This window comes from Podarcis liolepis (assembly GCF_965112155.1).
Source record: "Podarcis liolepis genome assembly, chromosome: 5".
Classification (NCBI taxonomy): Eukaryota; Metazoa; Chordata; class Lepidosauria; order Squamata; family Lacertidae; genus Podarcis; species Podarcis liolepis.
This window is the reverse complement of record NC_139556.1, coordinates 45,553,358-45,832,784: the sequence shown is the minus strand read 5'-3', so window position 1 is coordinate 45,832,784 and position 279,427 is coordinate 45,553,358. Positions and strand designations below refer to the sequence as shown.

At 41.2% G+C, this 279,427-nt stretch overlaps 4 protein-coding genes and 3 long non-coding RNA genes across 28 annotated transcripts in view; 3 read left to right on the top strand and 4 right to left on the bottom strand.

Annotated features, from left to right (window-relative positions):
• Positions 1–898, top strand: part of FOXI2 (forkhead box I2) — a gene marked incomplete at its 3' end in the record, with an annotated part of 5,764 nt that extends 4,866 nt beyond the window's left edge. The window contains exon 3 of the mRNA XM_083505334.1: positions 825–898. Within this exon, the coding sequence (XP_083361460.1) occupies positions 825–898 (74 nt within the window). The remainder of the gene's footprint in view (positions 1–824) is intronic.
• A 618-nt stretch (positions 899–1,516) lies between these two features.
• On the bottom strand, positions 1,517–4,372 carry LOC310708213. The gene is made up of 2 exons (XR_014526915.1): positions 4,263–4,372; positions 1,517–3,177 (listed from the first exon to the last, which is right to left on the bottom strand). It is a non-coding gene; the product is annotated as an uncharacterized lncRNA (long non-coding RNA).
• Positions 4,373–38,731: 34,359 nt separating this feature from the next.
• On the top strand, positions 38,732–198,664 carry PTPRE (protein tyrosine phosphatase receptor type E). 13 transcript variants are annotated; one of them, XM_083506159.1, is made up of 21 exons: positions 38,732–38,787; positions 110,767–110,789; positions 155,403–155,509; positions 166,338–166,440; positions 166,756–166,829; positions 170,915–171,045; positions 174,140–174,230; positions 175,976–176,052; positions 176,182–176,218; positions 177,421–177,518; positions 179,249–179,368; positions 180,067–180,227; positions 182,574–182,709; positions 185,121–185,270; positions 186,745–186,838; positions 187,072–187,148; positions 188,488–188,622; positions 189,717–189,842; positions 190,110–190,261; positions 191,356–191,491; positions 192,314–198,664. In XM_083506159.1, the coding sequence occupies exons 1-21, from the start codon at positions 38,743–38,745 to the stop codon at positions 192,386–192,388; spliced, it is 2,148 nt and encodes a 715-aa protein (XP_083362285.1). In that variant the 5' UTR covers positions 38,732–38,742; the 3' UTR covers positions 192,389–198,664. The 13 variants fall into 13 exon arrangements, with proteins under 13 accessions (XP_083362285.1, XP_083362283.1, XP_083362278.1 ...); XM_083506157.1 differs by having other exon boundaries at positions 180,064–180,227; XM_083506152.1 differs by having other exon boundaries at positions 170,912–171,045; positions 180,064–180,227.
• CLRN3 (clarin 3) lies at positions 52,153–69,150 on the bottom strand. The gene is made up of 3 exons (XM_083506242.1): positions 68,786–69,150; positions 63,866–64,045; positions 52,153–57,634 (listed from the first exon to the last, which is right to left on the bottom strand). Exons 1-3 carry the CDS (start codon positions 69,012–69,014, stop codon positions 57,366–57,368), a joined length of 678 nt encoding a protein of 225 aa, XP_083362368.1. The 5' UTR covers positions 69,015–69,150; the 3' UTR covers positions 52,153–57,365.
• LOC310708222 lies at positions 171,113–175,043 on the bottom strand. The gene is made up of 2 exons (XR_014526925.1): positions 174,871–175,043; positions 171,113–171,930 (listed from the first exon to the last, which is right to left on the bottom strand). It is a non-coding gene; the product is annotated as an uncharacterized lncRNA (long non-coding RNA).
• LOC310708208 lies at positions 185,834–207,644 on the bottom strand. 5 transcript variants are annotated; one of them, XR_014526905.1, is made up of 5 exons: positions 207,566–207,644; positions 202,662–202,722; positions 189,868–189,915; positions 188,601–188,727; positions 185,834–186,628 (listed from the first exon to the last, which is right to left on the bottom strand). It is a non-coding gene; the product is annotated as an uncharacterized lncRNA (long non-coding RNA). The 5 variants fall into 5 exon arrangements; XR_014526906.1 differs by lacking the exon at positions 207,566–207,644 and adding an exon at positions 207,056–207,290; XR_014526907.1 differs by lacking the exon at positions 207,566–207,644 and adding an exon at positions 207,127–207,290.
• MKI67 (marker of proliferation Ki-67) lies at positions 207,610–244,065 on the top strand. Of its 6 annotated transcripts, none has more exons than XM_083506099.1 (17): positions 207,633–207,751; positions 211,546–211,658; positions 213,298–213,379; positions 213,476–213,591; positions 215,560–215,629; positions 216,199–216,277; positions 217,130–218,575; positions 220,676–220,905; positions 223,377–223,444; positions 223,505–224,025; positions 224,775–224,905; positions 226,711–226,903; positions 230,131–230,241; positions 231,269–232,140; positions 233,047–233,110; positions 234,743–238,213; positions 240,660–244,065. In XM_083506099.1, the coding sequence occupies exons 2-17, from the start codon at positions 211,567–211,569 to the stop codon at positions 240,794–240,796; spliced, it is 7,683 nt and encodes a 2,560-aa protein (XP_083362225.1). In that variant the 5' UTR covers positions 207,633–207,751; positions 211,546–211,566; the 3' UTR covers positions 240,797–244,065. The 6 variants fall into 6 exon arrangements, with proteins under 6 accessions (XP_083362226.1, XP_083362221.1, XP_083362225.1 ...); XM_083506098.1 differs by having other exon boundaries at positions 223,377–223,474; XM_083506097.1 differs by having other exon boundaries at positions 223,377–223,684; positions 223,715–224,025; positions 240,660–240,863.
• The last annotated feature ends 35,362 nt before the right edge of the window (positions 244,066–279,427 follow it).

The following is a 279,427-nucleotide window of genomic DNA, read 5'->3' as shown; positions in this document are numbered from 1 at the left end:
AAGAAATGTGGGTGGTACTGCTTCTACAGCTCAATTTAGACCAGAGATCAACAACTCAGTTGTGCATTGTGATGCAACCAAGTGGCACTAGTAAGAGTGACTCTTTAGTTGAGGCTAAATGGGGTGCAAGAAGATCGACCCACAAGATACAATTCACTGTACTTTGCACATGCCACATTGGCTTCAATCAGCTTACACAGGAAAACTTCCTAGTGGATTGATTCTGCCACCTGTCAGTTAGAAGCAGGAGTTGCCATTTGTTTGTGGGTTTTCCCACCTCCTGTACCAAATTGGGACAGTGTGTTTCTGTGCAGCTTTACAAATTAAACAACCAAATGCTGATAAAATCTACTTCTAACCAGGTGGTACAAACCAGAATACACCCTCAACCCCACTTTTTAACAATGTAATCCTTAGCATGCTTGCTTGAAAGCAAGTCCCATTGGCTTCGCTTGTTTTCAAGGAACTGTGCTAAGATCCATGGTTTTCAGTTAAGGATCCTTCTCTACCCTCGTGTAGTAGCTTTGTTTACAATCTTGATACTATGCATCGTGGCCTTAGATCCTTGATTCTAACAAATGCACTAATCCACAGCATAGGGCTATTTTGGAATGTGTATATAATAGCTGTGTTTGGTAGAATTAAATCAGTTTTAACTGTATTTTGAAAAACAACAGATTTCCTTTAGAGTTTTCTAATTAAGTGTACACTGCTGCCATGTTACTGATCTATGCAATGAACAAAATAAAATGCTGCCTCTTAAATTGCCTCACATCCTAACTCAGCACACAAGTGTTGTTGTTTATGTTTTATTTAAATTTCAGGGATTAAGTTGAAGCTGGGCTCCTCACTGGAGCCGCAGCAGTATCAGGGTTCTGTCTTGGAATCTGCCAAGTAACAACAAAAGGGCTGTCACATAGATGATTGAGCAAACTTGTCTTTTGCTGCTGCAGAGGGGTAGGATTGAAAGAAGTACCGGTAGGTTCAAGTTACAAGTAAAAAGGAGGATGAGACTCTGAAAGTGTTGGATTCTCCTTCATTAGAGGTTTTTTCAGCAAAAGGCTGTATAGCTACTTATCAAGGATTCCGTAGCAGTGATTTTCCAGTAGGTTTTACTTCCAAGTAAATATGTATCAGTTCTGGCAATTGCATTACCACTGAATAGCCACATGCAATTATTGTATGTCTAGGATTAGAGATAAAGATGACCAGTTCAAAAGGTGTGATTTCAAGTAAGCTTTAAGCCTAAAACCTCTTGACTGAGAAATAAGCCCTAAGTGGGGATGAGCAGAGAATTTTTGGAGGGAAGGGGGTGTCAAATAATTGACAAACTATCTTGGATTTCACAAGCACCAGTTTCTGTAAAACACACACACAATAACCCAATCTTCTTACCCTGCTCATAAGCAAATTCTGTTGAAATCTGTGGAACTTGCTGTAGATGAAATGCTAGGCATGAAATAAGTATACATATATAACAAATGTTTGATGGCTTTTACCCATTTGCAAGCTGCAGTTTTTGGCATTTGTCAGAAGAGTTTTATTTGTGATTTTAAAAATAACCAGAAATGAAGTAAAGACTTCTAAAGTAGGTTTAAGCAAACTTTGGCCTTCAAGGAAGTTAGAATAATCTGCATAAATGGATGTGCTTCTTTGCAGGACAGAGGGGTAAATAAATACAATATGGAGATTAATAAAAAGGCGACAATCTTCTACAGGGATTTGGCTTGAGCAAATCAATGAAATGATATTGCTACAAAAACAACTGATAGTGCACATGTCTACCCAAAAGTAAATCCCACTCAGTTAAATGGGTCTTATTCCCAGGAGTGTAAAAGGTTGTAGTCAAACAGCCTCACAGCACCTTAAAGATAAACAAATATATTAAAGCTTTTGTGGTCTTGGGTGCAGTGGAATATAATCCCTTTACAACTGAAAACTTTTTCCAAGTCCTTCAAGGCAGCCCCACTGAAGTACACAGTGCACCTAATGTGCATCTCAGAAGCTTTTGCTTTGTAGGTATTTTAATAGGCTAACCTGTGCTACAGTGACAGCGATCAACATCATCATTGCTCAATGCGTACAGCAGTTTAATAATATCTTCAGAAACTGACTGAAAGTAGAAGTCCCTGAAAAGATATGATCTTGCAGCGAGAGCCCATGCATGTTACGTAGACGTAAACCCCATTAAGTTAAATGATGTTTCCTTCCAAACAAGTGTCAAGGATGACAGCCAAGTAAATGTGCAAGTGTAAGCGAACTTACTCAGAAGTAAATCCTAGTAGTCTCAATGAGACTTACTAGCAATAGTGCCTACAACTGCAGTTTTACAGGCTTCCTAGATGTGTTTCCTCAGGTACAGTATTGAATTCCACTTCAATAAGATTTTACTTCCCGATTAGCATATAGGAGATTTACGCCTTAATTTGTTGCCCACACACTTGAAATTTGTTATCAGATCCACTGATACAGTACATTATTGCTATTATTAAACATCCTCATTCTTTAGAAAGCGCAAAGACTATTCCATTCATTTAAAGGGAATTTCGGTTCACTTTCAACTCTCAGTTGGTGAAGCCCCTGATTTTTCACTGCGCTTTCCTTTGGGTAACGCAAAGCCCCTGAAGTAGCGAGATTACTTCGGAGAAAGTGAACAAATCTCGCCAATCCCACTGGGCTCCACTGCCCAAAACAAGTGCTAAAGATCCCTTTCATCCGTTCGAGAGAGTTACAAGCGTCTCCCGGGCGTCGCAATTCACGGCCATCGGCACAGCAAAGAGGAGACGAGCCCGCTTGTTTACGCGCCGGCAGCTCTCCGGCTCCTGTTTTTTCACACTATGCGACCAGGGGGCAGGTTCGCGTGTCGAGCACCCAAATAAATCCCCGCCGGTCGGCAAGTTTGTAAATAAAAACTCTTTTCTTTGGACAAACACAAAAGATCATCTTTGTGTCCGCCCAGGGAGCTGGGACAATAATTTATAGGAAGAATTTTGGGGATTTAATCGAGCGTCCAAAATTAATCCGCATCCCCGCTGAGGAGCCCTTTAATTGCTCGCTTCCTGAATGCTAACCTCTTTTGTGGGAGAGAAATGTAGAGAACAAGCCCTTGGCCGTCCAAGTGGCGAAACCGCATCGGAGGTGGGGCCCTTCAAAGTCGGTCTCACGCAAAGGAGGGCTCTGTCGCAAAAGGAGGACGAGGAGAATTAGCAGCGAGGGGGCAGGGAGGTGGCCCCTGCCTGCCTTGTGCCCCCTTCCTTGGGCGATCCACGGAAAGCCAATGTTTCCAAGTAAATGGATGTGCTGATCCTAAGCACGGCGCGATCCTGACCCTGTCCGCTCAGAAGTACACCCCGAGGAGGTCCATGGGACGTAATTCACCGTGTAGAATAAGACTGCAGCGTGGCTATTTAGCTACAACCCTTACAAGCCAACAAGAGCAGCCATGGCTTCTTTGTCCCAGAATCCTCAGAATCCTTTGTGGCATTTTGGTTGGCTGTAATAAAGTTATTGCTCAACTGGGTTGTTGCCATTTTTCCCCGTATAGGCCAACATGGTTGCCTTTGCGCCTTAGTCAGTGAGCATCGTAGGAAAGAAGGCTGCCTTTCTTTCACTGAGTACTTACGCCCCGCATTTATTCCTGTGGCATTTCTACCGGGTAAAGCGGACCGAGCATTGGAGCAACACCGGCCTATTGAATCAAAAGTAAATTCAGGCTTTTAAAATGGGACTTGCTGCGTCCCGTTGGTTTGAAGCGGACTTTTGGAAATGCGCTCACTTCAGGTCTGGAGCGAAGCAAGGAGTTAAGGCGCGTTCAGCCGGCACCGAGGTGATTCTAGATTCTTTGTTGATAACTTACAGAGAGGTTCCTAAGCTTCCTTGTTTACTCGGAACCAACTTCTGCCGAGTTCAAATCCAATCCTAAATCATGTCTACTCAAGTCAGAAGTACGTTCTACTGAGTTGAAAGGGACTTATTCCCTCCGTAGAGTCTGAATTAGATACAGTACTTAGCTTTATAATTGCAAGTCACCCTGATAATGAGATAGAAAAATACTATTAATGTGTCTGAGATGGAAAAATATAAATAAATGAAATTCTGTTTTGTTTGTGGTGTGTTAGCAATTGGGCGGTTTAGGTTCTGGAATTTAGACTGCAATGCTACCGCACTTTCCGCAAAAAGCAGCCCCGTTGATCTCGATTATATTTGCGACCAGACTTTTATACGACTGCACTGCCTACCATGGTCTCTGTTTCCAAACTTACATGTTCGAATGCAAAGAAATCCGCCTACCCTCCTATTTTCCGCTTTCAAGACTGGGCCTTCTCGCTCCCTCGGTCGCCTGTCACTTCCATAACCGTGGCTCGCAACAATGGCCCTAATTAAGGCAGGGCTGGGGAGAGAGAGAAAAGGGGGGGGACCAAGAGTTCAGGTTAAGGCTGTTCTTTTGATGATGGCGCCTGGCTGGGAAGGCGGCTGACTTGGCGAGCGAAGGAGCCGGGCGCTCTCTTGACACCGCGCAATGCTAAACCCGTTTACTCGGAAGTAAGGCCCGCGGATGTCTGTGCGACCGACTTCCCTGACAGCGTAAAGATAGAACTGCAGTCTAGGTAGTTGTGCCACATGTTGGCGCGTCGCTTGAAGTGGAATTTTTAAAGGGCGGGTTTGTTTGCTTTTTTAAAAAAAGATTTCTTGCATAATCTGTTCAAGTGACCTGGACGCGTCGAGTTTCTAAAAATATCTTCTGTTTTGTAACACCTTCGTTGAAGGGGGGGGGGCTTCAATACACAATCCTTTTCTGTGCCACTGAATTCCACCTGGGATGTTATGCGTTAGGATGCCAAGAGGAAAATGCCTGAACTCCAGTTTTTCACATTGCTGGAGTACATCAAGCTCTAGCAATATAAAGGCCGGACACCAGTATAGCAGTAGTAGTAAACAAGCCTCATTTAATTCAGCGGTGCTTACTTCTGAGTAGACACCTGCAGTACACTGCAATGTACATTTACCTAGACTCCCATTTAAATATATGGGATATATACAGCAATTTCCTGGATGCCTATTCATGGAAGCAAGTTCCATTGGGGCTCTCAGGATTTAGGATTACAGCTTTCTTTTGGAGTAGACGTGTATACATTTGGAGTGTGCCGAAGTTGTGCACGTTTGTTGCCTTGGGCTCGCTGTTTGCATTCTTTAATGTTCTAAGTGTGTAATGTATATAGGAGGCTTTTTGGTTACCGTGTGTGTTGCTCTTGTTACGATGGTACATGGGGAGAAAGGCTTTGCAATAAAACTCAGGACCTGCTTTTGCAAAAGCTTCTATGAACACAGGCTTGGCGGGCCGCGCCGTGCGGCAGCCGGGCTATAGGCACGATTTCTTCCTTTCCTTTTGTTTTAGAAGAGGGAGACAAAACATTTATCCTGAAATCAAAGGAAGTCAATAAAGCGAAACACCTCCTAATTGATTCCCACTGGCCCGCGTTGTCCTCGTCAGCAGGCCGGGGGAAAGCGAAATGGACAAGGAGGCCGCAAACAAGTCCGCCGCTGCCTTCGCAGAGACAATGGGCCATGCCAGATAGAGAGGACTCCTCCTGTGACAGGAGCGGGACCCGCTGACCCCGGACCGGGAGCCGCATTCTCGCCCTCACGGAGGTGCCTCGGAGCCAAAGGCAAGCTCGAAGGTGGGGGCGGGAAGTCCCGAGGGACAGACAAGGACAGTGAGAGGGATTATTTCCTGACCAAGGCATGATTGAAACGACACACATGCATCCCTTGAGTTGTAGGGGCTGGCATTATTATTATTATTATTATTATTATTATTATTATTATTATTATGCCACCCTATACCCGGTTCACAGCATAAAATCAAGATATAAAAAACACAAAATACATAATAAAAATAAAAACAACAATTCAATAGTTCCCCATCACATTTTGAAAGGGCGCATAGGGTGCTTCCACATAGCTGTTCATTTGGGGGGGGGGGGAATCACGGATCCTTATGCATGATGATTTTTCACAGCATCGCCATGACGTTTCTGGAGGCCATGCACCCCCATTTTAATCTGGATTCACCATCTCTGGAAAAAGTCGGTTACCTTTTGTTGCACCGACCCATTTGTGATATCTGAATTTCCTGCATGCAGCATTAAGCCGCTTGCCCTCCCCCATAACTTTTAAAACACCGTCCTTTGCCGCCCCACAAGAACTATAAAGTTAACCCCTCACAGAGTTACAGTTCCCTGCAAACTTGGCAAACCACAGCTCCCTGGAAATGTGGTGTGTGTGCTTGAAATATGCTTTAACTTGATGGTGGGTAAAGTTAAAGGGACCCCGTACACAACCTTAAAATACAAAAGATGGCAGGTGTGGCTTAGTGGCTAATGTGGGAGAGGCCTGACCTCAGTTCTTCAGTCTGCCATGAAGCTTGCTGAGGAACCCCAAGAGGCTCACACGTATTATCAGCCTAACCTACCTCACAGGGTTGTTGTGAAAACAACAGGGGGAGGGGAGATGTACGCTGCCTTTCAGCTCCTTGGAGAAAAGGTGAAATAGAAATGTGATAAAGAATAATGAAATCAAACACTGTGAAGCCTTTCATAAATTAATAGTAGTTCTCTGGACTCGTTCACTAAGTGGATCTCCTCTCTGCCTGTCATATTCAGCTGAAGTTCCTTCTGTGTCTCTTATGGGGTGGTGGCAAGAAAAAATGTTGAGTGTAGCAGTCCTCCAGGAAATACATTGTGTGTGTGTGTTATATAATTTTCATTGATGAACTATTGGGCATGGAGTGTGTTGAGAGAGTGTGCTCCATTGCTTTGAGGGACAAGGTCAAATTCTTTGCAGGGTTGCCAAATTACAAGAACACTGCTATGAATCTTGCCGGCGTGCTTGCTGCCAAACCCCATAGTGCTGACGTCAAGAGGCTCGTAAGTGCCAATGTTGTGCTCAGAAGTAAAAGCTGGGCCCAACTATCTGTGAAACAGAATACTCCTGTCATTACAGCCATTAAAAATTTGCCACCATTCATTGAGTGGGACCCAGAAGAAGAAAACGATGACGACGCATAGGGTGGAGCTTGGACCTGAGGCACAAAAGCAGAAGTACTTTAAGGGTATTTACAAGGATGTGACAAAGCATTACCTGCCCAAAGACGAAGGAGAAGAAGAGGAAGTTCTGGACATAAAGAGCAAGGTGTTTTAGTATAGTTTGGGCAATTTAAGTATAGAAACTGAGTGCATTCTACCCATATATATAATTTGTGTTCCTGACATTACCTTTTAAGTGCTTTTTAAAAACACATGTTTTTAATGTGTGTAGTTTTCCATCTATTTTTCCAAGTGTACATTATCAACTTTTCATATGCACAGTTGGCTGCCTGCCCGCACCTGCACACTAAAAAGAAGACTGAATTCAATTCTGGTATTGAAAACCAGACCCCTTAGGGATGATCACTGATTGCTTTTATCTGGCTTTTAATATGTTGCTGCCTCTCTTAATTCTTGTGTTTATTTTATTTTATTTTATTTATTTGCATTTTTATTTTTATTTAAATTGTCTTTTAAGTAAAACCCAGACATGTTGGTTTTTTAAAAATGGCATTTTAAGAATAAGTTTGTGTGATATGTAGCTTGGTCCTCATTCCTATCAATTTCAGTAGGTGAGAGATGCAGCCTGACCTGCCAGTGCTGTTGTGTACCAGTGATGGCGTTGGGTCACAGTGCTATAACCTTTTGCCAAAGACACCATGCCACAGTCTGCCTGCAGTGGATCATAGGACTTGATTACAAATCAAATCGACACACTAGTCCTATGCAGGCATTACAATTGGTGGTGGGGAGTAGGAATGTGCATGCTGGTTCTGCTCCATGCTGCAGTAGTTTCATTCATTTTCCAGGGTTCTGAAATGTTCAGAGAGTCTCTATATAGACAAAAGTCTCCCCACTTGGGACGAGTCACCTTCCATTCAAAGTGCATCCACACCACAGTTTGCACATTATATTTGAGATTTATCTTGACATAAAAAGCCACTCCTGGAAAATTAATGGAATGCAATGGAATATAGCTCAGGTTTAGCACTCATTTCCATGTTATTTGATTACAGGGGGGGGGGGAATCTGTTTGTTAACCTGGAAAATTATGGGGTTTTTGCATGGCACTTTCCCTGCCCTTTTCAAAAGTTCACATCACAGCTGCTCACATGATGAACCACAAGGCAGTGTACCAGGATGCACTGCTCTCCCTCGCCCATTTCAAGGCTCCCACTAGACAGTCTGCTGTTATTTCATTTTTTTAAAAAAGTAATATTTATTAAGAGTTTAAAAATTACAAAAAGAAAAAAAGAGTTAAACAAAGCAAAACAATACAATACAATACAATACAATACAATACATAAAAAACAAAAAACACTGCTTATCTTAACAAAACAAAAACAAAAACAGAAACAATTAAAAACACATCCAATATTTCCATATCTTGTCTTTCATTTACTTGTTTCGACGACCTCCTCACACCTCCCTTTTTTGTATTCTAGTTCAGTTAGCTATTTCAGCAAATCCTTTCCATCTTTCTCAATTTTTGTCCTATAATTTATCTTATCACAATCTAACCTTATTTTCCCCCCCTTTGGCCCATTAACAGTCTATTTTTACTTAATTCTTTATAACATTTCTGCTAAAGCCATATAACTTCATTCCAGCATCCTTCTAACATTCATTAATTTTACAGTGTTTCTGTAAATAATCTTTAATTTTTTTCCAATCTTCTTCCACCAACTCTTCTCCCTGGTCTCGGATTCTGCCAGTCATTTCCGCCAGTTCCATGTAGTCCATCAACTTCATCTGCCATTCTTCCCGGGTGGGTAAATCGTGTGTCTTCCAGTACTTTGCGATAAGTATTCTTGCTGCTGTTGTAGCATACATAAATAAAGTTCTATCCTTCTTTGTCATCAATTGGCCGACCATGCCCAGGAGAAAGGCCTCTGGTTTCTTCAGGAAGGTATATTTAAATACCTTTTTCATTTCATTATAGATCATCTCCCAGAATGTCTTAATCCTTGGGCACGTCCACCAAAGGTGAAAGAATGTACCTTCAGTCTCTTTACATTTCCAACATTTATTATCGGGCAGATGGTAAATTTTTGCAAGCTTGACTGGAAAGTCTGCTGTTATTTTGGCATAGAAAGCTATGGCAAAAGGTAAAGTCCAGAAAATTGGCTGAATGTAGAGGCTAAGCATGGAGGAGAGATGAATCATGTGGGGACAACAGTGCTCTTGTGCAGACAGGGTGTGCAGAACCAACATCTCTGTTGGCATCTGTTCACATTCATGGATAGTTGTTGTTTGAATGACATTTACTGCAACATGGCACTATAGCGGTTGAGATGTGACGGGGCAGGAGCTAAACTAACACATAAAATCCCAAAGTTAAAGCTACGGCAGCCATGGGAGAAAGGGCTAAGCAGTGCATCACCACTGCCTCCTATGTGTTTAAACTGCCTTAATTGTCACATCTGCATAAGGCTATTTGGGCAATAAATCCAAGGATGTTCAATTAACTTAGGTAGCAAATCAGTTTGCACTAATGTAGAATAGCAGTTAGGAATTCTGGAGAAGAAAATGGGTTGCTTATTGTGGATGAGAAAACTGAGATAAGACATGTTTGCAAAGAATGATTCTGGGCCGCCTCATGTAATTAAATAAATGTTCCCTAAACTAAATCTGGGAAGGAGATGTTCTTCTGTGGAGCTGGTGGTGACACACAATCACAGTTGTTGTTCTTGTGGTAAGCTTTGCCTTGCATTAGGTTTCACTTATGGTAATTTATCACCTTTACTCTGACTTTTCACTCTTGAATGCTCCAGTGCTCTTCACCTGCCTAAGGCGTGCATTAACGCCAGCATCTGAGCCGAAGTATCTCTGGCTGTTTGACTGACTTAACCTTGGGGTGTTGGTGGGAAATGTCTTTGCTGTGATAAGCCTTGGGGCAGATTTGTTTGGATTGCAGTGAAGACAGAAACAACCCTAAGAGGGAGTATATTTAATACTTTAATTGAAGGTTTCAGATTCACAGCAGCAATTTGAAATTAAATTACATAGGCTGGAAGTGTTTCCTTTGCAATCTGCACCTGCTGGAACCAAATCAATATAAGATTGTCTTAATAACAGCAGGTAGGTTAGTTAAAGCAGTTTCTGGAATTCCTGGGTCGTAGCACCAACCGGGAAGGAGAAGCATCGCAGAGATATTATGGCAATAGTCCCTCCTTGTAAATATTTGTGGAGGGGATTTCGTCTTTGGGAAGCAAACTTGTAGAGAGTGGTTGGCAGATGGATCACTTCAGAGGCTCCTTGAAACCAAACGCTTACTTGGAGAAACTGACTGACGGACTAATCCTAAATGAATACAAAGAGTACGAACATAAGAACCCGGCAGGGTGGGAAGAAAGATCCATGTAGTCCTACCTTTCCTAGTCCAGCCTTTCCCAGCCTTGGGCCCACCAGATGTTGGGGACTACAACACACTGCAGCCCCAGCCAGCACAACTGTTTCTAAACATGGCCATACGGATGCTTCTGGGGAGCTTACAAGAAGGGCATAAAGTCCCTTGTTATTTCTCTTAGCTTCTGCTACTTGCAGATATTTTGGCTCAGACTTCATTTATTTATTTTATTTTATTGTTACATTTATATCCCGCCTTTCCTCCAAAGGGCTCTGGGTGGCCTACTCTCCTCCCCATTTAATCCTCATCGCAACCCTGCAAAGTAAATTAGGCTTGACAGATTGTGATTAACCCAAGGTTGCCCAGCGAGCTTCACGGTTGATCTGGGATTTGTTTATTTCATAAAATTTATACACCGCTTGATGTTTTAAAACACCCAACCCTCAAAGTGGCTTACAAAAAGACCAAGAAGAAAAAAAACTACAACCCTACCTTAAAACATACAAAAGTTAAAATGTGATTACCCTAAGGGTCATTGATGGGGTTTGGCTTCAAATTACAATGGCCGAAGTGCCCTGAGAAAACAATTTACTGTGATTAAAACCCAGATCTCTTGGTTAAAACATGTCTGCTCCTGTCCCTTGCCGCCCACAGTTGAGCTCATAGTGCTTCCTTAGCTTGGTGTTGCATTTTTTAAAATGCATTGGTTGCTTTAAAAATGAAGCATTTGGGGGATTAAAAAAAATAATGCAAGGGTTGTTTTAGCTGCAGCATTTTAGGATGTGCATCTCTGTTGACATGAGATCCTGGCAGCATGCTGAAGGTGTGAGCTTCTAGCTGGCTGGTGCTGGGAATTTGATAGGCTGCTTTTCTTCCTGTCAACCATGAAGGGAAGGGAGGAGAGTTGAGCTGAGTAGATGTGCATACTCAGACATGAATCTTCCTAGCCACTTCACTCCTGCGAGGCCATTTAAAATGCCCAGGGGATTCGCTGTGGAACCCGGCCACCTGCGTGGAGGTGCCTGGTTGCGCCCCTCCTCAGAATTTTGCACCCACCTCCCCCCCCCCCACAGTCCACCGCTGCGTGATGCATCTAAGATGTGTTGTTTAGAAGCTGAAAGAGGCTTTCTCAATAAATAGCTGGCAACTGTGCAGGCCTGGTACGAACTGTCAGGCACTGGCAATGGGTCTCAGTGGCTTGAAAGGGCCACAGCCCCATTCATCTCCATCCCCGCCTGGACGCTTTTCAGCAGTGGGTAGTCTTGCTGCTTTTCAATGGGGGCTAAGCTCAGGTCCCACCTCTGGTGACAGCCGGTCTTTTTAAGCTATGCAAAATGTTCTGTAGGTGTATGAAATTTATTGGTGTAGTCCAGGGAGAACTACATGATGAGGGTAACTTAGATGAGGAACAGCTTGGCTTCCATTCAAAAGTTCTGTTGTCTGTTCACCGCAGAAGCATCTTTGCATACACCACAAGTGTCCTGGGCATTCAATTTTTTATTGCTAAAGAACAGCGGCCATTTTGGTTGGCATGATCTCACATGATTCCCACCCTCCAGGCACTTTTTTGGGGATGCCATGCTACAGCACAAAATTGTGTGAGATCATGGGAACCAAAATGGCCACCGTGCTCTCACGTTAAAAATGCAGGAAGATGGCATCTGGGAAAATTGCATCCTTGATTTTGGCTTCAAAGTGTTGGAGGGTTTGTGTTTGTGAAATAACGCATGTGGCAGGGGTTGTTGGGAGCTGGGGAGCCATCAGCTCCATGGCAACCCCCCCCCAAAAAAAAGTCTGGCCCTGCAACTATTGCCACTATTTCCCTCAAAGACAAGGTGGGATTTGGAAAGCTAGGTTTTAACTGCTTAACAGCTGCTTAAGCAAAGATGAATCATCAAGCCTGTGCTGCTTTCAGGCCTTTTCTGTCATTTCAAAAGTTTGTGTTGATGTGTGCAGTTCAAAATAGGCCTTTTGGTTTTTGCGCTGGATTCAGCTGCAGTAGCCATCGATTGAACAAAGCTCGTCAAATGCTTGTGTTCTTTCAGGGAGAGAAATTCTACCTGTTGCATCGGCTCGCTCTCATCCTTGCCAGCACGCATCATTCTCAGCCCTGCTGTGACATGAAGAAACAGCTGCTATAAGCAGAACTTCCATATTTAGCGTTAAATGGGCCATATCCAGCAGACATACTCACATTGCCTTAATGTTACACTCTCGTCTAGCTTTGTAATCCAAGAGTGCTGCAATGTTTTGACAGCTTGCTCTGAGATTAACACTTACTTTTGGAGTTCCTATGCAGGCATAACATTATAGCTACTGTACTTGGATGCAGGAAGAATGTCTACACTTAGCCCTATTGTGAAAGGAAGAGTTATGACTATTATATGAGACATTTAATGGTCAAAATGGCATTTCCGCTGCCCTTTATGAGTTCTATTTAAGTGGGTGCATGTGTCTTGCATCCTGTAAATTAGGTATGCTGAAGTGGTCTGCTACAGATAGGGACTATGGCTATAATTTGTATATTGTATTTGTGCAATCTTAAGAAGAAACAAATCTGCTTCAATTTTCCCTGATGGTGATTTTCAGCTGAGAGAGACAATTGTGCTGCTTAGACCAGGGCCAGGTTTTTTGAGGTTGTGGGTATCCATCAGAAATAGAGGGAATGATTGTTAGGAGGATATGAAGTGAATGGGAAGCAGGGTTCCCTCCACCCTTTCGGCTTTCCCTTTATCCATAGGAACATCAGCTTCAACAAATCAGTGCTCTTGACTATAGTTGTTCAGGCAGCTTAAGTACCGGGTAGTTACATTAGGAGCACACATACTTCCCCATTGGTGAGATGCACGAGGCTTGCTTCAGACATTTTGAACATGTGCAAATATAAAAAGCCCACACATCCGGTTTTCACGCACCCCACTATTGTCTAGGGCCATTAACTACATAATCCTTGAGTCACTGTCCCAAATAACTGCAGCTGGCAATGTGGCAAAGTCCCTTGCAATGCTCTTATGACCCACATTTGTTCTCAGTGACTACTTAAAGAAGTGCAAAAACATCAAACAGATTAGATGGCTTTCTCTGCAATGGAAAAATTCAGGAATATATATATATATATATATATGCTTTCGTAGATTTTCACGGGTACAGGAATGCAGGTTTTGGTGTCTTCGGGTGTCTTCCCGTGTAAGAGTTGGGGTGTCTAGGCGACGTTTCGACGAGGTCTCACTCGTCATCTTCAGGCTGGTGCTTTCGGCTTCTTGTTACTGGAACAGAGCAGGATCTCAGTGTTTGAGTTCCTATAAATACTGTTGAGGGGGTGTGGTGTGTGGCCTCCAACGTTATGGGCAGAGGGGAAGTTCCCAGGGTGTGTCTTTTCTTCTTTTGTTCCTTAATTACTTGAGGGATATCTTGAGTGATTTCTTGAGTGATATTCTGAGTACCACTTAGGAGGGTGATTAGGTGTGGATTAGTTGCTAAAGCTTTCGTGTCTTGACCTCTTGAGCTTGTGAAGAGTTTTTCTGAGAAGCTGGTTGTACTGCACATAGTTGTGCTCTGGCTTGGCTTCGGGTATAGGGGCGAGCTGTGGTTTTGTGCCCTGTGTCAGCCAGATCTGTGTAGGGATTGCAGGGGGGTGCAGCATCCGGAGGTGCCACTATGGTTTGGCTACTGGATGGTGTCTGTAATTTATCTGTGGAGAGGGTCTGGGTTTGGGTCTGGTGTGGTTGATTGGAGATGGCGTTCTGTGTGCCTCTGGTTCTGGTGTCGGTTTTTGTGGGGAGGGCTAATTTCCAGATGTCTGGCAGGCGGGACGTGTCGTCACGCTTGTTCATGTTGTGAGGGTGTTTCTCTATCTCGATGGCTTCCATGATTATTCTCTTGTGGTGATGTTCCATGTTAAAGAGCAATTTGGAATCTGCAAAATTAATTTCGTGTCCTGTTTCTTTCATGTGTTGGAAAAGCGAGGAAGTTTTTTCTTCTTTTTTGACGGCATTCTTGTGTTCTGCGATACGTGCATTTATTCGTCTGTTTGTTTGTCCAATGTACGTGGCTGGGCAGACTTTGCAGGGTATTTCATAGACCCCTTGGTTTTCCAACTGGATTTTATCTTTGGGGTTTCTGAGGATATTGGCTATTTTTTGGTTGGTGCAAAAGGCTGTTTTGATATTGTGTTTATGGAGGATTTTGCTAATTTTATCTGTAGTGCCCTTGATATATATATATATATATATATATATATATATATATATATATATATATATATATGCTTTCGTAGATTTTCACGGGTACAGGAATGCAGGTTTTGGTGTCTTCGGGTGTCTTCCCGTGTAAGAGTTGGGGTGTCTAGGCGACGTTTCGACGAGGTCTCACTCGTCATCTTCAGGCTGGTGCTTTCGGCTTCTTGTTACTGGAACAGAGCAGGATCTCAGTGTTTGAGTTCCTATAAATACTGTTGAGGGGGTGTGGTGTATAGCCTCCAAAGTTCTGGGCAGAGAGGAAGTTCCCAGGTTAGTGTGCCTTTTCTTCTTTTGTTCATTAATTACTTGAGGGATATCTTGAGTGATTTCTTGAGTGATATTCTGAGTACCACTTAGGAGGGTCATTAGGTGTGGATTAGTTGCTAAAGCTTTCATGTCTTGACCTCTTGAGCTTGTGAAGAGTTTTTCTGAGAAGATGGCTGTACTGCACTTAGTTGTGCTCTGGCTTGGCTTCGTGTATAGGGGCGAGCTGTGGTTTTGTGCCCTGTGCCAGCCAGATCTGTGTAGGGATTGCAGGGGGGTGCAGCATCCGGAGGTGCCACTATGGTTTGGCTACTGGATGGTGTCTGTAATTTATCTGTGGAGAGGGTCTGGGTTTGGGTCTGGTGTGGTTGATTGGAGATGGCGTTCTGTGTGCCTCTGGTTCTGGTGTCGGTTTTTGTGGGGAGGGCTAATTTCCAGATGTCTGGCAGGCGGGACGTGTCGTCACGCTTGTTCATGTTGTGAGGGTGTTTCTCTATCTCGATGGCTTCCATGATTATTCTCTTGTGGTGATGTTCCATGTTAAAGAGCAATTTGGAATCTGCAAAATTAATTTCGTGTCCTGTTTCTTTCATGTGTTGGTAAAGAGAGGAGGTTTTTTCTTCTTTTTTGACGGCATTCTTGTGTTCTGCGATACGTGCATTTATTCGTCTGTTTGTTTGTCCAATGTACGTGGCTGGGCAGATTTTGCAGGGTATTTCATAGACCCCTTGGTTTTCTAACTGGATTTTATCTTTGGGGTTTCTGAGGATATTGGCTATTTTTTGGTTGGTGCAAAAGGCTGTTTTGATATTGTGTTTATGGAGGATTTTGCTAATTTTATCTGTAGTGCCCTTGATATAAGGAAGGAGGGCCATGCCATTGTTTTCTTCTGTGTCTTGGTTTTTGGGGGGTGTTTCTTTTTGGATTAGCTTCGTAACCCTGTTTTGCTGGTATCCGTTGGCGATTAACACATTTGAGAGATTCTGTAACTCAGTTGTCAAGTGGTCTTTGTCAGCCAGGCGTTTGGTTCTGGAGATGAGAGTCTTGGCTACGGAGTTTATTTGTGCAGGGTGGTGGTGTGATTGTGCATGTAAGTAGCGGTTGGTGTGTGTTTTTTTCCGGTAGATAGTGTGTCCTAGGGAGCCATCAGGTTTTTTGTAGATTAGGACGTCAAGGAAGGGAAGTTGGTTGTTGGCTTCTATTTCCATAGTGAATTGTATTTTGGGGTGTAGGCTGTTGAGATGTGTGAGGAAGTTATCTAGTTTTTCCTTCCCGTGTGGCCAAATTACAAAGGTGTCGTCAACATATCTGAGCCAAAGTTTGGGTTTGTGTTCTGACTTGTCTAAAGCATTGGTTTCAAAGTGTTCCATGTACAGATTTGCGATGACCGGTGAGAGGGGTGATCCCATAGGTGCTCCTTCTATCTGTTTGTATCTTTGTCCATTGTGGATGAAGTACGTGTTGGTTAGGCAGTGGTTGGTCAGGTCCAGGATGTATTCGGGGGGATTGTGTTTGTTTTGAATGTCTGTCAAGGCTTCATTAATGGGCACTTGTGTGAAGAGAGATACAACATCGAAGCTAACAAGTAGGTCATCGGGATGTAGGTTTTGCTTCTTTATTGTTTCTATGAACTGGAAGGAGTTTGTAACGTGTGAAGCGATAGATTCTGCATAGGGCTGAAGTTGCTTAGCGAGAAATTTAGCGAGATTTTGTAGAGGTGAGCCTATGGAGCTGACTATTGGTCTGAGTGGTGTTCCTTCTTTGTGTATCTTGGGGAGACCGTAGAGTTTGGGGCATCTGGATGATTTTTTCTCTGGGGATGATTCTTAGCTGGATTTCTTCACTGATAGGAGAGGCTTTTATTTTGGATTTGGTGGTTTTTTTCCAGATAGGTGGTGGGATCTGTTTTTATAGGTTGGTAGGTAGGGTCTTGGAGTAGATTTGATAGTTTTGCTTGGTAGTCCGATGTGTTCATCACAACAGTGGCATTACCTTTGTCTGCTGGGAGGATGATTATGTTGTTGTCTTTCCTCAGGTTGGTGAGTGCTTTCTGTTCTTCTTTGTGTAAATTGCTTCTGGGTGGTTTGCTGGAGCAGAGGATGTTGGTGACTTCAAGTCTGATTTTATTGGCTTCATCTGGGTTGATTTTGGTTAGGCTAGCTTCGACTCCGCATATGATGTTTTCCGTGGGGATGCGTCTCGGGGCGACTGCAAAGTTGAAACCTTTGGAGAGTACTTTGGTTTCAGTTGAGGTGAGGATCCTGTCTGATATGTTATGTACTGTTTGTTTCATGGGTTGTTGTGGAGGGTGGCTGGGCTTCTGGCGTTTCTCTAGTTTGTGGAGTTTGTTGGTGTGTGTGTCTGTCTTATGTGAGGACTCAGTTTCAGCTCTCCAAACGGCTAGTTGTTTGCATTTGTCCCAGAGTACAGGGTGGATTTTGTTACAGAGTTTGAGGTGAAGAGTGAGCAGATCTTTGTTGGTTTGGTTTAGTAGGTATCTTTTCTTATGTAGTTCGTTTCTGATTAGGGATAGTTCAGTTCGTTTCAGGATCCTTTCGGTAGCTGGGGTTTTAGAGTGGAATTTAAGTTGGAAGCATGTGGGAATTAAGTTGTTGTCTCGGCAGTTGCGTAGGAACAAGAGATCACATAAGATGGTGGCTCTTCGGATTTCTAGTTTCTCGTAGGTTCTTGTCAGCTGGAAGGTTTCCTCCCCGTAGAGGTGAGATATTTGCTTTCGTAGATTTTCACGGGTACAGGAATGCAGGTTTTGGTGTCTTCGGGTGTCTTCCCGTGTAAGAGTTGGGGTGTCTAGGCGACGTTTCGACGAGGTCTCACTCGTCATCTTCAGGCTGGTGCTTTCGGCTTCTTGTTACTGGAACAGAGCAGGATCTCAGTGTTTGAGTTCCTATAAATACTGTTGAGGGGGTGTGGTGTATAGCCTCCAAAGTTCTGGGCAGAGAGGAAGTTCCCAGGTTAGTGTGCCTTTTCTTCTTTTGTTCATTAATTACTTGAGGGATATCTTGAGTATATATATATATATATATATGATGTGAATGAAATGTGATTTATCACAATAAGGGAGCCAATTTAATGTCTTTTTAAAAAATATAGCAAAAAAAATAATACTATAGTACAAACAGAACTTGGGTCATTTTGCAATTGTGTGAACTTCTGCTTGGTTTTGCAGTCCTGGTGAATGTGGGACTGTTTCTAATCTCTACGGGCAGTTAATTATTGGATTTTCTTGAATGATGACAGGTAGGGCAAAGCCTTGCTGTTCTATGAAGAATGGGGACTTCATTTCACACCAGTAGTAAAAGAGGTGATATGTACATTTGATAGCTGAGCCTAATGCAGCTCAACAACCGTAAATTGTATCAGTTACATAATTTTGCAAACTGTACCCATAAAAAGCTACTATCTCTGAGAATGTCTGTTTGATGAGAGAATCCTGCTGCCACCCTCTGGGAAATGGTTGATAGTGAATCATCACATATTTCAGGTTGAAAAAAGGGGGGCGGGTAATGTCTACTGTGAACGTAAACTCAATTTTCCTCTGTCTCATTCATCACCACTGTTTATAACAGTAGGGCATTGTCTTTCAACTTGATTTTCATTGTCTTGAATATTTTTATTTTAAAAAAATGCAATTTAATATGTTAATCAGAGCTAGTAACTCACCTAGCTATTACACATAGTACAACTTATATAAAATGTAAGTATCTTACATTTCTGGTTGGTTGTGCAGAAATAACTCTTTCCAAAGGGCTGGCTTGACCATTAGGCAACATGAGGCGACTACCTCAGGCGGTAGATTTTATAGGGGCTTGGCAGCATTGATAGCCCTCTGGCTATTCCTTCTAAGACCTCTGGCCATTCCCATCTGCAAAGCCTGCTCCGGCCACTCTGTGCTGCTGTCTTAGGAGTGGTGGTAGGAATAAGATTCAACTGCCATTCTAGCTGACTTCTTTGCCTGGAATGGGGAAGGGCATCATTTTGTCCATCACCTCAGAGTATCTTGGGCCAGCCTTGTTGAAATACAACTTTGGTTTGGATCCTTAGGTACTCACTTTTTAATTCAAGGGAGATTTCCCAATGAGCCCCCATCTCCCAGGAGTAGATTTTCTGTGAGGAATGCAGAGGTAAGGGAGACAGAAGCAAAACTTCATTCAGTGAACACCAACTCTGTTCCTTCACAGACAGAAAGTTAAGGTTCAAGCCTTTGTTTCAGACAAGAGTTTTCCCCAGCCCCACCTGGAGACACCAGGGATCAAACCTGGGAGAGGGACCTTCTACCACAGATCTAACAGATCTATCTATGATAAAAAACATTCCTTCCAGTAGCACCTTAGAGACAAACTAAGTTTGTTATTGGTATGAGCTTACAGGTTTGTGCTGAGTAGCACTTTCCCCTTAGTGCCAGAATTTGAAATGCAAATGTCTGAAGTGAGCCTTCGTTGTACAAGCTTCCGCACAATATGGAACCCTGCATAATCTTGTATTCTGATTGCATGGAAGCCTCTATGCAAAAGGACTCCTCTTCCTTCAAGACTCATTGCAATCACCGGTGCCAGGGGGTTGAAACTACTTGCAACTGGTTCACTCCTCTCATGGGTGTACAGTTAAACCATGAGTAGAACCTCCACTATTGGAGGCAGTGTGCTTACGAATACAGTTGCTAGAAACTGCAGGAGGGAGCTGTTTAGCTCTGGTCCTGCTTGTGTGCTTCCCATAGGCATCTGGTTGACTGCTGTGAGATCTGAATGCTGGACTAGATATATCACAGACCTGATCCAGCAGCGCTGTGCTGATATTATTCTTTTAGAACACCTGAATGATGTTATTCTTTTAGAACACCTGATTAAGGCTATTCTTTGCATGCAAAGTATTATTTCCATCACTGGGCCATGACCTTTTACTTCAGTGCTAGCCATATTGTTCAAGCTGCAACAGAAAAGCAACAATAAATTACAGTACAGTACCTAAGGATTTTCACATGTGTTTTTCCACCAGATGTTTCTAGAATTCCTCTGTCACCATCCTAGCATCTGTTGTGTGATTGTTAAAGTATCCTGGTCAGAGTCTCTTCATCCTCCTTACACTGTGTAGAAATATAAATGCTAAACTAGAGGCTGGATCAGCTGTGTTAGGTCCTTCCTTTCCAATATTTACAGTTGAAAACAGGTAGCAGAAGTGATGAGAACGGCAAGTATAAACCATATAATGCAAAGGGACCCAGTCGATCCTTTTACCGGGACTCATCAATTTTCAGGATACGTTCTGACAGCTTTTCCTCCTGCTGGCTGTAAAATAGCCGAGCAAAAGAGTTTGCTAAGGGGTGATATTTCATGCCTCTAAAATTTTCTCACAGTCGAGAAATTCTGAAAGAGCATGTGTTCTGTATTTCTCCTTAAAAGGGGACAGTGGGTTAATTTGTCTCACTGTTATTTATTGGTTTACTTATTCGACTAACAGCTTTGCTGCTTTTGATTGGGAACATTATTATTTTTTGGTAAAAAAAGAAAGGGGGGGGGACGAATTTCTGAATTGCAAAAGTTCATAGCCAAAGGAGGATTTGAACCCTGGCCCCACTATAGCACACATGGTGCACAGTTCATCCATTCCCATTGGTGGAGAAAGGTATGGTAATTTTTTACGCCTGACTTAAAGTAATCATTTAGATTTTGAATTTGCTACAAAATATAGGAAGCCCTGCTTTTACCCAAACATCTGATACAGCAAGAAAGTGTGTATGTAAATGCACATACACAAACATGTTTCTATTATTTTGCTTATATAGCATGCTCTTTTGATGATATCACAAGCTTATACTTGCCTTCTTAGATGTAAAAACACCCTGAGTTCAAGGGGACTTGCTCTCAGGTGAATGGGTAGAGGGTTGCCATCTTAAGTGCTTATTTCATTGGTCAGAACACACAAATACAGTAAACTCAAAGAAAATCCCCTCTTGTCAATGTAAAGGTCCCTGTGAATCTGGAGAGGAAGAATCAAAAAATCATGTTCTTATGCATTGCTCTTTTCATTGCGATGTACATAAGATTTAAAAAAACCCTTTTTGCAGAAATTCCCGGGACAATCAGATGGATTGGCTGTTGCATGTAAAACTTGCCAGGGACTTTTGTAAATTTATAATTTCATTGTTTTATGTCAGAGTGGCTGGGGCAACCCAGTTTGATGGACTGGGTACAAGTAGTAGTAGTAATATGGTACAGTTATTAGTAATTTTATTGCCGTGGTTTCCTATTTTGTTTTGTTTGGTACTATTTTATATATTTGAATGGACTTTCTTTTTGAACACTGACCATTGACCATGATAAAGAGATGGATTGATGTAAGGAGTAGGCTCCTTGCATTAATATATACCTTTATTGTTAAATTGTTTTTAAAATACGTGGTAGGTACCTGTCCCTGATTAATAGACAGAAGGCAAATGCTAGCTTAGATATATGCATGTATATTATTCAGTTTTGTGTTAGCCCCAAGCCATGTTTTGATGGATAGCAGGGTGATTATTTCGACATACAGAGCAGGGCTAGACTCCTGGCTGGCCTTTGTTTTAACTTTCTGTTGTCAATTTATTTCTGCCCTTCCCAAACCTAATGTTATCTCATCATAAAGAGCTGGCAGCAGAATGGCTGGAAGCCTGAACTTTAAGCATAGCACTTGTGATGTATTGAGCACTAATTGCTTAATGTGATCGGGTCTGTTGATCATGGTCTTTGCTACAAAAACTAGATGGATAACAGTTTAATGTAATATGCCTTCACAGGTATTGTTCTAGAGTATTCTTCCATGCAGGGGGGGAAATGTCCTGGAATTGGCTAGTGCACTTAGTTTGGCTGCAGTCGTCAATGTGCTTATGTAGAATAAATACCATATCTAGCTGCAATTAATGGGGCTTCTAAGTGAGCATGCTAACAAACTTCTGCACTTCAATTAATTACTCAGAATCTTATCACGCCCACAACATATGAAAACCTCTTAAGGTCTTGAAGTTCAGCAAGCAGAAGTTTAATCAAAATTATTTCTCATATTCTCTTAGGTTATTTGTTTAAAGCAGAGATGAGGAACCTGTGGCTATCCAGATGTTGGTCATGCTGGCTGGAGCTGCTGGGAGCTGGAGTCCAGCAACATCTGGAGGGTTGCAGGTTTCCCATCCCTGATTTAAGACTCCAAAACTATACTCTCCTATTCAAGAGTAAGCCCAAGTGACCTGGAGAGCTGGTATGGTGTAGTGGTTAGAGTGTCAGACTGAGCTACCAGGGTTCAAATCCCCACTTAGCCATGAAGCTGACTGGGTGACCTTAGGCCAGTCATAGCCTCTCTGCCTAACCTCCTTCACAGGGTTGTTGTGAGGATGAAATGGGGAGAGAGATAACCATGTACACAACCTTGAGTTCCTTGGAGAAAGGGTGGGATATTACTGTAAATAAGTGGAACTTAATTCTATGTGGGCCTGATTCCCATATTTTCTCCACTTCTTTTTCAAGGTACCGTAACCATGGAAATTGGGCCTACAGACCTGTGTGCACATATAGGCCTGATATAAAAGGCATGAGTAGATAATAATCTTAAGCAATAATAACTGAATCAGAACAATGATACTGCTATATAAGGTTTGGACAATATAAATCATTGCTATATTATTTTATCAGGTAGTTCAGAAGTGGTGAGAAGTAGCGTTTTGTCAAAAAAAATTCCTTCAACCATTCTCAATCAATTCATGAGAAAAGAAATTGCATTCAAGAATTATCAAAAGGAATAGAAAACCTCTGTGAAATTCTTATGGGTGGGTGCAGGGTTTTTGTCACACTCCCCTCACTTTTGAGATGGCCAAAGCGTCTGAGGGTCCCTTCTTTCGTTCTGCAAGGCATCTCAGCTCTCTTCAGCCTCCCCAGTTGTACTGTATATGCTGAGGTAATTCCTCCCATGGGGAATTTTCAGATCAGGAAGTGCAGGCAGCCAGGGAAGCTGCAGTGTGCTGAAGAAATGTTTACAAGAAGAAAAAAAACATCCACACCACTCATGGACAGTGATAAGGTGGACTAAAAAACCCACACCCCATTCTAAATTCAAGGAAATTCTAAAGTGTCCCGAGAATAAAGCAGAAAAAATGGAAACCTCCTTCTCAATATACGGGAATATTTTGAGAAATTTGAAGGACAGATTTTGGCACTAGTAAGAATTGACAAAATCTTGTGATGTGTATTAACATGGGCAGACTTTTATTATTATAATGCCCTAAGGTGAAGCCTAATGACAATCTTGTTTTGTTTTTTGTCTTCGAGAATACTTCAGAAAGTAATTAAAAAATCCATTACAGGAAAGACGGACTGGAAATGTAAACAGGGCTTGTCTTTGCACCGGATGGTGTCATATGTTCTGGTCTGTGGCACAAACAATATCTTCGAAATAATTGTACCAGTATTTCCTAAGGTACCTTTTAACCAACCAGAAACTTTTATTAGGCTCTTCGTTTTATCCTTAGAGCCACAATTTCTCAGATTGTTCCCTGTTTCACTGGTGCCCTCAATCCTTTGACACCTGTAAATAAATATGTTGCCAGTGCCATTGGGCCAATGCTAGAGTGCAGCTTCCCCTTACACAGATTTGAATGGGTCTTGAGCACTGAAGCACATCCTGCCTCCCACCACTGTTGCATAGCCCAGAGGCTGCAAACAACTGAAGAAAAAGGCAATTAAACGTATCACTTCAGAAAAGCCCGAACAACTTCACCATATTAAAAATAATTACAGAAGGAAAACAAGTGGAGTTTTGACAAGAGTAAGCAACAACCTGAACAAATTAAAGGAGATTTGTAGGAATTATTTATAGCAACAAAAGTTGGTGGTTTTTTTTTAATTCTTCAGGAGTGGGGTGATCTGCCAAATTGTTATGCAACAATCACCAAGACCGATGAATGAATCTCAGCTCTGCAGAAGAGTATATTTAATTACTTTAACTTTAGCCCATTTCTACTTACTAGACAAATGAGACAGAGACACCACCCACAAAGTCTGGTAAAATGTCACTGCATCAAGCGGAAGGCAGTTGCAAGAATATTGCTGAAATGAATCTGAGGCTTCTCCATAAAGATAATATCCATTGAATAAAGGGGATGTGAACATAGCCAAAGCTGTACCTACAAAGCCTCTTGGATTTTGTCAGAGATACTTAGCAGCATACATTTGTTGCAGCTTTCAGGCTGCCAAATTACATTTTAAAGTTTCCATGGAGGAGATGCCAGAACTGATGTCTAGTGCTGGGAAGAAAGTGCCAGGGAGCTAAAACCTAGGACTCTAGCAAAGGGACCAAACGGCTTTATTCTCTGTGACAGAGAATTCTCATAGTTTCCCAGAAAAGGAAAGTCCTTGCCTGTGTTCTCTACTGTGCACCAGGGCCACTTCTACAGATAGCCAAAAAGTATTTTGTAGCTCCTAGTCCTCAGGGGACATTTGTTGATATTAAAGGCCAATTGGGTCCTTTGGGGTCCATTTAAAAAAAAATACAATTGCCGTTATGAATGAAGTAAGCTGTCTTACTATTTATTTAGCATTTCTTGCCAAAACAGACTTCTAACTAACCAGTTTCCAAAATAAAAAAGCAATCACATCATTAATAAAACAACAACAGCAACACAGAAATTTAAAATGCAGAATAATTAAAATTCACAAGAAAGCAATCATATTGAAACAAAAATGTAAACATCTAGAATTAAGAAATCAAACGGTTCCATTAAAGCAACACAGCCACTCAAACAAGCAACTCAAGTCAAGAGAGCAAAAGGAATGTCTGTGCAAACAGGTGCATCTTCAAAATATGGTGGAATGGCAATACTGATAGCATCTCTCATATTTCAGGGGGGAGTGCATTCCACAACATTAGTGCCACCAGTCAAGAAACCACAAGCTCCATGTCACCACAAGCACTTACCGGTATGTGGTGGTTTTCACCAGAAGGGTAGGAGATCAACATTTTAATAAAATTAATATAAGGATGTTCACTTTGGCCAGGCCCTTTGGTTTGCAAAAACTGAGCTGTCTGCATGCTGGCTCCATTGTCCATTTTATTTATTTCTAGGCTGCTTTTCCAGGCAGTGCCCACCCATCTCACCACACAAAAAAGGCTACCAAATAGCAACAGTGCAAAACCTAAAACCTCCCGGCACATATAAAAGCCAATTAAAAACATACCCAGCCAACCACTTAAGAATGTTTTCCACAGCAACATCAAGCCACAGCTCAAACAGTACAGCTAATCTCAAAGCAAAATCAGCACCCCTGAATCTCTTTGTCTTAAAAAAAAATATTGTTGTCTTTAATGCAACCCTAAACATTGTTACCTGGGAGTGAGACCCATTGAACTCAATCAGACTTGTGTCTGAGCAGACATGGATTACACTGTTTGTCTGCCATGTCAATGTAACATTTACATTAGCAAGATAATGAATTTTCTGCTTTATTCTATCCTACCTTTCACAACATTCTCCCCACCAGAGGGGAGAGCACTGGGCCTGGACCCTTCCCTCATACGCGGGTGGGTGTCGCCTTTGACACTGCGCCCAGTCTCCTGGCCCACAGGATGCTTCTAGTGACATCTCAGAGCAAGAAGCCAAACAGAAGGAATCAGAATAATGGGGAATAACATTCTGGCTCAACTTTTGGATCAGGCAGCTCATGCCAGATTAAGTACCGTATTTTTCGCTCTATAACACGCACCCGACCATAACACGCACGTAGTTTTTAGAGGAGGAAAATCCGTAGGCATGCCACCCGTAGGCATTCCCTCCATAACACGCACACACATTTCCCCTTACTTTTTAGGAGGAAAAAAGTGAGTGTTATGGTGCAAAAAATACGGTAATTTAGTGCTTGTGAAACCAGAAAAGGCAAAAGCAGTGGAGAATTACCTTATACAGATGGGCAGTTAGGTGGGAAGGTAACTGAACAAGGGTTGATAGAAATACTTGAAAAAGTGAGTCAGCAAACTGACAAGAAAACAGCTGTAAAGTTCAACAGAAGGAAAGTTTTGGATCCTGATGAGGAAGATCAATTGGTGAAATGCAAATCATCTAGATGAAAAATTTAAAATGATTATATGTATACACACACACACACGAAAATAGCCTTGAATTGCTCATTCATGCCACAGCAGAGTAGAGCATGAGTCACTGTAATACAGTCGGTATTTGTGTCTTCGATAGTTTGCATTTGTTATTATTTGTTTGCACTGCCAACACTATTGGACTGTAGCGTCCCAAACACTTAAGGCAATGTTACATTTCATCACTCGCAAGATGCTGTCAGTATCGCCTAAGAAGGAGTATACATGTATCTATTTCACTACTGAGATATATGTTCAAAACATGCCCCTCCAATCTCCTGCAAATAAAACCCAGGAAGCATTCATTTTTATATTAAAATAGATGCCATATATGCTTTTCTTAAGCAGCATCTTCACGAGCACAACATACTATCGTAAGCAATCCTTAAGGTCAGGCAATAGAAATGTTGTTTTTTTTTTAATTTAATGTGAGAATGTTTTCGGCAAGGCACAGTGACTTGCTTTTGAAATATTGATTTGCCACTAGCTCATAACATTTTATCTGTTTTTGTGTTTTATGATTCTTATGCTTCAGTTAGTCAGGTGCCCAGAATGCTGTGGTTCATGAACATTATAAAAAATTAATGCATTGTGTTTTTGTTATGAAAACTATTTCCAGGCATTCTATAATAGTAGCCAAAAGAGAATAGAATATGTTTGAGCTCATTTGGAGGGGAGACTGCACATGAACATCCATTACCTTGTCATTGCTGAGAGATTGTCTTCAGTATGCATGACTTACCTGTTGTTTTACAATCAAGCAATTCTTTGGCGAGTAATTTCAAAACATCTGTAAATAAGTGGGGCTTCTATTTACCTTAGAGCCAAGCTAGATGAGACACCATGCACAACCTTAGCAATTGTATGAATTTTTTAAAAAGCAAACAGCAGGTGTAGAGGGCCTGAACTGGATTAGCACCCTGGATGGGGATAAAGGGCTTTATTTCATTAGCACCCAATTGGACGGTCCTAAGCCCAATTGGGGGCCCTTCACTTTCACTGAAGAAAAAAAGCTCCCATTTGCACCAATGAAAGTTTTTCTTCCAATGCAAGTAGAAGGCAGAGGGCCCCTGTTCTGGATCAGGACTCCAATCTGGATTGGCCCTTCATATCTGCTGTTTACCTTTTTTTGGAGGCATTCATATGATAGCTCACTGACTGAATGGTATCTCCTCTAGTTCAGCTCTGGGTCTATACATTCAGAGAATTAGACAGCAATGTGTAGAATATTTCCAGATAGGAATTTGTCTAATCCTCTTTTCAAGTTGTCCAACTTGGTGGTCATCACCATTTCTTGGGGGAGAATCTAACAATGTGCTGTGTGAAATACCCCATGAGCATATATGTGAAATTAGTAAATTTTTTGCAACATGTATCACTTGTTTATGTTGAATTGCATTTGCCATCTTACAGCCTATGCTGTCAGTCTGGAAAGGTCCTTTTGGAACTCTATGCAATTCCTTTTTTTGTTTTAACCACCCATGAACAGTTTTGTATGATCAGCAAATTCGGCTACCTCACTTTTCTCCCTTAACTCTACAGTAGTTCATTTATGAATAAGTTAAACAAAAAACCAAATGCTAACATTGTTCCATGGTGGACTCCACTTTCTATGTCCCTCCATTGGGAGAACTGTCCATTTATTCCTACTGTGTACTTCCTGTTGCTTAAGCAGTACTTGATCCACCCAGAGGACCTCTCATCTTGTTCCCGGACTGCTCCAAGATTCAGGACTCTTTGGTGAGGTACTTTGTCGAAAGCTTTTTGAAAATCCAAGAACATTATGTCACTGGGAAAAAGCAGGCACCTGTTTCAAAACTTGTTTGGAAAAACCTACATAGATCTGCCTGCTACCTGCTCAGTATTGCCATAACAAATATATTGAAAAGCCGCTATTGTGTTTGGATCTGGGAGGGTATCCAAGAAAGTCTGGGTAAATAATTGCAGCAACTCTTATATCATGTCTTATACCTTGCCTGAGGTGAGTAGCAATTGTTCCCAGACAGGTTCCAGTCACAGGAAGGGTTCTGCTACCCACTTTCTTTGGGGTTTATGTTCAAATATGATCAGAGAACCATTCCCCTTTCTCTTCTTTTGACATAGTGAGGGCATGTGCAGCAAGGCTTGACCTCTTCTTCAGTAGGCTTTCCTGGGCCCAAGGAAGGGAATTACAGTGACTAATTAAACTTGTATCTATCATCCTGTTGTGATAAGAGGATTGGCAGAGGGATCAACTGCTAAACCCTTGCTTCACCTTCTGGCTTCAAGGGAAGTGCCAGACCAGAGGGGATGTCTGCCAAGAGAGCAGCTGCTTTCGAGCACAATCCCATTCATACCCGAGTCTTGTTGAGTTCAAAGAGTAAGTGTACTTAGGAGTCCTCAAATGCAACGCCCCTCAAATATAGAACAACAACACTTTATTACAGTCATAGACCAGCATAAGGAGGGAAGGATACAATCTTTTAAAATCATTTAAAATATAAAAGCACACACTAAAAGGAGTTAAAACAGAATATCTATCTATCATCTATCTATCTATCTATCTATCATCTATCTATCTAATCTATCTATCTATCTATCTATCTATCTATATCTATCTATCATCTATCTATCTATCTATCTATCTATCATCTATCTATCTATCTATCTATCATCTATCTATCTATCTATCTATCTAAAGAATCCAAAAGAAGCTAAGAAAGTCTAAAAGAAGGGTTAGGAACCTCAGACAAGAGTGAAAGAGCACAAAAGGCTAGTATATATAAGACCACAGATATCCGTCTACAGAGCACTCCAATACGAGTGCCCATTATATCTACTTTGTGGCACAGGTCATCATTATCTGTTGAATCTTGAGCGCTGCTGTGCAGAATCTGGCAACGTCATATGTTATAGCAGGATCGGCATCTGAAAGCAGCAGGGAGGTATAGAATTGTCTTGTGGACCCTGGGTACTTATGCAGTGATGATAAGATGAGACTAGTACGAATGTCTGTATAATAAAGACACTGGAGAAGCTCATGCATTGTTGTTTCTATTTGTACAGAGTCACATTTGTCCACACAGCACTGCCTCTCCAGATAAGCAATCTTCCTGTATCGGCCTTCAAGGACAGCTGAGGGGAGGGCATGACATCAAGCCAAGGTCAAGGCCCTCCAGTGCTTAGGGACTTCTAGTTTAGCTAGATATGCCATAGGGAGCACAGAGTACTGGAGGATTCATTGGCAATAAAAGTTGGGGTCCTGGCTAGATCCAGTTGGCACTCAGTGTCTGCAACATGTTGTTTTATTAGAACTTTGGCCTGATTGTATCTCATGCCGAGTAGAAAACCTGGAGAGAAGCCCAGGGTTGAGATTTTAGTTACTACAGCCTGTTTCCATGTGGATTGAAAATCATCGTTCATAGTTAGTGGGGCAAGGCCAAGGGGAAATAAAGATATTCCGAGCCAGTAGTTGAGTATGGTCACCCACACTCTAGGCTCCACTTTTATGAAACCTGTTTCTAGTCTCAGGGTGGCATTAGAGACACATTTTGGGACTTGAAGGGCTGATCTTAGAAATTTGTACAGCTTCTAGAAGTGCAAAATTAGAGAAGGGGCCCAGCTGGGCACCATAGAGAAGTTGTGCTGTTGGTTTGGCTTCAAATAGTTTGAGTGCTGCAGGTATATAGTGGCCACCTCTTGTTTTAAGAAATTTAAGGATATAGTTCAGTGTCAATGATGGGTGCTTATTCTGGTTCTCCTTGTCTTCTAATAACTACTCAGTTATTTACTTACCCATTAATTGGAGCTAGAACAAGGCCAAGTGAGGACACATCTTCCTAATAAGGGAGGGAAGATAAGTGGGGGGCAAAGGTGACAAAGGGATGCGAGAGCATAGGCTGATCACAGGGAAACGGAGCAGGAAGCATGCAGGACCAGCTCTAACGGTAGGCAGAGTGAGGTGTAAGAACAGGGATGGGGAACTTGTGGCCTTCTGGATGTTGTTGGACTCCTGGGCCCAGCCAGCATGGCCAGTGATCAGGATGAAGGGAGTTGCCATGCAGCAACTTCAGCAGTGGCAGCTGGTGCCCACTGGGACTTGGGGGTTGCCCAACAGTAGGAGGAGCCCCAGTCAATCACAGGCAGAGACAACTAATTCTGGTTTTGTCCCCAGCTTCCTCCTCCTAGCCAGTGTGGTGTAGTGGTTAAAGAGCGGTAGACTCGTAATCTGTGGAACCAGGTTCGCGTCTCCGCTCCTCCACATGCAGCTGCTGGGTGACCTTGGGCTAGTCACACTTCTTTGAAGTCTCTCAGCCCCACTCACCTCACAGAGTGTTTGTTGTGGGGGAGGAAGGGAAAGGAGAATGTTAGCCACTTTGAGACTCCTTCGGGTAGTGATAAAGCGGGATATCAAATCCAAACTCCTCTTCTTCTTCTCCCTGGTGAGTTCTTCAAAGACAACAAGACAGCCAGGTTCTAAGTAAGAAGGCAGGTGGGTGGAGGCTGGCGAAGGGCAGACTGAGGTTGGTGGGGCATCAGCCTCCACTGATGTGGTGGTTCACAGGTTCTCCATTCCCATGTTAGGCTATAGAACTGCCCTTTATCTGCTAAGTGCCAATGTCAATGAAATATTTGGTTGCTAGCCTGGACAGCTTCTGCAAATGGAAGAACTATCTTATCCAGCAGCAAATTGTATTGGGCTAGCTTTGGAACGGGACAGCCTCCTGTCCTACTGGTTTCCATGAAGCAGGTGGGAGGAGAAGAAAAAATGAGTAGCAGTTGAAATCTCAAGGAACACATGAATGCTGAAATTTTCAGGATTCTAGGTAGAACCACAAAACACACACACACAAGTGCTCAGGAACATAGGAAGTTGCCTTACACTGAGGCAGGCTATTGGTCCATCTTCCTCAGTATTGTTTTATACTGTTTGGCAGCAGCTCTCCAGGGTGTCTGATAGAAATATTTCCCAGCCCTATGTAGGGTTAGAACCTTGGGACGTTCTGTATTTAAAGCAGTTTCCCTATCACAGAGTTATGGCTTTCCCCTAGATATTAGGTCTTCATAGATATTCCATAATTTGGTTTCCAACTGCAAGGAGAGGTTATAGCCAGGTGGCAGAAAACCCATATCCCACATGGTTCCAGTGCTCTATGTGAGGACAGCAGGACTGGGACCTCTGCTGGAGACCCTAAGAGGGAAGCAGCCAATAACAGATGACTTTACTGAGCTTGAGATAACATTGGGCTGCGTAAGGATGAGCATATTTCCCCCCCGTGCTCTTAATTCTTAAAAATGTAGAAAGGATCAATTTACTGCTTCATCATCTTAGTGATATAATAGAAACAAGGAATTCTTACACAGTGTCACTCTTCCAGCCACCCTTCCCATGTGTGTTGAGGATATTCTGATTTACAGTAAATAATAAGACACACAAATGAGATCAGTAGGGTTCCCCCCCTTTCTTTCTTTTGTATCACAGCAGTAAGATTCTGGTGGAGACACCTGTCTTCCTTGTCTACTTAGCAGGTGAAACAGCTCTAGAGCGCATTTACTGTCAACAATGTTCAAAGCAAATATAAAATGATGTGAAGCCAAACAAGGTCACCTTTGATGACTTAGAGAACCGTTGTGATTGGAAAGAATGCTGTCACATTGGAAAGAAGCTCATCGGATAGGCCTTGTGTATATATGTATTTTGTCTGTGTTTATAGTTTTATTTGCCCATTCATGCCTTTTAAAGGAGAGATCTTTATATTAGAATGAGGCATTCTAATTCCTCTGTATTTCAGTTGCCTTAGTGCATGCAGCCTCCTTATATTGAATCTGTAATGGAAATTCCTAAAGAGGCAATATTTGGGGAGGGTCAGGAAGCAATGTTCCTCTCCCTGTATCTCAGATCACTTGTGATTATTCCCCTAGGGCAGCTATAGCACTGGTTATGATGAGGTATGAAAAGTAATCACAACAAGCTGAAATGTGCTGTTTGGGAACAATTTGCTCTTGTATATCTAGGCCTTTGAACCTCGCTGCAGATTTTGTCTCTGAAATCTCTCTCCAACCCACAAAATATGAAAGTTGCCCCTGTGCTAAACACTCATTATATTATCTCTTAGTGTCAGTGCTCCCGGCCACAACTTTTCAATTCCTCAATAATGGGCCACATCAGCTCCTCCGGTTTATTTTGTTTCTGTCGCATCTCTTCATAAAATATTAAGGTACCTCTTTACCATTTAGGAAGGGAACTCGTTCCTGAACTGAGCTCAACTTGACCTAAATTGCAGATCAGCCATGCAACATTGTCCTTAAAGGCGGGTGATGATATCATCATGAGGGATGTGCCAGATTTTCTGCCTGTGGAAAAAACTGGGGCAGAAAGGAGGCTTGGGGTGGCGGCAGCACAAAAGACTCCCTGGGGGGAAGGGGGAGGAGATCCAAACATACGTTTTTGAACTTTTTAATGTGTGGCATTCTCCCTCTCCTCTGACCCCCCTGCACAATTTCCTTATCACACACTGCACCCTGTCAGTCAGATGAAACCGTGTGATGTAGCCTGAATTGACTCTTTAATGTCATCATCACTGAAGGCAAATGAAATAGTATTGCTTTTTGTGGTAGGCGCACACTTGCACTATCAAGGTGAGCAGGCAACATTCTGTCTTCCTACACTAGGCAACACAGCCCCCCCCCCTGCAGCATAGGGGGGGAAGACAGTGATGCCAGGTTATCTCAGCACCATGGACACCTTTCCACCCTGCCCTAGCCCCTTGAAATATCGTTCAATGAGGGCGGGGAGGGGGCTTTGTGCAGGTAGGGAAAGATTTTGCCCTAAGGTGTTCTACTGTTCATTGCCACTTATATCAGCTTTAGATATGAACTGTTGGATAAATGAAGCTATATTGTAAAAAAAAAAAAAAAAAGTGGGAGATTATATTGAATCCGTTGTGGTTGATGAGCAGCTTTGAATTATGTATGGATTTGGTATACATGTGTGCCCTGACAATTCAGTCTATTTGTAAGGGGTTGGACTCCCAGGGATTTATGAATGCAATGTGAATATGAGCACAGAAGATTTACGGATACTCCAAGCAATTTTGTAATTTATCTCCAAACTGCTTGTTGGCCGAACCTATCGGATGCTTGAGCGGCCAAGTAGTATTGACATGGTTTTCGTGCCCATGTTAGTTATTGTGTATTCCTTATCTGGGAGAAAGATTGTATTACGCGCTGCTGTGTTTCTTGTGAGGATTTAGTATAACCTTTGGCAGCAACTTCTCTTATGTGTTCCTAGTAGTCTGACAATTCAGAATTTGCTTTTTTGTGTCACACGGTGGGACTATCAGAGTAACAGTGAAGGTCACCTTCCTACATAAGGACCCTCACTGAACAAGAAGGAGCAGCGGAGGCTGGTTCATGAGCCCCACTTACTTCAACCAGCCCCCATCTGCCTGCCTCCTTACCTACAGCCACTCCAGCGGGCAGCACTGCTTGCCAGCTTCCTCTTGCTTAGTCTCAGCGTTGGCCTTGTAGAACTCAGCAGAGAGGAGGATAGGGAGAAAACTAGAATTAGTTGGCTCTGCCTGTGATGGGCTCTGGCGCCACCTACTGATGGCCTCCTCGCCTCCCACCCTGTCAGTCTCTGAGCATCAGCCCCCAAGTGATCAGCAGAGAACATGGGGTTTGTTTATGTAATAGGTTCTGCTGTCCCTACTTTTGCTATTGTCTAGCATGCACATTGCAGAGAATTGTGACAGACTCCTTGCATTTCATGGCTTTTTGGAACCACTGTTCATAAACTTTCTTCGCTTCCTCGGTGCCCCATGGAGTGGGTGTGTGGACGCATGCGTGGATGTATGATGACCAATATGTTTGGCAATGGAAGACATTAACATCACATGTATTGAAGTGACAGGTTAGCGTGCAATTTTGAAGTACAATGTAGGTGTGCAGTGGGAGGTGCTGAGTCAACTTGCTACCTGCCCCTCCAGTTCGTCCTCCAGGAATATTTTCTCCCAGCTGGGCTGCAATATCGAGAAAGCATCCTAGGACGGGCACAGGTGAGCACGATCTGCATCAGGTCACAACGTTGATTCTTGCTCCCCCCCCCCCCAATCCATCATGACATTATTTTGTCAACACAAATGGTAAATAGAAGTGGTGAAAGAGTCACGGAGTGCCCCCCCCCCCCGTGAGCCCAGTGAATGTGTATGTAGCTGCACATGTTTCAAGGATCACCTGCTAAAGCAGGAGCTGGGCTTGCGGGCGAAGTGCCAACCACTTCTCCTTTCTGTGGTTAACAATGTTAATTTGTTGGGGTAGAGTTGTATTATTTATGCTGACAGCAAGCAGGGAAGTGATGTGTGCCTTGGCAAGGGGCACAAAGGGTGGGACTCATAAATAAGGACATTTTAAATCACTTCACAGTTACCCTACCTAGTTACCTCCTAGCCTAGAACATGTCACAAGGGATATTTTTATTTTTAAAGAACCAGTTGATATTCTAAGGAAGCCATGTGCTTCATGAAATGTACATATATATTCACTCGAGGCAGAAACAGTGAGGAGTGCTTGACGTGTTGGCCATCCAACATGTTTTGGCTTACTTTTACCTACTGATTTAGGAGCTGAGCTTCTGTCCTTCTAGAACCCATTCCCTGGGGTCAGCTTTCCTCTTAGCTCAGTGGTTCTCAACCTTGGGTCCCCAGATGTTTTTGGTCTACAACTCCCATGATCCCTAGCTCACAGGACCAGTGGTCACGGATGATGGGAGTTGTAAGCCAAAAACATCTGGGGACCCAAGGTTGAGAAAGGCTGCCTGGAACGGATACTGGAAGGCAGCCTTACCAGAAGATGAGGCAGTAGGGCTGCAAGGGCAAAAGTGGCTCTCCCCACACCCATTCCACTTCATGCATTCATAGATTCATAGCCTTGTAGGGTTGGAAGGGACCACCAAGGGCTATCTAGTCCAACCCCCTGCAATGCATTGATACAGCAGAGTCACATTTCAAGATAGAGACCTACTCCTGTGACATGCAGTTTGGCTGAAAGTATTTCTGTTGCCTGTGGTGCTTGTAGGAAGAGATGGATTTCCATTCTGAAGTCATGAAGTCAATAAATTGTCAGTAGGCACTAAATGCCCTAAGAACGCTGATTTGTTCTTGGTCTTTTGTGGTGTTTAAAGTGCTCCGAAGTGTCTGAAAGAGGTCACCTTGAAGATTAAGGACAAATTTCCTGAGGCAAAACAAATAAGTGTCTTAAAATGTTTTCTCTTTGGGCACTGCTCTTCCTTCTGGACAGCATGGTTTTTGTATCCAAGAGTGAATAAAAAAATATAGCGGATGAACTAGAAAGATTAGCATTATTATTTATTAAATTTATACAGTATTTAATAATAATACTAATACAAAAGAAAAACAAAAGAGAAGTCAAATCGTATTAGTTCTAGAATACTGCAAGAGTTTAAAACTTAGTCTTGTATATTTTTGTTCTGTTTTTTGTAGCAGTTGCATCTTATATCACCTTTCTTCCCTTCCTCCCCCATCTAATTCTTCCTTGATTTTCACTTTCAGTGGGGCTTGCTGTTCATTCAAAACACTTTTAATAACGTAACTATATAATGCAAGCAAAACCAATACCCTTTTGTCAGTCAAGGTTAAAGTGGCTTGATTAGCTCATGTGCGGACACATATGAAAAAGGTAGTCCAGTGTGTTCTTAAAAGCCAGTGTGGTGGTACTTAGAGTGTTGGAGAGGGAGATCAAGGTTTAAATCCATGTAGCTCATTGGGTGATCTTAGGTGAGCTGTTAACTCTCCACCTAACCTGTTTCACTGGGTTATTGCAAGGATATGACCATGGGTAGGCAAACTAAGGCCCAGGGGCCAGATCCGGCCCAATCGCCTTCTCAGTCCGGCCCACGGACGGTCCGGGTATCAGCGTGTTTTTGCATGAGCAGAATGTGTCATTTTATTTAAAATGCATCTCTGGGTTATTTGTGGGGCATAGGAATTTGTTCACCCCCCAAAATATAGTTCAGCCCCCCACAAGGTTTGAGGGACAGTGGACCGGCCCCCTGCTGAAAAAGTTTGCTGACCCCTGGATAATACCATATACACAACCCTTAACTCCTTGGTGGGTGAAATGATAACTAAATCAAATCTAATCCTAGTCCTGCCTAGATCACCATTAAACAATAACCCATGATTCTATGAAATGGCAAATACTGCAGGTCTGAATGCAGGTACTATCACTGAATTCCTTTTGAGTCTCTGCTTCACCATCTTGCTGATTCTCCACTACACCCCAGAGTTCAAACCCGTAATTAACCTACTGAACTCAACAACAAGAAACCAAGGAACAAGAGCAGAGTACATTTCAGAGAAGCAACAGGCATTTGTCCAGATAATGACATTCAGAACACTTCGGTCACCAGGATAAAAGTTAGATATAAACTGAGTCTGAATCAAGACTGAGAGGATGCTTTTGAGAAATGTGGTGTGGGAGAAGTGACATTTAACTTCCACATATTAGACTAAGCTGATCAGTGTGCTTGCTGGTGGCTAACCCAGGCTGCTGCCTCCACCAGCCTGTTCATATAAAGAAGTCTCAGTAGATCCTGTGGTTTCAAAAGAGCCAAGTTAAAACTGGCACAGGATTATGTGTATCATTTGAAGTTGATTCAGTTGGCTTTCAAATCATCTGAATGGAGCTGGTGTGTCAAATAGAGATGCTGTAGCAAAAAGTACACACACACACTTCCAAAAGAAGCCTGCCATCTTTCTGCCCTGGATAACACAAACAAGAAGGACTCCAACTCCCATCAGCCCCAGTGGCCCATGGCCAAGGATAATGGGACTTGTAGTCCAACAATATCTGGTCCAAATCAAATGTATTTCACGATTTACTAGATAATAAGGTTTAATAACTTTATTAATGGATAGGTCAGTTGGTTAGAGCATGGTGCTGATAATGTCAAGGTTGCAGGTTTGATCCCTGTATGGGACAGCTGCATATTTTTGCACTGCAGGGGGTTGGACTAGGTGATCCTCAGGGTCCCTTCCAACTCTACAGTTCTGTCATTCTAATATTAATTGCTCCTGAAATAGCCATAAACACTGAAGCATGTTAGGCACCAGTTTTTGCCCGAAACCCACCTTGGAAACATCCTGGCTTCCAATATTCTTAAAAAAAACAAAACCTGCAAGGGATCTAGAAGGCTTATCATTTGTAGAGAAGAGCATCCTAGTAGTGCCCTGACAATGACAAATTGAGTATTTAGGTGTGCTGGATTTGCAAAGTAAGACATGCCCGCCAGGTCTGCAAAAGAATGTGTGTGAGTTAAAGCTTTCACCAGAAAGAAATTTTGAAGAAAGCAAGGTTGCTTTAGGCAAATTCTCCAGCACTGCTTAGGAGGGAAAAAAATCTGACTATGGGAATCAGGAAAGACAGCCTCAGGGACTGAAAGAAGGCTGTGGTGTCAGGCTAAAATGGATCACTTCACTCAATTAGATACATTTCATGGGATTTTTTTTTAAAAAAATAGATCTTTGCAAGATGGCTGATCTTCTGTGCCACCTAATTTTCTGTATGTCTTCTAATGCTTTCATTTCCATAATTTTGATTGTACTGTAGAATGCTATCTTATCATAAGTTATGTCTGCCACATAGATACAGTTGGGTAGTACAAACTGACAAGAAAACTAATATGATACAGTGGTATGGTGAAAGAAATTACAGTGGTACCTCGGGTTACATACGCTTCAGGTTACAGACTCCGCTAACCCAGAAATAGTACCTCAGGTTAAGAACTTTGCTTCAGGATGAGAACAGACATCGTGCTCTGGTGGCGCGGTGGCAGCAGGAGGCCCCATTAGCTAAAGTGGTGCTTCAGGTTAAGAACAGTTCCAGGTTAAATACGGACCTCCGGAACGAATTAAGTACTTAACCTGAGGTACCACTGTATTTTCCATAGCGAGCAGCTAGGAAATAATCATTTGCCCTGTGAAGCACCTTCACACCATGTGGGCCTTAGAAAAGCTAAAAATGGTCTTGGGATTGTTTCCTTTGAAACAATCCCATGACCGGATACCTGATGAGAATTTCAGCTGTTTGTGGTTTGCATAAACTGCCTTCCTTTTCCTTCCTTCCTTCCTTCCTTCCTTCCTTCCTTCCTTCCTTCCTTCCTTCCGTGTGTTTCATATTCAGATCACAAAAAACCCTTTAAAAACAAACCCCATCTTCTGCAAAACATTTTAGATGGTAGTGCTTTTTTTAAAAAAAAAAACTATCTTATTTTCACGGCATACTCCTGGAGTGATAAAATTGCTAGATGGAGAGCATACATTTTCTTCCCTTAAAGATTGTTTCATAAATAATGAAACATAAATGCCTGAAGTTTCAAGGCTCCAAATTGCCAGGGGAGGAATCAGAATTCAAGGAAATAAGATAAGACCAAAAGATGCTATCACTTATTCATCGTTAGCATGGTGAAAGGGAATCCCCTAATTATTGCTCCCACCCCTTACATTTGTGAAAGACAAATTAAGATGGATAGTGGTGGGTTGTCAAGTTCTTTCAAGTCAAATTGACTTACGGTATGACTACAAGTCTCATAAGTTGCCACCTTGGTTAAACCAGATTTAAAATAAAAATAAAAATAGATCTCTGATCACAGTGTATTTTAAATATTTCCTTGCAGATGATATAAATGAACAGAAAAAAGAGCTGTCCTTACAATCAACTCAATTCAAAGGTGAGCATGTAACAGGTATGTTTGCTTCTCTCCCCTGCCTGTTTCTTTCAGTACCTTTTCAGGTTCCAGCCCTGTACTTTATGCAGCCCTGTCTGTACTTTATGTTAGCAGATTTTTTGTGTGGTTTATTTGGACAGGATTATATTGTTTTATTCTTAAATATTTAATGTGGGTTTTTTGTATGTATTTTTCTGCTCCTATGTGTGGAAAGAGACCGTGAAAGATATGTCAGCTCTAAAAGAAAAAGTGATTCTGAAGCACTCAGAGGCTGCTTGGTTGATTAATCCTCTGCCTTTTAACAAACTAGGCAACAAATTTAACAAAGTTAGTTCATTTGCATGTTACCAGAACTTCAGTACAGATAATTTTTGAGAAACACCTTATAATTCAATATAGGCTGTAGTTGTTAATTACCTGCCCTTCACCACAGGGTCCCGGGACAGGTCACAAAAATGTAAAATGCAACATTAGAAGCATTTAAAAGCAAATTACAATCACAACTGCAGTGGATCCTAAAAATATGTATCTCAAAAGTCAAAGGAAAGAGGCGTGTCTTCAGACGAAAGCTGTAAAATGAAGATGCCAGTTGCACCTCTGTGGAGGGAAATCTACAACTTAGGGCTGCCACAAAGAATGTGCTCTCCTGGGCCACCCACACCCTGAGCTTCTGAGGGTGGTGAAACTATCAAGAGTTTCCCCTCTGCTGAACTTGAGAGGGTCTGCAGGGAAGAAGGCAGTTTTTCAGATATACAGTGGTACCTCGGGTTAAGTACTTAATTTGTCCAAGAGGTCCGTTCTTAACCTGAAACTGTTCTTAACCTGAAGACCACTTTAGCTAATGGGGCCTCCTGCTGCCGCCGCACCACCAGAGCACGATGTCTGTTCTCATCCTGAAGCAAAGTTCTTAACCTGAGGTACTATTTCTGGGTTAGCGGAGTCTGTAACTTGAAGCGTATGTAACCCGAGGTACCACTGTATAGCAATACTGTTTGCATAAGGAAGAGTCATCTTAAATAGTTTCTTTTAAAATTCCCTCTAATTTATTATGCCAAATTAAAAATAGCTTCGCATTTACCCTTAACTGATATGCTATCAATTGTGATTTCCCCTCAATGATTCAAACTGGGCTCCATAGATTAATCAACCAAACGTTAGCTGATTAATCAACTGATTTAATCTTTAAAAAGATCATTTCCCATGATACAAATTCCTCAGCTTGTTAGCCCCAAGTTGAACTGCTTGTTGGGGAGACCATGGCATTTACCAAGCAAGGTGAACATAGGTAGGAAAAGTCCAATAAATACATCACTTGTAATACAGTCATGGGTCATGGCTATTGTGTGTGTTAATGGTGCCGTGACTCCGATGCCCAGTAACGACTCAGCAGAAGAAGGGCCAATGAAATCAGGAGGAGATCCAGTAACATCCCACAGAGGTCTAGAGTCTGCCACCACTGAGCTTGACCCCGCAACCAGGAACCTTGTGAACCTGATGCCATCAAACCAAGATTCCCGGTGACTGCAGCTCCCATGTCAGAGCCCACTAAGGGACTGCATCCTTCCTGCAAAGGGCCTCATGTGCCACTGAGTCAGCAGGTAGCAGGCCCAACAACAACAGAGAAGTGATAGAGTGGCATCTTGATGCCAGGGGCCTGTCCCTTTAAGAATCTCCATTCTCCAGCAAGAGGGTGCATTGCAGCCTGGGAGAGATAGTCAGTCCAGGGGCCAAGTAAGAGCTCAGTCAACCACCAGCTCTAGGCAAGGCAAGTTGCCTCTTCTCTGGGATTTGTCCAGGGTACTGAAAAGCCTTGTTTTCTCAGTCTAGGTTGGGCATAGGCAAACTCCGGCCCTCCAGAAGTTTGGGACTACAATTCCCATCATCCCTGGCCACTGGTCCTGTTAACTAGGGATGATGGGAATTGTAGTCCCAAACATCTGGAGGGCCGGAGTTTGCCTTGCCTGGTCTAGGTCTTGGCCAGCTAATTTGTTACACTTCCTCTACCAGTTAATCCCTTTCACTTGCTACCTGTTAGGGAAACTAAGGGGAAATGTGAGTGCCTGCAGGCCAAGTTGGAAACGAGCCCATTAAGTGAAACAGTAAGATGGGTTTACTCCTCGCATGGCGTGCAAGTTAAGGCCTGGTTCCTTAACATGCAATTTCCAAACCTTTGCGTCCATGTGTAAATCTGTCAATCTTTGTTCTTCACTTAGATCAGGATGGGAATCTTCAGGCTTGGGGTCTGAATGTGGCCCTTCAGGCTGCACTACGTGGCCCTCAGGACATGCCCCAGACATGCCCCCTCTCGCCAGGACGCTTCTCTCACCAGCCCTGCCCTGCACCCTCCTCACGTGCTTTTGCCTGGCTGGAATGTGTCCTGATAAAGGCCTCTTGCTTGTCTGGATGGAGAATGTGTTTGTGGTGTTTTGCAAGCGGAAACCTCCAGCTTTTGTTTGGCTGCAAAAGATACGCCACCTCTGTTGCTCTACTACACTTGACTTTTGGCACAGGCCACCACTAGCATGTGATCCCTGGAAGCTCCCCCACCAAGTAATATGGGTCTTGGGCTGGAAAACATTCCCCACCCCATCTTAAACCAAAGGGTTTTTTTCTTTTTTAAAAAGCAACCTAGAATAGCTGTCATCAGCCGATACATAATTACTATTTGACATGACTGCACACAGTCACTTGACGTGCCATTGCTATTTTGCATGATGATAACGCAGACTTCGATTCCACAAACAGCTCAATCCTTCAAGTAAAAATTGATAGCATGTGTGACAGGGATGTCATCTGAAATATTTATTGAACTCCAAAAGTAAGCAGGTAAAATATGTAAACAAGCAGTGACTAGTTGCTTCACTGGAAATGGTACAAGTTGCCCACGATCACTGATTAATCTGCTGTTCTTTCTGTCACGGTTTGCCTGACATTGTCACAGATAACCAAGGTCACGTATCGTTAGTCTGGAAAGGACCAGCTTTCTGCTCTTCAACATCTCTGTTGGGTTCTTTGCTTGTTTCAAGGGGCTGCCTTTTCCTGTAGTCTAAAGGAGATGTCATAAAATCGTATTAGCATCTTTCCTAGTACAGCTCTTAAGGAAAAGTGATTTGATTGGGTGAAAGGGCATGGGGGGGAAAGAAGGGTTAATTCCCTTCCCCCTACTATGATCCATTGCTTGGAAGTAAAGAAAAAAGCATTGGGAGACCCAGTCAAAGATGTTCTGTGTCACGTAGAGTTTGACTCAAATATTTTTCCTCTTTATTTTTATTTAATTAATATATATATAAACTGCATTCAGAGAATTCCTGAAATTGAATATAAAATATAATATGGTTCATAAAGCTGTGTTGAAACTTTTTTTAAAAAAATGATTGAAAGGGGCACAAACATTGTCATGGAATTTCTAGTATAATGCATTGTGAAGGATTGCAGAGTCAAAGCAGGAACATTTTCTAACTTAGGAAACAAAAAAACCCCCCATAAAGATTTTTTTTAAAAAAATTCATGCTCAGGTTTATTATAGGCCCTTTATGACACTCTTTGACGTCGCTGCAATTAGGGTATCGTGCAATTCAATGAACCTTCTCCAGTGGTTTCTTTAGCACTGGAAATTGCCTTATAGCTAAACACACAGCAGGCATCTGTGCTTTGCTTGAATTTCCATCACAGGCATTGATTGCCTCTTGGTTTCTTTCAAGGAAAATTGGATGGACTGATTTATAAAATTTTGTGGTAGCAGATACCTCACACCTGGCTATGCTCAGCTCAGGTAGGTCTTTGAATGCAGTTGACATTCTGGCAAGATATTTCAGCAGTTTGCAGCTCAGAACTACAGAATATGATCACCGTAATTCAACCACCATGGGAATAAGCCCATTTAATTCAATGAGAGTTATTTCCCAAGTACACATTAATGATTTGGACCACTGGGTGAAGAACTGTAGGACTCATGGGAATCTACCATATATGGAGTCCATTGGTCCATCTTCCTCAGTATTATCGCCAGTGACTGGCAGTGGCCCTCCAAGGTTTCAGATATTGGACATTCCCAGTTCCACCTGGGAATTTCAGAGCCTGAACATGGTACCTTTTCCATGTGCAACAGATGCACTGCCACTGAGCTACGACCTTCAAAACTGCTATATGAGTTCATTCTATGTCCTTAAATTTATGTGTTCAGTTCCTAATCCCTCTGATAACACAATGCTCTCACCATATATTTGGCAGCTGTAGCAGATGACATGGTGGAGCAGGCCTGTCCATCTGACCTAGCTGGCCATGCCGCTGCTGTTTATTACTAAAAGGAGCAAGACAACAATGAGATTGGAATAAGGGGTTGGAAGAGATGATCTCCAAGGTCCCTTCCAACTCAATGATTCTATCAGTTCTGACGGTCAGAACAGAGATAATCGCACTGTAACAAGTGTACCAATTATAATTTTTATTTATTATTATAAAAAATATTTGTTATGAAGCAAACGCATGGGCGTACTGTAAAATCTTTCCTAGGGTAATCTTAGTGAAATACCCATTTTGTGCATAATGCTTATAGAAAAAAATCTTCTGCCCATGCAATCCTATGCATTCTTACTCAGAAATAAGTCCTGTTGAGTTCAGTGGTAAGAAGAAGAAGAAGAGGAAGAAGAGGAGTTTGGATCTGATATCCCGCTTTATCACTACCCTAAGGAGTCTCCAAGCAGCTAACAATCTCCTTTTCCCTTCCTCCCCCACACAAACGCTCCGTGAGGTTTCTCACAGAAACTCCTCAGTAGGTAGGAGTTTTGCAGCGTAGATGGAGACTGAGCAGAAGAACAGGAAGTTTGGTTTTGTTAAGGTTCCTTAAGACAATAATCACTTGAACCAACACAAAGAATGCAACAAATTATAAAGTGCTTCATTCTTTTGCCTAGGATAGTATATTACAGTGTGGCAAGAGTGTGTTGTAAACCAAAAGGATTGTGCTGCCCTCTTGTGTTCCTTTCTTTAAATAGCTTTTTTAAAATGTTGAATATTGCAACCCGGTTTGTATAAAGATGGCAAAACCTAGATCACAGTGCAAAAAAGGAAATAAAGAAGTACAAGTGGTTTTGATTAACCCAGATAAGGTATGTCCCACACTTGAGCCTCTTTCAATGCTATTAAATACAGGCTATGTCACCAGGCATTAAATCCTAATGGTAGAGCTCCTGGCAATAAGCTTGCCAGCTTTATTTCCTTGCACTACTAAACAACAGAGTTCAGCAAGGAAGCTTCCCCCATCATTAATCTTCATATCAGAAAAAGCTTTACCTGCTAATTTTCTCCATGTGAGGAGATCAGACTAGGTGCAAAGTCTTATTTTAGGTTCCGGAAAGTTCTGAAGAGTAGACAAAATTATAGGCTCTGCCCTTCCATTCTGCCCCTGACATTGGCACAGGGTGGCGAGGGGCAAAGGAGAACAGGGTTCCTGCACTTTGAATAGTTGGGGCAGAATTTCAGCAGAACATCAGCATGGATGGCTTTAAAAGAAGATTAGAATAATTCCTATAGAATAAGACTACCAACTGCTACTAGCCACAGTGGCTATGCCTCTGAATGCCAGTTGTTGGGAACCTCAGGCGGGCAGAGTGCACTTATGTCCTGCTTACGGGCATCACACAAGCATCCGGTTGGCCATTTAAGAACAGGATGCTGGATTATATATGTGGTCCTGTTATAATGTGTGGATAATATGCCTGCCAGCAGGACACTTAGAAAGCCAGGCAATAGTTATCTGTCTCAGGTTGATAGTGGCTCACAAGCCAGAGCAGGGTGGGGCAATGATGTCCATCTCGCTTCGCAATGCAGAGGTTGCTGCTGGTAACTGAGAAGGGGAGGTAGCAGGGATGTCCGCGACCGGTGGAGCCAATCTGATGTTCCCAGCACTGCACATGCACCATGCCAGCCTCTCCGCTGTCTCACCCCTCTCCTCCTCAATTTCAGAAGCTAGGTGAACAATGTCACCCTACTCTGCCCTTCCTAGCACAACTGTCTAAGGCATATCAACAACTTTTGCACTTTACTCAGTCCCTACAATCCACCAGAAACTTCTGGGCATGGTTTCTGTTTATTCAGGCGTTCAAGATAATAAGAATCTTTTAGTTAGCATTGGCAGTTCTGTTAACATCTCAACTGTGTTTGAAGCAAACTTGCATCTGTGCTCACATTCTGAATGATAGCTGGATCTAGCTGGCTGGAAATGCCGACCTATGCAGGTGAAAATAATGAACGTGAATGTCAAGGAGGCTGGTTTCTTACCAACTTCCTCAGGTAATACAGATGCGTGTCTCATGCTCAAGTAAGCAGCAACCAATATAAATATCTCTGTGTAAAATTGATCCCATCTTATTTTTTTGTTAAGCACTGTGCTGTAGCATCTTTTGTTGTTTTTTTGTGGGCACCCAGTGAAATAGTTTTACATGCTTCTCTCTTAAGTCGTTTAGATTCCAGTTGGTGATGCAAGATATTATTGTAAGACGAAGGTCACTAGAAAATCTTTAGCTAGGAGTGTTCTTTAGCAAATTCAGAAAGGACACGCAGTGATGCCTGATAAATACAGCCAAATGGTTGCCAAGCAACCACCAGTGTATGCGCTACTCAGAAACAGGATGAAGGGCCTACGTGAGAAGGAACCTCCATTATGATGTCAGACATCAGGCCGAAACCTTGTTGCCTCACCCCTTGTCCCCCAATTTCTGCCAATTTCAGCATCGGTGCTAATGGCTGGGCCTTTTTCAATCCTGGCAAGAGCTTCTGCCCAGATACTAGGGCTGCTAACTATTCAGCTGGACTCTGCAGTTGCAACATGCATCAAGACGGCATTAGCCACTGATAACGTTTGTCTCTCTGCCATGAGGGCCTTCATCTGTAAAGCTGGCAACTTTATGGGAAACCTGGGAATCTAGATAGCAGAAACTGGGGCCCTTGAAAGGATTTTTTCTTTGGAGGAGAAGGGAAGGATTTCTAGTTTGGGGTGGAAGAAAGGAATGTAATCAACATGCTGAGCAAATACCGTGCTTTTGTGCTTGTGATATACACACAATGATTAGGTACATGACAACCAATGAATTGCCAGCACAATGGTGTACACATGGTACAACAGCAACAATCTGCCGCCTGATCTGCCATCAATTCTTGAAGCCCTTATCATTGTTGCCTTGTCTCCTGGTGGAACAAGAAAGAGACCATTTTCGCCTATAGCTCCTAAATTATTTCTCCCCCCCCCCCCAAGGAAGGGCTCACCTGGCTCCTCCCTTGCCTCTTTCAAATAGGCTCTTCAGAACTTTTTTAGATTCATTCTAGGCTGGTCTATTAGGGGAGATGGGGCAGTGCCCCTCCAACCTCGGTCTGCCCTTAGTCAGCTCCTCACATGATTGCCTTCTTCGTTATAAGCAGGCTAGGGGTTGGCACTGCCCTCCAGCTTCCTGCTCCGTAGTCTCACTGTTGGCATTTGCAGAACTCAGCAGTGAGGAGGATTGTGACAAAGCCAGAATGAAGTGATTCTGCCTGTCTGGTTCTGGCACCACTGACCATTGGTCTCCTTGCATTCCACCCTACCACTCCCAATGGGCAGCGGCTACAACATGAGACATTGGTGATAGATGCCTATCCATATAGTTTTTATTACAGAGATGTCACAGTTGAGTGTTATCAGCATAGTTATAGAATACAAACCTTCTTTTTGCATTGTATTTCTTGTGTACCACTTTAAGACTATTGTGGTTAGATAGTATATAAATTGCTTAGATTAAATGCAATGAATGAATGAATGGCAGCATTGCACCCCAAATCCCTGGATGTCAGGACTGGAGTCAGGAATAGGTTAGCAATAAATCACCCGAGGCCAGTGAAGTTAACTATTTCTTTTTGTTTCCTTTATTCAAAGGAAGCAAAGTGACTTCAGCAACTCTTTCTATGAGGTCTTGCCCCAATAAAGCAGTTGCGAAGACTGAAGGTCCCTGACTTCCCGCTAGAACTCCTGCTCTCCAGGGTGTTTCCCACGCATTCTCAGGCTGCGTCTGTGCACAATCAACCTCAGCTCTGCCTATTTCATTTCTCTACATGTTCTAGGATACCGGGGGGAAGGGAGCTGGTCACTGCAGGAGGGGTAGACTCCCTGGATTGTTCAGCAGCTTTCCCCACTCCTCTTCTGACCCCACTCCACTCCAGCCCCTGCTTCTGCTTCTGCCTCAGAGTCTGAACTGTGCTCTGCTGCAGACTCTTCCTGTTCACTAAGCCCTGTTGCCTCTTCTGCTTCTGACACCTCCTCCTCCCAGTCTCCTCCCTCTGACCACGCATCATTGTCCCACCACCAATAGCCTGGCTCTAAGCCTTCTTCCCTGGAGGTTCCCTGGGGGATTTGCTGGCTGGTGCCTCCCACTACTCCTGTGGATCCTCCTACTATCCTGTGGATAGTATCCATGTGCGCACACTGTTGACCCTGGGCCTATGATGCCTTCCACTGTTCATTCCCCCTCATGGGAGATGCATGTGTTTCCCCTTCCTCAAGCATTCCTTCAGAAGTGACTTGCTGTTTTCACTTCCTCCTTGTAATGTGCAAATTGACCTCCTATTATCATATTTGTTAGGTATGATTAATAGTTATTTTGCTTCATTTGGATGCTAAACGCTTTAAGAGAAGTGAGTGCATCACCATCCCTATTTATGTAACACCTACTTCAGTCTTGCCTGGGGCTCTGAGAATCTGTGGCAATAAATAGCTCATCCTATTATTGTCAAGCTTCCTGTCTTGCTAGTACATCTTACATTCCCTTTAACAGAGGCCATGGCTGACTTTCTGAGAAGGCTTTTCTCACTTCACACAGCTATACAGTACCGCACCTACCTGGTGAGGGTCTATAATATACTTCTATTATACAAACATCGCACAATATTATCCGGTAAAATAATGAATCATATTCCTGTATTTTTAAAGTTCTCAGTCTAGTACAAGGTTTCTCAAACTTGGGTTTCCAGCTGTTTTTGGACTACAACTCCCATCATTCCTAGCTAGCAGAACCAGTGGTCGAGGATGATGGGAATTGTAGTCCAACAACAGCTGGAGACCCAAGTTTGGGAAATCCTGGTGCCCTCCAAACGTTTTGGATTAAAACTCTCATCAGCCTCAGTTTTTATTTTGCCCTTGGGCCTTCTAAATTCTGTTTCAGCTTTTAACCCTGCTTTGCTGATTTTTATTCTCTGCTCTCTGTTTCCTTGGTCTGTTCCTCCAGATCTTTCCTGATATTGTTTTAATGCTGCATTTTATCTCATTGTCATGTATTATAGAATTGTTATTCTGTTATGCTGTTAGCCCCACAAAGGACTTTGAATTGTCATGGGGTGGTCTATAAACGTGCCTATCCATTAACCACTATCTTTTTATTTCCTCCAATTCTTTCTGCATCATATTGAAGACCCCTGTCTGACTTAAGCAGCAGATCAGATCAGCTCTGTTCAAAGCATAACCTTTTTTGTGGATGGTAAAAGCAGGCTCCTCCTAATCTATTTCTAGCATGTCATAGATTAGAACCTGATGCAAAAAGCTTCAGAAATAAAATCAGTTCTTATTTCTAGAATGTAGGTCAGCTTACAGCAAGATGCAAATGACCATCTTCAGAGTGCAATGCTGCCTGATCCCTGGTCTGCAAAATCATCTCATTTTGGTCACAGGATGTGGAGCCCAAGAAAACATCTTCATGGGCTTTCCAGACTGGCTCTCATTCCTGACCAGAGCAGACTACTCCTATAATCACGTAGACAGAGCTGTGCTCAAAACTGACAAGCATGCCTCTTCCTTTTACTAAATTACTCCCTCTGCTCTTCAGATAACATAAGCACTTGATTTTATTTCTGCACTGTATCAAGCTGACACTGCAAGCTTTATATATATTTATATATATATATTCTATTTCACCTAAGGGAAAACTGTCAGTGCTCATTTTCACTAAAAGGATGAAACTGCCGTATGCAACTCCATTCATTTTTGGAGCAGGCTGGTTTCCAGGGGCCAGACCAATTTCTTTGTGTGATACCAGGCTTGAAGACATTTGGAGGCTTGTCTTGCTGCTTCCGCTTCTCTGGAAAGAGAATAAGCAAACTTTCTTTGGAACAAGACAGAATGGCGGTATAGAAGTAGCCCACAAAACTCTCCTAGTTCTGGTCTCTGTTTTGCATAACTATCATAGTGAACTCTGAAAGTATACTGAAATGTGTTTTGTAAATGTCAAGGGCACTTCCTGGCCAAAGGAATGCACACGGCAGAGTGTTAACTCTGTATTGTCAAAGAACACAGTCACTTCTTCAGCTCTGGAGACCTACACACACCAATCTAGCATCTAGGCAGCTATTCCCAGGTCTGTGCTCTGTGGAGCAGTCACAGCCACTTGGGACCACTCCACCAGTTTTATGTCCTTGCCCCAAACGGGCAGCGTGCATATAGTTGGAGACTGCACCGACATGGAAGTTGCTTCTACTCCCCGCTTCAGTTCTCGCCTGGTTCTGGGAAACAGTGGAGAAGCACCCGGCCCTTCACTTGCCTGGCCTGCCTCTTCCTCCGGCTCTGAAGCTCCCCCTGCCTCTGATTCTCGCCTCCTGGCTGGTAAAGTAAAGGTAAAGGGACCCCTGACCATTAGGTCCAGTCAAGGCCGACTCTGGGGTTGAGGCGTTCATCTCGCTTTATTGGCCAAGGAGCCGGTGTACAGCTTCAGGGTCATGGGGCCAGCATGACTAAGCCGCTTCTGGCGAACCAGAGCAGTGCACAGAAACACCGTTTACCTTCCTGCCAGAGCGGTACCTATTTATCTACTTGCACTTTGATGTGCTTTTGAACTGCTAGGTTGGCAGGAGCAGGGACCAAGCAATGGGAGCTCATCCCGTCGTGGGGATTCGAACCACTGACCTTTTGATCGGCAAGTCCTAGGCTCTGTGGTTTAACCCACAGCGCCACCCGCGTCTCCTGGCTGGTACAGGTCCCCAAAGACTACTTTTCACCTCTCTGGAGTCAGACTCCAGGCCGGCTTGCCCCAGTGCAGATGAAGCTTTGATAGAGGAGGAAGAAAAACGTTGCCTTGTTCATCTGCTCCTTTCTCCAGCCGTTTCTGAATTGTGAGTCTCTAGACTGAAAGTGTTCTGGAAGCTGAACATAGATCTCCCCACATTTCTGAAAGACAGGTGGTGTTGGCAATTCTAATTGCCAACAATGGTTGCTTTCGAACAAGATAAATTCTTTTGTTTTCAAAATCAGTCTCCTGCTGGATTCTCTCCCACTTACGCACTTCCTCATCATTCTTGCATGTTATTTAAAGTGGTGCAGAAGAAAACAGAAAAGATGTCCTTGACTCACCTGTCTCTCATTTGGAAAGATTTGGAAATGCCTTATTAGGCTTTTGTAGTAAACCCTTTGCCCCCAACTGCCCCTCCCTCACCTGTCTTTGCTCTCTGGCCAGAACAGGTTTCTTGAGCAGGCTGGCTGGCGAAGGTTTACTTTTTTCAGAAACACAGGCCGAAATAACACCGGTAGGGCTGCCACCACTCCCTTTGTTCAGGGGAACCCAGAGCCACAACCCAGGGAGAAGGGCATGTCCTGTTAACCTGGCAATCCCCCCCCCCCTACAAGCTGAATCCACAGACTTGCAGACAGAAATTCTTACGGTAGAGCGTAACTAAGCGGAAGGCTAGGATTTAGCTATTCCCCCGGAAAAGGCACAGATACCAAACCGGTTCTTCTTTAAAAATTTATTTTAAAAGAATAACAGAAAACATGTTGAAACCAACAGGCACTTCTTATGAAACTTACAAGCCAGAAAAATAAAAACATTGCATAGTCTAACTAACTTTACATACTCACAAAGACACACAGTTAGGATAGTCAATAGTCTTTTCAAGCATCTGCGTATTGATGGTGTTTGAAGATTTCCATTTCAAAAGACGAAACGACGGCTATTAGGTGGATGTCACAGCCGGGCATCTTTGCGGATTGCAGAGCAATGGCAGAGAGCAGCAAAGAGCAACTTCTCTAACAATTCCTTGATTTTTTTATTTACAATTCTTACTTGGCGTCGTAACTTTCTAGCCAATCATAAGTCCTAATTAACCAATTTACTCTTTTGCAGCTGGGTCAATTTAAGGTCCGAACCCAAATCAAATAATTTTCCTCCCTTTTGGGGAAATTAACCAGATCCCCATCCCCAAGCACTTTAAGGACAGATAACCTCACTGGGGGGGGGGGGGAGGTTCACTCTCCCAAACCCAGGTGTCAGGCCTCTCATTAAATCAAGGATTCCTTTCTTCCCATAAACCTCTCACGCCAAGGAGCCAGAGTGTCTAGAGTTTAAAGAAACACAACTCCCTTTCCCAGGCTCCTTGCGGCTGATGAAATACCCACAAGGCCACACTCTTTTACTTGACCAAGGAATGAGTTCTAAATATTGTCTACTTTACTACAGCTTTAAACATCTCATGAATAAGTGAGTGGTGGTGGGAATAAGATTTACAGACAATGAGAAAACTTAGATGTACCATAGAGATGTCTATGATGCCCTTTTAGAATGGATGTGAGTTGCAGATAACAGTAGCCCTGCCTAGGAATCTTCTGACCCGGGTTAATGCAAACAGAAACCCTTGCTACTTATGTGACAATGAATGCCAGATGGATAAGAATTCTGAATGTCAAAATCCACAGAAAAATCCTATGACCAAAAGCTTTATTGGGATGTCATTGCTTGAGCAAAAAGCACTTGCCCCTTTAAACAAAATAGTGTTTGGATTTTCCATACAGTGGTGCTGTGACCATTCGCAAAACAACCAGCATCCTCCACTCATCCAAATTCATTGCATCAACTCAGCAGACTCTGATGGATGTATTTTAGGGAGAATGTCCAAAAAGTGAACTGTCCCTAATGGACCGTGAGGTTCCTGGTTTCATTTTTGCAACATCTCAGTCTTTGGTTCCTATTATATCTACAAGCTGGCTTGTGTACTGTTGAAGCCACAGATTGATTTCACCTTTTAAATTAACTTGACCTTTGCCTGTTCACAGAGGCAGAACATATGCCATCCTGTGCGATTATGAGTAATGTCCTGCAGTAGCAAATACATGTTTATAAAGTGCTGTGGTTGGCATTCTCTGATATGTATCTTCTCTTTTCGACCCTTGGGAGGCCTTTTGCAATGCGCTCGCAGCAACGTTTGGCTCTCTTTACCGTACAATTGCTAAGTGCCTGATGTTTCCTGGTCCCATAAGGTGGTACATATATCATGTAATCTCAGAGAGGGTATACTCAATAATATGGGGATGCTTTGACAAGTGCTTGGTCTCCCAGAAGAATTTTTGTGGTAGGGAAGGAAGGAGGAAGATGTACTTGCAGGTTACGTCAACCAACCACTTTAGTGAAAAATATTTACTGTACTTCACAAAATGAAGCTGTAAACATTTGCTATAAACGCTGAATTATGTGTGTGGTGTGTGTGCCTGTACTTATAAGAGAAATTGCTTTTTTAAAAAGTTCACAATTTTTATTTAATTTATAAGTATCATTGGCACATCATAGTTTTATCAAAGATAATAATCAGTTGTAAATATCACAAGCTTAAACATAGCACACCAAACTGATAAATAGAAGGAAAAAGCATTGCTTTGCTGAAGGGAAATAAAAGGGTTGATTTGTAATAGAATCAGAGCTGGTTATATCGATTCTTAATACTGTATAAACTGATGTTATGTTTGGCCACAACCATTATTTTGGGGGCTACTCAATAACGCTATATTATTTTGTCATAAAGCTATTGTACCTTTGTCTTTGTTCTCTGAATCTGACATGGGTGGTGCTGCGGTCTAAACCACTGAGCCTCTTGGGCTTGCTGATCAGAAGGTCAGTGGTTTGAATCCCTGCGACGGGGTGAGCTCCCATTGCTCTGTCCCAGCTTCTGCCCACCTAGCAGTTCGAAAGCACTCCAGTGCAAGTAGATAAAATAGGTGCCACTGTGGCGGAAAGGTAAACAATGTTTCTGTGCACTCTGGCTTCTGTCACAGAGTCCCATTGCGCCAGAAGCGGTTTAGTCATGCAGGCCACATGATCTGGAAAGCTGTCTTTGGACAAACGCCCCTCGGACTGAAAGCGAGATGAGCCCCCTACCCCATAGTCACCTTTGTCTGGACTTAACCATCCAGGGGTTGTTTACTTTACCTTTTTACCTAATGAATCAATTTAGGCATAGCAGTTTCTCCAGCCATTCCTTAAAAGATGGTGTGTTTGCTGATCTCCATGTTCTGGGAAAAAGTAGTACTCTTGCTGTAGCTAAAGTGTAGGAAGCTAATTCTTTATATTAAGACACTGTCAGATTTAATTTAATAGGAAAACTTTCCACATAATTTAATAGGAAAAATTGGAGGGGGATTTCATACCTTAAGATCTTTTTCATTTGGTTTTTATATTTCCTTCTCCTAACTAGTTCCCACCACATATGGGGAAAAGCCCCTCCTCTTTCTTTTTAACACTTCCAAACTGTGGTAATATCTTTTTTATTGATTTCTTTTGTATCTGGTCTGAGTAGATATACCATCTACTCATAATCTAAAAACAGCTTTCCCTTATGCCCATATTTAAGGAGAACGTATGTGACTTTCATCTCCAAGAGAAATTGTAAGTCCCCACTCGTTGCCCTCATTTAAATCTCTCCTTGCTTCCCTACTCAGTGATCTGTGTTGTAATGCAAGCTGCCGCCAGACTCTCGGTTGTATTCATAGTAAAAAAAAAAGGTAAATGAAATATACTTGGAGTCCTGTAGTGATTTCATGCTCTTTATTGCAGCTTGTAAAACAGTGATTTAATTGCCCCCCAAACCTCAGGCTTTTATATACATTTTTGCACAATAAGTCCCGCCTGATTGGCTGATTCTGCTTCCCCCCTGGAGCCTGATTGGTCTTCTCCTGCAAGCCAATCAGTTGTTGCATTCTAGGATCCTACTTGGCTATTGTTCTAGGACCCAAGCTTAGTACATAACAGTAAAGGACCCCTGACTGTTAAGTCTAGTCGTGAACAACTGGGGTTGTGGAGCTCATCTCGCTTTACTGGCCGAGGGAGCCGACGTTTGTCCACAGACAGTTTTTCCGGGTCATGTGGCCAGCATGACTAATCCGCTTCTGGCTAAACGAGAGCAGCGCACAGAAACGCTGTTTACCTTCCTGTCGGAAGGTATTTATCTACTTGCACTTTGACGTGCTTTCGAACTGCTAGGTTGGCAGGAGCAGGAACTGAGTAACAAGAGCTCACCTTGTTGCGGGGATTCGAACTGCTGACCTTCTGATCGGCAAACCCTAGGGTCAATGGTTTAGACCACAATAGCTTTAAGCAAATCATTCTGCCAGTGCAACATAATGATCTCCCCCTTCTCCATGCCCCCTAAATCTATTCTGGTGTTTTCCCCAACCCTCTAGAGCAGATTTGAGGAAGAGTGGGGGGGGAGTGAAAACCTGTGGTTTGCTAGCCCTAATCCTTGCACTAGCACAGCAATTTAGTTGAATACCCCTGTCACTATTTTGCAGGAGGGATTCAGGTGCATACCAGGAAATTTAGGTTTGCACAATTAAAGTGGAATAAAATGTCACCCTAGTGCACCAACCTCCCTTTAAAAAAGAAACAGACTCTTTGTAATTAGAAAAGTGACAGGGAAATGCACAGAAAAATGTGTGGTGAACAAATGTTTAATGGGGAGACATATAAATATCTAGCTGGATGAATGCTCATTGTTGTGTAACATCCCTGCAAACTAATCAGAACAAAGACCAGATAGAATTTAACCTCTGCATAAGCTTTGTGCAAGTAAGTAATGATGGGTGCTCAGTTGGATGTGGTCTGGAGACAGTCTTACCTAGGCTTATTCCAAACAATAAAGCTAGCTTTCTTTTAGCAGTCCTTATAAGCCTTCCTGGTACCTGGCTTTGAGAACTGCCTTCATGGATGCTAGACTGCCTCCTGAACCCACAAGCAAGTGATTAAGCATCCTACAGTAGCAAGCAGCTTGAGAAAACAGCCACAAACTGTTTCCTTTCCTCCATTTTTACCCTAGACAAACAATATGGAAACTGATCTTTTTAAATGTACGATACCCCTCCTAACTGTGCTAATGATTAATAAGCTTTAGTGTAGACTTAGGTCTGCGGGAGCAGAATTAATAGAAAATTGCAAAAGATCAGTTCTGTAGTCTGTACAGCATAGCAATTCTTCTTCAGATCCCTACATGAAAGCATTCAAATATCTACTCCCATGCACATTCAGGATAGGATCAGGGCCTCCCTGTCAAAGAGCAGGCCTATTTGTTTCAAAATGACCATTTGTTTTAAAAATAAAAGCAGTCATGGGTGGAAAATAGGATCTGGGCTGTGATGCTGGTGGAAGGGAGGAAAATTAACCCCCTTTCCCCTTGTGTTATTTCCCTAAAGATTTTCCCAAGCTGTTGTTTCCCCTGGGAGGGGGCACGGCTGAGACAGAAAGGTAACACCTGTATTACTTGCAAATGAGATAAGATTCCAAACAAGAATATCCTAGGGAATTTGGAATCAGTTATGGCTTCTTTTCTGTGGCAGCTATCAAGTGGATGGCACTTCACTCCAACAGCCGACGTCTTCCTAGATCATATGGCTTTTGGCACATATTCACTAATCCAGGCCGACTGAAAACCACGAAGGACAAGAACTGAAGCAGATACGCAAATTGGTTCTTGGTGGAAAATAAAATCATTCTTAGATTAGCGAGCTGGTTGAACTTATCCTAAATGCTCCTTGGAGGTGGTTTCCAAGAATGCAATAAAAATAGGGGAGCAGGATGGAGTGCTAGATATTTGAAGGGGGAGGGGATTTCTACCACATGCTGAAAAGGCAAACCACTTTTAAATTTATATTGCAAGTTCTGAATTGAAAAGTGGCTTGCCACTTCAGCAGCGCGACTAGTTGCTGTGGAAGCATTCAAGAAGCCCTTCTGTGTAGCTAATTCTCCTCCTCCATCATGTATGCATATAGCTTCATTGCAGCAAGGTCACAGAGGTCAAATGCAGCAGCTGAGTTTGCATTCAGAAGCTTTTGAAGCTTTTTTTCCCCTTTGCTGCGGTGACTGTAAAGTAAGAAAATGTGGTGCTTTGTGAAGATCAAGTGAACTGGAACAGTGGTCATCAAACAATGAAGTTTAAGGGCCACAAGACTGGCTTGTACCCAACCAAGGTAAGTTCCACATGTTCATGTTGAATCAATCCTTTGAGAGATAACTAAAGATTTTATACAGCGTAAAAACTACTTTCTGCCGCTGCAGATGTTTAGGCTAAAATAATCAGACATTTGCCCCCACAAGCGAAACTGGCACACAGCCAAGCATTTGCCAGTTCTGCTTGAGCTGCAAAAATTTCACAGTGAGCTTCAGCGAGCAATTGTCACTGTTTTGCTGAGCCAACATCCATCATGCAATGTGATTAAATCTACAATCAGACCTTATGACAGAAGCAGAGCATTTGTATTATCAGAGAATCCATGTCTTGGTTTTTGAAAATAAGTGGCTCAGCATGGCTCCAGCAATTGTACAGCAGCACGAGACTGTTATCAGTGGTGGACAAGCCTCAGGAGATTTCCCAATTTCATATAATAATCACCACCAGCAGGAAATGCAGATCTCAATCTCCTTTCAGAAAATTATCAGCTTGGGGCTCTCAGGCGCACGAATGTGCTTCATGCCATTGATGTAGAACCTTTAATCTAAAGCAGGTATCTTCAACCTTTTCAGATCCAGGACCTAGTTTTAACCCAAACATGCATTTGGGGACCCATTTCTTAAATTTTTACCATACATTTGCCCGGTGCTAGTGCTCCTGTTGTGACCCACCTTGGATCACGACTGGGTCCCAAACCACCTGTTGAAGACCAGTGATCTAAAGGACATACAGGAAAGCCTGAAAATTTTGAAAGATTAGTATTGCCAGGAAAGTTGCTCTGTGGTCTTCAGTCTCTAGCACTCTTTTGAGTAAGCCACAAATTACTAGGTAACTCAATGGAGCCTTGGTCAGCATCCAATTTACATGTAAATGGGACGCTGGGACTGATGGATGTTGTAGTCAAAAATATCTGGGAGTGACCAGGTTGATGAAGGGTAACATACACAAGGTTGGGTTCACAACTATGCCTTTTCATTAAGTAACATCTATTATGTAAAAGGAGCAGGTATACTAGAACAGTAGGTCCAACATAACCTCATAGTAAGTGAAATGTAATTGTAGATTCAATTAGACAGAATCAAATATATAGCAGGTTTGGAGTTACAAGTTGTACAGACCTATAGAAAGACCTTACTTAGTGGACAGAATCTGAAATAAATTATAGTGTAGCAAACAGCTGGAAAACACAGAATATCACTTTTCCATTTATCAACCCCAATCGTCCACATTGTTGTTCTATTTTATTCATATAGGTAGCAACCCTGTGCTGAATTATCCACCCTCCATAAGTCAATGGGCCTGACATACATGTAAATGATGGTGGTTTAGACTGCACACTTGTCCTTGAAATTAAGCAGCAGATTCCATCAAAATAAAATGCCATCTTTGGGTGCAATTTCCATGGGTCTCTCTCGCTCTTTCCTTTTTGAATACCTTGCACGTTGGTAGAAAACAATGATAATGATAGCTGCAGCATTTGAAAGGACTATAAGAAGCACGATCCAGTATGAATATCCATAAGTGTTAGAGAGTGTGGCTTCTTTTGAAGGACCGCAAGGTGCAGCCAGCTCAACGGACAGTTCGTTCACTTCCACATTTGCAGGAAACAGAAACAAGCCCAGGAGGGAGCAGATGCCTTAAAAATAAAAAGGAAAGCAAATATTTCTGATATTAGTTTGGGAAAGTGATAGTAGGCAGATGAATATTTTTTTCAAAGTTCTTTTCTGTTGTCAACAAAATTTGCAGAATAAGGCTGTCAGAGGCTTAGGTGGGGTTGGAAGAAAGGGCAAGGCTGGTGGAGCAGTGCTTGAATTATCGGGAAATTCTCTTTTTACAATTCACAAGTCTTGACCTCTCCCCCCACCCCATTTTATCTAAATCATTGGTAGGGAATGCAATCTAGCCTACCTCACTCTCATTTTTTTTTTTAAATCACTGGACATCAGATTATCACAATTCAAAGGAAAAACATGTCCTTTCCAGTCTGCGCTCCAATGCCTGACACTTAACTTTAGTTTTGGAAAGCAGCAGAAAGTTGTGCTCCCACTGAAGCCTGGCATTTGCAGACTTACCTGTGTAAAAGCCCCACTGAATGCAGTGGGACTTGATGCCAAGTAAATACGCTCAGAATCAGACTGTAATTGGGACTATCCTGAAATACAAGTGATGAATAAACCCTATTTAGGTATTATACAAATCTGGAAATACCACCATTTCCAAGGCTCTAAAGTCTGGAAAAAGCCTTAAATGGCATAAACTCAGTGCAGGGGTGCTAAATTTAGGACTAACTATCCTGATTTTCATCTGACACTGGAACCTGACATTTTTACAGTGCTTCAGAAATCTTCCTCTACTGGTACCAAATCACTTCCAAAAGGAACTATTAAGCTGGAAAGCAGAAAAGTAAAGTACTCTGGTAGTAAGAACCATCTTTCAACAAAAAAGGATATTATATGGGAACGATCTAATGCTGGTATATTTTGTAACAGGCTCCCTCATTCCCTGTGAATAAATTCTTTTAGTCCAAAGCTTGCTGTTAGAAAAAGCAGGAGCCTCTTGAGACATATTTAGTGTAAGAACTGGAGTTATTTCAGTAGCAAGATCACAAGGATAGCAAAGTACATCAAAAGAAACCAGATGTAAGCCAAATAGGGGAATGAAGGGTTATACCCCCAGGGAAATATTTGATGGAGTTCATCTTGCATTCTAACATATCTCAACTTTCTGAAACGTCTAGAAATCTGCTCTCTCTGTCTCTCCCCTCTTCTACAGAACCTGATGTATTGCGGATTTTTCTCTTAGCAAAGTTTTGCCCTATTTTTGCAACTCCAGTTCTCATGCCGCCCTCTTCAAGGCTTTACTAACCTCACAGCTTTTATTAAAATTCAAAATGTAGCAACGGTCTTGTGGTGATATTTCTTTAACAGGTTTGTTATGTTTTGGGTGGAAAATGTCTGGGAGGTTTTATGTAGGAGAGTGGAAACTCAGCCTGAGGCAAAGTGCAGATGGGTTTTGTGTGGGAGACAGCTAGTACAGAATAGGACCATCGTAAAAGTAAATGATAAAACTACCCTCTGATTGTAAAATAAATAACACAACGTTATATTGAAGAAATCTGATATCTGTATTTACTAGAGCAGTGTGGCGCATCAAGTGACAGTTGTGTGTATCATAACTGCCACAGATCAGACACCATAGGTACCTTTGTTGGTCAATTAGGGAAAAGACATGCAGAAGTTACAGCAGCATAACACCTTTATTAGGACCAATATCACAAAGGAGCGATGGCAAATCAGCCATCACAGCAGCGTTGGGCAAGCAATTAAGCTTCTCTGTGCCATTTCCATGCTCTAGATTGCCTCCTGGCGGGACACCTGCTTCATGCCTGCATCTTTCTCAGGGGGCTAATAGCTTTGGGATGTGTGGATGATATAGATTGGGGGAAATTGTGCAGGGGGAAATGACTAATCCCTACTTTTTTTCTCTGCTTTGATCAAAATCAGAGTTCCCAACTGCTGCTTCAAAATCTGAAAACAACGTCAAGAGAGCCACTCACAGATCTTGTGCAGCACTTCAGTTTGGGCCCTTAGATTACCAGATGAGAGCTGCATGAATCATCCGCCAGTGCCAGGGCATCATGTTAGTTGCAGTTCCCATACACTTGTTTGAGGGAGTAACACCCACTGCATCTAGGCAGGAGAAATGCCTTTCCTCCAGAGGGCATCCTGGGATGTCACATTCTCCCAGAGCCATTTTGGACATTGCTATGTAATCATCGAGGCTGGCCCAAGACATTTTGCTGCCTGAGGCAATGGGTAAGATGGTACCATCTCATTTCATCCAGGCTTGTATCCAACAGTGTATGTGGAGAGTTCCAGTCATGCAACAGGCCTTCCACTTCCCTCCCCAAATGCCCTCAAAATATGCTCCAGAAAGTTCTCTGACCCTCTGAACCAGATTTTTGGAGTACATATGAGGCTACAGGGGAGAGGAGAAGAGAGCTCCATTGCACAACTAGAAATCTGTTACTCTAGAACAGCAGCTTTCATAGAATCCAACTGAACTTGTAGTTTATATCTTATTTAACCCTGATTAAATGACAGCTTTCCTTTCTCCATCAAACCTGGAAACAACAGGCTATCTTTGGGGGTGCAGAGCAAGCTGGCTTACAAGACTCTGGATAATGGTGGGGAGAATACAAACTTGACATGAGCCAACAGTGTGACGCGGCAGCTAAAAAAGCCAATGCAATTCTGGGCTGCATCAATAGGAGTATAGCATCTAGATCAAGGGAAGTAATAGTGCCACTGTATTCTGCTCTGGTCAGACCTCACCTGGAGTACTGTGTCCAGTTCTGGGCACCACAGTTCAAGAAGGACACTGACAAACTGGAACGTGTCCAGAGGAGGGCAACCAAAATGGTCAAAAGCCTGGAAACGATGCCTTATGAGGAACGGCTAAGGGAGCTGGGCATGTTTAGCCTGGAGAAGAGGAGGTTAAGGGGTGATATGATAGCCATGTTCAAATATATAAAAGGATGTCATATAGAGGAGGGAGAAAGGTTGTTTTCTGCTGCTCCAGAGAAGCGGACACGGAGCAATGGATCCAAACTACAAGAAAGAAGATTCCACCTAAACATTAGGAAGAACTTCCTGACAGTAAGAGCTGTTCGACAGTGGAATTTGCTGCCAAGGAGTGTGGTGGAGTCTCCTACTTTGGAGGTCTTTAAGCAGAGGCTTGACAACCATATGTCAGGAGTGCTCTGATGGTGTTTCCTGCTTGGCAGGGGGTTGGACTTGATGGCCCTTGTGGTCTATTCCAACTCTATGATTCTATGATTCTATGATATTGCACTGCCATTGAACATCTGCCATGTGAGGCAGCTGCCTCACTCTGCCCAATGGTAGAGCTGGCCCTAATGATCATTTTCTTGTTACGTGTTTATTTGAATAATACCTGCTGACTGCTATTATCATATGGTTAGTTAATTTATATCACATATTCCAATTTTGCTGCCATGTAGTGAAAGCAAATGCTTATGATTAATAGTTTTGTTTCAGAAGCCTAATCAAAGAGACTTCTCATTCAAGTGTTGCTAGTTTATATGCAACCTCCACCGTTCATTAAACCCACAAATAAAATGTATAATATTTAAATTTAAGTAGGGAGATGATAAAGCTGATGTATCTTTGTACAAATGGATTCTGCTTACACTTGTATTATGAGTGGAATACTGAGTTTATTTAAGAAATATTGGCTGCAATCCAAAGGAGCTGTTGAGATTTAAGCACTTCTCGCTTCTGCAGCTGTTGGAGCCGCTATTGTAATTTAAAAACAAACAAAAGAAAAAAACCCTGACTGCATTCAGTTTCCATGTGCCTAGCCATACACAGCTCATTGAGATTGCAGCTATTGACCACAATACTCCAACTATTAGTCTTTCTCTGCAGTAGTCTTACATTTCAAGGAGATCAAATACAGATCAAATAATTAGAAGATAGCAATCTACAGTCACAATTCTGTTCAATTCTGTTCTGTTTCGAATATGAACTCGGGGGCATCTGAAGAAGCTCTACAGGGGTACCTCCATGAAAACTTTGAACAACCTTCCTTGAAAGATGGCTTGTCTGCTATTACTCAGTTTGCTCTGCAGTGCACACCTGCAGAAGAAATAGGTGTTATAGATGAATTTTGGAGGCACTCCCAATTTGCAGTTATTGGTATACTCTGCAGTGCACACACAAAAATGGTCTGCTGTTATAAGCCACCAATTTCTATAGTTTATGAGAATGGGCCCTGTTGATCTGATAACTGGAAATTTGATATACGTGATCTACCTGATGCAGTTAGTGCTGTGCCAAAAATTTTCTCCCAGTTTTTAAACCATTGTGCAATCCCTGGTCCTGTATTTCTGCAGGAAGCATCTGAACCTCACTGTATTGCTAGAATAATCTTCCTGCGACTTAATCCATAGTTGTTTTTGTTTCTTGCAAACAAAAGGAGCATAAGGAGCCTTCTTAAGCTGTCTTTCCATGGAGGAGTGTGGTTGTTTTTTTTAGTGTGTGACACTACAATGAGACTAAGTGACAAGAGAGTTCAGGTGTCTTAGTCTGGATTTGGAACTCCTTTTTCTGCGATGGCTGCCCACTTGTGGACAGGAGGCTCATTTGGTGCCATTATTACATATCTTTAGGCACCAGCCCAAAACTTTATAACCAAGCCTTTGACCTTTAATTATCAGTGGGCTTTTACTATCTGTGCCTTTTAAAAGAGAGTAGGATGTTACTCATGGGTAGGCAAACTAAGGCCCGGGGGCCGGGTGCAGCCCAATCGCTTTCTAAATCCGGCCTGCGGATGGTCCAGGAATCAGCTTGTTTTTACATGAGTAGAATGTGTCCTTTTATTTAAAATGCATCTCTGGGTTATTTGTGGGGCATAAGAATTCATTCATTTCCCCCCCAAAAATATAGTCTGGCCCTCCACAAGGTCTGAGGGACAGTGGACCGACCCCCTGCTGGAAAAGTTTGCTGACCCCTTTGCTTTTAATGCATCTATGGAGGTGTTTGTTTGTTTGTTTGTTTGTTTGTTTGTTTGTTTGTTTGTTTAGTTGGTTGGTTGTAAGCCTCTTTGGGTTGCCCTGGACAAGATAAAACAACCAACAAATTTAGTAAATAATAAAAATAACATGATAAAGAATAGAAAAAATATTTGTCCACTGCTATGTTGAGATTTGCACCACTGCACCACTTTCTTTTTGCTTCAAACTACACTGTCAAAACAGCACTACACAACAGAAAAGATATGTGGGCTAAAGTTTGTGAGCTCCCTTGTTTAACATGATATTCTACGTAAGTCTCTCTGAGTGCCTTTTAGAAAGAAAGAAGCATTGGCCCAGAAATATGCTGATATATAAATAATTAAGCAAGCAGTTTCTTCTCAAAATCAGTTCATTCACTACAGCCACACTGCCAAGGCAAAACACTTCTTGCTACCTTTTAAACATCTACGAAATAGGTGAATTGTTTTCTAAATTTGTGTTGGGAAAAAATTTCATTAATGGCATCATCATCAATCACAGGGATGCTAGCAAATACTGCAAGTCATTAGCAGGAGTACCATTCTGACCCCTACTGCATCAGAGGAAGCCCTCATCTCCCACTGTGTGACTCTTCCTGCCAGCTACAGATGTAAGCAACAAATAAGTAGAGCATCTCAGAGGAGGGTTTCTCGGGCCATACAGCAAAATTGACCAGGACAATGTAAGTCATCTTTCCTGTTCCCAGGTATTTCATTCTCCCTATCTGGATTTTGAACTTGAGACCAATGGAAAGTGGGTGCATGGTCTCACTGGCCTTAAACTGGCAATATCATATTTTTTAAACCGTATGTCCACACTGGCTTGGTCATGTCCACAGAATGGAAGATGGCAAGTTCCCCAGGGACATACTCTGTGGGAAGCTGGTTTAAGGCATCAGGCCCATTGGCAGAGCAAATGTTACAAAGATATCTGCAAATGTAACGTGAAGGTTGCCAACATTGACCCCACCCAGTGGGAATCCATTGCAGACGGCCACAGTGCCTGGAGACAGTCGGGTCACGTATCCACAAGCAGTGACCAGAGGAGAAATGACAGCTGGGAGGAACACAGAGAGAAGAAAAACCCATAGTGTACCCATAGTAACAAAACCAGGCGCCTTTACCTGCCCCACCTACAATAGAACATGTCTCTCCCATATTGGTCTCTACAGCCACAGCAGGTGCTGTAACTCTCCAACGGTTTGACTTCACCCCAAAGGTGCACCCCTTCACTGTCTAATGAGACAGAAGGATGCCAACAACAACAACAACAGTAATGTATATTACTTACCAGATATGGAATTCCAGGTATAGACCCCAATAGGGCCCAAAAAGGTCTGGTAGGGGTTGCTAACGGCATTGTAGCATGTAAATCCAGAACTGAGGAAGGAGCTGATCAAACTAAGAACTAGCAGAATAATAATCACAGTGTTGAAACCCTTCGTTTTAGTATTTTCCAGCAAATCTACAACTGAAAAATAATGCATCATAGTTAATATCAGTAGATACAGTGATTAATACTTCAGATGAAAATCACCTTGTGTTTCTATGGATGGAATTTTTTTAAAGCTAACTATATATTATTGCTAAGAAACGGGGGGGGGGCTATCAAATATGATCAGACATGTCTGATTCTAGAGAAATTGCCCTTCTACATTGGGATTCGGGCAAGTTGACTTATACATATTCTTGGATGTTTAGCTCTTTCAGTTTCTCCTCAGTCTTTCGGTATTTTTTAAAATTACTGTTTTTGTAATTTATCCCTGAAGTTCAAACATTTAGACATGAAGGAATACCCGTTTGAAAAACAGCCTAACTGAGCATGTACCATTGTACCTAGTAGAGTATGACAAGCTTCTAAGTAGATGGGCAGCTGCAAGTTTATAACTCTTGATGTTGCATAGAAAAAGTTTATGGTCATCACAAAACTGTCTAGGAACTAAATTTCATAGTTATATAGAGGATATCAGAAGCAGTGATTCAGTTGATAAATGAGCCTTCCACACACCCCTCTCTCTCTCTCGTGTATGAGTATGTGGGAGAGGAGCTGCGATCATGCTTGCTGCCCCCTTCATGGCATTCATATAATTTTATCTGAAACCATGTACCTATGCACATAGAACTGTGCACATTCCCCTGTTCATGGAAGGATTATGTGCATATACTCCAGGTGGCCTAGTGAATGTGCATAATGACCGGTTATTGCAGATATTAACCACTCAATTTATATTCCCCTTAAGATAAAATATCTCATTTGATAATTCCTTGCCCATCCATTTCCCACATTGTAGGAAGCACTTATTGAGAACTAAGGTACATGTGTGTGTGTCAAAGAGAGATTATAATTTCCTCACAAAAAAAACTTATTCACAAGTATTTATGCAAAAGTAGAAGTGTCCATGTTTCAAGTAGGTATTTCAAATTAAATCTAATCAAGATTGTCTGTGCTGCCTTTTCTGTACCGGCAGAATGAAAACTCAATTCAAAGTATGTCAGATAAATATTTCAGAATAAAACCAGTTCATTCTGCCTATATTTGGAAGAGTCCAAGAAGCCACGTTTGTTTATTGCATCATACAAATCATTAATGGCAGGCTATTAAGAGCCCAGTACTTTGATAGAGCTTTGTATGCCTTGCACTGTTAACTTCCAAGACATAAAAGAGAAGATCAAGTTTACTGTTCAGTGGAGTAGCAGTCACAATAAATTTAGGGGATAATATCAGAGGTCTTTGTTAGTTTGCAGTGAGGCTACTAATTAACTGACCTTATAATATACAAGCAAATTGCTCTTGCCAGCAAATTCCTTGCAGCCCAAGAACTGTGGTATAAAGGCATCGATCTAATTCACGCTACAGAATTTTACAGCGTGTCTTACATTCTGCTCTCAGACACAACCTTCACCATTATCAGCACTGTGCTCTGTATCAACAGAAGTTCTATACAAGAGATCAGTGCCCAATGCAATAGAGAAGTATGTGGCATCAGGGGATGTGGTTTTGCAACTTCCATAGTATGTAAACAAATATATAAATTCATGGGATGTAAGAACTGCCATAGTGGATCAGAACAAGCTCTATCTAGTTTGGTGTATTGTTTCCAACAGTGCCAACCAGATGCTTCTGCACATTCACAAGCAGGAAACAAATAAAAAAAATTCTCCCTGTTGCTTGTATTTAATATCATATAATTAAACATATACTCTTGAGAGTCCCATGGACTGCAAGAAGATCAAATCTCTCCATTCTTAAGGAAATCAGCCCTGAGTGCTCACTGGAAGGACAGATCCTGTCAGGAAAAAGCAGCAATGCGAAAGCCAGCTGCAGGTGTCTGGAATGCAAAACAGGATGTTGATGTCTGGGATTGTACTATTGGAACTATTCAGTGTACTGAGCACCGGATGTTAGCTCAGAGTGTCATGTGACCTGTACTGGAAGTACAGGGGTGGAGCTGAGAGTCTACTGCTGGAGACTGGAGAGTGCAGACACGGTTTCTCTGTACTGCTGGAATGACAGAAATAAAAGACATGTAAATAGGTTTCTGTCTGTCTCTTTCCCCTCCCTGGGGAAGCAGGGAGGAGGGAGGATGGTGTGTTCTTCTCACGTTTGAGGAGGATCGCCGATTTGTGACCTTGCCTGTATCCTGCCGGGAGACGCAGACGGGAAGGTCAACAAGGATCTCAGCCGGATGCCTGGAGTGAGGCCAGTTACCTCTGACTGCGGCCTGAGAATCCTGACAGCTGAGGCTCCAATACTTTGGCCCCCTCATGAGAAGAGAAGACTCCCTGGAAAAGACCCTGATGTTGGGAAAGATGGAGGGCACAAGGAGAAGGGGACGAAAGAGGAAGAGATGGTTGGATAGTGTTCTCGAAGCTACAAACATGAGTCTGACCAAACTGCGGGAGGCAGTGGAAGACAGGAGTGCCTGGCGTGCTCTGGTCCATGGGGTCACGAAGAGTCGGACACGACTAAATGACTAAACAACAACAATTAAAGATATAGTGCCATTGAACTTGGAGGCTTTATTTAGACACCCATTGACAGACCTATGCTATTTTGGCACAGGATTTCTACAATTTCTTAAAGCTGACTAGTTTATTACAGAACAACTATGTTGTTCTAGTCTACCTGACACTATAGTTTCACTTACAAACTCTAAAAGACTTGGTACTTAGAAAATAAATCCTTGAATGAAGGAACTCAAAGTTTAGTAAACCAAATTTCTGTGAAAAGCAAACATTTGCGCTTTAAAATGGACTTTCATGGGAAACTGAAACCTACTGAGTGATTTCAAAGGAAAATAGCAGATCTCCAAAATGTTGTGGTCTTCATTTATACAATGTTCAGTAATTTGATGAAACTCTACATCAGGGGTCAGCAAACCTTTTCAGCAGGGAGCCTGTCCACTGTGCCTTAGACCTTGTGGGGGGGGAAACTATATTTTTGGGGGGGGGAGAATGAATTCCTATGCCCCACAAATAACCCAGAGATGCATTTTAAATAAAAGCACACATTCTACTCATGTAAAAATACACTGATTCCCGGACCGTCCACAGGCCGGATTTAGAAGGTGATTAGGCTGGATCCGGCCCCCAGGCCTTAGTTTGCCTACCCATGCTCTACATGATATAAAAGGGTGCTCACTGAGAAGTACCCATTAAGATCAAGACATCTGTGGAATATATGCTGCAGTCCTTCCATCCACAGGGCTCCATGATGAAGAAAGTGGATAAGGCAGTTTTTGCCAATCTCTCCTTACCCCATTGCATTCCCTAGCCCACCTGCCATGCTTTCCTGGAGGGTCCACCAACTCTCTCTTGAGAAGCATTTCATGGGGCACAGAGGAAATTGACCAAAATCCCCTCTTCCCCCTTTTCAAGTGGGAGTATCCCTTTAGCAGAATTCCGCTCATAGCAGATCTGGATTCATCCCATTATAAATCGTGGCACTACTTGGTGAAAAGCCTAGTGACAAGAGGATGCGAATGGTGGTTTCTCCCAGCCATTTCAGCCTTGGCTTTTCCTTTCTCTCTTTTTATCAATTATTCACTCGGATGCATTTGGTATGCATCCATCTAGCATTTTAGAAACTTTGTCCTTCAGAACTATGAACAATAACTAAATGAACAATTCATAGAATACCAAGGGCACTAGCTAGCATTCAGGAAACAAAGGAGAAACCTTGCTTGGACTTTTCTGTGGTGTATGCAGTCTAAATAGGTAAGGAAGAAGATACAACATTGTTATCAAATGATAACCGTGAACCAGATCTAATTGTATTCCAGTTGGCTCACTTGCGCTTATTACTGATCACACAGGGAAAGAGTAGACATGAAACTTTCTTTCTGTGAACTTCCTTAAATTAAATTAAATTAACTTAGGACCCAAACTAGTGCATATGAGATGTTTGGCCTATTAAAAGAAAGTCATACTAATATTATGTTTCATAATTGTTAGTGAATTATATTTAGCCAATGCTTTATTTTATATACAAAATTCTTTTATGTAGTTCTGCTTCTGTGAGCAAGGTTTACCGTGAAAACTGGCATACAAATAAATTGAAGATGAGAACATGTATTCCAGCAAGACCACTATAGGACCTAATAAAGTTGGCTGACATCAGGCATTTGTTCACCTGCTAATCTTCTGGTGTAATAATTCTATGATATGCTAGCAATGGCCTTCTGCATTCTACACAGGACAAAATGGCCAGTCCTTGTGCAACAGAATAAATGGACACAAAATTTAACATCCAAAATGGTAATATCTAGTAATCACTAGGACATGTCAGCCTCCCAAGACACCCTGCTGCTGGTGTGAAAGTGGCTATTATTAGGAAGGAAAATTGGTGAATTAACACAAGACATGAAATTCTATCACCTATAGCTTGAATTAAGAGAATACAAATACAAACAGAGCTATCTTCCTGGAAACACTTTCTCTGTGACTATCTTTCAGCTTCAGCTAATTCTTATCATTTTCATGCCGTAAGTCATGGACTATTTTGTCAATTTTCTTTTAGAGAGTTTGCTTGTAACAATGTTTGCCATTCTTATTTTACAGCTCTTTGCTTCCTGGTGTTACTCTTCTCTTCCATAAAAGTATCCACATAAAGAAATTAAAGCCATGGTTCACAATACCCAAGTAAACAGACAGCATTAAACCAAACAGCTCCCAACAATAACTCTTTATATTTACTTCAGTAGATGGTTACCTTGGAAAGGGGTATCTTCAACACTAAGTCCATTTTGCACGTTCTTTGAACAAGATCCTTCAAAGAGTCCATACGTAATGAATATTGTCTCAGTGGAATTTATGTCACCGAATTTAATCTCACTTGAAACCCAATTTTTGGTTGCAAGAACAAGGCAAACTATCACCAAGGAGATAACACTGGTGAAAAAAGCAGAAGCAAACATCAGGGATTTTCTCTTGGATGGCATTTTATCAGAAAAGTGTTTTTCTGAGGTGCAGTAAGATTTCCCTCCTCGATTCTTAGTTCTCTAAATGAGAAATCCAGTGAATAGAAGCTTCACTTCTGCTGCTGAATAATGGGGACCCTGTTACTGGTATCTGTGTTGGCAGAAAGTCATGCCCATAAACTTTGAACTAACAGCAGTGGTAATAAAGTTGTAAAATCATTGAACTTTGGTCTGCAGCAAAGTGTTGCCATAGTGACAGGAAAATCACTCCAACCATGAACAGTAAAGATCTGAAAGGGCTGTGGCTCAGGGGGAGAACACCTGCTTTGCATGCCGAAGATCTCAGGTTAAATCACTGGTGTCTCCATGTAGGAAGACAACACTGAGCTAAATGGACCAATGGCCTGACTCAATATAACAATATTCCTGTGTTCCCGTGAAAGCTTTGCATAATCAAAGAATTCATTAGAAAGCTCAAATTTTGTAGACTGAGTGTTGTTTGTTTGTTTGTTTTCATTTTGCCCATATTGAATTTTTTGGCAATGTACATTTGGGGGGTGAAACTCAGCTTCTTGTTTGTGTTTGCTTTCTGAAAACATGAAGAAGGAATAGCAAAGGGTTAGTATATACACACATAGGGCCAATTCATTCTGTTGTTATAAATGTGTAAAAGACACAATGGTGACTTGCCTTTGGTCAGAGCTTTCTTCATTTGCTTCCCAAACGGTGGGGGAGATACCTGGTTTGCTCAGTATGGTAAACTATAGTGCTCGCTTCGGCAGTACATATACTAAAATTGGAATGATACAGAGAAGATTAGCATGGTAAACTATGGCTTAGCCAGGTCATGCTGATATGTGGGCTTCCGGAGAAGACCTTGTAGCGGCTTTGCTCCTTCCTGGTCCTTTTCACTGCCATACGTTACTGAGCTATGCCAAAGTTTGGCTTACTAGTGGGGTAGGAGAGCTGAAAATAATGCCAATATGTTTCACATCTGGCAACCAACACACTCCTCTGGTTTCAGATAGTACATGGGTAGACGAGCCTATAAAGCCCAGGACCACAACTTTCCATGGCTCTCTAGCGACTATGGTGGCTCATTTATCAGAAGTAATGTATTTAGAATTAACTTTGGAAGTGTATACTCGATTCTGACCAAACTAAGCCTTCTTTTGCTCTAGGACAGTGATGGCCAAACTCTGCCTTCCAGCTGTTTTGTGTTTTGGGACATCCCTGACCACTGGCCTATTAGCGAGGGATGATGGGAGTTGTAGTCCAAAAAACAGCTGGAGGGCCAAGTTTGGCCATCACTGCTCTAGGAGGCTTAGTTTGGTTATGGCCCCAGTAAGTCATTCCCATATTCTGAAAGATACAAATACAGTGGTACCTTGGCTTATATACACTTCAGGTTACATACGCTTCAGGTTACAGACTCTGCTAACCCAGAAATATTACCTCAGGTTAAGAACTTTGCTTCAGGATGAGAACAGAAATTGTGCAGCGGCGGCGCAGCAGCAGCAGGAGGCCCCATTAGCTAAAGTGGTGCTTCAGGTTAAGAACAGTTTCAGGTTAAGAACGGACCTCCGAAATGAATTAAGTGCTTAACCCAAGGTACCACTGTAGTATAACACAGTGGCTAAAGGGTGATTGAGACAAATCTCTTCACTTGGCTGCTGTCCATTACGACTTGTAAGGTGACTAACAGGAGGTGGAGCCAATGACAGATGGAGCCACTTTGACTAAAGAAGAGGAAGTCATCAGGCAGCAACACCCCATGGACTGGCTCTAAGTTAGAAAGCAGGCAGGCAGGTGGAGCTCTACTTATGTCCATTGCTATGTCCATTGGGCATTCTCTAGTGGTTACTTGAATGTGGGGCTGAAAGGGTGGAGCATTAAGAAGGAGTGCTTTCATATTGCAAGGAATTGTGGGAGCTATGGGGCGCATGAGTTAATGAGAAAATTAATTTTAAAATAAATGTATTTCTTAGCATATAATAAAATTGTAAGGACATCATCATGCTGCAGTTCACATAATCGTGGGTTGGTGTTTGGAGAGGTGTCAAGGGAGAAGGTTTGGCAGAGGAGTAGGGAGTTTGGCAGGGGGCGGCTAGGTGGAGTTGGCAAGCAATGTGAGCAGCAGCACAACCCCTAGTCTACACATCATGTCAGATAGCCTCATGTAGAGCTCTGCATGCATTTTCACACTCACTTCTTTGTCTAAAGGCTATTTTTCATATTATGTGAAAATGCCAAAGAGAGTTATTTTTCACTCTCTTTTCACCTTACACTTTTCACAAAATTTAACACTTGGAATTATTATGCATGTTTTGAGCCATGCACCTTTCTCTTGTCTGTTCCATTTGCTTCAGGAACTACTCAGAATTAAGCTTTTCTGTGCTTTGTCTTTCCATACTCATCTAAGTTTGCATCCTAGGGCTTGTGCAAACTGCCAGTTTACGTCAAGTCAGTATTGAACTGGAGTTGATTTAGTTTATCGTTTACCTGCTGTCGCTACTCTGAAAGCATCTCAGTGCTGGTGGCTGTGAGGTAGGTTGCATCTCTTGGAAAAGTGAGCCCCCTCTGTGCAAGTATCTGGGTGTACAACTTGGGCTGCAATCCTATACAGAGTTTCCTGGAGGCTAACCCCATTGAACTCAATGGGGCTTACATTTTTTATTAGACATGAATAAGACTGTGCTATCAGTATTCAGAGAGATTCTCTTTTACTTTTTTAAAAATCTAGCTTTTATACCTTTTTTTTTTTTAAGCTAAGCACGGTTCCCAGTGGTAAGAGGATAGTATCATAGCCTATCTCCCTTGAAACCCATTCTGTGTTTCAATATACTTGTCCATCTATTGTGTCCCTCCTAATTTTGGAAATCCAACAAATATTAAAAATAGGGGTACATGAATATTTGTATAACTCCAATTACAAAAAAGAGAAGGTGTTTCAATGGAAAATTTGGATTATATTGATGCAGGTTTTGATGTGTTTGTGTCCAATATTCACATCTGGATCAAGAAATGAAATCTGGTAGATCATAGCATCAAACTATTTCCTTTATATTGTAGCTGTTGTTGTTTTTTGATCTGCTTTTCATGAAGAACAAAATACATGCTTCTTGGAGCAATAGTATTTCATATAGGCTTTGAAAAGTACAGTTGAGTCTCTTTGTTTCATTATTACTTTAGTGGATTTATCCTATTGCCATCCACTATAATTACTTCAAATAACTACTTACAGGTGAAAAGCAGAATAAAGCTGTTGGCATGCCTGCTTTTCTGTTCTGAATTCATTCACAATGTAAGTCAGCTGCAAGTTAGAAATTTTCACACATGGGGGTGGAATTGACCTATCATTTTAATGTCTTGGTTATTCAAAGGAATAAAAGCGAACTGCTATGCCAAATGAGAAAACTGATATATGTTTAGCCCGACCATCAGATGACACAGCAGGAATCAATGAAATTAATGAATTGTTCAAAGAATTTATTAGGATCCTGATGAGAAGAGGGCAGGGGAGAGATTAGCCCCTCAGTTTATATATGAAAATCACCAGAATTGTGCAGCAGGTGAAACTAACTCTCCAGCATGACAATCACAAACCTTTTCTCCTTTGTAAGCATTTTTGTGGTATTTCAAGTTTCAGAACAACAGTAAATAAGTCATGTAATTTCACATGCTGATTCAAACTAATATGTGAATATTTCTTCATACTCTGTAAGTCAAATTGCACAATACTAATAGTTGACCACAGCATTAGACAAGTTTTAAAACCTACTGAAATCAACCATGAAAATTAGGTCAGTTATTAACTAGTTATGATGTCAATTGTGTGATAGCTATTAATATGACTAGTTTTAAAAGTTGAACCAGCATCCATAGGGGAGCCCAGGCAGGACTGGGACTTCAGAGCTGTGACAACTCCTGCCATCCTTTAACTCATTTGCTTACAAAGTAGCATTACTTGTCCTGGGAGAAAAGTATCCATTGGTGAAAATACAGTGGTACCTCGGGTTACATACGCTTCAGGTTACAGACGCCACTAACCCAGAAATAGTACCTCGGGTTAAGAACTTTGCTTCAGGATAAGAACAGAAATTGTGCTCCGGAGGCGCGGTGGCAGTGGGAGGCCCCATTAACTAAAGTTGTGCTTCAGGTTAAGAACAGTTTCAGGTTAAGAACAGACCTCCGGAATGAATTAAGTACTTAACCCGAGGTACCACTGTAGCAGCCTCCTTCCAGCAACAAATAGCTGGCAGTTGATTTTAATTCTGATTACACATACCCCAGAACTACTATTTAAAATGTAAAAACTGTAGGGTAACCAGCTTCATATAACCAACATGCTTTCGGCTAGTTAATATATGAAGGGGTTAAAGCAATAGAGTAAGCTGTCCTGCCAGGCTTAATCTATATCACTTTCCCTCACCTTGGGAGGAAATGGGCAACCAAACCCTTTGCAGTACTCAGTGTACATGTGAATTTGATGCATGAGGAATCCTGAGCTGATCCCTCTAGCCGCTTTTGTTTCAGACAAGAATGGAGTCTGAAGGTTGTGTTTTTCTATACCAATAGTTGAGGATCTTTTATTGTTTTGTTACCAAGCAACTTTTTGCTGTCTGTGCTGTGCAACTTTTTCAGGCTGCTGTATGGAAAATTACATGAATCTGATATAAAGTGAGTTTAATACAGTGGTACCTCGGGTTAAGAACTTAATTTGTTCTGCAGGTCCATTGTTAACCTGAAACTGTTCTTAACCTGAGGTACCATTTTAGCTAATGGGGCCTCCCGCTGCCGCTCACCCTGCTCTCACCCTGAAGCAAAGTTCTTAACCCGAGATACTATTTTTGGGTTAGCGGAGTCTGTAACCTGAAGCATCTGTAACCTGAAGAGTCTGTAACCCGAGGTACCACTGTAGAACAATTATAACTTACTAAAAATGTTGAATGCAAGTAGATTCCTCCCTGGTTAAAAAACCCATTCAGATGTTCCCACTAAACAATTAAAGATCAAGTAATGAGGCAGTGCACATGGCGATACTGGGAACAGGGTTTTTATTAGCTCCGTATTCCAGATAGGGGTGGAGACTGAGATACTGTGGCTTGCCTAAGGCCATCTAGTGACTCCATGGCTAAGGCAAGATTTGAACCACAGACTTACTGGATTGCAGCTCATAGTCTTAGACAGTGCAGAGAACAAACAAACAGCTTATCTGATAGTAACCAAATATTCTGGAATATTTATTGCAAAGTATAATAGTAACTACTATAACACTGCTGCATTTCAATGATGCAGTCAAGAATTTCATACATGCATAATAAATACAGCTACTCACAGGATATGTGTGGGTGTTGATATTATACATATGGATAGGAAGGAATACCTTGCATAGATTTTATTGGCACGGCAAAATTTTACTGGCATGGCAACAAATGGTTTATTCAGTTCCTCCCACAACCATCATAATAAAAAGTCATTAAAGCTCCAACCCATATTCTGTCCATGACTCATTGCACATGAAACACTGTTTTCAGAATGTCTTGAAGAATACTGCTGGTGATGAATTGGACACTTTCCAGTTTGTGTCACAGAAAGATGTAGATCTCGATGTCTGTTGTTGCCAGACATGCTGTCAGGTGTTAACCATAACACACACAGAGGTCCCAAGATTTTCAAGCCTACAGTAGAATTGAGGATTTTGTGGGAGAAGTGTGATAACTCCTTGTTCCTGCTAGTTCTATGGATTGCTGCAAGCTTGCTCAGCTCTAGCATCGGCCCCCACCCTTCACCCCTTTTTTGTTTCTATGCTCCAAATTGTCCATGCACCAGGATCTCAGACTACATTTCAGGATTTGGATGTGTGTATACAGCAAGTTGTAACCCTGACCATTGTAACTGCACCCCATCAGGTATACGATAAGACACCTGTAGTGGTAATGGCATGCATGAGGTCTTCCTCTGGGGCCCACAAAACCTCTGAACACTCCTACCCTATTGGTCATGATGTGGTAAGGCTGTCTACCTTTTTCTTCCCTGAAAAGTAAATAAAGCCAAAGGAGGAAGTTGGAAGAGTGGCGTACTTTCTCACTTCCTGTTTTAGCTCTATCTGCTGTTAAAGGCTCATATTAATTTTACTACCATAATCCACAGATGCCAACAACAGTAATCCTTGGAAAAGTGAAGTGTGTACACACCAGGATTGCCATATTTCAAGAAGTAAAATATGGACACCCCCCCCAAAAAATTGTTGATCTGCAGGGGCAGGGCAGTGATCTATTAAGCCAGGGGTTGGCAAAGTTTTACCTGCCTGGGCTGCTCAAGTCCTGCAGAAATCTCTCTGTGGGCCGGATTGCGTGCGCGATTTCCGGCATCTGGGCATGCGCAGACACGATTTCTGGCACTGCGGAAGCGAGTCCCCACGCTGCACCAGTTTAGCACAGCATGTGGGGATTTGCCAAGGGGGCGGCTCAGTTCGGGGGCAGTTTGTGGGCCAGTTAAACTGCCCCCGTGGGCCGCAGGTTGCTGACCCCTGTATTAAGCTCTATTTATGTTCTTACCATATGCATGGAAGGGGGAAGAATCCAGTGTGCTAAATGCACGTGCAAAGTCTTCCTTGAAGAACAGCAGCATCTTTTAAGTCTGAGGTGAATGCAAGGTTCAGCAATGTTATTCAAATGTTATTCAAACCTAAAGGGGACAAGTCTGTGCATAGAAAAGGCTTGATAAATTGATTGCAGGACAGATGGTACTACGCTGGAGGCTGCACAACTGCAGCATGTAGGTTGGAAAATTGCATCTTTAAATGCCCTCTGCTTCTCCACTTCATAAACTTTAAACATGGAGAACCAGCAAAATAGGACTTAGAAACTTCTGCATCAGGGTATATAGCCTGAGGTCACATGAGGCAACCATGTTGCTGAAGCTAAACAAGTCACGGTCTAGTGCAGAGTTTGGATGAGACGCTGCTTGGGATGAAAAAAACACAGTACATATATATCTGGGTAAGATAAACGAAATAAATTACAACATTTGGGAACCTGCAAACACTATGGGGAAGGCCACTAACTGATGATATGCTAAGAAAGTACAGGAGATGCTTGGTAAGTACTGGGGCTTTACCTGTGGTCAATTTTAATTACAAATTAGGCCTCAGAAGTAGGATATAGCAATCATTCAATATCCTATATCCAAATAGGATAGCCGATCAATTGTTCTCAGTACTTCCCTACCTCTTTAGCAATGTTTGAGCCGGAAAAGAATCTACATTTTGCAGAAGCAACCAGATTCCCAGACACCATTTTCTCGGATGCTATAAATATGATGTTTCTTTTTAAACCAGCGGATAATAGCCTGTACATTTAATACACTAATGGATAAAATGTGCTGATTTTTCTTGAACATATTCAGTGTCATTTTAAAATTGCTTAAATAAGAAAAATGCTTTAAATTAAGTAACAATTATTTGCAAATGATTATACCTGTAAGGAACAGGCAGACTCTTGTGTCTAGTCCACAAATGTATATAATAATAATAATAATAATAATAATAATAATTATTATTATTATTATTATTATTATTATTATTATTATTATTATTATTTATTTATACCCCGCCCATCTGGCTGGGCTTCCCCAGCCACTCTGGGCAGCTTCCAAAAGAATATTAAAATACTATAATACATCAAACATTAAAAGCTTCCCGAAACAGGGCTGCCTTCAGATGTCTTCTAAAAGCCTGGTAGTTGTTGTTCTTTTTGACATCTGGTGGGAGGGTGTTCCACAGGGAAGGCGCCACTACCGAGAAGGCCCTCTGCCTGGTTCCCTGTAACTTGGCTTCTCACAGTGAGGGAACTGCCAGAAGGCCCTCGGTGCTGGACCTCAGTGTCCGGGTAGAATGATGGGGGTGGAGACGCTCCTTCAGATATACTGGACCAAGGCCGTTTAGGGCTTTAAAGGTCAGCACCAACACTTTGAATTGTGCTCGGAAACGTACTGGGAGCCAATGTAGGTCTTTCAAAACCGGTGTTATGTCATCTCTGCGGCCGCTCCCAGTCACCAGTCTAGCTGCCGCATTCTGGATTAGTTGTAGTTTCCGGGTCACCTTCAAAGGTAGCCCCACGTAGAGCGCATTGCAGTAATCCAAGCGGGAGATAACCAGAGCATGCACCACTCTGGCGAGGCAGTCCGCAGGCAGATAGGGTCTCAGCCTGCGTACCAGATGGAGCTGGTAAACAGCTGCCCTGGATACAGATTTGACCTGTGCCTCCATGGACAGCTGTGAGTCCAAAATGACTCCCAGGCTGCGCACCTGGTCCTTCAGGGGCACAGTTACCCCATTCAGGACCAGGGAATCCTCCACACCTGCCCGCCTCCTGTCCCCCAAAAACAGTACTTCTGTCTTGTCTGGATTCAACCTCAATCTGTTAGCCGCCATCCAACCTCCAACCGCCTCCAGGCACTCACACAGGACCTTAACTGCCTTCACTGGTTCTGATTTGAAAGAGAGGTAGAGCTGGGTATCATCCGCATACTGATGAACACCCAGCCCAAATCCCCTGATGATCTCTCCCAGCGGCTTCATGTAGATGTTGAAAAACATGGGGGAGAGGACAGAACCCTGAGGTACCCCACAAGTGAGGGCCCAGGGGTCTGAACACTCATCCCCCACCACCACTTTCTGAACACGGCCCAGGAGGAAGGAGCATTAATTAAAAGCCTTTCCAATACTGTATTCCTTTTACCCACTTGCTGGGGAGTAAATCCTATTGACATCAATGGAACTTGCTTCTGAGTAGACATGTATAGGCTTGCTCTGTTACTGACACACTGTGAATATGGAAGAAAAGTTTTTATTTCATTTTTTATTTGGGTCACAAAGGCAGCTCCTGGTTTCTCAACTATTCCTCTTTGTCCAGTAGTAATTGAAGGGTGGGAGTTTGGTTCATGACATACTGTGGGTTGTATCCAACTAAATTATACCCATTAAAATTAATTAGCCTAAGTTAATCATGTCCATTAATTTCAATGGGTCTACTCTGAGTAGGATTAGCATTGGATACAGCACCAAATGCACTATTTTACTTATACTTCATAGTTCAGATGGAGCTTCCTTTTCCAATATGCCTAAAAAGCACATCCCTTTCCCCCGATATCCTTCACTATGCAAATGCTTCATACATTTAGTAAAGTTCTGCTGAAGTTCGAGGTGGAGATATATGAGGAAGCAGGACTTTACACAGGATTGCTTTAAACCTCATTTATGGGGTGTACTTCAGGACGAGCCAGATTTGAAAGGGATCATAAATGATTATACAGTATTAAGGCACGGACCTAGAATATATTAAAATAGGCTTCTGAAAGGTTGGCTTATACCAAACACTTTTTAAATGGCTGTCAACACACCCATATGAATGATCCCAAAGGTCTGGTGTATCACGAGCACAGGGTTATTAGCATCCTTAAACAATTTGAAATGGTAATAGTTGATACTGCACTGGCAGACTTGAGAGGTGGAGGAGTCAATTCATCTGAACATAAGAGGAATCCTGTTGGATCACGCCAAGGTTCCATCTGGTTCAGCAATCTGTTTCCTCTACTGGCCAACCAGAAGAGTCTGGGAAAGACCACAAGTAGGCCGTCAAGTCAACAGTTCTACCCTATTGCTGTCCTCCAGCATCTATCATTCAGTGGCGTTTAGCCAGCTGCTAAATTCCATACACCATTTTCACTGGTGAAAGACAGTAGGAATAAGTTGGTAAGGTTGGGGAAACCTCGGGGTGGGTGTGTCAATGTGGTCCTCTAGCCCTCCAGAGTGTGTCCTTGAACTATGATAATGCTTCCTGCTTGTCTGAATTAGGCATGTGTGTAGAAACTAGGCTATTGCGCAAAGGCAATTTTTCATTCATTGATCTACCAACTTTTGCCTCTGGCACAGCCCACTACTGGCATGTGGCCCTTCAAAGGTTGCTTGGAAGGGAATGTGGCCCTTGGGCTGAAAAAGTTTCCCCAGCCCTGATATAGAGTATGTACAAAACATGGCAAAATATTTGCCTGCAAAATTTATAAGCTTAAACTGTATTACTAGAAGTAGGGCACTTCTGAGCTGTTTACGATCTAGGGAAAGGTTTTCCCTAATGTGGTGACAACCGAACCCTCACATTTTTTGGTTGATCAGCAGAGTGGGAAATTGAGGCCCCTCACAGCAGAAATTCCACATCTACACTTGTCACATACTATATATTGGTTCCTTATGAATTCCTGCATGGAGAATTTGGAGCTGTGCAAAGCAAAGCAAAGCCCAATGTTACAGGAGATGCAGCAAAACACGTAGTTTTAATTGTGGACCTTTGTCCTTAAGCTCCCCATCTTTCTTTACAGTTTCTGCCCCCCCCCCGTGCTCCTTAGCTAATTCATGCCCTCCATCTTTAGCATGTGGGTTCGCAGCTACAAATGCATCACTTCCTGCTTTAAGGCGAGTCACACACCACCAATCCCATACCATCCCCAACTTTTTAAAGTGAGGACATCACATGTGAACTCGAAGGCTGCGTATAAAGGTAAAGGGACCATTAGGTCCAGTCATGACTGACTCTGGGGTTGCGGCGCTCATCTCGCTTTATTGGCCGAGGGAGCCGGCGTATGGCTTCTGGGTCATGTGGCCAGCATGACAAAGCTGCTTCTGGCGAACCAGAGCAGCACACAGAAACGCCGTTTACCTTCCCACCTGAGTGGTACCTATTTATCTACTTGCACTTTGACATGCTTTTGAACTGCTAGGTTGGCAGGAGCAGGGACCGAACAACGGGAGCTTACCCCGTCGCGGGGATTTGAACCGACCTTCTGATCAGCAAGTCCTAGGCTCTGTGGTTTAACCCACAGCGCCACCCACGTCCCTAGGCTGCATATACTGTACCATGCAGTGAATGCACATGATATCTCCCCAAGAATCCTGGGAAATGCAGTTTGTTAAGCTTGCTGGGAATTGTAGCTCTCTCTGTCTGTGGGGGGGGGGGGGTAAGCGCCAGCTCCCAGAATTCCTGAGAGAAAGTAATGTGCTTTAACTGCCTGTATGGCGGGTTCACGTGAAGTGGTGACCACAAGCGAAGTGGGGCAGAATTCCTTCACTTCATTTCAGCATCTATCCTGCCCAAACTCTTCTTTCCGCGCCACCAGTGAAAGTATAGGGGCCGTGTCCTCTTTTGCGCCGGGTAAACCACAGCAGCCGCCACTACCCCTTGGTTTTTATTCGAGGTGTGTGTTGGGGGGGGGGGATTCCCGCCTCGTGTCTCCAGCGTGACGAAAAGGCCCCCGTTTCCCGCTCCCCTCAGTATCTGCAGCTGCAGTTTTCCTTGTCGGGCAGCAGGCGGCTCCCGCGCTCGGCTGGCGCCGCCTCAGATGCGCGCAGAGCGGCTGGCAGGCAGGCGAGGAGAGGGAACGCAGGAAATTTCCTGCTTGGCCGACAGCAGGGTCCCTCCAGCCGCGGCAGGGCGAATGCCAGGGCGTCCCCCGCTCGCCTCCGCCTCAGTCCGCCAGCGACGCTGCCAGGAGGGCATGAGGAGCCGGCGCGCCTGCAGGAGCCGAGCTGGCCGAGTCCCCCGGAGGTAAGGCAGCAGGGCACGAGGCCAGCGGCCGGCGGAGCTGCCTTGCTGCTGCTGCTGCTGCTGCTCATTCTCCAGGCATGCCAGTCCCGGCGGCGGGTGTGCTTGCTTGCTTGCGTGCGTGCGTGTGGTTTGCCTCTGAACCACCGGGGCTTTGCACGCAGCAGGGCAGGCGGGCTGCTTCCTCAGTTCCTCCACGCCCAGTCCCGAGCTGCGCCAGGGCATGGAGCGGGCGGGAAGACGCCTCCTCTCCGCCGCAGAGGGGCACCGGCTCCCCCCGAGGCTCTCCTGGGCGACAGAGCAGGAGAAGGAGCCGGCTGTGTCCCCCCTCTTCCCTGGTTGCGAGGGGGTGTGAGGAGGGGGGGGGAGAGAAAAGGAGATGTCTCCTGCCCCACAGTCGCTTTGGCTAGCTGCCGCCGGGGGCGGGAGGGGGTGTCAGAAGCGGAAACGGCATTTCCCTTTGCATGGAGAGCGCCATGGAGGAGGAGGAGGGGAGGGAGCCCCAGCCGCTCTCGCGCAGGTGGCGGAAAAGTCGTCAGCTGGGCTTGGAACGAAACGCAGGAGAGCCGGTTTCGCGGTGGGGGGGGGAGGCGAAGAGATTTGGCGAATCAGAACTCCGAGCTCCCCCCCCCCCGTGCGCCAGGTGTGGCGGGTGGCCGGGAAGGTGTTTGTTTGCCTGGTGTGCTCACTGCAGCCTCCCTCCAAACGTTAAGAAATGTCTCTAACACGGTCGCACCACATCGCCACACATCCATCGCTGTTCTTGCCTGTCGCCGCCGCTGTGCTTGTGAAAAGGGAGAGAGCCCAGCAAATCTGTGTTAAATATCCTCTTAAAAGCAGCCCTTGGTGCCAAATGTCGCCCGGACATTGAATAGCACCGAGCATTTTATATAACACCTTGGGGAGTAGTTTTGGGAGAATTTGACATATGTTTAGTAAAGTCAACTGCACCACAGTCCTGCAAGGTAGACCACTGTTGCTGGTTTGGAATGATGCTGATGTTGAAATGGTGACCGGCCTAAAGCCATTTACAGTACAGCCCATGGTAAGCTATACCTGGATGCATGCACCGCTCTGTTCAGTGGTGTGTGCTTGCTAATAAGTACGTTTGGTATTGCAGCCTTGGTAAAATTTGAATTGGGGGCTTCCTGGCTTAGCCACGGCACTACAGCAGGTTCAAGATGTGGAAAATTTGCAATGGATACCGAGTCTCATGCAATATGTTTTTGTGATTCTGCATAATATGTATGTATACATTGCTTTGCTTTCAGGGCTACAAACCTAACCAGGAAAAGGCAATTTCTCATCTATCCTATCAGATTTTGGTCATGTTGGCATCTGTTGCACTTGGACCACTCGGGGGAAAAACAATCAAAAATAGTAATCAAATATCTGTAGTAAGGCTTTTGGTGCAACCTTTCCAGCAGTTGGATTTTTTAATTGAAACTAATTAACATAGTTATGCATCTTTTACATAGTAAGAAGCTGTCTTATGCAAATGATGTGGATCTTAGCTCATGGCAATGATGGAGTCTGCTATGATGAGTACCTTTGTGCTTGATATGCTTTGGTTATATTTCTCTCCCCCCCCCCCCATGGCATTGAGTCAGAAGGTGTGAAAATTGTGTGCAATTTGTTTTCTCGGGCAAGTAACGGTTTGGTTTTTGCCTGAATTTGAGAAACTTGAGGTGTAACCGAGTGCTCGCTGGAACAGAAATTTAGTGCTGCTCATCCTTCCGTCATCCAGAGAGAGAATTATTTAGAATGTTTATAGGTTTGCTTTGTTGCAGTTTTCTAGGAATAACGTCTGTTCTGCCAACCTTTGTAATAAAGAGACAATCGTGCCTTAGAAGACATTATGGAGGTGTTATTACTTTATTTTTTGTTGTGAAATGTTACTGGGTGGATGGATAAATTGCAGTTCACTGAACTTGCAGTGCATCCACGTTTACTCTGAAACCACTGTGACTTATTAATGTAAACTTGCTTCCAAATAAGTGTGTTTCTGTTTAACATTCTAGTATACAACACACTTTACGGCAGGAGAAGGAAGACCTTAGGCTTGTAGGAACTAGAACCCCAAGATCCATCAACTAGAACGAGGTGCAAAAGTCATGCAATTCTGAGCCCAGGAATTTCTGACTCCCATCTCTCAAAGTAGACCTTGCTCTACCTTCTGCCAAGTGCTACTAATTCAGTTTGGAGGCAATCCTCTAAGGATTCAATTGCTTATAATTATTTCCATTTTGCAGATGAGGAACTGACTCTCAAAGCCAGTGTTCTAAAGCCTTAGGTCATACGGTGAGCTAGAAGGAGTCTGTGAAACCTATTTCCAGAACCCACGTGTCGTTCTCCCTCTATACCATGTAGTAAACTTGCCCTGTGTCCTGACATTACCACCTTGTGGATTTTCCCACCCCTTCTATTGTCAGCTTGTTATGTGGAGCAGGAACAGGAAACACACAATGTGATGATGTCAGGACATCGGGCAAGTTTAGTACATGTCCCAAGAGTGGGACAACTTAACTAGGGATACTGTTTTCAGAACCATCCATGTGCTTCTCATAATGTTCAGTCCTGCACTGGTGGATTAGTTAGCTCTGACTTCTTCTTTTTGTAAATGACTTCCCAAGTGTTTCTAGGGTCATGACTGTGTGAAGAAAGTAGCATCTGACCAAATCAATCTACTAATATAGCCACAACTTCCCAGTAGTGATCTGTGTGATTGCTTTGACGTGCCTGTTAGCCACAGTGCTCTTATGAATTGCTTCTGCAAATCGGTGGCTGTATCAGGTCAGACATTACTCCCCACACCCTGCCTTGTATCCCTAGGGCCACTTAAATATCTCTGTCTACAAACAATCTGAACCACCTCTAGTCTTCAGTAATGTGTGATGGTGGCAGCTGCAGTTGAAGTTAACAAGATTTTCTCCTGATTTATGAGAACTGTGTGTTTGTAATCTCAGCCCAGATAGGATGGTCCAGTCCACAGTAGAACCTTAGTAGCTGGTTTTGATAGACACCTTGTCATGCATAGTATGAATTTCAATTTGAGAGTGGGATAGGTAAAGAATGTGTAATTTTATACCAGCGTATTACCTTTCCATCTCTAAAAAGTGGTGCCTAATCAATGAATTGTTTATAGAACTATATTTGTTTTTTAAACTTGAGATATGGAGCAGAGTTAAGATTATTGTGATGGCTACTGAAGACAGAAATGGTTTTTTTTTTAACATTTCATTATTTTCTGGTGTTTAAATTGCCCTAACTCTGCACTTAATGATTCCCCTCCCTCTCTATTGACACGTAGAGATGTCAACGTGACAAATTAATTTAATTAAGGCTAATGTTACCCTTGCTGAGTAAATCTAGTTCATGTATATTTGTTTTTGTGGACAGTGATATTGTCCAGTTACTTTTTCTCTATGGGTCTGTTGTAGAAGGGCAAAATCGAGTGCAGCAGGTAGCATGTTTGCCCAGATTTGCCCAGGATTTTATTTTCACGGGAGCTAATGTGTAGCAGCACAATGGCTCTTCTAACTTAAATCAGAGTTCTAAACTAAAAGGGGAATAGAAATAGCACCGAAGGCCAGAGCTGCAACGTTTACTTCTCTTAGTGCTAGCTAAAGTGCTACTGAAACTGTGTGTGGACCCAGGATCAGGTGTTGAACTCAAGAGTCTATGCCCTAGGTGATTTCAGACCTTTATTTGTGAAACAGGGTCACAGGCATAGACCCTGCACAAAGCCTTAGGTTTAAAGTCCAGTGGTGAGATTAAAGATGCTCCTGGGGTTTGGCAGAGAGGGGAGAGTAGAGAGGATCTTGTCAGGGGTGCTGAGGCAGGATGGAACAATGGTATAGCCTGGTTTACTCCTGGCAAGTGTGTATAGGAATGGCAACATCAGTATTGCTATTTGAAGTCAAGGTATATCGACTTGAATTAAGAACCATTTAAAAAATACTGCAAGTCCAGGTTGCAGATGTGAAATTTGTGTGCTAGTGTTAAAGTCAGGAGAGCTAAGCTGCTAGAAATAAGCAGTGATTGTGTAGAAAGTTTTTTGCAGATACAGTAGATACATTCATAGCACATACCCTGCCCCCACAAAGAAGCTTGAGAACTATAGTTTTATATGGGTATTGGGAATTATAGCTCTGTGAGGGGTAAACTACAGATTCAAGGATTCTCTTAAGGTTTAGGAAATGCACTTCTAATGTGCTTTAAAGGTATGCACACAACCTATCTTTGGCATCATTATACATCTCAGAGACTGCAATTAGGTGTGTATGGGTTGATCCTTACATCATGCAGGGCTTATTGCAGATAAGAGATCAAAAATCCCCATGTCATTTTATGTGGCTTTTAGTGATACTGCTATAATGGCTAGGCCCCATTTTCAATTCTCAGGACTTAGAACATCTGTTCATTTTGAATGAATGAAGCACATCAAATGAAAGAGGAAGCTCATGTTGTATTAGGACAAAACTGAATGTTTGCCTTGACCTTTATGTATTCTATACAATGGCTTTTGTTGTTAAAAAATAGTGGGAAGAATTCAACATTATGATGTTTCTGTTTGCCTGATGGAATGATCTCCTGTCTCCTCCCACATGTTGTTCTGGGTCCCTCCCCCAGCCCTCCAGAGTTAATAATTGGGGTATGTGGCAGTGAAGGAGAAGGGAAAGCCCTGTTGCAATAGCAATAGTACTCGGATGGGGTTCCACGAGTAATGAGACCAGTTAGCTGAATTTGTGCCAGTTGCTTGGATCCTAATAGCCTTCTGCAAAAGGAATGGAATTCATGTTAATAGGCAGGGCTTTCCCTGTTCTGTAGACCCTTCATCCTTTGAAAATCTCTTGGGGGATGGAGGCATAGCTGTCAACTTTTCCCTTTTCTTGCGAGGAATCCTATTCGGAATAAGGGAATTTCCCTTTAAAAAAGGGAAAAGTTGAAAGCTATGGCTGGAGGGACTCTTGGAAGTGGTGATGGATATAGTCCAATGGGTTACATGATTATGAGCAGCTATAGTCCTGTCTTCTAAAAATGGATTTATCTTAATTGACTAAAACAGCAGTATTAATTGATTTAATTGATTCACCATTTCTGAAACCTGTTTCTTTTTGGAGCAGGCATTTGAGTATACGTACACATTGATCAAGTGAGGAAGGGCATATTTTTGTTTTGCCAGCAAAGAACCCATACATAGAATCATAGAATTGTAGAGTTGGAAGTGATCCTTAGGACCATCTGGTCCAACCCCCTGCAATGCAAGAATCTCAGCTAAAGCATCCCTGACAGATGGTCATCCATTCTTTGCTTAAAAACCTCCAGGAGAGTCTGCACCTTCCAAGGGAGTCCATTCCACTACCTGTTCAGTTCATTAAAGCCCTTTACAGGTGTTCAAACTGGGCACAATGGGTATGTGGAGAGAAACATTATAGTGGCAGGGTCTACTCTTGACCAATGTGTGTTTTAAACAAATAACTGAAGGGAGTCTTCATGTGCATACTAGTTAATGTATAGAAATGTCTCCATGTAATTGCTAGCCAATTGGTTAGAATCCTCAGATAGCAGCAGCAGAGGAAAGGATTAATTTTCCTCTACCTATCTTCTGTGATCCAAATGGTATTTGTTCTTTAAATTTGTCTTTGCATTTATGTTTTTAATGTCACATCTACTTTAGTGCAAATAGGTGTTGCTCAAAGGAATAGGCTTGGAGGGGGGGAATTGCTACCCACTGTGCATAATTATTTTATGTAGGTCTCTTCAATTACTTGCCCACACGGGTTACATATTGACATAAGATGGTTTGCTTATTACAGATTCTTGTACTGAGTGTAAAATATGGCCTGTGGGGAATATGGCAATTGCATCCGCTTGTTTCTTGTTGTTCTAGCATACAAAGGACCTTTTGAGTAGAAGTTGTAGCTAAATGTGAAAGATTTCATTTTGTGGTGAGTATGGCATTGTTCTTTGGTCACAATTCTGTTATTGATTTTTAAAAATATATTTATTTATTTTGCAGCCTAAGCTGAAGTTGGTTGTCCTTTTAGTCTAAAGCCTCAGAAAAGAATATGCTATTCAAAGCACTTCATTTTACATTCCGTTTGCAATAGGAATATTATTGCTAAGCTACTTTTAGTGTGGTAATTGCTGTTTTGTCTGAATAACACGTATTATTTAAACTGATTTTTCTCTGGGTCAGGCTTCATATACTAACTAGACCCTGGAGTGATGAGTTTGATTGCTGCTTATTCACTATGTAAATTATCTGATTTTAAAATAAATATTATTTGCTGTAACATCTTATCACTTTTATAATGTGTTCTGCACAGGAAAGAACATGAAACAAATTTAAATGTTATGGTGATTTTATTCCTAGAATTTAACGTTATAGGCTGAACATTAAGATAAGCTTTTGAATGGTAAGAGCAGATCAGTAGTAGAGTCAATTACCCAGGGGAGGAAATCAATCTCTTGCTGAAGGTCTTCATGCAGATGTTAGGCAGTCTGATATTGGGATGATTTAGCTCAGGATTTCCTGTGTTTGATTGATCGACAAGTCCCCTTCCAACTCTATTATATGAATGACAGGGTTTGGGGGTCAGAAACCCTACGACGTTTGCAGTTTACTGATAAAGTTTGCCAGTAAACAACAGTACAGTATCAACAAAACGGTAAACACTGCAAACTTATTCATACTAAAAATAAATAAATAAATCCTGTTAGCATCTACTGCTGTGCTAAATTCCAAATTAAAGGAAGACAAGCAATCAATATTTTTTAATATTTAAAGAGTGTATTTTTTAAAAAACCCCACTTCCTTTCCCTGTTGAATCTTTGTGTCTTTCCTTCTTTGACTCAGCAATATTAGGCTGTGTTGTGGTTGCACTAAAGGGTTGCTGTCTGTTAAGGCTGTCTGTTAGTACACCTGCCTGATTCTTGACTCTGAAGATAGACTTTCCTGCAGCTAGTCTTCTTTAAAAAAGCCTTCTTTGTGGTACCACCTCATTTATGGAACCCCCTTCCCTCCAACAGGCCCTGATTATTAGTTACAGTCCTTGTTTTCTGATACTTGTTTGTGGTAAAATATTTCCCCAGTTTTTGCATTTGGGGGATGTGGTAAAACGTTGCTAGTGTGATTTGCTAGCATTGTCACTCTTCAGGTTCAGATAATTCCCCAGTGTCTTATCTAGAAGTTAAAAGATCTAAGGTTGTGGTTGGATGCATGAACATCACAACTGCAATTCTATATATGAACTTACCTGGGAATAAACCCCATTGAACTAAATAACAGTTCTGAGTAAACATGCATAAGATTATGCAAAAGGGCACTCTGTAGTTCATAGCCTACCATTTTGCACACTGTAGCAGATATGTTGTTTTGAACTCTTCACAACATATTGTTATGACTATTTTGTTTTTATACATGTATGTATATGTTTTGGTTCACTTGGAAAATCATTTTATTGGCGTTTGGTGGAGGGCAGGGCTAATGCAATACAGACAGCAGACAAGACCCTGAAATAGTGTGTAATAGTGGAGGAGTTGGGATTCACAGGCATGGCAACCTTCACTATTCTTGGGGCTTCTCTATACTCACTATACTGTACTGTTGTCTCTGATAGGTCAAGACTGGGTGTATTTCTTCTGGACCCAACTGTGCGCAATATTTCTAGGTGGCGATTGTGGCCAGATGAAATTAACATTAAGATTGTACTTATTTAAAAATACCAAATGTCACCACATACTAGTAATTATCAGAATGTTACAAGTTTTCTTTTCACTTCTAAGGAAAACAGAAATTGGGTTATTGCGTCTGATGTTTTATTTAAATCTCTGCGCAGCGTTTCTATGTTCAGCCACCTTAGGAGAAATCCTGATGTGATTGTACCGTCCTCCTCACACTCTGTGATGCCATAAAAATATTCCATTGACCTGACACAGATACTGAACATCCGTACCTCCTACAGAAAGCAGGAAGAGGACAGCATCTCTGAAAAATTAGACCATGTATCCTGAGAATTCAACATCTAGATGAAATACAGTCTTTATTGATTTTCTTAACAAATGATGTTTCTCTTACGTTCCAAGAGAAATGCATTTCAGACTTTAAAGAGAGCGGAAACATTAACTTTCCTTTGTAACTATGAATGGTATTGTTTATTGCACTATAAAAAGCTGTATTCTCACAAAGTTCAGATATGCTGATGTATGGGTTCCTTTTTAAGGAGGTAATTGTTTTAAGTTAGAATTATCTAGGAATTAATCCTGTTTTCTGACATTATTATGCTGCTCAAGTAGATATAGCTCATGTTTTTCAATTTTTCATTTATTGGAAGTTAGCAGTGACCAACATAAAATAAATGATTGCTTATATTTTACCTTTACTGTGTAAATGTTAATTATATTATTATGCTCTGATAAAATCAATGATTTAGTACAGGATAGATATAGAAGGGTCATTGCAGCAAAAAAAGATCACTGGAGCAAGAATATTGACATATCTCCCAGATATGAGGGGCAGACCATGATGGTGGTTTCACTTGGTGGTATATTGCTAGTGAAACCACCACCGCTCAGTGAGGGAGAAACAAGCTGCAGCCGCCCGCTGTAGGTTGAGGGGCTCAGAGCCATGGCAGTTTCCCCAGATATCACTGGGGAATGTCACAGGGGTCCGTCTGTCTTGGGGAGTGGAGGGCTAGCTCAGCTGGGGGGCATTGAGCAGCGGGCTGGGGCTAGCTGCATTGGCCCTGACCTGCTAGGCGCTGGGATGAAAGCACCTCAGCTCCCCCATGGTGAGAGCTGAAGCAGTTTCACCTGAGGCCTCGCAGGCTGGGGCCAGTGCCTCTCTTTTCAATATCACAGTATATCGCCAAACCCGAAGTTTGGCTGGAGATATACTGCAATGATGAAGACCTAATATTGCCCAGCCCTAAGCAAGAATAGGCATCAATCAAAACTGAAGGGAGGGGAAAAGGAACTCTATTTAAATTTTTAAAATTTTAATATGTATGCATGCTGTCATGCTAAACCTTTTAATGACTTGTAAAGGTCAGTAATTGCAGAACAGATTAATAGGAAATTGAGTGCTTTCATAATGTAAATACAGTGGTACCTCGGGTTAAGAACTTAATTCATTCCGGAGGTCTGTTCTTAACCTGAAACTGTTCTTAACCTGAGACACCACTTTAGCTAATGGGGCCTCCTGCTGCTGCCGTGCCGCCGGAGCACGATTTCTGTTCTTATCCTGAAGCAAAGTTCTTAACCCGAGGTACTATTTCTGGGTTAGCGGAGTCTGTAACCTGAAGTGTCTGTAACCTGAAGTGTCTGTAACCCAAGGTACCACTGTACATGATAAAATACTGAAGCAGAGAATCCAATTTTTCACTATAAAATATTATACTGTTTGCTTCATGGCCTTTTGTCTAAGATCAAGTGTAGCATCTGTTCTTATCAGTTAAACAAAAATTATATTGTTTTTGTGCTTGCTGGTTTATTTGCTGATTTTAGACTGATTTAATCTATTATATATTATTATTAATAATAATAATAATAATCTAAACATTGCAATACTACTGTATTTCTATAGGCATGTGGGTCCCTCTATGGTGAAGTAACTAGAATGTTGAACTTAGATGTAGGAAACAAGGTTCAGCTCCTGCTCAGCTATGACATTGCTGTCTTTCAGCCTAACTTTCCATTTTTAAGGATTGTCGTAAGGTCACAGTGTTCTTTGGAGAAAGGGTGGGGTAAAAATGAAAATATTCTATTGCTTTTCCATAGCTTCCACACACAAACCAGGAGATTGTCAGAGGTAGGTCGCATGGCAAGTAAATGTAGTTGCCTATTGCTATTATCAGCCTTCTGCATATGTCCCTGTGCAGTGGGCAAAATATAAGAAAAGCAGCATAAGAAAAGCTGCTCAGAAAACAAAAGATGAGTTTAAAAACAATACAAAATGGACATCTGTGGCAGAGATCTGTTCCTCCCACTGGGGAAGCTTACATTTACCAGCTCAGTTGGTAAAGCATGAGACTCTTAATCTCAGCAGGGCCATGGATTCAAGCCTCATGTTGAGCGAAAGATTCCTGCATTGCAGGGGGTTGGACTAGATGACCCTCGTGGTCCCTTCCAACTCAACAATTCTATGACTTTATGACTACAGAAAACATATGGTTTATCTATCCACCCAGTCCAGTACCTCCAAAAATACTACTGGTATTAAGAAAGCCAGTATTATTTGATTGCATTTGCTGCAATTAGTTTTTTCCTTTTCCTTGTTCTTGCTGAAAGTGCTCAATATAGTTTAGTACAGCTCCTTAGTAACAAGGTGTTGCTGCTGGCTTTTGCAAATTCTGCAGCCCATGATATTTTTAGCCCTTAACTTCAGCTGCACCTTACCTTGACTATCCTTGTACTTTTGCTTTTGAGATTTCTAGTATTGAAGTAAGTTAATCGGCTTTTGCATTTGGCGCATAGCCAGCTCTACTGGTGTGGAGGTTGGCTGACATGCTCTAGCAGTAATAACAAACTGTATTTGGGGCGTGAATAAAGTAAATAAGGTGAGAATTTTTTCCGCCCTAAAGGCAAACAGAGGTAGTTCATGCTTCCTGTGTACACTCTATTGGTTTTTTTTTTTTTTAAACCCAGCCATATTTGACAAGAATGGTCAAGCATGAAGATGCATGAAAAGATATTAACAGATGTTTCATAAATAACAAACCTTGGTTTGATTTTAAGCAGGTAGCATTGCAAAAGTAATTAGCAATGTCTCCTATTTAAATATGATTTGCCAGATGTTTCCCACATAATATTGCTTACGTTTATCCAGAAAATTTTAGGTTTGCATAAAATTGTATAAACAAGTGCTGGGATATTCAGAGCGTTTTCTGTACCTGGAATCCTGAATACTTTTTCCTGGGGGGGGAAAACCTTGCTTATGTTTGTTTCTATGGACTTGAGGACTCATTGAGTCCCCAGCTTTTATATTAATCTTCAGTCGTATATTGAGTTTTATGCTCGTCCTCATATCTACACCATAATCCTATTCCCCGTTGTATAGGGTTTTGCAGTGCTTTAATGGTATGGTGTAATCCTATCTGTGTCTACTCAGAATAAGTGGTGTCTTTTATTACATTTCTGGGGCACTTCCGGGTTCAGCGCTGTGCATTTGTGCTCAATTGCGTAAATATTGGCCACACCTAAAATGGGTTGCTGGTACAATGAAATCAGAGCTCTTGTCTTCCACTGTTACATTGTTATTGGGGTGGTTGTACTTATTTATTTGGTTCTGTTGCAAATTCCTGAAACAATGGCTCTTAAGTGTGGTGGAGTCTCCTTCTTTGGAGGTCTTTAAGCAGAGGCTTGACAACCATATGTCAGGAGTGCTCTGATGGTGTTTCCTGCTTGGCAGGGGGTTGGACTCGATGGCCCTTGTGGTCTCTTCCAACTCTATGATTCTATGATTCTATGATTCTAAGTGTGCTTGGCAATAACTTCTCCTTTTTGAGGTGGCAGAGGGAGTGACAAGAAACTGAATCAAATCTAGTGTTTCTGTGTGTCAATACTTTGAGTAAACAAGCTTGTACGTGAAGCAAAATTGTATCAAGAAACACCTGAAGAATGTTCTAGTTGCAGCAGCAGATGTGGATAACAACCTGGGGTTCAACAAGATAAGACAGTGATGGTGTTGCTCCGTAGGAAAGTTAATCTGGGTTTATGAGCACCCTACTTGGGATGAAGTCCACTTGTAGAATCAGAAACTGCCTCCTCAGAATGGTTCAGTTGCCCCCCCCCCTTATTATTATTTTGCATGACATGTCACACACACACACAATGTTTTGTCAGGCTTTTGGTTGTTTCCCCCTGAACATTCTGTTTTTGTTTTAATGAGCTGGATCCTTTGTTTAATATTGCTATGTTTTTGCTCTCTGCTCTCAGATTTTACTGCATTTTAATCGTAAGCCACCTTAGGGAGCCCTTGCCTGGGCTAAAAAGGGTGAGTGTAAATTATTTTAGAAATAACATTTTAAAAACCTTGTTGAGTGGCCCATTTCGCCTCCACTATAGTTAAGGCTCTTATTCCGTTGTATTCTGGCTCGCTGTGTTGCTCTACAGCAACCTTCGTGAACATGGTACCTTCCAAATGCTTTGAGCTACAACTCCCATCCTCTCCTACCAGCACATCTGGAAGACACCATGTTGGCACAGGCAGCACTACAGCTTATGTATCCTAGTGCTAGGTTCTAACACAATCGACAGTCCAACCCTAATGACAGAACATAGAGACACCATTTCATGCTATTGCATAAATGTGTCCTAGAAAGCAAAACCTGACATAGCTCTGGAAAACATCACTAAGCACAGATCTCATTCCAGTTTTGCATTAAATATATGGGATGATGAAATAGGGTAATGCCAGCTGCATGTGCTAGTGGACTCCCTCCCCCACCGCCGGCTCATAAGTTGACTTCAGTAATTAAATGAGAAAGCAAAACAGCATCAGCACTATCCAGTTGAATGCATGCTGTAAAGAAAATGAAATGGCTTAAGTTGGAATGAGTTGTCATGGAAATATTGGAGGCAGAACTTCAGTCAGACAGGGAAATATGATACATTGCTTGTAAATGAGTAAAATCATTACAGTTATTATCCATGCAGTGAAGAGTTGGTTTTATAACTACTGAGCAATATTATATATACATAAAAATTATCCCTTCCATTTCTTTTCTTTGATAAAGACTCATTTTGTCATACTTGACAGATGGCCATCCAACCTCTGCTTGAAAATCTCCAAGGAAGGTGAGTCCACCACCTCTAGTTGGAGTCTGTTCCACCGTTAAACAGCTCTTACTGTCAGAAAGTTAATCCTGATGTTTATTTGGAATCTACTTTATGAAGCCATTTATTTGGGTCCTAGTCTCCAGAGCAGGAGAAAGCACATTTGCTCCATCTTCCATATAGAATAATAGAATCATAGAGTTGGAAGAGACCACAAGGGCCATCGAGTCCAACCCCCTGCCAAGCAGGAAACACCATCAGAGCACTCCTGACATATGGTTGTCAAGCCTCTGCTTGAAGACCTCCAAAGAAGGAGACTCCACCACACCCTTTAGATATTTGAAGATGGCTATCATATCTCCTCTCAGTCTCCTCTTTTCCAGGCTAAACATACCCAATTACCTCAACCATTCCCCATAAGCCTTGGTTTCCAGACCCTTTATCATCTTGGTCACCCACCTTTTACACTTCCCAGCTTATCAACATCCTCCTTAAATTGTGATGCCCAGAACTGGATACAGTACTCCAGATGTGGTCTGACCAAGGCAGAATAGAGCCTTCCCTTGATCAGAACACAGTACTTCTGTTAATGCAGCCTAGAATAGCATTAGCATTTTATTTTATTTTTGCTGCTGCATCACACTTGTTGACTTGGAGCAATTGCAGAAAGAAACTTAGTATTTCAGTTAAGCAAGCAACCCAAATGGAGGGCTAGAAGAAGAGACATTAATTTATTTGAAAATATATCAGGTTGAGTTGTAAATCCTAGGTAAAAGTGGTTGTAATTTAAATTCTGATGAAATTAAGCTTCCTTAGCATGAATGAGATCTCTATTATGAGGTAACATCTTCCTAAGGTTTATGTTTCTAATGACCCTGCAATTATCTATAGATGCATAATTAGTTCAAGTGTTAGATAATTAATTTTCAGAAGGTATCTTAACTAATTTCACACATTGATACCAAGGGCATTTGGAAGACAGTCCTTCAGTTTAAAATTCCCCTGGTGATTTGCCACCTGTCACTTCAATCCTTTCAATTTACCACTCCTTTCCATCTTTCTATCTCTCACTATTTTAAATCTTGTTAAACCTGCAAGTCTGATGTATGAAATCATTCTATAACATTCCATTAGTTGAACTGTAAATACAAAGACCCAAGACTGAAAAAAAGATTTTAGTCATGGGTGTTGATATTAACGTCTTAACCCTTAAATGTCTTACGGGTTGCTAACTTTTAAGAACGAAGCATTCTTGCAACAGAGAGCTGTAAGACATAAGTCCCATAAGTATTATTCAGCTTTGAAACCAAGCAATATTGCAAAGCCTTTTAAGATACTAATTTAATTGTGGTAGAAGCACTGCTTCTGCATTTTTATAGCTCAGTTGTACATGCAGTGGAATAAAGGACACAATGAGACCTAAGGTTAGCTGGTGTAATTGCAAGGTCACATTCCTCCAAATCTTTTTATTTTTATGGCCACTTTAAACTGGTTGTCATAGTGGTGTATGCAGGTTTGAGGGGCTTTTCTGTATTGTAGAATAAATAGCAGTTTTAGAGGCCCTGGCATGAGTGGAATTGTTAATTCTCCTCTCATGTGCACACTCATGTTAACAGCAGGGGTACCAACTTGAATAAAATATTGTGGGAGCCCAGGCAAGCCCTGCCCTGCATAATCAATCACATGACACAGTGTGCGCACACACCATTTGAATGGGAATGCCCACAAACTTTGTGGGCACCCAGCCCCCTCAAATATTTTATTGTGGGGGCTCGTAGGAATTGGCTCCTATGGTTAACAGAGTCTTCAATGAAGCAGGATGCTGAGCTGATTCTGGGCCAACACAGCTCCTACATGCCACTGTAGCCACTACTTGGACTTGCTTTCTGGTGGCTCCTTTCCTCATTCTGTTGAAAAGGCATGCTCAGATGGCTTGAAAGAAAAGACTTCTAGGCTGAATGATATTCAAGAGATGAACATGGCTCAGAAACGTGGCTTGATTTCCTAATGCTCCAGGCCAAAGCCTGAGTTCCAGTAATTGTGTGGCAGGCTTTTCCCTCTTAATAGTTCTGAGACGCTGACTGAAATAAGGCATTAAGGAGAGAGGTATACTTGCACCTACTCCCTATATTCCTTATGCACATTTCACCTCTGTGTAGGAAGCGAACTTATCCTAAACTAATTCCAAACAGGGCTATACACAGATAACTACCACAAGGGGACCTAAAAGCCACCTCTTTACAAGAGAGAAAAAGTATCGCTGATTACATTTTCATTGACTTGGGATTCTTATGCTTGTTTGATAATCTGGTTGAAGTTTACCTTGGCTGTTTAGCGGGTTCCCACTTTGGGGCCTAGGCTAAGTCAGGGTCCTGTTATCTTGCTGCCATGGGCATTGTTAATTTGCAGTGAGAGTTGAAACACCATGGTAAGGTTTAGAATATCACATATGTGTTAGAGAATAATTCAGTAAGTGTTTGACCTTTATGGATACCCTAAACGGCATGCCTTCCATTTTTAACATTTACCCCTTTGTTGGACTGATAACACGCCAGAATAGAGAGCAGCATATTTTCCTACAGTGCTGTTTTTGTTTTATAAATGAATACAGCTGTGTTATTTTGTGTGGAGGAAGTATTCATGTTGAGTTCACAGAACTTTCTCAGAAGACAGTCTGTGGGGGGGGGGGGAGAATAGATGGTTATATTTCAGCTGTTGACATGGAAGTGGTCTTATTTGGTCTTTGAAACTTGTACTGATTTTCAAAGGCGCTTGTATATTGAGAGAGGTCCATATGTTTCATTTATAAAGTCATTGAATGATGGAAGTTTACTATTGTACAACATTATAAATTTTTGATGGGTGCTTTGTAGATATACTTTTTAAAATAAAAAAGTGAAACAAAATGTACATGTAAATGCAACAAAGTAGATCTGTAACCAGCACTTGCATATTAAAATAATTTTTAGTGGGGACATAGGTTTCCGGGCAGGAGTTGATCACGATGAGGGTTTGCCAAGCATGCCTTCCCTTTCAGCATGTTTCTCCCTTTTGTTCTGCGTTCGAGTGTCTTCAAAGCCCATGACACCTTTGGTAAAGGCTGTTCTCCAATTGGAGCACTTGCAGGCCAGTGTTTCCCAGTTGTCTGTGTTTATACTACATTTTTAAAGATTTGCCTTGAGAGAGTCTTTAAACCTCTTTTGTTGACCACCAGCATTACACTTTCCATTTTTAAGTTCGGAATAGAGTAGTTGCTTTGGAAGACAATAATTAGGTGTCCGCACAACATGACCAGTCCAACAAAATTGATGTTGAAGAATCATTGCTTCGAGACTGGTGATCTTTGCTTCTTCCAGTACACTGTCATTAGTTCGCCTGCCTTCCCAAGTGATGTGTAAATTTTTTTGGAGTCACCGTTGATGGAATCTTTTGAGAAGTTAGAGATGGCGTTTATAAGTTGTCCATGTTTTATAAGCATATAGTAAGGTTGGTAGTATAATAGCTTTTTAAACAAGCATTTTGGTTTCCCTGTGAATGTCCCAGTCCTCAAACACTCTGCACTTCAATCAGGAGAAAACTGCACTCGCAGAACTCAGGCGATGCTGGATTTCGGCATCGATGTTGGCCCTTGTGGAAAGATAACTGCCCAGGTAGGAAAAGTGATCCACACTTTCCAACATTTTACCATTGAGTTGGATTTGTGGTGCTACCGAGGGGTTGTTTTGTGCTTGTTGGCGCAGCACTTTGGTTTTTTGGGTGTTGAGCAACAGGCCAAGCTTTTTGTAAGCTTCTGCAAAGATATTTAGGATGGTTTGGAGGTAATCTTCTGAGTGTGCACATACTACGTTGTCGTCAGCATACTGAAGCTCTATGACAGAAGTTACGGTAACCTTACTCATTGCTTTCAGCCTGCTCAAAGAACTTTCCATCTGTTCAACATATGATTTCTACTCTAGTGGTGAGTTTCCTTTCGACAAAGTGTAGAAGGGAATAGATTCAATAGATGTAAGGGGGGTACTGTTTCAATCTCCCCTGCTTCTCTAGACCTACTCCAGAGCCATAAGGGATAATGCTCCATGACTCTGTTACCATGGATGCTTGGTTGCTCAAAGCCATCAGAACAGACTGAACCGATGATATCTGTGTATTAGTTGATTATTGCTGCCATGACCGAGGTGCCACTGTGCTTCCGCCTGCTTTGCGGTTCTTGCTCTAGCAGAACACAATGCACTTTTTGGGTTGTCTTTAGTTGGTACAGGCTCGGCTATTGTTGCTTTGAGCCAGGCAGGGTGTAGTAATGTTTCTTAGTTCTTCCCTTTCTCCAGTTCCAGAGCATCTAGTTTTTAAAAAAGGCTTTGCAAGATGCCCAGGGATCTACCTTCCTGATCATGTTTTCTCTTTGATTTATCAGAGGGGCTTGAAACAACTTCTGCATGTGTGGCCTGGTTTAAAAGGCCTTATGTTGTTCCTGCTTGCCCACCATGCTGTGATTCATAGAATCGGAAGGGACCCTGAGGATAATCTAATCCAACTCCTTGCAATGTTGGAATATGAAGCTGTCCCATGCGGAATTCGAACCTACAACCTTGGCATTATCAGCACCATGCTGTGACCAACTCAGCTAACCTGTATAGTTTCACTGCTTCTCAATAATTCCCTGTGACGGAAGCCAGCCGTCACAAATGGCGCTGTATAGCATTTGAAAAAAGACACAGAGAGCCAGCAATATTTTCAGGAAGGTATGAGCAGCTCCTTCGACCACTCTCCTCCGATTTTATTCTCCTTTGTTCTCCCCTCTCGCATGGCCGTTTGCCAATGTCTCACGTTACCTCATCCGGTCATGCCCTTTTACCCACCCATCGCCATATAAGGTAATTACTGCCCAGAGGGGGAACATAACTCCATATAAGGTTATGCACTTAATACACTGCAAGGCACGGACATGCAGGTCACCGAGGTCAGCGAGGCACCAGGTGGCGCTACAAGCCTTTGCCATGACTTCATGGCTCCCACATCCCTGGAAGAGCAGTATTCCTAAAGTTTGACCCGTTCACCTTGGGGCCAGGTTCACTGTGAGAGAAACTGCAGGCTAGGTTATAACCCCAGATACTGAAATTCTGGTTCAAGCACTGGAAACCCTGACACCATTTCTACTCCTGACAGAAATGTGAGTTTTATTTTTCAGTACTTTGGGCTCAGCTGCTTAATTGGCCAGGCTGGCAGCAGTAGGGAACCCAAAGTAATCAAAACCCAAAAGATCTGCTACGAAGTTGAGTCAAAACAGACCACAGGCAATTGCACATTGCAAGCATCTGGGATATGTTCCTTCCAAACTTGCCAGTACATTAATAACACTTTTTAAACTGTACTTAAAAAGTAGACACCACTCTCTTCTCTTTGCCGTTCATTGCCTGTTTCATACTTCCACATGTCAAGTTAAAGCATCTGCTTCCTTCCTGGTCCTGCCTCTCTTCTCTGTTGTTTTTGTTTTGTTGTTGTTGTTGTTGTTATATTATTATTATTATTTTATATCCCACCCATCTGGCTGGGTTTCCCCAGCCACTCTGGGCGTCTGCCAACAGAATATTAAATAGAATAAAACATCAAACAGTAAAAACTTCCCTAAACAGGGCAGCCTTCAGATGTCTTCTAAAAGTCAGATAGTTCCTGGACATCTGATGGGAGGGAGTTCCACAGGGTGGTTGCAGCCACTGAGAAGGCCCTTTGCCTGGTTCCCTGTAACCTCACTTGTCGCAGTGAGGGAACTGACAGAAGGCCCTTGGTGCTGGACCTCAGTGTCCGGGCTGAACGATGGGGGTGGAGATGCTCCTTCAGGCAGTTGCAATCAATTTGCCATTGAAGGTATGGTTCTAAACCTCTGAATCTCTTGCTTAATGCAATGCATTTACAATTATTTTACACAACAAAATGTGTTTGGCCCATGGAGATCAATATATTGCGATATTGCAACACTTATGTTGTACACCTTAATCGTAAATTGCTCTGCTCTGCATTTAATGATTTAATTAAACATCATACATGGTTGATATCCTGAATAAAAGGCTGAGTTTACATTTTTTCTTTTTTTAAACTTGGCTACCTTCAAGTCCTATGAAAGGGCTTGAAACAAACTTAAGTACCACTTATCTCAATGTGCCTATGCTAAGTAAGTTTGGATCCAACCCTTAATTCTCAGAAGTAGGAGTAAAACTTTCATGAAACAGACATGAAATATTCATTTAAAATCATTCTTTTGGTTGAGAAATGAACTAGAAATTTCCTTGATTCACTTATTTGTTTGGAATCCTAGGAAGATGTGTCATTCTTCTAGCCTGTTTATCTGCAAATGAGAACCACACTATCTTTCTGTTTTGAAAGGCTCTGCATCTGCGTGGTTTTCAGCGTGTACCATTACAGCACAGATGCCAAAAAAAATGACAGCATCTACTTTGGTCACAAGCTATGCCAGATGTGTTTATCCTTACAGTTCAGATTGCTGCTGCTGCTTTGTGCTAGTTCCAAAGCAAACTTAAACTGCAATCCAATCTGTACCTTCTTGGAAGTAAGCCCTATTTGAACTCAGTGGAACTTGCTTATATACAAACACACATAGATCAACTGTTTAAGTCTTTAAGAGACATCATGAACAACATAAAACATATAAATATATAGTATAAATAATACGGTATATATTATATAAAAATCAATGCATGTGAACACTTTATAGAAAACAATTTAATTGAAAATGTTTCATTATTTGAACTTTGTCCTAAGCTGATTTTCCTAAAACAAAACATAATATGTCAGATATTTACTTAATTCATTGTGGCTGGAATAATTCCGTCTTCCAAGAATGACATATACTTTTAGATTAAATTTTCACAGCAGAAAGTGATGATAAATGTGTTTTTCATTTTTAAAATTGATATTACAATATTCCTGGGAATCACAGCAACATGACTGATGGGCATTTTATTATTGTTTTAGTAATGTGGAATAATTCATGGGTATCATGTTTTCAAGCTACAATTTGGGTTACGCTATCCTGTGTTTTTCTTGCTTTGCTATGCTATATTATTATATATCTTCTTCTTTTTTGCCAGAACACTTAGAAAGTGTGCAGTTAGCAGTGTTATGCTTACTAAGTTTATAGCTGTCATCCTTCACAGCTGATAATTGCTAGTTTGTTCCTGATTCATTTCCCCTTTCACCTCTTCAGCATATAATGCATTAATGTTGGTAAGCAGTCTTTTCACAAAACCTGAAAGGCTTTTAATGTGCTTGTTCAGTCAAAAGTAGGTATGTTGGGTTTTGGTGCAGTGGTAGAGATGTGAAGGCCAGGGAGGAAACTGGGAAAATGTGGTGCTGGGATGTTCCCATTTTTCTTCCAGTTTTCCAGAAACAAATAGGGAGTGCTTTTTGTTTGCTCGCAGGCAGCCCTTCCAAATTTTAATCAAAGTGCAGCCAAAGTTTGGATAGAAGTTAACTTATAAGAAAAAGAACAAGTTTTTGTTTTATCAGAAAAGCCTGTGCTTTGATGTTCTATCTCTCTTTGGGAATTATAAGCCTTGGGCTTGTTGTGCTGTATTGACTTTTACTGACGGATGGCATCAACTTTTTTCTAGAGCCAAACCATCCACAAGGAGTAGGAGTAGCTACCACAGACTCCTATCTCGATAATAGTGTTTCTCTGTGGGCATGCATCCATGTTTTATATACAATTGACCCCTTATTTCCATAATAACAATTGATCAATGGAATTCACTGATCATCACATGGCTTTTGAAAGCATGACTCTTTATTGTGTGTGGCCCTCCTGCTGTTATAATAGTGTCTTAACTTTAAGCTGGAAAGACTTCATCTTCTGACCTCTCCTCGTCCTGGTTTCCTCCCTCTTTTCCCTCTCATTGTTGACACACCACCACTTCCCAGACTCTTCCCTTGCTGGTTCCCCTGTGCCCAACCAGTCCGTGACAGGTATCAACTGAATGCACCTATAGAAACTGTCAATTCTGCTAATTTTGATATTGTTTTGCCATTAAAACTTCCTATCTTTCAATAAAATACTGTATGCTGTTTTTCTTTACTCAAAGACTCATTACCACATCTCTTGCTGAAATAAAAGTATGTTTTCACATTTCTAACAAGAACATGAGCTGATTTCAGTGCTGCGCTTGCCCCTACAAATGCTGCTCAAAAGGGAAACCCAGCCAGATGGGTGGGGTATAAACAAACAAATAATAATAATAATAATAATAATAATAATAATAATAATAATAATAATAATTTATTTCTGGCAGCATTGCAAGTGGCAGGTACTGTGTTTAAAAACACTTAATTTTTGTGTGCCAACTAAAATTCGCACTGGCTTTCTGTGCTATCAGCTGCTTAGTGTGTGTGGTGCTGGCATGGAGATATTACACATTTTCCCTGTCACGAAGCAACAGCTATTCAAGTGATTTATCTATCAAATGGAGCATTGCTATAGTTAAGCACTTTTGGTGGTCTCCGGGAGGCGGGGGCTATCATTTTTTACAAAGTGGTTATGTTTATAATTATGAAAGTTGTGCACCCTGCAGAAAAGTGAGGGGTACTGTGTAGGATGATGATATTATTTAACACTTAAGTTTTTGAACAAAAGTGTGGGACATTGTGTGTACAGTACATTGCAGAGTCACTTGACCACTAGGTTAAATGTCATCACTTTGTCTGTATAGCTACTTTCCATGTCATAATGACTCGGTCCACATCCTCTTTCCAGGAAACATCTGTTAGGAACCAGGAAATTCAGTAATAGCTTCCTCCATTTCTTTATGGCTAGTGTGTATGTGAGAGAGAGCACACAAACATGCTTCTAGATTTTAGAATATGAGACTGCAGAAGATAATGTACAAAACATTGTATGATGATCATCTGTGATCATCATACAATGTTTTAGAAATGGCAGTTCAAAAAAGCAGCATATCCTTTTCACTTTAAATATTTAACTATAAATTTTATGGAAAATTCAAAGTATCTTCATCTTGCATTTCAATCAGCTGCAGTTGTGTGATTGCACCTAAATGCTTTGGGCCTACATAATTGTCTGCAAAATTGCCTCTGTAATTGTTTATGTTGGCAGTTTGCACCTCCAAATTGAAGGTCAGTGACTGAGGGATTTGGAAAAGGGAGGAGGGAGTGTTGGGAGTTAGCAAAATACACTCTAACACAGCTGTCCTCATTACCTACTGTAAGGGAAAAACTAATTAGTTTTATTGAATTCAGTTTTCTAGTGGAACTATTTGCGGCTTGTTAATCTTCATAATGCAGAATGACTGTTAAATGAATTTTAGTTCTATGGCTTTTGATGTGCGGTATAATAAACTGAAAGGATTGATTCAGATGCTATGCAGTACAACATCTTCCTCAAAGATGGATGAATTCTCTGTAGAATTCAGGACAGAATAAGTAGATTGCACAGATTATGAAACAACTATGTTAGTATCTCTGCAGTGCATTGTGACCTAATTTCTCATTCTATTTTCTGCATAGGCTGGCTGAAAAGAAGAATTAACACTATTTGCTTTTTTAAAAAAAAGAATTAAAACAACAACAATTGCATCTTCATCATATTCTGGTTGGGAGGAAGGATAATTCCATAAGAGGTGGTAGAGAACTGATTCCACCCACCAAGTCAGGGTTTCTCAGATTGAAACTGATTTGAAAATAATATAATTAATTAAAATCCAAACGAAAGTAAGATGGTGAGCGTAAAATAATAATTTGTTTCATCTGTGTTGCAAAAGGCTGGTGTTTCAACTGGTACAGCGAGGACATGGAAGAGGGTCTGTGAAAAGTAGAAGTAGGGAAATAAATCCCCAGGACCTCATCACCACAGACTTCAGTTGGCAGAAACATGCAGTGAACAAGTGTGTGCATGAGTATCTGCAGGGTTGGCCATGGGAGTGCTTTTTTCCTATGGATATGCAAGACACAAGTTAAGACTTTGATAAAAAGAAGTTATTGACCATTTTCGCCAAGGCCTCCAGTGTTTGCTTAAAGCAGGGTTCAGCAAACTTTTTCCGCAGTCCCTCAGACCTTGTGGGGGGGCCGGACTATATTTTGAAAACAAAAATCCTCCCCACGAGTCTCCCCTCCCTTCTCCACAGTACCGGACGAGCCCCGGCAGGTGCTTACCTGTGCCTTGCGAGCGGAAGGGGCTGGCAGCGGCGGAGGGACGATGAGCGGCATGAAAGGGCTGGCACCGGTGAGGGGCTGCTTAAAATGGCTTTCAGCCAACCGCGGTGCAACAAAGCCCAGCCCCCTTCCACCTCTAGGCATTGCGGGGAGAAGCCCGTAGGAGGGAGGGAGGAGGCGCTGCCGCGATGTGTGTGAGGGAGGGGGGCAGGAAATGGCACAGCCCGATTGACCAGAATCCCCACACCAATCCACACGACGATTCCTGGACCATCCGCGGGCCGAATCCAGTAGGCAATTGGGCCGGATCCAGCCCCCGGGCCTTAGTTTGCTGACCCCTGGCTTAAAGAGTTAACTACTTTGTGTTATATTTTCCTTTATGTTGTGGACAAACAACAAAAAAGCCTGACTGGTGTCCGACCTTATGTCTGACATTCACTGTAGCAAGGTGGAGTCTGTGTAAGAGGTGTGAATTTCAGAATTAGGAGTCTTTAGTTTAGAGTCCCACAGTACTGTTGTTCAGTGGACAAACTGAAAACAAATCTAATGAATCAAAATAGTCAACAATATGTAGTTCCAAGTCATAGACCATGCTCCACCCCATAATTATTTTTGTAAACACGTGTGTGTGTGTGTGTGTGTGTGAGAGAGAGAGAGAGAGAGAGAGAGAGAGAGAGAGAGAAAGAGAGAATTCAGCAAATATAATCTCACAGAGAAGCAACCAGTGGCATGTCATTTTTTAAACATGTCATAAATTATTGTGAACACATGTTGAGCATTTTATGTGTTTATATGGCTACTTTTATATGGAGACACCCTGAGGCTGAAATCTTATGTGCACTTACAAGAAGTAAGTCCCAGTGACCACAATAGGGCTTCCTTCTGAGTAACCATGCAAAGGGTGGTGCTATCAAATTTCCTGTGCTAAACTGCATGCTCATGATATACATCTCAGTTTCAAAGCAGGTTTGTCATGAGTGCCATCAACTGGAAAAAAACAGAATTGCTTAGGAGCTTAAGTCATTCTGTCCATTAACCTGGAATTCAACTTGGATGTGGTTTAGGTGTTGTTTTGTTGGGAAACTGCCAGGGAGATAGTGTCCATCATGAGCCCCCAAGCTGGAGTTCTGGACGTCCATCGGCCTCCCGTACTCACGCAGATCCAACAGTTAGGGGCACAAAGCCTTTGGAAATTCCTGGCATCATTCCTAGGCTGGTGCACCCTCTTTATCAGCAGAAACGCAGCCGAAAGCTTGCATCACAGAAGAGCAGAAGAGCATAATTTACAGACTTTATTTAGCGTTTAACAGAACAAAAGAAAACACGTCCATTCTGTCAGCGTGTCTGAGCCGACTGAAAAACGAAAGGAAACAACAAGCAGAACATAAACATCCTGTGAATCAGGACATGCGCAGACTCTGTTGCTTACAAAAGCCTGCTCCCTTTTAAGGTGGAACGGAAATATCCTAACATCCTCCCCCTTTCCGTGTAACCTGTTGTACCTGTGGTTCACCCAATTGCAACCTTTGTACATAAACCTTAAGTTGTTCTTTGTTAACAACCTTAGACAACAGATCAGCAGGAATTTCATTTCCTGGCATGTAGGACACCCGAATCAGTCCTTTCTGAATACACTCTCTTGCACGATGTAGCTTAATCTGCAAGTACTTGGTTCTCTGCTTGCAACTCTCGGAGTTCAGCAAAGCCAAACACGATCTATTGTCTTGATACACTTGTACAGGACATTTCACAGACACCCTGATGTCCTTAAACAGTTGCATCAACCATTCACAATCCATGAGTGAAAATGACAGAGCATTGAGTTCTGCTTCACAGGAACTTAGGCTCACTGTTGTCTGCTTCTTGCACAACCAGTCAAACAGGCAGTGGTTGTACATGTAGCATACTCCAGAAGTGCTTGTACCATCCGTGGTGTCACTTCCAAAACTTGCATCTGCAAAGATTTCAAGACCTCCAGTCTTCTGACTGGTGAACCTCAGCCTGTAGTGCATAGTCCCTTTCAAATAGCGGGCTATGCGCTTCAGAGCTTTCCAATCCTGAACCGTAGGATTGTTGGCATGTCTGCTAAGCAGATTACAGCTTACAGCTATGTCAGGTCTTGAACATCTGGCAATGAAGTTCAACTTGCCTAGAATGCACCTGTACAGCGTTGTGTCAGAAAACGCTTCAGCAGTACTGTCTACCTGGTAACCTGTCACCATCGGTGTGTCTGCTGGGTTTGCATCAACCAAATTCAACCTGGTTAATACATCAGCAATTTTCTGTGTTTGGTGTACCAGAAAATTACCTGCTTGGTCCTTCTCCACCTGCAGAGAAAGATAGTTGGATACCTCACCAAGATCCTTCATGTCAAAGTGCTCCTTCAGTTGAGCTAGGGTGCTTTGATAAAAAGCCTGATTCTTCCAAAACATCAGAAGATCATCAACAAAACATAAACAATACAGTTTGTTTTGCCCCTCCTCCTTGACAAACACACATGGATCAGCTTTGCCCTGGTGAAAACCTAGAGAAAGCAATGTCTCAGTGAGTTTTGTGTTCCAACACCTGGCACTCTGCTTAAGACCATATAAGGATTTCCGCAGTTTACAGACCATACCCTTCTGTATCTCCATCCCATCAGGTGGAAGCATGAACAGCTGTTCATTCAAAATCCCGTACAAAAAAGCTGTATTAATGTCGTGGTGGGAAACATGCAGTTTCTCCTCCGCAGCGACCTTGAGCATCAGCCGAATGCTCTCATATTTGACTGTGGGTGAGTAGGTCTCGTGGTAATCCTGTCCTGGTACCTGTGAAAAACCTCTGGCAACTAATCTGGCTTTGTGTCTGACTACCTTGCCATTCTGGTCTGTTTTGGCCTTGAAGACCCATTTGCTGCCAACCAGTCTCATTCCTGGGACTACCGGTACCAGTTCCCAAGTTTGGTTCCTGTTCAAGGAATCAACTTCAGCCTTCATGGCATTAAGCCAAGGCTCAGCATCTTTAGAGGTCAACTCCTGAACCTCTTTGAAGCTTGAAGGTTCCCACACCTTCTCTGAGCTACTAAGAACAGCAGTTGCTGTCTTAGCAAACTCATCAGCATACCTCTTTGGAGGTCTGCCTTTGGTCGCCCTTTCAGATCTGCGTACTAGACGCAAGTCTTCTGGACTCATCTCCTCTTTCTTAGGAGAAAAGTGACCAATGGTGAACAGTGGTTCTTCCAGTTCATTGTCAGACGCATCAGATGGTCTGACTGAGGCCTTTGCGCTCTGGTAGTCTGCTGTGTCATCACTGTCACTGACACCAGCAGCAGCGCCGCCCACTGAACTGGAATCCGAACTCTGATCATCATCATCATCCTCATCCTCATCCTCATCATCATCAGCAGCATCAGCTGCTTGCTTGACATCACCTTCATCCTCCTCTGGGTAACTCTGGAAAATTCCCACATTTTCCCCCCACTTAGGATTGTACTCAACACTCCTTGTGAACTTAATGGATTTAGAGTCAGTCATCCATACCCTGTATGCACCTTTTTCGTACCCCATAAACAAACCATGTGCCCCACGCTTCCCAAGCTTGTTGGTTTGTTGTGTGCGTACCCACATGTCCGAACCAAAGATTCTCATGTGTTTGGTGTTGGGTTTCTTGCCAAACATCTTCTCATAGGGGGTACAACCAATGGGTGATGACAATCTGCGATTAAAGGAATAAACAAAATTCCCCAAAGCCTCCCCCCAAAACTTATCAGGGAGATTGGCATCATGCAACAAGGTTTTGATTCCTTGCAGCAATGTTTGATTTGCTCTCTCCGCAAGCCCATTCATCCATGGCGATCTGGGCGTTGACATGTCATGCTGGATTCCCTTCTCAGTCAGGAAAGCTTCAAACTGCTGAGAAGTAAACTCCCCGCCCCGATCAGTAAACAAACAAGAAATACGTTTACTGTGCACATTCTCCAACCAAGCACAGAATTCCTTAAACTTCGGAAACGCTTGCGATTTCTGTTCGAGCAAATACACATGAATGTACCTGGAAAAAGAATCAATCAGAATCATGAAGTACCTTGCTCCTCCTAAAGAGGGCGCTAGTGGACCAACCAGGTCCGCATGCACTAGCTGGTAGGGTTTGGAAGCCTGCCTGCTAGACTCCTTGCCTTTTGGAGCAACCTTCACCTTGTTCTCTGCACAAGATACACATTTCATGTGAAATTTACAGGGTTTGATGTTCAAACCTTCAACCACCTCTGGCATCTTGGCCAGTGCCTTCCAAGAGAGGTGACAAAATCTTCGATGTGCATCATGAATGCAACCTGCATGAAGAACTTTGTTAGTTTGTGCAACACAACAAGAATCAGCATTAGATACAGCAACAGTGTCATCATAAGTTATATGGAACAAACCATCCATAAACTTTGCATGCAAATAGTCCTCTTTGCCTTTACTGATGACACAGACGCTCCTCTTGAAGGAAATCTGAAAACCACGCCCAGTAAGCTGTGGGACACTCAACAAGTTGCTTGCAGCGCCTGGAACATATAGTACACCACTGATGGTTGTGTGCAAACTTGCAAGTTTCACAGTCCCTTCTCCTGCAATTTGCAACGTCCTTCCATCAGCCAGGTGGATCTCACCTTCCTGAGGCTTGAAGGAGATAAAGAGATGCCTGTCCTTGGAAACGTGGCGGCTGGCACCTGAGTCCACAATAAACCTGCCTTTGGCAGGTGGAGCAGTCCTTACAGCAAGCAAACCCTTGTTTTCCAGCGGTTTGGGCTTTTGCAGCTTGCCCCCCTGCTGCTCCTGGCCAGCAGACGTGCCTTTAGCCTTTGGTGAAGCTGTGCCAGCAAGCAAAATCTTGCTTTCCACTGGCGTGGGCTTTTGCAGCTTGCCCCCCTGCTTCTTGCCATCTGCAGACGTGCCTTTAGCCTTTGGTGAAGCCGTGCCAGCAAACAATGCTTTGTTTTCCCCTTGCGCGGGCTCTTCACCCTCCCTCTGCTCCTGGCCATCTGCAGGTGTCTGCCTGTGGCTCTGTTTACCTTTGCCTTTCCGGCTTCTGCAAAGGCGATGGCCTTGGTTCTCACGAGAACCAGAGCTCTCAGCTGCCGACTCCTTGGCTCCCCCTGGAGGCTGGAATGCTGCCTGGGACGACGTGACGGTCAGCTCCCCCTGCAGCTTGCAACTGGTGCCCTCAGCATCCCTGCATTCATTCGCATTCTGGGAAACAGCTAGGACCTCCGATGCAGTCAAACTCTGGGCTGGGATTATTGGCTTGTGAGCTTTTTTTAAAGCAGACCACATTGCACGTGCAGTGGTGTTGCCAGCCAGCGTCTTAATCTCCTCAAGAGATACGGATAGGACTATTATGTCAATCGCTCTCGAATTCTGACCTTTCCATCTCTCTGTCAGAGGAACTGGGGGGGGGGTTCAGAAACAACATGCCAGACCCCAAACTGACGCAGTAAACTCTCACACCATTTTGCCCAGGGTTCATAATTCTGCCCATCCAACTTAAGGGACTGAGCATCTCCAGAAGCTTGGAAAAACTCCATTTCAGCTTTTGGCAGTAGCCGTGAGTCTTCTATTTTAACTTGAAAGACTCCTTATCTTGGCAGCTATTAATCACGAAGCCTTTCTGGCTCGGCTCCCAGGCCAATTAATCTGCCTTGCCGGAGATCAAAGAAAAACGTCCCTTCTTTCTTTCGCTTTTCCCACCTTCATACCTCTCAAACGCAGTCTGTTGCAGCTTTACTCTCCTGTAGGTGCCGTGAATCTGGGCCCGAAACCTTGTTGTTGGGAAACTGCCAGGGAGATAGTGTCCATCATGAGCCCCCAAGCTGGAGTTCTGGACGTCCATCGGCCTCCCGTACTCACGCAGATCCAACAGTTAGGGGCACAAAGCCTTTGGAAATTCCTGGCATCATTCCTAGGCTGGTGCACCCTCTTTATCAGCAGAAACGCAGCCGAAAGCTTGCATCACAGAAGAGCAGAAGAGCATAATTTACAGACTTTATTTAGCGTTTAACAGAACAAAAGAAAACACGTCCATTCTGTCAGCGTGTCTGAGCCGACTGAAAAACGAAAGGAAACAACAAGCAGAACATAAACATCCTGTGAATCAGGACATGCGCAGACTCTGTTGCTTACAAAAGCCTGCTCCCTTTTAAGGTGGAACGGAAATATCCTAACAGTTTGCACTAGAACATACCAGTGATCTATTTCCAGAATACAAATTGTATGTCCGTGGTCCACATACCCTAGGTTCCTGAACAAATGATATTATGAATGTGTGGCAGAGTGGTTCTAAAACATCCAGGGGTCCACATAGGTAGAGCAGACTCCCCACTACAGATGGTTGCCCTTCAACTTATGGACGGCTACCAGGAATGCAGTTTAGGGGGATGTGCAGTGGTGTGTGGTCAGTGGACTAGGCTAGTCTCCTATATGTTCCCCTGGTGCCTCCTTCCCAAAGCCTGGAAAGCTTTTGCCCAGCAGAGGGGGGGAGGTGCGATACTCCGATGGGTCCAAGAGCCCTTCCGCCACCTTTGGGAAGGAGGCAAGAGGGCTCCTGAGTCCTGTCAGAGGGCTGGCACCTGCTTCCCAAAGCCCAGGAAGCTTCTGCCAAGCTTAGGGAAGGAGGCACGATGCTCACATGTGTGACATGGGAAACGTCAGGCCCACTCCATTGCCCTTGCAAGCTGACGCCTTTGGCCCTAACGGTTCCCCCACGAAAAAATTCACCGCATGCCACTGGGGACACACGATTGCTCTGCTCCCTCTTTCCCTTTCCACGTGATTAGCATCCTTGAGTTATTTTGAACCGATCTCTAACTTTAGGGGTAGAGGAAGCAGGCTTATTTGTTTAAAGTAGTTGTTTAAAATTAACATTGCATGAAACTCTTGCATAGGGCTTACATGACCCAAATTTCCTTCCTCCAGCCATGTGTTCATTCCTTCCTGTGCAAGGCTTTTGCCAGTTTGAGTTGCAGGTCTTTCAATATATGCAAGTTCTGTTTTTCAGTACTTGCCTTGTGGTTCAAATTCCACAATGAGGTGTCTTGCTACACAAACAACAAAAGAATATTGGATATATATTCTATGTGATTGCACTGGAGACAAAAGCTTGCATATAAATATAGAAATGTGTCATCAGTTTAGAGCAACAATATGTATATATATTTATATAAACATTTTTAATTCTCTCTTTCTCTTTTTCCTTTGCAGCCTATAGCATCTTCTTCTAGTAGGTGAGTACACTGCATAATCTATTAACAATTATCCACCAGTATATTCAAGTATACTACTATTTTAAAGAAATTTCACAACATTATGAAGTTAACAGCTTGAAGCTATATAGCAGCCAAACTACCGTATATTTAAATTTTATAGGTCAGCATATTTTATAGGGGGTAGCCTTTGCAGTCTCACTTTTCCTTCTCATATTAGTTGTTAGGATATAATTTGGCATGTATTAGTTTGCAGCCTTGAAAATAAAGTGCTTCTTATCACTGACATACATCTGAAGCCCATTGTCAGATAATGGTGCTGATTATAGTTGCTTGTGACACAGATCTGCTGTTGGGAAAATGGCTGAAAAAGAACTATTCTAGAACCACGTCGGCAGAATTGGGCTGCTTTCATTGTTAGACCCATTCATTGCTTCAGTTCTGAATGCCAGGTTTAAAAAGTAGGACGATTCAAAATAGAAAGATAGAAATGGGTAAAGGGGGCATTTTGAAGGCACATCTGCCTAGGCAAATAATACCTGGTTTTATATTTTTTTTTAAGTTTGTTTTAAAAGGATGTGCGCAAAGGATAATGTGGTAGGAAAAATGTGCAGGTTTCTTAGCAATGAACATTTAACTGAGGAAATAATGTTGCCTAGGGTTGCATGTGAAAGCTATAAATTGCCTTGAGTTATTTTGAACTGCTTTGTTCCAACTTCAGCGATATTCAAGCTTCTGGCAGAAGTCATTATACTGTATGTTGAAAATACATTGCTTCTTTGTTATAGGTGTATCACCTAAGACCATGATTAAGCTGTTCTGGAGAGGCACCTAAAAGGTGGCTATTAGGAATTAGGAGGTATATACTCATTCTCACAGCCCCGTGAAGGAATTTGAGGCACAGGCTGGCTGCAGGGCAGCATGGTTACTGTCATGGCCAAAAGAGCTAATAATAAAAGAATCATAGAGTTGGAAGAGACCACAAGAGTCGTTTAGTCCAACCCCCTGCAATGCAGGAATCTTTTGCCCAACATGGGGCTCGAACCCACACCCTTGAGATTAAGAGTCTCATGCTCTACTGACTAAGCTGGGTCTCCCCAGGATCTCATGGGGTTTCTTCATCTTGCATGGCTGGATGAGATCTTAGAGAAGGGAGGGAAAACAGGCCCTTTAAAAAGGGCAGTCCCACCAGACTTGGCTTCTCTTTCCTTTCATCACCTTTACTCTTAATTGGCTTTGTAATATGTATTGTTGCGATACCATTGTTTATAGAGCGATCCTAGCCATGTCAACACAGTGGTAAGGCCTATTGAATTCAATGAGGCTAACTCCCAGGTAAGTAGGATTAGGATTGCTGCCTTAGCGTGTGATTCCCGATTGTCAGTCTGGTAAGAAGGAAACTGCTGGAAGCAGAAGTGACACAGGAACCAACAGCTGCTTAAATAGGCAAGTGAAAACAGTACGTGAAGCGTTTCACATGCTCTGAAACCACCTTGCTGTTTCACGCACATCCCCAAATAGCTCCAAAAAAAACCTTCATAGGTGAAGCCAGACGACATTCTGGAGTTTGCTAGAACAGTATTGCTTTTCAATGAAAATTTGTCGTCTTTGTCTGTGCATCAGATACTGGACACATGGACAACTGCAGCTGCGTAAGCTAAATCCACAGTGGATTTGTAGTGCTGTAGTCATTTATTGTGTCAGCAAGCAGGCTATACTAGGGGCTTGAATTACCACCTTTGTTGGAAGGTAGGACTGATGTGAATTTTTAATCTCAATAAGGAATGCTACAAAGCAGCCTACTTCATAATAGGGAATACTGTGGACCTGGGTCTTACCCTTGCATACTAAAGTTTGTGAGTTTCATTTAAGGGGTTCTCTTTCGTCTTACTCTCTTCAAGTTTTCTACTTATGTCTTTTTGTAGGAAGGAAAGGAGATTTGCAGCTGCGTGGGGGAGGGGAATGTTCCTACACTTACGAATGAGTTTGAAAGCCAGCAATTTCTTAATCATTTACCAGAATGGTTGTTTCCTATTCCAGCAGCAGAAGGAAATGTTTACATTATGAGACGCAGCAGCCTTTTCCAGACAATCCTATGACTCTGGCTTTTTGACTATTTATCACATGCAACAGCTACTATAATTATGCCCAGCAGTCAAGGTTTCCATTTAGAAAAGCATGAGTAGCTGGTGGAGGGATGGGCTGGGACACCAATATATTTTCTATTTAAAAGGAACTTAGTTGCATATGAACTGGGATTTCCTGAAACAAAGATTTGCTGATAAAGGCTTACTTTACAGTTGATAGGCAAAATGGATCCCAGGGTATTATGTTGGTTGTCCGTTAGATCTGTTCTGGATGAAAAAGAGGTAAAAGAGTATATTGGATTGTTTTATTTAATGAAGTATGTTTTTAATGAAGTGTGTATTTATTGAAGTGTGCAGTGTAAGAGAGAATATATTGTAAACAATACAGTTTATTAGTTAAATATATTACAGTGCTTTTTCTAAGATCATATTTCATAGATGTGGAAAGGTGCCAGAAAAGGAATAAAATCACAGGAATATATAACAAAATTAAGATTCTGAACTTGGAAAGTGATATGTTCTGTTTAATATGACAAATAGCATGAGCCTGTAATGTTTACTTGGAGTTAAGATTCACTGAGGGGAATGGGGCTCTCAAGTAAGTGTGCGTATGATAATGACCATAATGGAATAGAAAACAATTGTCAATACCAAGCAATTGTTCGTTTATAGAAAAGCGAAATACGTACATGGATCATTGTGTCGAAATCAGTGCATTAAAGATAAATTTTACTTACAATTTTAGAAATAATATATAAGACCTCCTGTATTAAGAACACAAGTAGTGTTTTAATAGCTTTATTTCAATAATAATTGGAACTTAAATTATTTTATATTCTGTTGGGTGTAGACTTACTAATTCATGTATAATTTCTAACAGTGAAGTTGCTGTGGAGTAGGCTGTTGGTCTAAAAATAACAGAATTAAAAATCATTTTTCATATGTGGAGGAGCTAGAAATATTATTCTGTGTAATTCAGTAATATTTAAATCTGGATAAATGATCAGAAAGATAACAGAAAGGAACATTAGGAGATTTTGGCCCTTGCACATAATACCTTTCAGTTCTAAGTAAATTGTAAATACCTACGGGCTATGCTCCTGCTGTTGAGTGTGAAAAGTCTTCCACTGTGCTAAACAGGTTTTCAGCATTGGTGGAAGAGGAAGGAGAATTTTGTGAATTTCTATCTAATTGTCTGTTCTATCAAATTCAACAACACTCATTTTGGTGGGGAAAGAGAGCATGCAGTGAATGATCACATGCTGGATGCAGGCTGTTTCTTTTTGACCTCAGAATGTATGGAAACAACCCTGCAGGGATAGTCAATGGGGCGCCACCCATATGTCATTGGACTACAACTCCCATCAGCCTCAGTCAGAATGGCCAATGGTCAGCCTGGCTGAAATGTGTTCTCAAACCTGATACATCCTTCTGCCTGCCTGGATGGAAGACAGAGGGGGTGTGAATGTGTGTAGAAACTCTGGCACGGTCCCCCAGGAGGTTGTCCAGAAAGGAATATGAGCCTTTGGTTGAAAAGGGTTTCCCACCCCTGTGTGAAGCTATCTCCTTCCTGGTTTGTTTATCCACTTGTTCAAAGGGGGGAACAAAGCGGGAACAGTCGGGCTTTGTGCAGCAGCCCAGTTTCCGCACAGTATGGTTTACTGAAGCTAATTGTTACATGTGAACTTAGCCATTATCAGATGTGGAGTGTATTTCTACCCTTCTAATTGGCTGGAAATTGCAGTAAATGCATTTCCTGACACTTTGCTTTTTGAATGATTTTATTATGCCCTGTAATTATATTTCATTTGTATTATGTGAAACACTCTTGGAGGCATGGCAAGGAGCATTTTCTTTGTTTTTTTAAAATAATAATACTAATAAATAATAAATTTTATTTGTACCCCGCCCTCCCCAGCCGAAGCCAGTAGAAAATAACATATGCTCTCTTAGTGAAGTCCTTGCTTGTTAGCATTAATATAATGCACACAGTTCTTTAAAGGCAGTAACATGGTCCCAAACCAGAAGGCGTTTAGACTGACATGATTATTTGTGAAAGAAGAAAATGACATTTCAGTAAACAAAGTGTTCATGCAGGCACCAATGTATGATTTATCCAGCTGTCTCCCCTGTTCATATATATATATAATCAGAGATGGAGGGGGAGGGCTGTTGTTTTATTAATCTGTGAAAATGAGCCACCTTCAACACACTGATTTTAGTAATATTTCCCAGTGTGAATCACTTCCTGTATCTTGTCCTGGTGTCAATGCTTCCATGTTACTCAACACAGGGGCAGGGGTGAGCTGAGTAGCCCTGGCTTCTCTCTGAACAGCTCAACTGTCTGTGGCTATAAGATCTTCCTGTGTGAAGCTGTACTGTACTTATGAAGGGTTCGACACAAACCGGAACTCTGCACAATTTGAATTCTGGGTCATGTGGAGCCCTTTGCATCTACAGTGTTACTACAGATAGCTGCACTGTTCAAGTGGACATTGGAGTATGGGCTGCTCAGTGTGTTCCCATGTTTGTCACGAGGAACATAGTACAGTGGTACCTCGGGTTACATACATAACCCAGAAACAGTGCTTCAGGTTAAGAACTTTGCTTCAGGATGAGAACAGAAATCGCACGCCGGCAGCGCAGCAGCAGCAGCAGCAGCAGGAGGCCCCATTAGCTAAAGTGGTGCTTCAGGTTAAGAACAGTTTCAGGTTAAGAGCAGACCTCCAGAATGAATTAAGTTCTTAACCCAAGGTACCACTGTATTACCGTAATTACTGAGGAGGGCTGCAACTTAACTCTGTATGTTTTCACTTCACGGCTGTTTTCTTTATGTCATACTCAACTTTCTATCTTAGCTAATATTAGAATATTATTTTTTCAGTTCCTTCCTCATTAACTTGAAATTAGCATTTGCCACACATGTGTACTGCATGTTATTTTTAATTTTTGTTGTAAATGCAGAGAGGTCAGGCAGGAGAGAGCCCTGTAGCTAGAAGGAAGTGAAATGTAACAGGAAGAAATGACATAATCCCTGTCTTCTCCTACTCTGTTTCCTAAGCCTGATACATAATAGTGCAGATTGGATCTTTTATGTTAAAAGGAAAAACATTAACAACACTTGGCACAATAGGGTTTTTGGAAACTGGAGCAGCTGAAAGAAACATAAGATCCTTTGACATGTTTTATGCAGGTTGAATGGCTATGTTTGCATGGTTGCAGCGCCTAGGTAAACCTACATTTGCAATGATCTAAACAGTTCTATGGATTGCTACAGCGCACGGAAATGCTGTTTATCTTCCTCCCACGGTGGTACCTAGTTGTCTGCTTGCACTGGCATACTTTCAAACTGCTAGGTTGGCAGGAGCTGGGATAGAGCAATAGGAGCTCACCCCGTCGCAGGGATTTGAACTGCCGACCTTCCGATTGGCAAGACCAAGAGTCTCAGTTGTTTAGACCACACCACCACCTGCATCCCAGTACACCAGTCTGTAAGTAACTGTAAGCAAGGAAAGTACCCTAAAATTAAATACCTTCATTTAACCAGCTTAGTATCTGTCCACCTTTGGACTCAACAGGTAGGCACACTTTCCTTCTATAGTCGTCAAGCATGAAGGGAGATTTAGAGATGCTTGAATCAATAGAGTTACTGGACACATTTGAATGCTTAGATCCCAATAATTTAAATAGGATTTACACTTAACTTTCTCTGTTCTGGAATTCTTAATAAGGTCAGATAGACAAGAACATTCTATCTGTCAGTTATATGCATAAATAAGTCGCCTTTCAGTAGATCAGGTGTTATGTTATTGACCTTCAGTAAATTATTGCTAAACCTTGAGTGTTACAACTTCCAACCTATTAAATTCTCCCAATTTATCAGAAAACCTTTATTGTTCCTATCAATCATTGTGCAGTGAATGTATACCACATTATCTCTTTTGCAAATCACACTGTTTTTAAATCATTCAGCATGCTATTCACAGTGTTAAGGCACCATCTTGTGAAGCTGTTGCAAGCTTAAACAGCAAGATAAGATAACCACCATATGTCTACCCGATTATGCTTATTTAATATTCTCTACACCCTGACACTACTGGACTGAAGCCTGTGCTTTTGCAGTACTTTTGACATAAGCTTGTTTTGAACTCTTTCTCTCTCTTTTTAGGGCATGTTAGGAAAATGTGACACCATTTTCTTCAGGTATTTTGAGGTCACCGTATTTTTCGCTCTATAACACGCACCCAACCATAACACGCACATAGTTTTTAGAGGAGGAAAATCCGTAGGCATGCCACCCGTAGGCATTCCCTCCATAACACGCACAGACATTTCTCCTTACTTTCTAGGAGGAAAAAAGTGAGCGTTATGGTGCAAAAAATACGGTATTTGTCGTATATTTTCTTAACTCTCTATATAAGCACCTTTATTAATAGACCATTTTGTTGTTGCCTGGCATAAACGAGTTACCAGCATATAGCTGCAAGGAAAATATCACTTAGAAAACTTTTGAGCTACCTTTGCTCAGGTGCTGTATGTCATAGAAGCATAGAATCATAGAACTGTAGCGTTGGAAGGGCACCACAAGGGCCATCTAGTCTAACCCTCTGCAAGGCAGGAATCTTTTGCTCAATGTAGGGCTCGAATCCATCATTATCATTCCTCATCCCTGTGGCAATCTTGCTATCCATAAGGCCTAGAAGCAATCAGATCTGGCATTGCTTGTCTTCTTTCTCCTGGAAATGTGGGTCATTATTGCATTGGTCACTAGACATATTTGCTGCCAATAATCCACTGAATGAATGAATGAATGAATTGAACTGCTGAGATAGTATAAGAGAAGTTTTCTGAAACATTTCTTTATGGATACAGTTCCGTACAGAATATAACAGGCGCACAGCTGTTAAAAATTCTTCGCTTATTAGTCTTAGCCAAAAAAAGGGAACAGCAATTCCTTACAGATAGAACAGTTGAACTTGAGAACAATTGAAGTTGAGAGTAAGAAGCTTACCTGCAGTGTTTTTCTTCTAGTTGAGTAGCGCCAGAAAAAAAGCATTGCTTACCTGAGTTCACCATGAGTCAATGATTAAGCTGGGTCTATGAAATACAATGAGGATTTTAATTTGGTATTCGAAATGGTACGAATCTGCTTTTAAGTGTGTTATGGGAGGGGAGATTATTGGTTTGTTTTTGTTCTTCTATTTATTATGTATTTTGTCAAAATAAAAAAAATCCAAGAACTAACTTAGTTGGTCTTTAAGGTGCTACTGGAAGGAATTTTTTTATTTTGACTATGGCAGACCAACACGGCTATCTATCTGTAACTGGAACTATGTATTTTGTGTTTTTTATATTGTGATTTTTTGTTGTGAACCACCTTGAGATCTATGGTTGAAGCGCAGTATACAATTTTAATAATAACAATAGTAATAATAATACAAGATTATGACATGCTGAATTGTTTGTAAGCATCCATGCTGGCTGTTATGTTTAAATGAACCTGAGAAGGTAGATAAGGTAAAAAATGAGAAGATTTATATGGTGGACTTCATGGGTACCCTAGAGTATTGGTTTTCAACCAGAAATTGCAAACATCATGCATCAGTGTGGCATTTTGATAATTTTTGGGGAGCAAAATAAAGCAAAAATGTGGGAACTTTATTGTGTCACTTCTCTGCCTCGTGACACCATGCAACATTTGTAATGCATTTTTAAAAAAATAACCCACCACTTACCCACACAGTAGCATTCTTTTCTTCATGGAATATTTTATTGCAGTTAAATAATAACTGGACAGTTGATTGGCATGGCACTCTTAAGTTAAAAAAAGGTAAAGGTAAAGGACCCCTGTCAGTTAAGTCCAGCTGCAGACGACTCAGGGGTTGTGGCACTCATCTCACTTTACAGGCTGAGGGAGCCGACGTTTGTCCGCAGACAGTTTTTCCGGGTCATGTGGCCAGCATGACTAAGCTACTTCTGGCGCAACGGAACACCAAAACCAGAGCAGTGCATGGAAACACCGTTTACCTTCCCACTGGAGCAGTACCTATTTATCTACTTGCAGTTTTGGGTGTGCTTTCAAACTGCTAGGTTGGCAGGAGCTGGGACCGAGCAATGGGAGGTCACACTGTCGCGGGGATTTGAACCACCAACCTTCTGATCGGCAAGCCCAAGTGGCTGAGTGGTTTAGACCACAGCGCCACCCATGTCCCTACTCTTAAGTTAGACATAATTTTATTTGGCTTGTGGAGGTTTCTTAGAGGTTTAGAAGCCAGTGCTGAGTTCTACAATGTTAGGGATATGGTTTCTTAGTGGATATTGTGGTTGGTGCCCATTGAATCCTCACACGATACATCTCAGAACCCTTGGTTGGCTTGAGTATGAAACAAAATGGTACGATATTTCTATTGTCCCCTTGCCAAAGTCTACATTTTTTATACAACAAAACAATAATCAATTGCTAGCTCTTACTTGCTCATGTGTTAGCATTTCATTTATGATGAGTTGGGTATTTTTCTCCCAAAAGGGGAGTTTTATTGGAAAAAAGTTTCACATGGTGGTAATTGGCTTGAAACTGAACTATAAGAGAATCTAGTTAAATTCCACCCTTAAACTGACAGGTTCTTTCAAGCATCTTTAGCAATATTTTATCATGTACATCACTACAACTGAGTTGCTAATTAACTGTGGCTATTAGGTGAGAGAGGTGTTTAACTACCTTGTATTTAGAATTATAGCTTCTGGCATTTAGGATGTATAATTTAAGACTTGACACAATGCATTAATTAGTGCAGACTTCATAATTTTATGTTGCATTGCTGATAAGACCAAAAGTATGCTGTTTCTTAATTAGGCTTTATATTAAAATTATGTATCTGATTTGCTCTGTGCAAGCTTTACCAAGTAAAACAAATGATTTGACTTATATTTTCAGTATTTATTAATGAGAAATGGGAGCTGAGCATTATTGCTGTGACAGCTTCTGAAGATAAGTGGAATTGTTTAAAAATATCATGGAACTCAAATTGTGATCAAACAATGTAATATGGTTACTTATAATTATGGCACAAGAAGATTATTATTTCAAGAATTCCCATTAATAAAGACAATTTACTTATTACTGTATTATTAACACCCATAGTTCCTCGGTGCGTATATCCACATATAGATGAAACATATGTATTTATGGCCAATGACACGTATGTGCAGATTTGTTTCTGCAAAAATTGGTGCTGGAGATCTTCTGTACACATGCAACTGGTTAGTGAAAAAAATAGCTCCTCCTTTTTCAGCATCCTTAATTGTGATGTTTGGATTGTTTCCGAGGCTGTAGATAGCATCACACTTTGTGCAGCTGGGGTTATACGATACAAAAAAATACTCTTTGCTGAGCACCTCAGCCTTGGGAGTAGTAGCAGAAGTACTTTGTTACAATACCAGAGTAGATTTCTACACTATCTGAAGGGGTCCACGCAAAATTCCTCTTCCCTTAGTCCTGAGGAATGTGCTGTGCATTGCTGCACTGTCCAGGGGTGCATTGAGAAGATGGTAGTTGTATGCTGATGCACAGGTTAGTGTTGTGATTGATGTATTTCCTGAGTTGTAGATGATGGGGGTGGGGAACACAGAATTAAATCGTGTGTGGATTCTTCTACATGCCTCAGTGTGGGAATGGGTAGAGTAACAATGTGGCTGTGGAAATTTTAGGGTACAGTGGTACCTCAGGTTAAGTACTTAATTCGTTCCGGAGGTCCGTACTTAACCTGAAACTGTTCTTAACCTGAAGCACCACTTAAGCTAATGGGGCCTCCTGCTGCTGCCGTGCCGCCAGAGCACAATTTCTGTTCTCATCCTGAAGCAAAGTTCTTAACCTGAAGCACTATTTCTGGGTTAGCGGAGTCTGAAGCATATGTAACCTGAAGCGTATGTAACCTGAGCTACCATTGTATTCCTGTTGTGGCCCAAAAAGATGTGGAGCAGATTAGATAGTTCAGTATCTTGTCTATTTCTTTGAAGAAGCAGAGGGCTGTATCCAGAGCCAGTCCTACTCAGAGTAAACAGATTGAAACTGATTGACATGACTAACTTGTGTACACAGTACTACTTGCCTCTGGATTAGTTGCCTTGTTTTGGAGAATTTCTGCCAGGTACATGACTGGAAAGTTGATCCTTTACACAAGGTTACAGTTATAGTTTACTATCTTTGTTGCCTCTTTATGGTTCTAATTTCAAATGGCAAGCTTATTGCATTTAGCTCTGTGAAATCACTAATACTGTGACAGCGCTATATGAATAATAAAAATAAATGGTGATAACATTAACTATAATTACACCAAGTTAATGAGGTATTTTGTCTTTATTATTATTTTGACTTTAAATCTAAAAGTCCCCATAGAGAAAGCAGTTCTAGTTTTGCTGAACACAAACCATACTGAGATAGATATCTTCCATTTATTAATAATATAGCTAAGAGAATAGTTGTTTAGAGAAGCATGGTTTAAAAACAAGCAAGCAAGCAAGCAAACTTGCAGGCGGTGTTTCTTCTGCAATTAGGACAGGGCTGCCAAAAGACTTGTTTCAAAAGAATATAAATGAAGTTTAGATCATTCAAAATAATAGTGTTAACCAAAAATAATAATAATTACAATTGCAAAATAGAAACTAATTCCCTGTTTATTCAATTATTCATTTCTAGATGGCTATATATAAGGAAATCTGGATTTTCCCTAGTGTTTCATGAGCAGCTGAAAAGCATAAAACTATATTTTTAAGAAAAACAAACAAACACTAAAAAAGACAAACATACACGTATAATTTCAAACATATTTTCATGAACCTCTTTTCTTGGACTTCCCCATACCCCCCCTCTCTGCATCCCAATGTCCATAATTCAACTAGCAACTCCCAATTGTTACTTTCCAATCTCTATCATCTTAGTCCTCTTTTATAGTCTAACCTTATATCTCTGTACCCTTTTGCTTCTGGAAACCACAACATTTTAGCATTCATTAAGTTTATAGTAGTCCTTAAGGTAGCTTTTAAATTTTTTCCACTCCTCTTCCACCGTCTCTTTTCGTTGGTCACGGATTCTGCCTGTCATCTTGGCCAATGTCATATAGTCCATCACTTTCATCTGCCATTCTTCCACAGTGGGTAAATCTTGTGTCTTCCAATACTTTGCGATGAGTATTCTTGCTGCTGTTGTGGCATACATAAAAAAATTCTATCTTTCTTTGTCACCAATTGGCCGACAATGCCCAAGAGAAAGGCCTCTGGTTTTTTAGGAAAGGTACATTTAAGTACCTTTTTCATTTCATTGTAGATCGTTTCCCAGAAGGCCTTAATCTTCGGGCATGTCCACCAAAGGTGATAAAAGGAACCTTCAGTCTCTTTACACTTCCAACATTTATTATCGGGCAAATGGTAGATTTTTGCCAGCTTGACTGGGGTCATGTACCACCTGTATACCATTTTCATAATGTTTTCCTTTAAGGCATTACATGCCGTAAATTTAATACCGGTGTTCCATAACCATTCCCAGTCAGCTGACATAATGTTGTGTCCAACATCCTGAGCCCACTTAATCATAGCCGATTTAACTGTTTCATCCTGTGTGTTCCATTTCAACAGCAAGTTGTACATTCTAGATAAATTCTTAGTATTGGGTTCTAACAGTTCGGTTTCTAATTTTGATTTTTCCACCTGGAAACCGATTTTCCTGTCCTGTTTAAAAAATTCCATTATTTGACGATATTGGAACCAATTTTCTACTTTGTGCTTCAATTTCTCCTGACTTTGTAGTTTAAACTTATCTCCATCCTGTTCTAAAATTTCCCAATACTTCGGCCATCCGACCTCCATATTGAGTTTCTTCACTGCTTTAGCCTCCACTGGTGAGACCCATCTAGGGGTTTTGTTTTCCATTAGATCTTTATATCTTATCCAAACATTGAACAATGCTTTTCTAACAATGTGATTTTTAAAGGCACTGTTAACTTTATCATACCAAAGATATGCATGCCAACCAAAAGCATTATTAAAACCTTCCAGATCCAAGATGTCCGTGTTCTCGAGGAGCATCCATTCTTTCAGCCAGCAAAAAGCTGCTGCCTCATAGTACAATTTTAGGTCCGGCAGGGCAAAACCCCCTCTTTCTTTAGCATCTGTCAATATCTTAAATTTAATTCGGGGCTTTTTGCCCTGCCAGACAAATTTCGAAATGTCTTTGTGCCACCTCTTAAAGCATTCCATCTTAAAAATGTTGTAAAACCAATAAAAATTTTATAAAAAAAAAAAAAGAAAAGCATAAAACTATAGAGCTAATTAATGCAAGTATAGCTGTGATACTTGAACAGTGATTACCAACATATTACAAACTTCACGCATACATCAGTACTGTAGGTATTAAAAATATATCTTGGAACTTATTCCTTCTAAATTCTACTCTTAACTTTATGGAAGCTGCTTTTTTCAGACTGCTAAGTTTGGAAATGGTTGCCTTGTACTTGAAATAATGTAAATGGAATTTGAGATTAAAGTTCTGTAATCTGAAAAGATAATTTAATGTTCAGTAAGGTATTTTAGACATTATCAAAATATTTCAGTGCTGAAATTAAATTCAGAGTAAAATGTAATGATTATCATGACTTTTTAACAATGAACTTTGCAAGTTTCTCATTCAAACTGTCATTATGTAAGATATGATACCTTAGTTTATGGGATATGTATTGTTATTTGATCATAGCCAAATAATAGAGTTACCTGGTGATATAGAATTGACAGGTCACACAAAATGAAGTGGGCATCTTAACATTTTATATGTACTCTTAATGCTCCATTTCATGCTAATGTATCTGTAATGATATGCTTTTTGATATATTTCTGAAATGTGAGTTTAGATTTTGGGAGCGCTAGGTAGACTGAAGTTAATGTGTATTTATTAAGGTTTCCTATTTGTATTGCAGTTCATGTTAATACACAGTGCATGTTACAGAATAAAAATTGAAGTCTATGTATATGGAAGATATGTAATTAGGCTTCCTTCTGCATTTTGAATATCCCATTCTCAGTGATGTTGTTAACAGTTAATTCATGTTGAAGAATTCAAACATGTCTAGGGTGTTGGGTTTTTTTGGAGTTGACAATGAATTTGATAGACCTTCCATTTAGGAATCCTTGACCAAAAAAACTTCTCATGACCTAACCCGTCATATCATCATCACCTAATATGGGATTTTTGTAGAGCTGGACCAATAAAATAAGTGAAATGTGCTCATGCTTTTAAAAGCTCTTGATGCACCATTCAGAGACTAATGTTCACCTTCATCTATCTTGCTCTCATGGTGTTGCTTGAAGCAGATTGCTTTTCATCCTGTTGCACCCTGCTGCTGGCCAGCCCTAGAAATATTGGCCCCAATGCTTGGGCCAGAAGATGAAGTGCAGTTAAACCTCATGTCATTCATAAGATTTATTCAAGGTTCATTTTATAAAGTTAAGTCTCTCACTTAAAATAAGTAGATAATCTTCTACCTTGTAGTTCAAGACTTAAACATTACTTCAAATTATGCTTTTTCCTCTGAATGCCTGCAGGGAATTCTTCTTCTTATCTTTCTAAGGCAGCAGAATTTAATAAAAATGAAGTCTTTTGTCCGGTTCCATTAAAAGAATGTCAGGACAGTCTACCAATTATTTCTGGGTCATAATTTGGAATTAATGTAGAAGCACACAGCCCCATGGGTGATTAAATAATATTGCATTTTGGCTATATGCTTTTTTCAGTATACTATTGGCTATCAATGTAACAAAGACAACATTTATTTTAGCCAGACCTTAATTTTCAGCTCATTTTTTTAGTGGGGTTGGTTGAGTTGGATCTGCAGTTTCATGCATATGTTTGGTGAGCATTTTAGGTTTTTTACTCACTTGCTTTTAATGTATGGTTCTGAGTTTATTTGAGTTCACATTTGTGAAATAAACATCTAGGCAAACATAGTTAATACTAACACTAATACTAATAATATCAGGAGCATGGGATTTCCCCCTGAACAGACCTATGAAATGTCTCTAATAGCTATATCATGGATAGGGGTTGTTGGCATCTGTCTGTCTCGGGAGCCAATGGAAGATGTGCGCCTTTTGAAGTGAAGTCAAACAGTTGGAAGGTTGCAGCGCCTGCTGTGGCTGCAGAGATCAATACAGGAGAGACATGTTTTATTGCAGGTGGGGCAGATGTGCACCATGGTGTTTTTCCTCCCTGCACTCCTCCCAGCAGTCATTCCTCTTCAGGTTACTTCTGTGAATACATGACCTGTCTGTCTCCAGGCACTGCAAGGAATTCCCACATAGCAGGGTTGATGTGGCAAGCCCTCATGTCTTGTTTTCAGACATCTTTGTAACACAGAGCTAGTCTGCCAATATGCCTGGTGTCTGAAGCCAACTCCCTATAGAGCATGCCCTTGGGGGTAAGGGTAAGCTAGCACATTTTAGAGACTATGATTATCTCTGTTCACATGGTAAAAGAAAGGCTTGAACTTCAAGATCCAAGGCAATAGGCTCCATGATATCAAAACATCTATCAAAGTTTACATTTTAGAGCACAATTCAAAGTTTTGGTGCTGACCTTTAAAGCCCTAAATGGCCTCGGTCCTGTATACCTGAGGAGCGTCTCCACCTCCATCATTCAACCCAGACACTGAGGTCCAGTGCCAAGGGCCTTCTGCTGGTTTCCTCACTGCAAGAAGCCAAGTTACAGGGAACCAGGCGGAGGGCCTTCTTGGTAGTGGCGCCCGCCCTGTGGAATTCCCTCCCACCAGATGTCAAAGAAATAAATAACCATCTGATGTTTAGAAGACATCTGAAGGCAGCCCTGTTTAGGGAAGTTTTTAATGACTGGTGTTTTAATGTATTTTTTATCTTTTGTTGGAAGCTGCCCAGAGTGGCTGGGGAAACCCAGCCGGGGTATAAATAATAAATTATTATTATTATTAGTCTCATGCACACATTCAAGGGATCCTTTGATGAACCTGAATCTTTATTTGCCCCCTTTGTCATTGGTCCTCAGTATTTTAGTACACACTGGTAGGTATCAGAGTGACTTGGCATTGAGATCTGGATTTCTCAAGGGAAAGCTCCTACACACGTTCTATCTTCAAGCTTTTACTCTGCTTTCTAGGTGAGAATTCAGAGTCACTAAAAATCTATCTTTATGACGGCACACCCCAGATTTGAATGATTTTAGTATCTGAAAGTGTTCAGATATATAAAAATCATGAACCTTAGATTACTGCAGTGTGTGTAAGTCCCTCATCCAATTTGCAAAGTTTATATACAAACTATAACATTTTCAGCCCAGTTTCTTACTACAATAGGAATATTTATTTGTGTAGTTTTAAACTTTGTCTTCCTTTATGAGGCAGTATTTTGCTTAAATTGAAGTGATGAGTAATATTAATGTTTAATTCTCTTTCAGAGAGTGCCTGTATAACTTGGTATAGTCCCTAGAGAGCACAGCTGAAGGTCTGGCCTGTGCGCTTGATTAAATGATTTTTCCTAGCATCAGCACTAAATATATTTCGCTCTCCCAACAGCAGAAAGTGTGAGATAGCTTTTCATGCTTTTATTGGGTTTTCTGTTCTTTCATCAGCCTGCTTGTAACGTATTTAATTGCATAAAGATAGGAAACGTTATGTTCTCCCCAAGAAGCACATTCTAACTTCTTTATGTTTCCTGACTGAGCTTTGTTTCACAGTGCGGCCTTTTTGCAGGGAGTCAGAAAATACAAGTGTGTATCCCACACCAAGGTAACCTGGGAGGGGAGGGGAGATTCTAAGGAGACAAGGGGTCATGTTTTCATACAATTTGTGTCCTGTGGGAGGAGAGAGCAGGAAAAGGCTGAGTTTCCTAGCATGCACTGTGCCCTTGCTGAATGTCAGTCTCCATTTTACCTTTAGCAGAGCTCAGCAACTGTTAGTGAGTGACAGTGTTCAAAACTGCAGGAGACCATGAGCATTTCATTGACCTGTGCATAAATAGCTTTTACCAGGTATTCATGGCTTCACAAATTGGCAGGAAACGGAAAGGCATCGCTGTATTAAAGAGCTTTGATTATCCCAGATTAACATTTATTGAAAGATGTGGAGTTAAAACTATATATGCTGTTAAAACTTAGGTGGGTTTGATTTTTAAGTTGCTGAAATAGTACACGTTCTCCTTGGAAAGACTCCTGTAGCAGGAGAAGGCAGACCAGGAAGCATAACTATACATACTGTTATTATAGTTAAAGAACTAACAAGCTAAATGATCATATAAATAAATAAAAAGGGTCACCGTTTGGAACAATAAATGCTATTTCCAGATGTTTATTGTGTGTCCCAAAGAAACAGAGCTCTTATGTACATTCTTCTTTACTAAGGCCTTGGGCAAAACTGTACACATTAGCAGCCTAGACTGCAGTGTGCTTCTCCCTCCTTCCTTGGATTTTCAAGTCACATTTGCATGCCAGAGAGGGAGTGGGGGTGTCTTCACCTGATGCATATTACCTGATTGGTTTCCCCACACTGCAACCCCCCCCCCCCGAATACATGCACCAAACTCCTCTTCTTGAAGCTTTTCATCCATGCGTGTGCTGTCATCTACACATGCGCAAGGGTTTTCTCAAATGTACTCACCTCAGCTTAATGAGCATGGCTCATGTTTTCAAATCGGATGGAAGCTGGTTTGAACAGCAGTATTGCTCAAGAAACTAGAGGATAGATATGGACTGTGGCTCGCATAATGCACGCACAGCTTCAAACACCAAGTTGTGGGGCCTCATTGATGCCAGTGTAAACAGCAATACAGTATGTATGCAGCCTTAGTCACATAATAGGTACCTGTTAGGCAACTCTCTGTTACAGGAAACAAACACTTCTGAGGTCAGTTTTTGGCATAGGCATGCAATGTTGAACGTACTATGTAATTGTATCTTCTGCATAAAAGTGCTGCTGCAGGTGCTTCTACAAATACAGCACATCTACACAGTTCCTTTCATACCTTAACAATGGAAAGGGCAGGGCCCAACTTTTGTTACAAAGTCTTAAAACATTTCTCTCTGTGGTGATAGATTGTGTGTGTGTGCTTCTGCTGCAGCTCTGAGGCTTCTTCTTCCTGTTGGATAGCCAAGAATAGGCTCAATAACAACAAAACAGCCGCAAAAGACTATCTCATAGATAGATATATAGATATAGATAAATATAGATAACCAGCTCTTACCCTTTTATTGTCAAAAGCACAGTAATTTTCCATTGGAAGCTATCTAGCCTTTTCTGTGTCACTGGCATTTTTCTAGGTGATTATGTGACCTCATTCTCTCTTAGACAGAACACGGATTAACGATATAGTATGGTGTGTGTATCCACAGGTATCCATCCAGGGTTGATTTCTCTGCAGTTACTTCAAACCCGGCTTTAGTTAATATCTGGGTATATGCAGAGTAGCAAGCAGGCAACTGAAATAAGCAACAGGTTTTTAATTGTATAAGGTTGGGTTTTTTGGTGGTCCTGTAGCAAGAAGCATTGTTTCAGCAATTGGTTCCCATGAGACAAATCACCTGGGCATCCTGGGCAACCCCTTGCCCAAATTCATCCCTATCTTACAATAATATTATTGGAGTATTGTGTGGTTTATTGGGGCGTCATGTGTTAAGCCTTTGCATTTTTGTTGCCTAAACTACGTGCCATCTTTTACTTGCATATGTCGATAGGTTTTAGGCAGATGAATGCTAAAGGGACTTCTGATTATCACCCTTATTCTTTGTAGCTTACAAGTGTTTGAAAACACAAAACTAACCATTCCCAGGGTATCCTGATGTGTTGCTTGCTACATAGTAGGGGTTTCCAGTTTCTCATGTTACTGTGTTTCTGTACAGAACTATATAAGAGCTGTTTTTTGACTAATACAGCTTGGCCTTGGTCCTGTATGCCTGAAGGAGCGTCTCCACCCCTATCGTTCAGCCAGGACACTGAGATCCAGCGCCAAGGGCCTTCTGGTGGTTCCCTCATAGCGAGAAGTGAGGTTACAGGGAACCAGACAGAGGGCCTCCTCGGTAGTGGCGCCCACCCTGTGGAACGCCCTCCCATCAGATGTCAAGGAAATAAGCAGCTATCCTATTTTTAAAAGACATCTGAAGACAGCCCTGTTTAATGCTGTATTGTTTTTAACACTCGATTGGGAGCCACCCAGAGTGGCTGGGGAAACTCTGCCAGATGGGCGGGGTAATAATAATAATAATAATAATAATAATAATAATAATAATATCTTAAATTCCATATCAAAATAAAGCATAAAAGGAGATTTACTAAGATTAACAAGTCTTTACTAAGCTTGGATGATCATTTATGGCTAGGTCATGCAAACATTTTTGCATGTGAGTATATTTCGTAATCTGGGTGTTTCAAATGAAATGAAATGAAATGACTAAGGTTTTCCCATGGCAAAATTTCAGACCTTTGAGTCTGTCATATTGAAAAGGTGCATCAAACTTATGGATCTTAAATTATATGGTGCTAATGGTCCTCTTGTGCATCTGTTCAAAAGCTAGAGCTTTTGGGCCCCAGTATGTTAGGAATCACAAATCACCTTCACAGGACACTAAGATATAAATATGCTTGTAAAATGGGTAACAGGAGTAGTGGAATAAGGACATAGGTCATCATGTTGTTGTCTGAAAGGCATTGTGTAGTTGCTAGAAATAACATTTCCATTTTATACACTCTTGTGTACACCATTTCTGAAGGCAAATACACAATAATTGACTACATTCATGTGCTTAATGGCACTATACCTGGACTAAATAAGTAAAAAAATACTTTTAGCAGATGTTGTTTCTGGACGTTGGGATTTTATATATCTAATAGTAGAAAAACTTAATTATTTATATATCCTATGAGAAACCGATTATGTAAGTATAGGACAAATTCATTATAAAGCCAAAAGTTTTAAAGTGAAGATTATATAAAAATATAAAATACTCTTCTATAACATAAAATGATATTTAAAAGATATCTAAACCATGCTATTAGATCAGGGGTAGGCAACCTAAGGCCCGGGGGCTGGATGCGGCCCAATTGCCTTCTCAATCCATTCTGCAGATGGTGCGGGAATCAGCGTGTTTTTACAAGAGTAGAATGTGTCCTTTTATTTAAAATGCATCTCTGGGTTATTTGTGGAGCATAGGAATTCGTTCATATTCCCCCCCCCCCCCAAATATAGTCTGAGGGACAATGGACTGGCCCACTGCTGAAAAAGGTTGCTGACCCCGGTATTAGATGTTCTCTATGCTGTCCCATATAGTTGTCTTGCTCAAAACACAGCTCATTAAAATCCTTAATGATCTGAGTAATTCCTCAAACTTCATTCTCAAAACTGGATTGTGCAAGCAACAGCATTGTAATGTTTTGTTTAAATTGTATTGATTGAATATTTGTGTAAGACTGCAGTCCTATACCTATTTACCTGGGAGTCAGCCCATTGAATTCAGTGGAAGTAGCTTCTGATCTGATTATAGGATGTGTTTCTACTCGCGTGACAAGACAGCTGCGATGAGAGCCGTTCACTTTGCAGGGGAAGAGTACCAAGCCTTGACTGTTCATGTACAGCCACTTATAGGGAACACTGTGAAAATGCTGCTCTGTGGTTTATCCAACAACCAAATTACATTTTTCTTTTTATAAGCAGAGCATGAGAGTTCACCCAGCTTTTCTCTATCATCAAAAAAAACTGAAAACATTCCCAGGCTTGCTTGTCTCTGACCCTTTTGAGGTCATTGTTTATTTCAGCTTGGCTTGAACTTAAGTAAGCCTACTCTCCTATTTGTTTCCTTTCTGTGCATTCAGATCTCATGTAGACACTGTCTCCACTTTATGAGAGTCATTACTGCATTTAAATGGTCAGAATGGATAGTGGCAATCACCAGAACGCTTTAATAAAAATGATAAAAATATACTTCACCACTAGCACATTTGGCCAAAGGCAAGCTCATTATTTCCTGTGCACTTTCTCTGTTGTATCCCACCACACCCAGAATTGTACACAGCTCCTTTTCTTCTGTGGCCCTATACTTCTTTCTCACCAAACGTGAACCATTGGCCACCTGGCAGGCGACTGTTGGAGCCCAACAATGTCCTAGGGTCACCCGTACCCTATCCTGAAATAGGCAGAGCAGGCAGCTGTAAACTGGGATACTGGGAAATGAACCTTTAGGCAGTGTCTGGAAAGGGCACGTCGAGGGTAGATACCAAGGCCGATGAGCCTCATAAACAAGATCAGTTGCCCAAGCATTTTATAACTGGGTCAGAAGGAGCCAATGGGCTGCCTGGTCCTTCATCCTGGTGTCCCACAATGCACAGAATGGGTTGTTACAAAGAGCACTGAAGCATAGGTCAGGAGTTTCCTGTTTTGACTCTTTGATGAACCTGAACTTCACATGGGTTGTTCCCAAGTGATGGGCATGGACATTAAATTAAACTGCCTCCAAGACTATTGATATTACTAGACATATTGCCATATCCACAACAGCGTGTAGACTTGAATCTCGAGACGGGTACATTAAATGAATATATTCCAGAAGCCGTTATTCCAAATTTAACCAACTGCTGTCTTTAGAAACCTTTTTTATTGTCTAATAATGCAGCAGTTGCTAAGCACTGAAAAAAAAGAATTACAAGTTGCATGCTGTTAGATTGTAGATTTATCCTTATAAATTTAACAAGTTTATTTAACATGTTGAATTGTAATGATTAAGCATCATTTATTTTGTTTAGTTAATTACTTATTTATCCCTTCTGGCTTTAATTGTACTTCAGTGATCTCATGCTCTGAATTTAAAAAAAGATGATCCATACCTACATTGATTAAAGAAGAAACAGTCATTGAGAATTAAATGGGAAGGCAATTTATTAAATCTAAATAACACTAGGAGAAAGGCAACTAAACCATGGTACTATCTAATTCCATTCTATTGAAATGGAGGTCTCAGGATAAATTCTTTCTTTAAAAAATGAATTGATACATGAACTTTTAATATATTTTAGTATATTTTTAGTATATTTTTACAATGCCCCGTAAATGAAATATACAGTGGTACCTCAGTTTATGAACTTAATCCTTCCAGAAGTCTGTTCTTAAACCAAAGCCATTCTTGAACTGAGGCGCGCTTTCCCTAATGAGGCCTCCCGCCACCGGTGCCCTTCCACTGTTTGGCTTCCATTTGTAGATTGAGGTAAAGTTCGCTAACCGGAGCACTGCTTCTAGTTTTGCGGAGTTCGTATACTGAATAGTTTGTAAACAGGGCTGTTCTTAAACCGAGGTACCACTGTATGCATGTTTGTTTCACACACATACACAAACACCACCCTCTTGGGATATTTAGGAGTTGAACCTGGAGATGTTTCCATTCTACTTATTGCTGCTGCTCGGTGCAAGTTCCGTGATTTATTATTTCATCATGATGAAATTCCCAAACTTGCTGAAGATCATGGGTAGGCAAACTAAGGCCCAGGGGCCAGATCCAGCCCAATCGCCTTCTAAATCCGGCCTGCGGACGGTCTGGGAATCAGTGTGTTTTTACATGAGTAGAATGTGTCCTTTTATTTAAAATGCATCTCTGGGTTATTTGTGAGGCATAGGAATTCGTTCATTTTTTCCCTCCAAAACATAGTCCGGCCCCCCACAAGCTCCCTGCTGAAAAGGTTTGCTGACCCCAGCGTGAAGATCATCAAATAAATCTTGTAACTGGGAACTGAGATGAGGCAATGGTCATTGTCTATGAAGACACTTGGGATGTTATCTATAAATGTTATCTAGTGTGTGCTTGTCTGATGCAGTTTTTGTGTTGGTGTCAGAGAGGCTTCCGGCTCTGAGGGTGTTGATTCACCTATGAAACTGAAATTAGCCCATGGGCCTGTCCCTTAGCAGTAGCCAATTAACCACAACTGATAAGGAATTCTATTCAGGCAAGTGAGTGAGTTGGTGAAGGAAGGGTGGAATACTCTGTTCCTCTTCTGTGCCCAACTTAGAAACTAAGCAGCCCGCCAGAGGAAGGAATCACCCTGTTTCACGCCCTGCACAGAAATGCAGCAGGTGGTTGCTGGAAGGATGGCACCCTCTTCTTTACCATCTCCCAACAGGCTGGTGATATTTTTTTTACTGGGCTACATTTTGCTTAGTGAGGCTCTGGGCAAGAAGTCAAGTGGAGGCTGCCCCTCGGCTGTGTCGCGGTTTATACGGCAAGTGACCACGCCCCCTGGCTAACCTGATTGGTCAGCTGGGGGGGCGTGATGCAGCCAGGAGCCCTAATGATGTGGGCAGCATTCCTCCGCCCACTCCCTGTGAGGTCCAGCATGCCCACCAGCAATGCTGCGCCCCCTGGGAAGAGGAGTCATCTTCTCGTAATGTTGTGTAACTTATTTACAAGGTTAAGCTATTCTAATGCATGTTGCAGCATTCCTCTTAAACATAATTGTTTTAAGTAGGCCGAAACAGGTGATCTGCCCATCCAAGTGTGTAGAAACTATTCTGTGTACCTTCAGAAAGGCAATTTATCTTATCTTCCTTTTTCAGCCCTGTGGTGACAAACCATTTCCGTTGGCAGGCCACCACAGAGTAATGAAGCCAACCATTTGCTATAGTAACTGACAGCAGTTGGTGAATAGGTTGAACTCTAAAAAAATTGGCCAGTCAAAGCAACCAGGATCCCTCTACCGTCACTTTGATGCAACTGGTCTCCCTGATGAAGTTCAGTGAAGTGGAGATGGGTATAAACTTTCTTAGAAGGAGATGGCTGAAGCAACTGAGAAGAATCTACTGATTCCTTAAAAACCATTACCTTTCTTTCAGAAGTGTGTGCTTTAAGACTTTGCTGCTCTGAGTGCAGTGTCATTTTGTTTTAAGGTTTGATTTTTGCCATTAGTATTCTACTCCTGGAGTATCCGTAACTGACCTTCAAATGTTGGATAGATAACAAATGAAACTCTCAGCTTTTTCCCTGTGTGTTGGTACACTTGTTTAAACAAAATATGGCTGAGGAGCATTTTTGCTAGGGCCTTAGTTTGTTACTCTCAGAGAATAAATCACTTCAGCGCTAGTCACTTGAACCATGCCAATTTAAAAATCAATCAGCAGTGGTCCTGACATCTATGTAATGAGTTGGGTTATAAAACAAGGCTCCTGGAAAGAGGAATTAAAGTCATCTTGAGTGGCTCATAGTAGGCCTTCATATACTTGTTATTTTATCTGGAAATAAGAAACCAACGGTGAATTGGTCTTTAAAATTGTATCAAGAGATATATTTGGGATCACTTTATTTTCAAGACCAATAACACCATACTGGTGAACATACGGAAGGTGGATTCCTGCACTCTTCTTTTACCATTTCAAAGTATAGCTGGTTAGAAGGGAAATGTGTTCAAGGAATAGCAGGTGCCTCTTCAAGAACTCCAAACTTTGTCAGAAGCCATATTTGTGGACTGTGGAGTTTGTGTTGATTCTTGTCAATCACGTGGACCAGCAGGTGGCGAGCACTGACTTAAGTGGCCTGTGCTTGTACTATAGCAGTCTTCCACAACATGGTGTTCTCCAGATGTTTAGGACTACAGGTTCCATAAGCACTGCTGTGCTGGCTGGTGCTGATGGAAGTTGTAGTCCAAAACATCTAGAAGTCATCAGTTTGGGGAAGGATGTACTACAGTGGTGCCCCGCAAGACGAAATTAATTCGTTCCGCAATTTTTGCTGTCTAGCGAATTTTTCTTCTCGCGAAGCACGGCTTAAACGGTTTAACAAAGTCGCAAGACGTTTTCGTCTTGCGAAGCAAGCCCATAGGGGAATTCGTCTTGCGAGGCAAATCGCGAATGAAAAAACCTTTCGTCTAGCGAGTTTTTTGTCTTGCGAGGCATTCGTCTTGCGGGGCACCACTGTATAGGAATCACAGTGGACTTCTTAAAATTCAATACCAAATTACGATCCCAATGGGCTCTGTTTTAGAGGAAGTAGGTGCAGGAATGAAAAAGTGGAATTGCTGAGTAGAAGAGAGAATTCTGCAGAATGCACAGGGTTGTCTTGTTTCAAAAGATAGAGTATCCAATATTAAATCAATATTTAGCCAGTACGCAGTTTCTGAAGTAGCACAAATCCATTCCTTCTCTGCAGATTTCTTCTGTTAGTGTGTTGGATTCTTCTGTCCATGTATTGGATTTGCCTACACTACAAAAGCCCGCTTCGTGTATTCAGAAGACCACATATGGTCATAAAGTATGCAGGGGGTGTGTGTATGTGCATGTGTCAATCCTGCCTCACATGTTGATGGGCATTTCTGCTTCACTTTCAGAGTAGGAGTGGCATTTTAAGAGCTTTTGGATTAATGAACTGAGAAGCCTGTTTTTATCGAGAAGTCTGTTTACCTTATTCTGTAGGTGGCATTCCAGCCGGCCTCCATGGTAACCCGGCCGAGGGTCGGAGCCAGACGCCTTCCCTGCGCTGATGGTGTTGGGTGGTGCCCTACTCAAGGGGCGGGCCTCACTGTCCAATCAGCACTGATGGAGTTGTGTCTGCGGGGAATTTAAACTCCAGTGCTACGGGGAGGCTGTCCTCTTGCACCCTTCCCCAGATCTCCCACTCTCCTCACCCTCTTTTTCTGCTTTGATGCGTTGCAACCTTGCCATGGACTAATGTCAGTCGCCATATTGTTGGGACCATGCAGGAATTTTTCCCCTTAGCAAATTGATGCCGCCATTTGGTTTTCGCCTACCTCGTAGCAATCGTGACAACTTTGTGAGGTTAGGCATTGGGTAAGCCTTTGTTTGGATGGAGGGGAGGTTGTAGCCTCTGCCTACCCTCCCCATTAAGGGTATCCTGTTTAAAGTGGATATCCTGTTAAAGCGGGGTGTGGATTCTGTCCAATGCCTAGACTATGGGCTGGGGCCATACCACTACTCCAATGGGGACCCCTCGGGATGCCCCTATTTGATGTAAATCAGGGCCGTCCAGCTCCCAAGACACTGCTATCTACTCACAGAAAATGGCAGAGGGTTCAGGTCAAAGTTGTTGGGGAGAAAAGATCGCTTTTAAGACAGCAATTGACCTGAACCTCCCTGGGATTGACCAGTCCTAATCTAGCTGTTGGACATCCCTGATGTAAATCATAGGGCTCCCCCTATTGGTGGTTTACCCTTATCTGGACTCCCAGAAGAAGACGGGCAAGAGTCGGGATATAGTCCGGCTTCACCCAGTGCCTAACCCAGACCGCTCACATCTGTAACCAAAAAAGTTGTGGCCTATTTGAACCCATAAACCAAAATCTGCTTGTTTGTGTGCTTTATATAGCCAAACGTTTGTGATTTGCGTGTGTGCTGTTGACAGAACAGTGGTTACTTCTCACAGAGAAGTTTTGCAGTGTGGAAACTAAATGCTGGACGACCTTTGATCTGATGCAGTTTGGCTCTTACGTTCTTATCACTTCTAGAAACATAGCCTGCGTTATTAGAAATCTGCACCAGCTTCCACCTATTTTATGCAGCAAATCCAGGGTCCCAGTAAAGCTCAGGACCGTATGAGAACTGGCAGAAACAGCCTCTAGAACAGTGTTTCCCAAACGTTTTTGGGCAACGGCACACCTGCTTACCGGAAAAAAATCTCGCGGCACACCACCATTAAAGCCCCGCCCCGTGACGTCAGCGCGCAGCGTCACGCGGGGGGGGACGCACAAAAGTGAACGTTTTTTCCCTTCCCCTTGCCGGGGTGGGAGGAGGCAGCAGAGCGAGGGCAGCTGAGGCGGCGGCGGCGATAGCGGGCGGAGGAGGAGCCGTCGCCGGGAGTTGCTGCTGCTGCTGTTGCTGCTGCTGCCCGGACATGCCGGCCTCCTCCTCCTCCGCTGTCTCGCGCGCCTCCCTTTTGCGCGAGCTGCCCCGCCGCTCGGCACCACCACCGCGGAGCCGCCCCCGGCTCGATGCGGATCCTCGCCGCCGCCTCCGCCTCTCGCCGCCCGACTCGCCCGCCTCCCTCCCACGGCACACCAGCCGGTGTCTCACGGCACAGTAGTGTGCCGCGGCACACCGGTTGGGAAACACTGCTCTAGAAAGCCCTAATTGTAAAGTAGCATTTCTGAATGTAATCAGAACAGTAACAGGATGTAACCTTTCCCCATAATGTTACAGAGCTCACTCCCTGGGGATATGCACACTTGCACATCTTTTCCCAAGAAAACCCTATGAAGTATATTTGTTTAATCTGGCCTTCGAGGATTAGGAAGAGAACATATTGCGGTTTACTGCTCTTGCATTTAGTTCTTGTAGGTTTTGGGATTCAGGTGCCTCTTAAAAGAGCTAGTTTAAAAAATAAATAATTTTTAGTTGTGTTTATATTGTTTAAAAGTTTATTACCCAGTTTTGTATTTTGAGCTACAACAAGATGGGGGGGGGCATTTTTTAAAACAAAGAGAAATTTGCATTCTCTTTGACAGCTTTCTCCACAGAGAGAAAATATTTATGTATATCATTGTCTTTTAAAGCTATTTTTTCTACACTAATTTTTATATTAAAATTAAGATGTAAGTGTGGATGAGCATTGACAATAATTGTTTTCATATAGCCTGAGAAAGTGAGACATTATATAATCAATAGTAACATTGTTTTGTCACGGTGAATAAAGCATTGGATGCTATCGAAGAATTCAATTTAATTAGGCATACAATTAAATCTCTCTCTAATCCAATCTCAGAAAGCCAAATGTCAGCAGCATTTTTCAGAACCACAGGGATCTGCTAGAGGCTGCCTAGCATCTTCAGATAAAACCTAATTTGAAAGGCTTGATAGGAGAGTATCACTGCAAGTACACAGCTTGTGAAAGGCTGGTATGCCGTTAGTTTTCTATCTAAAAAAAATAAAGAAAGAAAGAAGCACTGTGTTCTGAATGTTAAGAATGTCTTCAGGCTGAAGTTTGCCTGTTTAAATAAAAGGGGGAGAAAATCCTTAGGTGCTTTCCCCTATTGTCATTGGATGCATTTTCTTTGCAGATTATTATTTGACAAACTCCATTTTTATAAAACAGCAAAGCTCCATTTTGGCAGGCTGTAATGCAAACTGGGGGGAGGGGGGGAACGGTAAGATTGCTCAGTCCCTCAGGAAGTTGCTGACTAGAAATCCTTCCTGAAGTTCCCAAAGGAAACGCTAATTCTTAAGTTACTCAGCCTTTATTAGCCTGAGGAATAGAAACCCTCTCTAGTTCAGTGGTGGGAAACTTTTTTCCTCTCTGCTGAGAACCACATTCCATCAAGTGTAATCTGTCGTGAGTGGGTGGGGGCAGAAACAAACCCAAAGGCTCTTTCTCTCACCACCCTTCCAAATCCTAATTCATTTGTGTGTACATATGCACACCTCTGCGTGTACACACACATGCACATGCTACTGCATCCTCTGCCCCTCCTAGCTCAGGACCCCCACTCTTCCACACATACTACCTAGTCATTCATTCATTCATTCATCCATCCATCCATCCATCATTCTGTTTGTGTGTGTGTGTGTGTGTGTGTGTGTGTGTGTGTTTGTGTGTGTGTGTTTGTGTGTGACAAACACACTCACTCACTCACTCTGAACAAAATGTTGCTTCCCTGCCATTTCTTCATCCCACACTTTTCTCTTTCTGCACTTGTATGGCTTTCTCCCTCCAACATATACCAGATAGGGCCCAGTACAGTGGTACCTCAGGTTACATATGGTTCAGGTTACATACGCTTCAGGTTACAGACTCTGCTAACCCAGAAATAGTGCTTCAGGTTAAGAACTTTGCTTCAGGATGAGAACAGAAATTGGGCTCCGGTGGCGCGGCGGCAGCAGGAGGCCCCATTAGCTAAAGTGGTGCTTCAGGTAAAGAACAGTTTCAGGTTAAGAACGGACCTCCGGAACGAATTAAGTACTTAACCTGAGGTACCACTGTAATATTCTCCTGTATGCTCTTTCACTCACCCTGAGATATGGGGCTCCTGCAACTTTTACCCTCATGGGGGAGGGGAGTAGGGGAGGGATTAAGAGGTCTCCCTCACAAGCCCTGTAGATAATTTCGCCTGCATGAGACTCTTAATCTCAGGGTCATGGGTTTGAGCCCGTGTTAGGCAAAAGATTCCTGCATTGCAGGGGTTGAACTCGATGGTCTTTGTGGTTGTTCCCCACAACACATGTGGGGAACCTGGTTCATGTCGTTTTGAGGAGTGTATTTTCTTCTTCTTTGGGTGCCAAGCGGTTCTGATTAATAAACTTACACTGCCCCTGGATTCCAACCTTCTGCTCCTGCTTAAAATACTTGCTTGTGCTACAGCTTGAACTGTAGTATCTACTTATCAGTAGTGATTATCCCTCAAGCGCCTAGAAGGCTAAAGGGAAAACCTATTTAGGACAGTAATGAGGAATAACATCGGTTTTATGGGTATGCATAATTTTTAATTTTAATTGGGAACCATCTGATAGTACAAATAGAGAAGGTTAGTAATTAACACGCTGCCTGACCCTAGAGGCTCTCATCAATATTTGCTTGAACTTTCCATAAACTGGATGGCCTTAAGTCTTCATACATTGTACAGAGAGATAACACTTACATGTTGGGTTGCCATATGTCTGGAATTTCTCGGACATATCCGGAATGCTGCAGTCGGAAGCAGTATCCAGGCAAAAATTGCTTTTAAAAATGTCCGGGAAAATCCAGATGGATGGCAACCCATGTTGGCGATTTTCCTTTAAAATAGCTCAAAAACGAAAAAATTGTTTTTTAAAAATTTTTAAAATTTGCAAAAAAAAAAAAAAAGCTCAACAACTCTTCACTGTTTTAAATATGGCAACCCTAGTTACATGTAGGAAACAGAGGTGCACAGAGTCTAGAGTTATGTGCATTAAAAAAATAGGCTGCAATTCAGAAACCTCGAAAACTTTTCAACTGGTTTAAATTATTGTCAGAGGTGATGCAGTAACTTTGTATGGTTACATATGAAGTGCTACATTACAGCTAAAAGACTGACTGATGATTCTACTACTCTGATTATCATATGCATTCTTCTTCATCTTACTATTTCATGAGTCTGCAATTATGAAAGGAACTCAGTTCATAGGATTGCATTATATCGCAGCCAATCCCCATTCCTTAACATAAGCGTGTACGTTGCAGTAGGGGTTCACTACGATACTTAAGAAATCAGTATACCATTTACATTCATCCCAGTTTTCCATCTTTTTTTATTGTCCTGTTGATAAGCTAGTTGTAATTATATCAGATTATGGTTAATTACTGCAGCTGCATCTTTTTGCTGTCATTAGAAGGAATTTACTGCAGCCGTTCTTTGACTTGATGAATTGAAACGTCAGTCCTTTCTTTCATGTAGGCTCAGGGCAGGGGTTTTCAAGACCCCCCCCCAATCATAGAAGCAGTGGCGTCATGATTTCCCACCCCCTGGAACAGCAGGCACACACCTTCCTATTTTATATAAAAAAAAACTGTCTACTCATAGAATTGTGGAGTTGTGAGGTACCCCAAGAGTAATCTAATCCAGCCCCCTACAATGCAGGAATCACAACAAAAGCAACCCTGGCAGATGACCATCATCTGTGACCCAGCATTTTAAGACACTGATTTTCATGAGAGCATATACTGTATTTTCCCATGTATAAGACTATATTTTCCCCCCCAAAAAAATAAAGTTTAAAATTGGGGGTCGTCTTATACACGGAAAAATATGGTAACTAGATACAGTAAGGTTGAGACTTCCGGTCGGTGCCAGCGCTTAATGGCGGTCCTACCTCCGAGCTCCGGAGAAGGACTGCTTCGCAAGTTCGGGTCTTACCCGCTACGGCGAGCGGGGAACCCCTAAAATCCCAGGCGCTGAAGCCTGAGAACAAGGAGACTCGGTGGGCACCTTTGCGCCCCCCGGTACCGTGAAAGAGCCTTTTTAAAGGCTACGGATCGACATCGGGAGTGAGCGCGGTGCTGAGAGTCGCTACCCAGCCTGCGAAGTGAAGCCGCGTCGCCATAAGCGGAGAGCGCCGATTCCTTCCTGAAAAGAAGATTTGGACTGATTTCCCGTGAGTAAGAGCTGGAAAACAATCGGGACCCTCTAAATTTTGAAAATTGGGCTAAAAACGGGGAGATTTAAACCAAGGAAGTCTGCCTCCCCCCGACTGCATGAAAGTGAAAGCAACGGAACTCTAAACTTGCATCCGTTTAAACCCGTTCTTTGATCAGCTAAACCGGACATTTAGACCTTTGATCTCCCCTCTAGCTAGCAGGGCAGAGGGGAGGTGAATGAGATCAATAACTGCATGATCTATTTGAAGTAAAAAACCTCTGCTGTCTCACCTATTGAAAGCATGAAACGGTCTGCCTTTTTAGGACACTGAACTGACTTTTCCCTGTGAAGTGCACCCTGATACAAAGTTTTCACAGTGCCTGGCTACTGTATACTATAAGAAGAAACAATTTAAACTGGGCAACTGTGGCAATTTGAAGTTATAAGTTTCTAGTAACATTGACTTTGACTGTGTTAATCTCCTTTTTTATATTTTGGACAGTCTCCTTTGTTTTCGTATTTGGATATTTTGTGTTATGGCCATTTTGATTTGCTCCCTCTAGAGGATAAAGTAAAGTCCGGCACGGCCTAAGACAGTGGAATTTTCCAACGGAGAATAAATCCCGTGGGAATTGACCTTGACATGAGTGGCTCACAAGAAGAGATAGTTACAAGAGCTAAGACCAAGCAACAACAACAACAACAGCTGCAGCAGCAACAGATAAAGAAAAGAGGCTCAATTTCAGGCGCAACAGCCGGATCAGCAGGAACAACAGGACAAGATAAAGGAACAGCCGCCTCTATGGAAGCTGTGACAGATGCTCTGCTCAAGATAAACCAAACTCTGGAGTCTTTGACAAAACAGACTTCAGAGAACACATAAAAATTAACAGAAATATCAGCAAGATTAAACCAGAACACAGAATCCATAAACAAATTGGTGGAGGAAAACGCTACTACGCGCCAAATTGCTGAAGATGCTAAAGCTACTGCTGGAGAGACACAGGAGAAATTAGAGCCGATTGCTAAGAAGGTTTGTGAGCATGATGCAACCTTGGCCTTGTGGGAGTTACAGAGAAAAGAGAGGAACTTGAAATTAAGACTGATTCCGGAGAACGAAAGAGACAACCTTGTGGAATATCTGACACGGGAGTTTGCGGATTGCTGGGACCTTGAGGAAGACGAATTTAAAATTACGACAGCCTTCAGATTGGGTAAAAAGCAAGACAGAAAGACCCCGAGAGACTGCTTGATCACACTCAGATCCAAGGAGGAAAGAGACAAAATACTAGGACTACACTTTGAAAAGGCCTTGCAAATCGGAAATTCAGCTGTACAGATCTTTAAAGACATCCCAAAATACATTTTGGATTTAAGAAACTTTTACAAGGATTTGGCTCTTTTGCTAAAGAAAAATTCCATCCGCTTCAGGTGGGAGTTCCCACAAGGACTGTCATTTGACTACAAGGCAAAGAAGGTAAAAATAAAGACAATTCAAGACAAGGACAAATTTTTGGCAAGAAATCAGGAGGATCTCCAGAAGGGGACTGTGGACCCACTTGCAGAACAGAGGAGAGCACTAGAGATCTTGAATCTCTCGATTGGACAAAAACTACCACCATCAGAAGAAGAGCAACAACTTGGAGCTGTTGGAGGAGTTTAGGAAAATAACAAGATGGCTTTGCAATTCCTTAGTTGGAATTGTAATGGGCTCAACGGGCCTTTGAAGAGAAGACAGGTATTTCATATATTGAACAGAGAACAATTGGACTTGATATGTCTACAAGAAACTCACATAACCAGAGCCCATAGGAGACTACTTACAAATAAAAGGCTAGGACAAGAATTTATTTCATCAGATAAAGTCAAGAAAAGAGGAGTTGTAATATATGTGAAAGAGAAATGGGCCCCAAAAATGATATTCAAGGACGAACAAGGGAGATACCTGGCAGTGGAGATACAAATACAAGGAGAAAAATTTTTAGTGGTTGGAATTTATGCACCAAATGAAGGCAAATCTGACTTCTTTAAGAGACTCCATGAAACTCTCACTGACTATTTGGATTACAATATGATAATCATGGGAGACATGAATGGCGTGGTCTCCACTAATATGGACAAAGCACAAAGACTAACAGTTAGCAAGGAAGGGAGACTCCCTAAGACTTTTTTCGAAATGACAGAAAATATGGACTTGATAGACATATGGAGAACAAGGAACCCTCTGGAGAGAGAGGGAACCTTCTTCTCCCAAGCAATGATGACCTGGACCAGAATCGATCAAATTTGGGTTACTAGTGGAATGGCCCCAAAGATCAAGAAAGTGGAAATCTGCCCAAAAACTTGCTCCGACCATAACGCCGTGAAGATGGAGATGAAACTTACAATAACTGGTCAATTTAGATGGAGAATGAATGACACCCTCTTCCGAGATAAGGAGATTCTCACGAAGGCCCAAAAGACCCTAAAAGACTATTTTGAAATAAATTTGAGGACCGACGTGGAGAAAAGAGTGATCTGGGATGCAAGTAAAGCGGTGATGAGAGGATTTTTGATTCAACAAAATTCAATAAAGAGGAAAAAACAAAATGAGAAAAAAGAAAAGATTTTGGAAATGATAAAGGAAGGAGAGAGAAAATTAAGAACAAAACCAAAGTCTCAGGACATCTTAAGAGAGATTAAGTTATATCAAACGCAATATATGGAATTGATGAACCATGAGATTGAATGGAAGATAAAGCAAATGAAGCAAAAGACTTTTGAATCAGCAAATAAATGTGGCAAACTTTTGGCATGGCAACTGAAGAAAAGGCAGAAACTAAATACAGTTACAAGCCTAGAGGTGGACGGAAAGAATATATCTAAACCCAATGAAATTAGAAATTGCTTTCTAAGTTATTTCAAAAAACTCTACACTCAAGGCCCGCAAAATGAAGAAGATATAGACAAATTCCTTGGAAAATATGGATTACAAGACATCTCTCACCAAAGTAAGATGGATTTGAACCAGAGAATCTCAGAACAAGAGATAGAGGCTGCCATTCAGAATATGCAACTGGGCAAATCTCCGGGACCAGATGGATTGACTTCCAGATACTACAAATCGTTGAAGGAATGGCTGACTCAACCACTAAGAGAAGTTTGTAATGAGATCCTTGAGGGAAAAAGGGCACCTGAATCGTGGAAAGAGGCATATATTTCACTCATACCAAAGTCAGAGACTGAAAAGACCCAACTCAAGAACTACCGCCCAATATCATTGCTTAATGTGGATTATAAAATTTTTGCAGACATTTTGGCAAAAAGATTTAAAAGAGTGTTGATGGAGAAGATTCATAAGGACCAAGCAGGCTTTCTCCCCAAAAGACACCTGGCAGATAATGTAAGGAATGTAATAGACATTTTGGAAAAGCTAGAGGTGAATATAAACACTAAAGCAGTATTGATCTTTGTGGATGCGGAGAAAGCCTTTGACAATATTTCTTGGAGTTTTATGAGGAAGAATCTTCATGGGATGGGGGTAGGCCAGGGTTTTGAGAATGGTATGGCTGCAATATATTCTGAACAAGAAGCTAAACTGATTGTAAACAATGTTGTGACTGAGGAACTTAAGATAGAAAAAGGAACACAACAGGGGTGCCCGATTTCTCCATTACTTTTTATCTCAGTTCTGGAGGTGTTGCTGAACATGATAAGAAATGACTAGCAGGTCAAAGGAGTGCAGGTCGGAGCTAAACATTATAAGTTAAGAGCGTTTGCAGATGACTTAGTATTGACTTTGCAAGAGCCAAACACTAGTACGAAAAAGGTTCTAGAAATAATACAACAGTTTGGCCAGGTAGCTGGATTTAAGTTGAATAAGCAAAAAACTAAAGTTCTAGGGAAAAACTTAACAGATATGGAAAAGGAGAAATTTCAAGAGGAGACAGGTTTGACTGTGGTCAAGAAGGTGAAATACCTAGGGGTTTACTTAACATCTAAGAATGTGAATTTGTACAAGGACAACTATGAAAAATGTTGGTCAGAAATTAAAAAAGATCTAGAAATATGGTCAAATTTGAAATTGTCAATGTTAGGCCGAATTGCAGTGATCAAAATGAATGTATTGCCTAGAATGTTATTTCTGTTTCAGACCTTGCAGATTCTTGACAAGATGGAATGTTTTAAGAGGTGGCACAAAGATATCTCGAAATTTGTCTGGCAGGGCAAAAAGCCCAGAATTAAATTTAAAATACTGACAGATGCTAAAGAAAGAGGGGGTTTTGCCCTGCCGGACTTAAAATTGTACTATGAGGCAGCAGCTTTTTGCTGGCTGAAAGAATGGATGCTCCTCGAGAACACGGACATCTTGGATCTGGAAGGTTTCAATAATGCTTTTGGTTGGCATGCATATCTTTGGTATGATAAAGTTAACAGTGCCTTTAAAAATCACATTGTCAGAAAAGCATTGTTTAATGTTTGGATAAGATACAAAGATCTATTGGAAAATAAAACCCCTAGATGGGTGTCACCAGTGGAGGCTAAAGCAGTGAAGAAACTCAATACGGAGGTCGGATGGCCGAAGTATTGGGAAATTTTAGAACAGGATGGAGATAAGTTCAAACTACAAAGTCAGGAGAAATTGAAACATAAAGTAGAAAATTGGTTCCAATATCGCCAAATAATGGAATTTTTTAAACAGGACAGGAAAATCGGTTTCCAGGTGGAAAAATCAAAATTAGAAACCGAACTGTTAGAACCCAATACTAAGAATTTATCTAGAATGTATAACTTGTTGTTGAAATGGAACACACAGGATGAAACAGTTAAATCGGCTATGATTAAGTGGGCTCAGGATGTTGGACATAACATTATGTCAGCTGACTGGGAATGGTTATGGAACACCGGTATTAAGTTCACGGCATGTAATGCCTTAAAGGAAAACATCATGAAAATGGTTTATAGGTGGTACATGACCCCAGTCAAGCTGGCAAAAATCTATCATTTGCCCGATAATAAATGTTGGAAGTGTAAAGAGACTGAAGGTACCTTTTACCACCTTTGGTGGACATGCCCGAAGATCAAGGCCTTCTGGGAAATGATCTATAATGAAATGAAAAAGGTACTTAAATGTACCTTTCCTAAAAAACCAGAGGCCTTTCTCTTGGGCATTGTCGGCCAATTGGTGACAAAGAAGGATAGAACTTTTTTTATGTACGCTACAACAGCAGCAAGAATACTCATCGCAAAGTATTGGAAGACACAAGATTTACCCACTCTGGAAGAATGGCAGATGAAAGTGATGGACTATATGACACTGGCCGAGATGACAGGCAGAATCCGTGACCAACGAAAAGAGACGGTGGAAGAAGAATGGAGAAAATTTAGAAGTTATCTGAAGGACTACTATAAACTTAATGAATGCTAAAATGTTGTGGTTTCCAGAAACAAAGGGGTACAGGGATATAAGGATAGACTATAAAAGAGGACTAAGATGATAGAGATTGGAAAGTAACAATTGGGAGTTGCTAGTTGAATTATGGACATTGGGATGCAGAGAGGGGGGGTATGGGGAAGTCCAAGAAAAGAGGTTTATGAAAATATGTTTGAAACTATACGTGTATGTTTGTCATTTTTATTGTTTGTTTGTTTTTCTTAAAAATGTTGTAAAACCAATAAAATTTTTTTTTTAAAAAAAAGATACAGTAAGGTTGAAGGCACAATGTAAACTGGACTTTGAAAACATATTGTTGAATAATGCATTATCTATAACTAGACAACAATGTAATAATCATCAAGAAGTTTAATGTGTTAATTAACTTTCCAATGCCATTTGTGTTTCTTGTGAATGGGTTCCTGCTTCACTTCAGATGTTAATACAAGAATCACAGCAATTATCACCAATCTGCTAATGTAAAAGGTTAAAATTGTACCTATTGAACATATATTTAAGCTCTAATTGTCACCAACTGTGATTATTATTATTATTATTATTATTATTATTATTATTTTGCATCTCACTGCCATTCAAATCTCACCATACAATTGTTTCATGTCGTGCAATCTGACAAAGTGAACAGAGCCCATGAAAGCTCATGCTTATAAATGAAATAGTCTTTAAGGGACCATAGAATTATTTTTGCTGCAAGCTACTCATCTGGAAGCTCTCTCCCAGTAACAATTACAGTATAACTATTCAGTCTTTCAGAGCTAGGGTGTCCTTGTTCTTTTTGGACAGCAATCAGCACTATTGGAGCACTGCATATTTTTTGTCTCAGTTGGGAGATTTGTGAAGAAATCATGAGCAGCATGCAACTAACTCATTCCATCAGCACAACGATTGACACTCAGTTTACGGAACTTCTCCCTAACCTCATGTTTGGAGGTTCCAACAATCTTCCAGAGCAGATTTGGGGGAGGGTGTAGAAGGGGAGGAGAGACAGAGATAAATTTTGTTGTGCAAACATAACTCTTTACACTGATGGAAAGCACTGGCTGGATTGTGTCCTGTCTGAAACGTTATGTGCCTTCTGGGGGGGGGAGCTATTTCATCTTCTAACATGTTAAAAGATTTCTGTTGACATTTTGTGCAGGTCATTTTGGCTCATTATTTTTCATACAGTAAAACACCAGAACATCCCTGCTGGATCAGGTGATGGTCCATCTACTCCAGCATCCTATTCTCATGGTGGTCAACAGATGCCTATGAGATGTGTGAAAGAAGGACTGGAACATAACAGCATCCTCCCCTCCTGTGGTTTCCTAGAACTGGTATAAAGTATTGCACTTGGGCAAAAAAAATGAGAGGCACAAATACAAGATGGGTGACACCTGGCTTGAGAGCAGTACATGTGAAAAGGATCTAGGAGTCTTGGTTGACCACAAACTTGACATGAGCCAACAGTGTGACGCGGCAGCTAAAAAAGCCAATGCAATTCTGGGCTGCATCAATAGGAGTATAGCATCTAGATCAAGGGAAGCAATAGTGCCACTGTATTCTGCTCTGGTCAGACCTCACCTGGAGTACTGTGTCCAGTTCTGGGCACCACAGTTCAAGAAGGACACTGACAAACTGGAACGTGTCCAGAGGAGGGCAACCAAAATGGTCAAAGGCCTGGAAACGATGCCTTATGAGGAACGGCTAAGGGAGCTGGACATGTTTAGCCTGGAGAAGAGGAGGTTAAGGGGTGATATGATAGCCATGTTCAAATATATAAAAGGATGTCATATAGAGGAGGGAGAAAGGTTGTTTTCTGCTGCTCCAGAGAAGCGGACACGGAGCAATGGATCCAAACTACAAGAAAGAAGATTCCACCTAAACATTAGGAAGAACTTCCTGACAGTAAGAGCTGTTCGACAGTGGAATTTGCTGCCAAGGAGTGTGGTGGAGTCTCCTACTTTGGAGGTCTTTAAGCAGAGGCTTGACAACATTATGTCAGGAGTGCTCTGATGGTGTTTCCTGCTTGGCAGGGGGTTGGACTCGATGGCCCTTGTGGTCTATTCCAACTCTATGATTCTATGATTCTATTCAGAAGCGTATTGCCTCTAGTAGCCATTGATAGCATTTGTCCTGCATGAATTTTTCTAATCCTATTTTAAAAGTATCAAAGCTGGTGGCCATCCTGAGGGAGCAAATTCCACCATTTAGCTATATTCTATGTGGAGAAGTACATAGGTAAAGGTAAAGGGACCCCTGACCGTTAGGTCCAGTCGCAGACGACTCTGGGGTTGCGGCGTCCATCTCACTTTATTCGCCGAGGGAGCCGGCGTACAGCTTCCGGTAAGAAAGCTTTAAAGATGCTTCCATTATCATAACAATGGAACTTAGATTATAGAGTCCTAGAAACAAACACTAAAACAACAACCTAAGTGGTTTCTAAAGATACAAAACAATTACGTGCTATAAATGCAACAGCAGCTGCACTAAACTTGAACAGTAAATTCCTCGTAGGTCAGGGTGAACAAGTGTTCTGTAACCTGATGTGGAAGCCCAGTAGCATAGGAGCAATTTGCACCTCTAGAAGAAGGGGATTTGGAGTCAGGTGCCACTACAAAGAAGACTATATTCCATGTCTACCCACAACAAGCCAAACCTTGTTCCATCAACTTGGATCCAAAGTTGCTTAGGTCTTTATGTATCAGCATATGCCAGTGCTATATGTCCTACAGAACTAATGTTATATGACTGCACAGGTATACCTGGTAGCCATGCTCAGCACCAACTGATGTTTCTGGACCATCTTGAAATGTAACCCTATCTAGAGTTTATTGCAGTAGTCTGGACATGAGGTGAGAGCATGGATCACAGAAGCAATGCTATCACTGTCCAGGAACAGGCATAACTGATGAATCAGCCACAGCCGAGATAGACAACCCTTGCTACTGATGTCAGGACTCACGTTGACAATGCTGGATCTAGGAGTACCCTAAGTGTCAAGGACAGCATCTAGAACAGACTATTGAACCACCTCCCAGGCATGAGAACCACCAACCAACAGTATTTGTATGTTCTCAGGATTCAGCTTCAGTTCATTGGCTGTCATCTAGGCACCAGTTCAGCATGGCTTCATCTAGTTCACATGGTATGGAGAAATAGGGCTGGGTATCACCTGCATTAAACTAACATAGTTGGTGCTAACCACAGCATAGTTAGCAAAAGCTTCTGAACTCCTCCTACAGTATTCACCTCAAATGATGAGGGAAAGGGAGTTGGAGCATGTGAGCCCAGGGAGAGATGTGATGTGTTTATGTAACACTAAGCCATGTTTCAGCTTTATGCTTTAATGAAGGCATTATTTGTTTATCATTTGCTTTTCCATTTAGAAAACTTCTGTACTTCCATTTGTAACAAGATGGTTCAGAACATTAAAAACTAAAACCTTAGGATTGTCCCACTTGCATTAACCTCCCGTCCAAGCGTTGTGATCAGTTTCACACTAGCTTTGCTTCAGTGACTTTGCATTCTCAGGTGGCCCCAGGCCATTCGCTGGGTCAACAATTTTAAGACATAAACAGCTTCAGTAAAAGGACCACTAATAATTGTAGACTAAAAACACAGAAAAACAGCAGAAGCATTAAGAGTGATAGAATAATACAGTGGTACCTCGGGTTACAGATGCTTCAGGTTACAGACTCCACTAATCCAGAAGTAGTACCTTGGGTTAAGAACTTTACTTCAGGATGAGAACAGAAATTGTGCGGTGGCGGCAGTGGGAGGCCCCATTATCTAAAGTGGTACCTCAGGTTAAGAACAGGTTTCAGGTTAAGAATGGACCTCCAGAACAAATTAAGTTCTTACCCAGAGGAACTACAGTGGTACCTCAGGTTACATACACCTCAGGTTACAGACGCTTCAGGTTACAGACTTCGCTAACCCAGAAATAGTACCTCAGGTTAAGAACTTTGCTTCAGGATGAGAACAGAAATCGTGCGGCGGCAGCGTGGTGGCAGCAGGAGGCCCCATTAGCTAAAGTGGTGCTTCAGGTTAAGAACAGTTTCAGGTTAAGTACGGACCTCCGGAACGAATTAAGTTCTTAACCTGAGGTACCACTGTACTGTAAAGGCTTGGTCTGGTACCTTAAATATTTGGTGTCAGTGTAGCTCCCATTGCAGTGCAGAAATAGCATCTGGAGCTGAGCCTTGTCCCAAGATCTTAATCAGAGATGAATCTCAGTGGTGTACCTTCACATGAAGGGATTGCAGGAGTTTTAATCCTTTCAAGTATGCATTTCAATCAACCACTTTGCACTGAACTCGTTTTTGTTTTTTGCAAAATTATTAAATGGGTAGGGAGCCTCAGGCAGTCTTCCAGGTCTCTCTGTCTGTCCTTTGGGACTCTCCTCAGGCTACACTTCTCACTTGACCTGTTTCACTTTGTCCTTCATTATTTTTTGCCTGGCAGTGATGTGTCCTTGAGCTCAGATGATGACTCTTGCTTGTTGAGATGAAGATTGAGAAAGGTGTGTGTGTGTGTGTGTGTGTGTGTGTGTGTGTGTGTGTGTGTAGAAGCTAACCTACTGTCCAAAGGAGAAACTTGCATTCATTGTTCCATCCACGTCTGGCCCTTCCCACCACTGGAATGTGGCCCTTGGAATGTGGACCTCGGGCTGTAAAAGGATCCCCACTGCTGCTGTAAAAGGTCATGGTAGTTCTCTATAACAAAAGAAGTGATTGTATGCATACTCCATCTAGGCATGCTGTATGTGTTGAACTATTTTCACACTTGTCTGTGTTGGAAATATTCAGTTTGTTTTGTTACCTTTTTCACATAATGCTACATTTATTTTTTTAAAAAAAGTTTTGGGGATGTGATATGGATAGAGTTTCTTATGTTTCAGAAAGTGCAGGAAAAGCAGAAAACTGGCATTTGACGTGGCTCAGGTCTCTTGCTATACAGCCCCATCTGCTGTACAAAAATATAGTGGCACCTCAGAAATTCTGTCCAACCCAGGAACGGGCATAATTTTACCATTGAAACATGTTTTACATCCTTCTTTAAGCTCACGCTATTCCTTTCGTTATTATTATTTTTCAGAAATACTGTATAGTGTTTTTGCAACTAAGCAATGAAAATTCTACAAATAAACCTACAATTTTTTTTTGCCAAACCTCTAGTTTCAAGCTGGCTATATTCTTTTCCTGGTGGATATAATTGTCCGCCACATGGTTTCAAAAGCTGTGATTTATCTGTGTGTCATTGGAATAGTCAGCTTGGGTATTGGATGATGTAGAACCAACAGGAGGAAGCAGCTTTTGATACATGTGATTAATAAAAATGAAGTCTGGCTACTAATTTACTTATTCATTGATTCATTTGTTGCATTTGTTTCCTGGCCCATCTGAACAGGTCATACTGGCCTAATTCGGATTTCCTGCAGAAGCCTTGGCTCCCCCTACCCTACAGGATTATAAGGAAGAGCTGGGAAACTTTCATTTGAATTTTAAATTACTTACACCATGTCACAATATTCAAATCTGGACAAAACATGGTTAGTCTTAGCTTGCTTCAGCAATTTTTTATTTATTTTTTTACTTTAGACCACAGTTAATGAACTTGGAACTTTTTTTTAGCAAGCCATAGTTAAGATTAACAAGGGTTTAGGGTCCAGATGACATGTTAGTATGTGAATAATCTAAAATCTATTTTCTTTTAGTCAGACAAAGGTTTGGGCAATTCTCTAGTGGAAAAGGATTTCATAGCTGAGAGGCAGACATTGCACACACCACTGTATGCTCTTGAAGTGTTGACTTTGTGCGTCGTTGGTAAGCTGAATAATCAATAGTAAGCTTAAGATGCTGCCTATACTAGGGATTGTAATGGGAGACAGAGAGGAGGGCAGTTTAGCAATGGTGCAGTGCTCAAGCCATTTACAGCTTTGGGAATCATTTTTAGCTGTGCTGTGTACTGTCTTGTTTATTGCTTGTGTCTTCGAAAGATTAAAAAATAAGCAGAAATCATAAAACTACTTCCTTGCTTTAGAATTTTAATATATACTTTCCCTCCCATAGCATCTAATCATATATTTACAATAGTTGATGGAAGTATCCATGTGAATTTAGAATTGAATTTGAGCTTTTCCTGTTTCTTATTTGTGAATCAAAAGTAGCCTACATATTCTCTTGAAGTATCTTCTGAACACATTTTAGAGATAAGTAAAGCTGAGTTGTGGGGTGCAGGTGGCACTGTGGGTTAAACCACAGAGCCTAGAACTTGCCGATCAGAAGGTCGGCGGTTCGAATCCCCGCGACAGGGTGAGCTCCCGTTGCTCGGTCCCTGCTCCTGCCAACCTAGCAGTGCGAAAGCACGTCAAACTGCAAGTAGATAAATAGGCAGGAAGGTAAACGGCATTTCTGTGCGCTGCTCTGGTTCGCCAGAAGCGGCTTAGTCATGCTGGCCACATGACCCGGAAGCTGTATGCCAGCTCCCTCAGCCAATAAAGCGAGGTGAGTGCCACAACCCCAGAGTCGGCCACGACTGGACCTAATGGTCAGGGGTCCCTTTACCTTTACCTTTAAGGCTGAGTTATAATGAGGTTAGGGTGGCTATCATAATTGGTAAATTGTTGTCAACTTACTGGGACTTCGCGATGTCATTTTAAAAATGTATGTATTGATGAAATCCAAGGTATGCCTACTCAGAAGCCATAGCTCTATTGCTAAAGAGGAATAATTCGGATGGGTGTAAGAATCACCTCTTTGCTTCTCTCCAACCCCCATTAGGTTGTTATGCCTGTCACTATTTTGAATTTCCTGGTAGTAATCATTCTCACTACTACTGAAGTGATGCAAAAATTCTCTATTATTCATTCCTGTCAACTATAACTTCGCTACTTGGTGAACAGTGATACCATCTGGAAGATCTGTCTGTGTCACTAGAACTGTATTTGGTGTGCTGAATTTAGGTGTTCAGTTCTTCGCTTGTAATAATGTGTCTTTAAAAAGACTAGCTAGGAATTGAGTCAATTCTTGGATTGTATTTCATCCTTCAGTTATTGTCAGTGACTACTGAAATGAATATAGGCTGCCTGAGGCTAAAAAAATATGTTTTGTATAGTGCTTTAGGAAAGTCTGGTGATACAATTTAGTATTACAGTGGTACCTCAGGTTACATACGCTTCAGGTTACATACGCTTCAGGTTACAGACTTCGCTAACCCAGAAATAGTGCTTCAGGTTAAGAACTTTGCTTCAGAATGAGAACAGAAATTGTGCTCCAGCGGCGTGGCGGCAGTGGCAGGCCCCATTAGCTAAAGTGGTGCTTCAGGTTAAGAACAGTTTCAGGTTAAGAACGGACCTCCGGAACAAATTAAGTACTTAACCCGAGGTACCACTGTACTGAATTGCGGTCCTTGACCCTTCTCTATCCACTCATGCCATTCAAAAAGTTTTTTCCTGACTTTGTCATCTCATATTAGAACCAGCAATTTTTGATAAATTATATTTTAAAGCCCTGTGTACTTTTAAAGGTTCTCTCCTGCACAAGTTCTGTTATGCCGCTGTCAGGATTTCTCTGCATGCTGGTATTGTATATTTACATGGTATAATGAGGGAGGGGCAGATGACAACTAGTTTTGCCTAGTTCATAATGTAATCCTATGTACCTTTAATGAGAAGCAAAATAATTTTTAAAAATATAGTAGGTTCGGTCCAGTGTGTATGTTGGGGCACTCTGTGAACACATTACAGAGAAAGAGAAGCAGCCAGAGTATTCTTATTTTAGTTAGTTGTTCAGGGCTTTGTAGATTGGTACACGAACCTTGTGCAGGAATTTATAGGCAGCTGGTGTATATGTTTTGGCCAAGGTGTGACATCCCACTGTCTCGCACTGCCTCCCACCGTCACCAGTCTATCTGCTGCATCAGTTGGTGTTCCGGGACAATGCCCAAGGCAGTTCTGCATACCACGTCTCCCAAATTACTGTCGAGCCCTTCCTATAGGTCAGCCTTGCATTATTTGATTGAGCAGGAAGAAGAGGGACAGATGAGGATATGGGAGGAATGTGGAGAGCTCCCATGATGTGCCTGTGAGTATGGAAGAAGGAAAGGAAGGGAAAAGGGATTTGTTACATTCAGTCCCCCCCGTAGACTGAATTGAGCCTGCTGCGTGTGGGTTTTTAGGAGGCAAACCAGACCTGCAGTCAGTAGTATAATATCTAGTTATAATATCTAGTCGTATGATTACGAGTTATACTTAAATTATTTTATGTATTAGTGGAGCTGGTGTTGTAGAAGCTTCAAGCGTACCAGTTCCGACTGCATGTTTTCAGTGCTCACTTGTGGAAGAACAACAACAATCCAGCAACTCATCATATAAGAAACTAAGTTGTCAGCAAGAAAAGTAGACTGGAACAGCAGCAGATTGTTACAAAATGATCATCACACAACCTAGGAATTTGTTCCATTTTCTGCATATGTTGTTTAGTTTTATACTCACTAGAATTTGTGTCAGATTTCTTCTTGAACAGCTTGTAATCTCTGCCAGCTTTTGGATGTGCAAACAAGCAGCAACAGAGGAAATGTGGGTGACTCGCATTTCCTCTTTTTGTACTTCCATGTAATATGCAACATGAGAACTTGTGCACCTTTCCCCTGGTGAGATACTGAAGGCCAAATGTTGAGGAAGAGGCAGAAACCCCCAGTTTGCATATCCCAGAAGAAAAGAGGAAGGGCGAGTGGGGCATGTGTCCTCTCTTGCAGTTTCTGTGTAATGCCTGGAGCTTGCTTTTTTTTTCTGGAGTAGCAAGTTTTTATTCTTGGTGTTTTTCAAATCCCTTAATTTTCCAAACTTGGAAGATTTGTGGTATAGAATAAGACTTTGGGCACTAGGGTGGTAGTTTCACAAATACTTATAAGACTTTGGACACAACAGATAAATCCTATTCCCTTACAAAAGTCATTCTTTCAAAAAAATAAAATTCAAACCTCCTTCGTGATAGTATGAACATGACATGAGTATGTTAGTATGGGTTTTATATTTTTCTCTGTGTTTGCTTAACAGGTCCATGATGGAATACTCCTGTTCAGTCTTGCTAATTTCCATTAGTTTTCTGCACGGCGAAGCGTTGCGTGGCAATGGGACTGCATCACTTAATGATACAACAACAAGTAAGAAACACTGAATTTTGGGGGTTAGTCTGCGTCAGTACCTTGTTCATATAAATCTTCATTCCTTTGGTTTCAGATGGTGTTTCATGCTTCCTTCTTTAACATTTATAGCACCATGTCACATATCTTATGAAATCAATGTGGGATCAGGCTCGCTTTCTTCTCAACTCATACATGCTGAACATTATCTGTAATATGTATGAGTAATTGACAATTTCCCATTGACAAATATTTTGTTATGATGCTCTACTTTGGAAGCTTCTCTGAGGCTTTTCTACAATTCTAGATAAGAAGCTACAAACCTCCAGTACTTGTCATTAAGGGCTGCCAGTAGTTCTTTGGTAACTCTAAAGAACAGGGATTGAGCTTCTTTTACTGCTGCCACAAAAGCCTTGATGGTTGTAAAGCTTTCCAATTAACTTCATTAATACATAAAGCAGTAGCTTGAAACTGACTGCTCTTCCTCTTACTGAGTTCCCTTGCATTTAAATAATCTTACTCCAAATGCAAGTTTATTTCTTGGTTCAGGAACCTCTGCTTATCTAAATCAGCAGTCATGCATATTTTCATGTCTGCAACATGGGACCTCTTTTTATTGTCTGTATCCATTTCTCTCTCTATATATTTTTGCTTTTTGCTTTTTCCCAGTGGTCTGGCTTGTATAAAGAAGCTACCCTCTAGACCTGTGGTTCCCAATGTGGGGCACACGCCCCAGAGGGTGCAATTCGATTTTTAAGGGGGACAATTCGAGAATGAGTTATTAACAGTGAATGGCCTTTCAGGCTTCCTTCACGTGAATAGGAGCTGACTTTTTGAATAATAAGAATTATATGTCACGGGGCATGGGGCATCAGGATTTTAGAGATGCTTAGTGGGAACCAGACAGTCTTGCAAGATGTGAATTGTGATCACTCCTCAAGTTTCAGTTTTAAGAATTCCCAAATTGTGTATTTACGGGCCTCAGCCAAGAAGAAAAACGGGACTCTGTGAGCATGACAAAGAAAACACTTCCTGCAGAGCTCAGTCTCATCTCGCGTCTCATGATAGGCCAGCAGATAAACAAAGGTGCATGCAGTGTGCCTTATGTGGGTCAGGGTGAAAAGTAACACAAAAAAGAACTTGCAAAGTCAGCAAACGTCACAACTCAGATGGCAGGTAAAACGGTATGCATTGAACCAAAAGTGAACTGTTCCAGAAACTCTGCAAATGCCATCTTGGTAGTCAAAATAACCCCACAATTAATTGATAGTTGTTGTAACAATAAGCTCATGTATGTTTATATTAATTTGCTTTGATATAGGCTAATTGGCTTGCTTTGATGTTATCCTTACCTGTGGGCTTGGGATCTATTGGTAAGATTTGGGTATTTGCCATCAACTGGTCATGTGAGGTGATGCAAAGGCCTGGCCAAAGTGACATATGCTGCTTTGTGTATAAAGAATGTGTGAATGGTTGCTTGGACGCAGACAAGCCATCTCCATGCTGCAGTGTCTGTCAGTCCTGCGTCTGTAAAGTCTGGGAGATCAGCAGGCTGATTGCTTAAGTCTACACCTTTCTTTCTTTTTTAAAAAAATAATTTTTATTGATTTTTGCACAAATTTTCCAACATAACAACTCCAACACCATATAACAAATCTTTGGCTATCACAGCCTAAGGCTTCCTTCAACCCCTTCTAATGGTTTTCTAAATTTCTTTTTATTTTTGCATTTTATTACTATGCTTATTGTTATAAGTCCAATCTTACGTCAGTTAATTTTAGTCCCTTTCCCATTAATTTATATAGTCCTCCTTACAAAACTTCTTGTAACCCTACAAGTGATGTTAGGTAATTACAATTGTCTTTCAGATACAACATAATTTTCTTACAATCCTTTAGGAAAGTCTGGTCCTGCTGGTTTTGAATTTTTCCTGTTAGTCTCGCCAGCTCAGCATAGTCCATTAATTTCTTCTTTTGTTGACATTTGCTCTTGTTTCCATCGTTGGGCTAATAATATTCTTGCTGCAGTGGTCACATATAAAAACAATTTTTTATCATTCTTATGAATTTCTGTACCTACCATACCAAGTGAAAGAGCTTCTGGTGTTTTTTAGAAATGTATATTTCAACATTTAAAAAATTTCATTATAAATCATTTCCCAGAAGTCTTTTACTTTTTTACATTCCCACCACATATGGTAAAACGTGCCTTCTTTTTCTTTACCTTTCCAACATTTGTTGTTTGTTTTGAACGACTTGGCTAGTTTTACTAGTTTTATATACCATCATTTTTCATTATATTTTCTACACCTTTCTTTAATAAAGCACTAGAACTGATCACTCTAGTTTTTTGAAATCCTTCTGTTGTATCCCTGCACCCAACCGTTCCCACAAGTTCTCCTTTGGGCCGGCAGTTCAGAACAACGTACCCCTGGTTTTGTTTTTAAACTTTGTTATCTGTTGCCAAAGTTGCCATCAGACCTGAATGTATAATGTTCAGTTTCCCAGAAGAATGCATCCATTTCCCTTTCTGATCAGTTTGGCTTGTTTATAGCTATGGAAGTGGATTGTAGTTTCAGGATGAGAAAGAATTATAACAAACAAACTGGAAAATCGCTGTCGTTTACTGATGAAGATGCTAAAGCATGATAATGCCACTGGTTGGGTGATTTGTTGAGTTTACCTTTGCTTGCATGGTCTATCCTCTTTCACCAAAGTGTAGAAGCTGCTTCCACATGGGGCATTCTCTTGATAGAGAAAAATAAATGTGATGATGTGGGCTCGGCCAGTAGCATAGACCTGAACCACCCAGTTGATACAGGTTACAGATGAGTTACCCTAGGTAAAATCTAAACAAGGTTGGCCACAGAGGCCCTGTGAAATAAAATTAATTTTATGGCTAAAATTAACCTGAAGATTGCCACTTGTCCAGTTTTAATTTTAATTTGTTTGAATTAATTGTGGGATGTATCTTAATTTATTGATTGCTTGTTTTTATGCATTGTCTTACTTGTATGATGTTAGCCGCTCTGAACCCAGCTTTGGCCAGGGAGGGCGGGATATAAATAAAAATTTATTATTATTATTATTAAAATTAAGCAGAGTTTGGACACTGATAGATTTTGCTAGATTGCATCCTTTCCTGGTTACCCCATACAGTGGTATCTCTGGATGTGAACGGGATCCATTCTGGAGCCCCATTCGCATCCTGAAGCGAACGTATGATGTAACAGCACGTTTGCACGTCTGCGCAGGTTGCGTTTTGCCGCTTCTGTGCATGCGCGTGGCGTCATTTAGAGCGTCTGCGCATGCGCGAGTGGCACTCCGTTACTTCCAGGTCACCGCGGAGCGCAACCCGAAAATATTTAAGCTGAAGCGTATTCATCCCGAGGTATGACTGTACACTTAAATAGCTCAGTCAGTAGAGGGTTGTGGGTTCGAGTTCTACATTGGGCAAAATATTCCTTCATTGCAGGGGGTTGGACTAAGTGGCCTTCATGGTCCCTTCCAACTACAGTTCTATGATGATTCTAACTTTAATATTCTCTGAATAAGAAAAAAATAGAAGGTAGCAAAAGTATTTCAAATTTATTCGTGCAAACAAGTTTGTAGCTACTATCCTTACAAAGTGTTGAAAAAAATATCCCCTAGGAAGATTGTGGGGGAGGGGAGGAACATCCAGAAAGCACTGAAAGAGCAGCTATGGGAAGGGGAACCTGTGGCCCCCCAGATATTGCTGAATAGCAGCTGCCACTATCCCTGTCCACAGACCATGCTGACTAGGACTGATGGAAGTGAGTCAGCAACACCACAGAATCCTCTCCTCTGGAAGAAGTGGCCTGCTAATAGAAAGTTGATGTGGAGTTCTCACCTTGCGATATATTGCTTTTCAACATACCAGTGCTGAGTGGGACTCTGGGGAAAGGGAAGCAAATTGTGCTTGACCGGTGAGGGTCCGTCCGTCCCCGAAAAAGCAAGGAGCAACTTGGCCTACTTAGCCCCCAGTCATATTACATATTCTCTCTCTCTCTCTCTCTCCCTCTCTTCTCTCTCTCTTCCCCCCCCCCCCGTTCCTCGTGTGTGTCTGTGTGTGTGTGTGTGTGTGTGTGTGTGTGTTCGTTCTCAGGCAGTTATCTTAGCAGGTAAAGCCTCTTGGGCTTGCTAATGGGAAGGTTGGCAGTTTGAATCCCTGCGATGGGGTGAGCTCCTGTTGCTCTGTCTCAGCTTCTGCCAGCCTAGCAGTTTGAAAGCAGACCAGTGTGAGTAGATAAATAGGTACCGGTGCAGTGGGAAGGTAAATGGTGTTTCTGTGCATTCTGGCTCTCATAACAAACCTCTGTGCGCCAGTAGTGGTTTAGTCATGCTGGCCACATGACCCTAGAAAGCTGTCTGTGGACCAACGCTGGCTCCCTTGGCCTGAAAAGCGAGATGAGCACTGCAACCCAAAGTCACCTTTGACTGGACTTAACCATGCAGAGGTCCTTTACCTTTACCTACCTCTCTTCTCAGCAGCAATAATGTGGCACATTTCCTTCTCTTGTTTCTTCTCTCCCTAAGTTCCTTTACCTCCATGTCCCCTTTGGGATCCTTGCATGCTGAGTATTGTTGAATGCAATTCTTAATGAGTTACTTGAAGCATTTTTTTGCTCAGCAAGAATGCCGACTGCTCTAGGGACTTTGGACAAAAGCCACATAAATGCCCAGGGGAAGCAGGTATGTCACCTGTTCTACAGCAGCTTAAATAAACAGTGTAGCAGTTGTTCTAATAGAGAATGCTCATACACCATACATTTAAAGAACATAACTTCCCTCACAGAATCCAGGGAATTGTAGTTTGCTAAAGGTGCTGGGAACTGTAGCTCTGTGAATGGTGAACTACAGTTTCCCAAGATTCCTTGGGGGGAGCCACGTTGTCTAAATGTGCTTCAAATGCTTGTTGTGTATGCAGCCAAGGTGAAGCACGTGTAAGTTGTTTTTGGCGATACATTGGTTGTGTGTGGGATGGCGGGGTGTTAAACAAAAAACCTTACCTTATTTGCAAAAACAGCAAACAGCAGACAGTACTAAATGTTAGTATTAAGAGACACACAGGCCACAAACGTTTATAATGGTGTCATAGAGGAAAATAAAGATTGCTGGGGGTGGGGTGATACAATAGAGGTTTCTAAAAATAAGAGCATCAATATAGAACTTCCCCCTTTCCTCATAATGCCATAAATGGGTGGCTTCGCCTTCATGCCTTGTTTGTCAGCTTCCAGAGGCATATGACTCTCTGTTGTTGGAAACAGGAACTAGAAAGAAGAGCTTAGCCTAATCCACCCAGGCAGTTATCAGCTTTGATGAATGCTACCTTATTGCCACAAAGCCTGCTCAGAAGTGGGGGAATGTATTTGCTTTAATGTACTAGATTTTGAACATATTCCTTCTTGCAAAATTTCACATCCTGGGTTAGAGAGTACCTGCTGGAATTTACCCCCTGGTTGGAGCAATAAGAATCAAGCACCTAAGACCATCCTTTGCAGAACCTGGAAAACAGCAAAGTCATGCCTTGGAAACTGCCATGCTTTCTGCCAGTTCCCCCCCACCCCACCCTCCTCATTTGACAACCCTCAGGATTTTTGCTGTAGGGCCTGAAAGCAGAAATCCTATGGCACAGCAACACTAAGCTGGCTATCAACACAATCCCAGTGACAGCTGCTTCAGGGTCTGTGGAAACATTTTGAAAGGTCATTCTTTCAAAACCAGAATTTTACATTCAGTAACATCATAGCTTGTATTACTATGAAATTAAGCATTTAGCTGCCTGTCTAGCAGAGGTGGTGTATGCCTGCACATTGAATCTTGCCCAGGCCAGGTGGAGAAGAGCCCATGAGCTAACAGACCTTTCTCTTTTATATCAAGCAACAATAGGTATGAAGCGTTATAGACTTTCTTTGCCCCCTTTTATTATTGTTGTTGGCTAGGCATGCATAAAGGTCTGCAGTGATGGTTGAGACTGGTGTCATGGTTGCGGATGCATCCTTCAACAAGCAAAGCAATATTCCATAATCTAGGGGTTAGAGGGCAAGGATGCTTAGAAGAGACATTCCTAGGCTTACAGATTCCTTGGCCACAGGATCTTTTCCCTTACTCACAGCTCTTTGACAGTGGCCTCGTTTGCATATTACACCAAGCCCAAACCATGGTTAAGGATGAATGTGCAGGCTCTCAGGGAGGGAGTAATGGATGCCATGCTCCTTCCTGGTCATTCATCTTCTTCTGAAGCTTTTCCTGTTTATAAAATTTTATACAGGGAGAAGATCTTTTTTAAGATGGGGGGCCGGACCTCTGTTTTATTTAATGCATTTCAAGTAGGAACAGGGTGAGTGCCCTCTAATAAGAGGCGATATTGGCATATTGAAAAGGGAAGTTATTTACAAAGATTGGCTGGATCTGATTATCCAGACGATAACTAAAGCTTCTCATAACGTGGAGCCTAAATTACTGTTGCTACAGCTCTCCAAACCTTTCAAACCACATAGCCCACCGAGTGTCACATGTTTAACAAATTGCCATACTCTATTTTAGGCCTGTACTGCTGCGGTTGACTATTTGTTGCAATGAAAAGGACTGCAGCAAATAGATCTGTAGTTTGTTGCTTGTGTTTGCATTTAGTATAACTGCTGAGTATATTTATTATAAGAATTGTTAAATCATGATTATTCAGGTTGCATTTATATGCTTCTGTGCATTTAAAGTGCAAAGATAATTCACTTTCATAAGAGTATTACAAGTTTGTATGCATATGGAAATCAGAAAATCACTAAGTAGCTTTTCCCAGTGTGGATTTTTGAAAATTCTGCTCTTGTGCATATTATTTCCAGTGGTGTGTCTAAGAGACTAGGTTGCAAATCATGAAGTTCCTGGTTTGAATCTTTTCTCTGCCATGAACTTAGTAGGTGGCTTTAGGCAAGCTGCTCTCAGCCTCAGTCCTCCCATCCATTGTAAATGGATAATACTGACTAACCTTTTCAGGGATGTTACAAGACTGCAACTAGATAATAACTGGAAGGTCCTGCCCAAATGTTTTTATTCAATGCCATCTGTAAGTTCATAAGGACAAAAAGTTACGTGTTCCAAATACTTTATGAAAAATGTTCTTCTCTTTACCCCACCAACACCAAAAAGGGATCCATTAAATATTACAGTATCATTTTCAGGGTTTGCAGAAGTATACACTACCCCTGTTAAAAAAGACAAACCAGCCCAGGGTGAACTGTGCATTCTTAGTAGCTGCAGAATGTTGAAAGATAGGAAACAGAAAGCTGGTTGTGTAGAGTAGAATGCCCTCCATGATCCTCTGACAATTTACAGAGTTGTATGCTGGAGAAGGGTGTGGTGGGTGGGTGGATGGATCCCTAAGCAGGAACATTCCTTCCATTTTTTCCCTTTTCAAATTATGCAGCTCAAAACAGGAAAGCAAATATTGTGAACATACAAAGTTTTAGTAATAGCTTCAAGAGAAAACAACAACATCGCCTGAAAAATTAGATGTGCATGTTCTGTTACACACATGACATGCTGCAAAGAACAGCCATAACAAAGTGAAAGTTGTTGTGATAACACAGGATGATGATGATGATGAAGAAGTATTACTGTTTGGATTCAGTACAGAGCTAGGAGTCACCTTCAGTATCTACCTATTATATGTTAAAGTCACACTGCCAGTGTTGGTAAGGTGGTCCCTGTTGCCCTTCTTGCTTGGCTTCACTGGATGGCTATTTGAACACAGGAAAATAAATTTTATGGAAAATATGGGTGACCTTACAAGACATTGATTCTGATGTCCATCATTCCAAAAACACATATTTTCAAAGTAAAAAATTCATAATAGTTCATAGTAGTGAAAATTCACTCACTTAAGAGATGTATTTTATTGTGTGTGTGTGCTTTTATGTTCACACACACACTACACCTGAGCTGTAAGAGTATATCTCCTGGAGTTTTGCAAACTTTTATATGCATACAATAGTTTTCACCTGCAGTGTGCAGCTTGTAGCACCCGTGGTCCATAAGTGCATAAGTAATTCAGTGCCATTTGTAAGTCGAACCATGTGGAATGGGTGCGACAGCCTAGTTTCTTCCATGCCAGCAGTGTGTTGTCTCAGTGGCATGGAAAGTAACCACATAATTGCACTCATTTCATGAGGCATTTCTACCATAATAATTATTAGTTTTATTATTGTTATTTACCGTATTTTTTGCCCTATAGGACGCACTTTTTCCCCTCCAAAAATGAAAGGGAAATGTGTGTGCGTCCTATGGGGCGAATTCAGGCTTTCACTGAAGCCTGGAGAGCGAGAGGGGTCGATACGCACCGACCCCTCTTGCTCTCCAGGCTTCAGGAAGCTATCTGCAAGCCTTGGGAGCCCCTGGGAGTTCCCGCCGGGCTCCCAAGGCTTGCAGATAGCAGCTTGTTCTGGGGGCTGGGGTCGGGGGAAGCTCGGGCTTCCCCCGCCCCAGCCCCGCGCCTGGGGGGGGGAAAATAAATTATTTTTCTTTATCCCCCCCCCAAAAAAACCTAGGTGCACCCTATAGGGCGAAAAATACGGTACATACAGTGATGGTTCCAGGAGCACGCCCAAACTGCAACCTGCCTCTTTAAGGGGTGTGTAACCCCATCCAGAGCACACAACTTTGTCATCTGCACTTTTGCTAAAGAGTAGTACGAATGATCTCAAGCTTCTGATAAGCTTCTCCAAGTTCTGATATTAAGGACCACCTCTCCCCATATGAACTAACACAGACCCTACAACCATCATCTGAGGCCTTTCTCATGTGCCTCCTCCCCGAGAGGTCCAGAGGGTGATGATACAAGAGCAGGCCTTTTCAGTGACGGATCCCTGTTTCTGGAATGCTTTCCCCAGGGACGTTCGTCTGATGTCTTCATTACATATATTTAGGCACCAGGCAAAAATGTTTCCCTTTAACCAGACGTTTGACTGATTAACTTGCTATGTCTTTTTAAACGTATTTGGGGGAGGGGTTTTATTGGTTTGTTCTAATTTTTATTATGTATTCTGTGTTTTTATGTTGTGAACCGCTGTTGTGCTTTGCAAGAGAGTTGTTGTTCAGCAAAAGTCTGTTGCACATGCACAATCTTGTGTGTTCCATGTAAGGAGATCTGCTGCTCTATTTAAAGTTCAGAAGCTGTGAGAAGGAAACAATAGGTGGGGAAAAGAGGGGGGAACCTTATCAATTAAAGTACAATGATTGGTTTGGATTCCTCTAGGTTATGAGGCAGAATGAAGTATGCTTAGTCCTATGGGTATTTATTAGTTTTGTTACAATGGATGGCATTGGATAGAAAAAGTATTTCATTATAAATAGAAGAAATCTGTAACTAAAGCTTCTGGAACTAAATATTTAGGGTGGTTCTGTGTCTGAAAAGCCCTAAGGATTCAGCAGAAAATAATACTTTTGTTTCTACATAAGGAATGCCTGTCGTCTCAGTATTATTGTAAAAACAAAAATGTTATGACTATACACTTTTTTATCTCTCATATCTCATCGGCCATCTTTTCTTTCTTCCTCCCTCTGAAATATGATGTTGGTATTTTCTAAGATTATTACTCCGAGTATTTTTATATGCCTAATGTCAACACCCATTTTTTCACCTTATATTATCCCTTCTTCATTTGCATTTGGTTTTAAACAGCAGAGGTTTAAATAAAGCACAGTGGAGGAAAACTGAAAAGAAAAGGTGATGGCTTTAAACCATGGCAAAAGTTTGAGTAGAGTGAGCAGGGGTGGAACTGGGTGAGGAAATGGCAATTTAAAAGAGGGTTTGAAATGTGCCCATCTCTGCTATTTTCCTTGTTAAAACTGACTTGTCTGGGTTTCCTTAATTTAAAAAAGCTCAGCTTCACTCCATACCTGCTTTGCTTAAACCTGTGGCATTGTTTAAATCCACAGTTTTCATCTCAGGGTGGCTCCACCCCCATTTTACTTAAACTTGTGTCCCTGTTTGAGTACAATGAGAAGACAGGAACACTGAAAGGGGGAAAGTGACTGTTTTAAACTTCTCCCTCTTCCATTTCTCACCTAGCTCTTGTCAAAGAGATAACAGATGCAAAGCCCTGACATATTCCATGGTACATTCCCACAAATATGTATTTAATTCCAGATTCAGTGTAGCACAGGGGTCAGCAAACTTTTTCAGCAGGGGGCCGGTCCACTGTCCCTCAGACCTTGTGGTGGGCCGGTCTATATTTTGAAAAAATAATAATAAACAAATTCCTATGCCCCACAAACAACCCAGAGATGCATTTTAAATAAAAGCACACATTCTACTCAAGTAAAAACACGCTGATTCCAGGACCGTTTGCGGGCCGGATTTAGAAGGCTATTGGCTGGATCCGGGCCCCGGGCCTTAGTTGGCCTACCCATGGTGTAGCACGTTAGCAGAGATTGTTGATGAGGAAGTAAGAACTGGTGGTGGTTTGTGAGTGGGGAAAACTTACTGCCCTTTTAAGCTTAGGATGAAAATCAGTTGGCATCCACCTGTTCCTGGTGGTCAAATATTCCACAAAGCTCAGAAGGGTACATGAAGGCCATTTATGGTTTGATGGCGTTGTCTGACAGCAAAGAAGCAAATAGCTGTATGGCAAAACTATTTTGGAAGTGACAAGGGAATTGTAGCTGTCAGGATTCTCATTTCTAGCCAAGAACTTCAAAAGAGATTATAACTTGCTCAAAATGCTATGTGGCTAATTCGTGTTAAGTAGGAACTGTGTGCATGCGATTTTATCTGTTAGAGATTAAGAAATTCGTTGTTTCCCCACTTCTTACTTCTCTTTTTAAACTCCTAGGCCCTCCAAAAGAAAACAGTCCACCGCCACATCTGTTGACTTCAATGCTGATCCTGATTCTGGTGTTTATAATTCTGATCCTTTTAGCTGGCTATTTCTTCAGGTAAGCAGACATCAGACGCTTAGCTTGGAACTAGTTCTGTCTTGTTTCCATGTGATCTAATGAGGAAATGAAAGTGTGTTGCGTGCAGCTGTGCCGGCTGCACTCACCCACATTAGCGAGGGCAGCAGAGGATGTTACACACACTGTTTCTCTCCACCATCTGAAGCTTTTACAAACGGAAGATGATTAGAAAGAGTTTTTCCAGAATTACATGGTTTGTGAGACAAGCTGCAGTATTATACGTAAACAGGTAACTTATTTATTCACAACAGATCTGCACTATCCCCCTAAATTTATCTTATTATAATTATTAAGGTTCAGGAAACACAGAAAAGCAGTGGTGACTTCAAGTGATAAAAAAATACCGAATGGAATCTTAGAAGAGCAAGGTAAAATATAAATTTGATTTACTTAATATTGAAAATCTTAGGTTTTTTAAAGTGGTAAATATAATGCTGAATGTAAATGTTTGGTTACTGAAATGTTTGTTACTCTTAGTTGTTGTTTTTAATTTAAAAACTTTCTTTACTTTTTAAAGCAACTTTCGCTTTTGTAGTAATATGCTGCTTACAAGTTTCTATCTATAACAGGGTGTAGGATCCAACACAAAGACTGGAAATTGAATATATTTATATTTAAAGTCTAGTTAGACTTGGGCCACTTTTTACATATTATAAATGTTAGGTATAGAACTGAGAGATCTTAAGTATACCTTGTCCTAAAATTAGGTTTGAAGAAGGGTATATAAATATTTTAAAGAAATAATTACACAAGAATGTTTTGTAAATGTGAGAAACAGTAGTTTTAAAACATGTGTATCATACCTATTCATTTGTGAAGGAGACAGAAATCACTGTAGAACCCAGCTGAGTGAACTGGATGTTTTTATTTCATGTATTAAAAAAAGCCTTGAAACAGAGCCATGAACTGGACTTGCAGAAAGTTGCAGCTATTGAATAATACTTTTGTTTAAAAGTAGTGGCTCTTAAGCATCTTTATCTCTGTCCTAGATCAAAACCAGTGTGATGTTGCTGATACCTATCAATTAGATATTGCGTTCCAAGTGTTCAGGGCAGTTTGGACTGCAATCCTGTACACACTTACCTGGAGTAAGGTCACATCCTCTAAATCACTTGGCTTTCCCCAAAGAATCCTGTGAACTTTAGTTTACCCCCTCAGAGACCTCAGCAAACTGCAGCTCCCAAGATTATTTGGGGGAAGTCATGTGTTTTCAGTGTATGGCGTGAATGTGACCAAGGTCCTACCAAACTTAACAGGACTTGCTTCTGTATTGCTGTGCATAGGATTGTGCTGTGAGAAACATTCTCTTGGTGTGAAACTACAGTTTGTAACTGGAATTATAGCGGGTTGGTTAGGCGAGTATTTTGCTTTCCAGATATAACACCCCAACCCTCGTAGTGTGCCCCTTGCTCACAAAATTTCAAGGCTTAGTTTTTAAAAATAAATAAATAAAATAAAATATGCTATTATAGTCCATTGTAGCTAAGGAAGGATGGATAATGCCTTACTCCAGGTCCCCAATAATACCCCTTCCCCTGTGAATGAAAAGCAAGAGGCAGCCACATGTGACATTTGTGTAGTTTAACTCTCAGTGGCTTGGATCCAGAAACTCGGCGAGCAGAACTAGGGCACTCCTGTGAGTGGAAGGAGGAAGTTACTATTTTGTCCTTTTCCCTGGAACTGCCAGTTCCCACTGAGAATCTGCTCTCAAAGGTTTCAGGCTCTTTGAAACACATGAGATTGCTTGGAGGACTGCAGGAAGAAGGTGAAGCTGGCAAAAATCTCTGCTTTCCTCCCCCCCACCTCCCCCCCTCCCCGTTCTTCCAGTGGGAGTTTATACTAGGTTACAGTCTCTCTTGTGAATAATAATAATAATAATAATAATAATAATAATAATAATAATAATAATTTATTTATACCCCGCCCATCTGGCTGAGTTTCCCCAGCCACTCTGGGCAGCTTCCAGTGTTAAAAACAATACAGCATTAAATATTAAAAGCTTCCCTAAACAGGGCTGCCTTCAGATGTCTTTTAAAGATAAGATAGCTGCTCATTTCCTTCACATCTGAAGGGAGGGCGTTCCACAGGGCAGGTGCCACTACCGAGAAGGCCCTCTGTCGTAAGGTCGTAAGAAGAGCCTTTCAGAATCAGGCCAAATGCCCACCTAGTCCAGCATCCTGGGCTCACGGGGGTCAAGCAGAAGCCTATAGGAAGTTCACAAGCTGGATGTAACAGCATGTCCCCCATTTTTGATTCCCAGCAGCCTTGCATTCAGAGGCATACTGAGGGCTTCAACCCGTCATCCTTTCAATAGTCCTGTATTGTAAATTTCCATTTCATGGGCAAGGGGCTATGAGCTTGCCCAGGAGCAGCTGGTTTATAGCTGAGTTTAATCCTTAAACTGGTTGGCTAGACTCACAATTTACACTACTGGCCACTGAGCTGCACCTGATTTTATGTATAAATAAATACAAATACATTAATACAAATACAGTGGTACCTCGGCTTACGAACTTAATCTGTTCCGGAAGTCATTCTTAAATCAAAACTGTTCTTAAACCGAGGCGCGCTTTCCCTAATGAGGCCTCCCACCACTGGTGCCCTTCCACCATTCGGATTCCGTTCTTAGACTGAGGTAAAGTTCTCAAACCAAGACACTATTTCCGGTTTTGCGGAGTTTGTAAACCAAATTGTTCTTAAACTGGACTGTTCTTAAACCGAGGTACCACTGTATAGGCATAGTAAGTGTTACACAAGAATATACCATCCAGCTGTTAGAGCAGACCTATAGCAGAAACAGATAATAAGGAAACAAAAAGAGGGGGAATCATAGAATTGTTGGAAGGGACCCCAAGAGCCATATAGTCCAACCCCCTGTCATGCAGGAATCACGGCTAAATTGTTTCATGCCTTTTCTTCATTACAGCTTGTATTAATGCTCATTTTTCAAATGCTGTGCGTATTTTTACAAAACCAATATATACGGCAGTCGTCTGGAGAATTATTGTGTACGTATTTATTTAACACATAGTCCTGCTTTCCTCCAGTGAGCCCAATGTGATATATGTTGTTCTCCCCCTCCCAATTTATCCTCCCCCAAACCCTGTGATGTAGGTTAGACTGAGAGAGATGGTGGCTGGCTCCGAGGTTACATAGTGAGCTTCATGGCTGAGTGGGGATTTGACCCCTGGTCTTCCAGGTTCTACTCCAATGCTCTAACCACTACAACATATTGAAAGCGTTAAAAATGAATGACACAATAGTCTGCTTGTCAGATTCAGCAGAATAAGTATTGGTGGGTGTTTCTAGATGTGGGGCTTCCCTTCAGAAGAGCTCATTGTGAAATTGAGCTCATTCAGCTATGAGTTCAGAATTACTAAACTGAAACATCTAAACGGTTCAGATGTGTGATTCCCTTCCCTTCAGTCCCTCCCATCCCAGAAAGGAACTCCCCCCCCCCTTTTTTTTTTTTTTGCTTTGGCACTAATATTCCTGCTATGGGATCTTTTTTCCCCCTTTCTTTCTTCTTAGAACTTATAGCCCACCCAGCACCAAATGATCCGAAGTCAGGTTATACAACATAGTTAAAACAAGTACAATTTACCATATTTTTCTGTATATAAGACTAGGTTTTTTCCCTTTAAAATGTCAAAAATTAGGGGGTGTCTTATACACGGATATATCTTCCCCCATTTTCTTAAATCTGAGTCCTCCAAAATTCCGTCTTATAGATGGAAAAATACGGTACATTAAAATTATAAAATAAAACCACAAAGTAACAAACCAGCAGCTTCCACTGACAAACTTCTCTTTCAACAGTGTCCCATCCTTTTTCCTGCTGTTATTGTGAGGCTTTTGTTTTCATCATCTCCCCTTTGTATGCTTTTATGCATAGTGTTTACTGTTTGATTTATTTATTTTTACTTGTGTAAAGTATGGTAAGTGTTTCCATTTTGGAATTGTAAAGGTTTGCTCTGCATTTTAAGAGGATTAAATGTACATCCCTCCTCTCAGCTAAATACTCCATTGATATTCACTGTTAATTATGAGTATGCTGGCTAAAAACGTAGTGAGATCCCCCCTCCCCCCGCTGTGTTTCAAGTCAAATCTGCACAGTACAGTATTGTACACATTGCTTGAGTTTGATGTGTTTCTATTCCGCCCACTGTCTGTCCCCAGTTTCCCAGTCTCCCCACCCACCACAGCTCCTATTGGTGAAGCTTTCATCCACCCCAACCCCCTCCCAAATCATCATCTTAGGAACACACCTCAGAGTTGAAGATTAAATTCTTCCTTAGCATTACTAGACTCTTTTTACACATTATGTTTTTAAAAGTGGGTGCTGATCTTCTTCTTTTGGTGAGCAGGCGATTCTAAATGAACATTTGAACTGCAGTGTCATTATTCATACCATATGTAATAATATATATTATGTTGGCATCCTATCCAGCAGAACAACAGATGCTTCTCAGGAGGTCTCCTTCTGGCCCAAAAAAGTATTTTCCTATTCCAGTGGAACATCTGGAACATGAAATACGGATAAGAGCAGCTGATGATGGAAAGTTGTTTCGGGAGGAATTTAATGTAAGTCTTCATATTTTGTATTTAATGTTGTGTTTTCTTCAAAGACACAGCAAGTACAGGTAACAAATTGTGTGTAATACTTTTATTTTATTTTATTTTTTATACCCTGCTAATCTGCCTGGGCTCCCCCTGCTACTCTTCCTCTAAAAGAAGAAAAGGTGTAGGACCTCATGTTTAAAATTTACATGTGTGCATCAGTTGGCATTTGTTTCAGGCTAAGGTATGGGCCTGTACTATGTAAACCTTACCACCTTTCCTTTTTGATACCGTGCCATTTAGAAACATTAAAAATCTTGCTGAGGCATGACCAGGTTTGCCAGTGAAGCCATGCAGGGGGCTGGCCTTGTATTCTATTTACAATCCGTGCTGTGCCTGAACTCAAAATGGCTCTTCATTCTCAGCTCCTGTGTGCTTAACTATGTTTCCTTTTATCAACTTATCTCATGCAAAATAATCCTGAAGAGGAATACAGTTCCAATAAAAAAACACAATAAAGTTATGCAGTCCAGCTGTCAATAAACAACAAAGCAGGAAAGAACACATAGGTAGTTAAAACACCTGTTTGCAAAGTGCAGCATTCAACCAAAAGGCTGGGTGAATAAGTAGGTCTTCCGTTCACACTGATAGTTTATAAGGCTCCTTGCCAGCTATATTGGGGGACGGGAGGAGTTCTGCAGGGTGCCTCTATTGAGCAAACACCATCATAGTTTTACTCCACCTGGCTGGTTCAGGTTCAGGGCAGCTTTGCTTCCGGTCTGCCCATCCTGACTGGTCATTCAGCCACCCCTCCAGGTTCTCATGTGCCAAGTTCCTGTACATCATTTCCAACACACACAGAGCCACTGTGCTACAGCATAAACAATTAAGGGCCTTGGCAATTCTCTCCTGTAGAAATACTGAAGAAAGGGGAAAGGCAGAAAAAGCAATGTCATTTCTTAGTGGTGTTCATATTCTCCAAACCTAGGGAGTTTCTCCCAATACTTACATATCTGAGCGACATTCTGTCCCGTGTGCCACAACTTTCCGAAATCCTACCTCCTATCAAACATTCTGACCTTTGCCTTAAAAGCTATGGAGTTTCCCACTCCACAGTGCCTTGTTGCAAGAAATGGGGATTAGCAACTGGTTATTATGGAGAACAGAGATAAATAATCACCAAGCTATCCCACAACTCAGAATAGCGTGCAGGCATATGGGTAGGTGCCGAAAATCCATGAATCTTGCTGAGGCCTGAATTGTGGTAGCAACTGTGATCATTGTGCTGTTATTTGCCGCTTGGCGAATGGGATGTGGAGAGAACTGAAGCTTCTCAGATACCTAGGGAAATCTACAGCTTTCCCCTTCAAATCAGTGACCTGTGATATCCTGACCTTCCTACCAATTAAAAAATATATGACAATTTTGAGGAAGCAGAGGCATGTTGTTAATCTGAGCACAACCCACTAGAGGAGTGTATGTTGCTACTCAGGAACCTTTTCCCCAAGTTCTGGCTCCCTATTAGCAGTAGTCCCTAAATATCTGCTTTTAATGGTGCTGAAGGTTTCTTGTAAATACGATCCTCACCTCGTTCAGTAAAGCAGGCTTGCTCTTTCGCTTCCTGCTACATTGTGGTTGCATACAGAAAGGGTTTCTTTTTCCTGGCTGCTCGCTCACTAGCAGAAAGGAACATACTATGTTGGGTTTGCTCTCTGACCTCATATGAACAGTTCTGTGAAGCTGAACTTACTCCTTACATCAGGTCTCATAGATGCAGCCATGGCAATGAAGGAACAGCATTAGTTTAGATTTGAGTTCATCTAAGTGAAAAACAAATGCCAATTAAACCGTCTCTGTTATGCAGCAGTGCTATAATATAGGAGGAGGCTATAATTGTCAGGATTGCATGTCAGCAGTTTTTATTATGATTATATGCTTAAAATGTGCCTTTTTAAAAGTAACAGTGCATCTCTGTCAATTAAATGTTTTATCTTTGCATGTCTATAAATAAATAAATCATAAATAATAATAATTAAATACATCCTGATGCCTTGGCACAGTGTGGCTCTCCTAAATATATTAGGTGATTTCATAGTAAAAAAAAAACTTCTTCTCCTTCACTAATTAAGTTTATTACTTTCTAATGGTAATTTACCCTGCCTCCAAAATGGAAGAATGTACCAATGTACCTATTTTAAATGTAGTAATGCAAATTACATGAAACCCTATTTTTAAAACACGGAAGTCCTGGTCCGGATAGAGTGATGTATAACAAGGTGTTGCATGTTACTACTGGCTTGAGAGAGAGTGTATTTATTCCTACTGGGACTGAATGATTTGACTCCAAGGATATATTGTGGTACAGGTGTGCACACTTTCCAGTGCAGCTGGAAATCTGTTCATAGAAGCATGCCTCCAGGTGCATTTCTGCCCTAATTGATTGGGACATGAACCTAGTGAATATCAACGCTGCCTTCTGGCGTTGATGGTCAGATGGTATGTTATGTATTTGATGGGCATGTCTAAGGCGCAAACTACATGTGTCACTTAAATTGTAAGTGAGTGCAAGTTTTCTTCCACAAATTACAAGCACAAGGTCCTGGTGTGGATTTGGAACCTGGATTTCTATGCAGACATATCTTCTTTAAAAACTTTAAAAGTTTATAGTCATTATAGTTTCTAATGAGCATTTATATGTGGATTGAAATAGATTTCTAAAAAAAATAGCACATTAAGTTAATCGCATCACACACACACTTTGATTGTCCTATTGCCTTGCATATTTTGAACTTCTTATTTTGGATTCACATGACTGGGATTTTGAGTCCTTCATCCATACTCGATAATCTTGTTCATTTTCAATGTTTATGCTTCAGTTCTTAATGGCATGGTCACTACATGAGTCATTTTGAGATTGTTATTTCAAGTTGCCAGTGCAAACAACAAACACACATCTTTCTTTGAAACTGGAACTTATTCCTAGGGTTGATGGATTCAAAGAATTTTGTTAACCTTTTCATGTGGGCATTATTGAGCTCCATGGGATACAACTGTTTTACTTAAACCATCTCCTCTATAGTATGCTGTTTTGAACCGACACTACATATTTTTCCTGTAGTCATTACCTCCTGGATATATGCAAGGAACACTTGAGATGGCAAATAAAGAGGAAAACAGAGAAAAGAACAGATATCCCAACATACTACCTTGTAAGTATTAATGATTTGTTGATTTATTATAAATAATAAGGTTTATATTAGGAAGGACCAAATTCTTATTAAAGTAATAGTGTTTTCCATGCAAGTACCCATCTTAATTTGTTGCAGAAAGAAACAACTGTACTGTGGCATCTAAAGGCTACAAGCTTTAGCCCTAGCTTTTATCGACTAGAGTCTCCTTCAACAGATGCATGCATTGGTACTATTCTCAGTTGGCAGATACAAATGTGCATGGATAAAGTGAAAAATAGTAAACATTTCAGCCAAATGACCAAGATGTACAGTGACTGTTGTGTGTTAAGCTTAAATGTATTTACAGTGGAGACCTGTCCCATTTTCTACCTGAGGCAAAACAGGAATTGCCTCCTCTCCCCCTCCTCCACTTCCGCCATCACCACTCCCACCTCTCACCAAACTTGGTGGAAGCCAGGGCACTCCTCAAAGTGTTGCCACTCGCTTGGCAATGTCACATGCCAGAACACCTCCCTATTGGCGGCACAAGCAGGCGGACGGAGCTCTTGCACTTCTGCCACCTGAGGTGGGCTCTTCACCCCCATCATGGGTGGGCTCTGTATATTTAAGATAATCACATTGACAATTCACAACACTGATAACATGGTTTTTTTCTAACCTTTGCTAAACAGATATAACTGGGGAGGTAACCATTATGGTTTGATTATGGTCTAAATAAATGGACTCAAACTTCCTGAGTTCTCCTTCAGCTTTGTCCTTGTTGGTAGGTGATACCAGGATGACAATCGTTGCTTTGATTTCTTTCTTGCCCTTCATCATAAGGCCTCAGATGACCTGCAGCAATTTAAAAGTACAATATTAAAATCAATTTAAAATAAATTACAGTCAAGAGAATAGGGTGACTGCACATGAATGAATTCCTGTTGGTGTTTATCTGATGCCATTAGGTCCTGTAACAGTTTTGCCTGAGAGCATTTGGGGACAGAGCTGGTATCAGGGTTTGTAGCAGTGCCTTGTCCCAGGGCTTCTGTCTCTCCGTTAGGCTGGGTCACCTTTTTACACGAGGGGCTGAATGTAAACAAGGGAAGGCCTGTCACCCCAGGCCTGTGAGAGAGAAATATAATTGTTTAGGATGGCTGTACATCACTGATGATACATTGGCATGGTTTTAGCTGGTTGCTGCTGGAGGCAACAGTAAAGGGCATCACCCTTATTAAGTCTGTTCATATGCTGATCCCGGACAAGTATCACTTCTAACCTGCCCTTCTTCTGTCTGCGTAAGACAAACAGGTCAGTCTCTACATGAAAATTATAAAGGGACAAATATTTGACAATAGAAATGGCTGCATTCCGAAACAGGGAGATGATATTTTAGTCTTAGATGAAAACTTAATGTTAATATTCTTTGAGAAAGGAACTTTAAAAGTGGACCGCGGAGTGAAACTGCTGAAGTAGAATTCATCAGTAAATTTGATTTTGTTTCATGGTCTCATTAATGGTTTTTGTTTTGTTTTGTGTTTATTATGTATTCTCATTTTGCATTTTTGTGTTGTGAACTGTCCTGGGATACTCAGATGAAGGGTGGTATACAAATTTAATAAATCAAATGGTGTCGCTATTGGCTTAAGGTATTCATCAGGCAGAATAATATTTTTAGAGTTTGTTTTGTTGCTGAGAAGAAAACAATGTATTTCAGAAGGTTGTCAGCACCTTATCTATATTTGCTAAAGGAGCTTCTAATTGTGTATGTTTGTTCTTTACAGACGACCATTCCAGGGTAGTTTTAACGCAAATAGGTGGACTTCAGTGTTCAGACTACATCAATGCTTCATATATAGATGTAAGTGAATAGATTTCTTTTTAAATTACTTTTTAAATTTTTTAAGCAAGCAGCACATTTACAGTTTTGAAATTCATATTGTAAGAGCATAAGTTTAAAAGACAACTGTGTACATTTTTTCCCCTCCAGGGCTACAAGGAAAAGAATAAATTTATAGCAGCTCAAGGTATCTCCATTATTTCATCCATTTCTCTTTTTAAATGTTTTGCTTTAAACATCTGCATGTACAAAGCAATTTCAGCAAATGTGTTCTTCAGAATTTACCCTTATGCTTAGGCAGTCAGATTTTAAACAGCTTTTTGAATACAGCTTTGGCTTTATACCCACCTCTGCATGTTCACACATTCCTTAGAGAAAAGGGAGGGTAGATGAGTAGTCCTGCTCCAGGCATTTAGCCTTGGACTGTTTCTAAGCCATCCATTGCAGCTGGCATGCTAACTCAGAACTCAGAACCCAGACTTGAAGGATGGGCTGCTCAAGACATGGACTAAGCACGTAGTGCAATTTCATCCATTTCTCCAAATTACATCAACAGGCAGACAGGCCTAAGGCTGAGCCCTATATAGCACATCGGGAAAAGGTGTGAGCAGCCAGGCAACAGTAGTGAGAAATTAACCACCACTTTGCCAACCTTCCACATGAGGAATTACATCTTCTACAAAGTCCCTGCCTTGTCCCGTCTCCGCCCATCTCCTGCTGGTGCTCCAGTTGTGTGAGAAGTTGCCATCTAGAAGCACCCCAAGCCAAAAGGAAAGGAAAGGGAGGTTTTAGACAATGAAAGATAGCATGGTCACAATGACATCATTCCTCCTATGAACTAGAATCAGATATCTCTATTTTGTGAGAAATGCTATTTTTTAATAAGCTGCATTAAGATGCATAGCTCTGCTTTAAACATACAGTAAATATGGGAAGCACATGGATTTGTTATCAGACCATTTTCATCTAATGAAAGTGCAGCCTTGTCCTCTATGAAGTTACCCATTACGTCATATTTGGAGGCCCTGCACTGAGTGCCCTATCTTCTGAGATTAGACAGGACCTTTGCTGCCTCTTTGGATAGCCTGTCTACATTTGTATGCATGACACATATGCTAGCATTATTTAGGTGCTAGATGAAGACAGTTTTATTTGCCTGGGCTTTTGTTTGACAATTTTGCTTCTGGGCAGCATTGCTACTGCTTTAGTATTTATTGTGGAATTATTTGGTTGGTTTTAAATCTTGTGAACTGCTTTGAACATTATTATCGATGAGATATTTTTAAATAAATGAAATAAATATTTTTACCCTTTTCCTTTTTTAAAGGTACAGTAGTATTGTTTGTGGTCATCATAGTTTTTGATTAAATAGCTGTGTTGTATGTGTAGGCCCTAAACAAGACACTGTAAATGATTTCTGGAGGATGATATGGGAACAAAAGTCTGCAACTATTGTCATGTTAACAAATGTGAAAGAGAGAAAAGAGGTAGGACACATTTTAAAAATATTTCCCCTCATACTGTTTGGAGTTTTCCCATAACTCACAAGACTGTTACTAATGTTACCACTTCCTGTTCCGAGTTCTTTAATAAGTCTGGGGTTTCTGACACAATCGCTGCAGCATGCTGGCTTAACTAAACTTTCTTTACTTCTGAGCAAATAATTGGTGACTAACTGAGAAACTTAATGGTGTCTGTGTGTCATTTCTGAATCATGTTTTCAGTCAAATGTGGATGTTCGGGCTTTAGCCCTGGTTTATGGCAGTTGTGAATTACCTTTAGAGATACAGTCATACCTCGGGTTACAGACGCTTCAAGTTGCATTTTTTCGGGTTGCAGACCGCCAAAACCCAGAAGTACTGAAAGGGGTTACTTCTGGGTTTCAGTGGTCGCGCATGTGCAGAAGTGCTAATTCATGCTTTGCGCATGCGCAGAAGCTCCGAATTGCAACTCGCGTGCGCAGACGCATCACTGCGGGTTGCAAGCGTGCATCCCGCACAGATCACATTCACAACCCGAGCGTCCACTGCACATAGTTTTCATTGGTAGGAAAATATGTATTATTTATTATGCATCTATTTTCCACCTGGGAATATACACTTGCATAGGGCTATGAAAACGTCTTTTAAGATAGTAATTCGTGTAAGAAGTCAAGAAGAGCCTGCTGGATCAGGCCAATGGCCCATCTAGCATCCTGTTCCCACAGTGGCCAGTCAGATGCCTGTGGGAAACCTTCAAGCAGGACTTCAACACAAGAACACTCTTCCCTCCTGCAATTTCCAGCAACTGGTATTCAGAAACATTACTGCCTCCAGTGTTGTGGGCACAGCATAGTTATTATGACTAGTAGCCATGTGTTGTGGGGGGCGGGAATGGCTGAGAATTGTTTGACTGCATTTTTCTCTTCCCTAATCCACTGCCAAATTTCGTTATCTTTCCTGGAATGCTAGATGGACTTTCAGGCTCCAGCTTACCTTCCAGCCCAATTACTAGTTCCTAGAATAAAACTGATTTCATAAAATACAATATGAAATTTCCCAGCACATCTGCAGCAGGGTAGAAGATGATGGCTGGAGCGTATTCGTGTGCATATTCATTTCCTGTTGTGCTTTTTAGGTAGCTAATTAAAAGTGAATAAGGTGTGTTTGGAAAGCAGAAAATTATAATAGTAATAATATTTAAATTTATATCCCACTCTTCCTCCCAAAGAGCCCAAGGTGGCAAACCCAAGCAGTAAGACAAGAAAAACATCTAAACGCAATTCCAATACAGATGCTAACAAAATAAATATATCTCGGTCACTGAGAAGCATGCAACTTTTATTGCTCAAGGATGACCTCTCCTGGCATTCATAGAGAAATGTTGACAGAGTTCTCAACAATTCTCTCATTGTATGCAGTATAGATTTTTAAAAGAATGTCATGTAACCATTGGCTACAAATGGCTCTGGATTGAAATTATTGTATCCTGCAACCTGGAGAAACGGGCTTTTAGAAATCAGAGAGGGATGAAGTCATACCTTAATGAATTTTTGGTCCTATGGTATTTCATAACTCACTGTTAATATAGTTAGGTGGTGTCAGTTTCAGTTTTAGAATTTTAAAAAGCATACTTTAAATAGACTCAAAATAACTGAACATCTTTATAGTAGCTCAGTTATTTGAGGGGCATATATTGCAGCTTGAAGTAACTGTGTGTGTTCTTTACATTTGCACAGGACAAGTGTTTCCAGTACTGGCCTGATCAGGGATGCTGGACTTATGGAAACATCCGAGTTTCTGTGGAGGACTGTATAGTTCTTGTGGATTATACTATTCGGAAGTTTTGTATTCAGTCAGTAAGTTATAGACCCCATTTAATATTTCTCATAACTGGAAAACGTTCCTGATCTATTTTTAACCTCTAAAATACGTACTTGGAATTGTCTGTTTTTGTTGAGTGAAAACTGTTTTTGTCAGATGAAAACTTAGCTCTACTCAATACTTATATTTTATTAAACTGTGCCCGAAGTGAGATTTCATTTGGCATTCTGCATGTAGTTTTTGTTTTCATGTTGCCATTAAACACTGAAGGCTCTAGTAGCTCTCTGTTCTCTGAAGCTTCTTTTGGGAGGGAAGTGTCTCTAGTTCCAATTGGGGTAAATTGTTCCCCATCCACTTGCCAGTCTCAGGCCAGGGGTGCTTACAGGTTAAGGTGTCCCCACAAGAACTCTTGCTGAAAGAAGGGGAAATGTGGGTGCATGAATACTAAGTTCTAAGTGAGCACAACATGCAAGGTCATGGAATATGCTTATGACTTACAAAGTGAGACCATTAAGGCACATGCTTTAATTTGCAGTTTCTATGCTTTTTGCTGGCAGCTGAGCAACTCTGTAATTCTCTTTATATACTGAACATTTTAAATGAATTCTTAGACTAGGCTGCTACCGCTGATGTCTGAAGAGGGAGGGATTGGTCACGCTAACTGGATTGTTTGCTGATTTTAGCCAAAGAAATAAATGGTCATACTCATATTTTGTTTCTGGCTCTCTAGCAGGTTTCTGATGGCTGTAAAGCTCCCAGGCTTGTGACACAGCTTCATTTCACCAGCTGGCCTGATTTTGGAGTGCCTTTCACACCTATTGGAATGCTCAAATTCCTAAAGAAAGTAAAATCATTGAATCCTGCACATGCTGGACCAATTGTGGTTCACTGCAGGTATGTGTATGTATAAATATGCAGATACACACGCATACCCATGAAAAATTACCTTGGGGTGGCTTAACAGGAAGTGGGCAAAATCAATTTTTGTGTGCTTAAGCAACAAGTGTCTCCTTAATGTGGGCTTTTCCTACTAGGGTCTCTGAGAAAGAGCAGAGCAAGCCAACATCAGAACTAGTGTCAGGAAACTGGCTTCTTCTGGATGATGATTATTATCTGTATTGTATCACCTGTGGAAAAAAAGCAAAGGTTTCTCCTTAGTTATTCATCAGCAGGGATTAATTTGTCCCCTTTTCCATTTTGAGAAACCGACCATTTGTTGTGACTGATGCCAAAATAAGCTTGTGCAAATCTCCCTTCAGGAATCTTTTTTACAATTTTAAAAATAGCCCATCGTACAAAACTTTACTATCAGCATAAATATATTCATAAAGCACCAGCAGTTTTCTAGGTTAAGAAAACAATACAGTCTCTGCTGCAAGCTTAGATATGGCACAGAAGTGAAAGAGGATAGAGATGGAACAGGAAAAGGAACAAGCTCTTCGTAGTAATGTAGTTGTATTCTTAGCAGTCTGTGTAGCCTTATATGTAGCTACCAGTACCATGAAGGAGGTAGGGGAAGGCAATCTGAGTCTGATGGAGGAGGAAGCATGGGTGATTCATGCATTCTTAAAACACACTTGAAAGTAATCAGCGCCCAATCAAAATGTAAAAATGCTCTTTGTACAACTTGTACCAGGATGCTTAGAAGAAGTGGTATCGCTGATAAACTTTTGTGTGTGTATATATAATAAATGGGAAAGCGTCTAAGGAAATAAGTTATGATTTAGAAAGCTGGAATATGACATCACAAGAACAACAGACTGAAATAAAATAATAGGATACCAGAGGAACATTTATGCCTAGCACAGGATGCCAAGCCCTTTTCCTCTGAAAGGAAGGCTGAAAATCATTTGAGTTATCAGTAATCAGAAGCAACCATGCCCCCTCTAGTGGTTGTGCTATTAAACAATAGGACAGTATTTTAGCATTTCACAGAAGATCAACACTGTACATTTTTATATCTAATGTTCATATTGGTGTCAAAATGGTATTTTAGAATTCAATTCAGTATACAGTGTTACCTCAGAAGTCGAACAGAATCGTTCTGGAAGTCTGTTTGACTTCCAAAACGTTCGGAAATCAAGTCACAGCTTCCGTTTGGCTGCAGGAAGCGCTTGCAGCCAATTGGAAGCCGCGTCGGACGTTCGGGTTGCAAAAAACGTTCACAAACTGGAACACTCACTTCCGGGTTTGCAGCGTTTGGGAGCCAAAACATTTGACTCACAAGGCGTTTGGGATCCAACGCAAGACTGTATTTATCTCTTCATAAGGCCAGCATAAGGTGCTAGTTAAAAATAAAAGGTGAGTCTCAAGTTCAAGATCCTAAAGTAGTTAACTTGGGGATGTGCAAAGTGTGTCTTAAAGTGAAAAGAGTGGGTGGAGGAGGGAGCCCTTGTCTTACCTCCTGATTTCCCCTCCTTAGCCCATCCCATGGGATAATTTTCCACATGGATACCGAAGTGAGTCCAGCTGCTAGTAGAACAGCAGCTGGAGGATGGCTCTAGGTGGAAGAGCAGAAAGCAGCAGGGAGGTTTCAGTAGCCCTTGCCTACGCAGCCATTTTGTCACTGTAAATTGTACTACAATATGTGTGATCGCAGCACACTTGCAATTAAAGGCACAGTGAACCCCACATTATGTAGTTTGGCCATAAGCAGCAGGAAGTAGAGTCAAGATTACTTATGGGTATGGTCCAATGGATACTTGAATCTGAGTTACTTTGGGTTTCTATCCCAACTTAGATTTATTCATGTTCATTCAGACTTCTTGCTGTGAGTCCCCAACCCAATGCGAAGTAGTCCTGGACAAAGAATGAAACCCTGTTGCCTTGGGACCTTTGCAGAAAGACTGTCTCACAACTGGGCAGGATTCCAGGTTGCAAGAAAGCCTTTGAGCATGCAGCCATATTTGCAAAGAACCCACACATTTTTTACATAAACATGGAGGGTGGGATTGCTTGGCGATCCCTACTCCTGTGTTGTTAAGAAGGAAGCATTGCCTAAATAGGGGGTCCTGTCTCACAATAAACTGAATGCAGGAGATGTTGATACTGCCACTAAACGTAGTGGAGAGAGTCTGCTCTGACCTGTCATAGTGCTTGCAATATAAGTAAGGAGGACAAAGAAAATCAGAAATATTGGGAGTATGACTTCAGAAGAAGGATTGCCAAGTCCAAAAAAGTTACTGCAATATGTTTCATCATTTTCCTCCTAATTCCTGTTGCGTTTCCTTTCTTCTTAAGTGCTGGTGTGGGTCGTACAGGCACATTCATAGTAATCGATGCTATGATTGACATGATGCATGTCGAGCAAAAAGTTGACGTTTTTGAGTTTGTGGCAAGAATCCGCAATCAACGCCAACAAATGGTTCAGACCGATGTAAGTAAATAAAATACACCTTATGTCAAATTTATCAATATTTTCAGCTTAAAAGATGACGGAATGACTCAGCCAATTGGAGGGAGGTGTTGGCCAACATTTTCTGCCCTCACCCATGAAAAACATTACACCTTTTGTCACTTGTGGGTAGGAGCAGGAAAGTGTTTGCACCCTGGGAATTCACCTGTGCTCCCTTACCAAAAAAGAAGTACTTCTTTGCTGTCTTAATCTGCTGTTCCTTTAATACTAAATCAGCTTTGCTTGCCCTCAGTGACATTGTCATTTGGCTAATCATGGTTGGCTATGCGATGACATCCAATCCAATCCAAATCTTTATTATGGTCATAGACCAGCATCTATGTCTCTATGTGATGACATCATTATTCCAAAGCAGACAAGACCTATTTTTTAAAAAGTGTGCCAAAGCAGCAGCCAATTAGAGCAGCAAATTGTGGGGCCAGGGATAGTGGAAATTAAGGCAGATAGTGGAAGTTCTCCACAGTGAACTCAGTCACACAGCCAATCCACAGGGGTCAACTCGCCATCCAGGGATCAGCCGCACAATGAAGTTTCCCACAAAGAGCTTGGTGCATGGCCAATCCATTAGAGCAGTGTTTCCCAACCGGTGTTCCGTGGCACACGAGTGTGCCGTGAGACATCGGCTGGTGTGCCGCGAGATGCCTGGAGGGAGGCGGGCGAGTTGGGCGGCGAGAGGCGGGGCGGCGGCGGCGAGGAGAGGCCGCGCCTCCTGCTGCTGCCTGGCGCTCCTCCTCGCAGCCGGCAGCGCTGCCTGGGCGCCTCCGCGCGACTCTGCCTCGCTGGGTTTGGTCTCCCAGCAGAGACGGGTCACACGCGCCCCTCCCTCCCTCCCTCAGCCTGCGCGGAGGGAGAGCCAGAGAGAGGCATCGCTCCTGCGCTCCGAGGCGGATTGAGCGCAGCTGAGAGGAGCTGCCGAGGGAAAAAACTTTCACTTTTGTGCGTCCCTCCCGGCGTGACGCTGCGCGCTGATGTCACGGGGCGGGGCTTTAATGGTGGTGTGCCTCGAGATTTTTTTTCAGTAAACAGGTGTGCCGTTGCCCAAAAACGTTTGGGAAACACTGCATTAGAGTTGATCAGGCAGCCCATCTGCTGGGCGGTAAGTCCAGCCCTGCTTTCTGCAGGGACAGGCTACGTGACTGAGTTCACCACACGGCAGTCAGTCATGCAGCCACCTGCCCTCACTTGACCATGTTTGACATCGACTATGAGGCTGGTTGAGCACGGTTTGAGGAACATCCTTGTTGGCTTAAATTCAGCCCACAGCAGGAGGTTCCCCTCCCTGGCCTATATGATACATGGGTAGTGGGGTGTTCCTAGTCAGTGTAGACCAGGGATAGCCAATGCCCTCTGGATGTTGTTGGGACTGCAGCCCTGGTCATTTGCCATGCTGGCTAAGGCTGATGGGTTCAGGGACATCTGGAGGGCACCATGTTGACTACCCATGATGTAAACAATACTGGGCTACTCTGACATAGTACAAGAGAACTTTCTAAGTTCCAGAGATACAAAACATCTGTATTAATTCTCTTGCCCTGAAAAGCTCCAATTCTTGCACCTTAGGACAGTCTTATTTTTCGCTTTATTTAGTCTCTGTTTTCTTTTCTTTTTTTAAAAAAAGGTGTGATTCATTCTTTGTGTTCTAAATGGCTCTTTGTGATTCTAGAATGCTTTTATGGCGTGTGAGCTGTTAATTTATTCTGAAGGATGAAGCTTCTCTGTAGTTTAATGTTGTTTTACCTCTCCAGACAAATCACTAGCTGCAACCAAGATTCTTCCTTTGCTTTACCGCTTGCGGTTTGTCACCAAAATTCCTAAATGCCATAAGGATGAATTATTACATATGGATAAGATACGTTTTATCATTATGGGAATAAACTTAGGTCAAGCTCATGCTTTTTCTAGCCTTTTGTGTGGCCAGAAAAAGGGGATAGTAAGGTTTCACTTCAACTTTTGTTGAACTGCCTTAGGATGATTAATCAAAATTCAAACGAACTGTGATTAATCTCCAAGCCTTGGTTTTTGACTCTGGATTGTTTCAATAAACCATATATTAGCAACATTTTAGGATTTTGATGTAATGCTGAACTTGGGTTAATTGAAAATGGAAGTGAAAACTTCCAATCTCCTTGTGGTCACTCCAGTGGATGAGAGAGGGATAAGCCTAGACTTGTTCCTTAACAGTAAACTGTATTTTATTGGCTTATTCAATCATAACGTATGTGTAAGTTTTTTACCTACCACTCGTAAAGGCAACAGTTACATTTCTGACTACTGTATAAAAGTGTATTGAGGTTATTCATATCATATATTATATGCGATTAGTAATATTTAAAGTGTGTCCTGGCTTATAAAATGGCTTACGTTCTTTACAGATGCAGTATTCCTTCATTTATCAAGCCTTACTTGAATACTACCTCTATGGTGACACAGAACTAGATGTGTCCTCCTTAGAAAAGCACCTGCAGCCATCGCACAATGCAGCACCAAATCTTGTCAAACTAGGGCTAGAAGAAGAGTTTAAAGTAAGTATTAAATAAAATTTTACAAAGATTTCAGGTTCACACTTAAAAGAAATAGTTTCTTACTCTGATTTTTAAAAGGTTGATCCTCTTAGAGTATTGGGTTGGGGTTGGGTATTTTTTAGATAAAGAAACTTCACCTGAATTAGAATTTGGTGATAATAGTCATATTATGCATAGCATATATAATATGTCTGGAGTTATGAATATAGTGTAGTTAAGTTTTAAGGCTAACACCAGTTATACTTTCTAGACTTAACTGTAGCTCAACCCATTCTTTTGCATTTTGAGATCTGCTGAATTTGCAAATATGAACAAAAGTAATTGTCCCTTCTACTTTTGGAAGTTTTTAAATGTTACATTCATACATACATTTGCGGTAAATTATAACATCAATGTTCAGCTTTCCTGTATTGCAGGAGGTTGGACTAGATGACCCACAGGATCTCTTCCAACTTTACCATTCTATGATTCTGTGTGTAATACTTATTGTTTAATATGTACATACTACCTTTATTTTTTTAACTTACTTTACTTTAATTTAATATACCACACTTTATCCATAGATCCCAGGGCAGTGTACAATATTAAAAAGATAACTTACATAGCATATTAAAAAAACCAATAAAAAACCACAGAAAAATCATAATAACAGTCTCTCCACATATAAAAAACCATAGAATATTTAATGGCCAAAGGCTTGGGTAAAGAGGAATGTTTTTGCCTGGTACCTAAAAACATGTAACGATGGCACCAAGCAAGCCTCTCTGGGGAGAGCTTTTCACAAATGGGGAGCCACCACAAAAAAGGCCTGTTCTCATGTTGTCAGCCTCTGAACCTTTTGGGGAGGGGAGGGACAAAGAAAAGGCCCTACAAACACAGGGTCTGGGTAGGTCCATATAGGGAGAGGCGGTCCTTAAGGTATTGAGGTCCTGAGCCGCTTAAGGCTTCATAGGTCAGCACCAACATTTTAAAATGGGCCCAGAAACCAATTGGCAGCAAGTGCTGTTGGGCAAGGATTAGCCCTATATGCTCAGCTTGTCTTGCCCCAGTGAGAACTTGGCAACTGAATTTTACAGCAGCTGAAGTTTCCAAACTGTCTTCAGAGGCAGCCCCATGTATAACACATTGCAGTAATCTAACCTAGAAACAAGTAATACATACAAACTACTAGAAATTGAACTGTACATATCCAGCCCCTATAAAACACTCTTTCTAGCTACATACCTTGCCTGCAGAAAACAAAAGCAGTGTGTCTTAGTTTCCAGGTTTTAAAAAATTGCTTTCCATATAGGTGTAACATAAAAGAACACAGGTGAAGGTTTATGTGGTTTGGGATCAGGTGAATCAACTAGAAATCTCTAAAAGGAACAGAATATCATGAAATTTTGATGTGTACCTGTTAGCCATTTTTGGTATTCTGTGTTTTTATACAGTAATCTACAAAGTCCTAGCCCAATCTCTCTTTTTGCTGTAGAAATTAACAAATGTTCGAATAATGAAAGAAAACATGAGAACTGGTAATCTGCCCGCAAATATGAAGAAAGCCAGAGTTATCCAAATCATCCCATGTAAGATATTAATTTTCCTCTTTGTAAAAACCGAAATACTTGTATTAATCCAAATTAGTAGTGTACGGTTATGTTACACATTCAACAGCAGGTGGCACTGCTAGGCTGAAGTACAAAGATATATCGTAAACTTGATTCTACGAAAGCCTGAAGCTTCATAGCTTTATTGTATTATTGACTATAAAATGCTAAGTATTCTAAGAAACCTAATATGTGGTGTTTTTGTATTTTAGATGACTTTAACAGAGTGATTCTTTCAATGAAAAGAGGTCAGGAGTATACGGATTATATCAATGCTTCCTTCATAGACGTAAGTGTTTCTGTGTATGTGGAATATGTGTAGTACTGATTTTTACAAGTCTTTTCAGCAATCAGCTTTGTTTTCGACTAGCAGGGAACATGGTTGCACATGTGCTTTTATCATTACCACATGAGCTATATTGAAGAGTAACTTGAGAATTTTCAAAAAGAATCAAATTATCAACATCATAAAAAGTATGGCTTTGCACTTAAAATGTCAACAGAGAGAGACAAACCTCCCTGCTCTCCTTGTTCCTTAAGAGAAAACAGAAATTGAGGTCCCCACCTGCAGCGAAGCATTTTCTAGCTATCAAATAAGAATTTTCCTCTTCTCCACTTCTTCCAAATACAGTTCAGCTGCCTGAACAGTATTTACTCCTTCATGGTCTCTGTCGTAGGGTTCATCTCTATATACACACTGCCATCTTTTTTCTCTTGACCCTTAGATTTTTATTTTATTTTCTAATACTTTAATACAGTCCTCAAGGGAAGCTTAATAAGTCAGTTAAAGAACCCGGTTAAATTCCCACAGTCTTTCCAGTGCCACCTAATTACATTTTCAGACACCTGGTGGATTGTCCATTGGCTTTTTCTCTCTTGTGGTGTGTGTGTGCGTGTGTGCGTGCGTGCGTGCGCCTACAGGGCTTGCATGAAAGTCTGTCTTGCAGGAGGTGGGTGGTGAGAAGCACCTGGCTTCCTCTCTCTCTGAAGGACCCCATTTGCCCTTTCTCAGAGGCCTCACAGAAGTCTCACATGGGTGGCAGCAGTAAACACAACCATGCAAGGCTTCTTCAGGGCTGACTTGGCAGCCAGGGGGCCAGGTGGAGTATCAGTTCATCATGCCCACATGAGGCAGCCACCTGAGATTATTGCCTGAATTCAGATCATGAATGGCAGCTGGTGTGGTGTAGGGGTTAGAGCAGGGGTAGGCAACCTAAGGCCCGTGGGCCAGATGTGGCCCAATTGCCTTCTCAATCCGGCCTGTGGACGGTCCGGGAATCAGCATGTTTTTAGTAGAATGTGTTCTTTTATTTAAAATGCACCTCTGGGTTATTTGTGGGGCATAGGAATTCGTTCATGATTGCAATGCAATGCAATGCAATACAATATAAATCTTAAGTGTTTTTCTATTCCTGAACTGGTTTCCCTCTCCTTCCATTGTACGTAAGGGACTAACTACAGTTTTCTGGATTTGTGGCTCATTCTGGAGCTTTCTGAAAAGAATAGTTTGTTCTAATATTTCTGATATTTCTAGTTAGCCTAGAATCACTTTTAGATTGCCTGGAGTTAAAAAATTGAAATCACCGAGGCATCAGGTAATCATTGCATGTATTTTTTTTACTGTGAAGGGCTATCGCCAGAAGGATTACTTCATTGCAACACAAGGACCTCTTCCTCACACTGTGGAAGACTTCTGGCGAATGGTGTGGGAATGGAAATGCCACACAATTGTAATGCTCACCGAAGTTCTCGAAAGGGAGCAGGTATGACCACTTTGCCCAATTTTTTTTTAAAAAAACCATATATTTTTATGAATAGCGTAAAGTGTGATGAGGAAATGAAATTTTTCTTCAGGACATTCCAACCCACTAAAAAAAAGAAAAGAAAGATAATTAGCCTATAAATAGCCACAAATATGCTTCATACCACCAAATCTTAGCAAAGCCCAGCTGTGTTTAGCTGCAGAGTGCTGTGCAGCCTGGGGACTTTGTGATGCCACTGTAGTGTTTTGCTGTTCTTCTTCCTCACCCCACTTTTTTAAAAAAATGCTTTGCTCTTGAAAAAAGATTTCCAGGCTAGGAATGAGACATGTAGTAGCATGGTTCCTGATGCACACAGCTTCATGCGAATTGTACCTAACCTGGCTTGATGATCCTCAGTACTGAAAATTCAGACAAAAATTGTCACAATTCTAGGGAAAGTTACATATAATCAAGTCAATTGGGAAATCAATGGGAATTAAGTGTGCTCAACTGAGTGCTAAGATGTCAGTGGAGCTTAATAGTGCTTACATAACTTCCTCTGGACTGCACTGCGTGTCAGCAGTTGCATGGTGTCAAGAAGTCTGCATGTTTGGTGCAGCATCAAACTACATTTCTTAACTTAAGGTGAGCTATAATGGGTTTTACAGTTATATCCATTTCAAGCGTTGCTGAAATCATTGTTAAGTCATTACAAAAGCAACTTGTGTTGTCATATGATTCGTGAAAGTTTTTAATGTGTCTTTCTAACTTTTTCCCTTTTTAAAAACTTTTCATTTGTCTCCCAAAGTACAGAAGTATTGCATGTCAAGCATATGCTTGTGTAACATCAATTTCCCATAGAAAACAGGCATCAACTAAAACATGGAGAATGTAGAACTTCCTGTATTTGTCTTCTTCTGTTCAGTACTCAGATACAGGGGCATTAAATAGTTATTCTATATAATATGTAATGTGCGATTGGAGGGAGGGGAAGGAGACAGGAACTAGTTCTTACTAATGTTTTTGAGGAACCAGTGCTGTATCTGCATGAATATATTTCAACCAAGAAGTTCTGGAGGCAGCATTCATTCCCTTTTCTTCCCTCAATGTTACAGGAAAAATGTTTTCAGTACTGGCCACCAGAGGGATCTGTTACTTATGGAGAGATTACCATCGAGATAAAGAGTGACTCACTGGCTGATGCCATAAGCGTCAGGGACTTCCTGATTATGCACAATCAGGTATTAATGATAACATTTTAAATACGTCTGTGTCCACTGTGGTTTTCTGAACTTCAGGGTTGCTTAAAGCCAACTGAAATGTAAATTTAGCTCAATTTAGATTACTCGTTAAAATCCTCTTACCTTATATAAATCACATGATTAATTTACATTGACCATATATGAAAAGGTTCCTATAGATAAGAAGGTATGTAGCTGGCTTCCAGTGTTCCGTTCCACTCTTGAAGCTGCATTGAATTTGTGGTTTTCTTGCTTTTGAATGACCAGGAGAAGCTGGGCAGACTTGTCCGACAGTTTCATTTTCATGGATGGCCTGAAATTGGAATTCCTGCTGAAGGGAAGGGAATGATTGACCTCATTGCAGCTGTCCAAAAGCAGCAACAGCAGACAGGAAACCATCCCATCACAGTGCACTGCAGGTAAATAGTTCTGTGTTTTATTTTGCTCCATGCTCCTTTGCTTGTTTGCAAGTTTGCAATATTTCTATTCTGCCCATCAATATTTCCATGACAAATATTTACAAAAATGTAAAAATATATTTACATTTTTAAAAAAAGAATAATTTTATATAAAAAACATACACATTTAAAATACACAGACCCCAGAAATTGACCAGGTGCCATTGCAGTTAACAAAGTGCCTGCATGACCTGATTGTAATGCCCAGTCCCTGTTACCAATCTAGTAGCCTTGAAACGATTTTCTGTACTCTGATTGGGTGTTTAAGAGGGAATGGACAACTATGGCCAGATACTCAGTTATCAGAAATGGGGCATTTGTCAGCAAGGCTTTAATATCACTTTCCTGGAGTGATAAAGTGATAATAAATAAAGTGTTATTACATAAAGTGATCAGCAATGGGGAACCTCTTGGCCATGGGCCTAATTAGGTCTGCCTGGCTTCTGAATTTGGGCTGCAAGACCATTTTGGGCAAACTACACTCACCTACCAGTCACCTATTGTCATAAGATGTCAGCTACGGAGATCTGCTTTTGTTGGAGAAACTGTGTTCATGATTTTGAAGCCCAATTTCTTATTAGCTAGAACTATAATTCATACATTACATTAGCTTCAGTGTGTAATGCACAGCAGTCAGTCACATAGTGATAGTCAGGCTCTGGCTGCTGAGACAAGGATGTTTCTAAGAGTTTCCAGAAGTGCTAGGAACTATGTTTATATATTGGTAGTTTAGAAACAGCATGATGTAAACATTTATGCACATAAAGTGATTGCAAGATTAAGGTTGGGTGGTTGAAAAATTTAGACGTGAGTTTATATTTCAAGAAAGTTTTCCTTGGCTAGTAGAACTAAATTCCGTTATCTGCATGAAAATGTTTATATTAAGCAAATTGGCATAATTTATTCTGCTTCTGCCAGTCCTTGGAAATAACAATGAGGCAATGCAGGGATTCTTCTAAGTAGCAGGGAATCAATTCAGGGTGTATTTTCACTGTATTGAATATGGATTTGGTAATATAACCTGTTAAAGGAAAAAAAATGTATATGTATTATAGTGCTGGAGCTGGAAGAACAGGTACATTCATTGCACTCAGCAATATTCTGGAGCGAGTCAAAGCTGAGGGGCTCTTAGATGTATTTCAAGCTGTGAAGAGTTTACGACTGCAAAGACCACATATGGTGCAAACACTGGTATGTTGTTTTAACCACAAAAATATTTGTCAAAAGGATAATAGGATGTTGGTATTTGAGCAAAGTGTCACAACACAGGACTTGGGTGTTCACAAATACATGTAGTGCCAATGCTTAGTCGTGTTGCAAAGCCACACCACAACAACTTTTGAAACTGCTGAATAGCCTCTGCACAGTGCTATAGGGTATCTTGGATCTTGGGGGGTGGGGGAGTGTACGGCTGGTCCTCTGAACAGCTAATAGCAGTGGCAGGATCCAGATATCATTGCATACTTTTGCAATCAAGGAATTACGGCAAGGGTGGCCTCCCTGTATATAATGGGCAGATTAATTAGAGCTGGTTATTTGTGCTCTACTTGCCTCTCACAGTTGTTTTTAAAAACAATAGCAATAGTCAGGTTTACATATGTGTCCTGGTATCAGAATATAGCCATTTTAGCTGTCTTTTGATGGCTCCCCCCCCCCCCGAGACGCAGGCTATAACTAATTAAAATGAAAAAGTAAATGGGAAACTTCTTGATTTGACAGTGACTCCTGATAGGATTTATGGGTTTTTTAAATGGTCCCATTGGGCTCACTGTCCACCTCTCATTCAAAGTCTGCTTTCTCAGTGAACCAACTGTTGTTGTTGTTTTAGTTATATTTTAAAATTAATTATGCTACAACCTGCAAAAAAGAAAGTGTTTTAACAGGATAAGAAATTAAAAATGTTGTCTGTGAGATATGATAATGTTCCAGTTTAGAGTTAAACATGCTTCACTGGAATTGTTATGATTCAGAGAAATTTTCATCAGAGTAAATGTATTCTTCTTCTCTTTTCAGGAACAGTATGAATTCTGCTACAAAGTGGTACAAGATTTCATTGACATATTTTCTGATTATGCCAATTTCAAGTGAAAACTCCTGCCTTATTATTATTAATTTAATCATCTGTACAGAGATTTGTAAATCATGTTAATTTATTTCCATTGACTTTTTAAAAACTCTAAATGTACATACTACCATGTTTGGCTTGCTCGGAATGCCTCCTTAGATGTATAAATTATTCAAGACTTTTACTCTCTGATCCAAAGGAGCATGCGCAGAACCGTTTCAAAAAAACAAAACCTGAAGAACCTGTTTGATTCCAGAGTCCCACTTTCCTTCCCAAACAGCCAAACAGCCAAACAGCAGGATTGCTATTGTTTTGAAATGCTCAACATGTGCAGCTTCAGCACATGAAATAGGGGAGCTGCACATCTAGCACACTTTTGCATGTGGGACACCCCATTCAGCTGGGGATATATGTGCAAAGGCTGTGTCTGTGTATCTAGTTCCCCAAGCTGGATCAAGGTGATCTTTAAAGTTTTGCATAACAGATGGCCGTGTACAATATATCACAGTATAAACTATTATGAATATAGGGCACAATCCAGCCTATGTTAGGCATATTCAATACCCACTGATTTCAGTGGGTGTATTAAGCTTATGCTTAAATTTTTCCCATTGAAGTTAATGGGATTTGGAGTCCAGTTAATGGTCTGCAAGCACTTGATGCTACAGTACTGCTGAAGCTAAGTGTGCATGGATCTGATCAGCCCCTTGGATGGGAGTCCATCGAAGAACAGGAAATAAATACTTTTAAAATTCATTAATGGGACTTCAAAAATGCTTGGTTTTGGCTGGATCATACCCATATTTTCCCCTGAACATCTATGAAATTCTGCCTTTTACTTTTTAGTTTTTAACTTTTAGATGACTTATAAGAGTAAATAGGCTGGATCCAAATCCATGCACATAACAATTATTTCTCTTAGAGCAAGTTCCACACAATGGCCACAAGCTACTAGGAAACACTGTGTACACCCCACTGAAATGAGTGTGGCCACCCAAGAGCATATGCATTTGCTTGCTGCATTCATCTCAGTATATGCAGAGTATTCTTTTTTTGGTTGTGGCAGTGTTTTGATGCTTTTATGTTCATCAGCACCTTGCTCCACTTGTAAACCTATTGATGCTAATGTGAACTGCTGACTGTGGAAGACACTATTTGAGGTGCTCTAGAAAGTTGGTTAATATTCTACAACTATTAATCTTAACGTTCAATAGCCAGGTTATATCTGTTTGCTTTTTTTGGTATTTTTTAAGCATTCTTCCTGTTAAGCACAACTCATTCAGTGGATTATATATAATGGTACATGAATCCTCCACAAGCAACTGTCTTAAGATTTTGAACCTTAGCAAAAAACATAAAACATATAATTATTTTTGAAGACAAGATTCTCTAGATAGTTCTGTTATAATTGCAAGCTGTAACTTAGCACCATAATGCAAATACTGAGTTCGTTGAATTCAGTTAAATAATCTTAAAAGATCACCTTAAGTTATTTAACCTGATATAATTTTTTAAAAAGAAATATTAACATAAAGTAACATATTTAATGTAGGTTAATTAATCAATATTTTGAAACTATTTTGTATTTTGAAAAGAAAGAGGTTCTGTTCTTGCTATCACAAAAAGGTATATTGCCAGATAGAAAGCAAATATATAAAGGAAAACATATACTTTCAATTTAAAACAATCTAGCTTAAGATAGTTATGGCTAAGCACTACTGAAAGCAACACAACTTCAGTAATTACATAGTGGCAAACTTGCTTCACTGGTGTCAATGGAGTATAGTCATGACAAATCTTTAGCTGAATCAGGGAATAGCATCTACTGAAGTCAAGACATTTACTTCCAAGTCCTTAGAATACTGGTGTTAGTGTTCAATTAAGGACACAGATAAATACACTTGTGCTCCTTTAGTGTCGGTGGTACTTAATGGGAATGAACAGTGTCCTGAATTGTGTCCCTACAAATGGTGTGGTACTCAATGCCAGTATGCTTTCAGACCTCCTATATGACCTATTATTTCACAATTTTCTTCCTTATTGTAAGTATACAGAACTATCCCAGGAATGTAGCCAATGAAGTATGGACATGTAGGAGTGCCCACAAAATTTGGGTTTGGGCTGTTGGTGCACAACTGACCATTTACTGTTAGGGCACAAAACCCATTTGTTTTGGAACTGACTTGTATGATGGGTTGCTTCCTAGGGTTTTTACTTTAATGGCTGTGACTATATATAAAGCCCCATGTGGCAATGTCATCATCTGGACAAAACTAGCTTTGGAGAAAAATGACAAAACACACAGTACATTTTATATCTATTGCTCCCATCTTTTTAGAAGGCATAAATTAAAGAGCACAAGTACAAAAGAATAATTTGTATATAAATGTCTAATATGCAATAGTTTGGGCTTGTTCATTGGTGGTTTTTTTAATACAACAAGGAAAGCCTTATTGACAACTATGTAGACTTTAACCTGGTCATTACATTTCAGCTCCTGCATTATTTTAATCTATGTTCATTTTAATACACGACTGGAAGAAAGGTGGATACTTTTAGCAATTCAGAGGATTGCAAGGTGTCCACATGAGTCTTTTACTTACCGACTTTTAATTGAAAACAGTTCAGGTTAGTCTATAAGCACACTGTTTTTAAAGCACTGCCATTTTATTGCTTGTGTCTTCCCAGTAATGCACTTCTGTAAATCTATATGTATATGTACAGTTGTTATGCACTTAATGAATAGAATTTATTGTAAGAGGTGATTGATGTTAAGCTCTCTAAGCCCCAAAGCAAACACCATTATTTGGTTAAGAGTTGAATGTAAAATAAGCTTTCTATCATAATAAGTTTGGAAATCCAAACTCCAAAATGTGAGGAATGAACAGTCCAATACACTATGGACCCAAATCTGTGAGCACATTAATAGATGAAGATAGGTTTTTAAAAAACCACTGTTTCTGCCCACCACTTTAGAAGCTGCTTCCAACAGCCTTAAGAGTGTCAGACGCTTTCTAATGCAGTACAAATTGTGTGGAAACTGCTGTTTTCAAAATACTGGGGTTTTTATTTAGGTATGACTAAACCATAAACATATTCTTCCTAATATCTCTATTTTTGTTACAATAGAGACATGTGCTGGTCCTGGTATTGAGTTTTTGACTACTGGATATTAGTAACACCTTTAGGCACTTTTGGTGTCCTGGTGAATATATCCCCTCAGTTTTCTTGGCTCCTTGATGAATGGCCTCTCTGCACTTAGCCAAAGTTTCTTATTTATATTTAGCTTGATAACACAAAAATAGTCTTTACAGTTACCAGTTTAGTCTTCGCCTTCTAATTTCCCACTTCCTAGCTTTCAGTAAACCTAGAATAGCATAGGTAGCTGCTGTTCCCTCATCCATGACACTGGAATTCCTTGCTTCCCTTAGTATCTGGTCCAGTACCCCTTCCTTGACCTCTGACCAGCAACCATAGCTGTAACTGTGAAATCTGCTTAAGGGAAAGCATTGCAGTTGTTCCTTTTTAAATTATCCAAACAAAGTCATTTCTAGATGTAGAGAAAAATCCTGCCTTGGTGGAAGGAAGTAATAATTAGATAATATTTCTAATAGCATCCAGAACTCTCTTAATTTGTTGCTTGTTCTGTAAAGCAATATTCAAAAACGGAAGATGTGGGCCAGAAATGCACATAGCGGAATCCATTAATGAAGTAGGGATGTTTTAACTTTTCTTATATTTATTCAAGTGAAGCCAGAATACTTGGGGTGAGGCTCATTTTGGTAATACTAATATGAGTGCACTTAAAATGGAGCCAAATGAGCAGCTTTCCTCCCCCAACGTGGAATAATTTCTATACTCAACAGTTTCAGATAATTCCGTGGGATTAAATTCTCTGAAGTAATCTGAAGCACAAAACCTTCTCTGTGGCTTTGTTGGATTCCCTTCAGACAATCTAGTTCTATTAGGTTCTCCCATTTGGTGATGACAAGACTTGCCACTGTTGAGGAAATACTGTGCTAAACCCAGCCAAATCACTTTTAATCACAACTAATCTGTTTTATGAGGTTGGTGAATTGCAACTTTAGAAAGCTTGTTTTTCACTTCAAGGTGTTTAGTCAAATAAGACTGTGATACTTCGTACAATGGTATAACAAACATATTTATGGGTTTCCACACTTAATTTTTTTTACATTGCATGAGATTGCATTAATAAATGCCAAACAGTGATTAGAAATTTATATGTTCTGATCTGCATATCTAGTCACTATGTGACTCAACTTATTGTCTTGTGTGACAGTGGACATTGATTGCCAAAGCTCTTAAGTACATGCTTAACTCAGAAACAGTGCACAAATAGTAATATTGTTAAAGCAGTTTATTTCAAAGTATGTTTCTAGAAACCTGGGGTTCCTTATCAATTTATCAGGGAGTCAACAATAGCCCTATTTGTGTGTTAAAACCCTCATGCGATTTTACTTGCGTAAGGAGAGGGCAGGGGCGTGTCAGCTCCCCAACTTTACCCTCCACGAGGCTGGATGTCTGCTATATGCATGTAGATCCAGTGTGATTTAGAACCTTGCACAATCAGCGTCCTGAATCATATGGAGAGCTAACACTAATGCAGCAGCTTCCTGGCTACAGATCTTTGCCCTCCAATGCATGGAGGGAGCAGGACAGCACTCCCTTTATTGCATCTTTTTTAATGCCTTGCAAGGACTAACAACAAGATAAAGAACTGTAACTTAGCTAACCAAAAGGCATCTTATCATTTGTTACTGATATTTTCCTGCAAAGTATAGCAGCAGAGGAGACATGTCCTTTGCAGGCCTGGCACCAGGGATTAGCAAAATCTGGCAGGACCCCCTCTAATAGTTTATATACATAAAATTGCTTTAAAAGCAAACGAGCAGTGCGCACACATGCATGCAAACAGTTAATGTGTGTGGGAAAATGTAGCTGTGTGGGGAAAGGAAGACTCTGGTCTTGACCTTCTTTTGCCTGTATGACAGCCAAGGTGTTTCCATTCTATACCGTACTTGGATTCCTTGCTCCCCTGATTGTCACAGGATTTGCAGAGCCCACAATCAGCCACAGCGTTCAGGATTAACTCCTCCTTGGCACTGTTGCAGAAGTTGGGAGAGCCTAAGATCACAGTTTGCCTGGTCTCCCATGTTACCAGTAGTGGATGCTGTATCAGGCAGAGCAGGCTCTGTGCTCCCGACTCATCTGCTGTTAGAGCCAGCCCATCCGCACGCCCCATTTAGTCAGCCAGCTAGCCCTCTGCATGGAGCTTAGGAGCAAAAGAAGATATTGGAGAAAGCCCTGCTCATGCATTCAAAAGAACACCTGAGCTTGAAACAGTCCAGGAGTGTGTGCACCAGCCCTGCCTCCAGTATCCTCATGCGTGCCATCTCCACTCTCTCCTCTCCTGAGGTTTGAGCAGAAATATCTGCAGCAATATTCTAGCTGCATTCAGAAATTCCCTCAGACCTTTGTGCTCAGAGCTCAAAAGGTTAGGAGTAGGAAGCATGCAGAAGGTTACTGGGGGCAGGGGCAGCATTGCATCCCTGTGACCCTACACAATTTGAACTCTCATGCACTCTTTTGAATGCATGAAGTGTGCACTCTCTTGTATTTGATGTGGATGTGTATCTCTGTGTGTGCACGCTTCTGCATCTTTCCTCTGCGTGGTCAGGCCTCCTGCCATCTTTTGCACGGGGTCCTGGAAACAGCCCTGGTGCTGTGGGATATACGTGCTCTCTATAGGGGCCAGCTAGTCTCACTACGCAAATTTAAGAGTGTGACACAATGCACCCCAGAATTCCCTGCAACACACAACATAGTTCTTGGCAGACAACTCAGTGTGGAAAGCATTTCTTGATGCAAGCAAGTTTTGAAATCTTGTACTAAGTAGATACTTAATGGCTTGGGTTAATCAGGCCCAACAGAAGAATGCCTGCTGTATTGATTAGTGTTTTGAAAATGACTTTTATGAATTGGTTTTTAAAGGAATTTGAACATCTTTGTTTCCAGCATTTGAAAATGTTTTCATTACGCAGTATCATTTTTAGTATGTTGCTACTGAACCTTATTCTGTATATGCAAAACTATATTTAATTTATGTCAAGATCTTTATAATATATGTATGTATTATACAGTGATATTTTCTTTTATTACATTTATAATTTGATCTTGCTGTATTTATAATGCCAGTGAATGTTGCTGAATTATTTGTATATGCAAATCGCAAGATCTAATAATTCTGATGCAAGAACAAGGTTTCATTTTTATTTTCAGGCTGCATTTCTTTCTTTAAATCTCTTAATTTCATTCCTCTACTATTTGCTCATTTAAACTAAATACAGCAATGGTGCAAAGGACATAAAATCCCTTACTTAAATTACTTCCCAGAACTTTAAAAACTCTAGCTATTTGACTCAGAGCACTGTTCTGACAAAAAAAAGGTTAAAAATGAAGCATTATACATATAACATTAATTTGCAACAGCAATTTATCTTCTCAACCAGAACACGCTTATTTATTCTAAGTAATCTGAATAAAAGTAATCATTATTCTCAGTTGTTCCAATGGATTATACAAAAGTAAATGTAATCTTCCTGGGCAGTACATTTTGGTCTACTTGAAACAAATATAGCCATGGCAGGCATTTTAGACCTTGTCTACACATGCATCAAAATGGATTTGGGAGGGTTAGACTGGACTGCAGGAGCAGAAACATGGTAGTGATGGGGAATGGCATAAAAAGGACATGGTGCACTTTTGTGTGTGCCAAGAGAGATGGTTCTGTTGCATATATTAGATTTCTGAAAGAGAATGATACGTTTATGTTAAAACATCTTTCCTTTGAAGGAAGTACAAAAGGAATCCAGCAGTGTCTGGACAGTATGTCCGCTCCCTTTCTCCTCTCTGGTGCTGCCTGTGTTACATGCAGTGTTCCACTTCAGACTGCAAATAGGTGGTCACATTTATAATGCTCCCCTATGTGCAAAACTCCTTCATGAGTAGAAAACAACTGGGAACAAGCTGTTCTAGAACCATTCTTCCTGGTAATGCTGCTTTTACTCGCAGGGTGTTTTAATATGCTGGAGCATTCAAATCTGGGGTGTCCATGGATAGTTTAACATGGTTGCATCCTGTCTCCTTCCTCAGCATTCTTTCTACACTCATATTGCTTTATGTGGAGACCATGTCCTAGTTTGCTTCAGTCACTGCTCTGGATTTAGTAGGGTACTATTTTCTATAATGCAAAGGCACACACCACTGATATCTCAGCTATGTGGACAATATTGTATCCTGATTAGATATAATCTAATTAGACTGGATTTCATTGGAGCATTAAAACTGATCAGAACCATTTATTTGGGCTAACGATTTCTTTACTCATATCAAAACCATTCTATGGTATTTTTATTTACCAAATGTTCCTAAATGTCCTGCCTTGAGGCGATCCACAGTTGTCCAATGTTACTTTCACTAATAGGATCCTGCTGTAAGATCTCCACCCAAGAAGTTCCAGAAATTGTTACACTGCAGATTACCTTCATCATGCTTTAAGTTGGTAGAACTCTGTTTGCTGGGGAGGTTTTCTGATGGGAGGTAGATAGCTACTCATAGCCATTGTAAAAGAGTGTCTGAATTCTATGAAAATACACAGACACACACAAAGTCACAATTTTCAATTACATCCCTGTTGTGAAATTAACATATAGCAACTATCAATCAGAGCCTATTGCTTGTAGTTCTTGAAGAATCAACTATTTTGGAAGATTTATTTTTTAAAAAAATTAAAAATCCTCTCAGTCGCCAAGCAGTAGATAACTGCATGGTGTCTCACATAACTGAAATCCAGATCTGCCATCACCATGAGAAAACTACTTGTGAATTTCCATGAGCAAGTTCTTCATTTCTGACAGTTCCTTGTTTAATTCTTGGTAACCTAATTCCACAGACTATGGGAAAAAGCTTTAAAAATTGTCTACATGGGATGTCAGTGCTTGAAAGAATTTAAAATGTTTCCAATCTATTTTGGGCCTGTTGAAATCTCGTTTTTAGAAGTCTGGTTCTGAATATTGAAAACCTGTAAATTGGCAGATTCTTTAATTATCCAGTCTAGCATACATCTATTCACTTTGCCAGAACATGTGTAAACAAAGACCACTGTAGCTGGATTATAAGTGACTTTCTTGGGATCATTCCCAGGATTTCTTACTACCCAGGCTATATAGTTTTATTTGAAACTGCAGTGGCAGACCTCATTATGAGATTTGTAGTCTGTTTTCTTAACATCCTCTATGGCTTTGATAATAGTGTATTTAAAAAGAATACATTAGTAAAAGTAATATTCTATATTATATTTGATCTAATAAAACACAGAACTCTTGTGGGAGAAGGGCAGTTGAAAGAAAAAAATCTCGACAATTTGTTACCATTTTTTATATCAAATAAAATATCTTGATGTTTTGGAGTTCTGTTTCCCCAGGTAATTTGCTACACTTTGCACTTTTATCATCTAAAAGATAGATAGATTAATTATTTGAAAGGACTTTAAATCTGAATTTAATATGAGCTTCTTATAAAGCATATTCATAAATGCATGCAAGAATCATGTCTCTGAGCTTTTGATTTGTGTCTTACAAATAGAAATAAAGAATACTTTTGATGCAGTTTTTATGAAATAGTTACTGATAAACCATACCTTCCTCAAATACTGGCATTCAGATTACACTATCTAGATATCTAGAATGAAAAAATAAATGGCTATAGCTTATGCCAGTAACTGTCCTTAGCTAGAAAATAAAATGTGCAGACCCATCTTTCTCAAAAATGAAAACACATAGAGTTCTAAATAAAATAAAATAAGATTAGACCAACTCCCATCTAGTCCAGCATCCTGTACTCATAGTGGACATCCAACTATCATTTCATGTGGGAAGTCTTTGAGAAGGACAGGAGCACAACTGCAGTGTCTCCCAGCAACTGATATGTAGAAGCATACTGCTTTTGACAGTGGAAGTAATACAGTCATGATAGCTCTTACTCCATACATTTGTCCAGTGTCCTTTTCAAGCTATCCAAGTTGATGGCCAACACTACATCTTGCAATCATGAATTCCATAGTCTAAGCACGTGCTGTGTGACATAGTTCCTTTTGTCTGTCCTGAATCTTTCAGCATTCTAGTTTGGTGGATGGCCCACGTTCTAGTACATGTGAGAAGGATAGACACGTCTCTCTAACCCAGGGGTAGTCAACCTTTTTATACCTACCGCCCACTAATGCATCTTTCTTGATGGTAAAATTTCCTTACCACCCACCAGTGCTCAATGGAAGGAGGATTCAGCTTGTGCCATAGAACCCCTACCGCCCACCTAGAATTCGGAAATGCTCACTAGTGGGTGGTGGGGACCAGGTTGAAAACCCCTGCTCTTACCAGTTTCTGCACACCATGCATAATTTTATACAACTCTATCATGCTCCACCATACCTTTTTCTGAACTAAAAAGTTCCAAATGTTGTAATCTTGTTCCAGCTCTCTGATCATTTTGGTTACCTCCTCCTCCCTTTTCCAGCTCAACAATATCCTTTTCCAGCTCAACACAGTATTCCAGTGCAGTCACCATACATTATTGGACCTGTATCTTCCTGGTAGCAGACAACAGAACCACGAGACAGGTGTAAAATCCTCAAGCAAGAGTTTTATTTACAACCTTACAAACACAAAGCATGTGGCTGTTCTCTTTTGCAGGCTAATGCAAACTGCAACTTCTCCTTTTGTACCCATCACCAGCTGTACCTAATCAGTCTAGAAAACCACACCACAAACTCACAGAAACAGTTCTTAAAGTTACAACAATCTTTTCTGTTTCTTTGCAGAATGACTCCTACCATAGATTTGTGTAACAGCATTATGATATTGGCAGTTTTATTTTCAAGCCCTGTCCTGATGAATCCAAATTTTCAAAGCTGCCACACACTGGCTCAACATTTTCATTAAGCTAAGATCTCATTTCCCCATTTCAGACTCCATAAATGCATATATGAAAAGTTAGAACTCCCCCTGCAATGTACATCACTTTAGAATTGTTTGCATTTATTGCACTGGCCATTTTAATTCCCACTATCCCAGTCTGGATAGATCCTCTTGTAGCTAATTTGCAAATCCATTTTTCTTCTTACAAACCTGAACAATTTGGTGTCAACAGCAAATCTGGTGACCTCACTGCTCACCCCTAACCCCAGGTTATTTATGAACAAGTTCAAAAGTGGAGTCTTACCAAGAATCTTGGGGGACTTGGCTTTCTACATCTCTCCCTTGGGAGAACTGTCCATTTATTCCTGAGAAGGGAAGGTGACCTTCATTACTTCATGAAAAGCAGCGAAACTTCAAACACTCAGGGGACTCTTCTGAGAAGCTTTTCTTGGTCACTTCTCCCTGTTCTTTAACCAGTTACTGATCCATAAGAGGACTGCCTCCATAGCTGGTCTCCATTTTATTTCACCTCTTTTTATTGTTGGTTTTAATGTTTTTGGTAATTTGCTCCTCAAATTCTTTTTTAAATCCCTTATTGTTTGCATTCCCCCCCCAAGGGCTGTGCTCCCTTTGCCAAATGAGAACAAAAAAGAAGTATTTTTTCTGAATGAAGCCTTCTCTAATAGCTTCCCTGACTTTCCTCATTAACCACGCTGGCATTAGTGGTATCTCTCCTTATAAACTTGGTTCACTTATCTGTAAGTCTTAACATACTGGTAAAAAATCCTGAACGTGTGCTAAAGGCTTGGTATCTTTCTTTTTTTATTACAGTAAAACTATAGTGAAGTTACTTTGCAGCATTATTTCTGCAGAAAATCCTTTCTTTTGAGTGCACTCCTATGCAGCAAGCCTTGGCATGTACCTCATTCTCGAGATACTGAAAATATCTGAAAATATAATTCAGATAATTACAATTGTATGGTCAAAATGATTTGTTCCTACATGCTGGAGTGGTTGGACTAGGATCTGGGAGACCAGGGCTGGTATCCCCACTCAGCCATGAAGCTCACAAAGTGACCTTGGGCCACTCACTGCCTCTCAGTAAAACTTACTACATAGGGTAGTTGTGGGTATTAAATGAGGAGGAGGAGAACCATGTATGTCAACTTGAGCTCCATGGAGAAAGAGATGGAATAGAAATGCAATAAATAAAATAAAATATCCTATTGTGATGTCCCTTATAACTGGCTCAAAGGTGCAACTTCCAAAAGCATGTTAAAGAGCAAGTCTACCATGATAAAATGATGTACATTGTCAGCTATTTACTCAATTACACCCTTGCACATGACACAGTAGTAATTCCAGAATGGTGTATCTGTATAACTGGGACTGAAAAGTTATACTATTTTGAAAATAACCAGGTTTTACTAAGTTGACCACTCAAACTTTACATATTGTAATCTAATGGCAAATTTGCACTGCAATCCTAACCATGTTTAGTCAGAGGTTAGTCCAATGGGAACTGGATTCAGTGGGGCTTACCTTACTCCCAAGTAAATGGGGTCAGGATGACCTAAGCTGGATCATGCCAGTAGCTTTGCCACTTCAGAGTAATTTAATTCCAAAGTGAAGCTAATATTAACAAAGCTGTTTACACTGAACTACAACACATTTGAAGTGACTAAACATCATAGCCACATGAAAACAGCAAATGAGGCAAACTATAAAAATTACAAAAGCAAAGCACAAATGTCAAGAGATTTTGCTTTTTGAAAGATCTAAATATTAAAATGTTATGCCCTGCAGCAGAAAAGAAAGTATGACCTTGCCGAGGCTTTGCTTCCTTTGTGTATATATTCTGCTCACAAAAACTTTATTAACTTGATACTAGACCATATATTCTACCAAGGCAAACTACTGGAAGTAAGTTAATATGCAGCATATAAATTGCAATGTATATGCTATTAATTTTCAGTATCAACTACTTTTACACAAAAATATATATAATTCACACATATATCACCTCCTTACTAAATCATCAATATACAAACACCCAGAGGTGTACACAGGGTCCCTTGTGCCCTCCCCTGAAAAAAAATAGCCTTATCGCAATACCACATTAGAAATTACTAGATTTCACATGACTCAAGTACTCAAAATGTCTGGAGTGAGGGTGAGGCAAGGTGAGGCAAGGAAGTTCCTTATAAGTCCTGTGGGGTTCAGTGGGGTTTACTCCCAGGTACCCTTAATTAAATAGGCAGAAAAAATTAGCATACGGCACGTGGGAGGGAAAACAGCACTTCTGCAGACCATGCATACAGTTTTCTGTGTAACAAGTGTACAATATTATACATTACTGGCCATGGGTGGAGTATCCTGTTTTCTCTCCTCAACACTCAAAGACATTTAGGTGTACACATACACTGTACATACTCATTTTGTTTCATTCATGTGTACAGAGTTTAGAATCTATAACTATCTCAATCACCTTTTAAATTTTAAAGCAGTTTTCCTCATCTGCTTTTGATATTCACTTTTCCACTTTTTTGAATCTGATGACATAATGGAAAGTGGAAGTGGAAGCAGCTCAGACAAGACTAATGTAAGACGATACAGATATGAAATCAAAATGACTGCAGGTTTTATTCAGATTGAGGTTGGGGAGAAACCCTCCTCCAGGAAGCCTAATTGGGAGGGAGGATTGGTTTCTCTGTATATAATATAAATGTAAGAATGTTATCAAACAGCCCCCACTGGAGGCTTGCAGTGCCACATCACAAACCTGGATTTGAATGAAGTCAGGGCAGGATAGAGGAGCAAATGTGAAGGCAAGCTGCACAACAGCAGCATGGGAGTGAGGAAGGGAGGCACACTGAGAGGCAGAAGGCAGTGGTTTAAAGTTGTGGAAGTTTGAGTAAAGCAGAGATGGAGAAAACTGGGAAGAAAATGGTAACTTTCAACACCAGCAGAAATTTTAGTAAATTAGGGGTGGAAGGTTTAAAGCAGACACTCCCCCCCCCACCCCTTTCAGTGTTTTCTCCCTTCTTGTTATCCTGAAACTTATCCCTTTTGCATTCCTCAACTGTCTCATTTGAGAGAGATAAAGGATGTGGAGTCCTCAAATATTCCATAGTATTTTTTTGCAATGTATTTCACTCCTGGTTCTGCATGAAGTTCCAGATTTGATGTAGCAACTTAGAACAGATATTTTATTAGCAAGCACCCAAAATATGCACAACATCCATCAACTGAGTCATCAACCTTCTCAAACTCAACAACCTAACTCACAAGATTCTGCTCATATTAAAAAAAGAAATGTGATGAAATTAGAACAGCCAGCCTAAAGGTTCAAGAGGCCCTACTCCTTGGACCAGAAACTAAGAAACAAAAATCTTTGCATTAAGACTCTTTTGAGATGGACATTTCTTCTATTTTGGTGGAAAGCTTACGAGTATGCTATTTATAAAATACTTTTTCTTTCAGCACCACTTTCACTTACTACATCAGAAGAAGCTTCCCAATTTAGATAAATATTGAAACTAAGTAACAAAGGAGTCAACTTCCCATTCACTTCCCATTCATATATTGTCCAGGGAAACAAGAGGCTACTTTGTAAAAGAAAAAGAAAACAGAAAAGAAAAAGTCAAACCAGCACACAAAGGCACAGGAAAATACTGTAATTATATTAAGCACCGGTATTTGATGGTAGCAGGAAGGATTATATGTTAAATGCCAAAGATAATGCTCGAGAGTAACTCCTACCTTTAGAAATTCAGAAGACTCCCATGCATCCCCTGTTGCATAAATGTAGAAAGCATTTCTTTATAAATGTAGAATGTATTTATACGTACTCTTCTTTCTCAGCTAAAATTTCAAATATTTGAAATAAACCAGCTATGTTTTAGACGTATCTCTTTGTAAGTAAAAGTAGCTAATTGTTTCTGACGTGTCATTTACGTATGATTGAAAAGCTGCAGGAGTTCACCATGGAGTTCACCACTGCAGCGATCTTGCACAAAAAAATGCGGGGAGGCACGGACACGGGGGTGAAGATGAGAGCAGGTGTACAGTGGGACTGCATAGGAGAAAGGGTTTTTCAGAAATGGGAGTTGGGATGGTGAAAAGCAAGCTTTAGCAGTTGCATGGGCTTGGGACGGGCTGCGTACAAAAGAGATGCTAAACTGGAGAACTTGAGAGTTACTTGTGTGGAACTGCAATTGCCAAATCCTGTATCATAGGATCCAACTCCTAGGGACCGAGGGGTCTTCTCCCCCCGTAAAACATTTGACGGCTGTCTCTCCCCCCCCCCAGTTGATGGGCATGTGCGTGCCCGCGTCATGTGCTGAGCGGGGCTTGCTTGGCCCCCCAATATTTCAGTCAAGTTGCCACACCCCTGTCATGTGTAGTCACGAGGGTGCCCCCCATCCTCCATTAATTTAGGGGGCGTGTCTGCCTTCGCAAGTTTTTCCATTTTCAAAAAAAAAATAGGGTAGGGGGGATAATAATAATAATTAATATATTACTTATACCCCGCCCATCTGGCTGGGTTTCCCCAGCCACTCTGGGCGGCTTCCAACAAAACACTAAAATTTCTTTTTCTTAAAATTCAATCATTGTACTTGGAAGTTCTTCAGCTACTTCATAAGCACTCAAAAGTTGTCATTATATCCACCCTGTTGTGCTATTTTTAAGCAGCACCTCAGAACAGAGGAGGAACGGCACCCTCATAAGCACGCCCATTGAGAAGACTTGAGTTCAGAGGCGCTTACTCGCAGGTAAGCGGCATTACGGCTGTCCCCTAAGCGGAAGCCCTTCTCCCGCCTCCGCCGCTTGGCGCGAGAAGCGAAGGAACCTAAACGCGCTCGGCGCTTCTCCTTACTGTCTGTTAAAAATTGAACGGCCTTCTGGGTTCCCCATTGGATCGTTTTTCCTGCTCGCGTCATCTCGCGTTCTCCAATCAGAATCCATCGCGCGTCGTTTTAAAAAGTAAATCTGATAAAACGTTGCGCCATATTTATGCTTCCGCGGAAACCATTCGGAAGTAGTCCCCACACAGCCCGCTCCCCCCCACCCCCCAGAAAGCTCAGTTCAGTGTGGGAGTGGTGATGGGGTAAGGAACATTATTATATTTTATCGTTCTTCCAGGGCAGGGGACAACTAAGTTAAAAGAAAAGGCGGCTAAGTTTTGCGTGGCGGAGAGATACAGACCTGGAGTGAGGAGAGTTTTACGCCGAAGTTACGGACGTGACGACGTCAGAGCGGGGATTTGAATTAAGTGGGGAGTTAGGCGCTCGCGCGCACGCGGGTTTGTTACTCGGTTAAGACTGTTAGGGGGGAGAGAAGGGGAGAGCGAGAGTGTCCTGCGTATCCTCGTGGCGGAGGACGCGCGCGCAGGTAAGGGACGTTCAGGCCGTGTGGGGAACGGGGGGGGGCACGACCCAGACTCTTATTGCGGGGGGGGGGGAGAGAGAAGTTGGCAATGGGGGAAGGAGCATTCGCTGCCCACGGTGCTAAGGCTTGTTTGGGGGCGAGCGGTTGCGCCGGCAAAGCGAGTGAGTTGATCCAACGGCCTCTTCTTTTTAAAAAGCGTCCCCTCTGTGCTGTTCGTAGGAGAGAGAGACGTTGGGGGAAATGAGGGTGTCATTGAGGGGAATCAGTGAGATTTGGCGGCAGGGGTCCCTTTACCTTTACTTTTTCCCCTTAGAGCCTTCACAGCCAAGGCCGAATTTAGGTTTGATGAGGCGTTAAGCTACTGGCGATAATGGGGCCCTTTATATGTCCAGCTGTCGTTTGTCAACAACAAATTGTCACTGGTTTTTTGTGTTGAATATATGCTATATGGTAATTTATGGACCTAATAGGTATCCAAAGCCATTTGCTACTGTTGCTGTATATAGGTTGTATTTCATTTGTGTTTTTTTATCTTATAATTTGGAAATGTACATCCAGTTATTTCCCCTTTAAATTTTTTGGGGGCCCCCAAAAGAGTGGGACCCTGAACTATAGCTTGTTTAGCTTATACGTAAATCCGGCACTGTTCACAGCACAGGCCTGGCTAACTTGGTGGTGAGAGCTGCAAATAGGTCGTTTCCCTTCGCATTAGACCACTGTTTTGTGGGGAACGGGGCATCTCCACAAGACTAGTCGCGAGGTATGTTTGAAAAGCGCGCCTTTCTCGCCTTTCCGGAGCGCGCTGCATCCACAGAGGATCTCTCTTATGGAAAATCGGGTTCCAGCAAAACGCTGCAGGGTGGCTTTGTACAGAATAAATATTCGTAGTCGGACTACAACTCCCATCAGCCTCAGCCAGCATAGTCTGGCATGATGGGAGTTGTAGTACAGTAGAACAGTTTGGGGAGGGGGCACTTCGTTGGCTACATCTGATTTACCTTGTTTGATTGTATCTTTTGGGAACAATTGCATAACTGAGTTGGCAATCCCAGCATACCTGACTTTTCAATGTCTTTGTTGCTTATTCTGCTGAAACTTTTTTGCTTCATGTAATTCTGTTGAGACCATTTTAAATTAAATGAGCTTTCTACAGAACATGGTATTTCTACTTTAAAAAAGGTGCCACCTGCCTCTTTGCTGTGGTACTGTATAAAAATATTGTAACTATGTTGGTATCCATACTACACATTAATGTATCTACAGTTACCATCCTAAAGTTTCTGGGGTTTTTTAAAAACGAAAATGTTTCTGAAGGAAATGTACTTGTTAGTAAACCAATCACATGAGGTGGAAACATGGAACAAAATAGTTGCAAAGCCAGACTATTCTTCCAGTTGTGTATGCAGATGAAGCTGTTTCACAAAAAGCAGCAGCAACTGCAATATTCAAATATGTATACATAATGCCTGTAGGCGTGTTCCATATAACCATGAACACAATAACAGGCTGTCTCATTGTAAGTACAACTGTTTGTGTGAAAGTGTAGTTGCTGATTTGTACAGCTCCTCTATTGTGTATACAGATTGTAAACGTTATTGCTTTGACAGTACTGCATGGGGTAGACAGTAAAATAGATGCATTTATATATCTGTATAGTACAGTACCTGGAAATCAGATAGTGATTCACATGAGGAGGAGACATGTGGTTTCAGTGTCCTATGGATTCAAGTTAAACTGCTCATGTACATGACAGACTTTCTCTGACAAATTATTGGAATTGATTAAGAGGACTAGAACAACTTTATATGTAGAATGATTAAGAGCATTGTTAGTGGATTATTGCATACATACTACAAATAGGCCAGTTGCTATGCAATTTAATCTCATCAGAAATTACAATATTAAAAAACTGTTGGGGGCAATTCCAGTCTCCCAGGATAACAATGATAACAATGTTTGTAAATGATAACAAACTGGCCATTCTGTTATAAGGATACTTTATTCAGACTTGCAATGTGAAACTATATATCAAGAGTTTCCTTTTTTCACTTGTGGGCTGAAGTAAGGCAAAGATGTTTTTTAATTAATTTAAATGAAGTTGCTAAGATGGTATACAATCAGTGTTAGAAATTCGGATATATATTTTTTGGCAAGACAGCTCTAAAGTCTTATTTTTCAAACAATGGGCTGTGATCAGTTAAACATCTGGATAGTTCAAATGACAACCTTGAGCTTTGAGAACTTGAAGAAGAAAAGTCCACATGTATATTGGCTTATTCCAACTTCTTTTTATTAATGGTAACTGCTCCTGCTCAGGCTGCAGTCTGAGAAGCATTTTGTTTCCAGAATTTCATTCCCAATTGTGTAGATAAAATATAACCAATAGAATTCTACAGGATGGACTGTTACTGTATGAAAACAGTCTAGATCCAAGGATCCCCAGACATGCACTTCCAGATGGTGGAAATGCCTAGTGCCTGGTTAATTTTGAGCACTGTATACAATTCATAATAAAAAACGGTAGAACACCCATCATTAAACTAGCAATATAACACATCTTATAACTCAGCAACAGTAGGAGCAGTTGTTCTCCAAATGCCAAGCAGAGTAAATGACATAAAGACACCAGCAAAGAGGACCAACGTATTTCTAGTGGAAGGCAATTCTGTAATCGGGGAGCCATAACACAGAAGCCATAACATGAGTCCCTTCCAGAAGCAGGATGCTGGAAACCGCAGAATGGGATGGTGCTGTTGTTCTCAGGTCCAGTTTGTGGGTTTCCCACAGGCATCTGGGTGGCCACTGTGAGAACAGGATGCTAGATTAGGTTGTCAATAGGCCTGAAGGCCTGATCCAGCAGGCTCTTCTTACCGTCTTGTTTGAGTCTTGGTTTTAAACAGAACTATAAGAAGGACCTTTCTGTCAGATCTCAAAGCACAGGCTGGCATATAATGGGGAAAGGTGCTCTTTTAAGTATCCAGGCCATGCAGGACAATACACTAAAGTGAGCACCTTAAATTGGGCAAACATGTAACCAGCACAACTGTTTCAAGAGTGCTGTCACAATATTGTATCTAGTTTTGCTACTGAATAGTGAGGTGGGAGCATTTTTGCACCAATTGGAACTTCTGAACTAGCTTCAAGGGCAGCTCTAGGTAAACATATTGTAGTACTAAATGAAATGTTAACAAAACATACAAGTTAATTGGCATACAAATGCCAGGATGTCTATTATTCACAACTGATTCTGTGAACTATCATTGTTATTGATGTAATTTTCACTGTCTCTATTTTCCCTGCATTCTTTCTGGCCTTTCTGGTTACATTATACCCATCTACCCCAACAGCACCCATGTGTGCAATATTTTGACAGTTGAGGATCTCACTCTGTGCATCTGATGAAGTGCACTGTATTCCATGAAAGCTAATGCCATAATACATTCATTAATTTTAAAGATGTCTTGTTCAAATTACTTGTACGTCTATGACTTTGATCATGTTACTGAGAAATGACTTGAACTTTTTTTAGCAGCTAGTGTTAATGAGCAGCAAAACAGTATACGTGTACAAATAGTACACTTGTATGTGTCTCCTGTATTATATAATGTAATTTGCATTATATGTTGTAGCTATAGACCTGATAAGGGGCTTTTACATACAGTTTCATGATAATCTGGGTTTAAGAAAAGTGTAAGAAAATTGTAATTCTCTTGGTGTATTGTCTTAATAGAAAGGTGCTCATCATATATTCTAATTAGGTAAAGTTTTATTGAGTTCTCAATGTTCAATCCTTACAGGTAGGAATTACAGATGAGAAAATGCCACTTTTTGGGAAAATTGTTGTCATTAAAAAGAATGGGAGTGATGGAACTCATTTTCCGCTGACTAGAAACTCTTGTTTGTTTGGAAGGTAAGACTTATTTATTGGAAGGTATTTTGAAATACAGCTTTTGAATGTTGGAATTTAATTGTCTGAACTATTCTTTTCACAAAGGGAAACAGTAAAATCTTTGCTACAGGAAACTCCCATTTACATGGAGGTTACGTTTCCCAGGCACCACATATTTAAGTGAAATTACGTATATTGGGGCACCATTGAAAAAACCTGCAAACACCTGTTAAACTTCTAGAAACGCTTGAAAAACAGCCAAAAATCCACCCAGCTCCACAATCACTCTCCAAATCTACTTTCTTAAACTCTCAACTCTCCATAGGCGTAAAAGGCTCCTGGGACTGCACTTGCAAAGGCTAGACTCCATTTTTGCTGTTTTCGCTCTTTTAGGGCCGTATTTGCCCCTTTTTGTGCCCCTTTTGGGGATTTGCGCGTACCTGCTTGCACTTTAAAACAGCAAAACTTAAGATGTCAATTAAATTGTCAACATGCCTAAGCACTGCATCAATGTGCACATTTTAGGTTTGCACACTGGTGTAAATTTGACCTTTTTGAGAGCTAGTAGATAGGAATTTGTCTTTAACTTTGGGTTTAAATTTAATTTTTCTTCACAGTTTTGAAACTCTCAAGTGAAGCTATAATATTTTTGTGGGCAAAAATTGTTAATAGCATGCTTTCAGTGGGTCAAATGAAAGGAGCAACATTCACTTGCTATTGGAGATATAAGCATCTTTGCTGTTCTCGAATTAATGTCTCGGGATTGTCTGCTTCAAGTTCACCATACATAAAAGTCAATAGAGAGAGCTCTTTTTCAACTTTAGAGAAATTTTTGGATTGTACAACCTGCTCTGAAAGGTTGAACTTTACTAACTCCAATAGTTATTCAACCTTTCTGTTTTACATAAGCAAGCGATATCGGCAACATCTATGTTTATCATTTCATATCTTTGGAGGGTTTTATTGGGTGCAGGTGTTGCTCTGGTTTAGAGTATCTTTTCTCCAAGTATCTACGTGAATAGGTATCAGTGGCCAAGTGCATATTTAATGAAGGCAGGGGAAAGTTTATGGCAGAGGTAGCCAACCTATAGCCTGTGAGCCATATATAGTTCCCCAGGAAGTTTTTTGTGCCCTCCCTTTGCAACCTTCCAATTTGTCCATTTAAAAAAATACTATTTCTTCATCGACCAGTTCTACAGGTCCCCTGTTCTGATCCATAAAATGTATTCTTTCCTATGTATATATTTATATTTTACAGAATTTAATAAATAATAATAGCTTATCAAAAAAGGATTTTAAATAGTGTTGATAGAATATAAAAGCTTTTTGAAGGCAGCTTGCGAACTGCAATTCTAGCCATGGACACATTTACACTTTGGGCATGCTTGCTTTGGCATGCAGATCTCACGGTTCACCCTGGACCAGTGTGGCTCTAGACCCTGAATTGATTAGCCATCTCTGGTTTATGGCATGCTAACAGTAAACATTAGTGTTTTTTTCCAGTTAAAACAAGTTCAGTTTTCATAATACTACATAGTTGGTCTTTATAATTTTTCTAATATTTGAATAGTAGCATTATGGCATTTTTTATATTAAAAACCCCTTTATCTCTGCGTAATATACAAATGTTAATCTGAAAACTGCATGATTATATTTAAAGGAAAAGAGAGTGTGACATCAGAATTCAGCTGCCTCAGGTTTCCAAAGAACATTGCAAAATCGAAGTCAATGAAAATAAGGAGGTATGCATTCTTTTTTTTTTTTTTGTATTGATTTGTTGTGTGTCTCTTGGACCTTTCTTAATTGACTGAGCTGAATATTTTTAAATCTATTTTTAGGCAACTTTGTTTAACTTAAGTCCTGCAAACCCAACAGAACTCAATGGAAATATTTTTCAGCAGCCTACGTACTTAAAGCATGGAGATGTATTCACTATTATTGATCGTTCTTTCAGGTAGGTAACAATGCTATACACAGCTATGGATCTACTTAAATAAAATTACTCTTGTCACGTTGCCTAGGTTGGGTCAAGTCACTGGAATTTTTAATGAGTTTATTTTATGTTCAGGCAACTCCTTTGTGCAGGGGTTGCATTTTGAGTCATATTGTGTGTAAGCCCATTCCATCCCCTTCTGGGTCAGAAAATGGCATGCATGGAAGGCCACACATCAATTGGACGCATGCAAAATGGTCACCACCTGTATTTCACAACTTTTATATACTGCTTGATTGTAGTAAAGCCTCTAAGCAGTTATAAAAAAGAATATGTTAAAATTATCAGTACAAGACAGTTAAAAACAGGTATTTAAAAGCATTAAAAAGATAATTAAAAACATCAGTAAACAAAGGGAGATTAAAATGCATTGCATCATTCAACTTGTCTGCGTAGGCTAGCCTAAACATGTTTTAAGCAGGCATTGAAAATATTACAGTCAAGACTCCTATCTGATATTAGTAGGTAGAGAGTTACAAAGTATAGGTGCTGCAACACCAAAAAATTGTGGTTTTGTAACTGTGGAATGAGTATTACGTACGTTGTGCTGTGTCAGTTCTGCCGATAGAAGTGGTTGATGGGGAGTATATGGGGTAAAGTGATGCCACAGGTAAAGTGGTCCAAAACTGTTATGGGTTTGTGTACTAATAGTGACACCATGAACTTAGCTTGGTAACAAACTGGCAGCCAGTGTAGATACAGTGGTGCCTCGCAAGACGAAAATAATCCGTTCTGTGATTCTCTTCGTCTAGCGGTTTTTTTGTCTTGCGAAGCCCATTGATGGATTAGAGGATTAGCGCTATTAGCGGCTTTTAGCGGCTTATCAGCTTATCGGATCAGCTGATAAGCGGCTTAGTGGCTTAGAAAAGGGGGGGAGGAAAAAAACCCCGCAGGAACTCGCAAGACATTTTCGTCTTGCAAAGCAAGCCCATAGAAGATTCGTTTTGCGAAGCACCTCCAAAACGGAAAACTCCGTCTTGCAAGGCATTCGTCTTGCAGGGCACCACTGTATCTGAGCAGAGGTGTTATATGTTGATAGGATCCCAATCATTTCAGCAACTGTATTGCAGCATTCTGCATTAACTGCAGTTTCTGGGTCAGTAAAAGTGAAACTTACTTACAGTGCATTGCAGTAATCCAGCTTTGAAATCATTAATCCATGAACTACTGAGGTTACCTGGGCTTCCATTGACAAAGCTGGATCCAAAAGCACCCCGAAATTGCATACCAGCTAATTCAGGTGAAGTGTGACCCCATCCATGGCACGTAATTGATCAGTTTATTGCACATGGGATCCAGACACCTATAGTGCTTCCACCTTGGCAGGATTCAACCTCAGCTTACTTTCCCTCATCTGTCCCACCACTGTGTCCGGGCACAGGTCCAGGCTCCATGTGGCTTCTGGTGGCTTTGTATAGATTTTAAATAGCACTGGGGGATACAATTGTACCCAGGGGTACTCCATAACATAACTGTCAGAGATTCATAAAGCACTCTTCCGGTGCTGTTCTCAGGACTGCAGGAATGGAAGCCCAGTAACACAGTGATACCAGTGTCTATTCCACTGAGTCAGTTCAGGAGGATACTATGGGAAATGGTATTGAAAGCTGCACAAGAGTCAAGAAGCAAGAGCAATGTCACAGTCCCCTTGTCCTGCTCTCTGTAAAGGTCAGGTCTCAGGCAGCCAAAACTGACTCTGTCTCATAGCCAAGCCTGATCCCAGAACTCATCTCCTTTATTCACCTCCCTGACTACTTCTCAATTTGTTGCTACTTACACTTCTTGTTTGGCTCTATGACTGTTAAGGCTGGTGCTTTCTTTGCATTATCCATCCCAAAGAGTTTTCAACAACTGGTTTGCAGCCAGGGTATTTAGCTCATCAGTGGGATAAACAAATCAATATTAAGCCTACCTAATACCTTTAAACAGGTTTGAATATCCACCTTCATTACTTCCACGGAAGAGGAGTTCCAGGTCTCAAGAGAATGAAACATTACAGGTAACTCCATGAATACAAGGAAATGCACCTTTGCATTTTGCTGGACTGAATGAAATATGTAGCTATAGGTTTCCATATTCCCAATCTCCTTAAGTGGGTTTTTTACCTGCAGATGTAGGGTCTCCCTTTTTTATGTGTGGATGGCAACTGTATTCACAGAAACGTTTTAATGCCAGCACTCTTCTCTCCAAAGTAATATATTACTGAGAATGTATGCTTTTAATAGATGTTTTGGAAGCATTCTTTTAACAGCACATTTTCATATCATATTTTTTAATGATTATGCAAGAACAACTGTATTCAAAGATGATAGATTATTTTCAAGATAGCTGTTACTCCTAGTTTAGGGGGTGAAGATAAATAAACAGCTGAAGCTTTTTCTTAAGAATAAATGGAACTAGGCTAGAGGTGGTGGGTTCTAGTGAAATCTACTCAGTTAAATTATTCGATACCATATAAATATTTACTTCAAAAATAAACCAATTAATACTTTCCATAGGCACAATTTTGTGAACTTCTAAAACAAATAAAACATTCATTGATCTGATACATTGTGTACAAATTTACAGGTTCTTCATATTCTGCAGGAAGAACAGGAGGAGTTGTTGCACTGTCAGAATTCAGAATCTAAAAGTCCTCAGATTTCTGGTTGGTAGTTATTTTAGCTTATTTACCACTGTTAGGCCTTGAATGGCAAGAAAATGTAAAGCTACATAAACAGATACGTAGTAGTTGAAATCAAAGCATTTACTGGGATTCTGCTGTAGGAGGGAACAGATGAAGCAAGATTTGGTGAATTAGTTTCTCCTGTAGGGATGAATGTGATCCTTGATATGGGTTGTCTCCACCCATCTCTCCAGTAACAGGAAGCAAAATATTTTAGAGAATACACCTTGTAGCTGAAAAAAAACCCTTCCAGTTCTATTTCCTGCCAGTTCCACTGCAGGTTGTATTGTCAGCTGCTCCAGGCATGGCAAAAGAGAAGAAGCGGGAACTGATATTCAGACAGCCACTTTTTTTGTTTGCTCTGGATTATGATTAGAGTTCACAAGTAGATAAATCTTAAATTTATATTACAGATTATGCTAATGTTTGTCAATGTACACACACACACACACACACACACATACACACACACACACACACACACACACAGAGAGAGAGAGAGTCTATTGCATACACGGATAAGTTTTAAGAGTCCATTCACTATGGGCATGCTATTCTCAGTATCGGTTGCAAAGTAGCTTCATATGAGTGCATTTGTGAATGTCGGAGCTGTATGTTGAGGACTTTTATGTTAAATCTTATTTTCTATGTAGAAGCAGGTGTTGTTGATTTTACTTAATTCCTCAAAAATATATTTGCCCTATGATCAGAACCTTAACTGACTGTAGAATTTGGTAACACTGTTTCATCTAACTTAAGCATTATACCAAAAATAGAAATACTTTTAAAGAACACATTGTTTAAAAATGTATTCTTTTAAAAATCTCTTCTTAGAAAAGAAACTTGACTGGGAAAATCGGAATACTAATGAAAGTGACAAGACAAAAATTCAAGAATTTATTACTGGACAGTATGGCACACCCCAATCTACATACAAAACTTTCAGTTCAGAAAGGAAAAACGAAATGTCTCCTTTTAGCGAACTTTATGAATTAGTGAAGCACGAACCTGATACAAAAATAGCAGAGAAAGATGTTAGCAATGAAACATTTCTGCAGTCAAAAGAAGAACACTTAGCCAGAAAAGATGGTAATGATACCTTGGAAGAAGCTGTATCTCAGATACCACACAGGATATCTGAAACTGGTCAAACTAAGAAGACTGAAGGTGTAATTTGGAATGAATTTGAACATTCTCGTTGTATTAAAAGTCAAGAAATAAACAGTGTGATATCAAATCTAAGATCTGTTGAAAGGAACAGATCCAAAAGATCATCTTTGGGTCTTCAAGGTTATGCTGCAGAACGGAAGCAAGAAAGTGAAGGCACCAATCAGTTAAATTTCAAGATAGCAGAAGAGAATGTACTAGATGGAACTGAAGGGATTAAAAATGCAAGTAATGATACAGATTTAACAGCAAGTAGACAAAGTGCAAAGTATTTCCATGAATCATGTTCCATAGTATCATTGGAACCTGCAGATAGAGCAGGGCACCCTGAAAAGTCAGAAGAAGAGCCAACAAAGACAGCTGGTGTGGAAATCAAAGCTAACTTAACAGATACTTGCAGATCAGTTGAAAGCATTTTGTCCATACCAAAGTCTAATAAGGAGAGTTTTCAAACTTATTCTAGTCCACGTTATAGAAAATCCAGGCGTTCTTCAAATTCTAGAATGCAACAGGTAGATTCATTGACTGAACTGAAGAATTCCACAGAAACCTCTTCTGAAATTGAAGAGTGCTCAATGAATGTTAGTGCAGCGGAGCCTGATTTTGTTGCCTCGACAGAAAAGTTTTTTAAAATAAAAGGCAAGAATGAAGTGCTGGCCATAGAACCAATGCAAACTCTGAAAGCAACAAATGAGATTGGTATGAACAACACACAAAAAGATAGAAACTCTGGAATCATTGCCTATTCATTTCGCTGTCGTAACAGTAAAAGCCCCCGGAGGAGCATTAAGCAAAATGAAGACTTTTTAAATGGGCGTTTTTCTACAGAGCAGATGCATATCAATTCAGAGGAGTCATTAGAAGTTCCTGTAGATACTTCTGGAACAGGTTGCATGTGCACACCTAACCAGCCACCTGAAAAAGAGGGAAACTGGCTCCAGGAGGAGGAGGAGGAGGATAAAATAAAAGAACCAACAATGAAGGCCCACAACCAGAGTTTTGATAATAAACACTATATATCAGGACATGAAAATAATGTACCAGTGCCAGCAGAGGGTGAGACTGCTTCAGAACTGAATGTGACAAGCGCATTTATTATAAAAAGAAAGTCAGGTAAATACTTGCAGTACAAGCCTAAGACTATCATTTTGAGATTGTTTCAGAAATTTGTCATGACTTTTTCTTGAACTTGTAATTTTGCTCTCTTTATGTAATTTTATTCAAAGTCTGTTGGTTATTCTATTTATAAAACTTGTATGAATACCAAAGGAATTTGGTTACTATGATTAAGAGAAGTACAGTGCACTAAAAATAACCCCAACAGATTTTTCTCAATTTTTATCTCTTACTAGTTCTGTTTTTAAAATCTTACTTTAACAGAAAGTATCCTTACTATTTTGATACTGAAGTGTCATCATACACTCATTTTCTGACTATCAGTCTTGTATTTAGGTCCAAGAGACCTCTTTAAGGGCATAGTAGGGGGGGGGGTGATTTACTTCAAAGTGACTATGGTTTAAAAAATAGGTTTCTGTTGGTATCACATTCCAAAAGAGTTTAACACAAAAACTATTCGGAATATGTGACCTGACAGTGTTAAGGAAAGAGAAAGCAAAACAGAAACAAATGCCTAAGTTTCTGTTAGGGGTCTTCTACTGGAGCGCAGTAGAAGGAGTTTCAGTATAACCCAATAGAACATTACAAATATGAAATCAGTATTGCAGATTTTAACTATGAGTATGTTAAGTCTTCTGTCAGGACAAAACAAACCTGGAGCAGAAATAACCCCCTAGACCAGGGGGCAGCAAAATTTTTCAGCAGGGGGCTCGTCCACTGTCCTTCAGACCTTGTGGGCGATCGGACTATATTGGGGGGGGGGGGGTGAACGAATTCCTATTCCCCACAAATAACCCAGAGATGTATTTTAAATAAAAGCACACGTTCTACTCATGTAAAAACACCAGGCAGGCCCCACAAATAACTGAGAGATGTATTTTAAATAAAAGGACACATTCTACTCATGTAAAAACATGCTGATTCCCAGACCATCCACGGGCTGGATTGGGAAGGCAATTGGGCCGGATCTGTCCCCTGGGCCTTAGTTTGCCTATCCATGCCCTAGACTAAAAGTTAATCGGGGGGTCCAAAAGACCTGCAATCTTTTGTGACAGGTTTTTGTATGCACAGAAAAAAATCTCCAGTGCTCTTCAATTGGTGCAAATACATAAAAGATGAAATTTTAGTTATCACTCCAGAAAACAATGAATTAACAATAAATAATATTCAAATTATACTGATACTCAGTATGTAGTAACCAATTCACAGAAGAAAAAAATCTTTTTCATCACTTAACTATCTTCTTGGTCATTATATCAGTTTCTGTAATGTTCCTTATTTTAGCCAACTACAAGTTTGAATAGGATACCTCATTCTCCATTTGGTTCCAATAATATTTGTTCATTATTATTGTTTATTAGCAAGTTCCATGTCAGCTTAAAGTATTTCACACTTTAAAAGTATTTCATATAACCTAAAGCATCGTCATTGCAGGTAAACGTACAAAATACCTCAATATCAAGGCAATTTGAAAACTTATCTTTTTACGTGTTTTTGGACAAATCCAATAGATTTCATTAATTAGTCTATCCCTGCTATCAAGTAATCCTGCTTATTTAACATAGTAAACAAAAATCAACAATAGCCTACCTTTACATTCTGAAACCACCAAACCTCTTGCTGATCATGAGGTCAGTGCTACGGGGTGAGCTCCCATTGCTCTATCTCAGCTCCTGCCAACCTAGCAGTTCAAAAGCATACAAGCGCGAGTAGTTAAATAGGTACCACTGCAGTGGGAAGGTAAATGGCATTTCCATGCTCTCTGGCTTCCGTCATGGTGTACCATTGCACCAGAAGTGGTTTAGCCATGCTGGCCACATGACCTGGAAAACTTGTCTGCAGACAAATGCTGGCCCCCTCGGCATGAAAGCAGAGATGAGCGCCATACCCCATAGTTGAAGTCAACTGGACTTAACTGTCCAGGGGTCCTTTACTTTTACCATTTACTCCCTTTGTGATTGGAGCTAAATATTTATTTTGGAATTCAGAATAACTTTCTTCTGTCTTTCTTTTAGATAAATTACCTAAAATGAATCAACCTTCTGATTAGCTTTGTAAGTTGGTATATTGAATTTGGTATGTTTTGCTCTTTTATAGAAGTTAAGAAATCACCTAAAAAGCGGAAGGACGAAGAACCTGACACATTAATTCAGCCTCTTGGAAAGAGAAAGAGGGTGTCCTTTGGTGGGCACTTGAGTCCTGAACTGTTTGATAAACGCTTACCTCCAAACTCACCACTTAAAAGAGGTGCAACTCCAGCACGACTGAGCTTGCCATTTGGAAACTCGCCTCGAGCGGTTTTGAAATTTAGACAATCTCGAATCAAGGTAAATAATTTTCTGTACTGAAATGCCTCAAAAGCACCCAGATCAAGTCTTCTGCTTCTCATTCTTCGTGTGTGTGTGTTTCTAACAATCCTGTACATGCATACTTAGATATAAGTCCCATTGGGTGAAATCCAACATTGTGTAAGAAAACTCCTTCCCCTGTTGCTCTGTATGCCCCCCCCCTGCACCAAATCTCCAGAGGGTCCAAACACTTTGAAGCATGATTGATGGACACATGAGAGCTGGGGTGCAGGGAAGAAGGCCCCCTTGAGAGTAAATTTGTTCTAATGCCACAATATAATTGGATATTATCCATTCCTTCCAATGGGGCTTACAAGTAAATAGGTATAGGATCCCTGCCTAAAAATTTTTAATTCAGAAGTTGTCAGGGTAAATGAAGTGTCCTTGAGACAGGTTTATGATATTGAATGCAGGGAAATATTATTTCCAGTGTGGGTTGAGCAAGTTCCAGTTGCTTGACCATTTGCTTCAGAGGTCTTGCTCCCTGACAAATGCTAGCAAGGGAAGACTTGTTTCCACCATGGGATGAGTGGGGTCTAGCCCCACTCCCTTGTTTTCACCTGCTGTACAATAACTCTTGAGAACTGGCATTTTTATTAAAAGTTGGATTATGAGTAAAAATAAATAAAATTGCAGCAAGGGACAACATGACTCCATCATGGGTTGGAGCAAGTAGTTTGATGTTACTGTTCTGTATTGTGGTTTTTCTATTTAGTAGTTGTAGTGATTGTATTTCATTTTATCATGTTGTGTGCTGTCCTGTGCTTCGTTTGAGGAAGGCCTCTCAAAGATAAGTGTTTTATCTTATTTAAAAGAAATGAGCAGAAAAGATGTCTACTTGAATGAATGCAGTCCATTCTCACTGAATAAAAGTTCTTAATTTTGGCTTGACAGTGCCCTTTAAAAAAGGAGGAGGAAAGCTCTCATTTAAGGAGAAGGGCTAGGACAGGTTTGAGGAACCTCTGGCTTGCAGGCCAATCTTGGCTTGACAGGCTTCCCCATTGGCCCACAAGTGAGGGAGGCAGTTGGCCAAACCAGCTTAAGTCCCTTCCGAAGCACCCAACAATCAGCTGGTTGTTGGGAGCCTTTGAAGCAGTGCACAAAGCAGGAACCCAGTGGCTGATGCAAAGCGAAGATGTTCCTACTTGGTTCAGGTGTCATGTTCCTCCTTTCATTTCAGCAACTGGATTTACAAAGAAACAACTCTTGAAATGATGTGGAAAAACACGTTGCTTTTAACAGTGCCTTGCTGCCTGCTAGTGCATTGAAGTCTTAAATTTGGGGTTTCAGAGCACCAAATCCCTTGAGATCATTTGTGATTTCAGCAGGAGGATGGCCCCGCACACTTGTAAAATTTGGCCTGCTAGACTGGCCTGTGGATCCAAAAAGGTTCCCTTTCTCTGGGCTAGGACATGATGTGTGTCTGTGTGGTTTCTTCCTAGGCCTCTTCATGTGTCTGGCCTTCCAGATTTTGGTGGATTATAGCTCCCATCATCATTAACCATTGGCTCTACTCACTGGAGCTGATAAGAGTTAGGCCAGAAGTTGCCAAACTTTGAACCAGTGAGCACATCTTAAATTTGGAGAAAGTGCTGTTCTTGCTAATCACAAAATGGCTGCCGCGGGTTAGCTTTTTATTATAAAATGGCTGCTAAGTCTAAAAGTATGGAAAAAGAGACATAATTATAGAATGATGCAGACATGCCACCCCATTAGTGAAGACATGAGCACATGCACCAACCACTACTGCATTCTCTCCCAGGAAGAAGCTCTTTATACTTTAATCCTGGCATCCAGTGACATGTGGACATGTTCATAGGTGTAGCTGGCTAAGTGCAAACAAACTGAGCAAGAAGAGCAAGCTATTTCTTATGTATTGTGGATTTTTGATGAGATACTTACTTAGGTATTTCATGGGTGCCAAAGGGGGGTCCTGCTACCTGCAGGACACCAAAAGGTTTCTCATCCCTATTTACCCAAGAAAGAAAGGTTAATGTTAATTGAAAAGGAGCACTTAACAGTTTGTGTGTCATAGTATGTAGCTCTAACTTCACATGCTTTTCTGTAGTTAATAGGGGCACGGTTGCCAATGTCCAAAATAATTTGTCTTAACAAACCAGCTTGTACAGATGTTATAGTAAGGAGATGCACTTGAATGAAGTACCAGTTACAACTACTTAGTTCCTGGGCAACTACTGAAATCTGTAAGTGGATATTTATACTTCAAATTGCTATCCTGTACTTCCTCTAAGGATCTCAGGACAACATAGAGAACATTTTATCTATTCAACCACTGCAGTATGATACGGTTGTAAACCTAAGTGGTACACTAGATTCCCAAATTCAGGTCTCCTCAGTTTAAGTTCTGCTTATGTGCTATGCCACATTTGATATCTCATTAGAAGTTCTTTGTATTAACTTTTTAAAAAATCCCTCTTCTTTCTCTACAGAGTTTCCCTGAAGGGGTTCAGCATGAGAATAGTTCATCTAAGAATGCTGCTTCACCCTCAGCACGCAGGTCTCCAGTTGCCTCGCCCACAGCACGCAGGTCTCCGGCTGCCTCGCCCACAGCACGCAGGTCTCCGGTTGCCTCACCCGCAGCACGCAAGTCTTTGGTTGCCTCGCCCGCAGCACGCAAATCTTCGGTTGCCTCTCCTGCAGCACGCCGGTCTTCAGTTGCCTCGCCCGCAGCACGCCAGTCTCCGGTTGCCTCGCCCGTAGCACGCAGGTCTCCAGTTGCCTCACCTCCAGCACGCAGGTCTCCAGTTGCCTCGTCTCCAGCACGCAGGTCTCCAGTTGCTTCGCCCCCAGCCACTTTTTCTTTTGATGCACCCCAAAGAAGAGGTCGCTTTTCAGTTTCTCATGTTACCAGCCCACCTTCAGAAGAACAGGATGCTCTTTCCAGTCAGATGAACGAAGATGAAGAAGAGTTCACTGAAGTAAAGACATCTGAACCTACTGTTCAAGAATGCAAAGCTGCTCGTTCAACAAAGAGGAGCAAAAATGCTACTCCAAGAAGTTCTTTGCGTAGGAGAAGTGGAGTAATGGGTGTAATTCACTCTAAAAGGCAAAGTGGTGCTTCCAAAGCCAACTTGATAGGTTTGTCATTATTGCTTTGTTAGTGTCTTTTGATGTTCCACAAAACAATCAGATACAGCATATAGTATTATAAAAGACTGCAGGGTTTACCAGCCTTTTTGGATCAGTGGCACAGTTTGAATTTTGATAGAGTGAGGGTGCCCATCACAAAATAGCTACTATGAGAGATGTGTGGCCTAACACAAAATGGCTACAATAAGGAGTATGGTCTAACACAGAATTAGAGAGAGAGCCACCCTCAAATCTTATGGTAACCATGGGAAGTCATTTAGGTCCTACTAATCCTGATTGTGGAGATCACACCAATGCTGTAATGGGACATTACTTAGTACCAGGAAAAATATACAAGGTGGTCACACCACACTCAATTTCATTTCACAGAAATTGCTCAAACTTGGGCCCCCAGCTGTTGTTGGCACACAACTCCCATAATCCCTAGCTAGCAAGACCAGTGGTCAGGGATGATGGGACCAAGTTTGAGAAACACTGGCTTAGAAGATACATGCACATTTTGTCCCCTATTTGTGGGAGGGCTAGACAGTTGTGGGTTTTTTAATTAAAAAAATAAAGCTTGGAATTGGCACATGTCCAGAGGTACCAATAAAAGCCTTCATGGGCATTAGGCTGACAACCCTGGCTAAAAAATGCATTAGAACAAATGAATCTACAAATCTAGAAAATGTTGGTTTTATTAAAAATGTGTTTTAAGCATAGAAATAACTAGCAATCTTGAACAATTATCATTCCAGTTGCAAAGTCTTGGGCAGATATAGTGAAACAGGGTGTTCCAAAATCTCAAGTAAGCAGTGCTGCAAAATGTGATCTTAAAAGATCAGCCAAGAAGAGGTCAGCCAAGAAGAACTCAACAAAACCATCAAAGGTAATTCTCTAGCAGTGATCAAAACTAATACCCTGCATTTAGTAAATATATTGAAGCATTCCATTTTCCAGTCATTAAATGCCAGAGTCTGGAATTCTTTGAAACCAGGGATGGGAAGGGTCTTTAGCTTTTTGATAGATGGTCTGTATGCATGAAGTACCAGTTTCAGTCCCTGGCACTTCTAGACAACTTGAGATCTATTCCACCAAGTCAGAATAGACATCACTGGGATGGATGGACCAATAGTTCTGCTTTGTATAAGGCAGCTTCAAATGTCCTCCACCTTGCCCCCCCCCCCCCGCCGCCAATAATTGCATGGAATTCCAGAGCAAATGTGCAGATCAGATTCTTTCCCCCTACTCTGAGTTTAGAGATGTGTTCTCTTGGTGTGCATGCCTTTTGGATAATGAAACCAGCCTGAATTACCACATTGGAGTATATATGAGTAATATAAAGCACAGCAGTTTGTAAAGTAGGTTAAAACTGGGCTTGGGAAAATTATGGATAAGTTGATGTTGCTAATGTTAATGAGTATGCATCATATTTTCTTTTGAGAGAGGATATGGTAAAATGAATGGAGATGAATTCTAGGTGCATGATGAGAGCAAGTAGAAAGGCAGGCAATGTCTGGTAGATGGAGCAAGACCATGTTTTGTCCACAAACCAAAGTGGCTTGCCCACACACTGGGCCACAAGCAAAAAGAAATAATGTTTTAAGAGCCGTGTTTGCTACTTAAAAGCTTGTAGGTTAAGTAAAGCAGGCTGAATGATCTGTAAGAACAATGGCTTCTAGCCAACATTGTCTGTGCACATGCAAAGCAGATCTCCGCTTGAGAAACAGGACTACATCTTACTGTTTGTTGTCAAACAGTTACCAAGTACCCAGTATCCTGAAAGTAAATGGGTAGACACTTCTAAAGCATTTCCAACGTAATATTAGCTTTTTGCAATGAGAGAAAGAGCCAGAAGATACATATGTGGAGAGTAAATGTAGCCACAAGTGAAAAGTTTTCAAGTGCCTTTCACACAGCTTTCCTCTTGTATTATAATATTTCAAACTATGAATTACTATTTGATTACTTTAGGAATAAAGTGAGTTTTCTATATTCAAACTACTACAATTACAATTAAGTCCTTTAGAATTCATGCTGCTTAATGTAATGTAGTTAGTTAACAGCATGTAATGAACCAGGAAGGTTCAGTTCAAACTTTAGTTCAGCCACGAAATCATTGGATCAGCCATACTCTGTCAAGCATCTAATCTGTAATATGGGTGTAATACTCTTGTAGCCTTACAGGATGTTAAGCAGTTTGAATACCATTCTGTACTATTATTCTCTTATTATCAAATACCTCTATATTAAATACATACATAAATGGACTTTATCAAATAAGATATGCAAAATTGGATTTCCTATGCTATTTTTGCAGTCTTTTCTCAGTACTACTTAAGTAAAAGGATGGAAATGACTTAGAATTGGCAAAAGCCACCCTAAGCAACAGTGCAACAATGCACTGAGAATTTTTAGTATGTTGTTGGGGAGGCAAGATGTGACTGGCCAGATGTGAGCTCTATGTTTGTAGTTTCTGCTGCTGCCAAGCAGCAAAATGTTTCAAGAAGGAAAAATGGATGAAAGCTCTGTCTGCTTTTTTTTGCTTGGATTTATTGTGCATGCTGGACTTGACATTCAGAATTGTATCCAACTTTGAAGTAAATGGTAATTGAGCTGCGAGCACCAGGACTTACATTCACTCTGAGCCTCAGTGATCAGACTCAAAGGTTTAATTGTATATTTTGTTTTCAGAACAATGTTTCCATGCTAAAAACGCCAATAAGAAAAGTCAAGGGTCACTTTACTACAGGCCATGCAAATTCCCCTGCTCCAATTGTGATTGGAAAAGCTCATACCAGTATTGTGAATGCTGCTGTACAAGTCCCTAAAGTGATGATCAACTATCCTTTGAAGAAACATGATGACTTAAATGAAAGTTTTACAGGTAAATTGTTAGTGTTTTGGTGAAATGATTTTTTTCCCTTGTACAGTACCTTATATTTTGCAAGCCTATAAGGAGTTCACTTGCATCCCATGGAAAATGGTTGGATTGGTCATATAAAGAACTTGGTTGGTTTTACTGTTTGAAACAAACACATGCTGTTCTAACAAAATCAAACCTAGTTTGTACAAAGTAGCATTCTGTTTAAGTCAGTGACGGGCCAGAAAGACCTATGTTTAAATCTCTGCTCATCCATGAATCTTACTTGGTGCCCTTCAACTAGTCAATATATCTCAACATATCTATGTTTTTGCAAGGATAAAGCTGTAGTAATGGAGAAAGTGCATGTATGTCACAAAGTTCCAAGTATATTTCGTAAAAAACCATTGGCTGCTAGTGCCATCTTAAGATATATTTATCTTATCACATGAGGAAGTTCACATCCTAAGATGGCACTTGCTATAAGACTTTCTTATGGCTTTGATCCACAGAACTGTGAATGGAAGGATAAAATAGATTGGTGCTGTTTTGTTAACTTTTTAAGAAGACCTGCTGGAGCTAACCCAAAGGCTTTCTGGGCCAACATACTGTTTCTCGGAGTAGCCAACCGGATCACTATGGGAAGCCCACAAGCAGGACAGGATGGCGATAGCCTTCTTGTTTCCTTCAGCATGCTACTCTGATATGCTCCCAGTCCTCTAAAAGTGTAAGGTTAGGACTGGACTAACCCTAGGTGATATTGAACCCAGCAAGACGCTCAGAGCTGTAGGAATGCACAACCTGCAAGGAGCAGGGGGAGCAGTCTGAGAGAATAATCTTGCAAAGCCCTTTTGGGCCTTTGCTAAGATCAAAGCTCCCAATTGAGTATCCTTAGGCACATCCAGGTTATCCTAGTTCTAGCTCTGGTTCATTCTGCTCCCAGGCATGAGGAAGTGACAACAGATTAGGAGTTAGTTACTTTTCCTCACACAGCACATCTGTTAGTCAGAAACAGTTATCCCATGAGCAAAATAAGCTTACAGCTTGCATTTAACTATTTTTTAATGCAAATCTGGGCAGATTTAATAGCTAGCATTTTTAAAATTGTATGTAAAACCTATAGTGTGTTTGTCTGTAGTACAGCATTAGGTGTACAGTAAAACTTTAAGAAATAAAAGCTGCTCAGTCTTATCAATCCCTAATAGCCAGAAAATTATATTGCGAACATGCATACAGGAAAGTGATGAATATAAGGGACTGGGTGGTTTTTAACATTGGCAACTTACCCATTCTTGACTATAGTAAGATTTTTATCCATGCCAATTTACCAACTCTCAGTTTTGCCAACAGATGGCACTGTGATATTATTTTAAAGGTAGGTCAATATCTAAACCAAGTGTAATACAGTAGTGATACCATCATATAATGGTCCAAAAATATGCAGTCATTTCATCATACTAATACTGGTTTTGAATGCCCCCGAATGAAAGTTGCTCTTTTGCTAAAATCCCGATTTACCTGTTTAATCTGGAAGCATGTGAATTTAGTGATTTCCCAAACTCATATTAGTTTTAATTATGAACTAGTCTTTTAATTCCACCCTCTCCCACCCCACAATGATGTTTTTTTTTAAAAAAAATCATTAATTAATTTAGATTAGATTTGCTTAATTCTGTTTTACTATTCTCAGCAACAGGGAAATGGGTATGCTGGGTACTGAAGGTCCATTTCTAGTTGTTAGAAATTCGAACTAGCTAGTGAGATCTTATCAGGCTAAGACTTTAAAGTATCTCGTCATCTTCAGTAGCTAAAAATTTAGAAAGGAAACTGTTCTTAACTGAACTCAGTGCTTGTAGTGTAGCAGCATATATGCAGAGCCCTAATAATGCCCTTTCCCCAAGTGTTTCAAAATATATAATACTGGGGGTTTGAATTGAGCACAGGTGTCCCACTGCCCTACTCTTCATGCTGAGCCAGTCAGAGAACCCCCTCCCAGAAGAAAGCCACAAATAGGGTGTTCCAAGGGGTAGGGCTGAGATAGCCCAGAACTGATGGATCCCAAGCCAGTCTTGCAGCTTTCATTGGCTAGCACTGGGCCCAATCAAGACTTGATGCAGGGATCAGGTCCGAACCTTCCCTCTTCATTATATTTTTAAATTTTCTATACTGCAATATAGAGAAGAAAAGAGGTGTAGTTCCTCTGTTCCTGCCTGATTTTTGTTGACAGTTGCTGCGTTTTTTTACGGAAGCACAGCTTGCCAGAGTGAAAGAATATTACTTCTTGGAGACTGGGAAGGAAATCAGGATTTTACATGGAAGCATAGGTGCTCGCTTCCCTATTGCAAGAATGTATGTGGGTTTATTGAACCATGCAATATAGATTTATAAAGTTGAAAATGTCTTCATGGCATCTTTCTTTCTTTGCCTACTAATCGGTAAAGGTAAAGCGACCCCTGACCATTAGTATCTGTTCATTTCTGCTTCCCTGGAGAAAATGAGCCCTTATTGAAAGGGTTTATGCTCTGCTTCCAAGGCATGTGCTCCAGCAACATTGGTAGGGCTTCTTGTGTTCCTGCTGCCATCTTTCAGCATGGGTACCTTCTCTTGCATTTGGTAAAGGGGCCCCTGACCATTAGGTCCAGTCGTGACCGACTCTGGGGTTGCAGCGCTCATCTCGCTTTATTGGCAGAGGGAACCGGCGTACAGCTTCCGGGTCATGTGGCCAGCATGACTAGGCCGCTTCTGGCACGGAAACGCCGTTTACCTTCCCGCCACAGCAGTACCTATTTATCTACTTGCACTTTGATGTGCTTTTAAACTGCTAGGTTGGCAGGAGCAGGGACCGAGCAATGGGAGCTCACCCCGTCACGGGGATTCAAACCACCAACCTTCTGATCGGCAAGTCCTAGGCTCTGTGGTTTAACCCACAGCACCACCCGCGTCCCCATCTGTAAAGGTAGCATGTAATAAATCATTAGCGGGAAGAGGAATTGATACATCATCAACAGCTATCACAGTTTGTTCAGACTAATGGGTGATAAACTACCATGTGGCTGTAAACTGCCATGAACATTAATGTTTGAAAATCTTGTGTGATGTTGTAGTCTGGGATTGCACTGTATATAAGACTGTTCTTCTGGGGAGCAGTCAAGCAAAGAGAATGAATTCTTAATAGTTATGTTTTCCTTTGCTCCCAATTGCAAACAAACTAAATGATTATTTCTTTACTGAACTTTAAATACTGTTTGCAGGGTTGGCTGAGATATTCAACACTCCACTGACAGGTTTACCCTCTTCTGCTCAAAAGACTACTATACCAACACCAGAAGTCGTCTCAGAAATGCACACTCCAGAGGAGTCTGGTATGCATGTTTTGTATATATCCCTAGTGCTAACTATTACATGGCGACTTGATTCCCCCCCCCCCCCCTGAAATCACCTCATGTGAAAATTATGTAAGTTGTAGGAAATAGTGGGTGATATCCATCTAAGTAATACACAGAGCAGACCCAGTGAAATCAGTGGACTTGTGTATAAGCAGATTTCAGTGGATCTAGCCTGTGAATTACTTAGTTGGAGATCACCAGTATTTTTAAAACTTTTCTCCAGTCTGGTAACTTAGTGATTTTTTGCATTTGGAAGAGGAAAAAGTCCCAAGATTCCCTGACTGTGTGTAGGGGTCCAAGCAAACGTATCTACACATGAAGTTTGGCAAATTCTCAGTTAGGTTTTTATGCTGTAATTCTCTCGGAGTTATAATTCATCTTAGAAAAATATTCTATGAGAAAGGTAAAGGACCCCTGGAGTCTGCCTGCCTACTTATACAGTGGTACCTCAGGTTACATACGCTTCAGGTTACAGACTCCGCTAACCCAGAAATAGTACCCCAGGTTAAGAACTTTGCTTCAGGATGAGAACAGAAATCGTGCTCCGGCGGCGCAGCAGCAGGAGGCCCCATTAGCTAAAGTGTGCTTCAGGTTAAGAATGGACCACCGGAACGAATTAAGTACTTAACCCGAGGTACCACTGTACAGAGAATGAGTCATCCTCATGATGAGTCACAGTGATTCAGCATGCTGAATGATTCTGTGGCTTTTCAGCATTTCACAACATTTCTGGACTTCTTTACTGCTTCCTTTACTGCCTCTGCTCTCAAATACCTTGGTCACATGACAAAGTGTACCTCTTATTCCTAGTCCTGCTAACTATCCGTCTTTGGGATATTACACATGCACCATCCCCTTTCCTGCAGAACGTCATTTATTCAAGAATTCTGCCTTATCAGGTGGCATAGAGTTGACACGTGTCCCTTGTTTCCACTAGGAAGAACAGTAATTTCTTATGTAATCAAAAACTCCTTTTACAGTTCATTTTTATATCTTTTAATAGGAGAGATGTCTGTATCACCTTTCAGTGCAGCAAGCCAACAAAAACTTTACAACCAAGATGTCCTATCCCCCTTCTTGAAGGAAGTGTCACAGATCTCTGGTCTTGAGCAAGATGACCTAACTACAACTCCAATAGTAATGAATTCTTCAGTAGAAAAAGATGTAGGGAAAAATATGTCACTGGTCACAGCAGCAAATGAAGCTACTATACAGGGAGTGATGGAAGATAAAAGAAAAGGCCCAGAACAAAAATTAGAGCCTGTTGAAGCATTTTCAGGGGTCAAGAGGCTCTTGAGGACACCGAAGCAAAAACCAGAGCCAGTTGATGCGCTTTCAGGAGTTAAGAGGGTCTTGAGAACACCCAAACAAAAACCAGAGCCAGTTGATGCGCTTTCAGGCGTGAAGAGGGTCTTGAGAACACCCAAACAAAAACCAGAGCCAGTTGATGCACTTTCAGGAGTTAAGAGGGTCTTGAGAACGCCAAAGCAAAAACCAGAGCCAGTTGATGCACTTTCAGGAGTCAAAAGACTCTTGAGGACGCCCAAAGAAAGCCTGCAGTCTATTGCAGATGACACTGTCTGCTCCAAATTTATTATTAATCATGTTATCAAGGCACCTAAGGAAAAAGTGGAAGCAGTGGAAGATATGGGAGGGATTCATAGGCTATTGAGAACACCTAAACAAAGATTTGAACCCATGGATGATATGGTTGGCATTAGTCGATTACTGAAGACACCAAAGCAGAAGTTTTTGCCAGTTGATGACTACTTGGGACTGCAAAGGTTTATGACCGAACCTAAACAAAGCTTTCCAAGTCCTGAAGTTGATTATACAGGTGTTAAGGAAATGTTGGAGGCTGCAGATGAACAGAAGGTAGGTCTTCTATATTAAATATCTGAGAAAAGTCTTATATACTTAAATTGCACTAATTATTTCAATAAAAGAAATCATTAACCTGACCCAATTTTTTCTTGCACAGCAAGATTCTGTGACATGTTTATATGACATGCAGTTCTGCCATTTCTCTAAATGCAGATTGGGTTGTAATGTGGAATCAAGCATTTTGAGCAGAGAATGACTAACTTGTTCCAGCAAGCCCTGATCTCCTGGAAAAGCAAAGTGTATGCACACATGCTTACTTTGTGTTTTTTACCAGGAGAAAATATGTGACCTGTGGGGTTGCACAAGCAACCCCTGATTTTGATGAATCAACCTTACTCCCAACTCTGAGGCTAATCTTGCCTGAGTACTAATTAGAATCTTTTTTTATTTTTTTGGCCCAGATCTTGCCATTTAAAATAACTGGTTTTGAATATATATGAAATAGTTTGGTTTTTTTGTAGGGAGAAAAGGTGGGACATAATATCATTTATCACTACTGCTTTTACTTCAAAGTGTTTCATCTTTGGATCACTTGTACATTGTGTTTAATGACATTGGTACACTTGTGATGCAAACTGGATGCACTCATGATTTTATTATAGCAGCATTGCTATTTATTTTTCATCTCTTTCATTATATCTTTTTGTATTTCGATATTTAGTATGTTCAGTAAGTATTATGAAGCCTCTTGTGAAATGGTCAGGACTGCCATACATATTTTACAAAGCACTAAATCAGCCATATTACGAAGAGTACCTGCATCTTCAATGAACTTAACACACAGTTCCACACACACACGTCAGTTCAGCTTGGACTTTTACAAATATTGTATAACACTGGTTATAGGCCCAGCATCTTTTCATGTCAGCTATTGTAATAATTATGTATGTTTTCTAGGCTGAATTGCCAGAGTTTGTGAATCTAATGAAAGAAGATAATGAATCTTGTATGAGTTCCAGAGGTGAGCTTGGTGTGTGTAAATATTATTTCAACGAAACCTTTTATTTATCTGCTTTAAAATATGGTTTTATTTCAGAACAACTAGAATGAAATTAAGTCAGAAGGTTTCAACCTTTTTGGGTCCATGGCTCCCTTGACCAATTACGTTCGGCAGCACCTGTGTGGGGCTCAAGAGCCCAGTTATGGCACCCCTTGCCTGCAGAACTGGCAGCCCCTCACCCTTTTTCAAACATCCTCCCTGTGCAACCTTTGAGGGGCAGAAATGCAAGGGCATCAGAGGAGGGAGGCAAGGAAAGAGGGGCAGAGGCCAGTGTTGCCCACAGCACCCCTGACCATCATTCAAGATTCCCCCTGGGTGCCACAGCACACTGGTTGAAAATGACTGAATTAAGTAATTACAGTAAAGTTGCAAGGCTTTTGGAGTGTTCTTTCAAATACACAGATGGCTAACAGTTGTGCATGTTGTCTGCCTTGATTTTCTGTTTGCATAGCAGTTATAGAGATTAATTTTTTTAATGTGTGGGCATTGAAATCTGTTGTCATTGTACCGCTTTATGTGCACCTTATGTCCTAAATCACACAATGGCAATAGGAAAGCGACTGATGATTGAAAATGGGATCCTTATTTTACTGGTGTTCCAATTTGATGCTTGCAGTATATCTGAATGGGACACAGCTGGTGCTGTGGTCTAAGCCACTGAGCCTTGGGCTTGCCGATCAAAAGGTTGGCGGTTCGAATCCCCGCAACGGGGTGAGCTCCCGTTTCTCCATCCCAGTTCCTGCCAACCTAGCAGTTCAAAAGCACGTCAAAGTGCAAGTAGATAAACAGGTACCGCTCTGGCGGGAAGGTAAACGGCGTTTCTGTGCGCTGCTCTGGTTTCGCCAGAAGTGACTTAGTCATGCTGGCTACATGACCCGGAAAAACTCTGCGGACAAACGTCAGCTCCCTCTGCCAGTAAAGCAAAATGAGCGCCCCAACCCCAGAGTCGTTTGCGACTAGACTTAACTGTCAGGGGTCCTTTACCTTCACCTTTTTTAGTATATCTGAAAGGGTAATGGATGAAGCCGACTTGCATGGTTTTTACACATTGATTCTTTAGTGTATAGATAACGCACATTAGGTTGTAAGTGTGGGAGCTCTGTGCAAAGGGTTCTTTTGAACAAACAAGCCAGGGCTCATCTAACGGCACACACTGGATTTGAATTCCAGCATAGGACTACAAGAACCCATCACTAAGTAATGTTTAGGTGAAATCGTGAGTCCATTCTAAATGTAACTTAGTATTTCTAAGGCTATGTGTGGCTAAGAAGTGCTTAACCTGGTTGCATTTTATTCATCTTGAAGCATTCTTCATAATTACAACAAAACTTGAATAATTTTATTTATGAGATTCTGGAATATGAAGGTTTGGGAAAGCACTGTAAAGTGGCATAATCTGCAAATAGTGGTGTATTGTTAAAGTTAAGAATGATTAATAGCACAAAATATAAATATCACGTGGCAAAATATAAAAGCAAATTTATGAAGCAATGTAGTATTCCTCTGGGACTTCTTGGCTAATAAGTGTGTTTACTACTCTTCACAATCACCATATCCTGAGAAATAACATTGAATGTGCTTTTCTTTTTTAAGAGTCCATGAGAAATGACTATGAAAATAAAGAAGCAAAACTGGAATCATCACCTAAACGAATATCTCCTTTGCTAAAACCAAAGGACAACAGTAAAAATATTTCAGAATTAGAAGACAAGTTGGGACATGTTGCATGTAACACATTTAGTGAATTGAAACCAGAAGCAGTGATAGAACCTGTTGAAATAAAGTGTGTTTCAGAAAGCCATCAGCTAAAGGGAATGGACTCTGAAAACGGACACAAAATTGATTTTGTGAAAGAACCAGTTGCAAATTCTGGGGCAGTAGATATAGAAATCATTGGACCATTGCCTTCAGCTAGAAGAACTAGAAGAGGGCAAGCTGATGAATCCAGATCCATAAAAGAACATGATGCAAAAAATACACAGAGGCATACAAGCAGCACCCAGAGAGCAGAATCAGTCAATTGTGTGCAAGCTAATGAAAACTTTGACCAGAACATCACTGAAATAAATCTAAAGCAAGAATCTGAAAGCAACACTTCTGCAGTTGAAAGTGAGGGGGGAAAGGCAGCTCAACAAACTAAGGCAAGTTTAGAATTAGAAGAAAATGCAGAAATACAAGACAAAATAAAAAACCAAAATTTTGAAACTTCAGGAGTGGAAAGCGCTGGAAATGTCATACTTAAAAGAAATAGAAGAGGAAAGGCTGCTTCAATACAAGCAGAATTGTTTACAACAAACACAGATGTTAATGAGGCTAAAAAGGAAAGTCTAAGACACACAACACCTAAAACACAGGTTTTGGCAAAGACTGAAACAGAAGTTAAAGAAAATAATGTTAGGAGAAGGAAAGGGATGAAAGTTCATCTTCTGTGTGATAATTCTGTACCACTTGGGGAAAAACATATGCTTGGAGATAAGGATGGTGCTTATGAAGAACAAAAGAGTACTTCCATTGCGTCACAGCCAGGCATGCAGGAAATTCAAAATGAAGAGAATCCTGATGAAGCGCAAAAGGTGCCATTGGAAAGTGTGCAAACTCCTGAGGAGCATAGTCCACCAAGAAGGCAGACAGTAGCACCCAGGAGAGGAAGAATCAAGCGAGCCATTTCCCAGGAAACAACTATAGAATGTGACAGTAAACAGGCAGCTGATACAGAAGACCAAAATATGCCTGTCACTGTAAAAGAGAATCGACCAAAAAGGGGCAGGGGAAGAAGAGCTGCTCCTGAATGCCAGATACCACCTCTTTTGGAAAACGTTGCTCTTACAAAAGAGAGTCCAACAGTGGACAGCTTTAGTTCTACCCAAGGAAAATGTTATTTGCAAGAATCTCAGACTAAAGAGAATCTTGATGAAATGTCTAAGATGCCCTTGGAAAGTGAGCAACCTCTATTAGAGCACAGTCCACCAAAAAGACAGAAGATAGCAAAAGGAAACCCACCCAGGAGAGGTAGAAGCAAACAAACCATCTCTCCTGAAACACTCACTGAATGTGACAGTAAACAGGCAGCTGATACAGAAGACCAAAATATGCCTGTCACTGTAAAAGAGAATCAGCCAAAAAGGGGCAGGGGGAGAAGAGCTGCTCCTGTATGTTCAGTGACATTGCCTCTGGAAGACACTCCACTTACATATGAGGGCCCAACAGCGAACAGCATTAGTTCTGCCCCAGGAAAGTGTTCTTTAGATGAAGTTCAAAAAGAAGAGAAACCTAATGAAACTGAGGAGGTGCCTTTGGAAGGTTTGCAGACTCCTGCAAAGTATTGTCCAGCAAGGAAGCAAAAAGTAGCAAAGAGGATGCTGCCCAAGAGAGGGAAAACCAAGCAAGACATTTCTCAGGAAACATCCATAGAATGTGAAAGTAAACAGACAGCTGATAGAAAAGACCAAGCCATGGTTGTCACCATAAAAGATAATCAGCTGAAAAGGGGCAGAAGAAGAGCTGTTCCTGTATCTCATACGACATTGCCTCTAGGAAACCTTACTCCTGCATATGAGGGTGCAACAGTAGACAGCTTTAGTTCTGCTCAAGGAAAACGTTCTTTGCAAGAAATTCACACTGAAGAGGATCTTGGTGAAATGTCTAAGATGCCCTTGGAAAGTGAGCAACCTCTTTTAGAACACAGCCCACCAAAAAGACAGAAGATAGCAAAAGGAAACCCACCCAGGAGAGGTAGAAGCAAACAAACAATTTCTCCTAAAATACCCACAGAATGTGTCAGTGAACAGGCAGCTGATACAGAAGACCAAAATATGCTTGTCACTGTAAAAGAGAGTCAGCCAAAAGGGGGCAGGGGGAGAAGAGCTGCTCCTGGATGCCAAATACCACCTCCTTTGGAAAATGTTGCTCTTAAAAAGGAGAGCCCAACAGTGGGCAGCCTTAGTTCTACCCAAGGAAAATGTTCTTTGCAAGATATTCAAAATGAAAAGAATCTTGATGAAATGCCTAAGATGCCCTTGGAAAGTGAGCAACCTCTATTAGAGCACAGTCCACCAAAAAGACTGAACCTAGCAAAAGGAAACCCACTCAGGAGAGGTAGAAACAAACAAACCATTTCTCCTGAAATACTCACTGAATGTGACAGTAAACAGGCAGGTGATACAGAAGACCAAAATATGCTTGTCACTGTAAAAGAGAATCAGCTAAAAAGGGGTAGAGGAAGAAAGACTGCCCCTGTAACAGCTCTTTCTCCCCTCAAAAATAACATTTTACCATTGCCATCCTCAACCAAAAGCAAAGGTGCTGTGGAACAGCCAAGTGAGGCTTTGGAAATTGCAACTGTTGCAAGTGAGAATCTGCCACGTAGAGGCAGAAGAAGAAAAGCAGATGAGGCAATTGCAGCAAGCTCAGTTTCTGCAAGTAAAATGCCCATATTGCTTGATACTGGGAATCAAGAAGACATGCCAGAAGTTTTAAAAGGTGTGACAATAGATAATGTTTCCAAAAGAGGTAGAAGAAAGCAATCGGTTCCTTCTGAAATCTCAACAGAAAGTAATGGCCAACCAGTAAGTGACAACAGAAAGGTCTCTTTTGTAAAAGATAAGATGTCTTTGGAAAGTAGTTCAGTTTTCCAAAACCAATCAAAGGGGAAGAGAGCAAAAAGAACTACTCCATCACGGGTACACCCTTCTCTCAAAGTAAGCATCACTCTAACATCACCACCTCCAGACAAAGGTGAAACTGCCAGTGAAAATGATGCAACTGGGAAAGGGAAACTTGAAAAATGTGGCAGAAGAAACAAAATTAAAATAGTGACACCTTCCATGTCTGTCAGAAGAAAGCACAACCTTCCTGAAAAGGAAGATTTTCAGGAAAAACAAAATGTAGATGTTGGAAAGCTAGCTATAGCCAATGAGAAAATAAGCAGAAGAGGTAGAAGAGTTGATGCACTTGAAGCACCTATTTCTGCTTCTCTCAGAACCAACCGTAGATTGAATGCAGGGGGTGATAATGCTCCTAAAGATCAACAGATGATTCTGAAGAACAAATCAAAATCTAAAGCAGGTATGTGCATGGTTTTTTCCTCCTTATTTCAGAGTTCTTAATGTTTAAGATTCTAAGCTTTCGATTCAAAATTAATGGAAAACCTTAAAGCTTTGGTGAAAAGTTACAGTAGCACACCTGAAATTTAGATACCACCAATTTCATTTCAAAATTTCTTTGTTGAAGATGCCATTGGTAATGTAAATCAGGGTAAGCAGACTTTACTAAAACTAACAATGAGAACCAGATGTAAATGACATACAGATGAATTAAAGGAAAGTATGCCTCTGAACACATCCAGAGCTTTGGAATTAGTTTTCTGTACCAGAATTGAAGGGAGCAGACAGGCCTTTCATAACCCAAAGTCCACTTCTAGTTATATACCTTCATCTCAGCAGCCTTAGGTGGAAAGGGCTAGGAAGGGTGTTGCTATCACTAAACAAGTGGGAATAAAACTTTGTTGTTAGCTTGCTGCAAATCACCTAGAGATAAAACTCGAAAAACCATCCCATTATTGAAGTATATAGTAGGAGTGTGACTGATCTTCAGAAAGGTTCCAGTTTATAGTATATAGTGAGATGGCCACTGGATTCACATATTTCTTACAGAGAATTGAAATTCTGGATTCATAAGTGGGATATCTGGAAAAACTGATGTTCTCCCCCTTCCCATAACTTGCTTAGCTGTTATTTAAAAATAGACTTTTAAGTTTATTGGTTTTTCCTCTTTATGAAACCTACTATTATTACTATTATTATAAATAACTACTATTATTAGTAAGAGTTCCCTAATGTCCTGAATGCTGTCGTTTATTTTGTATGGGTGGGGGAAAGAACTGTAGCCCAGGGAAAGCAAATAAACAGGAGACCTCTAATGCAGATATGTTTACAGAGTAACTTCTATAAAGTCATTAATATTTAACAAACATTAACCATGTTTGGTGAGATCCAAAGGGCTACGCACAAAACTTGCATGCAGATCTTAGTACTTCAGAATTCCTCTTATGAGAAGCTACTCCTGGAAGTGGGATGAAGAACCCACAGTCAGGAGCGGTTTCAGAAATTTTCGTGCACAAGCCTTCGGGAATCTTTGAATCCACCATCATTAGTAGTATTATTATTATAATTTATATACTGCCCTATACCCAGAGGTCTCAGGGCAGTTCACAGAACAAAATAAGAATATAAAACCACAAAATATATTACCAAAATAAAAACTAACTCACCCCCACAAAAAAACACATTTTAAAAGGACATAGGATGTCATTCTTCATAGTTCTATAAACCATTTGTCCACTGAGGAGACAGAATAATTTTATGCCTGCAGTAGCTGCCTGTTTGGCTTCCCTTTCTAACCACATTACCAAGGTGGATTGTTTTGAATCAGCAATTCAAAAAGCATGTTGAAAGCAAATTTCCCATTTATCATGTATTTCAGGTGCGCGGGAAATTTTCTAAACTCCCATCAGCCCCAGCAAGCCAATGGCCTGGGATGATGCAGAATTCAGTTCAGCAGCATCTGGAAGGCTAAATGTTCTCCACACCTGATATATTTCCTAAGCAATGATGCCAAATGTATTGCTCTGCTTTCCTTTGAACCACATCAGTGAAGCAGGACCACACTTGTCTAAACTTGTTTCCTGAGGAGGTCACTTCAGTGCTGCTATAATGCAACGATTTGACTTCACCCTTGGAAGGTGCCCTTCATTGTCTCTTGAGACAGATGGACGCCAACAATAACAGCAGCATATACTTTCACATTTCCCATTAAAGGGAATACCTTTAAAATATTTCTAATTAGATAATACTGCTGTCTTGTGATCAGCAGCTACAAACAAAACTGAAATGTCCATAACTGATAGGTTGAAGCAAAGTCTGCTTGTTGCTGCACAATATAGAACATTTAATTTTTATGAGTTGAAATAAAATGCCTTCTTTGGCAGCTTGAATGTCAATATATCTGAGGAATCATCTTGCTGTACTTAGAAAAGTCTCCTTTGATTCAAAGGTATCTAGCATTGATTTGGTTTACAGATGAACTGTGGGGCTAACATGCTTACAGATTTTTAAAATAAGTAATGCTTAGAATTTACTACTTACTATTTTTTAAAGTTATCTGCTATGGTCTGAAATAGCTTTCAATAGGACAATATTAAATTTCCTCCATGTGAACTTTTTGGAAGCAGTGATCCTGAGGTGGGTTTGAGGGATCCTGCACCTTGCAGCCAATTTCCTTAACTGTGGCCTTATGTGAGAGATAGGACTCCAAACATCTACCACAGGGTTTCCCTTAGTTATGATGTCAAGTCAGTTTGGAAAGAGTGAATAACTGCCTGGAATGAACTGCTTTGAACAGAAGAAAGATATCTTGATAATTAGAATGTTATATTTTTATCTAATCTTGCTACTAAAGAGAGAATATCAAAAAGTTTGGCCTCAAATCATCTTTTTTTTTTTTTAACAACTAGAAAGCATTGAAAAGGGACCATTAAAAAAAGAAAAAAAGAAAACAGTGAAAGAAGAACATTCCAAATCTACAGTTAAGCCTGCTGGAGAAACTGAAGGCAAGACAAGAGGGAGGAAAACAAAAAAAAATGTTTTGTAATTTTTGGTACTGGGTTTGTGTAATTTTTTTCCTTCAGAATAAATGGACATATATGGGTTGTAAAGTATTCTTTGCATTTAGAACCTTACTTTGTTTCTGTAACTTCAGTTCATCCTTCAACATTGACGCTTTCCCATCTGTATATACATTTTCATATATTTTACAGGGCTTTTTGTTTAACACTGTATTGTGTTAAGATAGTTTTAATTCAGGTGTTAATTGTTATCTGATTTTTACATTAAACCGTACCTTGTCTTAAAATAGTATCCTTTTATATTGTTCCAATCCCTGGTGAATATGACTGCTAAAAAAGCATGTTAGACGGTTCTCTGTACGCTGGCAACATTCAGTTAATGCTTTAGAAAGGATAAGGCAAGGATAGCTGCATTGTTATCTTGTTATCCATAGCTTAGTAAATGTACAATCCCTCTACCCAACTACCAGCTATGGCACTTTTAACAACTCTAGGAGAACAACAATCCATATATAGTAGTGTTAAACAGAACTGATTATACTTGGCCCCTTTCTTTCCACATAACATAGTCATTGGAGGTTGCCAGGATGGGAAACAGACCCTTCTCTTTCCCAGGCCACATACCTTTGAATCATGATTGTCACTTTCTCTTCAGTTCCAGTACTTCTCATGGTTGGTGGTATCAATTCAAAACTTAAATATTTAAGGTTAAGTGCCTGGTACCTATAGTTACAATATCCTAATTGGCAGGGCTAGGAAAGTTCTGCTTGAGCTGTTAACAGGATAACTTGAACAGTGCAGCTGGCATTAAATTGAACCAAACAGTAGTCTAGTCTTGTCCTTTTTCTTATTGCAGCATTCTAAGGACACCTTTCCTAAGCTCCCACCTCAGTTCAGTTGTCAGTACTGTATATGATTTCAGTTTTGTATAGATCTCATAGTAGCTGCTTTTCTCTCCTCCCCACCCAACATGAATTCTAAGCTGCCTATGAATTGCCAAGCCAGCAAAATTGGAGGATAATAAAGTTTACAGAAGCATATGTGTATGCTAGCCTTTTGAAATAGATTCAGTTTTAAGGAATAGCACTATTTACTGCTAATGCCTAAAGTTCTTCATGTTTGATGAAAAATGACTTATTTTGAAGGTTCCAGTGAGAGAGAGATTCTCCTAGTTGAGTGGCATACCCTGCCCTCAACATCCCTGCATGAATACTACCCTTCTTGCTATCTTCAGCCCTTCTAGTTCCCTCTTGTTTTATTTCAGTTTTAAATACTACTGCTCCAAGAACAGAACTTCAACTCTCACTGGATGGCACAGAATTTGAGGGTGGACTTTCTTAGTTGGTGTAGGCGTGCTTGGTGATGGACCTTTGAAGATGCCAAGTCACAGGCCTAAGGTGTATTCACCTGACACTCATACATGATGCTGCCCACCTTGTTAATTCTTTTTAAAAATAATTTTATTTTATTTTCAAAAATAAGGGAGAGAAAAAAAGAAAGAATAAAGTTACATCAAAATGTCATACACATTCACATATCAAGATTACTCTGAATCTCCTGACTTCCTCCCATCCCATCCATGTATCCTCTTAATTCTGTTTTCATCTGCATATCAATACTCCAAAAAAAATTTCTTCCTAAATTATCTGTAGATTCTATTACATTACAAGTGTATTCAAAAACCTGCTAATGTTTTAACCTGTTTGCAGTGGCTTTGTATACACATTATAAACATTTCCCATTCTTTTAAAAATTTCTTTTCTTCTTGGTTCCTGAGCTTCCCAGTTAATTTTGCCATTTTGGCATACTACATCAACTTGATCTTGTAGCATACATGAACAGTTTCTTCTGATCTATCATTTCCCAGATTTTTAAAAAATTACATTACATTTCCAGCACATGATAAAAGGTACCCTCTTTTTCTTTACATTTCCAGCATATATTGGTACTTGTTTTATACATTTTTGCTAGTTTTACTGGGCTTAAGTACCACCGATACATCATTTTCATATAGTTTTCTTTCAATGAAGAACATGCCGTGAATTTCAGATCAGTTTTCCGTAGCCTCTCCCAATCCATCATTTGTATATTGTGTCCCACATCTATCTCCCATTTTATCATCACTGATTTCACCTGTTCATCTTTAGTATCCCATTCCCACCTTGCTAATTCCTCAGTGCAGCATCTCAACTGAAATTTGATCACTCCTTGAGGCTCTGGCATTAATATGGGGCATGATTATGGCATGGGAAGCAGGGTTGTTATGCAAGAGCTCAGAATCAACTAATAGCAAAATGTGAATTTGCTGGTTTGTAATGGACCATAAAGGAAACGAAGTGGATCTGTCCCAGACTGTAAATGTGTGGGCCTTCTGCTTCAGCTGGCTAGTAGTTAGAAAGAAAAAAGGCAGAGCTGAGAGTTGAATGATACAATCTGGAAGCTAGAAAAAAGATTCAGGCTGGGAAGCCAGTGCAAATTTGATGCTTGGTTTCTGTTTAATTCAAGGCTGTGGCTATGGAAAAAGCATGACCCCTTGGGATGTTAATGTGTGAATCAGTCTCTCACAGGCTCATGTTGTATATATGTGTAAATAAGCCATACATCCTAAAGTCTTCGTTGTGCCTCATTCCAAGGAAACCAAACCCTGGGGAAGCACCTGGAAGCCCTAGAATCTTGCACTGCTCAGAGATTGGGGTGGCATGCAGCAGTGCCTTGATGCTACAAAAGAAAGCCACAAGCAATGGGAAATGCCTGGGGACTTGGTTGGAAAGGGTAAACACAAGGTTCTGGCTACAGTTTGGTAAAGATGCACAATCAAGCCAAACTGCCGTAGTTTTTTCTTTAAAAGCTTGCATCCGGATAGCTGTGCCTGCTGACTGAAAAGTGCCCTAGCGCCTGCTGCCGCCTTTGCCTGATAAGATTGGCATTCTATTTCTAATCTTTTCAAAACTTGGCAGGGTTAATGCCTTGAGGGAGTATTAAAAACTCTGAAATCTTCATGTCCTTTGGACCAAGGACTCCTAAGTTACACAACCATGTCAGTTCAAAGGACAGATCATCAAACGATGAAAGGCAGACTCATTAACCCACCGAACTTTTGACCCAGGATTTCAAGTTCAGAGAAATTGAAAAGCCCCCACCCAGCGCCCCATGCCATTGCCTCTCCAGTTGCTAGTATAAATTGTCTACTGCTTTGGGTAGAATTGTGAAGTTGCAGGGTATCCCAACCTTTTATTTCCATGTACTGTATAACAGGGCCAGGTCTACCAGAAATAAAAAATCTGTTTACAAGCAAGCAGTTACAGCTTCTGGATGTGAAAAGGATAGCTAATTAACTTGCTTTCATGCTACACATGGTTAGACTAACAAATCTGAAGTCAGTGGATCTGGTCTGAGTATGTGGTAGGATTCTGTAGTATGAAATTAGAAAGGTGGGACTTATTGCTGCACTTCAATGGAATCTGAAAATTCTGCTACCATATGTCACTGTGTTAATAGATTTCTTATCTTTTATCCCTTTCTGTATAGATAGATTTGTGCAAAGAAAAGTCAGTGCCAAAGGAGAATTTATTTTTTCTTGTTTATTTCTATACTGTGCTTCATCAAAAGACCCCAGAGCAGGCTACAACAATGAAATAAATAAAAATATAACAGTACAACACAATTAAATAAACATCACTCAATTGTCTACATATTACTGTACAGGCATTCAAAGAGAGGGGTTTTTATCGGGCACCTAAAAGAACTATGTTGTTGTGTTGGCATCAGCTGGACTTCAAGGGGGCATTCAATAACTCGGGTGCTATTTGCAAGAAAGTGAGTCACAAAGTCCCACATTTCACTGAGTGATGGAACTAATAGGGTTTCTCCAGCAAATCTCAAGTTGCAGGCAGTATGATATAGGAGGAGCCACACCTTCAAGTAATCTTTTTTATATTGTGACTTTATATTGGGGCAGATTGTTACTATTTATGTTTGATATTATTATTAATAATAATTATTATGTGTGTTGGAAGCTGCTCAGAGTGGCTGGGGCAACCCAGCCAGATGGGCGGGGTATAAATAAAAAATATTACTAATTGGGCCCTATCTAAGATGCGAAGGGATTTAAACATTACTTTTGGGATTACTTTTAAACCCCACCCTTCGATGAGTTTAAGGCAGGGGTCAGCAAACCTTTTCAGCAGGGGGCCGGTCCACTGTCCCTCAGACCTTGTGGTGGGCTGGACTATATTTTGAAAAAAAAATATGAACGAATTCCTATGCCCCACAAAGAACCCAGAGATGCATTTTAAATAAAAGCACATGTTAAATAAAAACACCAGGCAGGCCCCACAAATAACCCAGAGATGTATTTTAAATAAAAGGACACATTCTACTCATGTAAAAACACGCTGATTCCCGGACTGTCCTCTGGCCGGCTTTAGAAGGCGATTGGGCCTTAGTTTGCCTACCCATGGTCAAGGTGTGATACATTGTTCTTCCCCTCCCTGTTTTATCCTTACAACAACCCTGTGAGGTAATTTGGCTGAGAGATGGTAATCCAGTGAGCTTCATGGCTGAGTGGTGATTGAACTTTGGACTCCCAGGTCCTAGGCCCTGATGTCGCTGAACTGGAGTCCAACAACATCTGGAGGGTCACCCTCTGGTTGACCTAGCTTCTTCCAAATGCACCTGAAGCTGCATGGCCACCACACCTGTGAGCACCTTAGAAACTTGAAGAGGCCGACTAGTACAGTATCCTACTCTTGCAGTGTGCAACCAGAAACCTATGGAAAGCCCACAAGCAGGACATGAGTGCAAGAGCACTTGTGCCAGCTGCAACTGCTGTTCCCAGATGTACTGCCTCCGATGCAGGAAGTAATACACCCCACATTGGCCAATGGTATCACAACCCACTGCCTGGCCACACTTCTTCTTGAAGCTGGATTTTGTGCTGTGGAACTTCACATTCACAGTCAGCACCCAACAGCCTTGCTCTGGTGTTATTCTGCTTATGTCTTAGAGTCCAAAAGGAACTGGCCCTCCTCCCCAGCAGCAGCCTCTCTGCAGAACTCCCACCCCAAAGAAACCTACCCATCCTGTTCAGTTTTACTTGTTCTGTTGGGTCTGTTAGGTGATGCCAGCGGAAAGGTTTAGTAGACTAGGAGCTGGCATAGATTTTTATGTTTGGTGCTGGCTTGGTGTTGATTTGATGCTTCCATGCATAATTTAAATGAGTGTTGTTTTATACTGATATTATTGTTAGATGTCCCAAGGGAAGCAAGTGTGCCAATGTTTGGAGGGGCACATATCTTCTACCAAATGAATAAACCCATGCATTGTGGCCTCCCACTATGTCTGTCTCTGTGCCTGTGCCCTTTAAGAGTGCCCTGTGGTCGCCTGCTGCTGCCCACGGACAGCCTATGGCTGCGATCTTGTCTTGCACTGTCAGTTATCCCAAGGTGAAAGCAGAGGCATGCTGAAAAAAGGCTCTGGTTGTCCAGCTTAGGAATTTACCTCTTGATTAGGTAAATAAGTAGAGAATGAAATGAGTTAGGCATCTTTGTTTTACTATAAGATAACAGACTGTGTAAATAAGCTCCAGGCTTATGCATTATGCCCTCTGCATAATATATGACGTGTTTTTATTTCCATCTCTTTGTTGAAAATGCTTAGCAGTGTGGGTTCAAGACAAGGTTTAAGCCTTTCAAACATTTTACTAAATGGGTAGTGTCAAGAAAGTGAGTGTGTGCTTCTTATGTTAACAAGATGCAAACTTCTATTTACATTTTCAATCTAGCAGAGTCAGTGGCTGTGCTCGATTGGAAATGTAAATAGAAGTTTCTCTCTCACACACAAACAAACACAGCAAGAGGAAAGTAGTCTGTAAGTATTTGACTAGTAGCGGTGGAAGACACAATATTGATCACATTGGTAAGTAGGTTTAATATCTTTTAATATTAAAAACTGCTTTGCTGTTTGAGTAATGAATTTTGTCTGTGCTTTACGCTGAAGATTACAGCTAAATTTTTATTGTCAGTGGGGTAGCAACTGACAAAGCTGCTAGAGCACATTCCCAGCCCAGGTGTGTTGCTAGCTGAACTAAAACTATTAACCTTAATACAATTTTTAAACAATTATTAAGCTAATCAGATGCAAATTAAACAAAATGAACCTATAAATATATGTGTTTTTCAAATTAGTAATTGGATTTTTTGATGATCTTTGGCTTGACATTGATAAGCTGCTTCTCATAACAGTCTAATTAGGCAATATGTAAACTTTGGCATTCGGTTCTGTCCTAGTGGCTTTTTCAAATGATGTTTGTAAAATTTGCAATTTCATATTACAGATTAAAAATTAAAAACTGCAGGAGGCTAACATTAAAATGAGAATTCATTTCAGGGAAAGCCCTGTAGACAAAATTCACCCTAATAGAATTGTGCATAAGGGGCTGCAAATCATGATCTATTGTTACACAGGGGAAGGCTTGTCAAAACCAGTATTGTTGGCCTGTAGTTCTATTCACTGTATTAAACCCATCCGTGAAGTCACTTTGGGGAAAATGTGAACATTATCAAAGAACAGTAAATTAGCAAGAAATTAAAGCATATACCCTTGCATTTCCAAAACAAAAGATCCCTTCATTAAAAACCTTTCATCAGTGGTTTAATATTCATAGCAGTAATTTGCATAACTAAATCAGTTTTCACTGATGAGAGACGACCAAAGTTTTTTCACTAATTTCTTTTTTGAATGAGCTCGCTAGGTTTTTTATTATTAAAATTTTAAACCAGCCATTGAACAAACCTGAATACATGGAGTTGTGTGTGGGTCTTTGCCCCCCTAGCCATATTTGCAAGTTATCATTTGCTGGGAAGGTGGGTGGGAGGGATACCAGATGAAATGTTGCAACTGTGAAGAAAATGGTATTCAATGGCATTAGTCAAATAGCTTTGTTTACTTTAACTCTGCACACACACAAACGCACAAAACATTTCCTTACATGAAATTCAGGTTTCGTAACAAAGATACATTGCAAACTAAGGGTACTAGCAGTAGTTAACATGCCATTTTTTTCACTCTCCTTTTACCTGTGTGAAGAGGAGGAACAACTGTGCTCCTGACAAAACAGTAGTTAAGGCAACTCTTCAGTCTGCATATGGTAAGAACTTTCCAATCTCGCTGAAAGAGGCATCCTTTCCCATGTTAACCGTTCCGTTTTGAAAAGGTTGGTTCCCTTGTGGAGGAAAAAAAAGAGGGGGAGGAAATTGAAAATGTATTCAACCTTCAGAATACAGTTCCTTAAAAAAAAAAAAAAAGACTTCTTTACAGCCAATCCTCTACCTGCCAACTCAAAAAGAAGTGACACTGAATTTGCTGATGTTTACTACCAGGAAAGTGGGTATAGGACTGCAACCTTAATATTTTTAAAAATTGTATTCTATTGGCTGAGGAAATCATAACAGTAGTTACTGTAATGATTGCTTTGAAGACATCTTTAGATAGAGTTTGAACTGGTTACCCATAATTAACATTTTCAGTGTATATGTTGGCATCTTTAATTTTTTTTAAAAAGGCACACTTTAAAATCAGATATGGAGCAAATGAAATATATATGAAAAGAAAAAGAAGGAAAATATTGTTATTTCACCAATATTGTTTCAGGTGCCCACTAAAGATTGACTGGCCAATGCCAGGTGATTGATATTTTTTTCAGGGGAGAGGGAACTTCTTTGACAAACTGTGTATATTATATTTAAAATATATGAAGGTACTATAAGGCAGCAGGAGGAAAGCTGTGACCTTCCAGAAGATGGACCCTAACTCTCATCAGCTCCAGCTAGCAAAGCCAATGGTTAGGGATGATAAGAGCTATAATCCGAAGGGCCACAGATTCTCCATCCCTGGCACATGGGATGGTAAGAAAGGGAAGCATGAACCTAGGAACATCGGAAGATCCTGCTGGATGAGGTCAAAGCATCCTGTTCTCAGTGGTCTACCAGATACCTGTGGAAAACCTGTGAGCAAGATTCAAACGAAAGAGAACTCTCCCTGTGTTTAGGACTGCAACCACAACACCATGAGCTAACTGACTAATGCCACCAAGAATGGAGGACGTGTTCAGCCAGTGCAAGTCTGCTGTCAAGAAAAGTGAGGAAAAGAAGAAAACTTCTATAATAACCTAAACAGTTTGTCATTACTTGGAAACAAATTATTTTATCTTGTCCTTGATCATTTTATTAGTTGATGGAACATGAAAAGAGGATCCCATACGCAGAACGAGTACTGTATGTTATAAGTGAATACAATACCATTTTGTTGTCTTCTAGTTTTTGAAACCATAGCATGCTAATGTACAATATGAAATGTTTTGTTTTCAGGCACAATAAAGTAATTGTGGGTTGTCGCCTTAGATGCAGCCTAGCCTCCCATCTCCCCCTTCCTTCTCATCTTTAGACAAGGACTAAGATCCTGTAGTATCAAACTCATTCTCTGAGAGTCAATCCTTATGTAATCAAAATGCTACCATCCACACAAAGGAGGAAGATATTAGTAGGCTTAAGGGAACCTCAATATTTGTAGAAGTTAAAATATGGGGAAACCCAACCAACTTCTCCATGAAGACTGATAATGTCCAGTGGCCCTAGAATGCTGAATAGGAAGAAAATAAAAAAATAAAAAAAGGAACGGGAATGGAATTGTGTATGAGAAAGAATGCATATTTGGAATTGAGCAGGAACACTCCATACTTCCATATATTCCTGCGGGTAACTGTGAATAAATAAGAGATGAGCAAAGTAGCTTTCCCATTCATAAAGTAAGGTAAAGGTAAAGGTAAAGGTACCCCTGCCCGTACGGGCCAGTCGTGTCCGACTCTAGGGTTGTGCACCCATCTCACTCTAGAGGCCAGGGGCCAGCGCTGTCCGGAGACACTTCCGTGACGAAGCTGCTCTGGCGAGCCAGCACCAGTGCAGCACACGGAAACGCCGTTTACCTTCCCGCTAGAAAGTGGTACTTATTTATCTACTTGCACTTAGGTGTGCTTTCGAACTGCTAGGTGGGCAGAAGCTGGGACCGAAAGACGAGAGCTCACCCCGCCACGGGGATTCGAACCGCCGACCATACGATCGGCAAGTCCTAGACACTGAGGTTTTACCCACAGCGCCACCCGCGTCCCATTTTCCCATTCATAGGTAGAGGTAAATTAGTGATTAGTGATAGAACAACAACATACATCACAAGATTAGGAGCTGTTTACTTATTGTGGCCACAGTGGTGGCAAAACACACACAGAAAGAAAGAAAATCTGCTGTTACTCCTGCTGCAACAAGTAAGCAGCCATGGACCATTAGGTGAATTGTACTCTGCCCTCCACAAAATCACTCCAATTCCCTCTGCCGTCTGAGTTTCAAGTCAAAAGCTTGTGCTAAATAATGTTTAGTTTGGCAGTGAAGTAACGATTTAAAATGTGGGCCTTGAATTCTACAGAAGCTCCAACAGTCAACACATACAATAGTCAACAAGATTCACATCTAGTTCTTTTTCCTCTCAAAAATACATTGACACAGGGATGTTGTGTCAACTTGTAGCTAATAACAATATTTATTTATTTATATACCACTACTTAAATGCCAAAGTGGCATATAATGCACATTCAGTCCCCAAGCCTCTCAGGTTAAGCTCCAATGAATTCAGTGGAGCTTCTGGCATCCGATTGTGCTGTCAGAATAACAAAAATTTCCCACCATTTTTTTCAGGTTTCTGGTCCTGCATTTTGAATTAAGAGAAGACATTGAAAACAGCTCAGTGGTACCGTGTGGTGTAGTGGTTAAGAGCGGTAGTCTCGTAATCTGGGGAACCCGGTTCGCGTCTCCGCTCCTCCACATGCAGCTGCTGGGTGACCTTGGGCTAGTCACACTTCTTTGAAGTCTCTCAGCCCCTCACCTCACAGAGTGTTTGTTGTGGGGGAGGAAGGGAAAGGAGAATGTTAGCCACTTTGAGACTCCTGAAGGGGAGTGAAAGGCGGGATATCAAATCCAAACTCTTCTTCTTCTTTCTCAGAATCCTGCTATTTATGATTTGCACTCTTGAATAATATTTAAGATCTACTCCAAAAGCAGCAGTAGTAAATACCTTTATTGGGACCCATTGGGAAGATACAGACTAGTAAGCAAGCTTTTGAGTGCACAAGGACACTTACTATCACTGGATGTTAAGTAAAGAAGAAAAGGTCTTGCTTGGCATGGGGGCAGTTGTGTTATATTTCGTTTTGGAATTTTCCATTGTCCTAACAAAGTTACTAGCGGTATTTTATTTGTTTGTTTTTTAAAAGTATTCGAGAATGTAGCTACCCAGGAAGAGAGTACTAGCACTGGAGGACAATGATTTTCTGCCACTCAATGGAGCTTTGCTTATGGGACGGAACATACCCTCTCTCTATTATTATTTATTGAATTTATATACCACCCTATACCAGAAAGTCTCAGGGAGGTTCACAGAACAAAATCAAAATACAAAACCACAAAATACATAATCAAAATAAAAACAGCAACTCAACAACACCCCCTCCCCCAAACCCCTACATCTTAAAAGGCCTAGGATATCAATCAAATCAACCAAAGGCCTGGTTAAAAAGGTGTATAATGAAGACACCAGGTGAACTTTCCTGGGGAGAGAATTCCACAGACAGGGAGCCACTACAGAGAAAGCCCGTTCTCGTGTTGCCACCCTCCAGGCCTCTCAAGAAGGAGGCACACAAAAGTGGGCTTCAGAAGATGATCTCAGGATCCGAGTTGGTTCATATGGAAAGAGGCATTCCTTGAGGTATTGCGGTCCTGAGCTGTTTAAGGCTTTGTAGGTCAAAACCAGAACTTTGAATTGTGCCTGGAAACTAATTGGTAGCCAGTGCCGTCGGACCAGGATTGCTGTAATATGCTCAAACCATCTTGTTCCAGAGAGCAACTTAGCCGCTGAATTCTGTACTAGCTGAAGTTTCTGAACCGTCTTCAAATTCAATTACAATTACCTATGTATAATGCATTGCGGTAATTTAACCAGTGTTTTTTTCTGGTGGGGGGCATAGAGGTACACATACCCCTAAACATTTTGTGAATCTAAGTTTGGCCTCATTGAGGGGCAGTATTTCAATATGAGAAGGAAAATGAGAGTACCCCTAAACATTTTTTTTAGAAAAAAACACTGAATCTAACCTTCATGCTACCAGACAACAGTAGTTAGGCTATCCCTATCCAGATAGGAGTGTAGCTGTGCCACTAGCTGAAGCTGATAGAAGGCACTCCAGGCCACTGAGGCCACCTGAGCTTCAAGCAACAGCAAAGGATTCAGGAGTATCCCCAAGCTACGAACCTGCTCCTTCAGAGGAAATGTAACCCCATCAAGAGCAGGCAATCTCCCACCCATCTGGTCTAGGGAACCACCCACTAACAGTGCCTCTGTCTTATCTGGATTGAGCTTCAGTTTGTTGGCTCTCATCCAGTCCATTACTGAGGCAAGACATTGGTCCAGCACTTCCACTGCCTCACCTGCAGATGTAAAGGAGAAATAGAGCTGAGTGATGTCAGCATACTGCTGACAACATACTCCAAACCTCTGGATAACACCACCTAGTGGTTTCATGTAGATGTTAAACAATGTGGGGCATAGGATTGTGCCCTGAGGAGCCCCACATTGAAGGCTCCATGGGGTTGAAAAGCATTCCCCAAGCAACACCCTCAAGGAACGACCATCCAAGTAGGACTGGAACCACTGCAAAGCGGTGCCACCCACCCCTAGTTTGGACAGTTGTTCCAGAAGGATACCATGGTCAATGGTATTGACAGCTGAGAGGTCAAGGATAATTAACAGGGACATGTTTCCCATGTCTCTCTCTCGACAGAGGTCATCATACAGGGTAACCAAAGCAGTTTCTGTGCCAAAACCGGGCCTAAAACCTGAAGAACTGGATCTAGAATATGAGTTTCTTCCAAAAGTGCCTGGAGTACTACTAGGTGCTACTACCCAATTTGGATTCCATGGAGAGTGGTTTGGATCCAGGCTAATTTACTTTAACTTAGGCCCCTTTGACATCACTCATGCAAACTTAGTCTAGATTATTTATTTAATGAATGTACTACTGTGCTACTTAACATTAATTGCCAGCCTTGTAATATGAGGACAATAATGGCATCTTGACTTTTGATTTCCGTTTTACAATAGATCAATTTTAGTACAATTGCTGTAGATCTAGCTTTTATATTGCTGATGAGAACCAGCTGGCTTCAGCTTTCTTAAGCAGAGCTTAAGCAAAGCAGCAGTCAGATGCTGGTAACAACGCATGTAGTTCCTGGCCCTACCTTGCTGCTTCCTGCTTGTCTTGACCCTTGACCCCATGATCATTGGATTCCCTGACCCCTGAACCACCTGACCATGCAGATTGCTGTTCACCTGACCTGAGGACTGGACCTGACTTTGGGTGCCGCCTCTGCTGCTCCAGGCAAGTACATCTCAGAGACTCTTCTGGCTGGCTGGCCTCCCACGCCACTGAGCCCTGCGCATTGTTGCTCAGCAATGAGACTACAACAGTTTGTTACCAGCCCCTTCAAGCCCTGTTTGCCTGGAACCCAAGCAGCCAGCTGGTTCTCATCAGTGCCTTCTGCTCTGTTTCCTTGAAGGCTGATCAGCTGCAGGTGGAGTCACTGCTCATCAGCAGGGCAAGTGGACTCCGGGTCCATGACAAACAACTAATTACAGGGCATTTAAGGAGTAATGCTGGAAACACTGAAGGAGAAAATTAGAGGCAGAAGACACAAAAAAGAAGCTTATAATATAAGGTATAGGAGACCATTCCTGAACTGAACTTACTTCAGAGGGAACTGCGGCTCTCCACAGGTTTGCAGGCCCATGACTGCATCTCTCATCAATCAAAGCCTGCTATAGAAGGATATTGTCAATGGGGAGAGACAGTGCCATATAATATAAGGTAAGTGCTCTGTGGAGCAACCATTTTCATTCTTCTTCCAGCTCTTTGTGGAAAAGCAATGCCTCATCATTGCTGAGGGCCCTTGAGTAGAAGCAACTCTAACGAGCAGTTCATCCTACACCTGTATACTCAGAAGTAAATCCCGTTAAGTTCAATAACTGACTGCCAGTTCAGTGTGTATAGGACTGCAGACTCCATTTCATTTTAAGACTACGAGAAACAACCAATTTGAGCTTTTTATCATGGACGCCGACATATTTTTCTCTTTCCTGCGGCTTTTCTTATTCTTTGCATTCAGCTGAAAAAAGAGTTTAAGTCAACATTTGGAAAATAATACAATAAAACACAACAGTTATTATACAGTAAGAATGGGGGCAAAATGCAGTTCAGTTTCATTTAAAGGCAAACCTGCTTAATTTGTACTTTCTAAAACAATATGAGAATTGAAACAGATATCCTTAGAAATATACTACTGCAATGCGCTCTACGTGGGGCTACCTTTGAAGGTGACTTGGAAACTACAACTAATCCAGAATGCGGCAGCTAGACTGGTGACTGGGGGCGGCCGCCGAGACCACATAACACCGGTCTTGAAAGACATACACTGGCTCCCAGTACGTTTCCGAGCACAATTCAAAGTGCTGGTGTTGACCTTTAAAGCCCTAAACGGCCTTGGCCCAGTATACCTGAAGGAGCGTCTCCACCCCCATCGTCTGCCCGGACGCTGAGGTCCAGCGCCGAGGGCCTTCTGGCGGTTCCCTCATTGCGAGAAGCAAAGCTACGAGGGCCTTCTCGGTAGTGGCGCCCACCCTGTGGAACGCCCTCCCATCAGATGTCAAAGCGATAAATAACTTCAGAAGACATCTTAAGGCAGCCCTGTTCAGGGAAGTTTTTAATGTGTGATATTTTAGTGTATTTTTGGTTTCTATGGAAGCTGCCCAGAGTGGCTGGGGAAACCCAGCCAGATGGGCGGGGTACAAATAATAAATTATTATTATTATTATTATTATTATTATTATTATTATTATTATTATTATTATTATTCATTTCTCTGAATTTTGCACTGCATTATGCTAGGAGTGATTGCTAAAATGTTTATATTAGGCAAACTTGCACATATGTACATTAGTAGTGATTCACACTTAATAATAAAAAACCCACCACATAGTGATGCAGAAATATGAACAATCAAACTTAAATTTGGAGAAAATAAGAAATTTGGAGAAAATAAGAAACTGAGAGAAACTGAAATTGACAGATCCGCTCATCCTTATTATATGATCAAAGTCATAAATCATGAAGGCTTGCTCACTACTCTTTGTGCCTTTCTAACTGGGCCTGATAAGAGTATTATCTCCCTGCTACTTTTGGATTTTTACCCCTTAATGCACCAACACAGGTCCCTGCAACTATTTAAACTTCAGATTTTAATACAGGAAGCAGAGTATTACACTGATATGTACTATGCATATGTTGATGATTTGTTTTTTGATGTGGTATGCTTGCTGCTGGTTTGAATATTGCTCCAACATAGGCAGTGTAGATTTGACCTCGTTTGTCTGTGTGCCCTTGTCTTGATAGCTGAAATCCTGCAGCTGTAGCCTCGACCCAACTGTACATCAAGTGCGGTGCCCCTATGGCCCTGTCCTACTTATGGAAATTCCTAACGACTCCAGTTCAAACTGTGGCTCAGATCAAAACTGAAAATGAGTTTCAGGTCTCATTCGACTCTCCATTTGTTCACTTCCAAAACCACAACCCAATTTTGCATGATTTTTGAGCAGTTATTGCCAGAGGGCAGAAATGGGGAGGGGGGACTTCAGGAAGATGAAGAAAATTGGGCAATGACGTCTTCATTAGAGTACTATAATTAGATCAGCTAGTCAGTTCATGAATTCAGTAATTAAAAAGAGAGAAAAAAGACAACAAATATTTTCTTTGGGGTCCTGTTTGAATTGAGGATTATAGAACTCGTTGATATACTATAGAGAATGACATTTTATCTATGAACAGGTCATATAGACAGTCTATAAAGTTCAGCAATGTTGGTAACTGCTCCTAGATTATCTCTCTGGGGTAGTTACCAGCTCAAAGCTGCTCTTTCATGGCTGCCAATGCCCAGATCATGCAAGTAACATTGGAATGTTGTTTCATGCAGATAGGCCTGAATTGCCATAGTAAGGTTCCTCTTCTGTTGGAGCTGCTGATGTTGGCATGGGAAGTACCCATGTGATTTGACCTACTCTCCAGATACAGAAAGCCTGCCTTACTCCCAGTGCAGCATAGAAGCCAGTCACTGACAACTGGCTTTGTGGCATAAGCTGCATCACACAGACTCATGTTCATTACTTTAATAATGACATGTCTTCAGATGCTATTCCTTGTAGCCTTTATGCTACCTTAAGTCTGTCCTGCCCCCTACCCCAAATGGCTGTATCCAGCCATTTTGTTATGAATGCTAGTTCAATTTGTTATTTCTGTAGTCATATTTTAGGAGCTTTTGCTTTAGGTGAAATCATGCAACTAATTGCTGCTGAGAGCGTGGGAAGTACCCCCCCCCCCGCAAGTGATGAGAGATTCCTGGGGTTCCAAGTGCTTTTCTAGGATTCTGTTTCCTTAGAATAAAGGTCAACGGAAACTGTGCTGTCTTTAGCATACATGGTTTTAATTGCACACATACACAACATGAGCATAGGATGAGAGCTTTCACAGATCTCATGGACCAAACAGATCTTGTTTTTCCATTAGATTTCTAGCTTTCCATCTATTTCCCACTCAGCCCTCACACAATTCTGTCATTGTTCTCCTACACAGCAGCTAGGTGACTGAGAAGACCCACCCATTTGTTCTAAGGCATGGAGCAAATTATTTGGTTGTGCTAAATATGGTACTTAACCAGACAGCCAAAGCCTTGGTTTGGAAAGTTTGTACCCTCACTGATGCAGGTTCCCAAGTTTGGAAGGGGAACCAGAGTTTCATCCAAACTCATAACACACTTTCCCATCATATTTAGCTTTCTACCTCCATTTTCATTGGTGCAAAAGCATAAACAAATCAAGGCACTTTCTTTGAAGGTTTTCATTTACAATGACCTTAGTTGGGCTGTTTTAAGTTTGGGAGGTCAAGAAGAGATGAGTGGTACTTGTCATTTGTTATGGCCAGTATTAAAATGTAGTTGATTTGAGATTCACAGCAATACTCACTGACATAAACCTTGACTGAATCTATGCTGCAATCAATTATGGTGATATAAGAGCATAATGTATTAGCAGAAGAAACTAGTTCTTGGTGGATAATAGTTGTCAAAGGTCGCATTTCATAGGCTGCTTAGGAACATAAATATATATGCATCCCATTGTTTTCAAAGGAAGAAGTATGGGATTTGTTTTCTTATGTCAAAGACTTTTCAGGGGCTCTTGAAATGAAAAAAAATAAATAAAAATCATTTGTACAGTGGAATGATGCAGACAGTACCGGCCTATGATGCAGCTAATGTCCTTGGTGTATTCCTAAAAATAATTTTGAACATTCAAATCACAACTCTGTGGTTGAAGTGCAGAGGGAGTTATATTATCAAAAATGTAATGAGTTTAATGTGCATAGTTATACATCACAAGAGTGTCTCCACAGATTAAAGCAACTCCAAAATACGCGCTAACATAATGGAGTGGATCTGGTCTTGCTGCTTTATTCAGTACTCTATGAACTGTTTCCAAGCACATATGTGTAGAAATCGCTTGCTTTTGGTATTTATTCCAAAACAGGGCCATTTAAAGAGAGAGAGAGGGAGAGGGAGGGAGAAAGAGTTGGGGGGGGGGGAGGGAACAGTACCCTGTACCGCCAGCTTCAACAGCATTCTCAAGTGGATTTGGGGTGCTTAGCGTGCTAAATTTCTTGAAATATCAACAGTACTTGTGTCCACAGAGGATTATATTGATGAAAAACATCAAGTTGAAAACGCATGCTTTAGCTAGCTTGAGCTCCAAAAATGATTTTCATTATGCATATTTGATATATGAATATTTGAAAATCAGGCCAAACGACGTTGCTAAAAGTTTCTTCATCAATTAGGTTGAAACTCAGAATGAGATGCTTTGGTGTAAATTGACAGTGATAGAGAGAAATCTGAGGCCTGTGAACAAAAGTTTCCCGTTAACGCTACCTTGCATGCTATGGAGAGCAGCAGCTGCAAACATTGGAGGGAGGGTGAATGTGGAGTTTTTAAAAAGATGCAACAATATTAAATCTGAATGTTACAAGTGCCAGGCTGCCAGCTCTTACAATTATATTGTTTGATTGTGCCATTTAATTTGTTTTCCTAAAGTATTTAGCAGCCTGATCCTCTGGAAGCACACAATTGGCTGCTAGGCTCCCAGCATGTGTGTGAAGGGGCACAATGTTTGATTGATGGAAGCAACAGCAGTTTGATCTTCTGAGCCAGGATAGCAGCAACTGGTTGAGCAAACTCTGGGGTGGCCATGTGTCCTACTTTACAGGTGACAGTCCTCTTTTGAAGGGCTCTCCTATGTCCAGTTTAAAGACGAAGAACCATAAGGACAGACAGCAGGGGCCTTGAAGTTGCCTGTCAACAGCTAGCAACTGGATAGCAGACTTAGAAGGCACATAGGTCATCTGTTTGCAAGCTTCCTCCAGTATGGTAATATGTGCTGCATTTATATTTAAACTACAGGAATAATTTCCTGTAAGGTAAAGGTATTAAAGGTAAAGGTAAAGGTAAAGGACCCCTGCATTAAAGGTAGAGGTAAAGGACCCATGACAGTTAAGTCCAGTCACGAACGACTCTGGGGTTGCGGCGCGCATCTCGCTTTACTGGTCAGGGAGCCGACATTTGTCCGAAGACAGTTTTTCTGGGCCATGTGGCCAACATGACTAAGCCGCTTCTGGCAAAACCAGAGCAGCGCACGGAAACACTGTTTACCTTCCTGCCGGAGCGGTACTTATTTATCTACTTGCACTTTGACGTGCTTTTGAACTGCTAGGTTGGCAGGAGCAGGGACCGAGCAACAGGAGCTCACCCCGTCACGGGGATTCAAACCACCAATGTTTTGATCGGCAAGCCCTAGGCTTAGTGGTTTAGACCACAGCACCACCCACATCCCTTGATGTTGCATTGGATACATATAAATTAGTGTATGAAAATCTGCCCAATTTTTGGTGACGCTTTCCTTCTTTTTTTTGCAATATCTACATGGAAAAGTTCCTTGTACTGGAAACCTGTGGCCCTCCAGATGTTGTTGGACTCCAAATCCCATTTGCTCAAGACAGCATGGCTAATGGTCGGAGATGATTCCACAGCACTTAGGGAGCAGGCTGAAGCTTAAAAGTCCCAAGCCAACATGCAAATCAGTTTGGTACTGAGGAATTACAAATGTGCATGGGATGATCCAGTCGTCTAGTCACAGACCTGGGATGGGGAACCAATAACACTCTGCATGTTGCTGGCCTCCAGCTCCCAACAGCTGGTCCACATGGTCACAGCTCACACTGTTGCTTATCTTGTTGGTCACTCATTGAAGAGGGCAGTGGCAGTGGCAGATCTACATTTGGGGGGCCCTAAAGCTTGAACTTTTATGGGGTTCCCTTTGCAACTAGCAACTGAGGCCTGGGTAACTATTGTTGCCTTCTTCATTGGGGTTGTTCATGACAGATCACCACACCTTTACAACGTCTGTGCTACTGACTCTCAAACTTTGGAATCGTTGAAATATATACAACCAAAAATCTATCAATTTCAGACGTGCGACTCAAATTGGGTCTCCTAGACACAAAATATCTAAGCCATGTGAAGTAAAGTCACTTCTGGGGTCCCTCTGGGATTAGGGTCCCTGAAACTTAAGCTTCATTAGTTTCGTAGTAGATCTGGGCAGTGGAAAGCAAGAAGGAAGAACAAGAGGTTCCAGGGGTTGATGGTAGGCTCCCTATTGTGCTGCTTGGCTGATCCTTGACATCAACCCTGTACAGGTAGCGTTCTCCCTTTGGAGCTTGCATGAACAGGAATTTTCACTCTTAAGCTAACCAGCCACTATAGTTATGGTAGGAAATAAATACAGTGGTACCTCGGGTTAAGTACTTAATTCGTTCTGGAGGTCTGTTCTTAACCTGACACTGTTCTTAACCTGAAGCACCACTTTCACTAATGGGGCCTCCTGCTGCTGCCGCACCGCCGGAGCACAATTTGTGTTCTCATCCTGAAGCAAAGTTCTTAACCCGAGGTACTATTTCTGGGTTAGCGGAGTCTGTAACCTGAAGCGTATGTAACCTGAAGCGTATGTAACCCGAGGTACCACTGTAGTTCTGAACCCAGATTGGGTGATTCCTCCCACCTCTCTGCTTGGTGAAAGTAACTTGCAAACACACCCATTCTTCTATGGGGAAAAAACCAACCATGTTTGCTGAAGCAGCCTGTGATGGACCAGAGTGCGAACCTCAGATCTCATTAGCCCAAAATAAACACTCTTCATTGCCAGTTGATCATTTAAACATCTGAATTTGATCTGTTTGCTTCTGATAATTAAATCCAGCTAAAGGGAAACCATTCAGTTGTGAATTTAATCACGGCAGGAGAGAATGTTGGAAAATGGGGGGCTAACTTCTCCTTTCCTGCCTAATGGTTGCTTTTTGCTCCCCCTCCCCACCCCCACAAACTTGCATTCAATGCCTTTTCCCATTTGCCTCTGTGTGTGTGTGTTGTGTCCAAATCAATGTGCTCATAAAGCACATCATCATGGCTTAATGTAGCTGCAGCAGCTTGGTGTCCTATAGCAAAGCAGTCTGTGTATTAATCAAACTGCTCATTATATAGTTGCTTTATTATTGTAAGGAGAGCAACAGCATAGGTTGCTGGCAGCATCCTGTTTCTGCAGTGTAATTATAGAATTGCTGTGAATTTGCATAGTGCCAGGATGCTGCCAGTAAATATTAATGGATTACTTTTTATTCATTTAGCTAATGTTTTTGAAAGATGCTTTGAAAAACAAAAAGATCATATCTGTATGTTGTTTTTTAATTTATTTTCACCTTTTTGTCTCCTTTGGAGCCCCCCAGCGTATCATCACTTTGTTTACCACAAATTAAACCTTCGCTGATTGTTTACCAGGCTGGAGACCCATGTGCATTGCTGCAGCACTCTCCCCCCCTCTTTTTTTTTTAATAATCACAACCTGGGATTCGTTTGCAAGAGGCCTTAATCTGCATGAGAATTATACAATTAACTTTTGATTAACCACCTAGTTCTTTCGGAAAACCGCAGTGTATAGGATACTCTGCATTTAAATAATTTTCCTTAAATTGGGAGCAGGCCTTTCATTAAGCCTGTGAGTTTGACTAAACAACAACATTTGGAGATAATCAGGGTCAAAACAATAGGCAAGGCTGCAAGGCTAGAATGTCATCTTTAAATATAACAGCTGAGATAAAGGCACCCAGATTGTGCCTTATCAAAACACAAAAAAATCAAAGCTGTCTCTTGTCTGTGGCAAAATACCAGGCCCTGGTGTTCAGGGCTACTATTGTTTGGGCCTATAAGTGTTGCTGGATTTGCATTCAGAGAGCCAGTTCTGACACACATTACATCACGTAGGGTACTTATCTAGGAGTCTGACAATAATTATCAGGAAGAATATACTCAGAATGACTTTTTGTGATTTTTATGCATCCCCAACACAAGGAAGGGGAGATAACAGCATTATGAAAAAGGGGAGAGTCTCAAAAGACTCTCCCTGGAGCTGCGTTCTTCGATTAAATTTGCTATGCCACTCTGGTGTGCTGAACAAGTGGAAAGAAAGACTATGAGGCTTTTATATAGGGCAATAATAGTCCCGAACACAGCCCTTACCGAAAGATAAGATCCATTGTCGAAACAAACAAAAGGAACGGTATTAAACACCACTCCAAGAATATATATGAGGAAAGTTTTAAAGCCTTTTTCTTTCCTTCTTTTTTTTTTTAAACCTTGAACCTGATTCTCTCAAGTAGTCACATTGTTAGTTTACTAGGCATTCCTGGAAGTGGCTCATTTGAAAGTGTAGTTTATTTTGAAAGCATCTCTCCTTCTCATCATGATATCCTGATAAGGGGTAGTTAACATTAAAAGAAAGAAAGAACAGAAAGATCATATGACAACCATTAGAATGGCAGAGAGAAGAAAGTAGAAGAAAGTCAAATTTAATTCACATTCCTAAGCAATTGTGCCATCTCTGGTATATTTTTCCTCTAAAAACATTAGGGCTGGATTCAACGGGCCCCTTCCTCTAATGGAAGAAGTTTCCATCTGGGGAACGGAACCACTGGAACCAGCCCAATGACCAGGATCTGAAGAACCAAAAGGTTTTATGCAGGTTGAGTGGCATTTCTGCCTCCCTTTCACCTTTGAATTGCAGATCCTCATGTCCTATGGGTTTTTTTTTTGTTTGAAAATCAGTTTGCCACGAAACTGGATTGGGGTGATGATAAGCAAATGATAGGATGATACCTTAGTCCTTTGCAATCTTTTTTTAATATGAAAAAGTGTGAGCATCAATGTACCCATATATCTAAATTTTATCAGCATGGATTAGTACTCCATAAATCCTCAATACTTTTCAAGTACCTGTAAGACCTACACACCACCAGGTTGAGATATATTTAGGCACATTTAAAGTATCTACACACAGTAAAATACAGCATTATAAGAAAGCTCAGAACAAGCTTTGGCCTTTCAGATGTTGTTAGACTCCACCACTGCCAGCATGGTCAATGGTGATGGATGATGAGAGCTGGAAGAGAGGAATGTTAAGGCTTGTTTGAAGGCCTGCATTGTAAAATAAGGTTACCAGACGGCCCCCCTTCCCGGGACAGTCCCCGGATTTACAAATGAGTCCCCATACAAAATCCATTGACGTTGAAAAGTGTCCCCCAGTTCATTGAAAACAATCTGGTAACCATATTAAGAGCTATGTGGCAGGGACACTAAAGAAAAGACCCTAAAACTTTTACCTACCACTGATCTTACAGGTAAGCCCAAGAAGCGGCTCCCCATTGCAATTCTTAACCAAGAGGCAGGGTTGTGTTGGAATGGCAGTCCTTAGGTGTAAGGCCTGCCAGCTGGATGGAACAGAATGTAAGAATTGGAATAATCTCACTAATGGAACAGACAATTGGTGTTGGGCTGGAGGTAGCAATCAGTTGAGCAAGTTTAAAAGGCAGCTTACAGCCTTGCAAATGTTCTGATCTGCAACAGGAAGCACTGTTCTACAAACTGGTGCTCTGGACACAGTATGTCTCTGAACACCAGTTGCTGGGAATCACAACAAGTGGGGAAAGTGCTATTGCTTGCACTCAGGTCCTCCATACAGGCTTCCCATTGGCATCTAGTTGGCCACTCTGAGAAGAAGATATTAGACTAGATGGTTGGATCCAGCAGGGTTCACCTTATATTCATTTGAATGTAGGGGATTCCTACAATGGAGTATGCCAGCAAATATATTTAAAGCTCATAAATTTGAGTATTTCCCCAGCCACCCACTTTCTTCTTATTGTTTTCAGAAGTTCAAAATCAGTTTGTGCTGGCATGAGCTAGTGATGGCATGAGCAGGCATGAACACATTCCTAAAGGGATGTGATTTTAATCAATGGAAATTAAGATGTTTGAAACACAAGCACACACACCTACCTGAATTTGTGGTACAATTTTATGGGCATGTGCAGCAAGTCAGCACAGATACTTTTAAGGTTATCTAGGAGTGTAGAAGCCCGTCCTTCTGACAAAACAAAATGGAGGTAGTGCCTGAAGTTGGACTGAAACACATTTGTGGGTCCCAAACCACCTGCTAAAGATCAGCGCACTAGAAGACAGAACTGCACAGTCTCAGCTCAGCAGTATGCATGGCTATCTTAATCTGTACTGTGTTGTTTTATTATGGTAGCCTTTCACAGCTTAGTGCTTTGTAATTGATGGGTCATTCGGTTGCCCTTTGCTTGAAAAGATAGCTTGGTGTGTAAAGTCCAGAACATAAGGACCTCCATCATTGGATTTTCCCATTTTAAACAAAATATTATGTAGCTGATGCAACTCTGATTTGGCTGCGATAAGTGGTGCTTGGACTTGCTGGCAAACTGCTAAACAATGAATAAAATGTTGTCGTTTGGGTTTCTTTGCTGCTGTTTTCAGACAGCTCTTGATGTCACTACAAATCTAGTACTTCCTGGGTATTTGATTGTTTGATCTATAGCTTTGTAAATCAAAAGGCCCTTATAAAAATGCTGCAAATCTCCTGCGTGCGGTCTTCCTCAAATTAAAACTCACCCTCTAAAGCCCCAAGGGAGAACTTCTGGCCTTCCAGGTGTTGCTGAATGACAGACTCTCATCATTCTTGAGCATTGCCTGGGACTGGGACTGTTGGGACTCAAGAGGGTCCCTATTCCCTGCTCTAAATCTGCTTTGGATTTACCACTGCTCAGAGAAAGGATAATGCAACTATGATAGCCATATATTGGGAACTCAAGGCACCTGATGATGGAGCCAAGTGTGTTCTGATAAGCCAAGTTAAATTCAGAGTATTTATAATATTAATTGTCCAAAATTTCAGCTGCTTCTGAGCAATTTGGCTCAGCAGTGATTTCTTGCTGAGTCGCTTTTGTTGATGAGAATTTCTGTGTCCAAGTATGTCCCAGTTCTGCTGTTTGGTTCATGTTCAGCTAAGTCCCTCTGACTCAAGTCTGTGGATGTAGTACAGAGTAGTAGTTTGCACAGAGCACATTTGTTTTCACTCTAATTTCCCTAAAGAAGCTCTTCTTTCTGCCTGCCCTCTGCAGGCCTTCTCCTAGTTTTCCTCTGCACTTATTTCTTTCTTTTGCCCTGCATCAGAAACTCAACAGCCAGCCAGTATCCAGGAATGGCTCTTCCATCTCCCTCTCTCTTTCTGAATCACTGTTGTCAACACCATACTTGACTGCTGTCCTTAATAACACACAAGTGGCTCCTTTTGGAAGCGATGAGAGCAAAACTCCATGGATCAGCTAGTGGGGATGCTGAGACAGCAACATTGGCAGCAGTCTTGCTGGAAGACTGAATGAATCACCTATGAGACACGCTAAGTAAGTGCCCACTGGCCTGCAGCCCGTGGATTCCACATCTACTCTCAAATTCCTCTTTATCTGTAAATGCAGTACACTGCCAAATCTCAATTAGATTGCCAGTGACACAGTTGGCTCTGGAGAGCATATTGGAAAACCATACCAAAGGACACTCTTAAACAAGAGTTCAACTAATATGTTCGGGGAACCAAGGATGTTTTATTGCACGATGGTAGCTAATAACAAGACAAAAATAGCCCTCAGAAAACCCTGCCAAGTGCCTGTACAAGGAATAGTCTCTAATATGCCAGGAAAAAGGAAAAAAAATGTTTTAGGGAATCAAGAAGGGATATATAGATATAGATGCATATGCATTTGAAGGTATGCTTCTTGAGGGTAGGATTGGCATTTAATGCACACAGAACAAAATCTGCTAGTGCTGTAGCAATGTTGGTCCAATAATAATGAATGGGGCTGGCACATGCATTGCAGATGGTGGGTTTCAACTCTAATTGCCTTTTATATTTGGATAAAGGAACACCAGGACCGTCCCTCTTTACAGATAATCAGTGTAATATACAGTGCAACACATCTGAAAATGAGGTATGTTTTTAATCAGCGGAATATCAAAAGCCCATTGATGTCAGATCCTGCACATAACAAGACCATGTACATGATTGTTTAACCAGAGCTGCCTAAAAACCATGGGCTGGATCCAGTAGTACTTAACTGTACAACTATCTCTAACCCATGACTGTTGAGCTCTAAGAGTAGCATATGGATGAGATCTCACTTTAAATTCCAGAGCCCACCATAGGGTTCAGGTTGTAGGCCAGAGCAAGATACCCAAGGAAAATTTCTAGAAGAGAGAATTCTAGACCAGCCAACAGTTCTCATAGATTTATTTAAATGCTCAAAATAACCAAAACGCCATCTCCCCCACTTCTCCCTATTGTTTCCTACTTGATTGGGAAGGTTTTGTATTTATTTTTGTATTTTCCCTTTGCTTAATCCAAGGCAGCAGCATGCTGATTACCTTTAAAAAACTGAATTAAGCACCGGGGAGAATGCAAGTGAATAGATTTCCCAGATGTTTCATGTCAGCTTGCAATACTATCAAAATTGATCTATGTGAAGGCTGAAAAGAGGTTCTTCTGGGCCATGAACAGCTGGGTCCTTGTGGGGTTATGGAATTGGAAACCACTAATCCTCTTCTGCCTGAGCAGACTGATCCTAGATCACCCACAGAATTCCAGAAAATCATCTGATGCCCATTTCTACTCTTTGCATGGTAACTTACGAGAGATGATTTACAGTTACACACAAGTATTTTTGGTACAATGGCAGGGAAATACCACCCAGTAGTGATTTAAAATGTGGTCAGTGTTTACTCCAGTACATGCTATTAAGATCTTCTGCTGAGGCCCTTCTCCAGATGCCTTTATCAGAGATATGGTATGCAAAAATTAATACCATAATACAAAAAACATAAATTATACTTAAATTAATACCCTAATGCAAAATATAATAATAATAATAATGGCATTTATATCCCATATTTTCTTCAAGGAGCACAAGGTTGTGTAAATGGTTCTTCCTCTCATTTAATCCCCACAACAACCCTATGAGACAGGATAAGTTGGGAGGTAGCAACTTGCCCAAGGTCACCCAGTGAATTTCATGGCCGAGTGGAGATTTGAACCCTGGTCTCCCAGGTCCTAGTCAGTCAGTCTAACTGCTATACTGCACTGGCTGATAACAACCACCACCACCACCAAGGCTGTAGTTCTATACACACTTACCTGGAAGTTTTATTGCATTCAGTGAGGTTTATGCAGTGCTTTCTCCCCCTAAAAAATGTACTCTTATTTTGACTCCATTTTACAGTTCAAATCATGAAAAATAAATACAGAACTGGACAAAAGACAAAGATTCACAAAATGTTTGGGGTTTGCAGCCCCCTGCAGCTCCCCAGAAAAAGAGTACTGGGTTTATGTCTAATCAGACATAAACCCTACATGACAGTCAGATGCAACCCAGTGATGATGGTGTTGGATCTAGACTTAGGCTGTGTACAAATTACTGTTTACAGTGTTTGAAGCTGAGTACACACGACAGCCATAATCCATATATATATTTTTTGTTTTTGTTTTGAGAAATTCTGATGTTTTACGTGTTTCCCCTCAAACCAGCTTCTGTCTGTTTTGAAACCATAATCCATGGTTAAGCTGAGGTGTATACATTTGAGACATAATAATAATAATAATAATAATAATAATAATAATAATAATAATAAATTTATTATTTATACCCCGCCCATCTGGCTGAGTTTCCCCAGCCACTGTGGGCGGCTCCCAATCAGTGTTAAAAACAGTACAGCATTACATATTAAAAACTTCCCTGAACAGGGCTGCCTTAAGATGTCTTCTGAATGTCAGGTAATTATTTATCTCTTTGACATCTGATGGGAAGGCGTTCCACAGGGCGGGCGCCACTACTGAGAAGGCCCTCTGTCTGGTTCCCTGTAGCCTCACTTCTCGCAATGAGGGAACCGCCAGAAGGCCCTCGGCACTGGATCTCAGTGTCCGGGCTGAACGATGGGGGTGGAGACACTCCTTCAGGTATACAGGACCGAAGCCATTTAGGGCTTTAAAGGTCAGCACCAACACTTTGAATTGTGCTCGGAAACATCCATTGCACATTGCAGACAGCAGATTAACTAATCAGGTAGTCGGGTGAAGACATCCCAGTCCCCTCTCTGCTGTGTACAGCAATGGAAAAATGTAGCTGTGAGGCGGGGAGCAACTTCAGTGCATTCGAAACCACTAAATGCACACATAGCCTCAGTAATGGTAGACTCGCTTGAATCAATTCCGTCCTATTGATTTAAATGAGTTTGCTAAGTCTAGGGCCACCATAATAATATTTGTGGTGAATAACAATGGATAAAGTCCTTAAAGGATGGGATAATTAACAGTCACATGATTTGTTTTCTTTATCCAAAGATGTTCATGACCTGACTCTAGGTCCTGCTGTACCTAGTCTCTTTTTTTTTAGCGATCGCTCATAGCTGAGTAAGTTAGTCTTCCATGAACATGGAAGAGAGACTGTAAGTTACTGTGGAGGCCAGTTCTGGATCCACAAGTCCTTCCACAGTGGGGACATAGGTTCTCGTGTGGGAGTAGATCACAGTCAGGGTTTGCCAAGTGTGCCTTCCTGTTAGCACCTTTCTCCTTTTTGTCCTGAGTTTGAGCATCTTCAAAGCCCGTGACACCTTTGGTAAAGCCTGTTCTCTAATTGGAGCGCTCACAGGCCAATGTTTCCCAATTGTTGATGTTTATAGTACTTTTTTAAAAAATAGATTTGCCTTGAGAGAGTCTTTAAACCTCTTTTGCATTACGTTTTCCATTTTTAAGTTTGGAATAGAGTAGTTGCTTTGGAAGACGATAATCAGGCATCCTCACAACATGACCAGCTTGGGGTAAAAGGTAAAGGTACCCCTGCCCGTATGGGCCAGTTGTGTCCGACTCTAGGGTTGTGCGCTCATCTCACTTAAAAAGCCGGGAGCCAGCGCTGTCCGCAGACACTTCCGGGTCACGTGGCCAGCGTGACGAAGCTGCTCTGGCGAGCCAGCACCAGTGCAGCACACGGAAACACCGTTTACCTTCCCGCTATAAAGCGGTACCTATTTATCTACTTGCACTTAAGGGTGCTTTCGAACTGCTAGGTGGGCAGGAGCTGGGACTGAAAGACGGGAGCTCACCCCGCGGCGGGGATTTGAACCGCCGACCATACGATCGGCAAGTCCTAGGCACTGAGGTTTTACCCACAGCGCCACCCATGTCCCCTTTGGGTAAAAGGTAAAGGTACCCCTGCCCGTACGGCCAGGTACATGTCTGTTATTATATCTGTATAGCCTTCACAAGGGACATTATACCAGTCTCCCCTATCTTGGTGTCATCCAGAAATTTTGGACCACAACTCTGATCAGACCCAACCAGCATGGCTCATGGTCAGGGATTATGGGAACAGTTCAAAACATTCCTGCTTCTATATGTGATGGTCGTCCAAAACATCTGTCTTATACGTTTGTTGCAGAGATTTTATACTGTATAGAATGTTACTTTGATCTGATGCCTCAAATGCCTAGCATTTTTTTAGACACTCAAAAAAAAATCTTAGGGGGAAAAATGCCATCTTCTTGTATAGAAGCAGGATACTCACATATTTTCTAACAAAATGGGGAAAGCCTTTTGGGGATCTTGAAAGCATCTACTGCCAGAAGGCATGTGTGAGTTACAGCAAAAGCACAATAACTTGTAGCTTCTTCACCTGACAGACCCTGGCAATGTAAGTCAATAATTATCCTGTTTAAAAAACTGTCACAGAAAAGTGTGATATGGCACACACTGGCCGCCAGAAATGAAAGAGAAGTGTATGTGAAAAATGCCTGTGAAAAATGCTGGCTAGGACTTGCTAACTGAGCTCAGAGAAGTGACTAACGGATTGTCCTTTTAAAAGTGTTAAGATCACCAGGACTGGAGGAATTAATTTCCAAACTCTAGTTTGTCTTCCGCCCAGCTCCCTTTGAAAGAAATCCATCTCTTGTTCTCATTGATTTCTCTCGGAGACACTGAAATGCTTCTCTCTCGAGTTTGCTGCCACTTTCTTTAGGAAGTTCCGCTTCTGACAGGCATACAGGACATGCATCTATAAACAAATATAGACCACTGGGATGCTAAGTAAAGCGAATGAATATTTTGTTTTATGAGGTGTGTTCAAGGCTTTTCAGCTCCTCTTTCCTGGCAGTGAGGGTTCCTTTCCATAACTTGTGATTTGCAGCCATACTCAGTGGGGCTGCAATTCTGCCACCTGAGCCCAATAAACCAGTTGGTGATATACGGGATACTTGATCAAATCTATCTATCTTATCTGACTATTTATGCCTTGGTGATCATCATTGTGTAGGAAAACCTTGGTCATATGCTGGGGTGAGGTGGGGGGTGGGTCCAGTCTTGAATGCTGTTAAAATACGATCTTGAAAGGGAAAGAAAAAATACAGATGTTTCGTGTCAAGAAATTTAAGACATGGCTGTGGGCTGTGAGTAACTGATCCTTGCTACAATTGATGTGTTCTGTTAAAAGCTGAGCTTTGGTGCTTCTAATTTTATGGATTCAGACGTCGCTTTTTGAATCTGGATGCTTTCAGGTGTGGAATGCACACTTTCTTTTACTGGATCCAAGTTTGTTTGACTCGCTGTATTTCAGATTCTTCTCCGGTTCCTTGACTGGACAGGTAGAGGTCTTCTTGATAATGGCTGCTTACCTGGCTCAGGCGTAGGCAACAGTTGTGGCTCATCGTGGGCAGAAGCTTCTCCTCCTCCTCTCCCACTCTCCAGGGTGGCAGGGGAAACAGGGTCATTCCAGGATCAAATTAGAAGCTGGGTTGGCTTTTGTAAACCCGGGAATGTCCCTGGAAAATCGGGACCCTTGGAGGGTATGAAAATATGCTTTTTGCTCAATGAAGAAATTGTGTGCATTTTAGATCCATGACGTCATGATTCTAGTAGTAGATAGGTAGCCGTGTTGGTCTGCCATAGACAAAATAAAAAAATTCCTTCCAGTAGCACCTTAAAGACCAACTAAGTTAGTTCTTGGTATGAGCTTTCGTGTGCATGTATCTGAAGAAGTGTGCATGCACACGAAAGCTCATACCAAGAACTAACTTAGTTGGTCTTTAAGGTGCTACTGGAAGGAATTTTTTTATTTTGGTCATGATTCTAATTATATTTCCCGTGGAACAGGTATGGCCAAATTAAATTAACACATTGAGGGATTTATTTCATTTCACTCCTCTGATAATGACTTTTATTCATCGAAGGCCCTTTGCCTTTGCTGTTTGTTCCTTCCTTTTTTTCCACAGGCCTCTTTAGCTGAAAAGGTTTAGCATGTCTTCATGGAAGTAGTTGTCATGCTGTGGAAAAAAATCACAAGCAACAAAAAGTCAGAATTGTCAGTTCAGAAGACACCGCTTGTTCCACTGGGTAAAAACTGAGAAAGCAATGCTGGCAAATGATCTTTAGAAAGGTGGTGGAGGAGGAGGGAGGGAGGGTGGTAAAGGAGGGAAGCAGCAACAGAATGAAGATAAAAAGGCTTGCAGGCTTTATTCTCATTGACGGTTGGCAACAGGAAATCTGTTGGCGGAGAAGAAGAATATCTGATAGGTCATCTGTTGTGTAATGAAGAATAGAAGACAGGAGACAAGCTGGGAGAAGCAAGGTGATTCCAAACCTCTGAGGGGCATGAGATCTTACGAGGGAAAACATGAAAGCAACACCTTTATAAGCTGACCAAAATTAATTTCATATCAGTGAAGCTGACAAAACCCATTTTTTACATTATGGGTGAAACTGTGGAAGCTGTGTGTATGTGAAAGAACCCATTCATTTTCTTGGAGTAATATTGTTTAATTACATAAAATATTCTTGAGTTGATTTTTTAATAGCAATATATAGTATTAATATACTAAGGATACGACCCTAATATCTTAGTTTTGTTTGCAATCTGAAGGACAGACACTACCAGATATGTTTTCTGATTTTAGTTACAACCTTATTTATTTTAGGTATTTTTACACTGCCCGCAATCATATTCCTAGGGTGTGTTCTCAGTTTATTACTGCTGCCATTTTGGACAATGTAGTTGCAGCTATTTCAGTTATGTGACGGTTTAAGTTTTTATTAATTTAACAGTGCAAGCCTTTGCATGTTTACTCAGAAGCAATGCCTACTGTTTTCAATGGGGCTTACTCCCAAGTAAGTGTGCATAGAAGTTTAATCCAAATTGTTAAAAATGAACCCTTTAATGTAAGGGTTCTGATCTCTAGGTAGTAAACAACAGGAAGCTGATTTTGTGAAAAGGAGATGTGGTTACTTGGTGTTGTAATGTCAAAGCTGGATCTCAAAGCCTCCAACACATAAGAAGTTTTGGATGATAGTAATGACACACTTAATTCACATTATCCACTTTTGTTTTATTGATGGACAGTATGTCCTATATTGTTTGGAGGTAGAAGCTCAGGGGGCACAGGCTATTTCTTAAAAAGACTGTGTTTATGTATTCTCAGAAATAACTCAGTTCATTGTGTGCATAGGATTGCAACTTGATGCTTACATGGGTCACAGTCACTTATGGACTCATTGTTAAAACCGTGTTTATAGAAGACAATCTTATTTGGCTACGAGTGATAGCCAAAGAAGAAGAAGAACTCAAGGGAACTGAATTTTGAGTAGACACGTATGGAATTGTGTACAGAAGCTGTGTCTCCAGCTTCCAACATTGGCTCAAAACTCTCACACAAGTCTCCTATACAGAATCGCCACTGGCCTATTGCTCTCCATCCTAGGATAGTATGGCAACAGAGCAACCTCTTTGGAAATGTTAAATCACAGCATGGTCAGTGGCCGGTCTGAGTCTTTATCTTAACAAAGGAACTGGTATGGCTTGTTCAGCAGCCATATTAGATTTTAAGCAGGCCTTGGATAGGCCCACTGTATTATTCAGTCTGAGCCCACAAGCTCATAATAGAAGGGACTGAGCTGTCTTGGGAATTCATTGGATTCTGAGCCAGCCCCACTGTGGTCATCTGATGGCATCATCCGTGATCATTGCACCAGCTTCAGTCAGGTACAGTGATTTGCCTGCTTCCTACTTTGCATCCCAGTGTCAAGGCAAAGAACCTGCTGGTGATCCTGCCATTCCATTAAACCCCACTGGGCAGCAGCTGGGATTAGAAGTGCATCCTAACTCAGTAAATTAATAGGAGTCTGTCCAACAGATTTTAATGGAGATATCGGCATTAATTTTTCCTGGCCTCACATATTTTAAGGAACACCCCCTCAAATGAAGTGTAAAATTAGTAGTTGTGCCAGACCTTGGTGGAATATAGGATTTACTCTTGGAATGTGAGGAAGAACGTTGGTTGAATGCATACATTTTACCTAATATTTCTTAGTCATCTGCACTTAAGTAAGATGATTATTGGGTGATTCCCACCTCCGTGCAAAGTTGCTTTGCTAATTTGGAAAGCAGCAAAATAGCCATCTTCTTTCATCACATTGAGCAAGCTAAAATGCTAGAAGAATAAACAACCTAAAAGCGCTGAAGAGGCAGATACAAATGTTCTACCCAAACAAGGACGAGAACTTTTAGCCAACTGCTGTCATTAGTGATTGCTGTGACAGGAAGCAAAACACACAGTTCTCATCTCCATAATGACTGTGGGTTATGCATCGAGTCTGGATCATGCTGATTATTTCCCAGGCACTTGCCTAAGAGCTGGAGAGGTTCACCTGTGGGGTAGCACTCATCAGCCTTAGCCTCACATATTATTCCTTGAAAAGCTCGTGAGCAAGTTCTCCACCCCCACAAAAAATTCCACTGGGCAATGAATTAAAAATGACGGCTCAATAGATGGTGAAAACAGGAAAATAGAATATACAAAACATTCCTAATGACCAGGTCTTGAAAAATTTACTAGATAGATCGCTAGTTCTCAGGGAGCTAAACTCATTAAGAGACAATCTTACGAACGGTGGGGTCTTTGTGGGTCTTCCAGTGCAGGCCCCAAAATTAGCATTGGAAAAAATTCCCAATACTGTATTACTTTCGTAGTAGTTGCTAACAAGCTCCTTTTCCGAAAGGCTGTTGCGGAGAATCTGATCACAGCATCTCATTAACCAGCCATCTTGATGCTGAGGTGCTGAGGGAATGATCATCTCCTGGGGTTGGGGAGCTTGATGCGTTCCTAATGATGGGAATGTGCTCTCACCCAGTCCTCCATTGTAAGGTTGCCTTAAATGCTCTGTCTTCTTACAGCTGCGTGACTCAGTGTGTGTCCTTTCTTTCCCAATGGAGTTGCTGAATTGTTAGAATACTGGGAGTCGCTGTAAATTGATACAGGCCGTCATGACAGTGCCAAGCACCTTGTCATCACTCAATAAATTGTAATAATTAATAGTGTCTGGATGACCTCATTGGGTGACTGAATGACACAGGTTATACTGGATGACAGCATCTTTCCAATCCGCTAAATTAAGCGAGCTGGGTATACACTAGGTATGGAGCATGAATAGTGACACCTTGTAGAATCAGAGAATTGTTTCACACTTCATTTGCAAACTAGGAGAAAGGAAATGAATTAAACTTCATGCAAACACTCAGGAGATTTGGAAAGAGTCCTATCTCTAAGTCGTCTGTATTATTCATCCGAAGGAATTCAGTATCAAAGTAATTATTAATGATAATTCCAAAGTAGTTGTGCCGCTTCAGGATTTTTATGATTAAGAATGAAATGAATTAGTAATAAAAATCCTAATGCATAGTTATCCTTAAATATGATTTCCTATCTAGTTTTGAATCTCCTTGTGTTTTGATTATGAGTGATTAAAAAAATGTTTTGGCAATAGTATCGCTTTTAAAGGGATATGATTTCACTGAAGGTATCTACTAACTTTTCTCAACTATTGTGTGCCCTGCCATTAACTGATTAATATTGCTGCTGCCATATTTGTGAGATTACAATATTTTAAATATTGTTTTAAATAATAGATCAACTTTTAGAATCATCATGACGGACATAAGAATCCTAGAGTGATATGTTGAAGACAGTGCAACAGATTGATAACATCAGTCCCTGGCATTTGCCATGTGTGGGTCAAGTGCAGCCGACAGATGACTATAATCTCTCGCATCATTATCCACATTTTGCTGGGAGGAATTACTGGGGCAAGAGCAGGAGGTGTATGCCGTATGTGTGTGTGCATGCGCGAAATAACAGCAATAGGCAACTTGACCACACCATTACTTTGTTCATCAGATATGTTAAATAGGATATCAAAGTTTTGATACAATGTGAAATCAAATTTCTTGCAGCCTCCTTTAGTGGCACGGGATGCATGTACCGTACATGTGTGTCTTTGTGTCTTTTTAGGATGCCTGTCTTTTATACTTGGATTTAATTTTCATAAATTAAATTAATTAATTGTAATTAATTAATTTTGTAATTTTTATAAGTTGTTATTATATTATATTATATTATATTATATTATATTATATTATATTAATTATACAAATTAGGCCTTTCCAAATGACCCCAAAGTCTCTCCAACAGGACACAGTTTAGCAAGACCTCAGTGGAGGCAGCACATGCACTGTTGAGTACTACCCCATGCTTGACCTTACTTTTTCCTTCTATAAGATAAAAAAATTCCTTCCAGTAGCACCTTAGAGACCAACTAAGTTTGTTATTGGTATGAGCTTTCGTGTGCATACACACTTCTTCTATAAGATGTGAGACATGAGGAAGATGCCTGAGAACTCAAAAGAATCAACAGTTTAGCTGAGTACAGGAACTTCACCACTAATTCAGTTATCTACTCCTGCCACTTATCATGCAGTCATCACTGATTCCTCCTCACCACCCCAAAGATGTATTAGTTTCACTGTAGGACCTATACACTGTACCTGTATGGCCTGTATTCTGGTACCTATTTTATATGGCACAGTCCTTGCTGTTTGCCCTATTTTAGAACCAACTGCAACAACAAAAAATGCAGTGATGCCTGCATCTCACTCTGAAAATGCGGCCATTTTAGAAATAAATAAAAGAAATGCCCTAATTAATGGTATGTGAAGCTATGCTTTACCAACTGTAGGGAAATATTGTGATGTCAATATTTCAGTATTGTGAAATTAACATCGCAAAGATACTTGGGTGGAGCATGCCACAAGACATTGTGGAAGTGGTACTTGAGTTGCTTGCTTCTATACTACTATACTATAAATCCCTTGTCATTTAATGCAAACCAAGTGTATCTCTGCTTTCTTTTGCTGGAGGTATTGGGCCGTTTGCTCCTGATTGCCTCTCTTTATTGGCTTTCTTTTCACTTCCTAAGTGTTTCTCCATTTTTAAAAAACACTCCATCCTCGGCTCCTTGAATGGATCCCCTTTTATTTGCTGCTTCTGTATGTCATTAAGTCTGTGTGACACCATACATCTGTGTCTCAGCAGGCATTTTCTGCAGACCAGTGAGTCATTAGAAAAGATGTGATGAGTCCCAGATGTTAAAGGAACATGGTAGCACTCCATGGTCTACAACTGGGACAAATAAAAGCCAAAGGGTTTAAGTTTATTAGGCACCACAAAGTAAAATGAGTTCATTTTGCTATAAGAAAGTGGGTGACATTGATGACTTTACAGGTCCTCCATCTATCTATCTATCTATCTATCTATCTATCTATCTATCTATCTATCTATCTATCTCTTTCATCTGAAGCTGCTGGTGGTGGAGGAATAGAAGTCTACATGTAAACTCAGCCCAGATATGTTCCTTCATGCTCAAAGATTTCAACACGTTTACATATTTTGCTAGTACGGTTATTGTTTTCTCCCTTTGTATGTAAAAGATACATTGAGTCATTGGCTGTAGTTCTGCTTATTGTTGGTCTCCTTGCCTTCCACTGCCAATCTCAGTGGACACCAGCCATGATAGCTCTTTCCTCCACCTGAAGGGTACAGTCAGAGGGTTGCTGCTGCTACCCCCACCCAGCATCTGCTACCTGAGGCAGTTGCCTCACCCTGCCTAACGAAAGGGCTGGCCCTTCTAAGGGATGTAATGCAGGTATAATGCTTCCATTTGCATAGAGATGCTGGCAGAATTTTCTCACACCAGGACTTCAGATGGTAAACCTGCTAGCAGTGTGTTCTATTGTACAATACTAAATCCAATCACAGTACCAAATAAATGCATATTGTTTGTCATCATCACCATCATTTGCTGCTATAATGTTGTCACCTAATGGCGTTGGGTGCTTTAGCACATGTTTAAAAAGTTATTTTAGCTGTAAAACAGACAAACTGTTGGTAAAAGTATCTATGTAATAATAGCCTCGTAGAGTAACACCAAGAGAGAAAATTAAGGAAACAATTATGAGAGTATTTTTCATAGTGTCTATTTAATGATTTAGTACTGCAATTTAAGCTACTGTCCTGCTAAGAGGTAGCATTTAGTGTTTACCCTTTAATGCTCATTTTGTCCAAAAAGTCTACTGTTTATTGAAGTTTTTTAATAAAGCCCCATACTTTCGTAATATTTAAGATACCAGAGTGGCTAAAGTAGAAAAATTAAATATTCTGTCTTCATAAATATACAGGTTCATGGAGAGCAAAATCTTCTTGTTGGAGTATCCTGGAATGGCTGATAAGAATGGAGGCTTAATTTCATGAGGCCCAAATCCAACATATGCTATAGAAGCCTGGCCAAAGTTCACAGACGCACAGGAAAAACCTTCTAAGCACATTTGGCTCAACACACTTTGATGTCTTCCCACTATTGGGAATCCTTCACTTTCGTCGTTCCTAATTGTGAGGAGGCTTCCAAGCATGTTCACCCAACACTTCACTTGCAGCTCCTTTCAGACCTTCCCTCTCAATGTAGGAAGTTTGGGGTAGGGTGGGCACGTTTGGGGGTGTTGACAAAAAGACTGGTGTGGGTATGCCCGATCACCATACACAATTTATGCCCACACAGTCCATTCCAGAAATGCAATGTGGGTAATGAAGGTGCTTATAGATGGATGCTTAATATTGCAATCAGGTTATTCTGTTAATTTGCAGTAGGTTCCCCCCCTCCATGGAAAAGGTAAATCCGGATTAAGAGTGTGTGGAGGGGAATACAGACTGGCATTTTGATGACAATAGCACTCTGTGGGTGCTTCAAAAAACACCTATTCATGTGAAGCACTAATCCCACAATAAAGATCTGTCCAGAGGCACCACACTCATAAAGCCCCATTGCTGCCCCACCATGCCTGTGGCACCTTAATTTTGCAGACATCACATTGTAGAAGCAGCTACACAGTTGGCAAGGTAGTTGAAACAGGTATGAAAGCAGAGGGAAGTCACTTTGGGTTTTCTTTGTACAGTTGAAGAAGTAACCTTGAAAGATACTAAAGAAAGCTTTTCAGTTTTATTTTTGGCATATTCTGATGCTGTTTTAACTGGTGTTTGATTTTGTCTTCCTGTGTTAGTTTCATATTTTATAACACACACACACTTTTTTATTATTAAATAAAGAAATAAGACCTGGAGCTTCAGTGCTAGCTTAGCTTTCCAGAATATTATAGCTCTATTCAGGTGTTTAAACACAAGCATTGATAATTGTGCGTAAGAGGAGCCTGGGGTTGTTATCAGGTTTTTCTCTGTGATGGGGACAGTTTATGCCCATCCTGCAGGTGGCCTCCTTGCAGACATGCCCTCAGCATGGACAGTGTTGGGAACAGCTGATGAAGGACATGGCAGTAAGAAGGCACAGGGCAGATGTTGCTTTCCTTTCTGTCTGATGCTGGCCGATGCTGGCCATGTGCCAAAGTTCAAATTTGCTGAAATCTGGAATTTTGTGGAAGGAGATGGCAATCCAGTTTGTTACCCACTGGAATCTGTGTGACACATGTCAAATCACTTAGAAGGGCACAGGCTAAAGAAGATCATTTCAATGGGATAAACATGAGCCTCTTCACATGTATGCGTGCCCAGGGGGAGCTGTGAAGTTTGATGGTTTAGTCTTCCCCTGGTGCCATTGTTGTGCACAGCAACCAAATCCTCTAGTGAATGTTTGTCTGTTGTACACATGGAGAATTCCTACATGCAAGGAGTTCAGCAAGTGTAGGAGCTTTCCATGCATGCATCAATTCATGCAGAAAACTCTATCCAGCAAACATCAATTTGGTATTTGCTGGGGGGTGGGGCATGGTGGCAGTATATAGTGATAGGAGTGGGTGAGGACCTAGTGTACATGGCCTGATGATCCCTTCTGTGCATAGATTCACAGAATCAATCATAGAATTGTAGAAGTGGAAGGGTCATCTAGCCCAAACCTGGAATGCAGGAATCCCAACTAGATCATACATGACAGATGGCCATCCAACCTCTCCTTAAAAACCTCCAAGAAAGAAGAGTCCACTGCCTCTTGTGGGAGTCTATTCCACTGTTGAACAGCTCATACTGCCAGAATGTTGTTCCTAATGTTTAGTCAGAATCTCCTTTCTTGTAATTTGAAGCCATTGGTTTAGGTCTTAGCCTCTGGAGCAGGAGAAAACAAGCTTGCTCCATCTTCCAATGTGGCAGCCCTTGAGATATTTGAAGATGGCTATTATCTCTCCCCTCAGTCTCCTCTTTATCATGTTAAATATACCCAATTCCCTCAACTGTTCCTCATAAGGCTTGGTTTCCAAGCCCTTTATCTTCTTGGTCACCCTCCTGTGCAGACATTCAAGCTTGTCAATAGCCTTCTTTAATTGTGATGCCCAAAACTGAACACAGTACTCCAGATGTGGAGTACTCCAAGGCACAACAGAGTTGGGACTATTAGTTCTCTTGATCGGGACACTATGCTTCAGTTAATGCAGCCTTGAATACTTTTAGCTTGCTTTGCTGCTACATCACACTGTTGACTCATGTTAAGTTTGTGGTCTACTGTGTTCCCCCTATAATGACGTTAACTCTGGGTGGGAACGCATTTTTCTTGCACTATTTGTGCCTTCTTGTTAATTCATTTTGTTC

Excerpts from the sequence above, each read along its gene's own strand:
- PTPRE (XM_083506152.1), top strand. The coding sequence starts at position 38,743 with ATGAACAGAAAAAAGAGCTGTCCTTACAATCAACTCAATTCAAAG. Across the intron at positions 166,441-166,755 it reads TTAGCTGGCTATTTCTTCAG|GTTCAGGAAACACAGAAAAG; the intron begins GTAAGCAGACAT and ends ATAATTATTAAG. Across the intron at positions 186,839-187,071 it reads AGTTATCCAAATCATCCCAT|ATGACTTTAACAGAGTGATT; the intron begins GTAAGATATTAA and ends TTTGTATTTTAG.
- CLRN3 (XM_083506242.1), bottom strand. The coding sequence starts at position 69,014 with ATGCCATCCAAGAGAAAATCCCTGATGTTTGCTTCTGCTTTTTTCACC. Across the intron at positions 64,046-68,785 it reads TGAAGATACCCCTTTCCAAG|TTGTAGATTTGCTGGAAAAT; the intron begins GTAACCATCTAC and ends ATTATTTTTCAG. Across the intron at positions 57,635-63,865 it reads TACCTGGAATTCCATATCTG|GCATCTGCTCCCTCCTGGGC; the intron begins GTAAGTAATATA and ends TTTATTTTTAAG.
- MKI67 (XM_083506095.1), top strand. The coding sequence starts at position 211,567 with ATGCCACTTTTTGGGAAAATTGTTGTCATTAAAAAGAATGGGAGTGAT. Across the intron at positions 218,576-220,675 it reads TATTATAAAAAGAAAGTCAG|AAGTTAAGAAATCACCTAAA; the intron begins GTAAATACTTGC and ends GCTCTTTTATAG. Across the intron at positions 226,904-230,130 it reads CTTAAATGAAAGTTTTACAG|GGTTGGCTGAGATATTCAAC; the intron begins GTAAATTGTTAG and ends TACTGTTTGCAG.